Here is a 288,358-nt window from a genome sequence, read left to right on the forward strand (position 1 = left end):
ACTTCTATATTGTTGTGGAATTCTTTCATAAAACCATGTCTTCAAATGCAAAGTGAACTGGAAAAAGAAAGCAATCAAGTAGCTGGAAGAATGAGAAGACCATTTCCCCTCCGCTTTCAGGGAGCTTCCTCTGAAAGCAAAAGAAAAATGCAAGCCTTGGGCTAATTTCTTGAGTATTCTCCAGTGTCAAAATACTCTCAGCTCCTATCTAGTTAACATCAAAAGTTATTGTAAATTGATCCTCATAATTTTTAAAATTTCTGAATGATAAAGGAGAGAAATTTTGGTTGATGCAACCAATAAAATTGAAAAATAAGCATTTTTATCTGTTGGGCACATCTACACATTTCTTTGCTGACATGAACTTGAAGGTGCTATTTAAAAAAAATAGCAACACATATTACCATTCTCTAACAGATATTATAATTCTCTAATGGACTTTTATCAAGTTGTGAGTCATTACTTTCTAGTATTCTTGAAGAGAACACTAAGTCAAAGCCACAAAATAAATATCCCTCCCTACGGGCGGGGGGGGGGGAGCTGTCTTTTGAGGAGGTAGTTTTGATTAGAGCAGATAGTAATTTGAGAAGTGATGCATCTCTCAAAATCAAATGCAATTTTATTCAGATTAAAGCAACAGTGTGATCTTTGTAAGAAAAAATGACATGCTAGCTCTCAGAAAGACAAGAATGTCCTGTTTATAGTTCCAGTCTCTTAGTACTTCATGGAGCAATATGAGCAGGGCAAATTGGCCCCAGTGATAAAATGTGAAGCTATGGTTAATGATACTTTAAAGCTGTGTAATCATGGGTGAGTTCTTTAAGATTCCTATTAGTTAAAATTAAATATTAATAATGCTTAACTCTTAGTTGTTTTTTCATTTTTATTAAACAAGTTAAATGGGTTAAATGAATTTATATGTACAAAGAAATTGAAATCAGACTGTTGCTCATAGCAAATATGTAATAAGTGTTAGAGATGTATTACTATTATTATTATTTAGAAGATAAAAATTACCTTGGAAATTAGAGAACCTGAACTGTATCCCAGCTTCTTAGCTTACTTCTTCCAAAAATCATTCCACTTCCTTGAGCTTTGGGTTTATGGACAAGAAGCTGCATGATACGATTATGTAGGTTCTTTCTTGTTTTAATTCTTTGATGATATACGCACACTTGAGTTTTATGCAGCATTGGCTTTGAGCAAAAATTTTAATATAGGTAGTGTGATTTCAGAATCCTCACCATCTATTTTCTATAGTTTCCTGCCTTCAGAGTGACCATACCAAAGTCTGCCTGGTACTTTGTGCCATCAGAAGTTACGTAGGAGGAGTATCTAAACATGATCTGAAAGCATTTTGGGTGTATCACAGATTCATTTTGCTTACAAGAAAGTTTCCTTGGCAATGATAAGCAGGTAAGTGCTAATGTTAAATCCCACCTTATAAGTAACAGTCAGCTTTCAATATATTATGCTGTGGTAATAAATGACTCTCTAATATCAACAACTTACAACAACAATGATTTAATTTCTAATTCATGTTAACATGCCAGCTGATGCTATTTATAGTCAGTTTGAAATTAGTGAGAAGTGTTGCATCTCTGCTTTATATGCCTTCTCATTCTAGCACCCAGGATGAAGAAACTGCGTTTATATGAACCATTACATTCTCTAGGCAAAGATTAAGAGCAAGAGAGCTGGCAAGCACATGTAAGGGTTCCTAAAGCTTCTGATCAAGGTGACTTATTTTGTGTCCACCAACATGCCACTGATTACAACAGTTTACAAGGCCAAGTCCAAAAGCAGTAAGTAGTGATATAAAACAGAAAGATGGAGTGAATAGTTTAGAGCAATAATATAGTCTGTTACAGTTTTCAAAAGACGTTTCCTAGTCCTTGGAATTGTTAAAAAGTCAAATTCTTCCAAATGTCAACAATGCAAATATTCCTTCTCCACAAAGCCTTCTTTAATTTCTCTAGTCAGTGGTTCATTGATCAATTCATTTGTATTCCTATAGCATCTTATACATCTCTCTGATGATACATATCACAGTGTTATAATTAGAAGAAATATTATGTTGGCCCCATTCAACAAAAGTAGCTCTAGGGAAAGAAGTCCTAATTTGTAATGTTTGTCAATTCCTATGGTGTAAATACTCTATCAGGGCTGATTTAAAATGGCCAACGTGATAATCATGAAGTATGGAATTCGGAAAAGATGCACAGTAACACAACATTATATAAGATTTCTACCATATAGAAATAATAAATGTAAGTAAACTTAAATGCACAGATTATAGTAAAATGTAGCAAAATGATAGTGATAAGTTTTTAATATTAACTGTATTTTAATATAATTATTCTTTTTTATGTAATTTTTTTGTTAGTAATGACAGTGTTTAACCAATTGGAAAATCTCTGGAATTTAAGTACTTGGCTCTTATGAGCAGATACAAGATGTCTCTGACACATTACTGAAATTTTGATGTCAAGGTTTACCTTTCTGCTAAAGATTGAGTACCCTTCAGAGGTGGGCCGAGTCTTAATTATCTTTTTATTCACTACTAGCATGGTTCCCAGGATTTGGTCAAATGAACGTCAAGTAAATGAGTGGGGGGAAAAGTAAATAAACAGGCATTATAGAAAATAGTAGGAACGGATAGACACAAACTTCACTGGATTGGTATTACTTCTAACTGGGAGAATTATGGAAGCCTCAAATCCACACATAAATCCATAAGGATGAAAGGAAAAGAAAATAAAAAATCACTTTGCCAGGTGAGTAGCTTGGATATAATCACCAGAGATGTCTTTGCCCGTTAAAGATTTATTTTCCCTTTCTGATAAAATGCTGAACTCCAATAACTCTTTTAATGATAATAATAGTAGTCATTTACTGCATACTATGTGCCAGGCATTAAGTCTCCTTATTTTACTCTTGTAGCAACTGTATGAGGTAAGTTACACTATAAGCCTGTTTTATAGATGAATATACCAACATTTAGAGAAGCTACGTCACTTGCTCAGGATTCCAAAACAGAATGAGTTAGAGCCAGAATTTTATTCTGAATCCTTCTTATTCTAGAATTTTTTTTTTTTCTCCTGAGGAGCAGAGTTGAGGGAGTTTTATGTTCTCATTTTACAGTGAGTAACATTTGCTGCTTTAATGAATTTCTTAGTTACAGACATGTATATTTTATTTCTCAAGCACACAAAGGCTCCTGTTTTAACATATTCTGATACGGGGTATCTGGATGGCACAGTCAGTTGGTGTGGGACTCTTGGATTTGGGTCAGGTTGTGATCTTAGGGTTGTGATCTCAGAGTCCTGAGATTGGGCCCTATGTTGGGCTCCAGGCTCAGCACAGACTCTGCTTGGGTTTCTCTCTCCTTCCACACCACCCCCCATGTGTGTACTCTCCCTCTCTCTAAAATAAATAAATCTTTTTAAAAAGGCTCTGATACACCTCCTTTAGGCAGAACTTTCTTTAACGGTGCCAAATTTAGCAATGAGCCCAGGTTACTATATATTACTAGAGTTTACCAGTTCATCAGTTACTTTTTATTTATTATCTGCTAATATGAGCACTTTCATTCAGTAAACCAAAAAATAATCCTAATCCTTAATCATGTTGATAAGAAATAAAATCTTTGTTGCTTCCAATAAGTAGTCTTCTGAAGGCTTTTGTTTATCAATAGTTTACAATCTGGGTTTTTCAGGCTTGGTTAATAAAGCTTTCTCAAATGTTGAATTTGCTAATGTTTTTTTACAAAGATAGTAAATGAATCAGTTAATAATACTCACAATAGTTCAGGAAAATAATCTTTAGTGAAATGGCAAAAGAGTGACTTAGCTACCCACTCCTTAAGCAAGCAGACGATTGTATAATTGGATCCCAAAATAGAGCCATAGATCAGAGAGGTAAAATGTGGACACTTTTCAATAATTAGATGAAAAATTTGGCCTTACACAGAGTTTTGAAGAAATAGTTGATGAATCCGTCAAAATAGTAATTTTTCCTAAATCTTGTAAACATGACTGCCTGCTGAGTTAAGAATACAAGGCTAAAATTAGATGAAGATTATGGCCAGATCTTCCAAGTAAAGCATTTATCATACTAACAACAGAATATCTATTGTATCTTGGCTTTTACACTGCCTCACAACTGGTTTGCCTCTAATACCATGTAAAATGGTATTATACCTGTAGTGCCTAGTAAATCACCTTGCCTGAAGTAGCTATCCTATAAATATTTCTTATACTGAATGAATGAGTTGCAACTGTATGTAATTTCTGTTTTTATAAATGTCTTACATTTATATAAGATCTTATATTAAAATGAACAAAATGCTATGGCTTAAACAGAATTGTAGTATGGCATACTTCACTATTATATTTATTACTATTTTATTATTTATGACATGCTCATGAAGTTTGTTCAGAAATTAACCATGGGTTTTGTATGCTGGGTAAGATACAGTAAGCACACTTTATTCTTTGTCACTGAATGCAGCTATTAATCCTGGAGATAATGCACTGAGCAGCTACCTGAGAACTAGGAAGAGTATACATCAGAGCAATTGGAGATCAGAATTTGAAGTACAACCAAACTGGCAGTGAGTTTACCTTTTTATTTCTTCTAGTAACCCCGGGCCTAGACTCAACTCATCCTGAAATTTGGAAGTGGGCATCAGCATGGATAGCAGCAGCAGCTTGACAAAGAAACACTCAAATTTAAGGGTATCCTGTCAGCAGAAGTGTCACAGCAGGAGATCCACAATTCTGCAACTCTGAGTGAGGAAACTTTCCTGTGTCAGGATCTGGGGTCCCATATAGGTTGGACAAACCCATTTCCCTTTCTTCTGTCTGTGCTGTTCCTTGACCCTGGATGAGGGTGTGTGTAGTAATGTAAGGTGCATATAAGAGAAGGACAACTAAATCTCCAGCTTTCTGGCAGAAAGTACTGGGGATATCAATGAAAAGGGAGAAATTTGGAGAGATGACCGCTAAAGTTGTTTATAAACTCTGGCTTACTCTTGAGCTTTGTATACATGGATCTGCCTAAATGTTAAACTAAAAGCTCTGGAAACTGAAATAAGACACAGACTACCACCAATCTTAGGCAACTGGGCGTAGCAAACACAGGACACATATAAATAGCATTTCAAAGGCTTTGAAAATGGAACTGACACTAAAACCACAACCCTCAAAAGCCTAGTTAGAATTTGTGGCCTGAATCCAACTGAGTCAATTGCCTTCTAAACCAAATACCAGCATTCTCCTAAGGATTTAATCAAGACCCAGACTACCATAACATAATACTTAAAATGTTCACAATAGATCCAAAATTTGTCAGCATAGGGAGAACCAGGAAAATCTTAGCTGATATAAGAGACACCAATACCTACTTGATACAGAAGCCAGATTATCTGACAAGGACTTTAAAGCAGCTATTATGAAAAATGGTACAAAAAGTAAAGGCAAATTCTCTTGAAATGAATATAAAGATAGACATTATCAGCAAAGCAAGAGAAAATCAAAACAAGAACCAAATAGATATTTTGGAACTAACAATTAAAATATCGAAAAAAAAGAAATTCAGTGGACAGGTTCAATAGCAGAATAGAGATAACAAAAGAATGGAATATAGATGATTAGAAATTATTCATTCCAAATATAAAGGAAAAATATAATGAAAAATAAATGGGCATAATACCAGGGACTTGTGGATAATATCCAAAGTTTTCTGAAGTCTCAGAAGAAGAAGAATAAAGTCAGGAAAGAAAAATAAAATTTGAAAAAAATAATGGCTTTACCTTCTTAACTTTGGTAAAAAATATAAACATATGGTTTTAATAAGCCCATTAACCCCAAACATGATAAACATTAAGAAATTTAGGTCCAGACATATCATAATCAAATTGATGAAGACAAAATTTTTTGAAGTTGGCTAGAGAAAATGATGTACTATATATAAAAGAACAATAATTTGAATGATTGTGGACATCCCTCTAAAATAATGGTGGTCAGAACAAAATGGAATATTTAAAAATGCTAAAAAGAATTGTCAATCTAGCAATCTTACCCAGTGAAAATACCTTTCAAGAATAAAAGTGAAATGAATACATTCTAAGGTAGAGAAAACTAGAATTCATTGTCTGAAGACTTGTTCTAAAATAATTGAGAGAAAAATATACAAAAAAGAAGAGGATTTTTTTTTGGAAGTAGTCTTAAAACATTTGGAATAAAGTAAAAGAAATAGAGATATTAACTAGTTAAACGTAATAGACTGTATTTATCTTCAGTTTTTTAAGTATTTTTCAGAGTTGAAAGGAAAAATCATAACATTTTCTGAAGGTGTTTTTAATGTATGTAGATATATTATATAGACCAATGTAATATAAAGAAGGGAAGGTAAAGGGATATCTAAATTGGTAAATTTTCTACATTCCACTTGGTGTAGAAAAAGTTAATTCTAAGTAGGCCTTAAACAATTAAGAATGTGTACTATAATCTCTAGGACAATTACTAAAAAAAATCATAAAAGAAATATAGTCCAAAACCAACAACAGATATGTTAAAATGGAATATGAGAGGAGTGGGAAGAGAAAGAAGAGACCTAATAGTCCAAAGAAACAGGGAAGGTGAAGGAAACAAATAACAAGAAACAAACAAACAAAAAAATGAAATGGTAACCCGAACGCATACATAGAGCTACAATCAATGTAAATGGTTTACACACACCAATTAAAAGACAGATTATCAGAGTGGATTTAATAAAAATGAACCACGTATAATAGTTAATTTTATGTGTTAACTTGACTGGCCCATAAGGTACTCAGTTATATGATCAAACATTATTTTTTATGTGTACAGGAGGGTGTTCTTGGATGAGAATAACATCAGAAACAGTAGACTGAATAATGCAGTTTGCTCTCCCTGATGTGGGTGTGATTTTCCCATTCAGTTAAAGGCCTGGATAGAACAAAAAGGCTGACCCTCCTGAGAAGAAACTCTATGTAATCATAAGGTTACTAATCAGTTGACCTTACATTAAGGAGATTACCTAGCAGAACTAACTTAATCATATGATCCCTTTTAAGAAGTTCTAGCTATTTAGAGCCTGTTTGACTGGGATCCACTATCATATAGTGATTCTTTTTTTTTTTTTTTAAGATTTTATCTATTTATTCACGAGAGACACACACACACACACAGAGGCAGAGACACAGGCAGAGAGAGAAGCAGGCTCCATGCAGGGAGCCCGATGTGGGACTCGATCCTGGGACTCAATCCTGGGACTCCAGGATCACGCCCTGGGCCAAAGGTAGGCGCTCAACCACTGAACCACCCAGATGTCCCACATATAGTGATTCTTAAGCACAAGGAATCTGGTCTAAAGCTTCTAAAGCTATTCTTTGTGACTAGCTCATTTATATGGAATAATTTCATTACCTGGAGAATATTTTATCTAATTAATCATCTTGACCGAGTAGGTTATCATTGTATACTTGCTGAATTAATGAATGAATGAGCTATACATCTGCATAATTCCATTTCCCATGTAAAAGGTTTTTATTTTTGTTTTTAATTTAGGAGGCATTAGGGCACCATGGTGAAAAATCCTGGAACCCTCACCAAATATAACAGATGAGCTCTGTCCCATCCTTGGGTAACTGCAAGTTCTTGGTAGTTTCTAATGAGCAACTCCGACACAATTTTTCACATTCTGGCCTCTTTTTTTATGCTAGCTTTCATCTTGAATCCTGATTCTCCTTGTAACATCATTCACATGCACCTGAATATGCAGTTAAGAGTGCTCAGTGGATCCATCTGTGAATCATCATTTTGTATTCTGTGCTCACATCACTAGTCAACTGCAGATTTGAAATAACTAGGATAATGTTTAAAACACTCTTTGCAAACTCATTCAGCTTTGAATTTATGTACTTACCATTGTATTTTCTACAGGCACTTAAAATTAATCATTCACTACATGTATACACACTGGGAAATAGCAAGTCTGAGCGAGAAGGAAGCCATACACACAGTTTAGGCAATGAGGTTCAAATAGTGGCCAATCAAGGACAAAGGTTTTTTTTTTCCAGAGGTGTTGGAAGAGGCTTTAGGTTCTACCCTTCAAGGGAAGATCTTCAATAGCACTTGCTAAGAGAGGCCAAATAGCCTCTGTGTCAAGCACACATTCTCACTCTCAAGAGAGGCATCTGTTTGACAGCAGAGAATCTGGCTGCCAGGTAATGACCAGGCTGTATTCACCATACACAAAAAACAGCCTGGATAATTTCCATTCCTGCCAGGTAGAGATTTTTACAGTGGCCAGCCCCTAATGCTCCTGGCTCCAGAAAAGTTCCTGAAGTATATTCCTTATCTGGGGTCAGGTTATCCCAGAAGGAAAGCCTGAGCCAAGATTTCAAGTGCAAGTTATTTACTAAGGCAGTGCTCCCAGGAGAAACTGTTAATGGAGTTCAGAACAGGGAGGAAGAAGAACCAAAAAAGTGGGGGAACTATCAGGTGAAATTCCAGGCTCAGCCAGATTCCAGAAAAAGCTTTGGAGCTTAAATAGCAAGTCAGTTTGTCGTGTCTCTATGCAAAGGACTGGGCTTTCTATCTTTTTATCAGACAGTCCATGAGTCACCCCAGGGAGACATAAACTCCAAGGCATTTCCAGCTCACTCCCCACGAGAGCAAAGTAGCTCCAGTAACCTCAGTGCAATCCTTTGAGAGATGTTAGGACAAAACATACAGAAGGTGGAGCACACACCATGGTTAAAGGGGATTGAGGGATCTGGCCAGGGTACCAAGTGAACCATTTTATATATATATATATCTTACTTCTGTCGGTCTCGGGGTAAGTGCTCATCTATGTCCTACCTCTGCCTCCCACCTCTATGACTCTCTTTCTAGCTGTTTCTCAGAGAATCACCCTATTCCTTATGTGGACTTTTAGGCAGGTAAGTGGGAAAGACTTCATACATTAAGACATGAACCAGTGCTGCAAGTTATCATAATTAATATAAATAAAAACAGGTACAAAAGAACTTTGGCTCCAAGAACAAGTTCTTCACACAAACATGTTCATCAATGAGCTGTTCTGGGTGTTTTCTTTTTCTTTTCTTTTTTTATTGGAGTTCAGTTTGCCAACATATAGCATAACAAGTTCTGGGTGTTTTCTAAAGACCCTGAAACAGTGTTTTGGAAGGCAGTGTGGAATGGCACATAAAAGAGCATAGGCTTCGGAATCATGAAGACAGAGTAGGCACCTATGACCTGTGTCCCGGAGTTATTCCCTGGCAATTATGTTACACAGCAAAAGGGGTTTTGCAGATACAAACAAGATCAAAAATGAGGTGATCTCAAGATAGGGAGATTTTCCTGGTGCACCAAACCTATCGGGGTGATTTATCCCCGAGTCTCTAGATAAGATCCCAGTATGGCTCACATGCTGATTTCAGCCTGGTGAGACCCTCGGCAAAAAGTTACAGTTGAGCCCACCCTTAATGTCTGACCTACAGAACTGTGAAAGAATAGATGAGTCTTGTTTTAAGCAGCTAAATTTGTGGTAATTTGTAATGCAGTAGAATACTAATACATTATGGGCAGCCTGAGTGGCTCAGTGGTTTAGCGCCTCCTTCAGCCCAGGGGGTAATCCTGGAGTCCCGGGATCAAGTCCCATGTTGGGCTCCCTGCATGGAGCCTGCTTCTCCCTCTGCCTGTGTCTCTGCCCGCCGCCCCCCCCTTCTCATTCTCTGTGTCTCAATAAATAAATAAATAAATAAATAAATAAATAAATAAATAAATCTTTAAAAAATACTAATACATTGTTTAAATTCTAACATTATTACTGCCAAAGTGCTGTAGTTGTGTATTAGTTTCCCCAAGGCTGCTGTAACAAAGTACCACATGTGGTAACTTAAAAGCCACAGAAATTTGATTTCTCATAGGTTCAGAGTCCTTAAGTCTGAAATTAGAATCATAGGGCCAAAATCAAGATGTCACTGTGCTCGCTCTGGGAGCTCTCAGAGAATCCATCCCTTAATTCTTACATCTTCTGGTATTTCCTGGCTTCTAGCTGTATCACTTCAATCTCTGCTACTGTTTTTGTGATGTCTCCTTTTCCTTCTCCCCATTCCCCACCGTGTGTGTGTGTGTGTGTGTGTGTGTGTGTGTGTGTGTGAAAAATCTCCTTCCACTTTCCTAAGAATACATATCACTGTACTTAGGAACTTTCTGTATAATCCAGAATAATGTCCCCATTTCAAGATCCAAAACTTAATCCTATCACATCTGGAAAGATTCTTCTCTATTGCATTATAAGGTAACATTCAGAGATTCCAGAGATTATATCATGGTATCTTTTGAGGGGCCATTTTTCAGTCTGCCACACACTATGAATAGTCATTCAAAATCTCTGTGGGTTTTGGTTTCTCCATTGAAAAAAATGGGATGACATAGGACTATTTCAAGCAGTCAAGTGTCTAAAACATCTACTGTAACACCTAGGATGGAGCTGACACTCAATAAGGAACAATTTTTACTGGTAACAGGAAACTATGATAAGTGGGGACACAGGTATTTGAAGATTCAAGATGACAAAAAATAGAATCCTCTAACAAAGATACAGGCTCATCTCTCTTTAATCCGTTTTATGCTAGAAATTGTCCATTTATCAGCTGTGTGTCTGTTTTAGAAAATTGTCAAATGACTGCTGTCTTACTACCATTATAATTCAATTGGATTTCACTTTAACTCTGCAAATGTTCACTCATTCTGCTATGTGCAAGGAACTCTGCTGTTCACCAGGACATGCATATCTAAGCAGGACACAATCTGTGATTTAGTCAGCCTTACAATCCAGCAGGGAAATAAGAGTTTTCCATAAATACTTGCTTCACAGAGCACAATCTATATCCCAAATAAGTTAAATATTAACTTGGTTATTCTCCTTTTATGAGATTCGCATCCAAACTGGAAAACAAATACCATGAACAAGAAAAAAAAAGTACATTAGATAGAACTGTTAGATTCAGTCAATGAAATGGCAACACAATATAGTAGTCATAAATTGTTGTATGCGAATTTTCTATAACGTTACAAGTACACACTGTTCTAAGAAATATTTGAAAATAATTACAACCACAGGTTTCATTAACCAGCTGTCTAAGTCAAGCCTGCATGCCTCTGCATCTCACAGTAGGGTTGCCTTGGGCTAACTGGAACTCACAGAGAAACAACTGGCTCCTGGACCCTCACTGAGTCCTGGGGAATGTTTTGTGAAAATTCAGGCATCCACAATAACATGAATGACTCTGAAATAATTTTTTTGCTTTCAATATTTTTGTCATAAAACTATACTTGTGGTATTGCTGTCTATGTTGGCAGTAGTGTTTTAAGTCAACAGAATTTCCTATAAAACAAAACGAAAAGACAGTGACTCACTAATCTGTTTAAAGCAGACAAAACATTAGATAAAGCAACAGAAATTGTTCCAACGTTTTATGTTTTCCCTTCTCTCTCTCTGTTTCGTTCTTTTTATCTTTTCCTTCTTCTTCCTTTTTTCCCCCTTTGGTTTTTGTCCACTTAGATTTACTTCTGCAATTAAATTGGCCTCAAAAGGTTTGTGATACATAAGGTTACTGTCACTCTCGAAATATTCTAATGCGGTCTTTCCCCTCCCATCATCATCTGGTGTTCCCTAGACACAAACAGAATATAGAATATAGGGACTGGGAAGAAAGTGCAATAAAATTAAAATTTATGCAGAGATTTTGTTGTTGTAGAAATCTTTATCTTTTTACAAGGGAGGCCAACTGCCAGCAAAAGCAACTGGCAAAATAGCACACAAGCTGGTAAGGTGTTGTATATCAATAGCTGAACTATGATTCTTTAAATCTGGGGGCTGGAAATACCTTATCTTCCCCATGCTAGGTTAACACCTCATGAAACAGACTTGAATAACGGTACATTCGATGTTCAAAAGGATTCTTTGTACATTTGTGGAATGATGCAACTTCCAAGTAGAGTATTTTTGAAACTGTATTGTTAAGCAAATTATTAGACTGTTACAGTAGACTTTCAGTGCTCCATATATTCCTGCTGATTTGTAGCTTCTACCGAACAAGCAATCCAGAGGATATAGAAAGGCAAATTTTAGAAAGAATAGCTTCTAACTTTTAACATGGACAGAGTAAATTATGCTTTCCTTCTTGAACAATAAAAGAGAAAGCCAGAAGCACTTTTCTATTGTTTATTTTTTGTTGCTATTCCCTGTCTAGACACAAATTCAGGATACCAGATGAGCATCTAAGACCTGACAAAGAAGCAGCAATTTGGTGGCCTTAAGCATGTCTGTGTATAGAGTCATTATAAAAGCTCCCCACACATTTTGCTCACTACCACAACTACTTTATGGTTTAATGACGATCAAGGAAGGGCTCTTCCTGGGCTAGGAACAAACACAGAACCATGAAAGAACTGTTCTTCATGAAAGAGACACCTCACACTCACAGATTTCAGGCTCCTTTCCTTTGCCCTATCTTTTGTCCCTAGTCCCACCTGTAAAGATGCCAAGTAAGGCCAGGATTTAGAGAGTGTGATTAGAGATGTCAAAATTCATTTTCCAAAAACACTTTTCTTCATCAATAGTTGTTTTTAGGGATCCCTGGGTGGCGCAGCGGTTTGGCGCCTGCCTTTGGCCCAGGGCGCGATCCTGGAGACCCGGGATCGAATCCCACATCAGGCTCCCGGTGCATGGAGCCTGCTTCTCCCTCTGCCTGTGTCTCTGCCTCTCTCTCTCTCTCTCTGTGACTATCATAAATAAATAAAAAATAAAAAAAATAGTTTAAAAAAATAGTTGTTTTTATTTTCCCAAAGGGGTAAGAAGTCATTCACTTTGTTTTTCATATTTTTGAATAGAATCACTTGATGTAACAGTTAAGCAGTGCCTGTCTGCTAGTCAATATCATAATAAATAGGATTCCATTTTAAATAAACTATAATTTTGCCACCCTCTCAGGGGTGAGCAACAATAAAAGTGTGGGTGTCATACATTTGAAAAATGCAAAGGATCAGCTTTCACTGACTCAATCAGAAATCAAAATTTGCTTCCATAGCCTAGTGCCTATGAACTTCACTGACCTACATCTAGATGGGGCAAAGTTCTACAACTTTCAGGTGGAAGGAGATCACCCAAACACGTTTCAGAAAATACTGTTTGCCTTCTAATCTAAGAAGTAAACAGAGCTCTGGGTTTTGACAGATTCACCTCTGCAATGTGTTAGGAAAGAAGAATAGAAAAAGGGATGGGACTGATCCCCATCTCACTGCCTAATTTTGCCAAAGGGGAAACAGGCTGGGTGCTATACGTATGTGGCACATTACTTCTCTTTGTCCTTTCTAAAACAATGGTGTCTAAAAGCATGTTCTGTAGTCATAAAATTTCCCAGGTCAGTTTACAAAGAAAAAGGGATCTTCCAACCATAGCTTTGGATGTGGGTACTTGCTGCAGCAATGAATCTGAGAAGGTGACAGGTTACATAATGGGTTTGCAGTTATGATTGCACCTGGCCCTGGAAGGTCGCCATGCCACAAAAAGAGAGTATCAGCTCACTTGCACTGGTGAACAACGGGGGCTAGTGCTGCCTTTGCACACTTGATAAGCTGCCCTTGTCATTAGGGACACGGATTCAGCTGTTCCAGCTGTATATGCTTTTGTTTGTTCTTACTTGCTCACCATATATAATGATTTCCTCAGATACGCAAGAATACTTGGAGTTTGCTTTTATTTAGAAACTGTTTTTCTTTTGTATATGAACGATTTGTTGAGTGTTCAATTATAGCTGAATTTGAAATGGGTGGGATCCAATTCTAATTGATTTCAGTGAAAATCAATGGAGTTTTCTAATCAAGCAAATAGAGCTATATGAAGTTTAGTGCTGAATGACTAGTTAAACCTCTACCATTTTTACTCATGCCTAAATCAATAAGTAGTATTTCATTTTTAATGAATCTTTTTGCATCTTGAATTGAGGCATTTATAGCAGTTTGCTGACACTTGAATGATGTGTATTGTTTTGTAATCCTGTACATCCAGGCCACATAGAAGCACTTAAAATGCAAAAATTATGAACAGAAGTACCCTGGAAGATTTTTAAATCTAAGGAACATTTTTTAGGGGAGGTCAACAAAACTAGGAGCTATTTGACATTAGGTGTTCAGACTGCCAGCTTATGGTAAACAAAGGAAGTTTAGCATTGTTTTTTTTTTTTTTTTTACTTAAATTCATAATGTCATGATTACAGAGCATCACGGCAAAGAGGGTTAGGCTTCAGAAGATAACCAGACAAACCAGTTCTTAAGAGGGTGGCTGATTGGCTGCTTTGCTAAAGATAAATTTTTCCTCTTCCAAATATTCTGAAAAAAAAAAAAGTAGACTAATAGCGAGAAGTGTAGTGATTTGCACATTATCCAAGCCATTGAGTTATTCCTGCCTGTCCTCATTCTGGTTCTTGATTTGCAGGCCAGCTATGCTCTGCAGCTGGAGCAAATTATATCAGAGAAGTGCTGATGTGACCACAAGTTGACAAAAGGACATGATTTCTAGTAGCAAAAAAGCAACTAGATTTTATGAAATTGTATCTAATAATGTTGTTTAACTCATGGATCCTGCATCTGACGCCTGCTTTTTATCCAGTCCTTTCAGCGGCCCTTTGTTAACAGTCACTCAGAAGAGGAAATAAAATGTAGCCATTGAAATAAAAATTGCTCTACTCTTTTTAATAGCTCAGCTGCAGGCTCTATTGTTTTATTTAATGGATTGTGTAACTGAAGTCTCTCCTCCTGATGATTCCCATTTGGCTTCTGAGTCCCCAAACTCTGTCAGAATCTTGGGGGTTCCAGAAAGGAGGGGAGTCTGGTGCTTTGCTTTTTCAGAATACAAGTGGATAGTAGTAGCACTAAGATTCTTTAAAATGTAATTCCCACTACGGACTCTACAGTACTATATGCAAGAAACAGAGCTTTTTCAACAAAAGTAAGCAATATTATTAGACTGTCCCTAGATTCCACAATTCCAGTTCACGACAGAGAAGTTTGCTTGGCTTAAATATACAGAGACAGGTAGGGTTGGAGGCAGCGGCAAAGGGATGAAAAGGAAATAGAAGGACTGGAATAAACAATAAACAAACTGTCATCATTCTTGTCAAAATCACTGTTGTCCTCTAATTGATAGATGTGTTCTCTGCCCTAGGTTCCCTGCAGCAGGTCCCTCTATCCTCCTGCCTGGCTAGCCATGCATGGCCAATGTACCAAAGCACACCTACAAGTCATGTGACTCACTGTGATTCTAAGGAGTGTCACGTATATATCATATTTTAAATTTTAAAATGTTTTTTGGTTTGTTGAAGCAGTTACAATGTGTCTGGATTCTGCTGAAAGGATAACAGGTGATTTTAAAAATATGTAGTTTGCTTCTACTTTTTAAGCATAAATTGCATTATGGATATATTCAAAAGATCAAAGTTAACAAAAAGTGCCTCCTACATAAAAAAGGTGGTATAAAATACCAAGAGAAAGGATCGACCCCTCTGTTCCATACTACTTATAAACATCTTAAACATGAATGAATTGCAGACTATTTACCTAAAATAAACTGTTATGCTATGGTTCTTGGAGAATCCTGCAAAAAGCTTTTATCATTTATTTTTTCCTGCTTTGATATGTTCCTACAAAGCAGGTTCATTGTTTTAGGAAGTGGAGGAGAAAGATTTGTTAAATCATGAAGTGCTAAGAATCCTTTCAGCTGAGGAAGATACACAATGTACAAAGCAGTTAAAACAAATCATACAGTATAACCTGTTAAGGATGTAATTGAGATACATGTAATCATTAACCTTGGAACAGACTGGGAATCCGTTAATGAATCAAATCAATACCCTCTCCACTGATCCATAATAATTTGAAAGAAATGAAAAATTTAACAGTTACTGTATGTGAGGTTATCGTGGGCTGCAATTAGCTAGCCTCCAGGAGATTATGTTACCTAGTTACCAGAAGGTAGGTATAATTTCCGTAGATGTTCTGGAAAGATTGTCATAAAGACAGGTGTCAGACGTGGAAATGGGTCAGGAAAAGATATTTGGTATGGCCGAAACCTGGGTCATTTTTCTGTTATTTCATTCCGTACATCCTTCTTATAATATTTCCCACTTCCAGTTAATATGGATGTATTGCTGTGAAAAGACATTACAATTGAATTTTGTCAGTAAAAAAAAAAAGTGATTATCTCTTTTTATATCTTACTACCCATCTAGATTTCACATGAGATGGCAAAGAGGTCAAGGCAAAAATTCTACAGTTGGTAACAGAATAACACATGAGTTTTCTGCTGCAGGCAAGATCCTTGTGTATGAAAATATTTCGTGTTTGTACAACTCCCTCATCTTAACATTCCCAGCATGGCCATTATTGCCAGTGTAATTTTATAGAAGGATACTAGGAAGAAATGAATGTCTTTTCTCTTCCGAATCCCCACATTCTTACGCCCCCATTTTGCAAGTAGTATGTGGCACCCTACAAAATAGTGTGGGGAGAACAAAATGATCCCAGGGCCCATGGCTTTTACATACATTGCTTTTATGCAAATCTTAGAAGAAACAATCTGAGTATGTGAACTTCCATAGGCAAATCTCAATTTGGGGGAGATATAAAAAGAGATATTGCCATTCTCTAGGGAATCAGTAAATAAAACGGAGAACAGAATTTTAAAAAATGCATGTAAAATATATGCGTATGGAAATGTTAAGAGCCTTATTTTATAATGCCAAGGAGGGCACAAGATAAAAACTGTTGTCATTTGTTTCCAGGGAAAGCAGTCGGTGAGACCCAGGCACAGTAGGATAGTTAGTTAGCTACCACATGTAAAGCTGAGAGCAGATGGTGCCGTTGATATAGAGCGCAGGAATGTGCGTGTTTATGCGGGTGCGTTTCTGTGCGTGTGCGTGTGGAAACCAGCAAGGAGTTTGACACTGATGTACTCCATCAAGTCCAGTTATAAAGAACAAGTAGATAGAACAACATTCTGTGCATCTGGCAGCCTAACTAGCTCTGTCAATCTGTGGATACTGCTGACATTGTACTATAAGCTTCGATTCCATCTGTGTTGTTTATTTTGAGCTGGATTTACTGCACACTATGTGAATTGATGATGGCTAGAAGGTCCAAAAGATTCTGAGTCTGTTTAAAGTTCCAAGGTGTCAAATTACACAGGCTTGTGTCACGAACATTATGAAAGGGTAAGTGGAGAGGCAAACTGATTTCAGTATTTGTTAGACGTCCAAGAAAAATTGCCGAAAATATAGATGAAGAAGGTTTATGAAAACATCTAAAGAGTACATATGAACTCCTGCAATCAAATGTTTCTTTTTCAAGTTGTATTGTGTCATTTTAAAAAATTCAAAATATGTACAAACAAATAGACAAGTCAAATCAGCTCTCCACTCTGAGGTTGTGACATGCATATTATTCAAAACTTCCTGATCAGAACCATATAAAATTGCCAGAATAAAGGAACGGACTTGATGGTTTAGGGCTGCACCTGCCTTCTTTCTGAATCATTAGAACTGAGGAACAAGTATATTTCTATACATTTACTGTGAAGTGATTCTGTGACATTCTTTTCTTGCTTCAGTTTCTTTCTGTATAATAAGATATTTATAAATCTTTCTACTACGCAGTTATGAAACAGGCTTTGCTGTCTTCACCAAGAAATCATTAAAGAGTTGAGAATACAATTTTTAATGAAAATTATATACATTTATATGAGGAAAAACAGCACTGTTTGATGTATGTCATCTATATCAAGGCTTTTGTTTATTTTCATTTTCGGTATAATGTGCAGCTGAATGCTATGTCTGTATAATGCCAGAACATTCCTATGAACATGAAGAAAAAATATTTAATGATTCAGGTGTTACATAAGCATCTGCATATCTTATGTCATTCAATTCTTATAGCTGTTCTTGTCTGCTTGTATGGTGAGTAGCCCAGATTAGAATATTCCTGAACCACAAATGATACAGACTAGACTATATGCAAGTTGGCTTGTAGTCATTGAATGAAAAAGCATTCTGCTTATGGTATACAAATCTCAATTCATGCTTTCAATCCCCATTCAGTTAGTGGTTGGGTATGGTTTAATTGTGTCATTGAATACAGATATATGTAACTCTGTCCTTAAAGGGAAAAAATTTAATCATCCTTCCTCAGAGCTACGACATCAAACAGAATTTACGAAAGTGGTTCATTTGGTAATGTTCAATATTCATTGTATAAGTATTCATATTCATAATATATGCTAGGTAATGTAAAATACACAGCTTATATACTATATGATCCCTAACTTCAAGAAACTGATTATCCAGTTGAGGAGTTAAGACATTCTTATAAAAGTGTCAAATAGCAATACATATATTTAAATATCAGCTAAAAACGCAAGGTGGCACAAAGTAGACTAAAATTAAGTTGAAAAACTTCACTACACTCTTCTATCTCCTAGGTAGCAGACTGGAGGCTTCCTCTCCATTAGGTCTCTCACCTAACTTCTCCACCCTGTGAGATATCCTCGTACTTTCTAGAGAAGGCAGGGGCTGGGAAAGTGGATGAATTATCTGGGTCACATAGCCCCTGAGTGACTGAACAAGGCTTTACTTTAGTTCACCTCCATAAACATGTATTGAACATGTGTTTTGTACCAGGCATAGTATTTGGCACTGGAATAAATAAAATTAAAAACCAGTTTGAGGCAGCGTGCAGGCTTATACGGAATAAGATATAAAAAGTTTAACGTGAGCAGAATGTAGTAAGTGCTGAAATAGATGTTCGCATATGGGATGAGGAGAACAGAGGAGGAAAGGTGACAGGCTTCCTAGACAGGCACAGGCACGAGCAAAGGTACACTGGTCTGAACAACAGGGAGAGTGGAAGATGCAGCTTTTGCAGCACGCCCTGGTAACTCGTTTAGGCCACTGAGGGAATCATGCCGAACTTAATACATTCATAACAGCAAGTAATCCCCGGAGTTGAGTAATAAGGAGAGGCTGGAATGACGCTGGCCTTGACTTTTGAAATTTGGGTAGTTTCTGAATAGAGATAAGAAATAACTGGATATTGCAAGTGAAGGCAAAAGAGACCAACAAATACTTATAAAGATATGTGAAACCAATACAGCAGACGAAGAGATGCACAGGCGATAGAGTAGAATGTTCATTTTCCAATTTTGGCCATCAGTTGCCATGTACCAGCTCGAAATTTGTTATCCCTAGAACAAGTCCATCTCTAAAAATGTCAATTTCTCTGGCAACAGTTTCTTAGCTTCTATTTTTCATTCAGTCATACCTATTATCCAAATTGATCAAGATCTTGAATCCCTTCATTCTGAAAATTGTTTATCTCCATTAGCCCTGATCTAAGTCCCAAATGATTTAGACTTCGTGGTCTACCACTTCAATGTCTTTTGTCACCTCAAAGTCCTTCCCAAATTTTCCTTCCGTATCATAATCTTTGTGGAAAAACTTCAAGTAGATCAATTGTTCTTTGTTCCCTAGCTCTCCTTGCCATTATTCAAGAGATGATTATTATCTCTATTCTTCTTTATGCTGGCTACCTTTCTACCTTCAGCTTATTCTCTTCACAAAGAAAACAGAACCCATAGTCCGAGTAGTACAAGCAAATGAAACATCAGCACCAGCTGTGTCTAACTCTTTCACCCCAGGTATAGAGGTGTTCCTCTTCGTGCAGGAGGTCAATCCTTTCACTGGGGCTCTGGAGTCTCCCTCCCATAGCCTTGCTCATCCATCTTGGGTTTTCAAGCATCACAGGACCTCAAAAATCCTTTCTTCCCTTTTTCAGATTCTTATATTTTTAACTGGATCTTTCTCAAATAATATTGTTTCAATATTCTTGAGGCTCTCCAATTTTAAAAATAAACCAACACCCTCATCCTCAAGTCACTATTTAAATACTGTCCTGTCTCTCCCTTTTATAGACAAACTTTTTGAAAAAGTGGCCTAGAGTCACTGTTTTATCCTTCCCTCACTTTCTAAGCATTCCTTAATCCATTGCAATCTGCACCATTGTACTTGTAAAACGTGGTATTTCTAATTCCTCCTCTTCAAACCAATTGTTTTGGTTCAATAATACAATGCTCTGCCATTTTCTTTAGACTCTTTTCTCACTGCTATTTCCTAAATATTAGTGTCTTCAGGGTTTTCTCTTCAGGCATTGGCTCTTACCATTATATGCCTCCTACCTGAGGAATATCGTTTATAGCTTTAATTGCTTGTAGCTTCATTTACCACCTTCATGTGGAAGAATCTAATCCAAGGAATAAACCCTCAACTACTGTCTTTTTGATGAGCTTCAGTCAATTCTATATATTTAACTACTCAACTTCTCTGCTTGAATGTTCCACAACTATCTGAAAGATTGCACGTGCAAAACTGAGTGTATCATCTCCTTTCTTCTTCCCCCTTCCAGACAGGCTTCCTGAATATTTCTCAAATCCATGAACTTTTTTTTTCCCTAAAAACATTTTTCTCATTTGACTAAGATAAACTAAGCGACCGAGTCATTTAAGACATTTATTATTGAGTATGAAAGTTATAATTCAGAGAGATAAAGGAAACAAAATTAAATGCAGCCAACAATACACTTCTTTAAATTGCAACAGTTGAATGAACCACAGCTAAAATACTAAATTTCAAAAGCCTAAATGATATAAAAATATTTTAAGCAAGTTAAGGACACAAGGCCTTTCCTTTTTATGTTCGTATTCTTAGCTTTAAGCACTGTAAACCACAAAAGAGTTGCTGGTCAATTAATACTTATTTAATAAATTGGTAGGTTTGAAAAGTAAGAAGCAGTACAGGATTGTCACCAAAGCATTCACATACTGTTATGAGTCTCCTATGACTTATTCTATGTACTATATGGCTGATGAACTAAGGATGTCAAGACTTTTCCTAGTTATGTCTTATGGAATTACAGACTTCTTTAAAACATGACAGTAATAAAGGAGTATTAGGCATTAAAATGACTAGCCAAATTAACTTTGTATAAAAACAAAACTCTATTTTACAGCCTTAGTTTGCAAACCTGACCACTATCATAGGGATTTTTTTTTTTTACTAGTTCAATCCTACCTATCACCATAAATGGAAAACTAACATTTTGTACATTTGCTAATGAAGAAAGTGGACTCTCCTTTAGCCAAAACGAACTTTATCTTCTTATTCCTCAATAAAGTCATTTCCTTCCTAAGCAGTGAGTATGGACTAAAATGTTCACAGAAATTGGTTAAGTCCAGCTTACCTTTAAGTAATTAATTCTCTGGACTTAGAGCAAACAGAAATTGAATTTTACTGTGGTGTCATCCTTTTATTGTGAAATATGCAAATGTTAAAGATAGTATAGGAAACCTAAGTGCATAATTTAATGAATTATAAAAAAATGAAACATCTCTGTAACCACCATCAGGATTCAGAATAGAAGTTTCCCAACAGCTTACCCTATTGCATTCTGTCTGGATGTTTATGGTAATATTTTCCTTGCTTTTCTTTGTAGTTTTACTACCTAAAAATGTATCACTAAATAATATAATTTAGACTTGCTTCTTGTAAAGTGTATATAAATGGAATCCGAAGTATATATTTACTTGGTGTGCTTTCTGACTACCTTCACCCAGTGTTAGGCTTTTAAGATTTCTTTGTTTAGGTATATCTATCTTTCATTTATTTGAATTGCTATTAATAATCCATTGTATGAATATAAGTTAATTTATATTTCCATTCTGTCCAATGCATATTTTGATTGCTTACAGTTTTTGGCTATTATGAATAAAGATGCTATGGCATTTGTGTGTATATATACTAATATATCTAATCATGCCTTTTTTATGGTATATAATTAGAAGTGAATTGCTGGCTATGAAAAAATATATATCCTTAACTTCGCTAAAAAGAAAAATAATGAAAGTAGAAAGATTTTTATCAATTGGTTGTACCAGGTTAGTGGGCTTTATTTAAGAACAGAGTTTTTCAAATTCTAAAGGTAAATTCCATGTCACACTCCATATTTCACATGGAAAGAAATGCATAGTATGACAAAAATTTCAAAATAAAAGGAAAATTAAGTACTAATGCCTAAAAGGCACTTACATATGTTTGTACATTTTCTATGATGAAAATATATGTTTTTTCATAAAAGTGCTAAGAATGTATTAACCACGTTTTTCTGAATTGTTAGTCAATCCATAGTGTAACAGAAATAGAATATAGGTTATAATGCTTAGATTTTCATTTTATTGAATTCACATTTCTCTCATAATATTCAAATGCTAGAAATCATCCAACGTGCAATTAAACAATCATTGTATGGACTCTTAATATGTAGCTCCTACTTTTATATTTATAAAATCTGGGGACTCCTGGGTAGCTCAGCAGTTGAGCATCTGCCTTTGGCTCAGGGTGTGATCCCAGCGTCCTGGGATTGAGTCCCACATCAGGCTCCTTATGAGGAGCCTGCTTCTACCTCTGCCTGTGTGTCTCTGACTCTCTCTCTGTATCTCATGAATAAATAAAATCTTAAAAGAAAATCTCAAGCAGGGGAGGAAGCTTCACACCAAAAACAGCAAATAAAAATAGTACTCTCTTTGACCTGGGAACTACTCTTTGACTAGCTCTCCTGAAAAAAACAAAAAGAAGAAAGAAAAAATTCCCCATACTTTGATTTATCATGAAATCCCTTTCCTTAAATTACATCAGAGGTTTTGAAACCAGTATATGATTTTTTTGAAAGTTTGTGTCATGGTCCTAAAGATGCCACTGAGAAGAAGGTAGATTTGGTCTCTGTTGTCATATAGTTTAGAGTCTAAAGGAAATGCAGAAGAGGAAAGAAACAGATATTATGAAAGAAGTAAAAAGGCACACTAAAAAGGGCACTTGATCGAGGAAGACCTGAAGGATTAAAAAGGCATGATGGAGAGGGAAGGATAAGCTGTCTTCTAGGAAGGGCCACAAAGGCCCAGAAATGAGAAAGGAACTATAGAAGGATCAGAAATTCACATAAGCATTTTTGAAGTCAAGCGGACATAGGATGAAATCTCAATTCCTTCAATTAGTAAGCTGTGTGACTTTGGTTAAGTCACTTACAATTTCTATTCTTATAAAATGAGGGTAATGATACTTATATATGATCTTTGTAGGGGTCAGCTAAGGTAACATTTATAAATAAAAAAAATCACAAAGGCAGATAGCAATTTTTGTAGCAGAATCAGATATTTTGGAGTTAGGTGGCCATTCATGTGAGGCAGGAATATGAAGAAATGAGCAGGTTGAATCATCAAGACTGTTTGGGACATATTAAATAATCCAGTCCTTAATGTTAAGAACAAAAAGGAGTGACACCAACAGATCTGTGTTTCAGAAATGATACTCAGGCTGTAGAAGTGGTTGGAAGGGAAAGAAAGTCAGAAAATCAAGTGAGGACCTGAATGAGGTTAGTGGCAGTGTAGATAGTGGGATTTGGGTGCATTTAAAAGACACTGAAAATGAGGGACAGATCCATTTCTGGTAGTGTGACAGATGAGGACTAAAACTCTTCCTCTATATGCCTTAATAATTGTATGTGTGTTTCTGTAGGTATGCAGTATATCTATATATCTATATGTTTTCTTTAATTAATAAATAAGCTTTCAAGTCAGAAAGGAAAATGCAAATGCTCTAAGAAATGAAGCATGGACATAGTTCCAGTGAAGTTAGTAAGCAGTTAAGGTTAACTGCTACCATAGGTGTGTCTACTGATCTTAGGTAACCTAGTGGTTATATTTTAATGGTCAGCACATATGAGGAACAAAAGACAAAAGCCTCCCTCTGCATCTACCCTTCACTAACCTTCACATGGATACTGGATTCATAAAGAGCTACTTCAAGAAAAAGAATAATCTAAAAAATAATACTGTGTAATATTGACAACATACGAGTAGCTTTAAGGCAAAAATCCCATTGCTAGAAATGAAAAAGGTAGTAATATAATAATAAATGCTTCAATTCATCAGAAAGATATAATAATTTTAAACTTCTAAACACTTAATGATACAGCTTCAAAATAGATGAAGTGAAAACCTGACATCAAAATGAGATATTTCAACACAGGTTATAACAACTATTAAATCAAGATGAAATAATCAGTAAGGATATGAAAGATTTTTAGTGACACTATTAAACTAGGTTTTGTTTAACAATTAACACATATGTGTAAAGTACATGTAAAGAGCTGTGTGCCCATCTTCTGTGGTAAATTCACTCATTTCAAGCACACATTGAACATGTTGTTTCACAAGTCTTAAAAAATTCAGTCAATACACATTGATCAAAATGGCTTAATACTAAAGCACGTAATGTCTAAATTGCTAACATTTAATAAAGTTAAAAATCAACAAAACCAAAAATACATTAAAAATTTAAATCATATACTGCATAAACAACTCATGGGGCAAAGCAAATTTCATAACAGAAATAAGAAAATATTTAGACCTGATCAGTAATAAGGAATATTTCAAATCCTGTGGGATGCAATAAAAAAAATTCTCAAAAGGAAATCTATACCCTTTAATATTGATCTCAGAATTTTAAAAGCTGTATTCAACTTCAGAAGTTAGCAAAAGCAAAAAAGCCTGAAAAGTACATCAAGTAAGAGTAAGGATATAATAAGGTTATGTCAGAAATTACTGAGATATAAAATGAAGTGAAGGTATTAATAAAGGCAAAAGTTGAACTATAAGGAAAAAAAATGGTAAGATAGAGGTAAACTATTACTGCTTCCAAGTAACTTTATCCTAGATGTTGTGAAGCTCTTCGTAAAAACAAGAAAAGGAATTAGGAAGAAACAAAACTGTCATAAATAACAGATGACATGATTATCTATATGCAAAACTCAAAAGACTAATTATTAAAATAAAAGAGTGTAGCAACTTATTATATATAATATGTATACCATGTTTAAGAATATGTTGATTCAATATTGTGAACTATCAATTCTCTGGTTACATATTTATACTTTCAACACAAATTTTTAGAAAAAAATATTTTATTTATTCATGAGAGACAGAGAGAGAGAGAGAGGCAGAGAGACAGGCCTCTAGAAAGAGAAGCAGGCTCCATGCAGGGAGCCTGATGTGGGACTCGATCCCAGGACTCTGGGATCACACCCTGAACCGAAGGCAGACATCCAACCACTGAGCTACCCAGGCATCCCCTTTCAACACAAATTTAAAGAAAACTTCAACAGGATTTTTTTCACAGGCTATGGCAACTAAAAACAAAACAAAACAAAACAAAAAATGCATGCCGGTAAGAGAAAAACACAGGACATTCTTGAAGCAAAGCAAGGTAGCTTTGCTCTATTGGATATCCAGACTTAACGATGAAGCCACCGATTTAACTGTGTGATTTTGGCACAAGGATAGAAAACATACCAACAAAAGACAGCCAAGAAGTAAAGCCACCAGTGTATAAAGACATGATCCAAAATGGGGAAACCAATACACAGTGCAACCAATGGCAACTGAATAATTGATTTCTAATTGTTAAAAAAAAAGGAAAAACTTGTCTATCACACCATACACAAAAATCAATTCTAGATGGGTTAAAATCTTAAATGTTGTAAAAATATTTTAAATTTTTACAGGAAATTGAAGGATATCTCTATGACTTTGTCAGTGTAAATGGATTTCTTAAATGAGATACAAATCACTTAATATAAACAAAATTAGGATTACCTGATTTACATTAAAAATAAGAACTATTGATTAAAAGAACTCTTCTGTTGATTACAAATAAGAAAAAGCTACCAATGGGGAGAATAAAATATGCATGCTCATAACTGGAAAATAATATTAATCTCTATATATGAAGGACTTCACTATATTATTCACTAAGAAATGGGAAACAACCTAACAAAAAATGGACAAAAATACATACACATAGATTTCACAGAAAACAAATGGCCAACAATTAAAGGGTTAAATTTAAACTTTAAATTTAAATTTCAGAAAAATTCACATCACACCCACCATACTGACAAAAATAAATATCTTGAAAAATCAAATGTTGGTCAGGATATGGAGCAACAAGAACTCTTAAACACTGCAAGACGGAATTTAAATTTTTAATCTATATACTGGAAAATAACTTAGTGTTAACTTGTAAAGTTGGAAATATGCATGTACTGCAATCCATAAATTAAGGCTTTTTTCATATCATGTGAATTGAGGATATGTACAATTTCATAGTAGCATTTTAATAATAAAAGAAAAATTAAAACACAAATGACCACCATTAAGTAAATGTATAATTTGTTATATATTTATAAAATGTTATACCATTATATGACACAGATTTCAAGTTAACTGCTTCTACATGCAACAAGATGGATAAATCTCAAGACAGTGTTGAGTGAAAAAAGCAAATTTTTAAAGAAAGCTTACAATAGAATACCATTTTTATAGAGTTCCAAACCAGGCAATGCTAACTGCGTCGTTGGGCGATATGTATAAAGAAGAACAAGATAATGATTAACACAAAATTTTTAGAATAGTAATTAACTCTAGCGGAGGAAGAACTAGGATGCTCTATGGAGAAACAAAGCGAAATTCAACAAAAAGTAATAGTGACTTTATTTTTTAACTTGAGTGATGAGGTTATGGGTTTAATTTTATGATTATGTTTTATATAACTCTGCTACAAATATACACATTCATCATTAAATTTTTAAATGAAGCTGAAGTTGAATTGCCAGTATTTGTTAATTTGTAAATGTTAAGGCAGAGGAAAGAGCAAAGGAGTCCTAAGCTGGTGAATTGAGCTACCGGGTGGATGGTGTTGCTTTTAATGATGAGGAGGATCAGGCAACGGGGGTATAAGCAAGTGAGAGGGAAGAATGATGACGAAATAAGCTGTGAACTGTTTAATTCGGTTACCTGCAATACATCTTAGTAAAATGTTAGGTCAATTACGATGTAGGACTGAATATGGAAAGAGAAGTTTGGGCTTTACATAGATAGTTTTGGGAATCACTGGCATAATAGATTGGCTCTGAGGCCACTGAAATGAATGAAATTACCTGCGGGTGAGTGTGGAGGTTGAGTAGTAGAGGAGAATAGAAAGGGGCTGGTATATACCTTTAGATATGCACAAGTTAGAAATCCCAGGGAGCTCTCAGGAAGTAAAGTATTAATTAATATAAGTCCTTGAACTGAAATTTACCTACAATAAATTATGCAAGTCCTTCTTTAAGTCTCAGAATACACAGGCAAATGATGCAGAGAAATGTACAACATGGAGTCTTTGCAACTCCTGGCTTTAGGCTGGCTGCAAGAAAACCTCAAGTAAAGCTTTTCCACCTTGATGTCGCCTGCTGGCAAATGATCATCTCTCAATAAGTCTTTTTTTTTTTTTTAATACCAGAGCCTAGGGAATTCTGAAGTGTTCTACTCTCACTTTCCTGTCTGCCTTAAGGAGGTAAACAGTGCCAGTGTGAGCCACCTATGAAGAGGCCCAGGTGGCAAGGAAGTGCAGATAGCCTGCAGGACCTACAGGCCTTGGTTATATAGCCATTACAAAGTGAATTCTGTCCAAACTTGAATGAGCACGGAAGTAGATTCCTCTCCAGATGACCTTCCAGATGAGAACCCAGGTGGACTGAAGCCATACGAGAGCCAGAGAAGAAAACCAAACTAAGCCATGCCCAAAATCCTGTCCCACAGAAACTGTGATGATAGCGTGTTAGTAGTAATTTGTTATGAATCAATAGAAAACAAATACTATGCATATGCATAGTATATATTCATCAAGATCTATATGCATAGTGGGGAGGAAAGTAGAAAAAAAAATCGCAGGCTTATTTCTGTAGGAAGATTTTTTTTCCTGAAAGTTTAATGGTTAGGAGCAACCAGCTTTCTCCTCAAAGAATGTACATACTAAAGTAGGCAGTCCCCATCTGGGTAAGGTGAATGAGTCAGAAACATCGAATTCTGAATGCACAAAGGAAGAATCTAAGAACTTCCCTTGCAGATTATATCACTCATTCTCTGAGCTTTCCATTTGATCATTTTGAGTTTCTGCCCCTAACTTACGTGTATCTCTTTTAAGAGAAGCATTCATAGTTTGCAAGAGGCAATAGCCAATGGCAGTGCTCTCCTGGTTGAAACCCAACTTCCAGTGAATAACATTTCTCCCTAGTTTAAAATACTATAAACCTTACATGGGGATGGTTACGTAAACAGAATTAGCTGAGTTTTTCTGCATCCTTGATATCATTTACTGGTTGCTTTTACAAATTGACAACCAAATAATAAAATCCTGGAAGGTTTGGGGAAAAGACAAAGAAGTGATAATATTTGGAATTCTTTAATGTTAAATTGTATTTCATATTACGAAGCTATTCATATTAGGCACAAAAGAAATAAATCTGGACCTCACAAATTCTTAGTAAAAAGAAATTCTCAATGAAATATTGGGCATCTTAAGTGCCTTTCTTTTTCATGTGTTTTTCATTGATGCTACAAAGAATTCATTGAAGGTCAGCCATTCTTTTTGAGGTCTCCATAGTAACTGTGATCTTAACCACATCTTTGATTTAGAACATCAAAATGTCAAAATTGATATCAAACTCATGAACACCAGATCAGGGCATTGGTACCATATTTGATGCAACATCAAAAGTACTCACTTGTTTGTTCTTATGTGTTCATGTTGTTTCTAGCTCTCTTTTCCTATTCTCTTTTCCTATTCTCTATCCTAGAGAACATAACTTGGAAGTCTTAAAATACTGACAATAGAAAAGTTATCTGTAGGCTGAAGTATACCTGAACACCTGGAGAAGGTGTTCATATACTCAAGAGGAAGCCTCCAAAGCTGATTTATCCAAGGCAGGAGTAGCTCACTGGATGAACTATTAGATGAGAATCATAAAAATTAGGAGTGTGTGATCTGATTCTAGAAAGACATTTTAATTCAAGAGGGTAAGCTAGATGAATATTACAAAGAAAAGAGTATGTCGATATTCATTGGAAAAACAGAAGAACCACCAGAGAAATAAATGCAGAAGGATTATATTAGCAAATGAAGTTGGGAACTGCCTTAAGAGTATAACAGGTGGGGGATCCCTGGGTGGTGCAGCGGTTTGGCGCCTGCCTTTGGCCCAGGGCGTGATCCTGGAGACCTGGGATCGAATCCCACGTCGGGCTCCCGGTGCATGGAGCCTGCTTCTCCCTCTGCCTGCGTCTCTGCCTCTCTCTCTCTCTCTCTCTCTCTCTCTCTCTCTCTCTGTGTGTGTGTGTGTGACTATCATAAATAAATAAAAATTTTAAAAAAGTATAACAGGTGGGAGAAACACCAGACCTTGAAGGGAGCAGGATTCCTTTGAACTACTTATCGATGGTGACCTCAAAGACTGGTAAATTGGGGAGACAGACTCAGCTTTAACACAGCTGCTCTCTGGCATTATGAATGGCATGAAAATGGATCTAGGAATTGGTAAAATAGTAAACAGATAAACCAACAGTTAAAAAATAGAAGTCTGCAAGCTGTGAAGCCTATCCATCAATTATGTAAGAAAGCTTTCTTCATGCAAGAAATGAACACAAGGCAAGAGTCCTCAGCTCATATTAATCTCAACAACTCTATCTTTAACTCAAGTTCATTTTGATTTAAACCCAGTCTAGTGTGAGTCTCTAGTCTGTGGTGTAAATCAGTTTTGGGATTTAGCTCAGTTCTCTCTATAGCTTCTCCTCCCTAGCTGCACAAGGGGACCCCTCTGGGAAGTTGAGAAAAAAGGTAAGATGAGGTTCTTAGTGATCCATCCAAGCACTGAAAACACTCTCTTTCTAGTGGTCTATTATTTACAATTATACCATTTGCCCTAAGGAAAGAAAAAGAGTACGCTGTCTTTTCAATAACTGAGCTACACTAAGTAACTGTCGTTTAAAAAAAAAAAGTGCTACTTCAGGGCTCAGAAAAATTATTATTCTGAGACTAGTGCATGTCACACCTTAGAATACATAATGATCACCTGAGAAGCTTGTTAGAACAAAGATCTGGCCCCTATGCTCAGAGAGTCTTTCACAGAGATCTTCAATGATGGTTTTCCCCTATCCAGCCCACACCAAACTCTTATGGTGAGGCTTGGTTAGAGAAATTTAGGTCTGTAGGAAATTCTGTATGTTCACTTTTTCAAACACATCAGTAGATGCTAAAAAGGCAGTATTGTCATGAATCAGTACATTGGCCTTATTAACATTTCTATTTAAATTAAAAACTTGCATATGATTGCTTTATCATCTTACTAAAATGTGCTAAATATTATTTAAAAAAATTTTAATATTGCTTAGCTTCATGTTTCTAGTAGGAGAACCTAAGCTGGTTTCCTCCAAAATTTCCCCACATTTGTGAGGGAAAAGAGATGCTGATATTTTACTGGGCATCTACCACATGCCAGGCATCCTACTAGTCCTTTAAATGGTTTTACTTAATTCCCACAATAGCCCTTATGAAAGAGGACTATACTCATCCTCATCTTATAAATGATATGAGATACAGAGAGATTGAGTCACTACATAAAATTGCATGGCTCAAAAGCAAATAAACTGAGATTTGAATACGATTTCTTACTATTTTATCACATAATTTGTCTCATTTTCTGAAATGTTTTACATTGCAAATTAAAAGGCCATTGCAATTATACTTCCAACATATTTTCTAGCTTAAAAGGTAGGAAATCTTCCAATTTATATTAAATAATTATTTCATCTGTTCCCAAACTCAGAACCTGAAGAAGACAATATTGCCTTTCTTGTTCGTTTCCTTTATTGTTCACTAACAATCTAGACAAATTAAAGTACACATGAACATGTCTCTGGTTCCCCATAAAAGCAAGTCAACAGTTCATTTATTCCATACTTCATAATTATTATCACCACACTCCTTAATCTACTTAAAATGTCCCCTAGGAGTAAGGAATGAGAGAACTTTAAAGTTATTTCATATGTTAAAGCCAAACTTATATTATTTAGGAAAAAAATGCTTTCAAAGGCATCATAAAAACTTGGACTCTTTAGACATAATACAATTATGAAAGAAACCTGTATGTTTCCCTTTTTCTTTAAAAGATCAGTAATTTTCAGCCCCATTACAAATTAACAAGGCCTTCTAAGAAGAATGAGGCTATTTTTTATACTGTCAGCTCCTTCTAGTATCTTAATTTATTCATGTATTTAACAAAACTTTACTGTACTTTTACTGTGTGCTCAGCATAAAGAATACACTGGTGAACAAAACTGATAAGTTGTTATCTCCACTTGCATGAAATCTGAAGGCCTTTCACAAAATCTGTGATCATCACTCAATTCCTCTAAGTTTCTATGTATATTGTAGTGATAAAAAAGCTAACACAATCTTATGAAAGTTTTTAATATAAACAGAAATGTTAATAAGGTCAATTCACTGATCCATAACAGTATTGCCTTTTTAGCATCATAAATTTATGTTAATTGTGTGATTCAATCACAAAACTAAGATTTTGATGGTATTTCCCTCTCCCCTTGAGGCAGACCTTCAAGTTCCACATAATAGTAAAATAATATTAAATCTAGTAACATTAGCAGGAAGAATGAGCTGTTAGATGTTTTATACAGTACAATTTCTACCTTTAACTTACTAATTAAAATATCTTTAGAAACTGAGGTAAAAATGATTACATTGCTTATTTTTAGCTGTCTTTAAATATATAGATTTTTTTTTATAAGAAAGAATTTTTAAGGTATGCCTGGGTGGCTCAGTGGTTGAGCGTCTGCCTTCAGCTCAGGGCATGATCCCAGGGTCCTGGGATCGACTCCTACATCAGGCTCCCCACAGGGAATCAGCTTCTCCCTCTGCCCATGTCTTTGCCTCTCTCTGTGGGATTATCATGAATAAATAAATAAAATCTTCAAAAAAAAAAAGAAAAATTTTAATCATCTACTTCAAAGTTTGTCTCATTTTCTGAAATGCTTTAAATTGCAAATTAAAGCATTAAACTATCTTCCTATCCAAACTCTATTGTCTCTTTCAAATACTACCCTCTTAATACACTTCCATCTTTCATTCCTACCAAAAAATTACCATTCTGGTGATCATTAATCAGAGATTCAATGCTCTTCGATAAAGATCTTACAAAAATACATTTGACAAAGGCATCAAGAATATATAATGAGGAAAGAATAATCTCTTCAACAAATGGTGTTGCAAAAACTGGACAGCTACATGTAAAACAGTGAAAATGGATCACTATCTCACACCATATACAAAAATGAACTCAAAATGGACTAAAAATGTGAACGTAAAATCAGAAACCATAAAACTCTTGGAAGAAAACATACACAGTAAGCTCCTTAACGTTTGTCTTGGCAATGATTTTTTTGGACTTAAGAACAAAAACAAAGGTAACGAAAGGAAAAATAAACAACTGGGACTATATCAAGCTAAAAAAAACCTTCTGCACAGCAAAGGACCATCAACAAAATGAAAAGGTGACCTACTGAATGGGAGACAATATCTGCAAATCATATATTGATAAGGGATTAATATCCAAAATAAAGAATTCATACAACTCAATAGAAAAAAACTCCCAAGCAATCCAATTAAAAACTGGACAAATGATCTGAAGAGACATTTCTAAAGGATATACAAATGGCCAACAGGTACATGAAAAGGCATTTAAACATGACTCATTATCAGGGAGATGTAAATCAAAACCACAGTGAGATATCACCTCTTTGTTGCCTATTTCCTGTGAAATAGGGATGCATTTTACACTATCTGTGTTTTCATAGAAGAGAGCAATTTTTGCTCCACTTCCCAAGAAAGGAAAAACATGAAAGGATTACTTTCAATTTTTCTCCTTCCTTCCTTTTTCTCCCTTCACTGAAACTAGAGTGACTTACCTGAGGGATGAGTTTAAGAGAAAAGCTGAATATACTTGAATGTATTTTTTGTACTTTTTCAGAGCCACACTCTGATACATGCATCCTTTTCTGCTCTCTAAACTGTGGTTAAACTCTTAAAAGTAACCTATATCTCTCTGGGGGGATCTGTTCTTATCCACTCGAATCTGGTTAATTAATCTAGCTAACTCATTTGGTCACAGATAAAAAAAGTCATTCTGATAAACCTCATCAATAATAAAATTAATATTTTGCATTCCATTTGTCAGTTCTCAAGTAGTAACAAACACAGAAGGAAGGGACAAATACGAGTGTCATTTATGGAACCCTTATTCTAAAATTCTTATATTACTTACATATTCATTTGTTGGCATTAGGAAAGTCTATTTCTTTATGGAATAATTCTGAATAGTTTTTAGTTAACTTCAAGCATAAAATTCATTAAATGGCCCACCTTACGAAAAGGATGATAGATCTATCCTATAAAATGTGAATTTTGTGTAAATGTTGAGGATATATAAGAACCATAGATACAAATATAGAGGACAAGAAATGAAAGTTCTTTTCAATATGCTTATTCAATAATAAGTTATCCAGTGTATTAAGAATTGTCATATTAAGCTTATGTAAAATTAATGTTTTTCAAACCCATATTATTATAAGAGAAATGCTACCAAGTTTTAAGTTGATTATTTAAAAGCATAATTCATTTATTTTGGTTTTTGGTTACAGTTTTTTTGGTTTAAGTGTTTAACTATGATCATCGTACTCAAAATTTTTTCTCCTTCCAGCAGTTAAAAAATTGTGTGTGCCTGTGTGTGGGTAATGTACATGTATGTGTACATACACACACACACATGAATAGAATGTACAGCTGAATTTTTAAGAGTTATATGCTGTCAAGAAGGTCTTTCCTTGGAAAAGCATGCTTTCTAACCTTTATACTATTGAATAGAAATTCTTCGGGTGGTTTTAACTTTATACCCTACTAGAAGCAGAACTATAAGCAAAGGGATCAGACCCATGTTTCCTTCCTCATCATCCAAAAACTAGTGTTCCTCTTAGTCACTAAGAACCAAATTTTAGTATTTCCTCATATGCATTTATTCACAAGAATGTTATGGATACCCACCTACACAGCGTAAATACACAGTATTTCTTGTTGCACACCCTCACTTACATGTACACATGCACACACAGTACAAACAGGGATATACTGCTCCTTTTTCCCTGGTAAGTAAGCATTTAAATGCCCAAAAAACTGGGAGGAAACAAATCCGTTAAATGCCAATTGTTTGCATACAATAATTTCTTTCTCAAGTGACATTTTATGCTAAGATAGATCTTAGTTTACTGTTCCTTGTTTCATCCATACCTTAAAATTTCAAACATGTTAAAATTAAAATAGGTTGTCTCGGCTATTTCTCTATTTTCTCTCTGGGTGACTCATAACTTCACCAACTATGTATACTCTGAGCTCCTAGAGAGAGAATATGTATACTCAATTCAGTAATATAATATTCAATTATATCTGTATTTTCAATCTCTATTTACCTCCCTCCCCCCCATCAACTATTTATTGCACTATTTATCTTGCTGCCTGTTTGGATATCTCCAACATGTCTAAAATTGCGTATCCAAAGTTAGTATGCCTAAAAGTGGATTTGGATTCTTTTTCTCACACCTTATGTTCCCTATTTCAGAAAGGGCATTTCCACTTAAACCAGAGATCTTGCTTTCATTGTGGTTACCTTCCTCTCCCTACTTCATTTGCCTCATATCTGATTAGTCATCAAACTTTAAACTCTCTAAATATATTCTGTCTGTTAATAGACTATCAGTTCTCACTAGATTTTAACAACAGTTTCTTGATTTATTTCCAATCTGTTCTTTCCGTAATCTCTACCAATCCACCCTCCAACTTGGTGTCTAAATTATCTAACATGCAAGTATGATCTTGTTGACCCTCAAAGAGTTATAGGAATCATCCCATTTCTAACATCGCTCTGACATGGAAAGATTAGATAGTTTAGTAATTTAAAGGCCTGAACACTCTTAGCTTCCCATCTAGTGTTCTTTAAATTATACTGCAACGTGATGTTCTAAGACAAAAGAAGAGTAGACTGATCAGTAAGAAAGGCATTCCTATAATGCATGTTTTGGTTTAAGGATGAAAACTAGTTGCTGCTTTTTCTGTTTGGTGGAAGGAAATAGTTGAGGCCCTCCTGAGTCAGCAGTTGTGCAATATTGCCCTATTTCAGGCCCTGATTTCTACAACTTGATATAATGCTATAGTTTGCAAATCTTCACTTCACCAATAAACTGCCAATTTATTTAATTTCACGTAGCCTACTCATTTCAACATAATTCCTGGAGCAAGGTGGCCTAGGATCTCTGGCACCTAACGTCTTCCGTCTTCATATCAGACCTCACCATGTAGGAGACAAATGTGCTGAGGGATTGTCCTCCAACAACCGCTCTTCCAACACGGAGCTGTTATCAGCAACAGAACCAAGCAGAGGAAGCAAGTTTACAAGATCACACCAACATCCCAGTCCCCAGTCAAGCCTTTGTGGTTTTAAAGCTACAAATTCTGCCAACAGCAAAGATTACATATCCTGTTTTTCTGTTTTATTCTGGCCTTCTAGTTTATTCCCCACCTCCAATATCTGCAGTTCCTGACTCCCAGTGATCACCGGAGGTGAAAGTCAAACATTCTCAGCTTTACCCAGGAATGTGTGGATTCCGATCAAAGTCACACCTGATTCGATTCCTTAGACACACTTTAACCTCAACTGCTCCTTTACTCTCATCTTTTCCCAATCTTGTAGATTAGTTTTTTGACACCATCAAATGCTTTTCCATTGTTCTGCTTTTCATAGAATCTTGGCTTTACCTTTGATTTGATCATTTTCTTAATGACCTCTCACTAAACAATTCCTAGGGAGTTGCACACCTCTCTTATCACTGACAATTCTGTACTACTGTTCTAAATCATCCCTGAGCTCTTATGCTATCAATAACTTGCTAGGTTCCCAGACACATATTTACTAGACCATTTTAATACAGAAATATTTTAAAGTCCATATGTGTTCCATTTTTCTAAAATAAATTGATTTTTATAGTATTACCAGAATTTTCTTTAACAAAAATTAATGTATGTATGCAACAAGTAATCTGCATCTCTTTTTTTAAAAATCCATCCTAATGCCTTACTTCATCTCTGTCATTTCATTATGATAATCGTGTTTAACTTCTAACCCTGCAGTTCACTCTGACCCTAACATTTACCCTCTCTTTGGAATAAGACCCAGATTCAGGTAGTGGTCATTTATAAGTGGGCTCATTCATATACGAGGAATGAGGTAGAGGCAAGTACTGAATTTCAGGGAAAGAGTGTAGATCAAAGATGAGGTAACCATCAGGACTAGTCTGAGGCTTACACATATAATGGAGAGCAAATATGGAGCTAACATCAGAAGGGAGCTGAGTCTCCAGTGATGAAAGAAATCTGAAAAAAAAAAAAAACTTAAAAAAATGATAAACTACAAACGTTTGTTTGTTTGTTAGATCATGAAATGTCCCAAATGTTAAAATGGTCTTCTCAATCTTTTCTACTTTAGATAATTATTTGTACCATGGTACAAATAGAAATAGCATTTCTATCTCCCTAGTCTTAAATGGAGTCTTTCTGTCTTCTCCAACTTGATTTTCAAGCTCCTGATCATTCCTGGAGACTGTTGTGAATCTAAAATTAGCAATGTTTATGATATATGTGTGTATCCTGATCCATTTCATCAGAGCCTGTAGCTCATAAAACCTTTGATTTGACTTTGTGTGAAACCTCCTTTTATATTGCCAATATCTCAGTATTTCTAATGTTTCAGTGGTTTTCAATATCCTCAAGTCTCAAAGCCATGCTCTACCTTCCCTTTGTTCTATAGACAATCAGAACCCCTTCTTTATTGAGATCAGAGTTAGCTTCTGATCAGAAGCTATTGAAGTAAATTTGAAGTCTTTACTCTCTCTGTCAGAATTTCTTTTTAACTTATCTAGATTTTCTTCTCTGTTGCCTCAGGCAAGAAATATTCTTACCCTTTCCAATATGACACCTTTACTTGCACACTTATCCCCAATTTTAGAACCTTGCTCAATTGAGCAAGTTCTTCATCTTCAGTCACATTTCCACTGACTTTTTAAAAAAAATTATTTATTTGAGAGAGAGAGCACGTGCACACACAGAGGGAAAAGGTAAAGCAGACTCCCAGCTGAGCAGGGAGCCCAATATGGGGCTGGATCTCAGGACCTTGGAGTCATGACTTTAGCACAAGGCAGACATTTAACTAACTGAGCCACCCAAGTGCCCCCAATGACTTCTTTTTGATTCATCAACATAAAAGTAAATAAGTAAATGTATTGAAAAGCATGAGTATGTGTGCATATGAATGACAATCTTTCTTGTCCCCTGATGACCACTTCTTTGTGGGTTAGAGATATTCTATGAATACCACAAAAGTATATCAACCTATTCCCAGCTAGTTGATGGCCTTACACTGGAAATTCCAGCTCTAGTATTGCGGATGTAGAATGTGGCGATCAGTTATCATGCACAGAGTAGTTTACTGGTTCCAATCTTTATTCCTTGGCCATGTTTCTGTGTTAGACACTGAGGTCTAATACTAAACTGTAGGCAGTGAAGGCTGACTTAGTAGGGAAGTTGTCTCCACCCTTGAGGGTGGGGTTATGGATTTCTCTGAAGCCTAGGCAATGGTCAGGATAAGCCAGGGTCAGTTTATGGGCTGAGGTTTTATCACAGGCTTTTGCAATTTTCTTTTCATTTTTTTTAAGTTTTATTTATCTATTCATGAGAGACACAGAGAGAAGGCAGAGACATAGGCAGAGGGAGAAGTAGGCCCTCCACAGGGAGCCCGATGTGGGACTTGATCCCAGAACTCTGGGATCACACCCTGAGCTGAAGGCAGACACTGAGCTGCTGAGCCACCTAGACGTCCCTACAGTTTGCGATTTTCAAATGAACTGTGGTTGAGGTTGGTGAGTTTTTTTAAAACTGATCTATGATTCAAGTAAATGCAATTATATTAAGTACATTAATTGAGATTTTTCTCTATAATGTGTCAAAGACATCATAATTATCAATAGTTTTCCTTAACTAAAAACATACAAATAGACTATATAAAAAAGGTTCTAAAAACAATCAAGAAAACCAAGAATTTGAGGAATGTCTCATATCTATGCAGAATCCATTTTACAATTCAAATCTTACCAAGAATAGGCCATTGTGTTTTACATGCATTTAATTTAAGCACTCATAAAATGCTGAAATTGTCTATGATACTGGTTTATATTCTAACACTGGAAATAAAACAACATTATTTTTCTTTCTTTTGCAAAGAGCAAAGGGTTTCAGAATCAAGTTTGTCTTCAAGCATCAGCAAAGGCTTGCTGACAAGATATTTTGGAACAACTTGCTATTAGGAAGGAAGTATGAGTAGGAGGATGAGAAATAGCTCATGCCCATATGACACATACAAGTTGTGAATGTGTTAGAAGTCCATGATGTAGAACATAAAAGGATGTAACAATTTATCTCAGTGACATAAAGGACCTTATTCCATTCTTTCGTTTTTTAAAGGCTCTATACTGAATTAGATTTTCTTTCTCTCTTCTGTTCTCATTTACCTGATGGTTATAAACATTACAATTTATAACATCATGAGAAAATACAGAACCTGTCAAAATATCTTGAACAAGCTCCATGGGCTTTCATGTTGAAGCCATTTGACCTTGTTACTCTAGGTTCATGACAAAAACATTGCTGCCTAAGAAATATCAATAAATTTATCCTCTTTTTTTTAATCTAATAACTTACGCTTTTAGAGTTACTTTAAAACTGTCACAAGGCTTTATACATAAATTCTGCATCTCGTAGAAATTGGTAGCAAAAAAACTTCGCAAAAACAAAAAAACCTAAAAACATTACTGTCAAATTATTATCCTAGGCTATGAGATAATCAAATGATTCCTTTCTAACATTATAATACACAGAAATTGGAAACCCAACCAATAATTTGTTCAACAATTACTGAGCTTCTATAAATTTTGAAATTCTGACAGGTGCTTGAGGAATCCACAGATGAATGGGCCAAAAGTCTTTCTAATTCCATTTTTATCACAGCTGTATCCTCTATTTTACCCTTATCTATATCCTCTAGCAAACAGACTTTCCCCTCTAAACAATATTCTGAATGTCCTTATGGAACAAAGTTTTGTCATTCTTGTATCACAGTCATATATTTACTTATACAAATCATCTGAGCAGCTTGTAAGACACTTGAGTTCCTTGAGGGCGGGAACAATACCGTATCTACCTTTTATCTTCTAAAATACATGGTTTAGTACCTTAACCTTTATAATGAAATCTCTTACACACAACTCACAAGGCAGCTTAGAGGGAATGCCAGATGAATGGTATAAATAGTTGAGAATTACAGGGAAAGAGAGGAAGGGAAGGCAACTTCCAGCTTCAGGCCACATAGAAGTGTTTATGGAGAGGCAGCAATTGAATTACAGACCGATGATACTCTTTGATTAGTAGATGTATACACTTCTAAGTATTTTTTTAAGATTATTTATTCATGAGAGACACAGAGGGAGACAGAGGTGGAGACATACACAGAGGCAGAAGCAGGCTCCATGCAGGGAGCCTGACGCGGGACTTGATCCCACGACTGCAGGATCACACCCTGGACCAAAGGCAGGCCCTAAACCGCTGAGCCACCCAGGCATCCCTCTTCTAAGTGTTTATATTTAAATGACTAAATTGGCCAATGGGACAAAGGGACATTCACAATCTTTGTTTTACTTATTTATATGAATTATAAGATTAGTACATATTTGTTTCAATTATGTATTACATAATCACATGTTTATTATATCCCCAAACTTAGCAGAATAGAACAACAACTATTTTATTCCATTCATGATTTGGTGGGTCACGAATTCAGGTAGGACATAGCAAAGGGGCTTATCTTTTCTACAAGATGTCTGTGTCTCAACTGGGGTGGCTCAAACCTCTGGAACCGGCTAGGATGGCTCAGCCTGGGGCCTCTGTTCTCCCTGTCTGTGCGATTTCTTGGTTCTTCTCCACAATGTTCTTGCAGGTGCTGGCTGGGAAGCCTGGCATTGCTTGGGGGCTCACCATCCACTTTCTTTCCACTCAGCCTTTCCTTGCTATGGTCTTAGGGAATGTATGGTAGCAAGAAAACTTCAATGGGTAACCCCACTCAAAAGAGGGGCAAGAGGGGAAAGTAGTAGTCATTGGTGCATAACAGTTCTGAAATTCAGCCAGGACAACAATGTCAGTTTCCTAATTAGAACCCAGTCCTGCTTTCTTTGAGCTGGTTCCTACGATTTTAAACTCCACTCTCCGGATTATTGGCTCCAAACTCTTAAGCATCCTTCCTTTTCCATAGGAAGTGGTCCGTGATTGCAGCTGTTGAACTTTCTCACTCTGCTTTCTGTCTGTAGTAAGTTTGGGACTCTATGACATTTTTCTTTTGAACTGACCCTCTATCATTTAATATAGGTGTCAGTGTTTCCACAAATATAATTGTCCTAAAAAAACATTGTGGTTTTCTCAGGAATATTATTGATGTTTATTAGACAAAAGTACATCACAAATGTCTCTGAAATAGGTGGCTCTCTGTCTTGGGCTGAAAGTCAGGTGCATGGTCTAACACCCTTAAAAGCCATAAGAACCCCCTAGGAAAAAGGGTCTAACAGGTGACCTTACAGCTTTGTTGTCCTTGTTGTCATCGTTGTCTATTGGAGAGGGTCTGTGAGGAATATCATTAAATCAATTGCCAGTCTCAATAAAGGGTTCAAGCTGCTTTCCTGACTCCATCTTTAAAGTGACATGGTATTTTATTAGTAGGTTGCCAGGTGGATCATTACCCTGAGGCCATTTCTTACTTTGTGAACCTTATTCTAGATGGTCAACATTCCTTTACCTAACTCTACAGTCCCTTTAATGCTGCTAAAAAGTAAACACTTCCTCCATAAGTTTATCTCTTTTCTCATATTTTGTCATATGTAGTTAGCAGAAGTCGGGTAGCACTTTTACCTCCTTAACCAGATCAATGAGTTCTTTAGGTAACTGTTCTGTTTTCTACGTTACCCCAGGTAAGGCTAATATTTCTGCCAACACATAACGTAAGCTCCCTTTTCCCCATATTCCAGTAATAATTTCTATGTCATCCTTTAAGTCTTCGCTGATCCCTAAGTGTCCTTGAAGCCTCTTGCCACCACCAGTCTCAAAGTGAATGTCTCATGTTTTAGTTTTTTTATGAAAATCAACCCAGTTCTGATTCCAATAACTGTATCAGTTAGAATTCAATCAGAGATGCAGAAGCACTATGTGTATGTATTGGGGAAAAAGAAGTGTATTATAGAAATTAGGACTTCCACAATTCCACAATCATGAGAGAAGCTAGAAATGTAAAAAGTAAAAAAAAAAAAAAAAAAAGGAGTCACAATTTCAGAGAAAATGAACTAGCCATCCGTATCAGAGTTGGTTCTTACATGGAAATGTAGAAGCTATGCATATCCAGCTGCAGAGTTGGGATCACAAAAGGAGGCAAATGTAAAAATCCATGCAAGGTTACTGGTTCTTCTCTGTGAGCTCACAGTAAAACGTCTGGTGGTGAGATTCGGGCTATTGTTCGCCACAAGATTTGTCAGTCAGGAAGGAGAACTAGACACAGAGATAGGAAGGGAAAGGAAAAATGGGAACGTACCTGCAGCTGTCTGTCTCTCATTGCCTGTGGTTAACAATGACCACGAGGGTATAGTGACTGTGCTTCGCTTCCATCTTCTAGAACACATATCACTTTTGGCCAATTAGAATGTAGAACATCCAGGGAAGGAGCTTCTAGAAAACAGTTCCCCCACTTAATCAAGTTAATAACCAAATGGCACATAACTATAGTCACTGAAGAAAAAAGGTGAAAATTACAAAAACATATAAAGAAGTAGAATAAAAGTTATCCATATAATCAGGACTGAGAGGTAAATGCTATTAACAACATATCTTTACTCTGAAACACTTCATTTTATTATAGAGAATTTAACATTGGCAACATAGTGATTATGAGATACAACATAGTGATTAAGGGCCAGGTTTTGGTTTGCTTAGCTAGGTTCGAATACCAGGTTTCTCACTAATAAGTGTATGACCTTTGAACAAAACAATGAACATCTCTTTCTTATGTTTTTGTTTTGTTTTGTTTTGCTTTTGTTGCTTTTTTTTTTTTTTATAAATTAATTTTTATTGGTGTTCAATTTACCAACATACAGAATAACACCCAGTGCTCATCCCGTCAAGTGTCCCCCTCCGTGCCCGTCACCCATTCACCCCCACCCCCCACCCTCCTCCCCTTCCACCACCCCTAGTTCATTTCCCAGAGTTAGGAGTCTTTATGTTCTGTGTCCCTTTCTGATATCTCCCACACATTTCTTCTCCCTTCCCTTATATTCCCCTTCACTATTATTCATATTCCCCAAATAAGTGAGAACATACACTGTTTGTCCTTCTCCGATTGACTTACTTCACTCAGCATAATACCCTCCAGTTCCATCCACGTTGAAGCAAATGGTGGGTATTTGTTGTTTCTAATGGCTGAGTAATATTCCATTGTATACATAAACCACATCTTCTTTATCCATTCATCTTTCGATGGGCACCGAGGCTCCTTCCACAGTTTGGCTATTGTGGACATGGCTGCTAGAAACATCGGGGTGCAGGTGCCCCGGCGTTTCATTGCATCTGAATCTTCGGGGTAAATCCCTAACAGTGCAATTGCTGGGTCGTAGGGCAGATCTATTTTTAATTCTTTGAGGAACCTCCACACAGTTTTCCAGAGTGGCTGCACCAGTTCACATTCCCACCAACAGTGTAAGAGGGTTCCCTTTTCTCCGCATCCTCTCCAACATTTGTTGTTTCCTGCCTTGTTAATTTTCCCCATTCTCACTGGTGTGAGGTGGTATCTCATTGTGGTTTTGATTTGTATTTCCCTGATGGCAAGTGATGCAGAGGCATTCCTATACACTAACAATGAGACTGAAGAAAGAGAAATTAAGGAGTCAATCCCATTTACAATTGCACCCAAAAGCATAAGATACCTAGGAATAAACCTAACCAAAGAGGTAAAGGATCTATACCCTAAAAACTATAGAACACTTCTGAAAGAAATTGAGGAAGACACAAAGAGATGGAAAAATATTCCATGCTCATGGATTGGCAGAATTAATATTGTGAAAATGTCAATGCTACCCAGGGCAATTTACACGTTCAATGCAATCCCTATCAAAATACCATGGACTTTTTTCAGAGACTTAGAACAAATTATTTTAAGATTTGTGTGGAATCAGAAAAGACCCCGAATAGCCAGGGGAATTTTAAAAAAGAAAACCATAGCTGGGGGCATCACAATGCCAGATTTCAGGTTGTACTACAAAGCTGTGGTCATCAAGACAGTGTGGTACTGGCACAAAAACAGACACATAGACCAATGGAACAGAATAGAGAATCCAGAAATGGACCCTGAACTTTATGGTCAACTAATATTCGACAAAGGAGGAAAGACGATCCACTGGAAGAAAGACAGTCTCTTCAATAAATGGTGCTGGGAAAATTGGTCATCCACATGCAGAAGAATGAAACTAGACCACTCTCTTGCACCATACACAAAGATAAACTCAAAATGGATGAAAGATTTAAATGTGAGACAAGACTCCATCAAAATCCTAGAGGAGAACACAGGCAACACCCTTTTTGAACTTGGCCACAGTAACTTCTTGCAAGATACATCCACGAAAACAAAAGAAACAAAAGCAAAAATGAACTATTGGGACTTCATCAAGATAAGAAGCTTTTGCACAGCAAAGGATACAGTCAACAAAACTCAAAGACAACCTACAGAATGGGAGAAGATATTTGCAAATAACATATCAGATAAAGGGCTAGTTTCCAAAATCTATAAAGAACTTATTAAACTCAACACCAAAGAAACAAACAATCCAATCATGAAATGGGCAAAAGACATGAAGAGAAATCTCACAGAGGAAGACATAGACATGGCCAACATGCACATGAGAAAATGTTGCTTTTTTTTTTATACAAAAGGAGGATAAAAAAGAAGAACGTATCTGTGGTATAGCCTTGCAACAATGTCCACATCCTAATCCCTAGAATTTGTGACTATGTTAGGTTTCACGGAAAAGGAGCATTAAGATTGAAGATGGAATTATGTTTGCTAGGCAGCTAGCAGACTGTGAGAATGGGCGTAATTATATCCTGAATTATCCAGGTGGATCCAATATAATCACAAGTATTTTTACAAATAGAAGAGGCAGGAGAGAGACAGGAGTTGTCGCTGTGTGAGCAGGACACAGCCTAACCTTTCTGGCTCTGGAGATGTAGAGAGACTGCCACAAGGTAAGGCTAGAAAGAATCCAGAAAAGGGAAGGAAACAAATGAACTCTAAAGCCTTCAGAAGGACATAGCTCTACCAATACCCTGAGTTTAGTCCAGTGAGACCCATTTTGGACTTCTGACCTCCAGAACTCTAAGAAACTTGTGTTGTTTTAAATCACTACAAGTTATGCTAATTTGCTATAGCAAGAATAGGAAATAAATACGCTACATCCTGGGAGTGTTACGAGGATCAAAGGAGACGATACAAGTAATCATGATTAAAATAGGTCCTCGCACATGGTAACTGCTCAATACATGTGATTATTTGCTATCAAAAATTATAATTTTTCCATTGATCATATATTTATCGTATCTATATCTATATAAAATATCCCCCCAAGCTGTAATCAATTTCTTGTTATTAGAAAAACGCTTCAATGGAAAAACTAAACGGATACTTTGTCTTGATGCATATTATGGACTCAGTGGCTAATATATTATCAGACACATAGTAGGGGCTTTGCAAATATTCATTAAGTAGGTAAGTGAAAAAATGATCAACATATTTGTGCCTATATATATTTTCACATTTGTCTTTTGTCTTTAGGCTAGATTCCCAGAAATGGTATTACTGGATCAAAATGAGCTGAACATTTTCATGCTCTTTATACCTACTGCCAAATGGATTTTCACAAAGGTTACACCAATTTACACTCCCACAGCATTGTATGAATGTGACTTTGTCATCCTACCCATGCTAACATCAAGTATCCTACATTTTAAAATCTGATAACTTTTTGCCTATTTTTATTCCCTCACTTGCAGTTTTGCTTATTTATAATGGTGAAAAAACTCATTAATGATTTTACTATTTGCCTTTTTAATAATTTCTTTTGTGAATTCTGTGATCATTTTCATATTACAAATTATTTTAAAGATAAGTAATATAAGAAAGGTATAGAAAATTAGCTCTCATGAACTTTCCAGCAAAGTTTGACAAATGTTAACAATATTACAATATTAGCTTCAATTATTGATTTATTTATTTTTGAAACAGATTATGATAGCTATATTTGAAATATCTTCTACTCTCCCTTTTCTGTTTCTCTCTCCCTAGGGAGTATTTCTACACATTTTTGTTTATGTTTTTGTACTTTTATGTGTTCACACACTACACACATGCACACACAATTAGTATGAATTATCTATTTCCTTTTCCAGCATGCTAGTATTTTTCATATTCACAAATGAGTACTTTGTGTCATAGGATTCAACTCTCTGTCATATTTGCTATACACATTCTCCTAGTCATTTTAATTTTGTTTTTAATTGATTTTCAACACATTACACTTATTTGATAGTATAGAATTGTATAGAATTAGTATTAGAGTTACATGGTTTTCATTCACATATTTAGTTTAATGACAAAGCCTTAAGGTGGTAATTTTTAACCCTTTCTGATTCATGATTTCTGATCTTAAAATAAATTGCCATAGATGGAAGCCGATAGCTATTAAAATCTGTATTACCTGATTATCTTAACATGGAATTTGTAAAATTTAAGATCTCTTTAGGTCTTATATCTTGATTAATTCTCTTTTTACAATATTAGCTTATAGTGGAGGCTGAAATGATAGCAGTGTCAGTAATTCATCAAAAGAAAAACAAATTCCAGATATGTTCCAATATCCATCAAATTTTTAGTAATATCAAGAGAACACACTTTTTCTGAGCTATTAAAAAGAAAGAAGTAAAACAAAACTTTCAATGGTAGACTTCCCCAATATTAATGGATAGGACAGAAATCATTCAACATTGTTTAAGGCTGTGAGATCTTCATGAAACATAAAAATAAATTTAACCAAACAGATGTAAGGTATAATAAAATGACTCCTAGTATATACAGACAAGCGATTATAAAAAAGAATTATATTTAGGAATTGTGACTTAAGAATACAAATATCAGACAAAATTTTGTCAGTACTTCCTCTAAACCAGTAACATCTAATCAATGGGTAAAAATCTAGAAATCACCTTTCCTTGAATTTTCCTTAGATGCAAACTACAATAAAAGGGAGGCAAACATGAGCCACTATGTTGTTGTAGACATTTGTGTAAAAGGACATGATTTCCTCGGGCCCCCAAGAAACATGTAAAAATATGACCCTTGGACTAAAAGAAAAGTGTAAGTTATAATTTTAAAATCTTTCATCAGAAAGTGTGTTCAAGGTGAAATAGTTATGTTTATAGATGTTCAGAAATCAGAAGGCACAATCCAAAGATATATTTCCAGATTTGAAGAGAGCAATTATCTAACATAAAAGTATTTTAAATTTCTGAACATATGCACACAAGACAATAAAAAACTGCTGCATCTAATGTTATCTCTTTGACCAGAGATACAATGAAAGCAAAATAAAAATTAGAGGATGAACAGCTAGAAATTGGGCTTAGCTGATACTACCACACAGAAATATTTCATTCAAAAATGTGAACTTTAAATAGATTTCAATAAACAACCAGGCACAATTAAGTCTATATTTGTAAGTAAATGATAAATAGAAGAAATTAAAATGTGCCTTTAGTGAACTCTCTGTTAAGAAAGTGCAACCACTTAACCTATTCACTCTGGTTTTAAATCAGTGCCCTTCAGCTTTCTCTTAGCCAGCTCTGCTGGAAACTGGCAAAGAGCACAAATGGAGACTAAACTTAGATTCTATTGCTTTCCTCTAAAAACGACTCATCAATTTAAAATACTTGGGCAGATGAAACTGACAAATGGCTTGCTACACTGCATACACCTAAGAGCTATGAAAATGGTATTAATTCGCTTTTTATTCCTCTATTCATGTAATAAGAAAGGTTACAAATTTCCTAAGAGATAGGGCACTATTTTGGGAAATAGTTTCAGGAATGAAAACATTAGAAGGTAGGCTATTTATAACTTTATATAATCTGATGTAAATATGCACTGGCAATGGGATAGTCATTCAAGCCAGACTTGAATTTGAAAACTTCCTACTGTTATTCAAAAAGTTTTCCACTGTTTCATTACTTTCATTTTTTTCTTTCAGGATTAAAGTATATGGCAGGCTATCTTTAGTAACCTGACCTAATGGTTTCTTTTATCCACTCCTTCCCAAAAGCCCACCCCAATAGAAAGAACCTTTCCCAAGTGTCCTGGGAAGAAATCTCCTTGGGAAATTCTTCAGAAGGCTATTTAGAGAACACATGGTGACTGAAATAGTTTCTGAGGAGAAGCACTGGCTTTTCTTGAGGGAGGGACTGTCTGGGCCTCCTCTGCCAGATTCTTCTGTGGATAGTTCTTTGCTCTCTCTGGTCTTTAGCTTGGTGGAACTTTATGTATTCCATTAGATTTACATAATTTATTTTTTTACAGGAAGAGATTTCAAATTCAATACTCATTTATAGTAAGAAATTTGAAAAAAAAGAAGCAAAAGGCATAAACTGAAGAGAAGGGATGGGGAGATGTGATGGGAATTCAAAAAGTTTAGGAAGCGCAGAAAATACAGAGTTTAGGGTGCCGCCGACTGGACACTCAGATGGAGGCTCCTAAAGGTCTCTATGACACTTCTGACAGCTGCTGAAATGTAGAAAGGTGAACACGTATTTTAATAAATATATGCCTTGGGTGAGATCTGGCCTGTCTGGCAGAAATTGTAAAATATGGGAGTTGGAATTTTTAATAACACTTGTAACCTACATCTTACATATTTTTAAAGAGTTTTTGTCTCTAACTCATTAGTAAATACATTCCCCTAAGAACAATAGAGTTCTAAAGATACTGACTTCATTTCCAAAAATGAGATAGTTTCATTTCATTCTTTTTTCCAGGCCACATCCCTAACTGTGGACAGTCATTTGTGCTGCAACAGCCATGATCTTTTCAAATTAAGCTTACATTTTTATTTTTTTTAAATTTTTTAAGCTTACATTTTTAAAAGAACCTTGAAATTGGATTTATCCTAAAGCTTTCCAGATAATCCAGTTGTCCAGATCTTGCAATTAATCATGAAAATAACATGCAGAAAATGAATAAAGCAAGTAGATGAACGTGGAAACATCAGCTACCCATCCTACACTAGCCTTGATTTCAGAACTAATGATGCGAAATACCTTGCTGATGAAGACTGATAATATCCAATTCAGGTATTTCCATTAGAAAGACAAAGATTCTCCAAATCAGATATTATCTACATGAAGAAGGAGACGCTCAAACGACAAGCTCAGCTCCTGACTAATTGCCACAATAAGACAATGTCTGCTTTTGCTGCTAGAGAGCTAAATTGGCACACTGTACGTACTTGTTGGAATTAAAAGATGGCTGGGGGGGAATACAAGAATATTCTTTTAAAAAAAGTTAGGAGGTAATCTCGTTATAAGTTTTCCAAACTTCCCTACTGAATGTTTGTTCCAAACTTTATTTAAATAGCATGTTACAGCGATACCTCATTTACATGGTATGTCAAAGTGTTATAATTTCCACATTTCTAGATTCCCAGGTCCAAGACAGCATTGCATAATGAAGGGAAAGGTTACAAGATTTCTAGGAATGAATTTCAGTGTAAATAATAATCAGTTATTTTATCAACCTTCCATGGACAACGAGGTATCTATGATGTGTTGGTTATTACATAATCTTTTTACCCTCTGTGGATTTAGGTACTTTTAGTAAACATGGAAAGGAGATTCATAATACTGTGGAGTATTTCTTTTTTAATTCTGTTACTTTTTTTTTTTTTGCATTTGCGTTTTATCACAAAATTCATCTAAGCATAGAAATGGTTGTTTCTCATTGGGGAGTTTATCTGCCAAAATGTTATTGCTATAGGAAATGTATGTCACATTGGATTATCACTTGGCACTATCAAGCCAGAACAGTGTGAGCTTTAAACTTGGTTTAAAGAAATCTAATTAGTATCAACTGAAAAAGAAGATCCCTAAAGATATTTCTTTCTTACTTTCCCTAATATAAAAGGTGATTTGTGATAAAATTGTTAATCTGTAATCATTTTTACTACTCAAAACTAAAAGTGACGCTTTCAAAAGAACATATTATTCTTAGTAATAGGCAAATATTCTTAAAACAAACGTAAAAATATAGAGGGAGATAATGAATGAATAGAAAATATTATTCCTAGTGAATAACAATCATGAGGGCACTGGTGAATGAAAATATTATAGGACTCTAAGGCATTTGAAACTGTTCAGTACAGTTCTCCACACAAATTTAATGACGTTTTATTTAGTCAACCAATAATTTGTTGAGTAACTAGTATGTGCCAGATACTGTATTAACAAAGGAAATGCAAAGATTTACACACATATGTACTTACATGTAGACATACATACATATCTGCACATATATACACACATTTATACAAGGATACGTATGTGTTTGTGCACACACACATATTTGCATGTACACACAAGTAAAAGGATGAGATTAAAAAACACACAAAGAGCATGCTCTCCAGAATCTGACATACTTGAATGTTCTTGAACAATGCTGAGTCTCAATTTTTTCGTCTATGAATGGGATTGACAATACGGCCCACAGAGGATTTTAAGTATTAAAAAAAACAAGAGTGCAAAGAATTTAGCTCAGTGTCTGCACATGAAAGCAAAAGAGAGCATAGTTGTTATTATTATTTTGTTTTTTGGGAGACTTCTTGGAGGAGGAGGTGTATAAGCAAGCATTGAGAGATGGGAATATGAAGAAGTTCTATTTAAACAAATGTAATGCGAGTATATTGTAAGTAGAGAAGGAAAAAGTCTTTCAAGAACAGGTATGAACTTCTACCACCACCAAGTAGTATATGAAATTTACTATTCCATGTGAAATACAAGAGAATTCTAAGACCAAAAAGAGGGTATTTTTTAAAAAGAAGAAATTACTGTTTACAATGAAATAAATATGTCAGCTTAGATCTACCTAAAATACACTAGAGAAATTAAAACATAATTAGTGAGGAAGACATATTATTTATTCAGGAAAGTTTAGTGAAGATGAGGAAAAAACAGGAATTTAAAGCATCATTCATAATTTGAAATTTAAAAATCTATTTCTGTGATTAAAATAGGAAAATATTTTTGTTTCAAGTGGATTCTAGAATAAACCAATTACACATACTCCCCTGTTCCCACTCCTCCCTCTCTCTTTTTAAACTAAAATTTCACATTTCTGCTTATGTATGTTTCTTCTATTAAATTGGCTTTTCCAATACACAAATCTTACCCTTTGGAGTGACTGCTTTCAGGTAAGGGAGAGGTGAATTTATATTTAAATTATGAGTCTTTGTGGTGTAGAATTTCACCTATATATTATCTTAAGGACATGAGTTTAGGCAGGGTCACTCTGAAAAATTTCTGTGAAAGCATTTCACAGAGTCAGCTTTGAAGCATTATAAATGCTCTGGCATGACATCTGGGGGTGGTATTTTGAGAACAGCAGACTTCTGTAAAACACACACACATACACATTTGTAACTCTCTATTCTATCATAGACAAAATTAGGTAGGAGCTATTTTATACATATATAATAGCCAAAAATAGGAATTGATAGAAAAAATAGATGATAGAAATAGATTAGGGATAGAGGTGGAAATGAAAATCCATTTTGCACAAGCTGCTCATTCATGAGCTCTGGCTACTTAGGGTCGGTCTCCTGAGTCTCCTGAGTGTATAACTTAATATCACTTCCTCTCTCTTACAGATCATTTGCCTTCTACTTATTGAGTCAAAGTGAGCTAATGACTTTATTGAATTTTATTATAAGCAGTTTTACGAGAGTAGACTTATACTGGCTTTCATCCTTGAATTATGCCCCTGCCCCTGCAACATAACTCTCCATGCTGAATTCCTGACCTTTTTAATAGTACCCTCTCAAATGCCAGCCCTGCCAGGAAGTCCTTCCTGATGCTTCAGACATTTTAGGTCCCTGTAAATTCCCACAGCATTTTGTTTGTACTTCTTGAATGATAGATGTTTCATGTCTCTCTCTCTCTCTCTCTCTCTCTCTCTCTCTCTCTCTCTTTCTTTGGTTGGGAGGAAGGTATTCCTTCCCTTTCTAGAAACACTTTGTGAGAAAAACTGGCATATAATAGGACCTTGATAAACATTTGTGGAGTTGTACTGAATTGAACTAAATTTGTAGACAACTTGTAAGCTGATTGGTTTAACAGTACCTTTCTAAAAGCCCATTTAACCGCTCTATTGATAGTAGTTACGCACTATCTTCCTAATTCTAGTTATATGTATACAGATATAAATAAGCTCATCACTTCATGTATTAGAGTCACTAATTTTTCATTAGTTTTTCTGAGTATAGGCCTGCCATTCATCAACAACGTTATGATAAAACTTTCATACTAATGAGCATCTAGCGCTATTCATTGCACTCTATGCAACTGTCATATTTTAAATGGTGTAATGATAGGAAGGCACAAATCTTTCAAGCACTTTTTATCACCCTATTTACCCATATTCTTCTTTGTTTTGAGGTAGCAACACTAAATAATATATATATATATATATATATATATATATATATATATATATATATCACTATATAGCAATGTAAATGTTACCATCATGACTGTCACCCAACAAGTGTATAATACTTTAAAACATAATAGCAACATAGCAAAGAGTTAAAACAATTTCATTGATTTTTATTTCTAGCTCTTAATGCATCACTGGTCTTCTTCCTTTCATGAGTCAATTTCCTTTACTACTCTTGCTCATTCAGGAAAATTTTTTCTATCATAGTTCTGCTACCATCACTAATAATTAAAATGTATGTGAATATCCTAATGCTTAGCTACAGTGATATTTCCAGAGACAATGTCAATGGAATTACCATTTGTGGGAAACTGCCTTATACTTTTGCTTTCCAAAAGTCATTTTTGGTACTCTCCTTTGATTAAGAGTCCATGCTTCACTCAAACAGAAGTCTATCCTGAAATTCTGGTCCATTACATAATTTTCAGAAGCTGGAAGAAAGGCATTTGCATCATTTCTGTTCCCAGATCTGTTCAATATATACTTCCAGTCTGTCATGCCTGAAATTAATTTTTTACAATCTGGATCTTTACTATATGCTAAAAATTCAGTACAAAAAAGGACCTCCTTCTGCAGAGAATATGTAAGCCAGAACATCATGTTCCATCTTTATAATGAAACACATAGTTCCTATCAAAAGGCAAATTTTTTTGTTTCAAAATGTTTGAAGAGAATAATGCTTCAAAAGATTTCAAATAGTTACTTTTATGAAAGTGAAAAGATTCCTATGTCAAATATATTTTACCCAGATTATACAATTTTTGTATAAACTAAACAACTTTTTATTTACTTAAAGCTACAACTCCCTCTGTATTTCATGCTTGTGGGGTTGGAAAACAAAAGCAAATAATCCTAAAAATAGTTTCTCTCAAAATGCTCACGTTTAAGTGAATAGCTATCAAAATGCAAACTAATTGTTACTATCTATCAAGTTTTAAACAAATAATATACCACTTTGTCTAGTTAAGAAGCTTATCACCTTCACACCTTAATATTTTGTTTTCCTCAAAGTATGAAATTACTTGTCTTGATTCCTTTTCAAACTAGTGAAGCCTCCCCAAAATAAATGTCAAATATCAGAAAACAAACATGATAACATTCAAAACCAAACAAATATAAACATTCTTATGATCTTTGAAAAATTAGTTACCTCTGAAAGTGTGTTCATTTTTCTGTTAAATGGGAATATAAACATGGGAGGATATGATGAAATAATATACATGAGGGCCAAAACACAGGACTTAGATTAGGTTCTTCTCTTCCTCTTTCTCCTCCCTCTCTGCCTCCCCATTACCTCTCCTCCTCCACCTGCTTCTCTTCCTTTCATTTCCCTTTTTCCTATTCCTAATTTTTCCTTAATTTCAAAAATAGAAATTTTTGAGTCATCCGAACTACATAGTATTTGACCTGGGTCCAGGATTCAAAATGAGACCTATACCACAACATAACCTTTCTTCATCCTAACTTTTTAATTTTCTCTAGAGTTTCTATTAATTCTGCATAGTGAATTTGCTATAGGCTATAAGAATAAAACTTGCTAGTGTTTCTTCTTCTTCTTCTTCTTCTTCTTTTTTTTTTTTACAAATACTATATTTCTAAATATTTTTGCTTAGTTCTTTGGGGTGCTATATTGTTTGGTACATGGATATTTGTTAATGTGTGGCCTTTATAATTTTTTTCAAACTAAAAAATAATAAACCTCTTTATAGTGTTTTTTTTTGCATTAACCTTTGATAATACTAACACACTCATATTACAGAGTTATACAAAACTTATTAATAAATACTTGTCATTATTCTAGCTATGTGGATTATTTTTCTCTGGTCCATTTCTTACACCTAGCTAACATTTTTTTATATTCAATCTTTTTATTTTATTATTTGTACTTTATTTTTTTTGTACTTTATTTCTATTCATCTTTATATAAGGTTTGTTTCTTGTCATCTTCTGCATATTTTTATTAGTTAGGTTTAACTGATACTTCTTTTTCTACCACAGCCTTTGATGTTTAAATTATCTTGTTTGGTTTTGAGTATCATAAGGCATTACACAAATCCTTGTGCACACTATCTGTATTGGTCTAAACTTTTATGGAACATAAAGAGTATTTCATTTTGTACAACATCGTTCCCTGCTCTTTTATTTTTTTTACTGATTTTAACTGTATATTTGATAGCGATTTTTTTCTTTTTGTTTTCTTATTACTGTCGCAATCCCTACCATTTGTTAAAAGTAAGTTTTTTTTTTTGATTGATTAACCAGCCCAAATCCACTCCCCTGTTATTACTAGGCATTGCAAACTGATCACGAAGGGGCACTACTTAAGTTAACTTGGCTACATGTGGCTGAAAACTCAATTCACAGTGGCTTAAATAAACCAAAAGTTTATTCTTGTCACATCACCATATTCTGAAGGGGAGAAATCCAGAGCTCCTATGCCAGCTTTTCCATGACATTAATGATTTGATCTCCTTTAGGCTTTCTACTCAGCTGAGTTTAGAATGATCTTTTGCCATTGTGCTTATCATTCCAAGCTTGTGAAATGGCTAGACACCACCAGCATTTATCTGAGTTTTGGGGAAGAAGAATATTAAAACCAAAGATAAAAGATATGTGTCTTCTTTGTCTTTCCCTTTAAAAATGGTTATTTTTATCCATGAGAGGCTAAGGAATATTGTATTTTATCTGGACATGTTGTTATCCCACGCAAAAATCAGGATTCTATTATAAAAAATGAAGCATTAAAAAATAGATCCTGCATAGGAAGGTAGCAAAGTCTGCCAAAGGGACTAACCTCCATGTCAGTATCACAGGATTCTACTGCCCCCCCTCCCCAACACTCAGTCACTGCTGATTTGTTGCGCAGTGGACTCCTAACTTTGGATAAAACAGACTCTCCTATGTGTCAACTGGGAATTGTGATTCAAAGAGAATAGTTAATCTGTGTTGGATGCTGGAGCTCAGAACCAAGGCTGGGGCGTTCAATATCTACCAAACTAAATTAGGGACAGTCCAGATAGAGAGAGAAAAGAGAAAAAAACCAAAATTCTTCTCTAGAAAATTTCAGAGCTTTAACAACACGTTAACTTCAGTACACAAAGAGCAGTTCCTCTGTCCATTTCTTCAACATATTACCCTTTTTGTTCCAAGTAGTTTGACAGTGTTTGTTTCCCAGTTCAGATATGCAGAAGACTATGGTATTCTCTCTTGGCATTTTTATTTAATTTTGTTTTGTCTTAGTACTTCCGTTTAGCAGCAATTTAAACTCTGTGGAAGCAGGTATCCTTATGTCTGTTCAACGTTGCATTTCCTCAGCTTAGTATGCCATGTTATCAGTAAATATTTAATGAATAAAAGCTTTATTATAAACTAAGCATCCCCTAATTCTTTTTACTATTCCTTTGATTTTTTGATTGGCTTCACTACTAATTACTGGTTATTTTCTACAGCAGTATTCTCTTTTAAAAGTACCTTTGTTGAAAGATATCTGGACAATGCTCTTAAAGGCCCTGCAGAAACAGCTAATCTGGTTGTGGTCAATTATCAGAAAGCATACCTTAAGTGAGAAAGTCTTTCTCTTGCCTTCACGCAGGTTAGTATTTGAGGACACCAATGATTAGTATCTGCATTTTCTCTGCCATATTCATAAACCAACTGGGAAATAATACAAGGAGGAAGACAGAATGACAACTAAAATAACATCTCAATAGCAACTATTCAAAGAAGAATTGGGTTGTATCTGTATTCTAGTACACCTCCTAGTGCTGAACCTCTGACTTGGGTATACCCACTCACCCAGAGGTTCTAGAATAAGACAAAAAGCATGCATTACATTATGTGACCCTTATGAAATAAGGTTCAAAAGAATTAATATGAAGGAACCCAGTTGGGAGAACTCTACCAACAAAAGGTTAATTTTGGCATTATGCATTCAGCATATGGCGGGGTTTGTAATCCGCCTATTCATGATCACTACTCTCAGAGTTCCAAGTGAGCCATCATTACATCCATCCATATGTTTGTAGAGAAGAATATGACCGGGTACCATCCTTATTGGGAGGTTTTTCACAAAGTTCTTCATTTCCTAAACAGTCTATGCAGAGCATCTGAATTCCCATTTCCCTTTGGTCCCATGTTTTCTGCACTGCAGAAGGGAACTGAGTGACTTTACAGCTGCAAAGACCACAGTCTTTTTCTAAGTAGGCATTTTCAGATCTCTGACACTGAGACTATTTCCACTGCCTCTTAGGGAATTGTCTAGCCATAATAAATACACTCGTGAAGGAACTTCTCTTTCTCATATGTAATTAACCGATTAAGGCCCAAAGTGTAATCATGTAGAGGCAGGTAATTCTTGAGCCTTATGCAAAAGACTACATTAATTTTAAAGAACTCTCCTCACTTTTTCTTTCCTAATAGTAGATCTGAGTTAGCTGATCTAGAACTGTCTGTCTGGGGATTTTGCTCACAATTTAAATGAGAATTTCATTAGTCCATAAAACATATTTGTTAGTCAATTTAAAAGCAGTGATACTGTCTTTAGGCCATTGCTATAAAGACTCAAGGAGCTCACTCTCTGTGACACTCCTCCCCTCTTCCACAATTAAATCTTTGCCTCAGTTTCTCCTGCTTTTGTGTGATCTGGGAAATGGAAAGAGGCCAGGAGTGTTAGGCTGATAGAACCCATACCTATAGAAGAGAAAGAAGCTTCTCTTTCCCCCCAACTCCTTAATTCCAGCCATAAATTAAGAACAATTTAGTTTTGTATGACATTTATGTATTACTGTCTTGCATTAAGCATTTCAAGGTTAGCCTTCCCTTATATTCTGGCATTTACTTGATACCAACTTCATATTCAGTTTAGATTTATTTTTTTTAAATATTTTCTTTATGAGAAAGAGAGAGAGAGGCAGAGACACAGGCAGAGGGAGAAGCAGGCTCCATGCAGGGAGCCCGACATGGGACTTGATCCCGGGTCTCCAGGATCAGGTCCTGGGCCAAAGGCGGCGCTAAACCACATAGCTGCTCAGGGATCCCTTCAGTTTAGATTTAGATTTGATTAGGCCTCTTGAGTCTTTTCTAATTAAGTCTCTACTCTACTTTCTCCTTTCTCCCCAATGTATCTGTTGAAGACATTGGATTACTTCTTTCACAGAATTTTCCACAATCAGATATTTCTTACTGTCTACTTATAAGTTCCTACATACCCTGCACATTGGAATTAGATCATTAGACTCAATGAGATTCAAGTTTGAGTTTTTGGCAAAAATCCTCCATAATGTATAAAATTTTCAGGTATCCCAATTTGTGATATTAATTGGCACTAGTAATCATCACCCAGATATAATTTTTTTTAAGATTTTATTTATTTACTCATGAGAGAGACAGAGAAAGAGAGAGAGAGAGAAAGAGAGTGGCAGAGACACAGGCAGAGGGAGAAGCAGGCTCCACGCAGGGAGCCCAACATGGGACTTGATCCTGGGTCTCCAGGATTACACCCTGGGCTGAAGGCGGCGGCTAAACCACTGAGCCACCCAGGCTGCCCCACCCAGATATAATTTCATTAGTCATTTAAAAAGTGGCGATATTCTTCCACTGTCTTCTATGTCTGTCATTTTATCTCCTTGTTATTTCAGAAAATTATTGATATCTTCCACATTTCACATGTTTCTTAATTCTATTTCCTGTTTTTGAAATGATGGCAGAACCATTTAATTTTCACTAATTATTTTCAACAGTAACTTGAACGGTTCAATAGTTCAGGTTTTGTTTCCTAGCTACTCTGTTCTTTTATTCCTTGCAAAACAACAACAAACAAACAAAAAAAACCAACAAAACAAAACAAAACAAAAAAACAAAAAAGCAACTTGATTAAGCCAGTTATTATTATTGTTCCTTACCTTACCTTTTGAATATCTGGCTAAACTTTAGAGACCATGTGTAAGAGCAAATGGATTTGTGGTAAAATGTCAAGTACTCAATTTATGGCTCTAATTTTACTGGGTGAAGTCCTACTGGTGTCATTGCTAAAAGAAAAAAAAAATACAAGATTCAGCTATAAACTCAAGAAATGACTTAGTTGGGGGAACAAAGGAAAGATTCTCTTTTATTTCTTTGATGCTAAAACTTCTGTTCTTGTGTGTGGGCTTTATATTCATTGCAGAATCATTGGCATGATGTATCACATGGATTTGGGATACAACATCAAGGGATTGATCCTACTGAGCCCAGCTCCAGAAATCCAAGCTGTAACTGTAGTTCTTGCAGTTCATACCTCCCTTTTTCTCAACACATGACTCCTGGCAGCACACCATTCCAAAAAGGCTGCCTAGGAATCTGAATGACAGAAGACACTGTTTTTTGGGTTCTATCCCATTAGGTGAGAGAATCTAGAAATTCTTGTAAGATTTGGAATTTTGATTTCTATCACTGTTTTAAATAACAGTTAAGGATTATTTTTCTCTTTTAAACTATTTCATGGATATATTATACAAGAAAAAGGAGATTTTGTTATATTTGCATCTTGTAAGAACATTGTATTTATTTATAAAAAGCTATTTATTTTTTAACATGCATCTATTGTAATTATTTTACCTTTACATAAAACACAGATTATCTAATACTAGATTATTACTTTTGTACTCCCCATTTTAGTTTGGTAAAACTGTCCCCCTTCTAGTCAGTCATAACAGAAAATTCTTTTATCCTGCACTAACACAGACTGCTGCCACATTAGTGGTCAAGAAACCCCCAAGAACACCAGGGGTTTCATAAAGTCAAGACAACTCTTTCTGTGTTAAATGTTAACCTCTTTTCTTCAGGGCATGCATCAGAATTATCAAAAAAGAGTTAATTGGAAACAGTGCCTAGAATACAATTCTGAATATCATCCTCATTTGGCATAAAATAGAGTTCTCTTATTTCCTACCTAGTTTCATTTTGATTTTGAAAAAAGGAAAGAAAATTTCAACTAATAAAGTGATCAAAAGGCCACCTTCAGAATAAGATTATTTAACACTAGTATATTTACAATGCAATGCGTAAGTGTAATGTATAAGTAGGTTTCTCTCCTCTCTCTTTCCTTTCCTCTCTCCCTCCCTTCCATACATACTTCCTTCCTCTTTCCTTCCTTTCCATTCCTTCCTTTCTTTCTATCTTCCTTCCTTTCTTAAAGTTTGAACTCCACATTTTGTGTTCATTCCTCACTTAGGGGCAAAATGGGTTAGAATACGGAAAAGTGTGAAAATTGTATTCAGAGTTGATCTGTATAATTAATGAGTCATCATCTCCCTTAAGCAGAGAATCAGGATATTAGATTTTGCTGACTATGATTATTGGTTTGGAATCTCTTCTTTCTGGCTCACTATTTTCTCATCTTTAAGGTCTTAATCTTTACCAGTATTCATATCACAAATATTGAACTCAAAGGACTTGACCCTGGCCTAAAAGACTTCAACCCCAGTTTCTCTAGACCTGTGGACCTCTAAAGAGAAATGAGAACATTCTTTTGTAAATGCTACTAACCTCTGTTGCCTGCATTACTGTAACTTGTTTAACTATTCAGTAAAAAATGTTGGCGATAACAGTTTTATTTAGTCAAACTGCCACACTGAAATTTAAAGGGATGAACTTATTTTTCCACAGTGCTAATAATAAGTAAGCCAAATTAAATTCCTTTATCTGTTGTTTCCAATTTTTGCAGCAGTAGTATCTCAAGAGAACTGCATCCAATCATATAATGTATGTTATTTAGTGACCTTCATCACTTTTCAGCCACCTTTTCTTTCCCTTTTTTGTATTTTCTCTTCCTAAAAGGTTAGAGTTTAGTCTTTCCTCTCTCTGCTCACTCCACATACACATACACAGTTAACTCCTAACATCATCTCACCTACAGAGTATCTCCTGAAACACTTTTCATTTGTTACATTGTCAAATGTGCAATATATTTAATTTTTAAAAAATATTTTATTTATTTATTCATGAGAGACAGAGAGAGAAGAGAGAGAGAGAGAGAGAGAGAGAGAGAGAAAAGAGAGGCAGAGACATAGGCAGATGGAGAAACAGGCTCCTCGTGGGGATGTGGGACTGGATCCTCGGATCCCAAGGATCAAGCCCTGAGCTGAAGGCAAACACTCAACCACTGAGCCACCCAGGCGTGCCTACAATATATTTAATTAAAGCAAAAATGCTACCATCACATTGAATTCATTTTGTTTGGTGAGATTACATTAAAATATCCTAAGTTCGTGTTTGTGTATCTTCCCAAGTATTGTCTTACTCCATGCCTTGAGAAAATTCAGCTTGCCTACACTACAGATTTTGGAAAAGCTTCCTATTTTTCTGCCACAATTTTATTTCTATACCACTTTTTGTACCACTTTGCTACTACAGTTATCCATCTAACTGCTAGAAATAATTTTGTCATCCCCTCCCATGAAATCTTTACTTAACTGCCATTTGCACAGAGATCTCCTTAGTTTTATGTAAACTGCCTGTGGAATCTACCCCAAACTTGGATTTGGAAGATGTTCTTATCCACAGTCTACACGACCCTCCTACACTCTTATTAAGAGGCAAACACAGGTCCAGGTAGAATTCTGGTTTTACATCTGGCAGGAAGAGAGGTTTGATATATTTCAATGTCAATTGTGGGGTTACTCTTTCAGAATAGCCTACAAAGACAGACTCAAACAACAAATCCCAAAACAAAGCACTTCAGCCTGGAAACCTCACATCTCAAAATATCTCAGAGGGGTGGTCCAATGGAGGTATAAAATCTTTAGTGGTTTAAAAGCCAAAGTAAGCCCGGGCAATGGAGTCTAACATGGGTGAGAGTCAGGAGATATGACCATCTTAAACTTTTGAGCAGCCACCTTCATTAATTTATATTTACCCAGAGAGATATTAAGTTGATGGAGGGTCCTGGATTAGAAAATGAATACTGAGAGTAAAATGATCTCTCGCATTATATTAGTCAACCTGTGGTGCTTTAACAGGTAACTCTGAAATCTTCGTCACCTAAAACAGATATTATTTTTTTGGCCTGCAGGTTTGCAGGTTAGCTCAGCTTTACTCCACACATCTTATTCTAGAACCCAGGCTGCAGGCAGCCATTATCTGGGATATACTGGTCTTCTGGCAGAGGGAGCAAGAATCCAACCAAACCATGCAAGCACAATTAAAACTTCAGCTGAGGGCATCTGGGTGGCTCAGTGGCTGAGCTCAGGTCATGATCCTGAGGTCCTGGGGTCGAGTCCTGCATTGGGTTCCCCACAGGGAGCCTGCTTCTCCTTTGTGTCTCTGCCTCTCTCTGTGTATCTCTCATGAATAAGTAAATAAAATCTTAAAAAAAAAAAAAGCTTCAGCTGAGAGGGTCTATGTCATATTCATTGGCAAAAAACAAGTCACATGGCTAATCCTGACAATGAGGTAGGAAAGGCAGGGTAACAGTGGGGTTGAATTATACTTGTTGAGGGGAAAGAATGGATAACTGAGAACAATAATAAAATATATCACAGATCTCAGATATACCATACCTTATGATTCATTCCTATTTCTCATATAGGATTCATCATTTCAGGAAAATATTATTAATATTATTAATGCTCAGCCTTGTCTTAGAGTACTTCGAATATTTGGTATCATATGGACTCAGATTACATATGACATCAGGTAATCAGCAATAATAGACAACTTTTAAGCACTATGTAGTTATTTTTTAAAAATTATTTTGTGTGCATATCTCTACTTAGATTACTGGATCACAATCTAAATTTTCCAGGCAATTATATACCGTATAAAAGGCCTTATAGTGCATCCTGGCAAGCATGCTTCTTCATTTCCTGAAATTAAAGTGCCTTCAAATATGATTTTTCAACACTTTTTCTCTTGTGCATGGTTGCCAGTGAGTAAACTGGGTAGACTTAACATATACTATCAATATACTAGATTTTCCTAATATTTTAGGAAGATTCCCTATACTTCCAGGCTAAGTGAATGTCATACTTTATACAAATTTATATGCAATGATCCACAAAAACATTCTTTACAGGTATTTACTTATCATAATATTATGAACACAGATTTGAGACAATGCTATTATACCATATGCAAAATCTCAAAATAATTACATTACTTTGAGATTCAGGGTGGATAACCAATTCAGAATAGCAAGAAACTCTAAAAACTCTGAAGGATTTAATAAGTTTTCATGAGTTTTTACTGAATATTTGATTTTTACTTTCAAGTTTAGTTATTCACATATGAGTTTAGCTGTTCGTATATAAGAAATTAAACAGAAATTAGACTTTCTGAACTTCTGATAGCATAGTTAGGTATTAGACATACCTCAGAGTGGGTTGGAGTAAGGCTCAACAGGGAGCTCACTGGAGCAAAAAATATAGGTGTATATATATAAATAGATAAAAAGATAGATTATGGTTAAATAAGAGACTTCCACTGAATCATGAAAACTTAATCCTTTTCTTTACTCTAATTTGCAATTTTGTTCCCATGAGATTTTCTCATTTTTTAGTCCCTTATCTTTGTTATGTTGATCCTGCTAGAAGTCATGACATGTATATGAAATATGAGTAAAAATGCTATTATTACATTTCCTTCCTATATCAGGATGGTGAAATTGGAATTGTTTACTTTTCTATTTATCAAGAAGAATCTCAGGATGGAGGATTTTTTAATCAATTTATGTAATTATCTAGTTTGTGGATTATTCCCCTGGTGCTTAATTTGCTAATTTCCTACAGACTGAATGAAATCTATCTGTTGTGTTGTTAATTGGACAGCAATACAAAAAGAAGTAAATATTTTCTCTATCCATTTTGCTACAGGATAATTGCACTAATAAAATTTCACAACAAATCATTGGTTGGAATTCTTGAATGAAATAATGGCCAAGTAGAAAGAGAACATTTTACTTTGCTTGGGTTTTCCTGGATAACTCTATGTTGTGTCCTATAGAAAATTTTGCTACATGTTTTTCGTTATTTGATTTCAGGATGCATATTAATTTTTTTTAGGATCCGTAAGAATTTTAATATCTGCAAACCACCAAATCTTGCGCTCATTTTAAACATTTATTTATGGTATTTTGGAAAGAGAGAGGAGTCCAGATTTGTGATTGAGCATTAAAAAACTATGTAAGTAAATATTAAATATTTAGTAACCAGAAAGATAATCAGTTAAATATGGGTTATGTGACAGATACAGAAAAAGCTACTAAAAGACACATCACTTATAATATCTTCTTACTACCCCCTTGCATGTTCTTCTGGGTGGGAATTGCTCAGTTAAGAGGTCCCTTCCTGGGTGGCAGGTAGAGAGTACAATAGGAAGATGAGGGGGTAAATTCAGGCTTCAGCTACCTACAAAGGAGAAGGTAATATCTGGAAGACAGAAAAAATGAAATGCAAGAAGAAATTAGGAAGTTTGACAAGAGTGAAGAGAAAAGTGAATACAGAAATCCACCATGGGATGGGACACATCAAAGGGATGTAAACACCAACCTGAGTGATCTCTCAATGATCAAACTTGGAACAATTTGAGCAACAAAATAAATAGTATAATTTTACTGGCTGTGCGGGTTGCCATAACAATTTACCACAAACCGGGTGGTTTAAAACAACAGAATTTTATTTTCTTCCAGCTCTAAAGTCTAGAAATCTGAAAACCAGGTGTTAGCAGAGAATGTTCTCTGAAGGCTCTAGGGAAGGATTTTTCCTCTCCTCTTTCTTGCTTCCAGTGGTTGCCAGAAATCCTTGGCATTGTGGTTTATAAGGCCACATAATCCCAGTCTCTACCTCTGCCATGATGTTCACTCCTGTGAGTATGCTAAATTTCCTTCTTAAAAGGACAGGACTGATACTGGATTTATGATCTACCCCAATTCACTATGACCTCATATTAACTGGGTTAAATATGCAAAGACCCTATTGCCAAATAAAGTTACATTCACAAAATTGGATGGACATGAACCTTTAGAGGTATTATTCAAGCCAATACGATGATATAAAATTGTAGCTCAAGGTATAAAACAGATGTATATGAACACATACTGGCATAAACAAATAATGAAATGAATAAGTGGGGAGAAGAGTCAATCATTACTTGCAAAACAATTCTGAATACACATGTAGATACTCCTCTTTAAGAGGTAGAGCATATTTCCACAACCTCCTCCACCACCATCACACCACACACACACACACACACACACACACACACACCTTGAATATGTGATGTATTTAGTAACTCATCCAAAGAATATAATATGGAAACAGAAATCATAGTAGTTTACAGAGGAGAAATCTGGCAAACATGGCCTTACCCAAATGATCAAGATAACATCACCCTGATATGTCATATGATAACATGCACACCCTAATATGATATAAGGAAGGAAATTCACCTTCTCTAAAACCCATAATCCCCAGACTAAACATGAGAAAAATATCAGAGAAGACCACATCAAAGGACATTCTACAAAATACCTGATCAGTAATCCTCTAAACTCTTAAAAACATTAAAAACAAAGAAAGATGGAAAAAATGCCAAAGATTGAAGAAAACTAAAGGATGATTGAATGCAAGATGGCATTCTGAAATCAATCATGAGACAGGAAAAATAATATTAATATAAAAACTAGTGAAATCTAAATTAAGTCTTGAGTTTAGTTAAAAGTGATGTACTAGTGTTGAGTTTTTAGTTTTCACAGATGTACCATGGCTATGTAAGATGTTAACTTTAGGGAAACTGCATGAGGAAAAGAGGGGGAACTCTACATTCTCATTGAAATCTAAAATTATTCCAAAATGTAAAGGTTTATTAGAAAAGGCACCTGGTATTTTTTAAAAAGAAGAAAATTTGAACAATTGTTTGATGCATGAGACCCTGGGGAAAGCACTGCAGAAGGAGTTAGTTTAAAGCAGATTAACAGTGTTTGTACAGTGTGCTGTGCCTTCACTGCTTCCTTAAAAGATGACAGACATTACTTTATTTTAAAAATCATTTTCCTCAGATCTCAGTTTTTCTGATGTGATTCTATACTGATATTGACCTTGAGGTGGGAAGCAAAAACTTGTTTTGATTACATATAAGATGTGAAAATAACCCACAACTTTCATTGTACAGTTATAAGCATCAAAGAAATGGAAGCTATCTTATAGAATAGTTTAAAACAAACTTAATATATCAAAAATTCTTAACACAACAGAATTTACCTCTGCCCCTTCTGTGATTAACAATATTATGGCATTTTATCTTAAAATGTTAAATAAAATTTCTATTTTTTCAGTTATCTGATGAGATCGGGTGCAGCGCGTTCAGGGTGGTATCGCCGTAGACTTTTTTCAGTTATCTGATATCTTTGAGTACTCTTTCATTTTTCCAATTCTTAGGCTCCCTAAATAGTTGGGCAGTGTGAACTCTCTAAGATCAAATTATAGAGAAGTCCAGTCAGCATTAATAGCCAACCTCTCATAAAAAAGTCTGAAGAAGAGCTAGATATTTTCTATGCAAAATGTGCCTTAGTTCTTGAATTAAATCCCATTTGAAAATATGAAAACTGAAACCTTCCTTTTAATCCATTTCACCTCGCCTTGTTAAAATTCACCTACTACCAAATATTAAACCTCTCTACATCATAAACACAATCGTATATGTGTTAGAGACACCCATTTTACCTAAAGTAGTTACTCAACTATTAAAATGATTTTCTAGAATGCACTGTAATTGTAACTTAGGAAGAAAGTTTGGCTTTTAGGAATGTAAGAATTGTGAGAAATGTTGTTGTTAGTACTATAAAGAGAAAAGTTGAGTATCAGTATATCATGGCTTAAGTTTCAAAGTTGTACTTTAATCATAACTTTAATGCAAAGGCATTATGAGGTGTAAGCTTAATTTAAAATGGATATTCGTATAGATAGCTAGAAAACATTTAAATAGTTGTATTTATGTAACACTTCTCCCTCCCTTTTCCTTCTTTCTTTCTTTCTTTCTTTCTTTCTTTCTTTCTTTCTTTCTTTCTTCTTGCATTCATTCAAGGGACAAAGAACATGCATGCAAGTGGCTGGGGGGTGGGGATGGGGAGCAGATGGAGAGGGAGAGAATCTAAGCAGGCTCCACACCAAGAGTAGAACCCGATACCCAACATGGGGCTGGATCTCATCACCCTGAGAACCAAAACTGAGATGAACACTTAACCAATGGAGCCACCCAGGCGCCTATATGCACTGCTTTTATACTATTTTGAGACAAAAATATTTCTCTTCAAGATAAAAGATAGAGACTATAATGATATGTATAATTTGCGAGATATTTTGGACAGATCAGCAATAGAAATAATAATGACTTTTAGGTTATTTTAGCCTTGAGTAGTTTAAATTATCATCACTGTTTTGTCATCCACCATTTAGAATTTTAGTCTACAAGGTTAAGACCCATAATAGAAACATCTAACCAAGTTTATACTTGCCTTTTCTCCTGACTGGTGATGGAACAAAAGATAATCATGGGGGACTGGTGTAAAAGGATGAGACACACATCTAGACCTCTGTGAAGGCTAAGACAACCACTGGTAGGTCCTGGACAAAAGGATTTGATTTGGGAGACTGACAGAAGCACATGGCGATGAAAATACAACAATGAGGGAAAATATGAAGGGGTACTGAAGATAAAAAAAAAAGAAAAAGTAGAGAGCAAACCGAACTAAGGATCATTCAAAAGGAATCACTGTCTTGAGCAATCAGTTTAAAATAGCATCAGTACAGTTTTATTTAACCTTTAGTTAAAAGTCATTTCCTACCACAGAACCATTTTTTGTTGGTCCCATGGGTTATCTTCTCAGACAGATTTAATGGAATTTCTGTGTGAAATGTATGTACAACCCATGACTAATTTCTAACACTAGATTTCAGTGGGGATTAATGTTTGGTGCCCATCAATAATATTAGTAGCCATTTTGAGAAGAAATACCCCATGTATTTGATCCTTTCTGTTTCTTTTTTACCATTATGTATCTCTTAAAATAACCAGTTCCTAGGGGTATATTATGATAGTTTTCAAATCTTCACTGAATCATTTGTCAGTGATCTTCTAGTTGTTAGGAGAGTTCAAAAAGGTATATAATTTAGTTAATCTCCATTAATTACTATAATTTCAATTGACTTTAAGAAAATGTGATAATTGAAAATTATACTGTGATGGAAAGAATCATCAAGAAGATTGGCCGAGGATTGGCATAATAAATAAGGTTTTGTTTAAATAACTGAAAATGGCCTAAATATCATTTATTACATTTTAGCAAGAAAATGGTATATTCACTAATCATCAGTTTGATTCATCTCCATATCATTGATTATTGGTATTTTATAATTAACAAATTAAAATTCCTCAAAATGATATCTGTCTGAACTGAGAAACAGAATCTTTATAAAGACAATTTTATTAACTTTGATATGGTCAGATAGTTTTGTTTTATAAATTGATTCTTGAAGGATCTTATAAAATAAAAATGAATAAAAATGTAAATTAATAGAAATATTTTTGAAATTCCTTTTTTTCCTTTTTTACTGAGGTATAACTGATATACGTCATTGTATAAATTTAAATGTATACAGCATAATTATTTGACTTACATATATTATGAGATGATTACCATAGTAAGTTAGCATCCATCATTCTGATGCAGGTATTAAAAAAAAGAAAAAATGATTTTTTCCTTGTGATGATAATTTACTCTCTTAACAATTTTCAAATATATCACAGAGCAGTGCTAACTACGGTCATCACATTCTAAATTACATTCCTAGTATTCATTTATCTTAAAACTAAAAGTTTGTACCTTTTGACCACCATCATCCAATTCCCCCTTATGCTCCCAGGTTCTGGTAACTACAATTCTGATTGTTTTTCTGAGGCTGTTTGTTTTAATTCCACATACTACATGACATCACACAGTATTTGTCTCTAACTTATCTCGTTTAGCATAATTTCCTTAAGGTCCATCCATGTTATTGCAAATGGTTGAATAATATTTCACTGTAAACGTATACCACAACCTCGTTAGCCATTTACCCACCGATGGACACATAGGTTCTAAAATCCTTAAAGGTGTTTAAAACTGTGAGTTTGATTTAATTATTAACTTACTTATTCAAGTCATTTTTCCAGACAAATTAAAGGTAAACTTAATCTTCTAGTTCAAAATGGTCAACTGAACTCCAGTCTGTATTTTCTTTCTCTCAAATTTTCTGAATAGAAATGATAAATTAAAGTGAATGATACCATGACCATGACACTCTGGGAAACAAGAAATGTGTATCATCAGTGAATCAAAATTTTATAAAAATTCTGGGATGATAGAGAACAAATGAAAGATGACTGGTGGAGAAATGAAAGATAAAATTCAACAAAAGTCATGAGGGATCTCTAAGGTGAATCAACAAACACAGAGGACAGGGATAGACCAGGCAGCAATTCTAGGTCATTGTTTAGTAATCTGCTTTCCAAACAGCTGGGGAAGTTGAACTCTTCTACTTCTACAGGTGTAAACAGAGCTATAGTTTGGCAGCAAAGGCTTTTGCTTAGCAATGAAAGCCCAAGAGCTGTTCTGAAAATCAAGTGGACACAGGCAAGTGTTCCTAAGAAAGGTAGCTTGTGAAGATGCTGCTGTCTGAGAGGGAAGTTGAGCAGACCTCAATACACCTCTGGGCTGCCATGGACACCCAGAAAAAAAGAGATTTTAAGTAACAAAATGCACTCCATTTGGGGAGTGGAATATACTAGGCCTGGAGGAGGTTCCTGTTCTGTAACCTGCTTTTTTCCCAGGGGTATATCAAAGAGACTGACCCGTTTAAACATTCCCCTGACTTTCCCTACTTATGCAGAACCTTCGTTCAGCTTGATTCTCAATGAGGGGAGTGGTGTCATGGGAAACAGTCCTGAACTAGAGTATGTGCCACCTACCTTTGCTATTCAGTACAGCCCATCATTTGTAAGTGTGACTACACATCCAAAAATCTTGAGAAAGTTGAGGAAAACCAACCATATAAAAGATGAACATGAACCAACAAAAGCAAACTGATCCATTTGGCCTTCAGACTACGGGAAGCGGAAGAAGACTTTTCAGCAGGGAAAAGATCTGATTTGAATTTTAGGGTGATTATATTCACTGCAATATGGAAAGCTAATTTCAGGGGAGCTAAACTATAAGAAGCCACTTTGGAAACTGTTTTAGTGATTCAGGGGAGAAATAATGGTGACTGGAGAGGATGTGGTAAAGAAACTCAGGAATATAACAGAGGTTTAAGAAACAGAAATGGTGTTCATCAGAAGTAGGGGCAAGGGAGAGTCAGGAGTCAAGATGACACCCACATTTCTGAGTCACCCTTTCACCTTCATCATTTTCATTTTAGAGGTAAGTGGATATACTTCTCCAACTCCCTGGGGCCAAGTTACTTAGCAAGGGACAAAATGGAGCCCACCTGGTCCAATCTGCATTCTGTGGAAATTCTGAACAATGAACTGATTCAAAGGCAGCCGAAGTCTGCTAAATTCCCAAGTATCTGGTTTTGGCACTCAAGTCACCTTAATGTTCAATAAATCAGCACATGTTACATGTCTGGATATTTTACAGAGTTACCAGAGGGCTTCACAGATAAAAAAGATAAGAATAATTTTAAAGTATAATAACATAAATCCAGGAAAAAAGCTGATTTTGTGATAGAATATTGAGAGGATTTGAGATTAATTATATATGTGTATGTATTTACATATATCAATATGTATAATAAACATGTATTATAAAGATATATTTGAAATCTGTTCCTAATTGGTTTTGTGTTCTATATTTGGTATGTACTATGATGTTTCAGAGTTTAGAAAGAATAAGATCCATTGTGAAATACTTTGGAGTAGGAGTATCGATAGTTGAAATTCACATTTTCCTCAAACGGAGCTATCAATTATACATGTAATATGACACATGCCATAATCCTAAATCTATGCAATAGCAATCTATAAAACGTGTCATACAGCATTTGGTTTTGCACCTAGACCATCTTTTTGAGTAAAGTAGAACCGTCGGGCTGAATATACTTCATTTTGACTTGTATTTTCTAATGCTTCATGTACTGCGGGTATAAATGGACCTCAGCGACAATAATATAGAAAGCTTTACTCTTTCTTGTCTCCATTTCAATCTGTTAAACACAGGACCCAATCCCCTGAAATATTTCCTCAATTACATCTTAAAGTTACCAAAGGCTGTTTCTTGAATTCCAAAATAAACCCATGCACTCTAATAAATGCTTTGTATGATATAAAATTAAAACCCTATTTTTAATTTTAGTTCAGTTTTAGTTTAATTTTAGTTTAGTTTAATTTTAGTTTATCACATATGTTCAAATATCTTCGAATCCGTACCTAGAATAAAACTTGGTACCCCACGAATAAAAGAAAAAGGCACAGACCATAAAAGGGAGATAGATCTACATTGTCTCAAGTGTTAAAGGATCCTTAGAAGTATATTGAGATTCCTAGCATTCTAAAAGGCAGAAAATAAGCATTTGTACGTAGGTATCCCAACAATTACTTTATAAAATCTGAAAGCACAGTTAATTTCAGTTTCAAGAAAGTAGTGACATTTTAATTTCCCTAAATATTGAACTTCATTTCTACAATAAATTAGTTCTAATAGAGAGGAAGAGAAAATATTTTAAGGTAGCACTTTGTTCTATCTTATAGTATTTAATTAAAATAGATTAAATTTGCATAATGCACTTAACTTTATCTAAGCATGATTGTATCTAATAGTTTATTGGGTCTCCACCATCTTTTGAGGCACAGCTAGAACCACAACTTCATTTGATTCATCAGAGAACTGAGACCCAAAGAGATGAAGTGATTTTCCTAAGAACACAGAATTAGTCATTGCTAGGACCATGGCTGGAAAACCGGGTTCATGATTTATAAACTAGTATTTCACTCAGAAATTAGCAAAAATGAATACTGAGTTACAAATAATAAAAATGAAAGGTCACACAAATGGTGTGATTTGAGAAACTTAATTATTTTTTCAACTGCCTTCCACAGAGTCTGAACACCTCACAGTTCCAGTTAAGTCACTATCCCCAGAAAGTCCCTAGTTGAATGCAAATACCCAGGGTTTCTGATTTACCTCAAATCAATGTACACAATACCTTCTTTCCTGCCACACTTTTCCCACACACTAGTCCCTTGCAGCTGCTGAAATGGGAACCACAATGTAGACCAACGGGACTTTTTACAGATTCTATGGTGCACGAAGTTGAAAATGAAAACGGTGCCTAAATCATATAGACAAAAAGATCCAGAGGTAAAAGTCTAGACTGGTATGATATGCCCATGTGTTGGCTGCAAAATAAATCCTTACATATAATCTGAACATTTTTCACTGTAGTTTTTCTGTTGTATTATGATGATTCTATGAAGAGATGATTTATTTCAGTAACAACTATTCTAACCGCTCGACCTTTGGGAGTTTATGGGATTAAAAGTCATTTGCACTTTCATGAAAGAGTGGGAATTAGTAATCTCAGATAGTTTTCTACCAACACAGCTGAAATCACCTATTCTAGGACACTGACATTTCAGATCAGGAGAAGGAGCAGCCAGGAGGGGAGCAGGGGTACTCAATGTTAAATATAAGCTCAAGATTTTGTTTTCTACGAATTTAGAAATACAGCAACCATTTGTAACATTATTTCTATACATAATTCTCTGAACAAAATCCCTTGATAGAACAGAACAGATGTTTGCTTGCTTGTTATATAGGATGTGTAATATATTGGTATCATTACATTATAGTTCACGGAACTCAGAGCTCTACTTCAGAATACTGTTAACAATCAATGGGTGAGAATAAAGAAAACATACAGATAGGGCACTTCCTAAAAATCCTACATTCTTAAGGGGTACTAAACGGTGGGCTCCTCGGGGCTTTGGAGTGGGAATACAATCTAGAAAAATGTACTAGAATATACACTAAAATAATAAAAAGAGATCCAGAAGGCAATAGAACAAAAATTTACTCCTTCTCACCACTTATATAGGGCCAGCTTTGACAAAGAATAATTTTCATGACAAAACAGATGTAAGAGATTTCAGTCACTATTCCTAGCCTCCATTTTCAATTTTAATTTTATAAAGAAATTCAGGACACATGCTCAAATGAAAGTGCCTTCTTTATTTCAAGGCAACATGTGAACAAAGTGCGAAACTTCACAAACATCATCACCCTATAAAAGAGCAGAACACAACTTTGCCTGTTTCATTTTGAGATTCTGTGTGTATGTTGAGACTAGAACAAACCTCAATTTGTTCGACCATCACATGAAAAGAAAACATTAAAAGGACTCCCTTGCATTTTTAAATGAAATCTTATGTCCCACATGTAGCCAATTCTTGATTATCTGTAGCGAAGTTAAACTGACTGCGTCCTGTCACCCCATCACATTTGTACTAAGTGATGCATTTAACTCTAACCTATGACCCAAACACTTTTAAGATTTTCTTTGAGAAACTTATTTTAGAGATAACTACATGAATTATACCTCTGTTGTTATAGTCGTTTATGTATATATGCACACACACTTACAGTAGTTTACTGCATTTAAGCAAGCTCGGTGGAAAACATTTTTAACTTTTGAGGGTCATGGCTGCAATATATCTGATTATCCTGTGAAAAGTAGACTCTTACTCTATTATTGTAAGAGTCTTATTTTTAATCCTAAGTAAAATTTCAACTGGATATATACCATTTGGCTACTTCCAAAGGTGACCATCTAATATACTTTGTTGGGAGATAAATAGTATGTATAAAATCTAGAAATCCTGAGGATGGTATTTCTCATAATATTCAATGTGCCGTAAGTGCATTTTCATACTAGAATTTCTCATAGCCTCTCAACTGCTTGGGTTGAGGGCCTACGTGTCCAAAATTACAACTGACACTAGAAACACAATGTCAGAGATTCTCTTTCCACTCTGCGCTCCTGTTTTGCTTAAAAATCATTGTATTACATTTCTGCTAATAAAAGCCTTTCTAAGGATTCTGTATCACCCTTTTCGCAAGGCACATTAACATCCTTCAATGAAAGTTGCTATTATCAGAGCAATGTGCTCTTACTATTTATTTATTACAACAGCCCTCATGACTGCTTACCAGGCAAGCACTAGAAATATCTAACTCATTACCACTACATAAAATAGCATGGGGTATTTACAGAATGAAAGAGATCAGAGCATGACAAATTCTAAAGTTGCTCGTGTCCCTGTTTCTAAAGAAAAGGAATGTTTTTTGACAAGCACTGGTAACTTCAACTATCGAAGAGCATATATTAGACTTTTAGTGAAAGTACAACCTAGACAAAATCTTCGTGGAAATATCTACTTGCTATCCACCGCCCCCCGCCCTTTTTTTTTCAGTATGGACTGAATACCCATGGACGTTCTCAGGCCAGCCGATGAAAGAAAACTGACCCAGATGGAGGCCGAAACCGAAAATGCCTATTGACTTATTCAGCTGGAAGTTGATCCTGGTTGCTATTTAAATCTACTGCTTTAAGTGTCAGCAGACATGCTGCATTCCTTACAGTGGTTCAGAGGGCAGACATTTGGGTCAAAATATTCTTACCCATTCTGTACCTAATGTAGGCTTTACAATGTTTACAAACAGCTGTTACAATAACCCAAAGATCCAAAGAAAAATGTGACATATTCAAGGGTCTGACAGTTAAAACCAAGCATTTGTTCAGATAGCACCTTGTGGTTGGGAGCTAATAAGACCATGATGATAATGGTATTTGTCACATTCAGAGCAGCTGTATTCATGAAAGTGGAAGTGACTACCCTCAACACACCCAGCACCTACTCTGAACCCGGGTCTGTATTTTGGCTGCCTTGGCAACAGCACAGCAATAGCAACTGGAGCCATAGTGGCGATGTCAATCCAGAGGCACTTTTGGATAAAACAGGAGTCCTGACTTCCGATATAGAAAGATAGCAGGTAAAACAAACTGAGAAGATGGTATCTATAGCACAGATATATAGAGGTTACTGAGACTTCATACAGTGAGACTTTAGAATTTTTATTGTAATAATTAAGTTTTTTAAAGTCCGACAATTTTCTACTGGCTGTCCTCCCATGGAAAAACTTTGTAGGAAAAAGGATCTTGGCAAGTAGGGGACTATTTTTTTTTTTGTCTGAAACAAAACTATAAAGGACAAGCTATTCATTAATTTTGACCATGTTACTCAACGCGGGTTTCCACGTATTCGTTATGATGAGAATTATTATCAACCACAATGAAAATACGCAAAATTGACCACTCAGCCTTCCCACTGGTTAGTCTAACGGTGATTGGCCACTAGCAGCTCTTCTTTTGGTCATATGGTAAAACGGCATTTCCCTGTCCTTGTGACATGAAACAAATTGCTTTGGTTAATGAAATGTGAGAAGAAGAGGTGACGTGTCACCTCAAGATGGTATCTTTAAAAGAAAAGTTCAATTTGCTCCTCACTTCTACTACCAAGGCAACCAGTAACTTTCCAGATGATAGAAACATCATCTGCCTGGAGTGAGAAGTAGAAGAGTTCCCAGGTGTTCTGGAATGACCAAGAAGTTCATGTATGTTGTGCTAATCTACTGCAGTTTTGGGGCTGCTATCTCAGGATAACCCTGCCTATCCTGATCATGCTCACAGCTCGACTTGCAGAAACTTAAAGAATACCATTCCTTGTTGAAATACATTGGACATACAGTACTGTGTACATTTGGGTTTCAATTAAAAATAAATACACAAATACACATTTTAAAAAATTTAAAAAGAACGCCATTCTTTATCTTTTTACAGAATCAGAGGCTATAATGAAGATAATGCTTCAACTCTTTTCACTAGACTGTTTCTATTCTGGCTAGGGATAAAGCGCAGGATTATGAATTTATAGTCAAAGTATACTCTTCAGACAGAAACTCAAATGCACACTAGGACCAATCCAGATGAATATTTTCACTGCCTGAACTAACCAGAAATAATTTAACTTGTTGTCTTGTAAATCTAACCAAAATTTTATGAAATAATACTAATTTTCAGCCAGAATCTATCATTTTCCTTTTTGTTAGCCTTTTCCTTTCATATACTTCACACTCTATATTTTTCCCCTATAGCCTCTTTCTCTCTCCTTTACTTCTGTGGTATTCTCCTCTCTGACAATAAGAGAAAGTGATTATTACTAGTTTATATAACAGATTCTGGCAAAGTATTTGTGCTTCTGTTTTTACATTAATTTAAACTGTTTATGCTGTAGGTGGAAAGCAAAGTTAGATGCAGGCATTATGCTAGGTATTATCAGTTCCATTAGGTATTTCTAGACTCCAAAAAAAATATTTAAGCCCTTTATAATATAGGTAAAATAAAACACAAGTAACTCTTATGCAGTCCTACTGTATTTCTCTGTTTATTTGTGAGATTACTCTAGAACAACACTTGAGTGGTATTTCTGTGAGCACAGTTAAATGCTTAAAATCAAGGAGCAGGTGTGTGAGTGTGTGTACATACATGCTCATATATTTAAATAAAAAACAATGTAATCAGTTAAAGATGGACATTTATAAATTTTTAAATTATGACAAGTGACACCATTATATTTGCTCATACTCTTTCTCCAGAATTACTATAATAAAACTCCACACTTATGGACTTTCTTGGCAGAAGGCCATGAGGACTTCCAAAAAAAATCTAAATAGTGACAAAATGTTTATTTATATTACTCATCAGAAGTAAATTCTTTTTCCTAGGCCATAGATATTTGTTTTAAGTTTTGAAGCATTAATTAATTAAAAGTTAATAAAGCATTATGGTATGGTATAATTTTTTAAAGATTTTTTTTTCTTTGAGGAATATTGATTTCTTTTCTGTAAAATTGTTGTTTTGCACAAGGTTTACTAGTTGTTAGTTCCATCTACAGTATATGTACCAAAAGGGGGTCTGTATGTTTATAAAATTTATTTGACACTAACACAACTCTAAGTATTTTTTGAATGGCTCATGTTCTGTATTTGTATATTCTGAAATGTGGGTTGGGACTGTATATACATGAATTAAAGAAAATTTGTTAGGAAAGTAATAATTTTGATAAATTTTTAGTGTACTCATAACTCATGATAATTATGGCTCCCAATAGGGGACTTTTTGAAAGAAAACTCCCCTACCAGAATCACCCACATACATCTTTTAAATATGAAAATCCACTTTGCATTGATCACAGTCTTCATTACGAAGACTGTTGACTTCAATATGAAAAATATCCCAAAGAATATCTCATTGTTCCAGAAAATTTCTGAGCAATCACTTTTTGGTGATCAAGCTGATCATGTGCCATTAGACAGTACAGGATGAGGAAGGCAGGGGTGAGGGACTTTACATTTTCTAAGTACCCACTATGGGCCCAAACCTCTTTTGGGCACTTTACATATATTATCATGTTTAGTATTCATAATCAGTCCATGATGAAGCAATTATTATCTCCTGATTACAGAGGAGGAGGCTGAGGCTCAGGGAGGTATGTAATTTGACAGGGGCCACATACCTGGTAAGAAATGGAGTACGAATTTATTATTTAGGTCTTTTGATTTTAATGTCTGTATTATTCCATTATGTTACATTGCTTCCCAGAGAGTGCAATTGCTGCTTCTCTAATTTAGGGCTTATTTTCAAATGCAGTGTCTATAAGCACTTGGCTTATTATTTTCCTATGAAATTAATTTAAAATATAAAGAAGATGTATGGGTTCAAGTTTTTTTATCATTGTTATTCATCAAGAATTCGACACAACCACCACAACAGCAGCAAAAGAATTTGACACAGCAAACTGGAAAAAATTACTCAAGAAAACTTATCATTAACAGGACCAAAAAGTTTTCAAGACATGTCTTACAGCTGTCACTTAAGTCATATTTAGGAAGGGTTGGACTGACCCCGTTTCTACTTCCTGGTCTCTCTTTCCAACCTCTTTTTTCCTTTTCCTTTTTTCTCCCCCCGCCCTTTTTTTGTGGGGGCGGATGGTTTAGTGTATTAGAGATGAAGCAGTTCCTTGATCTCTACCCATTTATCCTAGATTTGGAAAACTCTGAGTTAGAACTGTAATATACTCTCACTGCCAGTTGAAATAAAAATGTAAATATACGGGCATTTTATCTGTTATCCATACAGAGTTCTGCTGCTTTGATCCTGCTGCCTTCCCAGATCAGATCCTGGACATATCTCTAATTCTAGTTTTATGTTATTCAGAGGGTGCTGTGCTTTTTATTTTCAAACATATAAAATCTTTTGGTATCTTTCCACTCATGTTTATAATTCCGACTTTGATTTTGGCATTCGTGTTTTCTAAATTTTAAAATAAGACCTTTTTGCAATACTTTGTTCCTCATTAAAATTTGTGGCAAAATTCTAATTAACCGATTGAACAACAAAAGAACCCACTGAACATCCCCTAGACTTTTTTTTGAAGGGGGAAAACATTCTATAAAAAACCACTGACTGCTGTAAGACACACACTGATGAACACCTATAGTTCTTAATGAAATTCATCATCACCTAAATTCAGTTCCTTCTTGTCCCACTTCACTGCCTCTATCCCCTCCACACACAAACAAAAGTACTCATAAGACCAGTTTTAATAGCATATATGCCCTAATATATATTTTTCAAAGAGGGTTTGTAAAACTGGAAAACTTGGTTTGTATTTCAAACAGATGAGATAATAGTTCTTCTGATGTCTGAGTTCCATTCTGTGGCATCAAACCAGATGACTCGCTCTGTTCCTGCCATCCTAATTTGAGGACCATTTAAAAAATATTCCTTTCTTTCTTTCTAGTAATCATAAAAAAAAACAATTTGCTGAATTTTTTTATTGTAGGCTTTTAGAAGAAACATTTTTTTTTGCAAATTAACTAGTAATAACTGAAATTAAGCCAGAAACACTCTAAGGGATGATTTATGATGGACTATAGATGACAGCAATGTTGACCAAAGTTTTTTTCTTTTACTATAAAATATATGACAGGTAGCGTTCAGCCATTTTGTGATCTAAGTTCTAGAAGATATCACATTGGGCTATATTTTGTATAGGTATAAGCATATATGTTATAGGTGTAAGAATGAAAAAAACCCTTGCTTATACATTATTAAGTTTCAGGATGGGGGAAGAGCCTAACAATTTTTACATAAGCAATGTTTAGGCCATAGAGAAGATAGAAATATCTTATTTTCTATTCAGTTAACAGGTTTTAGCAGTTTTCTGAATACTTATGAGTAGCTCAGAAATTCATATAAGTTCATGTAATTCACACAGCATCTGTTGTGAAAAAATAAAGTGATAATTTACATCCAATTAAAATATTTTTCATTAGATAAAATGCTTTAATAAACTAACAAACATATAAGAAAATAGTATTCATTGGAAATAAAACAAGTTAATTTTCTATATAGTATGAAAAATATCCAAGACTGGTCAACTAAAAAAAGAACTAGGAGTCCAAATCTTTTATGTAAAAATTTAATCCACTGAATACTTTTTTAAAAACTGTGAGTCCTTAATGCCTTACACTTTATGTAAGTTATCTGAAAATGCTATCTGGGTGCATCCTTATTAAGCTACTAAAATATATATATCTACCAACCCTTTTGTATCTACTATAAAAGTGGAAATTTCAGGAGTGCTTCTTAAACATAATCACCTTTCTTCTTCTAAATGTTTGCCAATTATACTACCAGAGAATATATGCAGCCATGTCTTAAAAGGAAGTTAAAGGTAGTTTTTTTTATTAATTTCTTTTTCCTGATATAAGGGTCCTTTACCTTTAAAAATAAGCTTATATCCAATTTGGCAGGCAATTATGCAAATGTATTCTGTTAGGGCAGATTCCAATGGTAAAACATAAAATAAACTTAAGAAAAATGGGGGAGTCAAGCAAAGAGAAAGTTGGTGGGTCTTGCTATTTTTTTTTTTACTTTAAATATTTTTAGGCCTCTTTACCACTGCTGTTGGGTCATTTCTCTTAGCTATACTAAAGAGCCTTTGTCAGTCTGGAGGAGGCAGCCATGTGTCCATGAATGCTTATTTAGTACGCTGAGGACAGATGGCCTAGAATTGCTGAAGAAGACCTTAAGATATATTTAAAAGAGGAAAGGGAAAGAAACAATAAGGGAGGAAATAAATTAGAGAAGAGGCAAATGTGTAGCCAGGAAAAGTACCCGCGCGCGTACACACACACACACACACACACACACACACACACACAGGCACACGCACACAAATGAAGGCAAACTATAAAGTGGTAAGTAGGACCTGATTTTTTATAGATTTGCTTTTTCTGTAGAAACTTTCATTTTCATTATTGTTGATCTGTTGTCTTCTTAGGAGAAACCTGACAATCATAGTCACTGCTGGTTTGGGCTTAGCCTGTTTTAGTTGATATACACTGCACTTTTGCTTCTTATAGCATCCAAATTTGAAATATAAATTTTGATTCAGAAAAGCTCAAGGGATTTACTTAAATCAAACTGAATTAAATTGAAATCCCTGACACCCTAAGAGTCAATGCTTTAACGCAATTTGTTTGAGTCTACTGTAATTAATTTATCTTGCTTAGCATTTTATTTCATTTTTTTTCGTTATTTTAAGAAAACAGACACACTAGTGCCCAATTCAAACCTCATGTAGGGTTGTTTGAAGTGTACTGGGAGCGGGAAAGGAAGTGAGGATGGAGGATGGATAGGCATGGAGGCATCTGTGGATAACATTGTTGGTTTTTTTTTTTTCCTTCCCAAATAAATTGTGTGAGATGTAGTGAGATGATTAAAAACTGACATTAGTAGATTTTTACTATGTATTTTTTCTTTCCAAGTTATCAAATTAACATTTTCCCATTTTCTTCAGATTTATTCTATTTCAACCATGCTCTGACTATGCCAGGTAACAGAGGGCTGTTGCTTCAATTGCCAGGTTTTCTAATGCTCATAAAACAAATATTAGATTCCAAATTTCTTATTGCCTTCTGAGTTGTCATGGTTATCAAATGACACCTTCTCTAAATTCTCTCTCATTTTAACTCTTTTTCATGCTTTGTATAAACAGGCTGCTTGAAAATCAAGAAAAAAAAAAACCATCAAGTTTGGGTGCTATAAGCAGCAAGAAACACAGAAGGAAAGAAATATTTTGTTAACCACAAATTGAAAGTGGAAAGATTTTATCCAGAAGCATTAAATGGCATTAAACATAAGAAGTCTAAAAAATACCTGCTTTATATAATGGTTCTCTGAACAAGCTCTTGGTAACTTGCAGCCTGCTAAGTGAGTGACTCTTGCATTGTGGTTAGAGCTTTTCTGCAACAACCTCCCCCACCCTACCTCCCCCACCCCACCCCCCAGACCCACACCCACCAACCACCACCACCAATGAAATGGGCAGCAAGGACGTTGGATCATTCTAAAGTAAATACAAGGGATATTTTTTTGGATACAAGCACCTTTAAAAATAGAAAGGCAAGAAGATTCATAAACAGAGCCTTTGAAAATGTACAATACTTTTGTCTTACAAAAACATCTGTTGCTCAGATGAGTATTTGGAACACTGAGTGCTTCGGATTATCCTCAGAAGGTGTGTTAGGAGGTGGCTCTCTGTGGACTTGGCCCCAGGGGAGGTCAACCCGACTCTCTCGGCCTGTTGGCTCAGCAATTTCCCAGTGGTCAGCCCGTCTTGCCATAATCATATGCTGGCGCCCCAAGCCTGTTTCTTAACTGTACTCTGTACCTTCTAATGAAAGCATCCCAAAATATCTCCAACCGCCCAAACTCTGGGGCAGCCATGACCTCAGACTGGACGGCTGGACACACTGCATTTGCTCAGACAGAATGATAAAAATCTCCCCGCCCTTATGACTGAAATCCTCACTTTCTCTGCTAGTTCTTGTCACTTCATAAGTTAAGATTACTTGCATGAATTCCAGTATCTGTGACATGTAGTTGATTAGGAAGCTCTAACCCAAGGCATAACACCACACAATCTGATGTAACTTGGAACTTTTACATAAAGAAAAGAAAAGATGGGGGGGGGAAGTAATTGTAAAATAACTTTTTGTGCTTAAAGTAATAAACACAACAGCAACAAAAAATAAAATGTGCAAGTCAAAAGAGATAATTCATTTGCAAGTTATTTGAAAACTGTAGTATATCTCCTACACAAATGGGAAATGATTTCATGGTGGAGCTACACTACTGTGGCTGTGGATGAACATGTACTATCTTGGACTTTACTACAATCCTTTGGGTAAGTTTTCATCTCTGAGGATAATAAAATAAAATAAGGAGATGCCAGTTTTCATGAAAAGTTCAAATGGAAGAGCAAGCAAATAAACAAAAAGGTCTATTTAAATTCAACAGGTGTCCTTTGGGCACCTTCATCTTGTCAAGCCTTTGTGCTATCAAGTAAGCTAACTCCATGTCTTTTTCAATGTGGCTTGAACAGGGGAAAAAAAATTTAACAACCTGTTAAAGAAATAAGCAAAAGATAAAGCGTAGATTTAAAAAACCCAGAGAGATCTCTATTGTTATTTTGCCATGTTTTATATGCATTTTGAAAGCTTTGAAGCCTCTTCAAAATTATGCTCATAGATATCCAGCACAATTCACACAACTTGATTCTTAAAAGTGCCTTTTGTACTTTGATAATATCAGTTAGAGCATATGTTTGAACTAGCCTCCAAGTATTAATGCTTTTATTTTCTTATTTCAGGGAAAAAATTTACTTGTAAAAAATGAGTAATACAAAACATACAGACATGGTTTTGTTAAAAATACAAAGCATTATCATTTATATGATAGTGACTTTCTCCCACAAGTATGCTTTGTAAACGTGATTGAATGAAAAGAAAAAAAATCTTTTATTATCTCAGCTCTCAAAAGCTTTACTGTTTAAGCTACACTTGCTCCTAAGTATAGCAGAATTAAAATACGTCAGGATGTTGTAGAGCAAGCAACTAACAAGGCACTAATAAGGATCCTTGCATGCATTTAAGTACAGGTTGGCAAAAATAATTCCTCTATTATTTATTTAAAAATATAATGCTGAAGACCCAAATTCTGATGTAGTGTTTCTATTACTAGCCCATTTCCTTGTAAGAGTCACATATTTCAAATCTATGCACCTCACTTTGCTGTGAGTCAATAGTGTTTTCTAAATGTATGCAAACATATTTATATATAGTATTCAAATATACATGTATAAATGCAGATTATATATATTTATCTCATTGTATATGTCTTTATATATATGATAATAATTATAGTGTACTTGTTATAACTAGGGGGGAAAAAGCATAAATTCACTGTAACCTAGGAACTCTGTGGGTCTTCGGCTACTTTTATTTTTCTTTCCCCACTGGGGTGGGACAGATCTGCTGTAATCACAAGCAGTGTTGAAAACAAGTGAAAGTCAATTTTACCTTGCTAATTTTTCATACGTTTTTTTCTTTAAGTGCAGAGATTTTTTTTTCCCTTTTTCTTTTCAGAATCACTTAAATTTTTTTTTGCAATCTATTTTTTCCCCTAGAAAGTAACCCCTTGTGTCCTACCTTAAGCTCCTCACTGAATGATCTCTTTTTCTTCTAATTATATTTCTTCACCTTGGGAGGGACTCACACTGCTTCAGGATAAGCAACCCAGAAGAGCCTAAGGTCAGGTGTGCCCTAGAATCTAACTCTAGAAATTACAATCACGGAATAAGAGCAAGAGAGGGAAAGAAGAAGCAGAATAGGGAATTTGTAATGATATTGAGGCTCATTCTGAGGAATAATTAACCGAACAGCATCCTATGTTACATCACTTGCCTGAAATCTCAGAGGACAGACTAAAGAATTTAGGAAGCTGATCTGAATCGGTTTCCTACAGCCATGAGGTTAACAAATTAGTTGCATCAACGATCAAGCCTCCAAGTTTTATTTCCCAAGTATTTACCGCTCCGGGGTCCAAAAATATAGAATTTTATTCACAAATCAGCAGAACACAAAGAGTAACCATGGCATCTTACACATGAAGGATACTTTAATTTAAAACATCTAAAGAAGAGGAAAGAGACTTAATTTGATAGGAGGCTCTCATTCCTCTGAAAAACAAGGTTCAATGAAGGAATTAATATAGGGGGGTCAGCAAGACAGATGATTTCTAAGATAATTCTTGAAGTAAAATGGAGAGGTGTGGGGCCATTTGTGAAATGACTCTTCAGGTAGAGGAATTGTAGGTAGAAAAGGGAAGAACATTAGGAGAGCTTTTCAACCAGATTTTCAGCTGGGCTTTTGTTTAACACATATGCAAATGTGTGCACTGCTTCATTTGAATATTTATTTACTGCATTTGTGAGGAAATTGGGGGATTATAGCCTCTTCCCAGCTGTGTTTTAGTTAATGACTGGTCAGCCTATTAGCCTGCTCCACTAAACGGATTCTCTGCACAAGCAACACCTTTTTTTACCCTGCCTAGAAATTCTTCACATAAACAACAGTGGAGAAAACAGCAAACCAAATCCAGGGAGCTTTCACCAAAAATGAAAATATTCCTTCAGAATTCATTAGAAATAAGAAAGTGATTTGACAATGGTGACTTTTGCATTTTTATAATAAACAAAGCAAACATTTGCTATCAAATGTCATAGGGGAAAGGGGAGTTAGCTAATCAGAATTTCTCTTTACTGAGAATGAATTCAGGTTACTGTTCTAAATGGTCTTTCTTTTCTTTCCCTGGTACTTACTCACTTATTGCCCCCTATAAGCATAAACTCTCTCTCTCTCTCTCTCTCTCTCTCTCTCTCTCACACACACACACACACACACACACACAAACACACACACACCAGTGAAAATGTCATGAATTACTTGGACAATTATTAATATTTGACAAATTCATTGGCATGCAAATTTCACAATTTCTCCTTATCTCCTCACCGCCAAAAAAACACAGAAGGAGAAAGAGTAAATAACATTTCTCTAGCAACCAAACTCAGTGTACTGTCATTGCTCAGACCAACTTATTTAGAGGCATCACTACTGGTTAAGAGATTAAAGACATATCAAGACAAGTTCATTTCTGAGGATGAATGGTGAGCACATCTTTAGGGCAAAAAGCTCTACTATAACATATGTAGCAGTCTATAATTTATTGATTGTTATTAAGAAAAGCGGCATCTGTTTTCTGATAAGTTTAAATGTCTCAATGGGGAAAAATTACCTTATTTCCAAAATGTCTGTATTCTTTAATATCCTGTAAGATTTTATTTACTATAGATCCAACTGTCCAGGTGAGCACATGCACTAATTGTAACACAGAAGTAATCCAGGGAAGAGCCAAATTCTTACCATCAAAATTCTGAATTTTTCTGTCTGGATCTAAGAAAAGCCTGAACTTTGATTTTATTAGCAAGAATAAATTTCTAAAATACTTATGTATCAGAAGTATTAATACTTAAGAGAATTTTGGCAATAACTTGTTCGTGATTGTTTACTAGAAGTGCTACTGCAAAATGAGACAACAATGGAGAACCTAGAGCCACGTGGACACGAGGAACTCTTCCTGGAGCAAGATGATCATTTTCTCACGGTTGGAAAAACTGAGTATCATACACTAGAATGACAATTCAAACATTTACAGAACAAAAGCAAACAATAAAGGAAGACATGCTGTCAGACCTCAAGGTATACAGAGAAATAAGAATTTTTGTGTCGATGAAAGAATATTACAAGAATAAATATTCTACCTCAGAAAACACCTTTATCTACTTCATTGCTAAGATCCTATCAGGGCTGCCCATTATCCTCAAAACCATTCATAAGAGCAGAAAGAAGTTTCAGGTACACATTTCATGCCGCCCCCCAACATCAGAAGTGAATGGTGCGCACTTCTCAATGGCATCGTTTCCCTCCCTTCATACATGAGTTTCTAACCATCTCATAAGCTTGTCAGGCACATTTCTTGTTCATTCCTTCTGTGGGGCAGAGGCAGACAGATTGCTGGATCAGATAGTGCAATACGCTGTATACTGCATTTGAAATGTGCCTTTTTTTAAAGCAGCAGATTTATTGATTTTCTTAAGTAGAAAATATGCACCCGGACATTAGACAAACACAGACTAAACACAGACTGAGGAAAAGCTGATAATTTGATTAAACTGACTGAGCTTTTGTTGTCTGTGTTTGGGGAATTTCCAATAATGCACAAGTGCCAAGCGCCCCTCTTCTTCTGAATGTAACAAATGTAATCCCTAAGCACAATGAATGTTACAATTATACTGTATTTGGGGAATTGCTTTTCTTTAGAAAAATATTTCGATGAGCCCATATACTGCTTAGGTTGAAAGGAAGGTGGGGTGAAAATCTTGCCTTGCCCAGGATCCAGGACTTTACTCAGAAGGGGGTAAGTATTAGCTAGGCAAAAAGCATTCGTTTTAAGGAAATATTTTCTTTCTATCTACCTATCTATCAAGATTACTGAGATATATAATTGATTAGATGTAATCTGCTTAATTTGGGGGTCAAATTGAGTTCAATATTTAAGGTTTATAATGTTTCACAGTGTCATTTCACATGTCTTAGAGAACAGTTTAGTTGTCTCGAGATGTCAAAAGGCTCTGGTTATTTAATTTACTCTTGTGGATGCCTGCAATGAAATTAGTGGCAGAAGGGGTGTGTGTGTGTGTGTGTGTGTGTGTGTGTGTGTGAACAAGGATGAGGGAATAATAGCTGAAAGTATGTGAGGATTACTGAGTTTAATGAATTGTTGAATGAGACTTTGTGAACTTCAGCTTTATACACCTCTGAACTGTCCCTGTATCTTTTTTTTCCCCGTCATTTAGACTATAATATTGAGAACTAAATCTAATTCCCTAATATTCTGCAAGGACCATGCCACAAAATAACCATTTCAAGCCACTTATCCATAAAGACTTTCACCTTTATTATTTTATATGCCTACACTTACTAGGTTTTTGATCATTCATAGTGTTCCTCACCCGTTAACTATTCCTTTGCCATGCTCTTCTGTTCCTTCTTATCCACTGGTTCAATCCTCAGGATTTTATGTGTTGTCACAATGATATTTAACCTCCTGCTAGTGTTCGTCCAGTCCAGCTCATATTGGGTATCTTTCCTAGAACTCTCCATTTCAGCTAATCGGGCTAGTAATACATTTGATGACAACTTTTCACAAGTTTTTTGTGATTATACTTCAATTCTGGGCTCTTTTCCTTGCCCTATGCTATAGATGTGTGTGTGTTGTGTGTGTGTGTGTCTGTGTTTTATGTATTGTGTGTGTGTGTGTATATTTTCCTACGCATAGGCTTAGACCCTAAATAGCTAATCATTATGGTAACCAGATATAATCATAACCTAGAAGGTTACCACTTAACAAATGCTTATCAATCATGGGACAGCTCAACTATTAGCAAGATCATCTCAGTTTTGTTTTTACTTACTAGAATGAATTTCAAATACAGATTCTACTGTTCTTTTAAAATTTCCTTTGAGTCAAGGATATTTATGTACAAATTAAGGTAACACTGAAGTTTAAAATTACTTTGCCTTCCTTGTATTAATACAGGAATTTATTTAATGATTCATCTCAGCTGGCCTGAGGATGTTGAAACAGAGCCACATAAGAGATAGATTTAAAGATAATTTAAATCTATCTTTTCTCTGACTTGCCTCTCTGCCTTTTCAAGTGTATGACAAAGATAATTTGCACTAACTCTTTCTCATCCTGCGTCAACTCATTAGGGAAAATAACATACAAAAAAAGTTGCCAATTTTTAGAGAGCATTTTATAATTGTGTGAAGCTTATCTCAATAACTTTCAATGGCAATTCAAACATATTCCATCTCATTCCATCATTTATAATTTTAGCACTCAGAAACTCTGTGTGTACATGTGTGTTCATATATATTTTTATTAATTACATGGAAATATAGAAATAAATTATATAATCTATAAAATATTTATATCTATACATATATAAATTCTCTTTGGGGTTCTAAGAACTAAATCATATGTAACCAAATAATTATGGCCCATTTTAATTTGACATACATTTTCCTGCTCTTTTTGAAAGGATCTGGGGGCAAACAAGGTATATTCACTAACCATTACAAATACAACATTCAGTTGCTTAATATTAACGTGGTAATTTTCTTCAGAGAAGTCAGCCTATGAGGTCCAATGATCAGAAGTCAGGAAACCTCATTCGTCTTGGGATGCTACCTTGGGCAACTTACTTACTTTTCTCAATCTCTGTTTCCTCATCTGCAAAATCACAAAGTTAGAATAAATGTCCCTTACAACTTAATACGTGAAAGCCATATATTTAAGTTCTGTGGATCTGTATTTTATCTTTGTGAAAACTTTTTTTGGCAGTGATGAGAATCTTTGAAATCAACTTATCAGTGCTTCACTACATTCTTGGATGTCTGGGTACCTAATCGAAGTTCTATGACCCACACTCCATAAAACCCTAATTCAAATCAAGAAATGTGCTGTTGGTGGTGTAGGTGAGCTCCAGCAGCACACAGGAAGCTTTACCGGAAGGTATCAACTGAAAGGAAACAGACATGGAAATATCCTGTCACCCACACTGAAAACTTTTGCAGCCAACCGAGGCCTTTTATGGGATCTCCCAAGCATAGCCACCCACAGCTGCCATCGCATCAGCCAGCTTCTCTTCTCTCTTTTAAATAATTACTAAGTATAGACTTTTATGATGTGTGTTTTGCCAAGGATGTATCTCCCATATACCTGCAAATGACTAGCTTTTCTGACAAGGTTTTAATGCATTTTTTAACCCAGGGCTTTCTATAGTACTTAAAATTTCTTGGACTTCAGTAGAATTGAGGGAAAAAGACTCGCGATCTCTCTTAAGGAAATTGGTTTTGAGCATAACAATGTTATTTCCCATCTTTAAACAGGAAAAAAAATCCCCATTCTACCTTATATATAGCTTATTAAATTTTTTTTTAGGTAGCAGAAAGGTATATTTTACTAAAATAATCTTACTCTTGCCAAAAATAATTATTAAACATAGGCTCTTTAATTTGTATTGTTTTCATTGAATGAACTATACATTTTAGTTATATTATGATATTCATTCATTGGCTTATAATTTCATTACAGGTTTAACTATGACCAAATTTTATCTATATTCTATTATTTTACAGTTGTTTTTCTATTCAAAAACTTATTCCTAATGGAGATAGAATTTTATTCCTAATGGAGATATGTACATTCATGCAAAAAAAATTACCCAGTTTACATGCAAAACATGGAGGTTTTTAAAAAACAGAAGGATGCAGCTGCCCATATCACGACATCCCACCATCAAAACATATTCAAAAAACTAAAGTCTCCTTCCTCTAACCATTAACAGTATTATAATAATTTTAAATAGTCATGTCAGAAATAACACCTAGTGATAAGAAGTGAGAATTTTTCTTGGTAATAATGTAACTTTTTATTTTATATTTACTCAAAAGATATTTATCAAGACTTAACCTGCATTATTTGATCAGATATTTATGGAGCCACATGGTTTTATTTTGTGGGGAGGATAGAGACATAGATAAAATCTGATTCTGGACACAGAGATCTTTCTGATATATCAGATGCAATCAGGAGGGGGTATAAATATAACCTAAGATCCAATGCGGTAAGGCATTTACGTTTACAAATTATGAATGTTGTGGGAGGTAAAAATGGGGAAGATTTCAACTGAGGTGGACATCTGGGTTGCCCTCTGAACAGGTCAACAAGTGGGAAGAATGGGGAACCCTCCTGGCCACGCAAAGGCAGCAGTGCACCAAGGTGTTTGTCACTGTGTTCATGCAACCGTGCTCAATTCTGATTTCCTTGCAACGGCACAGGGTAACTGAAGGCGATTTCTAAGTGGTGCTTATGAAAATGAGGTACAGCCAACTGGCAGGAGGCCTTGAAAGCTAAGGTCACACCTCAGAGTCTATTTGATGAGCCACGAGGACTCATTCATGAGGATAAAGATAAAAAAGAAAAGGAGTGTCTTACAGGGATGAACTTGGTGAGAGAGCATGGTCAGAAACAGAGGCATCATTTCAGAGGGAATACAAAATGTGGGCAACGTAAAGGAAGAGTCTGAACAAAACGATGAAAACAGAAATGACATGGAAGTATTGGGTACAGGAGAAATTCCAAAAGAATCAGAAATGTTGATGACTAATAGACACCTGTGAGTTAGGGAGAATACAGGGACACTGAAGAGGTCTGAGTTTGGATTGCTGGCAGAGAGATAAAGCTACTAACATAAAATATGGGGAGGGTCACAAAAGAAGACAACTAAGGTGAAATCAACTCTATACGCACACTATCTAGGAGATATCCAAGTGGCCACTTGAAAAGTAAGTCAACGACATCAGTGTGATTATAACACAAGGTAGTAGGGGAAGCTTGAGTTTTTTTTTTTTTTTAAACACTGATCCTCTCCCTGATGATGGCCCGAATCTTAAAGTCTGCAGCTGTAAAGTTAGAATAAAGAAAGAGAGGTGGATATCATGTACACAAAGGTGAAAATAACACTTTTTCAAGTGGATGGTATCACTAAAGCAGAGGGAACAGGGAGAAAAGCGAAGTGGCCTTAGGGGAAATGCCTAGATTTAGGTTTGAAGAAGCCGCAGGAAAAATCAGAAGAGGCATGGTAAGAAGCACTGGAGGGGAATTTGGGGAGAAAATGTCAGGAAAGCGGAGTTTCCTGAAAAGCAGAAAGGAGGAGTGGTCAAGAAATCTGAAATATTGCTGGCAGATTAATGCACAAACTTCTGAGGAAAAGCAACCAGAGAAGAGGTGTTATCATGAGAAAATTCAATCAAAACAAGATTATCAGTTACTAAAGGGAGACTTAGAAACTTTACTGACTAGGGGTGAGTAAGGTAAGATGACCACTAGGTGGGGAGGAGATGGGTGGACAGGATAGATTGGCTAAAGAAAGATTTTTATAAAATAGAAACCAAAACAGTAGAGAGAAAAGACTGGAATTTGTGTCAAACTGGTAATTGTGCATAACATTTAATTGGAGCAGTGTGGAGGGACTTCTTAGGACATGAAAGAAATGTTGATTAAACTAATGTATAAAGCTAATCAAATATCTGCAGTTGTAATGTCATAATGTCTTATAGTGTGGAATCTTGGTGATCAATGTTTATTGGTTCTGTTGAAAGCCTTTCCAACAAGCTAATGAAATCAGGTCTCGAATTCTGAAACAAGTCTGCTATGGAATTGGGTACCAACCCTCGATCCCACCATTCATATTTGCAATCCTAAGTGTAATGTACTGGCATTTGAAGATGGAGCCTATGGGAGTTAATTATATAGTTCAGTTTAAATTAGGTCTTAAGGGTCATAAGGGTATGACCCTTATCATGCCTATGCCTTCATAGTGAGATTAGTATCCTTTTAAGAAGAGACAGCAGAGAGCCTGAATGAGCCTGAATCTCTCTTCCCTACCATCTGAAGGCACAGTGAGAAGATGACTATTTGCAAGTCAGGAAGAGAGCTCTCACCAGAAACTGATTGTGCTCGCACCCTGATCTCAGATTTCTAGCCTCAAGAAATGTGGGAAAATAAATTTGTTATTTAAGCCACTCAGTCTATGGTATTTTGTTATGGCAGCCTGAGTTACTTATGACACACTGATTTTTACCCCTAGTTTAGGGTATTTATAGTATAATATTTAATTACAGTCTACTATCTAACTTAAGAATATGAAACTTTATAAAACAAAATAGAATCCTACTCTTTATGAAGTATGGACAGAAATCTAATAATGAAAAAGCAGGAAAAAAAAGAAAGAAGGAAAAAAGGAAGGAGCAAAGAAACAGAGTCATTTGGAAAATTTTTAAACATCTTGCAAATGTCCTCAAATAAATAGCTAAGAATAGTAACAATGGAAGTTGATCTTTTCCTGTGTCCCTAGCGCCTTCCCAAGCCATCTCATTTAATCCTCACAAAACCCTTTAAGGTAGGTAACACAGTATCGCTACCCACTTTTCATAAGGGAAAAAAGGTTCAGGGACCTAAAATAAAACTTGCCTGATATTACCCCATACACCACTAAAAGGGCTAGGATCAGGCTTCTACAGTATTCATATGCTTTGAAGATTTACTTCAATAAAAAAATCATTTTTCCTCATTTTCTTACTTTCATATAAAGCTATACTTACCAAAAATATTCCCTGCTAGCGTTTGTTTACTATTTTTCTGTCTCAAAATGGAGACAGCGAGCAGCAGGGGTAGAGACTAATATATACATGAAATGTCTAGGACAAGGCTTAGATTTTGGATTTTCAAGGTTATGTTCATTGCAGCATTATTCACAATAATCAATATACGGAAACAACCTAAAAGTCCTTGAACAGATGAATGGATATCTATCTATCTATCTATCTATCATCTATCATCTATCTATCTATCTAATATCTAAGAAAAAAATACTGTCAGTTGCCACAACAGCTGGAGCTGGAGGACATTATGCAAGACACAGAAAGACAAATACTGTATGACATCACTTATATGTGGAAATCAAAAGTTGTCAAACTCATAAACAGAGAGAGTAGGATGATGGTTGCCAGGAGTTGGGGAGAAGAGAAATGGGGAGATGTTGGTCAAAGGATACAAAGCTTCAGTCGTGAGAGATAAAAAAGTTCTAGAAATCTAATATGCTGCATGGTAATGGTAGTTAACAATACTATAGATACACCTGAAATTTGCTAAGAAGATAGATCTTAAATCTCACGATACTACAATCACACAGAGGTGATGGATATATTGATTAGTGTGGGGTAATCATTTCATGATGTATACATATGTGAAAATATCAAGTTGTACACCTTATATATAATTTTTATATGTCAGGAACTCAATAAAGCTGTTAAAAATTGTTTTCTGAAATGTCCATCATTTAAACTCTTATTTTTTTATCCTACACAAAACCTCAGCAAAGATCTAGTTTCTTGATCATCCTAAGTGAAAATGAAGAACTTCTAACCTTCAGAATGTCTCTTCTTTCTTAATTGCAAGTTTTTAAAAAGCCATCTATCCAAAATTAGTTGTAATTTTCAAACCTGGATTTTTAAAAAAAGAAAAGGGAAATACAACAATCTTTTAAATGTGAGTCTACAGTTTAGGTGCACTGTCATTTCACAGGGCGAGTAACAAGCTTCTACTCTAGCCTAGGCAGTTTTACACTTAGCTGTTTCTACTAATGAGAGTTCATTCAACCCCTCTTGTCTCTTGGCGAGAGCAGTAACTGAGCTAGGTGGCCTGTGCCTTATTTAGATCAGCACATCGTGTGGCTATAGGGGAGTGGCACATTTATTGGGGCCTAGGGTTGTGGAGGCAAGTAAATTTTTACTTGGTGGCCTTTGGGGGAATCTGTGGTTTTATACTTTTTCCAAGAGTTGAAAAGCAATAGGGAGTGACTTGATCCTCCTAGAGACATTGCCCAGTGGTCTGTTAGCAGGAGAGTTTAGTTTGTCTAGGGCAGAACTGGCCAACTCTGCCAGTGGCCAGCAGGCATTTATGTGGTGGATCAAGATCATCCCTATGACTGTCACTGAGGAAGCAGCATTTAACTTCTTAAAATATCTTGTACAAAACTAAAAGGAAATTGCACCAAGTGTGGCATCTGGGAGCGAGGTACACAGCTGCTAAAGACAGGAAATTTAAATTAAAGCTACTTTCCCCCACCCCCACCCACCCCTGATTAGATTCCTTCTTATATTTTTCCAAGTCCCATTGTAATATAAGACGAAAGCAGAGTATTAGGGAGATTTTGGAATTTCTCTATAATCCAACGTACCTAAATTTTCCATTGGTGGTTGGTCTGATGATGATGTAAGAAGAAGGAATAGGTTGGTGGTTTGAAGAAAAAAGAAGAGGAGGCAAAACAACTTCCAATAGCTTACAATTTACTGTTGGCCAAACAGTAAACATAACTTCTAGACTTGCCAGCCTCCTTACACTGGCCATTTTTATCTCCCTTTCTCCGTGAACTGCTCAAAGCCATACCCCAGAGGACTCTGACACAAAACCATTGGAGGGTGTGGTCTCTGCTTGTACTGGGCAATGAATAGGGAAGCTATTTATTTCTAGGGCATCTCTGTTCAGTGACTCATGTTTGGACTGGAAAATTGGCCACAGCTTTCTAGCAGCTCTTTCCTGCCAGCTCTCCTGGCATTCTACCCAGTGCTTCCACTGCCCCTCCCCCTTTCTCCTTGCCCAGTCTGCTTTTATATTCCTAAAGCCCCCACTTAATAATAGTCATTGTTCCACGTTAACCTTGAGGATCTGGGAGGAAGGACAGTGAAGGGCGTAGCTGTATGCTATAATGAGCATTTGGCGCTATAGCAGGTGGGAAAGGCTTTGGGGATCTGGGCAGATTAGGAGGAGAGGGGGCTCTAGCAGATGTTGAAGCAAGATGATGTATTGCTGCTCACTCTGGGATTCAGACAATACCAGTGCAAAAGTGGAACAGGGAAAAGGGGGAAAAATTGATCCCTTTTGATACAAACTGGGCTAGAAACCAGACACACTTGAAAGTGAGCTCTTAAGGAAGACAAATTTGTTTCTAGGCAATGGGTATTTCATTTGTCCATTTCTGTTTTTTTTTCTTTTTCTTAATGGCAGATCAATTGCCAAATTGTTCTTTTAATTTGAACGTTAACTATATGCAAGATTTGACTTATTTCCCCTCCCCTTACCCTGACCTCCTTGTAGTGAAAGCAAAATAGAAATTGTTTCATCAAGAATTTCATTTTAGCCTGCCTTCAGAACTGAGAACCCATAAAAAGCAAAGGTGAATGACATTTAATTAATGATTGGTTTTACCATTTGAAGAAATATATATTTAACATTATTCATTTGCTTTGTACTAGGCAATTAAATAATTTTAAAAGTTGATATAAACAAATGTTCTAGTCATTTTACAAAGAAGAATAAAATTTTATTAGTTTTATGCTAAGTACTGCCAGTTCTAATTTCTAATATTTATTTCCATGTATTTTGTGATTTATGGTTTACATAACTATGCACACATATTTGCACATACACATATACCCACACACATATGTATACACATATATACACATACATGTATATAAGCATATAATATATTCTAAATGTGGATGAACAGATGGTACCCAAGGGCTAATCAAATGTAACAACAATAATAAAAACATAACGGTCCTCAAAGGTTGATAGCACTGTAGAAGACAGTATTCCCAAATGTATTTAATGGAGTATTATATACAGAGAGTTGAACTGTTAAAAATTATTTCTAGAAGTTTTAGACTCTTTCCTTTTCCCCAGTACTTGATACTAAAAAAATTTGGGTAAAAGGGGACCAAAGCCTATCTATATTTAAATTTAGTCAAAGATGACCATTAGAAGCTAGAAGTAATAACCTCTAGTCCGTGTCTGCTTAGGCTGCATTGTTTATGACTTGATTGGTTTAGGAACCATCTATATGACTGGAAAACAATCATATAGTAAGCAAAGGAAAATTTTGAGAAGACATTATCAGAACGCTGTGTTAGTCAAGGTTCTCCAGAGAAATAGAGCCAGTAGATCATTCATTTATTTATCATAGGAATTGGCTCATTGATTTTAGAAACCAAGAATTCCCTTGATCTGCCTGATGAAATTTAAAGAACCAGGACAGCCAGTGGGATAACTCAGTCTGAGTCAGAAGGCCTGAGAACCAGGCAATCCAAAAGCATCTGAAAATGAATAGCCAGAAAGTGAGTAGTCCAAAGGACCAATGAAGAAGAGGCAAGGCTCCTCCAACTCAGCCTTAGAAGTCATGTGGTATACCTCCTGCCACATTTTATTGGTTTCAAGAGTCACTAAGACCCACCCAGGCTCAAGGAAGGTAGGGAAAAAGACTCCACAACCCGTGATAAGGTCACACTTCAGGGGAAGTGTGTGGGATAGGAGACTACAGTTGCGACCATCATTTTCTTAAAAGTTTTCCTTACAAAATATTATAGTCAGTTCTTGCCTTTTTTAAGCCAAGCTTTACTCTTCACAATTTTTGAAAATATGTGCATATAAATATAATAAAAATATTATTAAAAATCTGTAAATATCTACAGATTTCTAAAGCACTGCCAGTTGGTTGTGATTATTAAAGCATATTTTCTTGAAATCTGATAAATCAGTCTGAATCCATTTTCTACTCTTTGGATGTGAATATTGGGGAACTTTATAAAATCCCCAGAGCCTCAATTTTTTTTTCTCAACTGCAAAATGAAAATATGAAATTAATTCCATCTACAAAATGAAAATAATATGAAAATTATGAAAACAATATATGCTTGACACAATTACTAGGATTAAGTGATATATTACAATGAAACCAAACAACTTTCAGGATATCAAAAACTGTTTGTTGTCTCTATGGGTGTAGGCATTGTTCACTGTCTGTGACTATAGAAATAGGAACCCAGACATTTCTAAATTAATATCAACAAGAGTATCAGATGGTACAATGTGTGACAAATATTCTAAGGTAATAAAAAGCTTTATTTTTTACTTAATAATATTAAAATTTTGTTGTTAATTTTTTCTGACATTTACTGAGGCCTCCAACACTAAGTAAAATGAATCTCCAGAACATGTGGCTCCTTGTATACTGACTACATTATTATCACCTCCAGAGCTATTAAATTCAGCACTCAATGACTTACGGGCTTTTAAGCCAGTCCCCAGTGCTACACTGATGATAAAGATGGAGTCTTCCTTAAGAAACAACAACAACAACGAATCTTACAATGTGTAAGGAGAACATCTTGTGCTAATTTCGCTATGTAAGAAATATTAGGAGAGATTAAAACGATGGAGCCAATGGACATAGGAAAATTCATTCATTCATTCATTCATTCATTCATTCAACAAATATTCAACTGAGTGACCACTGTAATGTAGATTCTGTGGTAGACAGTTAAGATATAAAGATGATCAAGGCACAATCCCTGTCTAAGAGGAACTCTCCTTCCCTAAGGGAAACTGATCCATTAAAAGACAATTCTGAAAGAAAATCTGGAGGTAGCAATACGTACATGTGTGTTTGGGTGGTGAAGGACCCCTAAAGAAGGTGAGGCAGAAATTTTGTCTCAAGAGTAATTATGAATTGACTTGATGAAATTAAATTGGAGAGAGGAGTGGGAGGAAAAAAATTAACCAAATTTGCCTTGAATCTTTTTTTTTTATAAAGTTCTTTTTTTAAAATTTTTATTTATTTATGATAGTCACAGAGAGAGAGAAAGAGGCAGAGACACAGGCAGAGGGAGAAGCAGGCTCCATGCACCGGGAGCCCGACGTGGGATTCGATCCCGGGTCTCCAGGATCGCGCCCTGGGCCAAAGGCAGGCGCTAAACCGCTGCGCCACCCAGGGATCCCTGCCTTGAATCTTTATTCTGAATTTACACTACTTGTATAAATAAACATGAGAAAGTATGTGGATGTTTTGCCCAAGTCATTCTAGGAGGAGGAGTTTATGCCCAAATACTGGGTATGCTATTGGAAGATAAACTTCTGCTATGAGGCCCTTCAAGAAATTGCCTCATCTGGACAAAGCAGCCTCATCCAAGGCTACACCTGTCTGGGAGGCCAACATCCCATGATGTTTGGGTATAAAGACAGCCATTTTGGAGTCAAGATAGGGCAACAATGAAAGGTCAATTTAGCTCCAGAGCTCCCCGTGGAGTCAACCAACGTTGACGTGGTCCCTGTGACACAGCTGAAGTTTTCCCTCTGCTCCCTTTCTTTTTCTTTCACAGATATTGATCCTAAGGACCCTTCTTAATAAACATCCTGCACCTGTGTTTCAGAATCCATTTTCTGAAAAACTCAACCTGTGACAGTATGATAAGCAGAAAGCATTTTAAAGAATTGTGAATTTATCTTTGTCCATTTGATCCCTATAATATGAGCATTTCCCTCACTTTATGTTTTTAACAGACTGCTCAAATATTAGTCACATCAGTCTGCGTTGTAAAAATAATTACTCAAATTTGGTTGAAAAATATTACTTAGAAAGCACGGCATAAAGCTGGGTTTTACTCATGAATCTCTCATCCATTTATCATTTGATCATATTTTTGGATAACTGCTTGCCAAAGCTAAAAATTTTAATCAGAGCCATTTTTGAGTAGGAAAAGCAGAAAGGATGCCTTTGAAAGCAATAATTCCTTTTTTGTTTCTTTTTACTTTTATACAAATTTAAAAATAGTCAACTGGATTTTTAAATTTTAAGCTGATAAATAAAAATGCATTTGATCCTCGCCAAGTTGACTCATATTTTATAGATGAAATTAGATTAATTAAGATACTACAAATTCCATGAAGTTATTTATTTTACTCTTCTGTTGAATAGCAAATATTAGCTTTGGTTACACAATGATCATGAGAAATAATTATCTTGAGGGGTTTCACAATATTATTATGATAATTTGTTATATTGCATTTACATAATATTTTAAAATATTTTGTAGTCTTACAGCCCAATCTTGCCATGCATAGTCACAAACAGGGTTTGTTTCTTGATGCATATATGTAATGATTCTACTCATACACTGTGGTAAAAATATAATGTAAAAAACACAGTTCATTAGCTTTGCTAGCTTTGCTTCAGCTGACATTGATGTGGCTCTCGTTTTTCCTTTCTTTACCCTGCTCCTTTCTATAAAACCACAGGACCATATGAAAGATAACAATAACAACAACACCAATATTATAGCTAGTATTTGTTGAACTTACACTATATGCATGCCGTTGTTCTAATTCCTCTAATATTTCAATTCATTTAGTTCTCATATCAAAACTTTATAGGTAGGTGCTATTATTTTCCTTATTTTAAAGAGAACAGATAACTCTTACCTCAAATGAAAGAATATTTGTACATTATGATCACTTTCACTTTGGGAGTTAAATATGATCTTTACTTGCTAATCAGATGGGATGCATAGTCGGTGCGTTCACTAGCAGCAGTGGGAAAGAACCAGAGTGTTAATGTAAGGGTATCAAACTCTTCTGAATACGATGTAGTAAGGAATTCAGAAACCAAGAGAAAAATGGAGAGACTAGTGGGGTTTTCTTAGACCTATTTAATATGAAGAAAAGCTACAGTTGTGCATGTTTGGGAGAGTGTGTCGGAGGGGAGGTTGCTGAGAAGTGGAGAGAAAACTTACTAAGTTGTGTAATGTCTGTCCATGTGTGCTGGAAAATATGATATTTTCTAATTTCCATACTTTCCAGTTTTCTATAATGAGTATATCTTACTTATATATTTGAAATACTAATATGAAGGAATTTTAAATGATAAAATTCTATTTTCATAAATACTTGACTATGTCCTATCCCCTTACTTTCAAAGAGAAACTAATTTCTTTCACCATATGATTGTAGGGCTCCCTGTGTCCTACACACACAGTGATCAGGACTAAATGAAGGCTACAGAATCATCGTTATCAAATTCTGAATGTGTCAGGGGAAGTCAGGTCACTTATGCTTCTATATACTTTCACAGTCATTAATGTTTTAATTGGGAAATTAATGTGATTAATATTACTCATTTATATATTAGGGCCTCGTTATAATCCCATCTTCTCATTCTCTGTTATTACTTTCTGAAAGAAAACCCACTATGTGCCAGGCACACAGGGACTAGATTGGTGAGCAAGAGTAAAATAGTCTCAACCTGTCTGAGGGACAGACATGGGTGGAGGACCCAACTTTGTTTCAGAGTATCATTCAGATCTTTCATTTCACTTGGCTTTTTATTATTACTTTTTGTTTGAGGATGGTAAAATTTCATGATATATTAAATTTCATGTCATAACTGATTTTATGGGAAAATCTTGGTTAATATCAAATAAAAATTAATCAACTGAGTTAAGCATTGCTTAGCATGCTCCAGCTGATTTCACAAGCAAAGGCAAGTGTAGAAAGAAGGTTTTGAGATACAGGTGGACTTGGTGATTCTTCTCATTTTGTGGAATATATGAACTGCTAATTATTTACATATCGACAACTAGTAAAACCTCTTGCTCTGCCCAGTGTGTATACTTCTGAACTTGACAACAAAAACTTTACAGTAACTCGAAACTTTGGGCTTTTTGTTTTTTTTTTTGAAAAAAATGCTTCTAGGCTGTTACCATTTTTAAATGCTAAACTTTTAATGAATTTCATCTACGTATACCAGTGAGCATAAAAATCTACTCTGAAATATTTACTGTCATTTTGAATTTATTCAGAAATCACTATGAACATGTGTACATTTCTTATACCTACAGGGCTGTTATTGGTGAGACGATCTCTTACGTGTCAGTACCTTGAGGATAGGGACTTATTCAGGCTTGCCTCTAGCAAGTGCTAAGTGCCTGGGAACATATAATAAATATTTGATGACAGCAAGACATTAGAATAAGAGGAAAAACCAGATTCTTAACCAAAGAAATTATACTTATGTTCTCATTTATATACTAAGTCTAATAAATATTTTAGTTAGGAATTTGTATTATTAATACAAATACTTGTTTTCTGTAAGACTATCACATACACACTACTGAAAACTCAGAAATTACAAAAATTTGCAAAACATATATGTGTATATATATATGTATGTACATATATATATATAGAGAGAGAGAATAAAATTTTCATTCTTCCGTATAGAAATAACTACCATTTGACATTTACCTTTTAAATAGTATAGTATAGTTTCACACAGCTAAGGTTATTTAATACATTCACTTTTGAGTCTCATTTTTAACTAAATAGTATACCCATTGGAATGTTCAATGACATCATACATGTCTTTAAGGCATCTGAAAAAATACATATGATCATTTATATCTCTAATTATTTAGGTTATCTAAAATTTGGGGCTTTTATTGATAGTAGCAATTTGCAATCATTCATTGAGAGTTAGCTCTGTCAGTTACCGTGTCCTTTTTATAACAAATCCATGATGTTAGGTATATTATTTTCAATTTCAGATGAAAGATTTCATTTAAAAGAGGTTAAACACTTGTCTTAAACTAAATGCTAGTTCATGGTGGAGGCAGGATTTAAAGACAGGCTTTATCTGACTTGCAAGCTCGCCTGTTAACCACATTCCTGTCTTGGCCCAATATTAGATGTGCCATGCTGTGTTAAACATCTTTGTGGTTTATGCTTTGTGCACTTTTTGGATGATAGCCGTAAGTGTATTCTCAGAAACAGAGAGTCAAAGGCGTGAATGCTTTTTGAAGCTCTTAATATGTTTGTCCAAATTATTTTCCATATGGTGTTATTCAAATTTACATTGCTATCTGAATTCAGGGGATCTTAGTGTTATTAGTCTTGCCTTATTTAATACTTATTTATAGATAGGCCAAAATGTATTTTATGGATTTAATATTCATATTTTTTATTTTAGAAATAATTATTTTCTTAATTTACTAACTAGCTGTTGGTATTGATTCTTTGTGAATACTTTTATTTTGCTTAGTTTATCACTTAGGTGTTAATGATCACTAAACTTGTGAGATATTTAGGATTCCCCATTACTGACATGTTTTTAAATGAACTTTGACATATCCATTCCTTAGTGTCACAGTTCAAGGCATTTTATATTTGTTCCTCATAATCATCTCTTGAGATGGGTATTATTATTATCCCTATTTTTATAGGGAGAAAGTCTGAGCACACACCGAGAGTCAATACTTTCTCCAGTTCATACAACTAGTAAGTAAGTTCAAAGTCTGGCAGGCTGGCTGGAACAGTCATGCTTTTATTCTATGTATGTCTTACAAATATTCCCTAAACTTCACATTTTCCATTTTATTTGGTTTATTATTTAATATGTTAAAAATGAGGTTTCATATAACCAAATCCATTTATATATACCTTCTTCTTAGGTATAGTAATTTTTTCCAAATACATCCCAAGGACATCAAACAATTGTACAATGGTATTTGGTCAGGTATACTTGTACTGATATTGTTTGGAATAGCCAAACAACCTGAAGCAGATTAAATGTCCAACAACTAAGAAATGAAAAAATACATTAGGATAAATTTGTACACAGATCTTGTAGTGTCATCAAAAATGATGAGGAATCTATATTTGCTGATAGACAATGTGGTCATGTCATTTTGGTAAATATAAAGGTAAATCTTGAAAATACAAACTCACTGTTTTAAAAATATGTGAATTATGTTTTTACTTAAATTTATTAAGATATTAGGAAAAAATTCTCTTGGCTGCTTATCTCTTTTTTTTTTAATCCTAAAATGAGATGAATTACTGGTGGGAAAAAAGCTTTTTCAAAAAAGAAATTAAGGTCCTAACTCTGACTTTAACCAATGCACATGGTTCACTGATTAAAATCAAGAAACATCCTTATTTCCAGGAAAAACAGACTTTCTTTATCAAGAGTCCAAAGAAATATGTATGAACTTGGGCATTGACAGTCTTTCTAAAATATATATAATATTAAGCAAACAAATTTCTTGGTACCACTTTATAGATCTCCTTATGCAATACAGGTTTTAAATACAAGCAATCCATTAGGAGTAAGAATGGCCAGCCACAATCCCTTACACATCGACATCTCTAAGAATCTTCTTAATATACCATTATTAACTGGATGCTTATGCTAGGGTTCATAATAGGCACATAGTAAATGTACATTGACTATTGAACAAAGAGCCAGCCTTGCACACTGCCCAGAGTTCCAATTTAATCCCTTTGAAGGTTAAATTCAGAAGCTTAAAATGATTATAAAACACATATTTATGTGCATCAAAATGCAAACTTTGAGGGTAGAGATTTTTATGGCTTGGTCACTGCTGCATCCTTAGCTCCTAGATCAGGGCCTGGCACAGAATAGATGCTTGATAAATATTGTTTTTAAAAGTAAATTAATTATGTAATGTGTAAAATAACTCATTTTTATAAAATAACCCATTTGTCCCCATAACTGACAAGTATGGTCAGTTTTATTGTCACCATGTCACATTACAAACTAAAATTCAGCATTTAGGTAACTCAACCAAGGTTTCACAGTTGGTAAATGCTGGATCTGGCCACATGGTCTGACTTTAAAGTTCACATAGGCATGCTCTACAACTTCTCTGAACATACCACCTTGGGAGCTCTCTGAAGAAATGGAAACTATGGAACATGCTATCCTACTCTATGGCTACTCAAATATCCTTTTGTTCGTCTATTGAGCAAATACTTACTGATCCCCTAGCACACACCTGCTTAGACACTGGGATTGCAATGGTTTAAAAAAACAAGTCAGGTGAGGTTTCCTGTCACATAGTTCTTACATTCTCCCATGGAAGGAAAAAACAACACGCCAACTAGGGAATAAATAAGATAATTTTAGAGACTCGTATGTGCTCTGAGGAGACTTTAAATAGGTCGATGAAGGATAGTGGTTCTTAGCAGTGGGGCCCCTTCACATGAAGATTTAGGGAAGACTGTTACAGGCACAGGATCAAATAGCAAGTTCAAAAGCCCTGAATAAGAAGTAAGTAAGGTCAGCACATTTGAGGATATAAGATGGCCAGTGTGCCTGGAATCCAGGAATTGGTGGGGAAAATGAGAGCTAGGTGGGAAGTACTTCTCACTCATTTTTCTTTCTTCGGAATTCTTTAAAAAATATTTTATTAATTTATTTGGTAGAGAGAGAGAGAACAAGCAGGGGGAGCAGCAGAGGAAGAGGGAGAAGCAGGCTCCTCCTAAGCAGGAAGCCCCATGTGGGACTCGATCCCAGGATCCTGGGATCCTGACCTGAGCTGAATGCAGATGCTAAACCAACCGAGCCACACTTGCACCTCTCTTTCTTTGGAACTCTTAAAGTTACTATAGAATATGTACTCAATTCAAGCACATCAAACTAAGTAATTAATATAATGTCCCATTAAACAATTACAAATTATTAACTCTTCTATCCAAAAATAAGTTATTTTAACTTTCAACAATACTTTTTTAAAAGTGAACAGAGAAAATAGTATAAACTAGCATTATAAATGTGGTGAAAGATGAATTTAAAATAAATTACTAGGGATGTTAGACTGGCTACAGAAAAGGTTGCTTAATACTGGCATTGGCTTTCAAGAGAAATCATGGAATCTCCCCTCTGAAAATGGTTTAAAATAGGATTAGATATATTCACTCAGTGCAGTCTTGCCTGAAAGCCTCTGCTGACCTCTCAAGGTCTTACCAGTCCTGTGATTCTGTGATAAAATTAGACTCTTTCATTGGGCAAAAACAACCCAGGGTTCACCATGCCAGCTGCAACCTGGAATAATTGGAAGGGACTGATTTTGGAGTAGTATACCTCCTACAGCTGAGACAAGATGCAATTAACAGATCCCCAAACCTCTCTTATTTCATGCTGTACTGAGTACTCTGCTGGTTCTCAGCCAATAATGGCTGGTATCAGTGATACAAGCAAAGTCAAGTGGTCTGATCCATGATTCAACAGTAGATGTCTTTATTAGCTGCTGACCTTGCTTTGAACAGCGTGGCTTCAAGAATTGTGTACCTATTAGCTGATTCTTTGATCCTTGAAAATAGGAACCAGATGAATCCAATAATGCATTTTTATTTGGCCTCTTTTCTGCCATTCTCAAGATGAAATAACTCAAGTTCTGATGCCACGAGCCTTAACCTCATTAAATGACTCAGCTCCACTGTTCAGATACTTAATCATCAGCACTTACCCACTGTATTTTCTCATTTAATAATCCCTACTTTGAATATGACTTCAAGCAAGTTTTTTTTTTTTCCTGTGACATTTTCATTTAGAAGCAACTGAGCATAGTGAGTAGAGCACAAATCTATAGCGAGGTCAACCTGGGTTTAATGCCGACTCTTTCCCACCTAAGATGTGTGAACCTGAAGGAGTTGCCAAACTACTTTGAGTCTTAATTTCTTCACATGCATATTGGGGAGAATATGAATCCTATTTCACAGACTTGGCAGTGGGATTCAATGCGATAATGTAAAGTAACTTTCTTCCCTCATCTTCTGCATTGTTCTCTATTTTCTCTCTGAAGTTCACTTAACATAAAAACTATCAAATACAGGGATCCCTGGGTGGCGCAGCGGTTTGGCGCCTGCCTTTGGCCCGGGGCGCGATCCTGGAGACCCGGGATCGAATCCCACATCGGGCTCCCGGTGCATGGAGCCTGCTTCTCCCTCTGCCTGTGTCTCTGCCTCTCTCTCTCTCACTGTGTGCCTATCATAAATAAATAAATAAATAAATAAATAAATAAATAAATAAATAAATAAAAGCTTTAAAAAAAAAAAACTATCAAATACATAATTTCCTATATATATGTTGACTTGCTATTCTTTCACTTGCCATCTTTATCTTCTGTGCATGTGCGTGCACATACACACGCACACACACACACACACACAGACAGACACACAGAGGTAAGCTCCATGAGGACAGAGACCTTTTTCAGTTTGTTCACAGTGCCTATAAAAAGGATGCACAAAAATGTCTCTGGGAAAATATTCATGGAGTAAATGGAAGCATGAAACAACTTGTACAGTGGTATCTGCTGTGTGATCAGCACTCTATAAAATATTAGGTGACTTTTTTTTCTTGGAAATAATGGGATGTTTACTATACTCATTGTTTCAATATCTGAAGCAACCTTGGGCCAAGGACAGAGTGAAGGAAGCCTGGACGACACACAAGAGCTCACTTCTGGCTTTGACAACAGTAACATAACTTGGGGCAAACCTATTACTTTGGATTCCTCACATGCAAATTACTTCCAAATATGAGATTCTCTGAGATCTATGTTCTCATTAATATTGTCACTGACTACTGGTATAAATACAGATCATATTCCTTAGTAAAAGTGATATAAAAGACCAAAGGAAATATGCAGGAAGGCTGTTAGATGCCTCCAGAACCAGCTTTCGAATTTCCTGGCATCTCCAATTAACCTCATTGTAAATTAAGGATACGAGGAAACAGATGAAGGAATGGATGAGTATGTGAGCCCTTCTCAGTGAACATCTACATTGCTACCCTATTTACCCAGTCTCATCCCAGAAAATCCCTCAAGCTTGGATCAGCCTAAAAAACCTGAGCAGCTTGGTGTGAGTTTCTGGATCATATCTGTCTGCCTTGCATGCCAAGACATCTATATGTCTGTGTTCCAGAAAAAGTGTTTCTTTAGTTTCCTTCATAGAATTTCCTTGCTTTTTTAAAAAAATTATTTATTCATGAGAGACAGAGAGAGAGAGAGAGAGGCAGAGACATAGGCAGAGGGACAAGCAGGCTTCCTACAGTCTAATGTGGGACTCGATCCCAGTACCCTGGGATCATGACCTGAGCCGAAGGCAGATGCTCAACCACTGAGCCACCCAGGTGCCCTTTTCCTTTGCTTTTAAAAATACTTTTCATATTTATCCATCACATTCATCCTATACATTGAGGTCTCACAGGGTGGGTAAGGCAAGGCTGGGAAGCAGAGCAGTTCAAGATACGAGGCTCAAATCCTGGAAGGAGGAATAGCTAACCTGGAGATTCAGCCTCTAACACAGCTCCTTTCAATATAAAATTTAAAATATTTATGCAAATTCAAGATTAAAGTACACATGCTGCTTTGTGTTTCAATATCTAATGAGCCTAACAGGATGGGACTGATGATCATGGGAAAAGAAGAAAAAGGGACAAGAGGGCAGAATAAAGACAAGAAAAATGAGGGAAAGAAAACAAATGCAAACTCAAAAAAGAAAAGAAATGCTTTCAACAGGTGGACTAATAACTAGAAAAAGTGCTTTAAGGGCAAAGTTTTTAATTAAAATTTTTTTTCAGAATTTAGAAATTAGATGGTGACTTGATTGGAGAGATGTTTTGAAAAGGGGAAAAATGAATAGTAGAAATGTCTAAAGATGCTGATTGAGAGGAACAACAAAGCCAGATGGCATAAATGGCATCTTTAGGGATTTTGTGGCAGAAGAAGCTATGCTCAAAAGTGCCCCCGGTATCCTGAAAATGCTGCAGTCACACTCCGAGCATGCTCGGGGGCCTCGCCAGCCAAGCTGACCCACTTACTGACCTCACCCTAAACCCTCTCACTTGCTCTCTATCACTCAGGCCTCTGCTTTTTCGGCTGTCTTCAGGACTTCATCAAGCGGATTTTGCTGCCCTTGTGGATATCTTAATCAGTAAAAGTTGTCTTCTTTGTGAAATTGTTATGGCATAAACTCACTGATTTTAAGCAGCTATTAAAAAGAATAGGAACATTTATATCTAATGAACTTAGATCAGGTCAAAAATGAAGCTGCAGAATAATTTATATAATATGACTCAATTTTGATTACTAACAATATGTGTATCATTTATTTGTGTAATTCCAGAGAAATGTGGGAAAATACACACAACTGCTAGGTTTGGTTTCCTGAGAGGTAGGGAGGGAGAAAGAATGGCAAAGAGGGATACAGGAAATTATTAACTTTTTTTTATACTTCTACGTTGTTATAATAACCATGCATTACTTTATTGTAAAATAATAATGTAAAAAAGTATTCAAAGACTTCCTTAAAGTTACTGTGGAGAACTGTTAATTTATATGGACTAGTCTTTCATGTGAATTATTTGGAAGCTCATTCGTTGCTGGTCAAGTAATTCTCTCATTTGATATTTAATCTATGCATGGTTTCAACACTGTGACAGACACTGCTAATTGTCTATCCAATAACCACGTGCCTTCTTCCTCGCTAGAACCTTAGAACAGCAGCAGAGTCAACATGGCCAGCTTAAAAATAAAATAGAACAAAAGATAAAAATAAAATAGAACAGAATGAAACAAAACAAAACAAAACCCAAACAAAATAGAAGCTTTTATCTCCACACAACTAAGAGTGGTCATGAGAATAAAATCTAGCCAAAATGACATAAGAAGAAGTTGAGTAGGGCTTGCAGAACTTCTTGAAAGCGTAACAGGCAGTCTGTGCACACCCTTCTGTCTTTCCCATCATGCCTCTGCCAGCTACCTGGAATAACAACATGAAGACAGAAGCTCTAGCAGCCACCGTGGGGTGATAGTGAGGATGAAAGCCACATAGTGAGGGCAATAGAGCAGAAAAAGAAAGAAAGGAAGGTTTTCTGGTGATTCCATGGTTCCAATGATCACACCTGACTGCCTACTTCTCAACTTCTTTTATTTGAGGGGATGAATTTTGTCATGTGTTCAACCACTACTATTTTTGGATTTTCTGTTGTATGCAGACAAATTTAGTACTAATTCATATAGACATACATAAATGAACTAAATGCATGTGGAAAATAAAATTTCTTATGGGAAAAACAGAATTAGGAAATTAGATTCCATATTTTTGCTTTTGTATTAACAGCCATATTCTTTTCATGGTCAGATCTAGAGCAGCTCCTTGCTACATCATGATAATTCTGGTTGTGTCTATTTTGCTTCCATAAAACACTACCAATTCTGGAGAGCCCAGGTGGCTCAGCAGTTTAGCGCCACTTTCAGCCCAGGGCCCGATCCTGGAGACCCAGGATTAAGTCCCATGTCAGGCTCCCTGCACGGAGCCTGCTTCTCCCTCTGCCTGTGTCTCTGCCTCTCTCTCTTGTCTGTGTCTCTCATGAATAAATAAATAAAATCTTAAAAAAAAAACAACACTACCAATTCTGATGAATAATTGAGTACTTGGAGCTGTCATGAAAGTTTTTGGTCTCTGAGTTTCTCCCGCAAACAAAAGGAAGTTCTGATGAATTGATTAAGTAAAAATAAAAGTGCACTGAAGTACGGGTGCTACAATCACTTAAACCTATTTTAAGAGGTCAAAGTGTTAATCTGTGAGATTTCAGACAACAAAACATCACTGTATATAAGAGATCTGAGCTGAAATGGAGCACGAGACTTGTTCAATGACATGAGAACAGACCTGGAAGTAAAACTGTCTAATGGGTTCTAATTCTGGCTCTGCCATCTAATTATCATTTGTGCCTAAGTGATATCATTTAGCTTATCCACGCCTCATTAGTGAAATGGGATAACTGACCCATAGGGAAAGGAAATATTTCATGGTGGAGTGAAGCATGGGTTGAGACAACTTTGTAAAAGTCTTCCCTTTATGTAAGAAGGTATATTCTGAATGCCTATGTGTCTAGCCATCCAGATATACTTTTGCTCAAAGCATGATTTGATCCCCGGAAAATGGTGCTTTGAACATTTGACGACAGGCAAAGAGCAGAGAAGGCTATGGTGTATAAGATGTTTTGTGAGCAAGCAGCACATCGTCTTCCTCACTCATCCCAGAAGTCAATTGTCATGATAGTGAGGAGTAACTGTAGTACTAGCTCCTTTCATTACCTAGAAAATGGTTCATGCATGCTACGTAATGTTAGAAATTGTTTTGGATCTCCTGTGCAATCCTTTTTTTTTTAAATTGTTTAAGCAGACAATGGGAATTATTATCTCATCTTACAGATGAGATTGTTGAAACCCAAAGATATAAGTTGACCAAAGTGGCTCAGGAATTGAATGGCAGAGCCGGTATACAAACTTAGAGTCTTCTTTAATTTAGACTCTAAATCTAATAGTCTAAACATGACATTTGCTGGTTTGCATGGGAGAAAGGAAAGCAGGTTATAACTAATGTGCAAGATTGAGAGGCATATTTAAAGATGTGTGAATTATTCTCTCATTTCCTTTCCCTCCAAGCTGTGTACAGTTTTAACTAATGAAACATTCTCTAGTACACACACACACGGGTGCATGTGCATATACACTCCTTGTCTGTAATTTAAAAAGAGAAAGAAAAGCCAAGTCCTGGGTTCCATGAGAAGAAGATACATAAGAGCAAGAGCGTTTATATTGTTGTCAATAATTTAATAGTGACTAGGCTCTTAGCCATTAAGGAGAGAATTTCCTAAGCAGAATCTAAGATAACAACAGGTCAGAAACTCTAGCAGACAACAGGCATACCTATCTCCATCCTATTACCTCAGGGCTTAGAACAATGCCAGTTAAATCAAATGAAGTAAAAAAAAATATGCGTGTGTGTGTGTGTACATATATACACATATAAATATATAAAGGGATGCTTGAACTTGTCTTTCTACTGGTAGGTGAAGGGTCCTTTTGAATGTTTAGTCGTTCTGAAAATCTGATATCCTTATAAGCAACTAAGTCCAGGTTCGTGGATATATAAGACTAGACATTTAAGAACAATGACACTATAAGATTCTAAGCCCCATGAGGGCAGAAAAAGATGACTTTTCTTTGTTTTTACTATTGTATTCTCAGGAATATCATAGTGCATGGCACAGTTTAATGTTTGCAAGTTCATAAGTCAATGATGCACTAGGTTCCTTTTTGCGTAAATAATGGCTTTGCTATAGTAACTACATATCTAATGTCTTTAAAGAGTTAATGCAGCTTTTACAAGAAGCTAACTGTACACTTGGTAGCAATTTTGGCACTACCAAAGTTCAATATCCAGTGGAATAATTTATTTATGTAAAATTAAGGAAATCTTCAAAGAAAAACAAAATGTATGGCTTAGACCATCAATTACCACGATTTAAGTTTAGACCAAAAGGAAAAAGAACATTCCTCTGTTCAGCTCTCGTTCAAACACAGGTAAGAGTGAAGACATTAATTTGGATCACAATTGCCCTCACTACACATAACAAGAATTTGTTTCTGTTATCATGACCACATGATGAGCTCCAACACTCCTGAGTTTACGGAATTTCCCTGAAGCAGATGGGAAGCCATTTACTTTGGGAAGGGTATAACCCTTTCTAAGATTTAGATCTGACAGGAGAACTGTGTCAGCACAAATAAGAGAAAGCTGGTGGCCCTGGAGCAAGGTCCTTCTGCCAAGAGGACCAAGAAGGAATTTCTCTGGGAATCGTACAGGAAGAAATCCTTCAAGGGATAAGTAGTAACTTAGACTTCAGCCGTCAGGCCTTTTCAGCTTCTGCTATGGAGAAAGATTAAAAATCTAAAAGAATCCAAAGAAATCTGAAAACTGAATGAAAAATGACCTAGAGTACAATGCTTATTTTGTCTACATATGTCATTTCTCCACTGAATACAGTCAGGGGCCTTCTCTGGCCAGAGACTCAGACTACAACAGAAAATAAAATATTAAGCCACATATGTGAGGAATAAAAACAAACTAACAACAATACAAATGAGCCAGATAAGAAAAATAAATTGTCCAAATCACTCTATTGCTTCCTGGCAGACCTACAATTAATACTCAATTCTTAACTCCCAACCAATTCAATGTGGTAATTTTTTTTACGACATTGTCGTTCTATAAATAACTGTACTATATCTGCCCAAGAAGCTTAGAAGCCTACTCTATAAAAACAAAACTTTAATTAAGAATTTTTGAATTCACCATCATAAATCATGGAAATTCACATTAAACACACATAAGAATATACATTACACATCTATGCAAATAGCTAAAATTAAAAACACAATACCTAGTATTGGGAAGGAGTTGCAGCAACTAGAATTCTTATACAGTGGTGGGAATGTAAGTTGCTTCAACCATTTTGTAAGAGTATTTGTCAGTATCTACTAAAGCCATATATATAGCACTCTATAATCCCAGAAATTCCAACTCGACACATAAACCTAAGATAAATTAAAACATGTTTGCACAAATATTTGAACATGAATGCTTATGCCACTTTAAAGGTCAAAAACTCAAAACAGCCCAAATGCCCATTAATAATACGCTGAATCAATATATTTTGTTACATTCATACAAAAGAATACTACACAGCCATGAAACAAACTAAATTGCTGCTTCATACAACTAGATAACTATCACAGAAATAATGATGAACGAATGAAGCCAGACACAAGAGGCAACTACTCTATGATTTCATTTATGTGATGTTCAAGAACAGGCAAAACTAATCAGTGATGACAGAACTCAAATTAAGTCTTACTTCTTGGCAGGGGTAGGGGTGAGATGTGGATCAATGCTGATATTGGCTGTCAATGGACACAGGTTACCTCCAAGGGTAATATAAATGTTTTGTTTTGATTGATTGATTGATTGATTGATTGATTTATTTGGTTCAAGAGTGCTTTAATGGGGAGCGCTCCCAGGTGAGGTTCCAGGACTTGGAGAGGTGGCCCAAGTCAGGGAAGTCACTATAAATGTTTTATACCTTAATCTTGGTAGTGTCTAAGTATATGTAGATATGTATGCATGTGTCTATCCATCTATCTATATGGTGTATGTGTCCAATTAACCATTCTCATATATATATATATATATAATATATACACCATTACTATCAATTGAGCTGTACACTTTAGGCTTACACACTTTTCCCCCTCATTGTATACATTTACTCCTCGATTAAAGGTCTGTGTCTAAAATACTTACCTTGAAAACAATTAAAAAATATTAATTATATACTCTTATTGAACATACAGGTATAGTAATCTTTCCAATAAAAATATAGTGTTGGAACAATGAGAGCTACTTAATGACATTAAATGGATAACTAGTTATCCTACAGAAGTAAAATATGCTCATAGTACTATAACTGTGAGCTGTAATAATCCATCAAAGGTATGTAAAGCCATTACTTTAAAATATTTTGTATTCTTTCACCTTTGCTCATGTTCAGAAAATGTAAATCTTAAGATAACTAATACTAGTTGAGATGACTAAGAAGAGCTGATTAAGGAAAGGATCATGACTCAAAGACCTAAGAGGAAAGATATCACAGGCAGGTGATGTACTGTTAGTGCATTTCTGTCTCGAGTCACAACTTAAGCCATCTCTGAGAAAGTTCCAAGAATAAAAGAATAAAAGAATAAAACATATGACACAGAGCAACTCTATGGCTTTTAGGGGTTATGATGGGAGACTTTGCCATGAATGCTGCCAATCCCTCTTTCCATGTTTCGTAATTTTCTTAGGCACTCTACATGGAGAAGAACATGTCCACAGGCTTAGGGTCACTTCTTACAGTTGACGAATAAAGCTTAAGGTTTCAATTTTGTCAAAAAGCCAAACATCAATTTTTTTAATCCCAATTTTGTCAAAGACTTGCTCTACCTATCAGAATAAGGTTATATCAAAATAGGAAAATAATAATGGGGGCACTTAGGTGGCTCAGTCGGTTAGGCATCCAACTCTTGATTTGGGCTCCAGTCATATCTCAGAGTCCTGAGATCGAGGCCTGTGTTGGGCTCCCCACTCAACTGGGAGTCTGCTTCAGATTCTCTTTCTCCCTCTCCATCTGCCCTCTCACTCTCCCTCTAAAATAAATGAATAAATCTTTAAAAAAATAGGAAAATAATAAGCGAGAAAGTTTTGGCAGTTGTCAAGGCCAAAAACCATACGTAAACAAAGATACAAAATGTAGACAAAGATACAAATACCGGAAGGGGCACCTGCAACTGAATGTTTATAGCAGCAATGTCCACAATAGCCAAACTATGAGAAAGCCCAGATATCTATAGACAGATGAATGGACAAAGAATAAGAAAGGTATATATATCTCCCATATATTGGGATGCCACATTTATCTGCTGCTCTGATATCACTGGTATTCCGACAATCCTTTCTGAGGGTCTAAAGGGCAGGTGGTATATTTACCAAATGTTTCTTTAACCACTGCAAGCCTAAGTCCCCATTCTGAAATTATTCCTACCATCTTGGATCTCAACCCTGAAAATGTGTGTGTGTATTTATACACACACACACACACACACACACACACACACACACACACACACACTGGAATACTACTCAGCTATCAAAAAAATGAAATCTTGCCACTTGCAATGACATGGATAGAACTAGCAGGTGTTATACTAAGCAGAATAAGTCAATCTGAGAAAGACTATCATGTGATCTTATTTATATGTGGAATTTAAGGAAAAAATGGAGGATCATAGGTAAAGGAGGAAAAAAAATAAAACAAGACGAAATCAGAGAGACAAACCATAGAGACTCTTAATCATAGGAAATAAACTGAGGGTTGTTGGGAGGACTGCGGTGGGATGGGGTAGCTGGGCGATGGATACTAGGAGGGCATGTGATATAGCAAGCACTGGGTATTATAAAAGACTGATGAATCACTGACCTCTACCTCTGAAACTAATAATACATTATATGTTAATTGAATATAAATTAAAAAATAAAAGTTAAAAAAAAACTATGCATAGACTTTGTTCTATTTCATGTTCTGCCCTTAGGAGCCATAAAAGTAGTTAGTCCTCTTTTCTTCCTCCAGTGAATTCAACTTACTTAATGTTCAACTGGATGTCTGATCTTACAAAGCTTAAATTTTGCTCTTTTATAGCACTTTGACAGCTCCATGGTCAAATAATCTCAGTAAATCATGTTGACTGACTGACAAACTATTTCTTCTTCATATCAAAATACCTCAAAAGACTTCCTCTTAAAAGAGCTCTGACATTCCACAGTTCATCATATAACTTGTGTTACTAACCATAAAAATATTTTATTCAAAGGAGATTTTGCAGACGATGTTGCTACTCCAGGGTCTTAGGTTCTTGGGCAACCTGTTTCATGATTAGCCAGTGTTGGGCAGTAATTTTTGCTATGTGGCCATCAGGTTTTTTTCTTCATTAAAGTCCACAATAACCGTTAAACTCAGAGCCCTCATCTTTGACTGCTATGCAGCAAGTCACTCTAAGTACCTTTCTTGCAACTGGCTTAAATAACTTAGAGTTATATATGTTCAACAAAATTTTCCAACTTACTTCCTGCGACTAAATAATTTTGAGCTACTTTAACAAAGTTTGCAGAAAATACTCAGATCAGAATTCCACCAGCATATATTTATACATTTAGACAAGTTGAATATTAAGAAGGACTTCAAAGTCATCTAATTTCATTCTCTCCACTTAAGCCACTTAAGGCCTAGAGAAATTAAATGACTTATTTGAAGCCATAAGCTTCATTGACAAAGACGATTACACAACAATAAAAACTAAAAGCCAACATCTATTGGATGCACACCGTGTGTCAAGTGCTACGTTAAATGCTGTATGTGAATTATCTCATTGAGTCCTCACAGCAAATCTATAAGGTAGGTTCTATTACATCCTCTGATAACCCGTTTGAACGTTCTTTCCACTGACTCGCAAGACCTCGTTAAAGTTTAAGGAATGATGATATGCTTAGTGTTGATGTTAATCTTTTCACAGAAGTGAAATGAAAGAATGATAAGAATCATGTGTTTGTTTTTGCCATTTTTAAGGTCAGTTATGCAATATCCACATTATAATTTAGACACAGTTATTTTCTTATCTTTATCCCGATATTATTTTGCTATCATCCTCTGACCATTGTGATTTGTTTTTCTATTTTATTCATAAGTCTGTAACTGAACCTTGGCTGTAAAAGCCAGTGGCTTTCATTAAGTAATTCTGAGATAATCATTGGTTGCATTTTTATTTTATGAAATCTGATTGGTATATGTTAATCCAGAGGTCTTTGCAGAATATGCAAAATAACCTGTTTCATGAGCTTGTGATATAAATGAGGTCACTTCTATTTCTAGTATTCAAATTAATCTCTAGAGCCTTTACATGCCATGCCCATTAGCAGAAACTCAAGTATCCCTCTTGGGACACCTCCAACTCCCTGCATATTTCAGGAACTCTGGAGACTTTCTCATTCAAAGGGAACAGTTCTGCTTCACACTGCAGGAAAAGAACTAGAAAATCTGATCAGTTCAATGGAAGAAAGTTCCCCTGTTTCTGGGGCAGTCATTTTGTTCTTGGTCACAGTTGTCGTTGTAGAACACAGGTAAACCCATATATTGGGATGCTAAATTTATCTGCTGCTCTGATATCACTGATATTCTGGCAATAGTTTCTCAGGGTCTAATGTTTCTTTAACCACTGCAAGCCTAAGTCTCCATTCTGAAATTATTCTGCCATCTTGGATCTCAGCCCTGAAAGTAAGATTCCACTGCGTGAGCATCCTAGGGACAAGGGATGCTTGGGATCCTAAAATGTTGGAGTACAAAAGTTGGTAGACACCATTATCAAACTGCCTGAGGTCACCGCTGGCTCAACCACTTAATAGCTATATGATCTTGGTCAAGTCATTTACTCTCTCAGATTTCCTTGGGGCAAGATGTGTACCAAAAAGTTGTTTTGAGCAGAATTATATGAGGCACACAGAAAAATCCTTGCTATAGTAATGTTACTATTTTATTGTTATTAATAATAAATAGGATTACCTGAAAGCACAGCATTGCGAGGGGCTACTAGCTTGAGACAAACTCCCCACTGCCTTGTGCACCAACCCATGACCATCTAGGTCTTGGCACTGAACTCAGTCACCATTCCAGTCATCCCATGTAGTATAAATGCACTGAGGTACCCCTGGGGAATCTCTTCCTGTGGACCTCTGTTGTCAACTTCAATTCATGACAGACAATGTACTAGCATTGAGTCTTAAACGGGAAGTGGTGTAGGTCTTGATTCTTGGTTCCCAAAAGTTTCACTTCTTTTTTTTTTTTTTTTAAGGATTTTATTTGTTCATGAGAGACACACAGAGAGAGGCAGAGACACAGGCAGAGAGAAAAGCAGGCTCCATACAGGGAGCCCAATGTGGGACTGGATCCTGGGTCTCAAGGATCACGCTCTGAACTGAAGGCGGCGCTAAACCACTGAGCCACTGGGGCTGCCTGGTTGACTTACTTCTATAACAAATTTTTCGGCTTCCTTCCCAGTGACCAGCACTACTGATTAACTGGGTATCAGAGGGATAATTCTTACCCCAAAAGAATATCCTGCTATACCCTTTTACCAGGGCACTAATATATACTTGCCTTATATTTACAATTGCAGAGTCAACCTTAGAGGAAACATTCTAAAGCCAAAGAGGCACTCCCCTAAGGCAATTTTCTCTTTACACCAAGATAAAGACATGGCTGGTCACTTTTAGAAAACAGTTACTTGCTTTCTTTTTTTTTTTTTTAAATACTAATATTCTATCTAAAGCATGTGCCTTGGTCCCCATCTATTTCATACCTGATTATATAGATTTGCTTTTTGTTCTTGTTTTTTAACATTTATTTATTTATTTCAGAGAGCAAGCACCACAGGAGCTTATGTACACGAGTGGGGGAAGGGCAGAAGGCAAGGGAGAAAGAGAATCCTCCAGCAGGCTCCTCTCTAAGCACTAAGCCTGAGGCAGGACTCGATCTCACAACCTGAGCCAAAATCAGGAGCTGACCACTTAATTGACTGAGCCACCCAGGTGCCCAGATTAGCTCTGTGACATGAAAACCCATGGGTGTGCCTCAAGGTGAGACTAAGAGAATTTTAAAGACAACAGAAATATAATCCCTAACAATACATGCATAACACGATACGTTTCTTGAAATCATATATATCTTCACTATGTTTATTTTTTAAGATTTTATTTATCACAAGAGAGACAGGGACATAGAGGAGGGAGAAGCAGGCTCCTTGCTGGGAGCCTGATACAGGACTCGATCCCAGGACCCCAGGATCACACTGCTGAGCCACCTAGGCCTCCCACACTATGCTATTGTTAATTCATAGAAGGAGTGATTAAAGCTCTCCACTCTGGAAAACTGTCTTTAGGAGATAGGTCCCCAAAAGCTGTTTATGATGTTGCACTGCTGGTAACCTAATTGTACTCTGTGCAAACATAAAATTCCCTCAACATCATACCTTCTGCTATCCCTGCATATGGTAATAATGTACCTAACACTGGGTATGTGTATCCAGTAAATATTTAATTAATTCTATTTATTACATGTTTTTAATCCATCTTTATACTACATGATTCTATATCCACCATTTGCTTCAACGTGGATGGAACTGGAGGGTATTATGCTGAGTGAAGTAAGTCAATCGGAGAAAGACAAACAGTGTATGTTCTCATTCATTTGGGGAATATGAATAATAGTGTAAGGGAATATAAGGGAAGGGAGAAGAAATGTGTGGGAAATATCAGAAAGGGACACAGAACATAAAGACTCCTAACTCTGGGAAATGAACTAGGGGTGGTGGAAGGGGAGGAGGACGGGGGGTGGGGGTGAATGGATGACTGGCACTGAGGGGGACACTTGACGGGATGAGCACTGGGTGTTATTCTGTATGTTGGTAAATTGAACACCAATAAAAATTAATTTATTAAAAAAATAAAAAATAAAAAAATAAAAAAAATATATACTACATGATTCTTGGCAGGTGAGCACTCTTTGTGTTGTCTCTTTTACATATTACATAAAAGGGGCGAAGGTAATGAAAAACTTGATATAAGCATTGTATACTTCAGAATGCTCATACTGAAAACTAGAAATTAATGATTGTACTTCATACCAGTCTCATAAAAATCATAAATTATAGTATAAAAGAGAATTTATAAAAATACCTTTATGTTTTGAAGGACAAGAAAAGAATGTTTCACACTTAAAAAAATAGTCAAATTAACAAAGAACATTAGAATTTAAATAAAGGGTAACTGAGATGAGATCTTCTGCCCTAAGGATCTAGGATTCTCTCATCCAGTTATTTGAGAAGTGATTGTTGTTGGTTTATAAAGTATATTGTGGTCAGGACATTACTTTTAAAAGAAAAACCACATGATACTTAAGTGTGAAAAGTAGATGTGCATTACTTACAGTCTTTGCTTATGACACAACAGAGCATCAACATTACTTTAACTGTCTTTGTAGCAATGCTGCTATGATGCCATCAAGAGAACCAAACTTTGGTAGTCCAAGTTCATGGATACCCTATTATAATGCCATTATGGTAGGAAAATGATTTCAGTGCAAGTTAATGGAAACCACATTATACTGGTAAGCGATTTTATTGTAAGTCTACGAAGACCACATTATAATGGTCAAACAATTTCCCTGTAAGTCTATGAAGGCTGCATTAATAATGCCATTAGAAGAGCAAAACAATTTCAAATAAACTCTATGGGGACTCATTTCACTGTCATGATGGTGGCAAAATGATTTCAGGGTATGTTTATGGAGAACCCCTTACAATGCCATTATGACAGCATTACAATAGTAAAAAGAAATTATAGGGAGCCCATTATAATGCCATTATAATTCCATTACATTGGTTAAAAGATTTCAGAGTAGTTCTACAGCAACACTACTACAATGGTAACAATTAGGTCATAGAAAGTATCACAGGGGATGACACTTGGAAGGTAAAACCCTTCTGTGTTTGGAAAGATCAGATTAATGTCCAGGAAAAAATTAGGCCTATTCAAGCCTTAACCTTACTGAGGTTGTGTAATTTTATGATATGAAAATTCCACCTCTAGATTATGCAGTCTGTCATCAGGGATGGCAGTATTGTGATTTAAATTCAATGCCTCCTCTAAGATGTAAGTTATTTTTATTGCCCCTAATAAGTTACCACCTAGAATATGGTACCCCTGGGGAATCTATCCTACCTGTGGACCTCTCTTGTCTATCTGTCATAATCCATTAAAGAAGATTGAACTTTGAGCCTCAAGAGAGCAGCATCGGAGGTCTTGATCTTTTTATTCCCAAAAGATTCCTTGACCTCACACAAAATTGCTCAACTCCTTTCTGATCAATTCTGCCTTTTAAGTGGATATTCAGAAACCAATTCATAGTTGGCTAATGTTCAAGATTATGCTACCACATCAGTCAAATTTAGTTTCATGAAAATCAATCTATTGTATGACTATGGGTTGTATATCCCCATCTTCATCTAGCTGATCGATAAGCATGGGCTTTGACAAGAACATACAGTATGTAAGGAAGACTGTACATGGCTTAATATGGCAGGCTGAATAATGGCCCGCCAAAGATACTCACATCCTAATCCCTAGAATTTGTGATTATGGTCTCTTACATGCAAGAAGGGTCTTTGCACACATGGTTAAATTAAGGATGTTGAAACTAGACAGATTATCCTGAACTATCACAGTGGGCCCATATTTTTTCGAAAGTCCTTATAAGAGGGAGGCAGAAGCACAGATTGGTGAGATGAGACCATGACCCAAAAAATGCTGGAAGTCCTTAAAAATTGCAACAGTCTAAGAATAGATTTTTTTTTTTCCTGGAGACTCCAGAAAGAGACATCCCTACCAGCACCTTGATTTTAGCACCAAAAGACTCATTTTGGACTCCTTAGTCTCCAGAACTGTAAAAGAGCAAATTTCTGTACTTTAAACCACTAAGTTTCTGGCAATTTTTAAAAGCAACAATAGGAAGCCAATATACTCAGTAAAGTGGATTTTTCATCTGCTATGAAACAAACACATTTAAAAACTTCATTCTAATGACAAGACCAAAAATATCACATTATGTTAAATTTTCTCAACAGATAAAATATAATTATTTATTTTTAGTTACTCCACTTATTAGCTTGCATGTCTTTGGGTGTTGGATGCTTTGCATGTGATCTTAGCCAAAAGGCCAAGAAAGACAGATGGTGGATGTTTTAGAGATGACTATTTTTTTTTCCACTCTTATTGTACTTTTCCTCTTGAGTCAAGTCCTTTCAATAATGTCCTTCAAATAAGATGTGTGGAGAAAAGGAGAAGTACCAGAAACCTCAAAAACATGAAGAATGATACTGGCATCAAGAAACATGAAACTTAGATGAGTATTTTAAACTCATGGTATCTCTAAAAACCATCTCACTATACAGATATTTATTTATTCTTTCCTGTCAAGGGAGAGAATATATGCATATGGAGATATTTCAGGACTTCTGAAACATAAAAAAAAAAACTAAAAGGGCAGAAGATCAGTTACCCCAGCCTGGAATGAGGATAGAACAAGTTTGTCAGAGCGCTCAAAACAAATCATGCTCAACAAGAGTCACTGTGCTCATTCACATTTCCCAGCCTCCTTTGCATCTGGGCTGGGGACACAGAAGTGGGTTCTTGGCAGATGAAAATGTGAGTTAAAGTGATAGATCACTTCTCATTCAGAGCATTTAAAAGCCAGTATCCTCCTTCCTACTCTCTTCTGTTGCTACAATCAACTTAGAAGTCATATGATGCTAAGGGGATGGGACAAAATGGAAAAAACATGGATCCTTGTTACCTTGTTACCAAATGGAAAATAATTTTCTGCTGAACTGGATACTTCTTTGTGTTAGGATACAAAGACTCTGGACTTTGTTGTGGCAACTAGCACTAATACCTTAACTGATAACATATGGGGGGCAAAAAGGATATCTGAAAATTCTGTCCCACAGTTACTCTTACATTGGGAATTAAGTCCATTTTTCCAGGGGTCAGAGTATCCTACCCCCAAATCAAAGCAATATAGCTCTTAACTACCATACCAACATAAGAGAAAAGGTCATAGGAGATGGAACTGAGATAGGATTCCCAAAAAATATATATTGTATAAAGAATCAATATCCTAGGGATGTCTTGGGTGGCTCAGTGGTTGAGCATCTGCCTTCAGCTTAGGGTGTGATTCCGGGGTCCTGGGATCAAGTCCCGCATTGGGCTCTCTATGGAGATCCTGCTTCTCCCTCTGCCTGTGTCTCTGCTTCTCTCTTTGTATTTCTTATGACAAAACAAATAAAATCTTTAAAAAAATGTATCCTAGAACAGCATTATTGTGAGAAGGATGTTACCAAGGAATTTATTTTAAAACTATTAATTAATTTTCTTATATTTGGAGCACAGAGAAGTTGAATGAATCTAGTTTAATATAACTGTGTGAGCTGACTTACACCAAAACAACTAGTTTCCCAATGAAAGGTTCATTTTAAGACACATTAGTGAATTTCAAGCCCCAAGAAGACAACTCGTACTTTACCAATATTCAAGAGTATGTGGGCATGAACATTATGGCACTAAGCTCTGCCCAATAAAACCTGGTCATAGGTCCGAGTTAGCTGATGGCCTTCAGCTGCAGCACCTCTAGATCCCCTGTGTTGTTGGTGCTGGTCTATGCTTCCCCCAACCTTTGACTAAATGCATGGGGTCAGTCATGCCCAGGGGTAGACTCTAGGTCACAGCACTTGCGAGGAGACTTCTTGGGTTGGCTGAAAATTTCTCAGAACTGCAATGAATCTGAAGTGTTCCCCATCCAGTTCTTCTTTCTTCCCATCCTCCTTGCACAAATGTCAGATGCGCATTGTGCCAGGGCACAGGTCTCCTCTTTTACTACTCTACCCCCTCAATCTTCACAGACTTATCCAGCTTGTCATCCAATGTTTCTTTAAAGACCTGGAGTGACGTAAATGACATGGGGAGTTAGGTTAGAGGGCTGGCTCCCTCCCACCCAGAGGGCAATGAGGAAATCCAGCCAGGGTGGAATCAGGAACATGGTTAACTCCTGGCACAGGTGACTGCTACTTTGTCAATATAATTTTTTAATCCAAAATTTATCTTTCTTTTCCTTTCTTTTCCTTTCCCTCCCTCCTTCCTCCTTTCTTTCTTTCTTTCTTTCTTTCTTTCTTTCTTTCTTTCTTTCTTTCTTTCTTTTCTTCTTTCTTTTCTTTTCTTTTCTTTTCTTTTCTTTTCTTTTCTTTTCTTTTCTTTTCTTTCTCCTATTCATGGATTTTAGCTGGCTGTTGGGCAATCCATCCAGACTTGCTGTGGACCAGTGAAGACCAAAATTACAACACTGAGGTACATCAACAATTTATGCCAATCCTACTTCTTTCATATTCATTTTAGCCCAAAGAATCAGAGAAAACAGGCTTTCTCACAGCCCTGTCCCAAAGTTGTCCTAGTAAATCATTTCATTAAAGTAAATCATTGCATGCACAGATAGCCAGTATACACAGATCTTTCTTTAAATTTCAAGGTTTATATCTTTGAGATACTCATCTTAGGAGACATTTAAAAGAATTCATTTCATGATTCTCTCACATAGAAGCAAAACAGAGCAAGATAGTATATGGATCAATAAAGACGTCCTGGGTGTCCTTACCTATAACAACTTGTAAGTAGGTGAAGCATAGTACCTTTTCTCATAGAAGCATCTACTCCTGGCCCCCCATTATGTTTAAGGGCAATGTCTAGTTTGCAGCTCCTTTTGCAGAGCATGTTGCTGTGGTGGCAGTTAGGGAAAAAGGAGAGGGAAACCAAAGGTACAGAACATTTGCCTTCAGACAGAATTTATTACTGGATTTAAAATTGTGTGAAAAGCCCCCACATGCAAGAGCTCAGAAGATATAAGGCTTTTGGATATCTGTGTGTAGAGTATGCACTCGATTAAGTGTCTATTGTTCGTCAACAAAATTAACAAAGGCAACATTATCCAATGCCAAGAGTGTGCTAAAAATGTTCCTTTAAACAAACCCATAAAGGAACTGCTAGAGAAAAATGAAATGCCAAAATAAATGCAATTAAAAAAAAGGTAGACAAAAACTCCTAAAAGATGGATTGGAAGATCATACCAAACCTGTCATGGAAATCAATCTACATGAAATCAAAGTGTGAAAATGTTTAATATCATTGATTTGGGACTATTAAAGGTAGCATAGCAATTGCTTAGGATTGTTGAGGCTTCTAACAAACTCGAACCAACAAAAATTATAGGTAATCCACAGACTCATCCCTAGAATTTTGTCAAGACCAAAGGCATGTTTCCTATAAGGATTTACTAATGGTGCACTTGATAATACATATGGTTAGAAGAATAAAAATATGTTAGCATAAAGCAAAATAGAAAAGCAAAGCAAAACACCCTCTGCAAATAGAATAAGTCAAATTTGAGGTTGTCACTATAAATATTCAAGACAATTTCCTCCTTGGTTCTATTTCATATTTAAAAAATAAGGCATCACACAACATTTATGCACCCCCACACCCCAAATTTCTAAAGTAATATTTTGGGTATTTTTGGTTCGGTAAGTCTAAAACTGTTTTACTCCCTTCCCTTTTAGTATTAGCAACTATGTGCAATTTCAGAGATACTTCATCCTTATGTTTCTGATTCATTTGCAATTAAAATGATTCAAAAAGTAACTTTTGACGTTTTTAGAATTTTTCCCCATGAAGAAAGGAAGGTCATGCTTTGCCAAGAAGGTATGAACTTGAATATTCAAAGGTTTAAGTTAGGTTTAAAATTTCAACCACAAGAACATTCACTGAACTCTCAACTCAGAGAAGTAAATTCTCAAATTCTCTGTTTCTTAGCTGCTAAATTCCCAGGGTCATGACAGGCATCTTAACCAATAAATTCAAGCCTCTCTAAAGGTGAGAGATGGCTGAATTTTGTGGAAGACTAGGAAGCTATGTTCTAGAGATGTCCATCTCTAATCTTGGGGCTATGAGAAGAGACAGGATTAGACTTGAAGAACAGACCTAAGCACAAAAATATAGCCTCTCAAAACTCACTCATACCACCTGTACATCTGAATTTTGACAGATATTAAGATCCAGGTTCATATGCATTCCAAAGCCAGTGGTGCATTCTGGAAAGCCAACTTGCCCTCAACAGACTAAGATTCTACAGCAAGTTATCAAAAGCTTGGTTCAGGCATGTTTTGTACAATACTCAAGCTCGGTTCCATTGAAGCCAACACTAGATTCATCTTATACTATGTGAATAAAAGTGAAGATCAAGTTGATCTCCAGAGAGTTTCTGACTCTATTTTTCATGAGAAAAACCAGTAGGAGTGCCTTTCTGAGAAAGGGTCAGATGGACTTCTACCTTTAAGTTCAGAGCTGAGCTACAGCAGGAGAGTCTTCAGGCATCTACACCTTGCCCTTGTACATGACATTTCCTTGATTTTTCCAGGGTAGCAGAAGGCACATAAAAGGCCTGTTGCCCTGGAAACTGCAAGGTAGCCTGCCACAGTATTTTCCTGGCCTGTGTGGAGAGATGGACAAACCCTACTTGACTGCTGTCATTATTAAAGGCAGAAGGAGAAAATAGTACAGTTAAGTGCTTCACAAAATGCCCTACTGTTTATACCTACTTCTGCCCTCCTAGTTGCTTTTAAGGGCCAGGTTTGGGACAAAGTCTATCTTTATTTTATGCATAGCAGCAACCATCACAGACAAACTAGAGAGGGCAAGAAGTGTGGTCAAAAGGACACTGGATTCAAAGTTGTGAGGTTTGGTTTTAGCCACAAACCAGTTTTGTGACCTTTAGCCAGTCACGTAAGTTAAGCCATTCCCAGTATTCTCATTTGAAAACAATATATATATATATCCTGGTGATCCTCTGATTTCTTCATTTCTATACCAAGGTATGGTTCTGTGTTTCTAAGTGGTGGCAGTAGGAGTTATAGAATGTCCTTTAGTAATACATAGGTTATTTTCACAGTAAGGTTCGGCTGCATTTGTGTCATGCTGAAATCAAAATTTCATCCAATTTCCAGGTGTTCTAGTTCCATGAAAGGATGAAATTGGTGTTTTGGAGTATATAAATAGATAAGCTGTTTAGGTCAGCCTGGAAATATCTTGGTTGCATCTGACATGCAGTGGCCCTAAGTGATGGGGAAACAGAGTCCAGTCGGTTCATCTCATGTCATACTTGAAAGATCATTTATGCATTTGTGCATTTATGCTTAAAAGAGCTGACTCAGGAATGCTGTGACAGCTTTTAACTTAGAATTCTCTTATTTTTCTGGATTTCTGTCTCCTTCTTAATGGTATTTTAATGCAGTTTTTGTGTTCAATTATAATAGTGTTGCTAAATACAGTAGGTCTGATTCCACAGAAGAAGAATAGTTTTTTCAAAATCAGCATTTTCCTGCTGATTTGCCAGCTGTTTCAATAAATACTCATCTCTCAACTTCAAACGAGTATATTGCACTCTTACTAAATATAAATGCCATCCACAGCTACTGTATTCTGGCTTTTGAGTTCTCCTTAGAATCAAACACAAAATCTGCTCTATGAGGGACCCCTTTCTCGACCACGTGCAGGTGATTTTGCTGACTCAGGTCCCCTAACAAGTAATCAATGATTGTTTCTCCGATCATTTCTTCCCAGTGTAGATGGTTAAATACGAGCAAGTGAATTAGCACCGCCTCTCCTAGTTCTGCTATCTCTACTATTTCTATCTTTAAACTACAAGAAATGATTAGTCAGGGCAACTTAAATCTACAACAATAATAATACTACCATGTCTATTTCATACCTGTTTTTTCAAAAAGACTTTCCATTCACCAGGTAGGATAGGATCAAATGCATATTAGGCTCCAAGTATACATTTTTACTTTTAGACATAGCACAGCAATAAGATATATAAATTCAATGTAAAGAAAAGGTATTGTTAAAAATAAACTAGAAAGAGAGTATCTAGCATCCTCAATATAAATTTTGTACTTTTACACACTAATACTGTAACAACCCTGGCTAAGGAGCAGCAGGAGCAGCAGAGTATATTTTCGGCCATACGCTGTTTTTCTAATAGTCCTCACTGAATTGTATGTGTGCATTTTTCTTATTTTTAATCAGCATTACAAGAAATACAAGCAATTAAGTCTTTCAATATCTCCTAACAATAGTAAAAAGGCAGCTATAGTAATTGCAGTAAGCATATTTGTTGCTGTTTGTATTTAGAAAAATACTAGTTGGTCTTTTATTTGACAGAAACTAAAGCTGGGGAATTGTTACAGAAACAAATGCAATTCAAAAGCAAAGTTGCTTCTCTTAAAAAAAAATGTTATGCAAGTCTTTGCTTTTGAGTAAACAGTGCTATCCAAGAGACCAAGCAGGTTAATGAGGGGACGCTTGCTGGGTTCTTGGGTAGCAGCCCCGCTGGTTGATCCCTGGACTGATAACAAGCTTCTACGGTAACTATGTCTCTGCAACCACTAGGCACACTATTTTCCAATCAAACTATTTCCCCCACACACACCTTCAGAAGATGAGAAAAAATGTGAGGCCCTAAGGTACTCAGCCTGGTGTACTACATTCTTAGACACGTGGGTGGCCAAGAGCAAAAGGCCAGAAAACACTCTTATTTGGTAACATGTTGTTTTCACAAAATGACATTAGTGGTCCACCCTGAATTCTTGATACACAGACTATCTACACATAAGCGCCAACTTGAGAGGGCAAGAAGGCTAAAGGCAAACAACCAGGTATTTACTAGATTTGGCCACTTTTGGCTGTTGGTTTTGTCAAAATAACTGGCCATTGAAATGAATTCAATCATTTTTAAAACCAGTTTGTGGATGCAGACACAGCCACAGTCTAACATAGTTGACATTCTTTTCCTTGCAGCTGGAATTAGAAATTAGACACTTTTTTAGACTCTCATCCATTCATAGCCCATTTTCTTTGCATACTTTATGGTTTGAGATTTCTGAAATAAATCTTATATGCAATGTTTGATTTAAAATGTTTTAAGTCAGTGTAATGGGAATTGTTTGCAGCATTTTCTGTGACTTATCAGAAGATCGTCATACTCACATTATATCATACACATTTGGAGGCATTCTGAAATTTTGATATGAGATTTACACATAAAACTTCTAGCTTAGTATAATTTTCACAGTTTATTTAGAAACTTTGGTAAAATCTCCAATTTGAAGAAGAGCTATCTTTCTGATTTTACAAAACAATAACTGGTTGGAAATTTTTAAACAGCTCTACTTTTTTAACCATTTAGAATGCAAGCATATCTATTTATTCCACCCACTGCAATGTAAGCTCTCTGAGGGCAGGGACTTTGTCTATGGTTTTCATAGCTGTATTCTAAATGCCAAGGGCAGTGCTTATCTAGGGCAGCATGCCCCCATCCAGTATATATTAAGACATTTCACAAAATTTTATTATGGGCACAACCCATTCAAATGCCATGGCACCCTGCCTTGTTTCTGTAGGGGAGTGGTTATGACATTCAACTCAAAAATGCCATGGCAGATTCTAGGGTCATCATACAAAAGGTAAGCTTTTGGTATTAAAGGAGCTAACCGTCCAGGAAAGAGAGATAAATAAAGAGATTATTACAATACAGGGTAAATATATTAGATGTAAAGATGGAGAGATGTGAAAACACAGAGAGACCCCTGAGCTAGAATAGGGAAGCAGCGAAAATCATCCCACATAAGTGATGTCGCTGCTAAGATTTTTAAGGATACACAAGAATTGACCAAATCAAGGAGCAACAGACCAATAGTTAGAGAAGTTATGTAGGGAACTAAATCTTGAAAAGCTACATGAACTCAATTATAGATAGATGATAGATAGATAGATAGATAGATAGATAGATAGATAGATAGATACCACAATTTGTAGGGAACAAATCACTTAAAGGTTATTTTGGGAAGATGGCATAAAATAGTTGAGGTTTAGAAAAACTGTTAACTACAATAGGGAGAATGGGTTGGAAGAATGGCTGAAAATAATTCACTTGAGGCCTACTGCAGATCAAAAATAGAGGAATGGCTTCAGAGCTGGCAAGACTTAAATGGGTTTGAGAGATATTTAAGAAGCAGGACAGAAAGAACTGAGGCACTTACCAGCTTAGGGATGGGACGCAAGAGTTGGGAGAGCTAAGGGTGATTTCTGGTACATGGTTTAGAAGACAGAATAGATGGCAGTGCCATGCAACAAGACAGAGACTATAGAAGGAGGAAAAGTGTACAGGAGCAGAATGCTTGGGAATCATATAATTAACTTAGAGCATATTGAACTCGAGATGCAATGTCACACAGAAGTGGAAGTGCCCAGAAGGGCTGAGCAGAGTAAAGCAGGTTGACAGAAGGGACTTGAAAGGCACCACATACAGATAAAGTGAGGTCATAAAAGAAGATCATGAAAAGAGAGCTGAAAATGGAACAAAGGAAAAGAAGCAATCTAAATAAGAATGAACAAAATTATATAAAAAAAATAGAACATTTAAAAAGGCAGTGAAAGAAGTGAACTTTAAGAGGGAAGAGAGCTGTTGTTAAAAGTGACATTAGGGGCACCTAGGTGGCTCAGTCAGTTAATCATCTGCCTTCAGCTCAGGTCATGATCCCAGAGTGCCAGGATCAAGCCTTGCATGGAGCTGCTTGCTCAGCAGGGAGTCTGCTTTTCCCTCTCCCTCTGACCTGTCTCACTTGTGCTCTCTCTCTCTCAAATAAATGAATAAAAAATATTTTAAAAAAAAAAGTGACATTAAAATCAGGTAAGATGAGGATAGGAAAAAAAAGGTATTGAAAATAAAAGTCTATCAGACTTGGCAATTAGGTGGTTATTGGTCAACCACACTGAAACAGAATAGTGTGGTCAGTGGCTTGGAAAACAGAAAGGTTAGGAAGTGAAGGACAGACTCCTTTTTATAGACCTGGCTAGAGCATGAAAGAAATTCAGAAGCTTATAAGGCACAGAAGATTTACAGAGCAGCTTTCCAGTTTTAGCCATGATTATTTGTTTACTTGTGTTTGTTTCAGTACTGGATAGAGTTAAGAGATTATAATTAAAAGAATAGAGACTCTAGGTAGGTGTAAGTCAATGGGATCCAGGCCACAAGGGATGTTATTAGCACCACTGGAAGAGAGGCAACATTTTCTGTGTTATATTAGGGGAGGAATGGTGTGTATGTGGGTACAGGTAAGCTGGTTGGGGGGCACCTCATGGCTTCCATTTGATCTTTGAAGTCAAGCTAATAATGGGGTAAGCTTTAGCAAACTAGTAATGTTTTGAAATAACTCCTGTACAGAATGTGAGAAAATAATTCTGGGGTGCATTTTACAATGTAGCAGTGTACATTTAATCTTGTCCAGTTTTAGGTATTTTTTCTTCATTTTATATTTAGTGGTTGTCAATATCTATAATCAATGCAAATTTTGTCCAGATGTACTATCTCTGTTACAGCTCATTTCTGGTGACCACCTGTGCAGTGCCTCTAGGTCAGAGATGGATGGAGAGGTAGTAAGGATGTGGGAAATGAGAGCAAGGGCACATTCAACTGACCCTGGCATGGACACCTGCTTTTCCATTTTTTGCTGGGTCAATCTGGTACCACCACTCTGAGCCTAAATTCTTCATCTATAGCATAGAGATGATAATATCTGATGCCTAAACCTTCACAGGATGATTAGGAGGATCAAAAGAGATCATATATTTAAAATTCCTATATAAACATGAGCTATTCTCTTACAGAGTACAGTGTGTATCAGACATCTAGATTCAGGAGATAGTTCAACTATGTCCCATACAACTAATCTTTCAGAACCTACCAGAGCCAAAGAAAACAAAAACAAACAAACAAACAAACAAAAAAAAAAACCAAACTCATCTGGATGAATAATCCTGTATTTCTGTGGAAAAAAAAATCTTAGAACTAAGGCTTATTTTTTATTAAATTTGCATCAGAACAAGTTTGGAAATGATAGCCAGTTGTCTACAAACCTTTAAATCTATTGTCTTTGATTTAATGCTAGATGCAATAGAGTTATTATACCTGATTTATCAATAATTACAGTTATGCTTAGAGCTAATCAATTAACTAGTCAGCTGTGTCCAAGCACTATGCTAAAAAATGATAGTCACAAGAACCATGAAAATGGGCATTCACCCATTACGGAGGAGAAATCTGATACTCAGATTAAATTTTCTTCTAATATTATATCTAAGTAGATTTGAGCTAAGTTCATCCCAATATTCATTCTCTTAAACATAGCACTCCACCTCCAAACAGTGCACATACACGTATCCTGGTACAACATGCTCCTGGAAGAGTATATATTTAAAAGACACAAGTGGAGTGAATGGGGCAAGGTTGGGGTGTGAAATGGATAAGGGAAATAGGAAAAAAAATACATGGTACTGGATGTCCAGCAATTACTACTACCCAGGAGGGAGATACCAAGTGTATAATCAGATGTTGGATTTAAGTTTTACAAATTAAGTAAATATAACCACAATCACATGTTGAATATTCTCAAATATATTCATTCCAATTTGTGTCTATTCTCTCAACTTCAGGACCATGAATCTAAATACTTGCTGGACATCTGTAGGCCCCACAAGAATGTCCCTCCAGACCAACAAGTCAAAAACTAGATCTCTGTATATCCTGAGCACCTACCAAACTCTTCCCCTCTTACAAAACATTTGCAGCAGCTGATTTAATATTTAATTTAGACACTGGATATTTGTTAAATATCTCTGGTTCATTCACCATTATCTAATCAGTAATAAATTCAGATAGTTGTACTCCTTAAAATCTATCTTTTTCAGCCTTAATAATACTACTTTCTTCTTTTTTTTAATAATACTACTTTCATTCAGACTCTCAAATTCTTTTACCTAGACCATCGAAGTTTCAATTTATTCAGTGAATATTTGTTGAATACCTATCATGTTTCAGACACCACTCTTGATGCTAGGGCTACAGATAAAAGTCTTTATCTTTCATGAGTTTACATTTGGTGAGAGGAAAGGGAAAATAAAAATGAGTATAATAAGTTGCATACATGTTCAGAGATGAAAAATGCTGTCCGACCCCAGCATTGTTATCTATCACCTGCCACTTCACTAGATTTAAGTTTCTAAAATAAATCTCATTAGATCAGATACCTATGGTGTCCAAGCCCAGACTTCATAGCCTGGCACTCAGGATTGCAGATGAACTGACCCCCTACTCAAATATCAAGCTTTCTCCCTTCGCACCTTTTGACATGTTCAGTTTCATTCTGAAGAAGCTATTTTCAGTTCCCAAAGTTCACCACAATGTTTCATACCTCTTGCCTGCCTTGTTTCACTCAGATTGCCACTTGCTTAGCCATTTTTTCTGGGTGAGCACATTGCAAGATTTAAAGACACGGCTCATGGCCACTACTCTTTGAAGTCTTTCTGGTACTCACATACAAGGAAGGCATGAGATACCGCTGTCTCCCATGTATCTCAACGCCATCCCACACCTACTTCTATCATTCCAATTATAATATTATACTGACTGTTTTGCTACAAAATTGCTTCCCAATATTAGTCCTCAGGCCCTGTGAATGTAGTGACCATGCATTGGGTTGCCAATATCTAACATCATCAGCTATGTAGATTAATATTTGCTAAATGAAGATGAATATATATTAAAGATTCAAAAATTATTACAACTAGGGTTCTGTGTTATAGTCGATGAAGAAATTAATATTTCTGAAAATTATTCAGATTGCCTCATAGACTATAATAGTCATAGTTTACATTCGTGATTGGTAGGCACTGTCTTGAGCACTTCATATGACTTATTCAATTTCATGCCCACAAGAACTATACAAAGTAGGTGTTACTATTACTCTTATTTACAGATGAGGAAACAGAGTTTAATCAGTCCTCTGCAATCTGACTTCAGGACCTAAGCTCTATATCCCTACATTGCATGGTCTTCCCTAACATAATTAGCCATTATATTTATTCCTGGATATTGCCCCAAATTAAAGAGAATCTCAGAACTACTTAAATAACTGATTTATGTGACTGAAGAAGAATGCCATATTGGATATTGGCTGCTCCCGGTCCTCATCTGAGCCTTATCTTAAATTTAAGGTTAAAACTGTCATGCCTTCAATTCCATTTATTAAAACCCTTATGTTTATTCATCAGTTGCATATGGCTTGTCTAGAGGGTTTTTTTTTTTCCCTCAGGGTTGGTAAGTATTTGACGTAATTTTATATAACCCCAAATTTTTAAGTTTATGTTTCTTATTATAGAAACATTATCTTGTCACAAAATTATTACTGAATAAGGATATATTCATGTGTTTAAATAGGAAAGTACTTCTCTACGTGGTTTCAAATTGGGTGGGGGATGGAGCAATTGGGGGATGGGCATTAAGGAGGGCACCTGATGCATTGACCACTGAGTGTTATATGGAACTGATGAATTACTACATTTTATTCTTGAAAATAATAATACACTATATGTTAAATTGAATTTAAAGAAAAATGTAAAAAATATATAGAAAGAACACTCTTCTTTAATAGAATTATGCATCTGCAAATAAATGCAAACTTACTATATTCACACTGCAATTGCAGAAGCTGGAAACAGGCCTAAAGACTTTTTTTTTATCAAAACATCATTATCTATCAAAAAAATTCACTCAGCTTTTATTTCTATTAACCCCTGCATGGGCACCAGTCTGGACATACAAAGAGAAAAAAATTCCCTTCACATTCTACTTTTTTCTTACCATGCAAAGCTTTGAACAAGACTGAAAAAATGTGAAGGCTGTCTCGGTCATCACTAGATTGTTTGTTTTATTCTTTTCTTGGGGTAAGTAGGTAGACTCCAAAATGGGTATTTTAAGCACCAGTAAATTGTTGGTGAACATGACACTGAAATCAAAGGAGCCTTTGGAAAGACATTGAAATCTAATCTGAAAACCAAGACTTTCATTCAAAAATAAAAATGACATGAGTGAAAGAGAAAGAGGCAGAAAACCTACAACATATGAACACAGACACAGATAAAGAGATAGGATCTGCCATATTTCTTTGAATATGGATCCTGAGACAGTCTTGGTCATAATAAATTTATTAGAACATAAAATACATAAAACACATTTTGTTCCCTTTAAAACTCATTGCTTACCATCTTCAGTTGTTCTTAATACTGAGGATTTTATGGTTAATTATTTTGAACACATTCATGCATCCTTTTCCATAAACCATAAACTCTTAAAACCCAAGACTGTATCTTACTCATCTAAGTATCCTAATTACATAATATAGTGTTTCAATTAATGCATAATTAAATTAATGAGTGTCTAAACAAATGAATAACTTTAGCAGTAGGGTCACTGGCTTTGCTATACCTGTGTGCTTAAAAATTTTTCATCCATGCATGGTACTTTTGAGTATTGCCCCGGTCATATGATTACAATGGCAGTACCTTTCACATGATGGCCCGGCTACCATGCTCACTCATCCCTTCCATGGGAACTGTTTCCTGAGCAGAATAGGGAGGTTTCTCTTAGTGGTTTTATTCAGCCTTCCTGAACCTATAATGGTCTAGTAGTAGATCTAGTACTCACCTGATTTACCTTGATTCAAACAGACCCTCTCTTCTGGGATGTTTTGTAGATGAAAACCACAAGGTCAAGAGTCAATGGAGTAAATTCTCAACAAGAATAGCATTCCAGAAAGAAAAACCTATAAACTTCTATGTTATAGTTTAGTCTCCCTTTTTCAAGTCTTAGTTATTTTTTTTAATTTCATAAAAGCTATTTTTCTGTTCTTCCACTGAGTTTTCTGTTAAACTAGCCAAAGTTTTTTTTGCATTATGAACTGCTAAAAATATGAGTGAGGAATGAGTCTCAACCCTTTCCTTTTCTCTCCCATCTTCTATAGAGAGCTGGCTGTTGTGCTTTGTAGGTTATATTTTGTTTCTGTGAGCAGCTCAAATTTTCAACTGTTTCAAATTTCAGGCCAAATTGCCAGTCCATGAATGGCGCAGGTGCATTCTTTCTAGAAATTCTAAACTATTGGGAAGGGCAAGAAGAGCAAAGATCTAAAAATAGTATCGAGGATTGTCATTCACCAAGAGAAATTCTTTGACAAGGAAGCCTCAGTTTTATTGTTATTTCTATGGTTACCATTTTCATCCCAGAGATTAAAAAAAGAGACCAGTTCTTTTGCAAATTTTTTTCACTTTTCCCTCAGGGAGAACAATCTGTTTCCTTCTGATTTTCTGTTACCCTGTTCTTTACCCTTCTCTTATACTGGTCTTTGAAGTTATAAAGTCCTATTTCACTTACATAACACTGTTTAGATATAGATAATGTGGTACAGACCTTTAACTTCAAACACCAAAACAAGCATAACAAAAAGATGCAGGTCACAGGCAAAAAATTCAGCTATCCTACTTGAATTAGAAAAAAAAAATCCTATTTTACAACATTTAAAATAAGAAAAGCACTTGCCTAACAAAATGGCCGAGAAGTCACAAATACTATTTACTAGGTTAAAAGACTCAAGAAAAAAAGTGCATAATACAAAAATATTAATTTTGCATTTTACGATGTTTACTGATGAAATAAGACACCCATAAATTCAGGGAGACTCTAAATATATTGAGATATATTAACTAGACTTTAAATTTCCTGTGAATTGCACATTTAATTTTGACAGGGTGATAATTAAAAAAGAAAGGAAGAAAAACTTGAGTGTTGATACACATTGGTAAACAGCTAGGACTATATTTTTTCCCAATTTGGTCTATTCACCCACCTTACAGTACTACAAGCCATAGACATTAAAAGAGCAACAGGTAACACATGCTTTGAAATTAAAATCATATAGCAACCTACTTTATAATTAGTGCCACAAAGACCTTCTTGCCTAATTCAAAAATCTCAAACTCCAAATGCTGTCTTCCTTTGTCACCCAAAATAGTACAAAGATTTCAGCTAAATCCTTTATTTTGTTAAAATCAAATATTGGCTTGAAAATTACGTATTCAGATCCCTTTTTAAGTTTATTTTAATTGTGAAATAGTTCAGACAAAAATAAAGACTACCAGAACCCATTTGTTAAAATATATGTTTGACTACATTCTGCCTTTTTCACATCAGAAGATATGATCAAGCCCCTCTTAGATTGCTACGATAATGTAACAAATTACTCTTCAACTATAAAAGTAGAAATGGTGATTTCCAAAGTGTTCATAGCTTTTTAAATTTTATAAAGCACCACTACTACATATAAGTAGCTAGGTTGGTAAAAATAAATATAAAATAAAATAAAATAAAATAAAATAAAATAAAATAAAATAAAATACTGTAATGTTCATTTTTGTTAATATACTAAAATGTGATATTCACCTATTCAGCCCTGACCACAACGTACTCAAAGTGCAATAGTATAAATGTTAATGTCTCATGACCCTTAGCCCTTTCTCACAAAACTTATCCCCTAGCAGGGAAGGGCTCATAATATAATACGCGGCAATATGTGGAAAATACCACAATACTTTTGCAAGCACCATGCGACTGGAGTTTGAGGAAAGGAAAAATATTTTTAAAATATTATTTTAAGTCTAAATATTTTTAGCAGCTATTAAATTCCTCAGATTTGCTTTGCTACTTAAGTCTCTCATTTTTCATTAATTTTTGGTTACTTTAAAAAGCCAAAAAGGAATCTTCAATTAGTTTAGGATCAAATGTGAAATCTTGCTCTTTGGTACCTTCACTACCCTCTGTTGGCAACTGCAAGAGCGCAAACTAACATTCTTTCAATTATTATCTTAGTTTCTGTATCTCATTAGCATTTGCTTCACTAAATACAAAGAAGAGAGTTCAACAGAGTCCAAAGTTAAATGTCATCCTATGGCGCCTTAGGGCACTGCAAGAGGAATGTCGGCTCCAGAAAAGTATTGCTCTAAAACACAGTGAGACTTGGGGCATATTTACAGTCTTCCTCCCTCCCACCCCTCCACCCAAGGCTTTTAAGACCTATTGATGGCACTCTCCTAGAACTCAAGCTGTTGCCTGGTTGTAACTACCAACCCTTGGAGGCTGGCTCTCTCAGGCCACTTGGGAACTGCTGTATTTAGGTCACTCACAGGCAGGACTTATAAAATACTGTGATTCAGCTTCCTAATGTGCCTTAAGGACATCTCAGGTGTAGTTCAGAGACCAAGATCTGATTTTTAAGTTATGTGTCTCTGAATTTACCAAAATGTTGTGTAGCCTTTCTTCATTTTAACTTCATTTTTACTTTTATTAAAAATATATATTTTTAATATTCTCCTACTTTCAATTAAATAATGATAACATTTCATAATAATCTTAGATAACAACTAGTATTAATAAGAGATGAAATATAGATAAAATACGTAATATTTCAGGAACTACTAACCATCTACAAACGTGTGTTTGCATCATTCTCTGAGTGGAAGGTAGAGTAGTATTCTAAGCCAGTACTTGCTGTAAGCTGAAGATGCTTTTAGAAATACCCCAATAGAAAGGCCAGGCAAATGACATTACTTACATTCACTGATTCACAAAAGGAACTTTATAAATATTCCCTAAACGTATGAAAAATGTCCAGACATGTTGGAATTAAAATATTTTAGATTAAAACAAAGTATTTTTGTCGGCCATTTTTTAGTACTAATTGTTGGCAAGGGTACAGTGAAAGAGGCACTCTTGCATATTCCTGATGGGTTTGTGAACTAGATCAATTCTGGAAGGCTAGTTGCCATCCTCTGTATCAAGAGCCTTGATAGTCACATGTAAAATGGGGAAAATTGCAAAAAGCATTCCATTCTGTTTTCTTCTGTTAATTCTGTAATGTTTTCTTCTATTAATTTGATTTACATGATGCATTAAAGAGAACTTTCACTGGGGTATGTGGGTGGCTCAGTTGGTCTGAATCTTGGTTTTGGCTTAGGTTCTGTTCTCAGGGTGGTGACACTGAGCCCTTTGTCCAGCTCCATGCTTGGAGTGGAGTCTGCTTAAGACTCTCCTTTTCCCATGCTCACTCGCCCGGTCTCTCAAATAAAGATATCTCAAAAAAGACTGAGAGAGAGAGAGAGAGAGAGAGAACTTTCCTAAAAACTATTTATAATACCAATCCTTTAAAAATGTATTTTACATTAAATCAATTGAAAAAGTCATCTTTGGGGAAAAATAAAGATGAAAACTTTTTGTCCTCAGATTATATTGCATTACTTTGCACATTCACTTACATGATTATAAGCAGTCTTACACTATTTGAGTATATCATCTCAACTGGACTGTCTATTCTTTAAATAAAAGAACCATTATTCCATTCTCTGTGTTTCCCCTACACAGTGCTTTACACAATATCTTATATACATTAGTGGCTTAAACTGGCTTTCTAATCTACTTTATCATTTTTTATACCATGATTCAGAATTTTACAATAGCGAGTTTTCTAAGAGCCATTAACAATAGCATCTGTGGCATCAGTGAGTACTGAAGCAAACCAGGGGTAATTTTTACCTGTTCCTAGTCCAAATAACCTACTGATCTTACATGTGGGTCATTTTAATTTAGTTTGTCTAATAATGAGTTTATCTTGACTTCAAAGTTTTTCTGTATAAAATATAATATTTTAGCATTTAAAACTAAAAATTGGATCTAAATTAAACCAGGAGTATATGACCTCTAAAATTCCCTTTATTAGCCTCTTATTAAGAATATGATTTGCCATTTGAAATGGATTAGCCTAAGATTAAAATTGTGAGAATCAATTCGTTTCAGTGACAACAAAATGTTTTTTTAAAGAATCCCTGAATTTGTACAATGAAATTTTAGTTAATATACTATTTATCTAAAAAAAGATGTGAGGAATGCAATGTTCCTCCCATTTACCTCTATCTATCTTTAGTTATACGCATACACATGTAAACATATATATTATTTGCTTGTGTTAAAAAAAAATGAAGCAGTAGACTTAAAAAAGTTGTTACCTTAAAAAGGAGAGCAACCAGAGAATGAAAGGATGGAGACAGAACTCCAAGATATATCTAATTTTTACACATTAGATTTTGAATTCATGTAAATCTTTGAACATAATTTATAAAATGAGGCCAAATTGATATAAATACAACCAATAACTAAAAATCAAAAGTGAAATGAAACAAATCAAATGACTAGTGTACTGGTGGTAGAACATGACAGGGAAAACCTGTTTTAAGTGGCTTTAAACACTGATTTTGACAAAACTTGGTAATATGTATCCTAAAGGCAAAAAAAGTATTTGGGAGGAAAAACAAACTTAAGCAGCTTTCACTAATACTGTGTTTTTAATCCACTGTATTGGTGTATGATTGACATACTAAAAGCTGTACATATTTAATGTATACAACCTGATGAGTCTGGGAATAAGTACGCATGTACCTATAAAACCATCACTGCCATCAAAGACGTAAACGTATTTGTCACCTTCCAAAGTGATGTGTCCTCCTGCCCCCTTTATTACTATTTTGTGTATGTGGTAAGAATATGTAACAGAAGATATGTCTTCATATCAAACTTAAATATATAAGACACAGTACTGTTAGCTATAGAAACTACACTGTATGGTAAATTTCTAGAACTCATTTGCCTTATATATCTGAAACATTACTCTGAAACATTACACTCTTTAACCATCACCTCTCCATTTTCCCTCCCCTCGCCCATGGCAGCCACCACTGAACTCTTTGCTTCTACAAATCTATTTTATATTCCACATTTAAGTGAGATCATACAGTGTTTGCCAATAATCACATTGTTTATGATAATGCTAGTAATATTATTCTGAGACTGTTAAATGTAAATAACGAGATAAGGCAAATAAGTAGTAATTAAATGGCGTCATTTACACCTTGGATTTTTAGTAAGAAGAAAGGAGATACAGTTAAAAATAGAAGTTATTAAAAAAAAAGAATCCTGAATTTGAATTGGAAGTACCAAGATGAACCCATGATTTTTTTTTTCTTAGCTAAAGAAGTGTAGAAACACAGCCGAGTTAGTAGTGTTGGGCATCTCTAACATTTGTATTATGCTCTCTAAAAACCATGTCCTCACTTAAAGAAGTGGCTGAGGGGGGGACACTGGACAGAGCATCAAGTGATGCCCTTAGAAATCTACTGAGTTTGAAACTTTTCCCATCTGCCTCCACCATGTAGCAGCAATCCTAAACCCACAAAGGTCAGTTACTTATGCCAATACAGAAAATCATGTCTTTACCTTTTACAAAACAGGTGACCGTCAGAGGTTCAAGTTCAGTAGAAGTTAAAGTGTGTACCATGACAAAAAAATAAAAAAAAGTCCTCTGCCACACACATGAGAAATAGAATCTTAAATTTGGCAGAACCTAAGATTACGGAGGTGAGAATCAAAAATTTCACAACTGAGTCACAGGAGATGAGGATGGAAGGGGCCAATTCTACTTCAAACTCCTTTTTCCAATTGCCATATATTATACTGTTAAAGATATAGCACCTGATAATGGCTATTAGTTCAGGACATATCCCAACTCAGAGAAGACGACAGAGCCAAAACCCAGAGCTGATAACTTAGATGAGCATTTTGCAACATTCTACTAAGCTATCTGCTTCTGGGTAAGGAATATATGTTAAGACCAGTGAATATCTTGTTCTAGGGCCTATCATAACACCTTCTTTATCCTAAAATTGGTTATTTGGGCTGAGGCAACGTTGTGTAACATGTTGATAGATGAGATATCCTTATAAGCCCTGGGGCAGTGGTCATGATGGCAGCATTTCAGGAGCGGAAGGCAAATCAGTATCAAGCGTATGGTAAGGATCAATCACTGATCATGTAGGATAGATGGTACTGATGTTTTTTTTTTTTAAGATTTATTTATTTATTTATTCATTCATTCATTGAGAGACAGAGAGAGAGAGAGAAGAGAGGCAGAGACACAAGCAGAGAGAGAGGCAGGCTCTATGCAGGGAGCCCAGTGTGGGATCTGATCTTGGGACTCCAGGATCACACCCTGGGCCAAAGGCAGGCAACTATCTGCTGAGCCACCCAGGCTTCCCTAGATGGTACTGATGTAACAAAACTGCCACAGAGTAGCTGACTAATCACTTTGAGAAATGCTGCCATACTGAGTCATCAGAATCCATTTCGGTAATGGCAAGTCAAGATCTCAGCAATGGCAGTAGTGTGGTCAAGCTTACTGAGATACCATTGGGCCTGCACAAAACCTTCTGTTATACCATTATGAACACACTCTTCAGGGGCCCATTGTATCTAGAGTAGAACGTCCCTCTAGTTTCTGAAACCCTCCTCAGTAATGGAGGCTCACATATGCATTAACATAAAATTCTATCATGCCCAATTCCATCGACTGATCCATATACTTCTTTCAACATCCTTGGATCTACTCCTCTAATTTTGTCCCTTTAATGGCCTTAGCTGAATCATTTCCCACTAGACAGCAGTCTGTGTATACCTGCATTTCAGTCCACTTATCCTTCTATAAAAAGCAAATAACTAAGTTTCTGCTCATAGCTCTAGGCATTGAAGGATTATTTTTTACCGCTATTAATCAGAATGGGCCCAAAATATAACAACTGTGCACTCTGGGCTAGTATTGTTCATCTGGGCCTAATACCAACATACTGAATAATTTACAGATTAAATCCTCTAATATATTCACTTTGCTTTAAAATAATGAGAGGGAAATGGCAGCTAGTAACAAGGCAAGGTACAGAAGAAACAAGATTGGCCATAAATTGATAATTGTTAAAGCTGAGCAACTGCTACAAAAGTGTGCCTTATACCATTTTCTCTACTCTCATATGTGGTTGTAATATTTCATAATACAACATTAAAATAAAACTCCCACTACTAAGTTCTGGCAAGTATGCAATAACATGGGGGAAAAATCATCTTAGCAGTTGGTATGATAATTCTTTGGTAGAGAAAGACTTAACTCTGTAGAGAAAATAACAATCACTTAAATAAGACACTGTGAGATATGGCCACTCTTTAGTAAAGCTACACAAAAAATAAAAGCTTGATATATTCAGATTTGGGGGGAAGTTTTATTAATAAATTCAGTTCTGAATTAACGTTAGGGAGGTGCCAAAAGACATTCAGCCAGAGCAGAACAGGATGACAGCTGGCAAATGGATTACACAATGCGGCAGGTAGTCTCTAAAGATGGACATCATCAATTCATTCCCTTTGTGTATATAATTGATACTTTGTCATCCAGAAGGAAATCTATTTCCCCTCTTCCTTGAATCTGATCTTGTCTCATGATTTGCCTTGACCAACAGAATGTGGCAGAAGTCAAACTGTACCAGTTCTAGTCTTAGACTTTAAGAGGAATGGCAGCTTCTGTTACCTCTCTGGGAAGAAATCAACAATATTATATGAAATGTGAAGGTCCTAAGACCACCATGTTGTGAGGAAGCCCAAGCTGAATATATGGGGTGTCCACATGAAGGAGAAGCCAGGAACCAGACACATGGCCTGAGTCCCAGACCAACACCTGAGCTGGTCTCTAACCATTTGAGCAATACCAACAGAGACTCGAGACTTTATGAACAGAGATAAAATGTCCCTGCTGTACCATGTCTAAATTCCTGACCCACATAGCCATGATTAAATAAAATAATTGTATTTTAAGCTAATATTTTGGGGGATAATATACTACACAAAAATAGATAACTAAATGTCTAACAATACGAAAAGTAACTTATGTTACATTCACTGAGATTTTTATAATTCTTTATGAATGATAGCTGTGAAAACAGCAAATGTTTAAAATTTTATGATAGATGACAACACTACATGTGTACTCTGATTAAAAATGAATATAAAAATAATGTAAAGAAGTATAGGAATATTATGTCAACGACCTAATATTTGTGTTTAGAGTTGATATTAACTAAATTTACTGAGTATATAATATAATAATAGAGTGCGTTTATTTTTATTTCATGACTATCACATTCCAAACACCGTGCTCACTCAATTCTTTAATGCCCAGAGATTTATACATGCTTTGGGATTGTATGGTACCAGGATAATAGAAAAAAAAGAAAGAAAGAAAAAAAAAACTAAATCTAGAGAATCAGCAGAAAAATGATTTCCATTTTCCTTCTGAATTATGTCTGGAATGTGTAAAATCTTCTATAATAAAATGCCTGGCCTAAGGCAGACTCTACATAAATATCAGTTGACAAGAAGAAAGAAAGAAAAAAAATGACAAATTTTAGATTTTGATCTCAAGGAGGAGGCACCCTAACAGAAAAAAAGCACCTCAAGAAAGATACTGTAAGCCCTAAAACAGTAGTAGCTAATGAAAAAATAAGCTAATATAGAATATTTCACCTTTATTACCAGTATTTGTTTTAAAATTAGGTGGTTGAACAGTAGAGCACATTTTCCAAGGAAATGACTGAACACTGGTACTATGCCAGAATGAGGTTTGGCTCTAGAAAGGAGCTATGAGATTTGCTACTGGTTACAAAACTTGCAGAGGGCCAAAGAATCAGCAAATCAAACTAACCACAAAGACTTTAGTATATTTTCTGGCTTTATGATGAGATTAGGTTTGGAGATCTGGTGAAGTTATAAAAGTATATAACTCCAGGAACCTTTGACACTGCCAGGATCTCATAGATTTATAATTACACTGCTTGACAACTTATAAGTGAATGAGACATTTTCTTTACTGATGAACACATGTGTAGATCTTCCTCTGGAGAGTAACATAGCATGTAACATTTAATTTTTATTTGGTCAATCAAAAATTATATTTCATAACATGGCTATTTAACTAAGAACTATAGTCTTATCAAATACAAGGAATCACTACATTTATCTAATTTATACTTCTGAAAACAAGTGTCAGTAAAAATAAAATGAACTCAAAATACATCATTTAAATAAATTAAAATATACTTCACATGTAACAACTGTATTCCTGTATACAATTCACATTCATTATAAATCTCTTTTTCTTTTACTTATATAAAAGACACACGGCCTTCCCAACTTGAGATCACAAGACTTTAGAGATTCAAATGTGGGTTTCTATCTAGGTCCCTACGCCGGATCCATCACTTAAGAGCTATGTGAACTCAGGGAATTTAAATTCTTTCTCAGTTTTCTCATCTTTGATGCATGGATATTACTAACTGCCTCCTAAGTTAGGAAGATGAAAAATTGCCTTGTGGGAGTGTTTAGAATAACACATGAGACTTCCTCAGTCCTCAGTAGTAATGTAGTAAGTACTTCAATAACACCTATACTGATTTTTGGGAACAAACTTCCCCAAAATCATAGTTATTGATGAGGCAGATTGACCCATTTTCTGAAAACAGAATACTACGTATGTTGACTTTAACTGTAATTTCTTTCACCTTCTGGAGCATTCCCTCCTGCTTTAAACTTTCTAATATTACCAAAGTTCTAGACAACCAACTTGTATATCCAATCTCTGGAGGACAACTTCTAATTGTTCAAAGGATAGAAAGAAAGAAAAATTAAGCATTTAGAAATCTCTTTAAGTAAATCCAAATGGAAAATCTGGGCTACACAACGTGTTGCTAACTTGGAATATTATTTTCAAATGTATAATACTTAAAATATTCTTACATAAACCATTATGATTTTTATCAGTTATTATTACATGTCAGTGAACTGGAGAAAAAAATTTGTGTAGTGACTTTCCCAAGGTAATAGAGAACCTGGATGATCATTCCTGATTCTTTAAATCCCTGTATACTGGACTGGTTATATGCCTGGCTATTTTACACTGGCCCACATCCAAAGGCTTAGGTGAAAATTGCTTTATGTGATGTGTCTGGCCTGATTTAGCAAATATCTCAAAAATTTAGATTTTCTGCTATAATTATTGACTAAGTATTATTGTATTATTAGAAATCAAACAGTCTAATTTGTTTCCTGACACTTGCCTCTTCAAATCCCCATTTCATATGAGATTGTTTTAAAACAACAACATGAAACTGCGAAAACTGTAGAATCTCTTGAAACTATTTTCAGTAATCCTCTGATTTGGTTGTATCCATACTGTGTTATAGCTCAATTAGGAGCCATGCTTCTAGAATTCCTATAAGGCCTTTTTTTTTCCCTAACAGAAATATGACTTTTGAGGATAAATTCATTTCAACTGAGTATTAAATAACCTGGAAAGACAAGACTGCAAAACCATGTGATACAGTAGGGTGTCTCTTGTGCTGGGCAAAAGAAGAATTAAGATCATGGTTTCTTAAATCATTCTGTTTACTTTAAGGGACTGCTTAAAAGCATTACAGATTCAGTAAGGGTTCATTTATAATCACTGTGATTTAAAACATTTGCATAATTCTCCATTGATGTTCATATAAATGTACACACGAACCCTTAACACATGCCTAGCCTAAAGGACTATACAGTTTTCTGTCATAAATCACCCACACATGGTGAACTGACCATCTTGGGTTATTGTGCATCGAAAAGATTCTATCTGGTTTGTGTGGGGAAAAATGACATCCCCATTTCAGACCTTACTGAGTTCATTTCCAACAGTTAAAGGAACACCACCCCCTCACCCCCCCGGAATGTTTTTAAGAGGTCACATATTCTCAGTTATTTCTGTTTTTCCTGCTCTATTCCTTTGCTACTCTTCTTTTTGTGGAATTATGTTCTTCCACTCTAGTTCATCCCTAGAATGTAGTCTTTCAAATACTATAAATAAATACCAGGTTATGGTATGTGCAATTGGTTGTTGCTGTGCTGAGAACTTTGATATCACAATCTCATCACTGGTAAAACTTCAGTCTCTTTCCTATTTAACTGAGATCATGTCACTTTTCCTGAAAATAGAGTTCATATAACATTTGTGACAAACTTCAATAAAACCAAATGCTATCAGATTGGTATCCTATGTGCAACCACACCCAGTGAAATACTTAAGTATTAGTAAATTTTCTGTTTAAACTCCTAAAAGCAGTTTATCCATTTACCTACTCAATAATTTATTAAGTAATTCATTCAGAAAATATCCTTTGAAGACTCTGCTAAATGGTGATAAGAGGGTTACGAATAATCTCCTTCATAGAGGAGGTAGCTGCTTTGATAATTCATCTTAAAAACCTAGGTGTTTCTAATTCAATGAAGAGCCTGAGTGTATCTGGATATAAGCGAACATTTTTGTATGTCAGAATCTAAACTGTAGAGTTCAAGGACTAACTACAGCTCTGTCATTATGAGATGCATGACTTCAAGACAGTTGATAACCCCCTAAGTTCAATTCCTTCATTTGTAAAGTGCAGACTGTAGTGGGGCCCTCAACACCCACCAACAGAAGCTACTTCTCATGGCTTTCTCATGTATAGGTCTCAAGGAAAGGATAAGTTTATAGTCAATATATAAAAAATATTTCAAAATGCATTAGTTAATATCTGGCTGCTTCAGATGCAGAAAGCAGAAAGGAGTGCTGCTCCCACCCCACCAAAAGGAAGAAGACATGTAATTTACAAAATGACAAATTTGCTTGCACTCATCAGACTGGTGAGATCGCAGGATAACCAAGAAGCATGTAATCTAAAGGAAGATGGCCCCCAAGGAGACACGGGATTTAAGCACAGATTCATCAGCAATACAACAGGAGAGGAAGATGGGGTAAGTAAGAGGATTTCAGCTAAAACATTTCATTCATTGCTAAAGCATAGGCTAACATGAGAGTATAAAACGCCTGGGAGCCAGAAACATAGGGGAGTCTACAACCACTCAAAGGTTCCTATCCATGACTCTCCACAGGTCCCATGAGATGAACTAGCAACAGGGAGACCAGAAAAAGCCTCCTTCACAGTGCAAATGGGAAGAGAGGGCTTCTACTGCAGGGAAAACAAAAGGCCCTGTCAAGACCATTCTGCCCACAGAACAAGAGCCTAAAGCTGTGAGAGAGACAAGAACCTTTATCACTTCAGAGTACAGATACAGACCCCTGTGGTGGGGTGAGGAAAGGAAAAACCCCCTTAGTACTAAGGGATTGTTAGTCTCCTATCACTAAGGGAAGAGCAGAATCCCTCAGAAAAAGTTTAAGCCAGGGACAGAGAGTAACACTATATAAAGACAATAGAGAAGGTCCCTGTCTTTCACCACCAGACTGACAAGCTCAGAGTAACAAGCAGCAGTGGCACATCTCTGGGGGGGGAAGGGAAGAGCATGGAGACAGATCCTCTCTGAGGTGGAGGCACAGAGAGAAAACCTCATACTAACAGAGAAACACTCAGAAAAACCTTCTGGCAAACCAGTCCCATCCCAAGAACAAGGTCCTGCTAGAGAAACCTGAAGCCAATGGTACCCTGAATGTAATAATCAGAGCAAAAATGAAAGAGAAACCCAGCTAACCTTTTGACCGAATTGACTCATACTCTCACACAAGTAGCCAAGGAGAAGAGAGCACACAGCTATTCCTAGGCATAAATACTATTTACAAATCACACGAACTATATTCTCTGCCCATGACAAAATTTAACTAGGAATTAGTAAAAGCATATGGGAAAAAAAGCAGATGGAAAACACTCAAATATTTGGAAATTAAGCAATACACTTCTATATAACTTGTGAGCTAAAGAGGAAGTCTCAAGGGAATTTAGAAAATAGTTTAAATTGAATGGAAATAAAACACAGAATATGAAAATTCTTGCTAACTCAGTACTTTAAAGGAACATATAACATTGATTTTTTACTTTAGAAAAGACAAAGTCTGAAATCCTATGAATAAACTAGAAAAAGAAGAGTAAAAACAAAAGCAAACAGGAAGAAGAAAATAATAAAGGGCATAAAACAGTGATATGGAAGACAAAAAATAGACAATCATTATAGTGAGAAACCAGTTCATTGAAAATAATTAATAAAATGGCTAAATCTTTAGTCAGATTCAGCAAGAAAAAAGGGGAGGAGAGAGAACTACCAAAATCGGATATGAAAGAAATGAGACCTAAAGAACCCACAGATATTAAGATAATAATAAAGGAATGCTACACACAACTTTAAACCCATATATTTTGACAACAGGTGATATGGACAAATTCTTTGAAAGACAAATCACGAAGCTCACTCAAGAAAAAACAAAAACTTGGATAGTCTTATACATAGTAAAGTAATTCAATTTGTAGTTAAAAGATTCATAGATAGGTTCACTAGATGACTACCACCAAACATTCTAGAAAGAAAAAGTACCCAATTCAGCGCAAAATTTTCCATGAAACAGAGGAGAGTGCTTCCTAACATACCTTATGAGTCTGGCATTACCCTGAAATGAAAATTAAATAGTGCCATTACACTAAAACAAACCTCCAGCCTAGTATCCCATGAACACAGACACAAAAATATTTGAAAAATTCAATCTAGCAATATATAAAAATGTTAATGTATCTTAAGTCAGAGCAATTGCACCATATGAAAAGATTAAGGAATAAAAATATATGATCATCTGAACCAATGCAGAAGAATCATTTGACAAAATACAATACCTGTTCATGATAAAAACACTCAGCAAGCTAGAAATAGAAGAGGGTGTCCTCAGTCTATTAAAAGAGCACCTAACCAAAAACCTTACAGACAGCATCCTACTGAATATTAAAAGACCATTAAATATGAAAAGAAACATAAGGTCGGGCAGCTCATATTATCTGACGTTAGGGGTTGCTTTAAAAACTACAGCAATCAAATTAATATCATATCAAAGAAGAGAAACACAAATCAACTTTAAAGAAAAGAGAGTCCAGAAATAGATGCCCACATAAATGGTGAATTGATTTTTTGGCAAAGCTGCAAAGAATAGATGGTCTTTTCAACAAGTGATGCTGGAATATGGGCATCCATAACCAAAATAATTAAGTTCAAATTGTATCTTACACCCTAAACAAAATTAATAAAAATCAATCATAGATCTAAATGTGAAACCTAAAATTAGAAATCTTCAAGATAAAGCACAGGCGAAAATCCTTGTGAACTTGTTCGGCAAGTGTTTCTTTATAACACTAAGTATGAACCATAAAAAAATATGATAAAATGGACTTCCTTGAAATTTAAAACTTCCAATATAAAAAAAATAAACTTCACTCTTGAAAAGATAACATTAAAAGAATGAAAAGACAAGGCACAGATGGGAGAATATATTTGTAAAACACTTGTCTGATAAAGGACTCATGTCTAAATGTATAAAGAACTCTCAAAACTCCATTATAAGAAAACAAACAAACCAATAAAAAACAGGCAAGATATTTCAAAAGACACTTCAGTAAAGAAATAAAGCTGGCAGTAAGTATATAACCACATGCTCAACATCATTAGTCATAGGGAAGTGCAAATTAAACTCCAAGAAAGCTATATGGCAGGAAGGATCCAACATGACCCTGCAGTGACCATGCCCATGGACATCTGCCTCTCCATGAGCACTGTCTGGGGCTTGTACCTACGATGGGATATCAGGCCTGTGACTACATTACACTACATGAGGCAAAGGTGAAAGGGTTTTATAGGTATAATTAAGTTCTCTCAGTTGATTTTGAGCTCACCATAAAGGAGCTTATGTTGGGGGCCCTTATCTAGTCAGATAAGCTCTTATAAAAGGGTTTAGTGCTCAGAGACAAAGGAAATCGAAGACATGTATTCCTTTGGCCACAAAGCAGAATTAAGCTGCCCTGTTGTGAGAGAGCCCATACTGAGAGGTCTCTAGGAGTTGAATGTGCCCTTAGGCCAAGAGCCAGCAAGAAAGCAGAGATCTCAGTTATACAACAGCAAAAATTAAACTCTGCTGATAACTTGAATGAGTCTGGAAAAAGATGTGGAACCTTGGATAAACTTGCAGCCCTACTGACACTTTGACTTCAGTCTAGTAAGACTGTGCAGGGTAGCCAGAAAGAGAGTCCAGAAATAGATGCACACATAAATGGTGAATTGATTTTTTGGCAAAGCTGCAAAGGCTGTGAAGAATAGATGGTCTTTTCAACAAGTGATGCTGGAATACGGGCATCCATAACCAAAATAATTAACTTCAAATTGTACCTTACACCCTAAACAAGAATTGTTTAAACAAGATACCCCATCCCTAGCTTTCTGACCCAGAAGGACTTGGAGATAAGGAATTTGTGTTGTGTTAAGGTGCTAAATATGTAGTACTTTGTCCCGCAGCAATAGAAACTAATACAAAGTACCATCAAACATTTATGGGGAAGGTCAAACAAAAGGAACAACTGACAAGAGCCAGTGCTGTTTGCAATGATAATGAACACCTAGAACTCATACATTTCGGTTAAGAATGAAAAATTATATAGATACATCACAGAACAATGTGAGTTTCTAACAAAGCTTATACCACACACACCATATGACCCAGTGAGCCCATGCCTGCATATTTATTCAAGAGATGTAAAAAATGTATGTTCACACACACTTGTAGGTGAATTTTACAGTGGATTTATTAATAAATGCCCCAAATTGGAAACAATCCATATACCCACCAACCTTTGAAAGGTTAAACTGTGATACAACCATAAAATGGAATACTGATACCCAACAGAGAGGCATGAGCACTTGATATAAGCAGCAACATTGATGGTTATCAAATGTTCATACTAAATTACTCAAAAATCTACATACTGTATGGTGCCATTAGTTTCACATTTCAAAAAAGATAAAACCTGAGGGAAATAAAACAGATCAGTGTTTTCCAGGGATGATAGTGATGAAAGATACAGACTACAAAGGGGCATGAGTGTTTTTTGAGGGGCGAAAGAACAGTTCTATATCTTGATTGTATGTAGTGACTACATACCTTTGCCAAAGTACATAAGCTATACACAAAAAAGGGTTGATTTTACTGTATATAATTATGCTTTAATTAAAATAGTCATAAGAAAACTAAAATATAGCTGCTGGTTTAAAATCCCAGGGACCTAATGTGTAAAGTTTATCTCTTGATCAGGAAAATTCAAAATAGATGTTTGTAATCCACAAGCAGTTTTCCTGCAGTGTGATTCAGGGAACCAAGCTCCTTCCTTCTTCCTTCTGCCTGTGTATCCATCAATACATGGATCACCAGTTCTCCTGGCTAGTATGCCTCCGGCTGGCAAAAAGAAACACAAGGGGTTGGCTCCCATGAGGGGGCCAGACTTGAAAGTGGCACACATCACATTTGCTCACATCCACTGCCCCACTCAATCCAGAGTCACAGTTACAGAAGGGGTAAGTCAAATTTAGCTAAGTGGTTTATACAGGAGATACAGAAATAAATGTCTTAGGAATAGATAATCAGTCTATTATCTTATAATAAATACAAAAATATAAACTATTTCCCACAGATAATAAAGTCTGGCCTAACCATCAAACAAAAATAGAAACAGAAGAAGGCAAAACAAACAACACCCACAAGGACGGTTGTTAATTTTTGTAGAATATTAAATTCTTGTGGAATATTTCTGCTTGAATAATGTATTACTTAAAAATGAATTGATAAAAACATTCTGGCACAAAATGTTTACCTATGATGTCATCTTTCCGAACTTTTCCAATTAAACCTATTTCCTGCATTGCCCTTCAGGTATTTTTCCCATAATGCCACTTTGCCTCTCCAAATTCAAATTAGAATGGTGTGCACTAGAACAAAGACTCTGTCCCAAATCACTTTAATATGGATAACCTTTAAATGATGGTTTTAGTCTATTTGTTCAGCATTAGTATTCTAATAAGATCTTACTAAAAAATTACACTTTCCTGATAAAAGACACATAGAGATAAAATACAACAATTTTGTTCCTGGGTTCAACTGTGGGAAAAACTTGAAAATTGATGGACTCTTCAAAATAGCATTTAGTGACCTAGTTTTTAGAATCATTTGGAGAATGAAAAATAAACATAATTTAGCTCATCTTAATATCTTGGTTGCTAGATGATAGATCATATGCTAGCACACATGCAAAATGCTATTATCTGTTTTTCCATATGTAAGCTATTCTTTTAGGGTTAGTGAATAGCACTATTACAGTTCATAATCTACAAAGCAATATTATTTTTTACTCATATAATTTTAACATGGCTTTCTAAAAGCCATTTTTTAAACTTGGGTTGAATAATTCTGCACATCACCAGTGATAAATGAGAGACATTTTTTTGTACACTGTAAGAATTAAAGAAAATTATTTTTTCATTTCATGAATATCACCCAATATTGTTTTAATCAACTTCCAGAAGAAAAAAACATCTTTAAAAAGGGTATGCTGGTCCTCTTTGAAGGATGAGGAAAAGCAAAATGGCACAACTGCCTATTGCTTCATATATGTAGCAAATCACATACGGCATTACAGATTCTGGTCAACAGTGTAAAAGTGCAGATACAGTTCTTCTGTATACCTAAATTTCATTACTCAAATTGTTTTATGATCTATAAATTGATTTTAAGTTGCAATCTTATGAACTTCTTCCATCAGTCATCATCTATGGTTATTAATGCAAGGGATGTGGCATGTTTGTGTTAAATTGGCACAGCATGAAGCGTGAATTTTATGATATATTTTAAACTCCATGTTCATGAATTGTTTTCTTCTGAGTGGGTGGATCACAGCTATATAAAGACACGTTATGTTTCAAGGTCTGTCTCAATTTGAAATATATATATTTATTTACAGAGTATAAATAAGAAACAAAATGAGGAAAATTAAATTTGAAGAACTCAATATTCCAAAAGCTTTGAGCATTATTTTAAAAATTAGTTTTGAGGAGAGGCTAATCAGTGGAACAAAGATTAGAGAACACTATCAGCCTGATTCTAATGAAAAGCAATAGTGCCAAGGAAAAGCGTGACCAGGCAAAGAAGAAGAAAACCAAACAGTGTCAGGTAGAAGGTGTGGGAATGGGCCTTCTGTGTTCCCAGGGATGTCAGTGTTTCATAGGTTTTTATGCTGCATGATATGCCTGGCTTTAAAAAGATTAGTTACTAATCAATTATTAACCAAGTGACTAATTTGCTGTTTGAATGGATTAATCTAATAATTCATCAAACTTAGTCAAAAGAACCCAGAAATTTATTAATGCTGTATATTAATAATAAATTCTTACTTTTGCATGTATGAAATGCCATACAGAATAAAACTGGAAATAATATATACTACACAGGTTCAGAAAAATGTATTTGATAGACAGATATGGCAAGCTTTCAAAATTTACTATCTCCCTTTGATTTTAATCTCCTTTTCTGTGCTATGGCCATATTACATTAAATACAGGGTTAGTTCTCAATTGAAGTTCCAGGCTAATAATAGCATACTTCATTAAAAATGACAGTTGAATATTGTCTAGTTCAGTCACTTGTTCACAAATATTTATTGTGCACCTACCACTGCCAGGCATTATGACACACTGGTGAGAAAAAACAGTCCGTGGAGCCTGCAGGGAAGAGGCTTGATACTGTGATTGGGATACATGCAACAAAGCAGAGTTTTATGGTGCTATGTCAACATATATGAGGAGATCATGAAAATCCTGAGTGCAGAACACCGGAGTGAGCAGCTGTAATCTAAAAGATGAGCACACCTTCATCATCTAGAGTATCCCTAGAAGAGGAAACAGGGTGTGAAAATAGGTTCTAGCAGAAAGCAGGCATGGATAGGGAGTTGACGTGGCCAGCCAGAAAGGAAGCATGAGGCTAGAGAGGTATGCCCTGGCTGGACTTTGCAAGGCCTGGTAGGTAACGATGAGGTGGTCTTTCATTTATGCGAGCTCAAAGTATTTTATGCTTGTGAGTCAGGGGTGAGGGCAGGAGGTGGTAAGACAATGAAAAGACTTGCATTTCAGAAAGGCTTTGAGAACTATCCTACCAAGAAGGAAGATTTTATGGTCTTTTTTGGAACCTACTCTTAATTACAGTGATAGTCAAAATCTAGCTGCTTTCAAGAAATCAGAAATCTTCACCCAGCACTGCTGGCCATTTAGAAGCCAGAAGTGAATGGAGATGAAGCAAAAGGGAAGGATATGCTAATGAGAAGTTAGAAAGAGCTCTTGGAAAAAAATGAGGACAAAAGACTAGCTTTAAGTCCATGTAGTAACTGATACATCCAGTCCCTTCCAAGCTGTGTTTGTTACCTACTGCTATTTAACAAGTTATCTCAAGAGACCGTGGTGCCAAAAAAAAAAAAAAAAAAAAGGCAGATTATTTGCAATTTCTGTGGATCAAGAACCTGATTGTTAAAAAAAAAAAAAAGAAAAGAAAAATAAAGAAAAAAAAGAATCTGATTGTTGGCAGATTCAGTTGCTTCTGTGCTATTGGACAATGCCTCAGTTTCTGGCTCACGGTTGGCTGAAAGGTGCCCTCAGTTTTTTGCCGTAGGGGTCGTACTATGGAGCATCTCTCAATCTGGCAGATACCTTCACCAAAGCAAGCACACAAGATGAGCCACAGAGAGAATGTGTAAGGCGCTACTGCCATATCCTGTTCCTTATAAGCAAGCCACTAGGTCCCGTCCACACACACACATACAGGACATGACTCCCCAGAGGCGGAGATACCTGGAAGCTATTTCAGGAGTGGCCTACCATAGAGGGGAAGCCTTAAAAGGCACAGCTAACACGAACTGGGAGACAAAATGAAGTCATGACTTAGAAGTTACTTATTGGAAAAAAGGATAATAAAATGCATTCTGGTACATTCCAAGAGACAAGACTGCATAAGAGCATAGAAAGGGGGAAAAAATAGATTCAAACCCCCAGAGATAAAGATGACACAGAAGCAAGTAACAGAATCCAGGCACACCTCACTCTAATACCATTGCCTATCTACTCTTCTGCATTTCCCACCAGACTCTAAGCTCCAAGGGGGCAGGTGTCGTGTCATCACTTACTTATCCTTACAACCTCAAAACCTACTACACTATTAGAACATTTTAGGTGCTCAATAAATATTATATGAGTGACAAAGAACTTTGACCTCTTAACCTTGTTTCAGAAGGCTTTGCCTACGCAAGGGTGAGCAGTGATTTCCCCCCAGCTCAGATGTTAGATGCAAGGCCTTCTAGTTTAATAACATTTATGATTATGGCTTAGGAAAAATGGGTTAAGTTTAAAAATCTGTGCATTACCAGAGTAAGATTATATTCCTGATATTTTAAATGGCACACGGTTGTGAGATTTTGGACAACGGACAGGAGGCAGTGGGAGTAGGATAGCTACAGTTCTTAGCAGCTGTCTTCTCTTCTTCAGAAGTTTATAAGTGGAAAGTCTTGATACATAATGGAATAACCCAAAAATTCATGACAATTTGTAACAAGTATCAACTAAATTATCACAGTTTAAGAGATACAGATATTTAAAGGAGAGCAGAGTTACTAGAATTAGGATGGTCAGGAAACCTTTGTAGATGGCATGGAAATTCAAAAGATGTAGATGGAATTCTGAAAAGAGAGGAAGGGAAAGACCTGTTACATAAACAAGAAGATGTAAGAAGACTCAGGGAATTGCTCAGTGAAACCAAGTGCAGCGTGCTGACATTCTTCTCACCAGTGTAGGACTCATATGTGACTTGTTGCCAATTTACAGAACTTAAAATGAGGAGTATGGTTTAAAATTTACTTTGCTCCTTTCTTTTACCTTCAGTTAACCTACCTGACTCTCCATTTCCTCATCTGGAAAACTGAGAATCAGAGTATCCAATGTCCTGGGATTTGTTTGAGGATGAAGTGCTATCTGTTTGGCAGACATCATCAGCTGACATGATCACCTGGAAACCATTTCTAATCTTATCTTCTCCCTTATTTCTTCTATCACTCAGGCTGGACACAGAGATTTTCTATTGTCTTAGCCACCTTCCGGCCAGAGGAATCACCTTCCTAAACCTGAGATTTCAGAATGTTATCTAAGAAGGGCTTCTTCTTTCATAATTAAATGATAAAATCTTCTGAACTTCTAACATCTCTTGAAACTTTAGCTAAGGCTGCAACACACAGAGAGATGTTAGGTCATACTTTGTGGGTAGGGAAAAAAAAAACAGACTATAGAGCTATCAGCACAGCAGGATGGTGAGATGCTCCATAAAGGGAACTGAGAGAGCAGAAGCTTAGAGCTAGACAATGTAAATCCCCTAGGAATTCACTAATTCCCTGGGAACACACTGCATTTTCCACAGACACAGAGTAGGGACGAGCTAAGAGGGAGCGCTAGGAGCACAGTGATTAGAACCTATATTGGAGTTGTCAGCCCAAGTAACAGAGAATTCTCCTGACTAGTGATCAGATTGCCCAGAAATAGCTGTAATATGAAACTACTTAATGTTTGCATGAATTATGTGAAGTTTCTCATGTATTTAATATTATATAGTAATACTGTATTTTTATAAATTCTTTAATAACTCTCATCTTCTAATCCAAAAAATTAGAAGGCTGTCTTAATTAGGGTCATATAATTCTAAAAACACAGAGGATATCAGTTAAGGTTTTGCAGACTACATTTTAGAGGAGAAGATTTTAGAGAAAACCTGGGATAACCCGGTGAGTATTTCAGAAACTTAATCAGGAGATGCTGTTTTGTGGCCATTGTTCCTATTTTTACTACGGATATTCCATTGCATGCACACACATGTTGGCCTTATAAGCATTATAATCCGCAGACTACTAAAACACTCATTCCCCCCCTTTCTAATTCTTTCATTCTGCTTGGCTCTGCTCCTTTCTGGAACTCTGGTGTTTGGCCAACAGCCAATAGGTATCTCAAGAATGTGAATGGGCTATAACATGGAGCCAGTAATCTCTCTCCTTTCCATTCCCCCAAAGGAAGTGATGAAGGGCCACTCTGAGAGTAGAGTCTGGAACACTTGAGCAGAGTCCCTCAGGAAGCAAGCCTAGAAAACAAAGGTGCACACTGCTTCTTCTTTTTCTATGTGTGATAAATTGATAACAGCAGCAATGGGCTATAAGTCATTAAATCAAGTGACCTTAAATCAAAAATCTCTTTTCTATAGAGTGTGTTGACAGTAACAGTGGATAAGTGTCTATGGTGTTAGCTGATCAGTATCTTCATTACAGTAATAACATTAATTTTCTTTTGGAGGACTTTTTTCACCCTCATTTTTCAATTTCCATGTTGTGATGGCCTGACCTGCCATAGTTCAGGGTTGCACATGTGACCCAGAAATGGCCCGTGAGAGAGAGGCCTGAAAGTTGGAGCACAACTGTTGGGGAAAGAGCCTGCCAGAGAACAAAGCCAAAACAGTGTCTAGAGAGAGAAAGAGACAGATTACTTATGTTATCATGTGAGCTCCCAGATCCATATGTGCCTAAAGCCAATTAATTCCCCTGGACTTTTCAGTTAAATGTACTGACATATCAGTAATGCACAGTAAAACAATTTTTGCAAGCCAAAATAGTTGTGACTAATATAAATAATTGATAGCACACATATGCCAATCAGGTAATGCTCATTCAAATTGATTATCAACTTGGCTGGATAGACCTTAACTAACACTTTTCCTAAGTATCTGTCAAACACGTATTAAGCTTCATGTACTCATGCATCATAAGGTCATTGGTCTTCTAGTTTTCAGGGCAATGTTATAAAGTGACAAATTTCTCATTTATTTATTATAAATATTGATTAGGCATCTACTATGAGCTTGCCACTGTATTTAGCAGGAGGGTATAATAATAAACATAATAAAACCCATTTTTCTGGCTTGAGGCCAAAGAATTGTAGACATCGAGTACATAATCACACAAACAAGGGTAAAATCACAACAGTTCCGGGATTGCCACGTAATGATCTGAGGGCCTATAAAAACAATAGAGGCATTTAACCTTTCAGGAAGATTCGAGAAAACACCTTCCCAGGTAAATGACAACAGGTCTAGCCTTTTATGGGCCAGACATAAGTCCTATGAAACCCCTGGGAAGCCACCCGCCACTTGGGTTTCTAGTCCCATACCACCATCCCCATAAACAGTTGACACAACCTCCACCTCCTTCTCCCCCTCCAGAGATACTCCAGCACAGGCCCTGAGGGTGATCTCAGGAATATTTGGGCAGGAAACTATGGGCTGAGTACCTGAAGTATCATCAAGTTGGGTGAGTTATGGGCTCCAACCTGGCCTGACCCGAAGCCAGCCCAATAGATTCCATCAACCTGAGGAATGGCACAGTGAGGGGAGTCATGGTGCAGTTCTCCAGAGTATAGGGCTCAGAGCAAGAATCACGTCCAGCCAAGTCCAAAACAGAGCACAGGGCATTTACATAAGCTCTAAAATTAGAGTGTGTGAGACAGAAATGCAGAGGACGGAGGTGAATGCAGGTGAGGAGAAAATGACATGAGCTATCATTTCAGTGAGAGAACAAACACAGTCTTCCATCATCAGAAAGCCTCAAGTTACTTGCTTATGTTTTTAAATGTCTTACATACAAATATGAACAATGCAAATAATAATAATAATAATAACTGCAGAATGGTGGGCTAAAATTGCTGCATGGTGTAATTTTCACACCAAGCTATTGTCTCAAAATAACCAAATCACACAATTATACACAGAGAGATGTACAACAAATAAAATACCCTCCCCCCTCTCTAAAAAAAAAAAAAGTCCTGCTGTGTTTTTGAAAGAAATGATATATTCTGTATAGCCTGCAGCTACCTAATCACTCTGAGACTGGTTGAGCTGAGTGACAGTCACTGAATGTGTCCATAGCCTTTATAGTGACAAGAGCAATTTACCTGCACTTTCCTTGTTTAATTAAATAGCAATCAGTGAGTGGTAATTTAGACCCCCATATACGTGGGTATATAAGAAAGTATGACAGCATGATTTGCTAAACTCTTGAGTGTTAATCATATTTAAGGCACTGGCTAAATTTCTAGGTTTCAAGACACTGAGTTAGGCTGCTGTTGAACTTGAGAGAATTTATAGCTTTAAGGCATGCATAGATTTATTAAAGGGACACGTTAAACTCATAGACATACAACTGATTCAGTATGTAAAATACTTTTTTTTTTTTTTCCTAAGTACTGGGACATGATCTCTCCACAGTATTTTCTATTTTGGCTCTGAATGCTACAATAGTGGCAAGTTGGCTATGAAATGGTTTGCCGCTCTTAACCAATTTTATCGGTTACTATTATTAAGAATAAACATCTTTCTTTAAAAAAATGATTGAGAGTTCACAGTCTGCAGAACACTTTAAAAATAGCACCTTAAAATAAGTCCTTTTTTCACTATAAACTAGATAGAGCTTTAACTGGATGAGATTTTATCTGATTTTCTTTAGAAAATGTGTATATTCATCAGACATTATCATAGCATCAAGTTTAGCGAATTTTGTCATTTAAATAATTTCAGTTATAAATTCCAGTTTCCTTCTCTTATGTAAATAGCCTCAAAATTGCTTTGGAGCAGAAGCTCTCCAAATATGGTCTCAGCCTAGAGGTGATTTTTTTTTTAACAGAAAGATTTTTTTTTTTTTTTAGTTATATTAACTCTCCAATGTAAAAATCCCTGAAACTCAGTGAAAAAAGAATCTGAGAAATTCTTTCACTTTGATAAATCCGAAATGTTGGAACTTTCAAGTTTAAAATTTTCCCTGGGGCATTGTAAGAAAACTGACAGGAGATAAGTTTTAAAAGAATGTTATAACATTTAGAAGTTATAAATAAATTAAACAACATAGGTCATCGCATAAATGAGCATTAACTATTTCTATCAGGCTTGAAATTTTCATGACCTACATTTCTTTGTATCATATTATGAGGTCTATATTCATTCCCAGAGCATTTTTTTTTCGAGAGCTATGAGAGCTGTGTGGAAAAGAGGTAAAGCCAGAGCAGGTTAATGAGGCTGAGGGTGAAGGAGCATGCTCCTGCCACCTTTCCTTCACCACCCATTTCACGGAAGGGACTTCTCCTTCCAAGACTGCCAGTCAGTCACCTTGCATCACTCAAAAACGAAGCCACGTCCAATTAAAGCCAGAATGAGATGTTTCATATATGGCAAAGGAGGCCAAAGTCTTTGAGGTGTAAAATATACTTCTCCATCCTAAGTAGTGGTAACGCGGATGAGGCAGTTTTCAGCTGCCAGCTTACCAAGAACCACATTATTTTCCATCTCTTTTATATAACCTCCTCTTAAAAGGTACGTTTGCTGTGAAAAATTGTTCCATGGCATTCTCCTTTAGATTGATTCGGAATTGATTCTTCGTAAAAATCTCAATTTAAGATCCAGGTAGCATCCAAATAACTCAGATTGCCATGTGTCTTACACTTAACTAGAACATTCCAGGGAAAGTGTGTCTTTAAGCCAGAAAAGCTACAGAAATCATGACTACTTATTTTATTCTCTCTGTCCTTCCTTTGGAGGAAAAGGATTAGAACATTTGGGTACATATTTATTGAACAGATAACGAAGTAATTGTTGGCTAATTTCAAGGACAACGACTGATACATCCTACGGCAAAGAACAAAGCCAAGCCAATGTATGCAAAGTGTAAATGTTCAAAGTTGCAGAATGTCAACTTCCTCAAACTTAAGTAAGTCATCGACTAACACTCACAGTCTGTCTTCCCCTCTGTTCCTGACAACTCCCAATTTCATATCATTTGCAAATTCAATTAGCCTGCTCTTTACTCCTGTCACATAACCCATCTGACCTCCTCTGTCTTTCTGCTCCATTTCACCCTTCTATCCCCACAGACTCTCCCTGGAACAGAGGAATACATTTTTTAAGCCCTATCCATCTCTGCTTCCTATTTTCTCTGCTGTACTCAAAGGAGAATTATGAGAATTAACAGTTATGTACATTTTGGTAACTGAATAGAAAATCTCTGGAATGATTATTCATCCTACTCATTTTTACCTAATCTATGCAATAATTCAATAAGTTCATACATGATTAATAATTTTTATGCAACATCTCTATGTGCATTTATTATGTATTATTATCTATGAGTGCCCTACCATTTATAATTGCCATGTGGAGAATTTGATGTTATGTGACTGTGACATCAAATTTATATTGTGTATCTCAGTGTGCACAGCAAAGATAAATTTACCTTGGATACTAAGCTAACGGTGTGGTTATAGGCACAAATATTAGCATTAAATAAAAAAAGTACTGACGGGTCGGCATTGACCTTTTAATTAAATGGAAATGGCCAGAGTCAATCATCTATTGACAGGTATTTACATAGCAAGTAATTACAGGGTAAAGAGATTATTTCAGTTATAAAATCAGAGGGCAAGTCACACAAACTTTAGAAGAAAGAGTCGCCAAGTAATCTGTAAGAACATGTAATTGCTATGTTTTTAACCGGCATTTACCAAGCAAAACTAAATTCTTACAGTAAGTAATATTGTGAAGTGACTTATAATTGGGGGCATTAGTATGGCTTTATTTTCTTAGTGATTAGGAGTCTGAAATCTCTAATATTTACATTCTTACTAATATGTGAAAGAATTTCAGAGCATCTCAGCATGGAATTTTTTTGTACAACTACTCTGCTCTATTGTTAGGAAGCCAGGGCATTTCAAAGCCATCCAGGGGATCTCAGTTCATCCTGATTTTTGCCCCAGGGACAGTTCTTCATACCTGGAAATGACCTAGAAATAGTATTTCTTGAGATTTCTAGGTCCACTACTGACAAAGGACATGGAATTTCTGATAATTTGAAAATCTGATGTATTTTTTTAAATACCATACTTAAACATAAAGTTATCTGAATTCTAGCTCCAGAGATTAGATCAAACATCAGAGGAGATCACTCCCCCTTTTCTCTACTTCTCTTCTTTTTTCCAGATTTACCTTAATAGTTACAAATCACTAGTCAGGGGGCACCTGGTGCCTCAGTCGATGAAGCATCTGCCTTTAGCTCAGGTCATGATCCCAGGGTCCTGGGACCAAATCCTGCATCTGGCTCCCTGCTCTGCCTGGAGCCTGCTTCTCCCCCTGTCTCCACCTCCCTCTCTCTCTGTCTCTTGTGAATAAATAAAATCTTTAAAAAATAAATAAATTTTAAATCTCTTATGCTATAGAAGGTACAAATTAGGACCTATTGTGATGGATAGGACAAACATTTTTCACATAACACATCAGCTGAAAGTATTTACTCGAGTCACCCAGTTATTTATGTACTAATGGATGGCTGTTTCCAACGTCCTATTGTTAACTCACAGCATCAGTGGGCTGTGAATTCAGGCTACTGCAAGTCCACAATATAAATGGCTTATGTATCCCAAGTGAAGACAAATGCTCTGGATGAACTCCCTGCTCCGGCATAGTATTTTGTATGTATTTTTGGTGTGGATGTTGCTGAAATTTAAGTGGTGTATCAATGGCTCTGGACATCAAGTGAAGAAGTTCCACCCGACTGTATGAGTAGAATAAACCAGGAGACTGGAAAGATGAGAAGAGTAAAAGAAAAATAAAAGAAACCTTCAAACTCAAAACACACCTTTTTAACCATCACTGAATGATTGTTAAAGTGAGTATATAAATGTCATTGTTTAAGTAACTTTTACAGGCCACAGGGAGAGGGAGAAGACTACGTAACTGTATTACTAGTTTAACACAAGTAAAACAAATGCAAATAATTTTAGCTCCAGACAGAAGCGTGGGCAATGAGAATTCTGCAGAGAAAACGCACTATGATCAGATTTCCTACGTCAATTGGTACTTCCCAGGACCAAACGATAACAAGCATGAAGGGTGAGGCCTTGGGTGAGGCCAGGACTTTCGAGCACTTGGGTGCGTTGGGCAAACCCAGAGCGCTTGGTATCTGCTACCCTGTTAACCACTGTTTGCAGATACGCCTACTAGAGCAGAGAGACAGAATTCACAGTGCTGGGGACTTTTATCCTCATGCTAACCTTCAGTGTGTTTCTGTTTCTGACATTCCCAGCTTCACAGAGACCAGGGACTTTGGCTCTTCTGTATCGTTTAATTTTTTCATTATGTTTCCTCAGTGAAGCCAATTCGCAGAAAATAAAGTTTGGTATTAACCTGGCTTCATCCACTGAGGAAAAGCAGAGAGAAACTATGCATTCAGCCATAAAAATACACACACACACACACACACACAATACATTGTTAAAAGTAACAGTGCCCTCCCTTTTTTTTCCATCTTCGCTGCTTAAACACTCCTCATAAAAAAACGGTATTTCTTGGCAAGAGAACCCATTTTTCCTTTATGTCAGAGTCACTGTTAAGTTCACATTTGTGTTTGCAAGTTCTGTTTCCAACTTTCCACTCCAGTTCTATCCCCCACAGCAAGAGAAGAAAATCACAAAATTTGCATATTGTGCTTGTGAAGTAGAGTAGCTGTCTCAGGGAGAAGCACCAAGGGGTTAGGAACCAAGAATGCGTGCGCGCACACACACATGTTGGCGAAGGATCTTAATCTAACGTATTTGTCCTCTACTTTTCTATATTTCTCTGCTTTCAATTAAGACGCCTTATTAAATAGCATTCAAACATGTGAAAGCAAAGACAGAGCCTGACAGAATTTCAACAGGTTCTGTGCATTCATACTGTATGTCACCTCTTAATTAGCAACCAAAATGCAATGAACAGATTGTACAGTTTACCATCCTAGCCCAGCTCCTACACTTGCTATTTGTGCGTCTACAGCATATTTAAAGAGACCCCCATCCAGTGGGATTTTCGTACTTGCTCCATCCCTTGGAACAGAACCACCATCAACTAAATGCCACTTCATGGATGCCTTAGCCTGCAGCAGCAGCTGGCATTACCAAGCAGTTGAAAGGACATTTTAATCTCCTGTTTAATGCATTTTTCTCCACCTGGGATAAGAAGCCAAAATTGCTGTTAGCAAAAAATGCCTTAGTCATTAACTGAAAGTGCCTTTTTTAAAAGTGTTCCATTACTCCCCTACTGGGAAATTTCAGACTTTATTAGCATTTTTTGAATTTGTATTAGTAGTACCTGAGTGGTAAAATGCTAACGGATGAACACTTAGCTATTTTCCACAGGTTTCTCTTTTGGGGTCTCCTTGTACCGAGCAAAAAGGGGGGGGGAAAAGCGAGGGAGAGAGAAAGGGGCCGATAAATTGCACTCTTCATCTAGCTCTGCAAAAGTGAGGTCTAGAGTCAGAGGAATCATATTAATTTTCTATTATTCTAGCCCTGCAGAAGCACAAAAGAATGGATTTAGGGACTCTCTCTTACCTAAGGGCAACTGGGAGGATATTAAATGTTCTTTAAATGCACGTCTGTGTATTTAAATCACATGCATGCTGGGCTGGTATTACCTTGCTTTGGTGATCGCACCGCATTACGTTTAGGCTGTAAGGAAATAGAAATTCTCCCACTGAAACACACGCTGCTAGTAAAAGGGCTGCTCTGTCATTTCGGCACAAGAGACCTAAGAATCATCCAAGCAAGGATTTGAATCAAACATAATTTAGTTTGAGGTGGTCCTATTTTTATCTGTTTTAATCTGTGTCTGCTAAACAGACACCTCAATTTTAGAAATCTTCCAAAATAGCAGGTAAGCTTCATGGAGTTCTGGTTTGGTTTAGTTTCTGTAAGGACAATATTTGTCGGTTATGGGCTAAAATAAATAAATATATAAATGTAATATTGCCACTTGGGGGCCAGACTGCAGATATATTGAAATCTTCTATCAAAATAGCTGGCTGTCTAGAAAGAATTGCAGAGGAAAAAGAGAAGGTCAAAACATTTTTTAAAGTGATGGAGCAGGTATTTATTTCCTCCTTTATTATCATATTCAACCGACTGAGCAATATATTGCCATCTTATAGGACTGCCCTAGAGACCCTCTTTCTGCCTGAAGTCTTACTTCTGCCATTTTCCGGTTTGGTAACAGAATAAGCAAGCCTCTTCTGAAATGCAGAAGCTATGCTTTCCTTCAGGTATGAGTGAAAAGGCAGTACTTTTCTAGTAAATGGTGGAAGCAGCAGGGATAAAGAAAGACTACTGGATTTAACAGGGATTAAGGCTAACAAGGCACAAAGTCCCCAGGGTATGTCTTCTGGAAAAGTGTGAGACAAAAGGCTACTGGGCCTGAGTTATAGAATTTGTAGGAAATATAAGAGGAAGAGAAATGATTAAATATTTCTAAAATTGTTCTGAATTATTCAAATACTCAGAAATCTTAATTAAAGTAACACTGAAAGTCACAAAACAGTGGCCTTTTAGTGGCTTGGCATAAATATTCCATACTTTATCTTTACCAACTGTATCTTTATTACATCCCAGCCTCTAAGCCTCACCAAAAATGCAAGCAAAAATGTGGTAAGCAACTGCAAATGGCTAGTTTGGTTGGCTTATGAGTACATATAGGTATGCAAGTGGGTAGATGGATAGATGGATGGATGGAGAACAGGGTGGGGAGAGAGAGAAGGAAGAAGGTAGGTATTCAGATGCCACTCAGGAGGTGATCTTCCCAAAGCAGTCTCCTGACTGAATCATTAACAAATTGGACTGCATCTGTCATGCAATATGGCTTCACTGAGCATTATACAAAAATTTAATAGAGATTTTTAGAGCATCCAATTATGACTTTTATAATCTAATTTAAAAGCCTCTATAGTTAGAAGATCATAAACACACTGTGGCCTTTGGAATGAAAGTCCGTGGAATAGTTTTGCATAGAATCCAAATTCACCCTCAAATCCTACACCCAACTACATGGGTGTTTTCCAAGTTTTTAACTCATAAGTTGCTTCCCCAGAAGCACATAATTTTGAGGAGTCCTCTTACTATTTTTTTTAAATCTTTTATAATTTTATGTGCATATGGAATGGAATAAAAACGTTATTTTAAGGTTGTTTTAATTTGTAATACTGTGTTAGAAAAGGCTACATTATAAAATTGATATTCATATTCTGATAAATTTTATAGTATGTAAAGATAGAATTCAACATTTCCCACTTAGCAAGTCATTCATAACATTTAATTTACTTTAACTTAAATGTTTATAAAAATCTTGATTTTGAACAAATTTATAAAATGACATCACATTTAAATTGGGAGACTGGATGTTTATTACCATGTAGATTGAAACAGAACAGTTTTGAACACAATACACAGCAATTCTTAGCTCAACTAACATTTTGAATTTTCATATTTTTCATTAAAACTTTAAAAAATATGTTGTGTTCTTTTCCTTCTAAATGATCAACAGTTCAGGCTATTTACAAGCCCTTGCACGCAAATGACACATAATAGATACAGACCATCTTCATCTCAGTAGATAGAAATACAAATTGGATATATTCATCACTGTATTTTTTTAACAATGGCTTTTGAAGTAGTAGAGACATGTTGATTCTGGTCAAAATGAAAGAAACTCAGGATTATATGAAAGCAGCTGAAGGCCTCCTTCAGACAATTTTGTAGTTAAATTCTTACTCATTTTTGTTTCATTTGTTATGTTTTCTGTCTTTATCAACATTACATTATAGACAAAAATAGTATATGACTGAGAATAAAAATTTGAAATTTTACAATAGTCAACCACCATAGTTTCTAGGGATTTTTGCTTGATTGTCGAATTGAATAACTCTGTTGTGACATTACTCACCAGTCAGTTGATACATCCTAGTATCTGCTCAGACTACTTCATTTCAAAGGGAGAAAATATCTATTTATCCATTCATTCATTTAGATTTTATTTATTTATTCATGAGAGACACACAGAGAGAGGCAGAGACATGGGCAGAGGGAGAAGCAGGCTCCGTGCAGGAAGCCTGATGTGGGACTCGATCCCAGGACTTCGGGATCACTCCCTGAGCCAAAGGCAGACAGACACTCAGCCGTTGAGCCACCCAGGCATCCCAAGGGAGAAAATATTTAAATAACAGTATTACCAAGTTAAATGGAAACATATTATCATTATTAAAAATGTGACCCCATATTTGTATTATGCTAACATTCCTAAAAATTTTGAGATCCTAAACTCAGAGAGAACTTAGAATCAGCTATGAGATGAGAGCCTACCATGCTCTGTCATCCCCAGGATCACATTTCAGGCAGAACACAAGCCCAAGTGAACCACAGAATTGTCCCACAGAAGCATGCTCTAATTCATCGATTTAAAATGTCGTGGAAGGAGAGGTGGGCGGAGGTTGGGGTGACTGGGTGATGGGCACTGAGGGGGGCACGTGGCGGGATGAGCACTGAGTGTTATGCTAAATGTTGGCAAATTGAACTCCAATAAAAAAATAAAAATAGGGATCCCTGGGTGGCGCAGAGGTTTGGCGCCTGCCTTTGGTCCAGGGCGCGATCCTGGAGACCCGGGATCGAATCCCACATCGGGCTCCCGGTGCATGGAGCCTGCTTCTCCCTCTGCCTATGTCTCTGCCTCTCTCTCTTTCTCTCTCTGTGACTATCATAAATAAATAAAAATTTAAAAATTAAAAAAATAAAAATAAATAAATTAATTAATAAATAATAAATAAACTGTATCTTTGGAGTTCCACTGTGCATTAAACCAGGCAGTGTGTGTGGATTTGAGGATAGGAGATACAGAAACCAGAATCATAGTTTTCGAGCAACTCACTAGCTAATCAGGGCATCAAAACCTAAGTAAGAGCACTGCAGTTCTGTTCAGTACTATAATAATAACATAAACTATTGGATGAAAGGGATGGAGGCAAAAGATATAAAAATGATAAACTGTGCAGGGCACAATTAAGGAAATCCCCACAAAAATTACACTTGAACTATATCTTCAAGTATGAGCAGAAGTCTGTTGGGCAACATCCAATGGGAAAGGAAAATTCAGCACAGAGAATGACACATGCAAGGCAGAGCGCAACCATTGTAGAAGTGATCTGAGTAAGCTTGTCATTTAGGTTTACCTCTAAGAGAAGAGTAAGCAGTTGGAATAGCTCATGAAAGGTGTGGTCTATCAGGGAAAAATTTTGGATTTTATATATAGGTAATGGTAAGATATTGAAGGAATCTCAGCACTAGAATAAAACTACCATGGGTGTTGTAGAAAGATGCTGTCAACCAGGACTTTTTCTACCCTTGCCATCCTCCTTGCCTCTGATCCTTCTGTCACCAAGATGTGATGAGAGAAGAGGAAAACTATAGCATACTGATAACATTCAATCTTAGGTGTGCAGTTATTTGGAGGAAAAAAAGTTCAAAAAAATTTGAACATGCTGGATTTTTTTATTTCCATGGGTGTCCAGTGACAAGTCAGGGTATTGCTGCTGATATTTCTTGAGATGCTTAGCCAATATTCTTCTTCTTCTTCTTCTTCTTCTTCTTCTTCTTCTTCTTCTTCTTCTTCTTCTTCTTCTTCTTCTTTTTTGGCTTTAACGTCAATACTGTTTTATATAATTTTATTTGCTTCTCACCTAATTATAGCTCACATCTAGCCTCTAAGTCTCAAAGAGCATTTAACATTTATAATGTTAAGGAATATTCACCATTTCTAAGTTTCCTAAAAACTTACTTACTTGAGGGACGCCCGGGTGGCTCAGTGGTTAAGCGTCTGCTTCAGCTCAGGGCATGATCTCTGTCCAAGGATTGAGTCTGGCATCAGGCTCCCTGCAAGGAACCTGTTTCTTCCTCTATCTATGTCTCTGCCTCTCTCTGTGTGTCTCTCATGAATAAATAAATACAATCTTTAAAAAAACATACAACGTATTTACTTGAAATTATGGCCTAAGAAAGAAATTTCTCTTCTAAAGTACATATTCTTTACATATATATGTATTATATATATACATAATAATGGAATATATATTCTAAACTTTTAATTCATTCATGTAAACAAACATTGATAATTGCAGTCTGGACACACATGGGGACGTGGTAAACAATGACACATGAATGACTATGTTCACCTGTACTGAGCAGAATACTTTGATTGAGGAACATGGTTTCGTGGAAAAAAAAAAAAAACAGAAACTGTTGAGTCAAGGTCATAACCAAATATTTGAAATTCCAGGGTCTTCTTCCGCTATAGTGGCCATTTACTAGGTTATAGCTGTATTTCAGGAACACTTAGGTACATCACACACAGTATGTCTAAACCTCACAACTCAAGTAGCCATATCCATATTTGAGAAAGAAAAAGCTAAGGATCAGGCAAATTATACAACTTCTTCAAGAGTTCTCTCTCCTCAGCTATACCTTATAGTAATATCTGGATCTATACTATTTGCCCTTGTCTTCTTGTTTGTAAGCCCTGATTTTACTGATCTAGATTGCAATCTATGTCCTTCTGGGTCTCTAATTTTGACATGACACCCTGATTGACATTTTACATTCCATTTTGGATCACACAACCTGATTCTCATCTTCTAGATCCTGATCTCATTGTCATCTTTGCTATTAGCAAAGTCTTAATCTCTCTTTCAGCATAACAGAATAAATTGATTGCAAATTCAATATCCTCAGTCATAGAAAGTCATGATGTCTCCTGAAGGTCACTCATGTAGTGAAAAGATGTGAGTATAACACTCAACCTTATAGTAGCAACGCATTTTTAGGAAGCCCAATATAGAAATTATTTAACATTGTGTCAGTTAATATCTGATTTTAAAATTATAGAAAGATAAGGAGGGCACTTGATGGGATGAGCACTGGGTGTTATACTATATGTTGGCAAATTGAATTTAAATAAAAAATTTAAAAATAAAATAAAAATTATAGAAAGAAATGGAAATACTTTGAAAACTATAGCATGATTACCTGGAGAAGATGAAACAGAAACAGAGATGGAGTGTGGGGGGTGGGGGCAGACAGCGAGAGAGAGACACACACAGAGAGAGAGAAAGAGAAAGGGGAGAAGAAAAGAAGAGAAAGACAGTTTTTACAGCAGACTAAAGAGCAAAGGCATGGAATAAGGCAAGACATTTGAGTTCTGTTTCTTTCCTAATCAATGTGTAACTTTGGACAAGTTACCCAACCTCTCAAAGACACAATTTCTTATAGAACAGGATTAATAACATAAATTCATATGATTATGATAAGGGCTAAATGAACTAATGTGTAAAAAGTTCCTGGCCAAAGTAAGAGTCCAGTTAAAGTAAGGGCATAGGGAATATAATCAATAACACTAACAATGTTGTATGGTGACAGACAAAAGTATACTTATTGTGGAAAGCAGTTAAGTATAGAAGTGTCAAATCAATATGATATAAACCCAAAACTATTAATATAATGTTGTATGTCAATTATACTTCAGTAATAAGAAAAAGTAAGGACAAAGAGAAAGACAAAACAGGTTCTGAAGATAAAGTAAGCTATTCTTGATTTTATGCTTTAGGTTTTTCATTTGAGAGTAATACTTGTTCTCATAGACAGAAATCCCAATAAGTCTGCATCACTGTTCTTCTCAGCTCTTCATCCACTTTTTAGATCTAAACTTAAAACCTTTTAGCAACCATAGACATAAGAGACCACCAAGAAAAAAAAATTCTAATTCAAAGACAATAGCTAGAGCTGTCCAAAAGGAAGGAGCTAGTTTAATCTTTGAAAACAGTTTCCTACCAAGCCCTGCATGGTGAGTAAGAAGTCTTTGTTGGAAACAAAATAAGGTACCAGTCTGAAATGCCTGAAAGAACATTAGAGAAAGTGCAAATGATCCCCAAAATAGCTCTGTAGAATTTGGTTACTAGAATCTGATATCATAGAGAGCAAAACATTCTAGCAGCAAGGTGGGAAAGCAGATAATTGTGTAGCAGAACTTCAAGTGGCATAGATGTGCTTACTGAACATTGTATGGATGCCACACATAATGGCTAGGCTCTACTTACTGTGCCAAAACATCTGAAAAATTAATTCATTTAACTTCATAAAACCTTGTTGGTTATAAAAACCAAGAAATTATTATTCCTTTTTTACAGATAAAGAATCCGACACAACCAACTTGTCTACAGGCATATAGCTAGTTCCTGACCCAACTGAGTCTGAACCCAAACACATGCATGCCATCTAACATGTTGCCTGTAACATTATGGTTCTTCAGTGGATTTGGCCAAGTAATTGCCATACTTTTCTTAGATAAGGTTTTTAGAAAAAAGTCTCAGAAATATGTGATTTGAGCATTAAGACAATTTCTATAGTCCCCTCTTCTCTCTTTGGAAAAATAATTGTTTTCTATCCTAACACTGATACGTATTTCATCTATAGACAATCAGAAATTGTTTCCACTGTGAGTTCTCCAAATGAGATTCATCCCAACACCTTGCTGCAGCCTCTTGAAATGTTAGAGATACAAAATGTAAGATGTATTTAAAAAAAAACAAATAATGATGGCTTTCTAAATAGTAAATTCTGTGAGAAAACACCTAATAAAAGCGCTTAAGATAAAAAAAATCTTGGTAGCAAAAATAATCTGTACCAATATTGGCAGATTTCCTATTCAATTTTATCTTCTTGAATTTCTAAACTTTTGAAAAATTGTATGTTTTATAATTATTATAACTAGAGATAAATTTAAAAATGAAAAGTTGGTTTAAAACTTTACATTTTCATTTACTTATTTAGTTTTATCTTCTTAATGAATAAATAAGTGAAATTCTGGTTTAGGAGAAAATAGCTACTGTTGGATAAACTTCTATCTATTTATAAAGGTTAAAAGGAAAGTAAAATTCAAGATCGAAATCTAATATAAATTGCTAATAAAACTGTAATAGTTACATATTAGCATCAGAAATCATGACTACTGTAAATATAAAGACTTAAAAATGTTAAAGGGCAAACAATAATCTTATTTTTCTTTTACTCTCAGTACAGGAAAAGTTGTTAAATTATATATGAAGCTGTTCCTTCTTAATTTCTATATACTTTTATCACAGTAAAAGTGTTTTGATTCACCATTCTAAATACTTTCAAGGCAATAGTATGATTTGGTAGTTCTTCTCACTAGAGACTGCTTTGTTTTTGAAGAAATCCCCTTTAATGTTCTAGTCACAGAATTAAAAGGGATGGGAAATTAGCCCAGCTAAATGAAGGGTTCAAAACAATGCCCCTACACAGCACTCGCAGAACCCATTACCACTACCCAAGATGACAGAGTATTTTTGCAGGTAGAGTAGGGAAGGACAAGTCCTGGCTGTCCTGCCTGTTGACAAAGGAAATAAATCACCCTACACACTGGAGGATACCTTTCCAGACTGCACGCTGGGAACTTCATTACACAAGCTGTGCCACATATTACTATGCATATTGCTGCTGATTGGACATAGACGCATATCCACAGCCTATTTCTGTCATTGTCTTACGGGGGAAATATCCATTTTTCCTCCACAGACAGATATAGGCTTGAATAGGACATGAAGAAAATGATAATATGTGACCGAAAGATCTCAATCTTTAGCAAAATATGCTCTTGACTAATGATTTCCCTAACTTGCCTTAAGCCTATCTCTTGGTGCATAAAATGTGATATTTATGGTTCTATATTCACACGATCCTATTTGATCTGAATGTAATTCTTATCAAACATAAGTCTTGTTGCCCCTGGTCTCAGCCTCATTAAGAAGAGGGCAAAGTATTTTCCCATAGAAGAATTATTCCGCACCTTGGTTTTTTTTGAATTGGTATATCTTTTGGGTTCATTCATAAAAGACAAACTTTATTTGCTCAGGTTTGCTCATATGCCATGAATGTAGTTTAATCTGATTTGGACCAGTGTGATAATGAAAAAGACTGCAAAGGAAGACTTATAATCTTCAGGGTGGAAACAGTGTCATTTTTGCCATCAACAACATAAAATTAATGAACCAAAGGAGATAAAATTAATGAACATAACTATTAGCAAGTTTCCTGTAGTTTCAGAAAACTAATGTAAGTAATTTTAGCTGTAGATGCCTCATAATTTAGCCTCTTCTTGAGGAATTTTCTATGGGGAAATGCTTCACCCACTTCTGCTTTGGTTGATAATATGGTCCACCAAAAAACACATGCAGCGTTACTGTTGCTATGTGTGACACCTTGAGTATTATAAAAGTTCAAGGAAAACATATATTTCCTTCAGACTTAAGTCAAATCAGTTTTCTGAGTAAAATAAAACTATAGCTTCAATGCTCAAAACCCACCAAAGCATATAAGAAAACAAAAAGAAGGGCTTGATATATTAATTGTCAGTTCTTAAATATTGCTTTTGGGCAAGAGGTAAATAATTTAGATTCCACATCCCTTTACTACTAGATTAACCTAATATGCCATTTTAGGTTGTATTTATGGCCTTAAGAGAGATGGTTGTCTTTAAACAATGTTTCCACTTTGATTGACATCAATACATCACTCATCAAAGAAATGCTTCCAAAACTCTGAGATCACAAAGATTAGTTTCTGAGTGGCAGCTGTCATGTGATACATTCCCACAATCAAGAAACTCCTATCAATTTTTTGAGTTAGATATATACTTGTGATTTTTTTATTATCAGCATTACTTTCTGCTTATTGATGTTTAGAGTCTGAATTTACTAGTTTTGGTCTGCTTTTAAAATGTATCAATTTGCTTTAATCCCCATAAATAAGGGGAAAAAAGCAAATAGAATTAAATATGCCTTTCTTATTTTACCACTAATGATTACCACAATAAGGTTAGTTAACACATCTATTACCTCACATAATTATGATTTTTGCAGTGTGAATATTTAAGATCTACTCTCTTAACAATTTTCAAGTATATACTACAATAATGTAAACTATAGTCACCATGCTGAATATTAAATCCTCAGAATTTCTTTATTTAATAACTGGAAGTCTGAACTCTTCAGTTGTTGAATCTGTAGAGGCTTGGTGCAATATAGATATTTTAACAATATTAATTCTCCCAATCCATGAACATGGGATATCTTCCCATTTATTTGTCTCTTCTTGAGTTTTGTTTCATCAATATCTTATAGTTTTAAGTGTACAGATCTTTCACCTGTTTGGTTAAATTTATTCCTAAGTATTTTATTGCCTTTATGTTATTGTAAATGGAACTGTTTCCTTTATTTCTCTTTCAGATTTTTTGTTAGTATATAGAAATATACCTGCTTTTCATATGTTGGTTTTCTATCTTGCAACTTTACTAAAACAGTTTATTAGTTCTAACAGTTCCTTTGGGGGAGGTGAAATCTTAGGAGTTTTCTATATATAATATCATGTCACAATCTCTTACTTAGATCCCAAAGTTTCCACGAAGGTACTTTTGTCCACAAAATGGATAGATGTCAAATTATTGCTGATCAGGGGAATTATATGCAAGGGATGTCTTTTTCAGCCTTCTTGCCGATGTTGTTCTTTGTTATTTTTTGTTTGTGATGTAAATGAGTGTTCTTAAATCACAATTATCATTACTTACAACACACACACAAATAATTAGTCTAGAACATATGAATATGAACTCACTTTGTAATCCTAAATGTATTATCCAAAATTATATTTTAGCTGAAGATGATTTTTCAGAGTTAAGTGTATAGGAACACAGAACAGACTAGAGACAGTGAGGCAGAATGGAGAGGATATGCTGCACTGAGGCAAACAATTGGCTTCCTTGGACCAAAGAGTGATAGGGCAAGCAGTATGGACTGAGAAGGTTAATCTGACAATACATAAAGGATAACTGGTTGATTAGAGACACTAAAGGTGGAAAGACTATTGCTGTGATCCAGAAAAGAAGGATTAGAGACCTGGCTAGAGTGGTGCTGATGGGAACAAAATTATAAACAATACTAACAACAAGAAAATAATAGCCATCATGTACTGAGGCTTTCCAGAGCAGGGCACTATGCCAAACCCCATGTGTACTATAATATTCCATATTTATAACTATTTATTGAGATCTATAATATTTTCATCTTCATTTTGAAAACAAGGAACTGACCCAATATCAAATGGTAGAATTGGGGTTTATCCAAAGACCATTTAAAATACAATATATAGGAATATACAGAAATATTTCATTTAGAGCTATTATGGTGTCAAAGTGAGATGACTAGTGACTTACTAGAAATGATAGTTAAGGAAGAAATCAAGAATATCAGTCAAAATTTGAATATAGGCAGGGCACCTGGGTGGCTCAGTGGTTGAACATTTGCCTTTGGCTCAGGTCATGATCCCCAGGATCTTGGGATCAAGTCCCGCAGCAGGTTCCCTACAGGGAGAGGGAGCCTGCCTATGTCTCCCTCTGCCTGTGTCTCCCTCTGCTTGTGTCTCTGCCTCGCTCTCTGTGTCTTTCATGAATAAATAAATAAAATCTTTTAAAAAAATGAGTATAGGCAAATGAACTAACATTGAAAAAAATAGGTAAATTTAAAAAAGGGCAATATTGTTGGGACATCCATCCAGGAAGTGACATAAAAGATGCAATGGAAATGCTGTACAATTTGGAGAGAAACCAAAGTATCAGCTACAGTGAATCTGATTAGTACTCTTACTAATTTCTGAGAATATAAGTAAAGGTTGCCCTAAAGTTTTCTCTATCCTGTGCATCAAATAGCTGGAAAGGGAGAATGGAGTTTCATTATTTTTTTTCAACTATAACTTTAAGTATATTCCTTCAAAGGGAGATGTTTTTCTACTTTATCTTTTAGGAAGAAGATTCTAATTTTTTATTAGTAAGTTCAATGCTTTTTGTAAGTCTTCATACTTTACAATAGCAATTATACACTCTAGTCCCCTGCTTACCTTAATTAATGTCTAGTTTGTTAAAGAAAGAAGTGCCTTCAGCTTTACTCTAGGGTAAGGAACAAACTAGCTACAAACTACTGATGATGGATCAGCCTGGGGACTAATCATTAGGTGTAGCTCAGCAGTGTGTAAGATTAATTTCCCTTAGATTATTTAAATGAAAATCGTATTTGTTCCTCTGTCTCTCTTTAAGTTCAAGTTCTAAATTTCCCTCATAGGTGGTCAAAGTAAAGATGATAGGAAGGAGGATACAGGAAGAGGGTTCAGTTTAAGGCTACTAGGGTGCTAATAAGATCTAACATCTTTAATGTGTCAGGCAATATTCTAAGTACTTTGTATACTTACTGCCTCTAAACATCCATATTTTTGAAGCAAATATTGTCACTGTTTGTATTATATACCCAAGGAAAATCTAAAGCACTAGATTATTGTCCAACGAGGAAGTGGTAGAGCTGAGTTTCAAATCAGTCATTTTGATAGCAAGCCCCATGCTCTTCTTTTACATCTCTTAGATTCAGTTCTGTTAAATAACACCTCACCTTAAAAAATATAAGAGGCTTATTTACACAGAACAAATGGAAAAAAAAACTTTAGTTAATTAAGTACCTATAAAATTCAGGTTCAAAAAAAAAATTCAGGTTCAATGACTAAGAAACTCCTGCAGAAGGAAAAGTATTATTATGAACACCTATATACCAACAAATTGGGGACAACCTAGAAGAAATGGACAAATTCCTAGACCCATATAAACTACCAAAACTGAAACAGGAAGAAATAGCAAACTTGAACAGATCAATAACCAGCAAAGAAATCAAATTAGTAATCAAAAAACTCCTAACAATCAAAATTCCAGGGCCAGATGTCTTCACAGGGAAATTCTACCAAACATTTAAAGATTTGTTGATACCTATTTTTCTCTAACTATTCCAAAATATATGAAAGGAGGGAAAACTTCCAAGCTCATTCTCTGAGGTCAGAATTATCCCCATACCAAAACAGATAAAGACTTCACTAAAAAGGAGAACTACAGGCCAATGTGCCTAATGAACATGGATACAAAAATTCTCAACACAATAATTAGCAAATACATTTAAAAAAATCATTCACCATGATCAAGTGGGATTTATTCCTGGGCTGCAAGGGTGATTCAGTATTCACAAATCAGTCAGGGTGATACACCACATTAATAAGAGAAAGGATTTAAAAACCATGTGATCCTCTCAATGGATGCAGAAAAAGCATTTGACAAAGTACAATATCCATTCTCAACATAGTAGGTTTAGAGGGAACAACCTAACATAATAAAGGCCATTTGTGAAAAACCCACAGCTAATAACATCCTCAGTGGGGAAAAACTGAGCTTTTCCTCTAGTGCCAGGAAAAAGACAGAGATGTCCTCTCTAGTCACTATTATCTAACATAGTACTGGAAGTCCTGGCCACAGCAACCAGACAACAAAAAGAAACAAAAGGCATCCAAATTGGCAAGGAAAAAGTAAAATTTTCACTATGTACAGAAGACATGACACTACATATAGAAACCTGAAATACTCCACCAAACAACTGCTAGAACTGATCAACAAATTCAGGGAAGTCTCAGAATACAAAATCAATGTACAGAAATCCATTGCATTTCTATACACCAATACTAATAATGAAGCAGCAGAAGGGGAAGTAAAAGAATCAATACCACTTACAATTGCACCAAAATCAGTAAGATACCTAGGAATAAACTTAACTAAAGACGTGAAAAACCTTTACTCTGAAAACTAAAAGACTGATGAAAGAAACTGAAAAGGACACAAAAAAATCGAAAAAACATTCCATGCTGATGGATTAGAAGAATAAATATTATTTAAATGTCTATACTACCCATCTACAAATTGAATGCAATATACACATTGAATGCAATTCCTTTCAAAATATGATAAAAATATCATTTTTCACAGAGCTAAAACAATCCGAAATTTTGCGTGGAACCACAAAAAACTCCGAATAGCCAAAGCAACCTTGAAAGTGTAAAACAAGATAGGAGGCATCACAATTCCAGACTTCAAGTTCTATTACAAAGCTCTAATCATCAAGACAGTATGGTACTGGCACAAAAACAGACACACAGACTAATAGAACAGAATAAAAAAAAACAGAAATGTACCCACAACTATATGGTCAATTAATCTTCAACAAAGGGAGAAAGAATATCCAATGGATAAAATAGAGTCTCTTCAACAAATGGTGTTGGGAAAACTGGACAGCAACATGCAGATAAATGAAACTGGACCAATTTCTTACACCAAACACAAAAATAAATTCAAAATGGATTAAAGACCTAAATGTGAGGAGGCCTGAAACCATAAAAATCCTAGGAACAGATGCAGTAACCTCTTTGACGTCAGTATCACAAATTCTTTCTAGATATGTCTTCGGGCAAGGAAAACAAAAGCAAAAATAAGCCTATGGGCCTTTATCAAAATAAAAAGCTCTGCACAGTGAAGGAAGCAATCAACAGAATTAAAATGTAAACTATGGAATGGGGGAAGTTATCTACAAATGACATATCCGATAAAGGGTTAGTGTCCAAAATCTATCAAGAACTTACCAAACAACACCAAAACAAAACAAAACAAAACAAAAATTATCCAATTAAAAAATGGCAGAAGACATGAGTAGATATTTTTTCCAAAGACATAAAGATGGCCAACAGACACACGGAAAGATGCTCAATGTCATTAATCACCAGTGAAATACAAATCAAAACTACAATGAGAAATCACCTCACACCTGTCAGAATGGCTAAAATTAACAATACAAGAAACAACAGGTGCTGATGAGGAGAAAGGGGAAACTTCTTGCACTGTTGGTGGAAATGCAAACTGGGGCAGCCACTCTGGAAAAAGAGTATGGAGTTTCTTCAAAAAGTTAAAAATATAGCTATCCTATGGTCCAGCAATTGTACTATAAGGTATCTACGTGAATAATACAAAAATACTAGTTGAAAGGGACACATGTATTCAGATGTTTATAGCAGCATTATCTGCAAGAGCCAAATTATGGAAACAGTCCAAGCGTCTATCAATTGAGGAATGGATAAAGAAGATGTGGTGTATATAAACACAATGTGATATTACTCAGCATAAGAAAAAAAAATGAAATCTTGCTATCTGGAACAACATTGATGGAGCCAGAGAGCATCATGCTAACTAAAGTAAGTCAGTCGGAGAAAGACAAATACTGTGTGATTTCACGCATATGTGAGATTGAAACAAAACAGACAAAGGGGTAAAAAAAGAGAGAAGCAAATCAAGAAACATACTCTTAACTACAGAGAACAAAGTGATAATTACCAAAGGGGAGGTGAGGGGGCAATGGGTAAAATAGGTGACGGGAATTAAGGAGGGCATATGTCATGATGAGCCCTGGTGATTAAAATAAAAAAAATTAAAAATACAAATTAAAATATGTATATGTTTTCATTCTTGTGATGTGGAAAGTGCAGGTGGCAATTAATAGCAATGACTAAATCACTAGTTTTCATGACATTAACAACATACAACCTTGATCTACAGCTTTGATACATGAGTAATGATAATCCACTTGTATACCTCCCACACTTTTGTGCTGTGTTTAACTTGGCTGAAGGGGAGAGGCAGGAGGGATCACACATCAGGAGTCATTCAACATCTCTAGAAATCCACTACATATTCAAGGGTTCTTATCTCCCTAGTGGTAAGGATCTGCCCATTGAAACCCTAAGACAATCCCTTTCACCAATAGAAGCAGGGAGAAAAGCAGTAGTGACAAAAAAGATGTACTCCTTGCCTCTCTCATCCTTCAGGAAGTGTGCTTTGTGTATTTTTTGGTTCCAGGGAACTCTATTTCTCCTTTTTCCTATAATCTTCTCTTTCATCTGTCTCATGTCTTAACTTTGAATAGCTTAACATTAAAGAATGTGTCCTGAGATAAAAAGAAAACAAGGTTGATGCAAACAAATACACATTACCAACGGATCTCAAAGAATTATATACTTCTTAAAGTTAGACTGTGATCCCAAAGTGATTAGCTGTCACCCCCACCACCCTCAATGTAATAACAATACCAAAAATGTTTTGGTGGACTAAAAAATGGGCAACCCTCAAAAAGGGCTACTGAAGACTATTTAGCTTATGAATGGCATTTTGCCCTAACTAGGAGGACAAAATGTCACTTTGGATTAGCAGCTATAAAGAACCATTAAAAAGTCTTCTTCAAAAGTTATAAAATGCAGTGATCAATCTCTAGACTTCTTTTTGATTGTTTTGCTTGAATCTATAGCTCGTCTTTTGTTTTGATAGCATGCAGTCCAGCCTGAATATTATTTCAATTTTAGCTATGAGCTAATTTTTGGAATAGATGAAATTTCACATGGCATAATGTATATGTTTGCACTTTTATCATTTTCATTTCCTAACTGGGACAGGCATATTAAATTGCCATGTGTTATTAAGTAGATTTTTATCCTTGACTCCCTATGCTTCCTTAATGGATGAAAGCTTGGGAAGTTGGAGAAGCCTTTGACAATTGTTAATTTGACAATGAGAAGAATTGTATTAAATATATCACAATTTCACAAAGACAGCTACTGGTTCTTTTTTACAAGTTTCATAAATAGCATGGATTGGCGTATGCATGCTTTGGAATTTTCCAGATATATCATTATACTAATGATACTTCCAAGGAGAGTTTTTTGTTTTCAGAAAGGAAGAAAAAGTTCAGTATCATTCAAATTGTAATTCAATATATCAAATAGTCATTTCCAATCATTTTTTAAAGATCCTCTTAAACACTGTTAGTATTGCTATGAAATGTAGCAACTTCAAAAGAAGAGGCACCTAGGTGGCTCAGTTGGTTAAGAGTTTGCCTTCAGCTCAGGTCATGATCCCAGAGTCCCAGGACTGAGTTTTGGGAATGAACACTAAGCCCTACCTTGTCTCCCTGCTGAGTCTGCTTCTCCCTCACCCTCAGTTTCTACCCCTACTTATGCTCTGTCTCTCTCTCTCTCTCTCTCTCTGTCTCTCTCTCGTTTGATCTCTCTCAAATAAAATCTTAAAAAGATTCTCAAAAGAAAATAAAATCAATTTAACCCGACTTAATTTTATAATGAATATTTGCACAGAGAATTAAGCAATGAAATAGTTGATAATGGAAATTCCAAGAGATTGAGTACATTTTTAAAGTCTGATTTACCCATATGTTAAATATTATCTTACATCTTCCTATTGTTTGTTTTGCATTCACTATTTTAAAAATAATTCTTTAAAGTAATCTCTATGCTCAACATAGGGCTTGAACTCACAATCCTGAGGTCATGAGTTGCATGCTCTATCAACTGAGCTGGCCAGGTTCCCGGCTTAGTTATTTTTACGAAATGTTGGTATTAATGAATATATATGGAAATTAAGTCCATTTACCAACAACTGAAATAAAGGTTAAGAGTTATGCTAACAAATGCAATTAACCAGAAGCCACTGTGGTGAGTTGGATTTTGTTCCTCCAAAATTTTTATGTTGAAGACCTATCCCCCAATAACTCAGAATGTGACTGTATTTAAAGACAGGGCCTTTCAAGAGGTAATTAAGTTACAATGTGGTCCTTACAGTAAGATCTATCCTAATCTGACTCCTGTCCTTCTAAGGACAGGTGATTAGGGCACACACACAGCCAGAGGAAATGATACACAGAGAAGGTAGCTAGCCAAGAAGAGAGGCCTCAGAAGAAACCAAATTTGCTCCCACCTTGATCTTGGACTTCTAGTTTTTAGAACCATGTGAAAATAAATGTCTGTTGTTTAAATCACCCCATTCTGTGGTATTTTATTATGGCAGCCCCAGCATACAAATACAGCCATCAATTAGCACCGAGTCCTCTCAATCTGGAACCATATCCAAAATAACTATATTTCAGATTTCCAGGAAACTGTTATTTTACTTCACTGTAAACTAATCAGTTAGCTGGTTAGTCATCTGAATAATGGCTTGATGACAGATATTTTATGTAGTCTCTCACCAAACTCCAACCAAAAATGTCAGTGCACTGGAATAATTCTGAACATGCATCTTTGTCATAAAACACCATTTAATACAAAACAAATAACTGAGACTCTAAAATGACCTTTCATAAATGCTGGTGATTCATTCTCATGTATAGATATCATCCCACAGGTTAAAGCAACAATTGCTAGTACCTTTGTAACATCATTGTGAAAATATAGCAATGATAAACAATATTCAGTGGAAATAGATGCTCTTTTTTTTTTCGTTTTGTCAACAACTGTGTTCTTTGTTCCAAAATTTGTTTGCTCAGATTATTCACAAGAGAAGAGAAGTTATAGGGGGAAAAAAACGTTTTGTCACCGTTTGCAAGGCAGATGGACAAGTAGGGAGTAGGAATGCCAGCAAATCTCCCATTTGTTCCAACTAATTTGAAAAGTACTAGTTAGGGGGTTCAGGATAGTCTAAACCACCCTGTTTGCATCACCAACATTATCAGGGCCTCTTTTACATTGAAATTGCTCTTGCTTAAGCATCCTACGCAAGTGAAAGTGTTGAAAGACAACAATGAGAAATGCAACCATATCATCAATATCAGCCCTTATGACTAGTAATGATGTCTTTTTTACGGAAGCTTGTCAAAATAATCGTATGTTAGACTTTGATGGCTCTTCATTTTTAAGGGAGGTTTAATGCATATATTTCTTGCATTATTATCATTTCCCCTGACATAATTAATTTTGTGGACATTTGCTACCACAGCTTGTTACTTTAGACAGAGTTGCTGAAGTTGTTATGACTCCTCCTACAATAGAGCAGGAGGAGGCTCAACCTTTTATGTAAAACAATAATTAGAGGTTTTTATTACAAATAACAAGCACACAAACAGATGCACCAAATTTCTAACTGTGAAAAGGTAGAAAACTCCATTTTTCCAGAGAAAGAATTATGGTGCTAATATTATAAGAGCTGTTAAGTTTAATTTTGGCTTGTGCAGCAGGCTTTGCCCCACGCAATTTCTCTTTAGCCTGATAGAGATAAATCCTTATTTACAATGCTCTATCTTTGTAAAATTGTATTTTTTTAAGTATTTAGTTATTAATTTGAAAGAGAGAGAGAGAGAAAGCACAAGTGTCGGGGGAGGGGCAGAGGGAGAAGGAGAAGCAGTCTCCCCAATGAACAGGGAGTCCAATGACTCCGGGGATCATAACCTGAGCTGAAGGCAGATGCTTAACTGACTGAACCACACAGGCACCTGTGTACTAGTTTATTTTTTTTATTTTCATTTTCTTCCCCTATTGAAATAATAGCATAAAATCATACTCCTTCTACTTGCAATAAAAAAACAGCTTACATCAGTGATAAGCTAAAATTATTTGAATTGTAAACTGTATATAAAGATGGACTAGTAGATTCACCTTTTAGAGAATGATGCTCAGTGAATATTAAAGGTACCAGAGCAATTAGTCCAAACTGGTCATCTCATTACATAAAGCCACTTCTTCTATTTCAGGTATTTCAGGTATATTTCACCTTTGTATATCAATACAATATTACCTTTCCAAAAACAGCTATGAAAATAATTACTGATAGTATTACTTATTCTAAATGTGGAAGACAGACTATATCAGCTATTTATCAAATACGTATTTTAAAATACTTGCAATATCTTCTTGGAAAATATTCTACATACTGACAAGAATAAGCAGCAAATACCAATGTTGAAGGAAAGAAAAAACTGATGACTAGAATCTCTTTGAATTAAGCAAAACTTTTCAAAGTATGAATAATTAATCCACTTTATTACTCCCAGAACACCAAGGAATAACACTTCCAAGGCCCAAAGAAGAATATCTGCTTTGAATCCCACTCTTCTTTTGCTTATTCATCTGCGTTCCATCCTGCTTAAATATTAGGAAGGATTTGGGGAGTTTAGTGGCAGAGCTAACAAAAGAAAATGATTCTCAAAATGACACCTTGGAAAAAAACTGGGATAAAGTGCTTCTTGGTCTTATTGGTTATGTCTTGGTTAGTCTTTTGCCTTCCAGAGGCTGCATTAGCTCTGTGGTATATATGCATGAGTGTGCACACATGTCCAAGTTTATTAGCATACACTAAAGAAAGGATAAGTAGAGGGAGATAATTTTATACCTGGTGTGTACAGAATTGAGGCCTATAGGTTTGTAACATCTTGTATGACTGTAACATTGAAATTTTTCACACACAAGTACACTTTCACTGTATCAAATGTTGGGTACCTAAGAGTAATAAGCTTGCAGGTTTGTCTTTGATGCAAGGGAAATGCAAGCACTAAATATTCTGGTAAGAGTGAGGCAAACCATCCCCTTACTTCGTCTTCAAAGATTTCTTTAGATCCTCCTTTTATGGTTGAAGGTTTTGTTCAACATTTTACAATTAACGATTTGGCAGTACTAGTCCGGGCATACAGGGAATATTTGTTAGCCAAGACACAGACTTTGGAGACTTAAAGATTTCAGGAAATAGATCCTTCACCTACGCTCTTTTGCCTTTCCATTCTCTGGGTTGTTTTTTTCTTTTGGATGGCTTTGATGGGCGCAAGGAGCCAAAATCATACAAAGGGTAGATAAATGAAAGCATTATGGTATATAATCTGAGGAGTTCTCTGATCTGGAAAAGAATCTCAACTATTTCCAGAAGAAAATAGAGATGCAAGGCCAAGTTCTTTGGTTAAAAAAAGATTCAGAATAAAAAACTAAAAAGGAAGGTTATTATTCTATGCTGATAATAAAATATTGCTAATTCATCCTGTTGGCCAATTTAGTTTTACTGATAGACTGCTCATCAGCCAATGTGACACAGGTAGTCAGGACTAAAGGTGTTGTTGGTAGGAATAAATGAGTGGGCAAGGCAATTATTGATGAGATAGTGCTCACTGAGATTCAGTATGAAATCAGGAGTACAGGGGTACAGGACACAGACCTTTTGCTTCCTATGTACAATCTCTAACCAGTATAGCCTCTTCTTGCTTCTTTTGGATATAGTGGTATTTCTGACCTCTCTCTGTAGATCAGGAAGGTCCACATGTCCTTTTACTTTTTAGTTGTGTGAAATGAAAAGTCACAAGCATGTGTTTCACTAATGAGCACCATTCTTCCTTCTGTAGCTCATAAGAAGGGCCTGTCCCAGATGTGGTTGGGAAGATGACTGCACTTGCATTCATTCAGAAATACAGTAAAAATGGTGAACAGTCAAGCGTTTCTGGTACCAAGAAACCAGAAGAAAAAGTTGTGGCTCTTACCCAGGAAACGTCTTAATGCCAGACCTAGGAAATGGTTTGGCTAGAGGGAATGTTTATTAGTGTTACCACTAAGACAGGGAGTGTCTACTTCTGATTCCCTCTCCCACTCTCTCTCATTCCCTTAGGCTTTCCACCATGCGGGTGCCTGGAGTCTGTTTCCAATACAGGAACAAAAGCCTCCTCTTTTTTTCCCATTTCATTGGAATATTGAGGAGTACTGCACTAAAAGGCTTACTATTTCTCTCCTCCTAATCGTTTCCCTGGTAAAACTTGACCATTTTCCCTGTGGGGATGGAGAGAGGCTATTAGCCAAATGTGAGTATACAAAAAAACATTTCAGGTTGGACCTAAGGGATCTCAGACTGAATCCAGCCTTCAGGCTTCCATAGATTATTTAGGAAACCTATGACCCTTTTATTATATAACTCTACTATCAAGCAGAATTGAGCCCATTACCCAGGAAAATTCTAGGCCAATCCATTTCCCACTGAATATTGGAATAATACTCTGTGAATATTTCCATCATTGCCTTTGCAATATTGGATCTTAACTTCCTGTTATTCCTCTTCAACCTCCTTGAAACAGGAATGGAGACTTGCTTTTTATACCTTTGTGGCTATATGCACACAATCAATATTCCTTAGTTGAAAAATTGGAGGTAGAAAGTAGACATTGGTCCAGTGCATTGTTCTGCTGGTAATGGAAAATACCTCCTAACTAATGGTTTAAACCATCTTTATAAAGTTTTTATCGACCCTTTATTTCTACCTTGCTCTGAAAAGATCACTCACAAATATATTTTAATCACTGAGTTGGATCTCTGCATCTTAGTAGCCTTCATTTTCTCTTTCCACATAATTAATAGAAATAATAATTTTAAAAAACAACAATAACTAATATTTATGCAGTACTTTTTATGTTCCAGGCAGTGCTTTAAGTGTTTTATACATACAAATTTCTTTAAGTCATACAACAAACACTATGGAGTAGATTCATATAGTTCTATTTTATATAATGAAAATTAGGTCTGGGAGGGTCCCCCTATATTAACAATATTGGTATTTTTTGAACCATACAGTGGCATACAGAAGGCATTGCCTTCAGCTTAATTAAAACTTACCTTCCTGATTATAGGCTCCCTGATCTCTCTTTTCCTAGAAAACTTAAAATTGTAAATTCTTTCTCTGTCTCCTGGAGATGTAAATCTTCTACCAGCCTCTTGCTAGTTTCATAACCCAAGAGTGTTTTTTCAAGGACCTGGGATCTATTCCTCTAAAATGTAATCATCAAGAGAGACAGCACCCCAACTCCAAGTCTCTGTGAGAAGACAGGAGTTACCTTCGTAAGCAACAATTCATAAACCCAGATGGCCTAATCACATTGACCAACCTCTCCCGAACATCCTCCAGTACTTTTTCTACTAGTGCACCCCAACCTTTAAAAACTTCCCACCTTTTGTTTCAGCAGAGTTGAGTCCAACCTCTCTCCCCATTGCAACAGTCTTGATTCTTATTGCAATGTACCAAATGAAGTCTTCCTTGCCTATTTAGCTTTGTACAGTGCAATTTTTCTTTGACTCTTTGGAATTTATTTTCAGCTTCCCACAAACATTTTCCACAATCTTTCTTTTCCTCTTTGATTCTCATAACCAAGTATTTGTCTTACTGACAGCTATATCCTTTTTAGAAATTATATATTCTTACCACCTTCCTTTCTGTCCATTCCAAGAGGGCAATTCTAAGAGTCCTTCATTTATTCTCATGTCCCCCACAGTCTTTTCTGCATTTTCTTTACAAAATCACTTCAACCAATCTCCCATAATATAATTTTTCTCAATGTACTGCTCTTCAGTCTGTTTCTCTTCTTTTGTCCTTCTAGAATTTTCCTCCCACCATGACCACTTAATCTTTCCCCACCCTCCATAAATGTATTTTCCATATTCTCAGCCACATGAACCTAGTTTTTGTTCTGAAAATTATCAAAGTGAAAGAGACGAAAGGAACAAAAAAGAAACTATTTCAAAGCAGAAGTTTCCTAAAGCTTTAGATTACATAAAAATCCAAGCTCTACATTGCATTTATTTTTACCATTTTTGAGAATAATTTTTGAGGATAAAATCTTCAGAAACGTTCCTGGAGAAAGGAGATAAAGAGATATAATCTGTGTCCAACAAGTGGGAAAGAAGATGGGCAAAGGTTCATGTGGATGCCCTATTGCTCCAATAGCAGCAGCCTTTCCTACGACAACAGGGGGTAGACAGGCTGCTTACCCTTTTCCCCTGTGATGGATGCATCCTGTAAACACCTTGTATTCCTATGAGAATTCTTCGTATTCACGACATTGTTAATAATAATAATAGATTTAAGAAACCGATGAGTCCCCTGCCTCTTCCACATGAGAACAAAGCAGTCCTAATTATCTACCACTAGGAAGTCGGTGCCAGGGTGGATTTATTTCCTTTCCAAACTAGCATATAGCATCACAATTGATTTTCTTTTTCCAATTCTAATTTTCCAGACCTATTAAAATGACTCTAAACCAAACTGCTTTGAAAGAAATAATATTGGCTTTCTCCCATTATTCCTTTCTTTTCTCCCTTGTCTCCTTTCTACTAAATCAAATTAATCTGCTTTAAAAATAGAAAAGATAAGTGATTATATAATCTTCTAAGGGAGGCAGGAAGCTGTGGGACATAAGGCACAAATGAAATGCTCGCACATTGGGCATATTTAGACAATATGCATGTCAATCCAAGCCTTTTGTGGCCTAGTACTGTGGGGATGCAGCAAATGGAGGTGGGGAGTCTCTCCCCATCTGAGGCCCTTAGTGATGTAAAGTGCCTTCTGAGGGGGAAAGAAATGCTTCCACAAGCCCAGAGAAAATGTTAAGATGCACTCTGAGCTCATGTAGTTCAGAATTATGGCCTGGAGGCAGTAAGAGCCCCTGTGACTTAATCCTGACACAGGAGAGAAAAAGGGACTTTTTATCAGCCCAGCTGGCACTGTCATTGTGGCTTTAAAAATCTTATTTGAGTCTTGCTTTTTATATGGTGAAAAAAAAAACCATACACAACTCAATGAGAAATTTATATGGTGAAAAACCATACACAACTCAATGAGAAATTTATATGGTGAAAAAAAAACCATACACAACTCAATGAGAAAGCAATATAATCATTTTAGGTAAACAGTGAAGTTTTACTGTAACAGAAATGGAGGCCCCTCAGCCCCTAACTCTGTTCCTGAAAACTCAAGCTACAGTCCTGCCCATCCTGAAAAGACCAGACTTGCTCCAAAGAAAAGCCAGTTGAGGGGAAGGATGATATTTTGGGTGAACAGAGTTATTTTAAGAAGCTATCAGCATTTGCATTTCTAAATTATTAGGAGATAAAATGAAGGGAAATTTTTAAAATGCATATACATATATCCAGGTTTTAAAATCTAATTTGAGGTCACAGCTGTAATTGCAAAAGCTTAGGATTGTATGTCATGCTGGAATAATGTCGTGTTAGTGAATGTAAAGCATTCAGCATTACTTTATGCCTCATTGCATCCTAAGTGCGATGCTATTTCAATACAACACCTACCACTTTTAGGTCTTTATGCTTAAGTATGTCTTGCTGGATGAAATCAAGCTACAAATTGGATGAAATTGGGTCCTCCCAGTTGATTCTACTGCTACAAGCTCCAAAACCCAATTGTTTTCTAAGCCCAATTCCATGAATTCAGAATTCAAATTATCGTGATTTCTTGCACTGAAAAATAAATACAAAAGCTCAACTTGCTGCAGAGATGAAAAGCAGTTTCTTTGGTCACAAAAATAAAGTTAACTTTTGTTCACACAGGCTCAGAAATGGTGCAAAAAATACCAGAGAAAACATAATTCACAGAAATCAGAGTGTATCCATCCCTTAGGCAAAAAAGGTCTTTCGTTCAAACAAAATACTTCACAGAAAAACTGCCGTGTGTTCAGTTTCCTTTCATTCTTGCATGATAGATCAAGTCATTTCACTGCCACCTAAATTTGTGGTTGCAACAAATTTACCGATTTTTAAAGACAATATTAGGATCACAATATCCTTCTACTTGGCAGTTAAAGATGCATTTGAAAAGATGACCATGTCCATTAGGTCTGTCCACTCCACTGTCAGAGGATTTGTTTCACTAAATCATACGGAGCATGGTGAGACGGGATACTGATTTTTAGTGTAGCAGAGACAATCAAAATTGAGCCTAACTGGAATAGAATCTAGGTTTCAAATGACAATTATTACTGCCGATTTTGATGATTCTTAAATTGATTCTTACAAATCCTTTTCATTGTAGAAACAAAAGGTTCTTCAAAACAGTAGTATTTTGGCTTGGCAATACTTTTTGGGGTAACTCCAATAAAAAATAGCTAAAAACAGAAGTTTTTATTCTACATACATATTTTAATTATGCTAAGTGGTGGCTATATTTTTTAGAGGAAAAAATAGCTAACCAAAGAAAACTATTGTACTATCCATGGGTGGGTATTTTAACAACTTAAACAAACTTATGCTTGATCCTAGTTATCAAAAATAATCAAACTTGCCAATAGCTACCTTAAGGGAAAAAACAGACTAAAAAATGGCATTATAAGTGGATGCATTTGTTTTGGTTTTCTTCTTAAAGTTTTATTTATTTATGCATTTATTTTTAAAGATTTTATTTATTTATTTATTTATTTATTTATTTATTTATTTATTTGACAGAGAGAAAGAGTCAGAGAGCATAAGCAGGGGGAATGGCAGAGGGAGAAGGAGAAGCAGGCTCCCCACTGAGCAGTGAGTCAGATGTGGGGCTTGATCCCAGAACCCCAGGATCTTTATTTGAGCTGAAGGCAGATCCTTAAGTGACTGAACCACTCAGATGCTCCAAGATTTTATTTATTTATTTTAGAGAGAAAGAGAGCCAGCGGGGGAGCCCGGGGGGAGGAGCAGAGCAGGAGGGAGAATGGGGAAAGAATCACAAACAGACTCTATATTGGGCCCCATGCAGGGGTCCTGTGACCCTGAGATCAAGACATGAGCCAAAACCAAGAGTCAGACACTCAGCCAAATAAGACACCCAAAGGGGCCCCCATCTGTTTCTGTTTCCAATGGAAGAGAAAGTGTATTGATAATGTAGTTGGTAAAAGCATTCTAGTAAGTGACAGGACCATTATGTAGAGATTATCCTGTCTCAGATCAGGCATTAGGATTCTCTGACATAGGCCTCATCCCTCTTAGGAGAATGTAATAATTCAAACCATGCGATCTTGGGAGAACTAGGCTGACTTACACTAGACTGGAGGAAGAAGCGTCATCAACACCCGATAAAGAAAACTTATAAATAATAATACCATCCATTATGCTGAAGCACTGAAGAAGTAAAATGGTAAGGAAAGCCACAGGCACAAGTATTTCAGAGGGCTGGAAGCAGGCACTGACAGGATACAGTTCTTCCCCACCCAACCCCCAAAAGCAATTCCATTTGAAGTTTGGGATCATGAGGGTAGTTTATGATTCTTCCCTTTATGCAGTTCTGATTTCTGTTCACAGACTATGACTGCCTGTTCAGCTTCTCTCCTTCATGATCTTTAGTTAGTATTCTAGGGACTAGGTCCAGGCTAGGCTTCCCTGGCTTGTACTTAACCTGCCTCAGTCTGTGCTGCCAGGCCCTTTACCTAGAATCCTCCATACCTAAAAGGGGCAATCCATCTTGATGACTTTCTTCGCTGGCTTAATTTACTAGTCCAGACAACTAACATGCTCTGTTGACTTCCCATGTCCAACTCTCAAACCCCTCAAAAAATAACCTGGGAAAATTAGGTGTGAGAGGGAATCAGAATTCTGGGGGGCTGGGAGAGAGAAATGTATGTATTTCTGTGTAAAGTTCACATACAATCCATCCTCATTATTTATTCATGGATTCCATATCTACAAATTTTGCAACTTGTTAAAATGTATTTGTAGTCCCCAAATCAATACTTGCAGCATGTTCACAGTGATTTATGGTCATGGGTAGAGCGTGAAATACTTGAATACCCTGATAATCAGGGCTGAAGTCCAACAAGACAATGCTCTGCCTTCCTGTTTCAGCTTGCATACTGCAAACCTCTGTGGTCCTTTTAGTGTCACCACTTCCATATTTTTACGCATTTCTTCGTGATTTCACTGTTCAATACGGCCACCGGGTGCAGTGCAGAAGTGCTGGCTGTCCAGCGTTCCTAAATGCAGTCAGCCTGTGATCTTCCTTACAGATGTAAGCTTTATTCAGGCATGATGTGCTGTGCTCTTTATAATTAAATGATAATAAAAATAGCACATGCCAAACTTTGTAAAATGTGACCAAAAGAAAAATAATAACACTGATTTAAAAGTATAGCTTTAAATATGTACATCTAGAAATTAGATTGAAACTAGTATCCCGTAACTATATAAAGGAAATTTTAAAACCAATGACATAGGGATCCCTGGGTGGCGCAGCGGTTTGGCGCCTGCCTTTGGCCCAGGGCGCGATCCTGGAGACCCGGGATCGAGTCCCACGTCGGGCTCCCGGTGCATAGAGCCTGCTTCTCCCTCTGCCTATGTCTCTGCCTCTCTCTCTGTGACTATCATAAATAAATAAAAATTTTAAAAAAAGTTAAAAAAAAACAATGACATAAACATGATCTGAACAAATGTAAGGAATTTTATTTTTGGAATAGGACGATTTTACAAAAATGTCAATTCTCCTAATTAATATATAAATTCAATGCAACCCCACTCACTTTCAGTTAGGTGTTTTGATAACTATACTTGAAATTACACAGAAAATAAAGTCCATGAATCTTTCTCAAATATTAAAAAAAATAATAATGAATGGACACTTTTCCAACCAGATATGGCATAAGCACAAGAACAGACAAATGGATTAAGAGAGAGTACTCAGAGATAAATGAGTATCTGGGAACTTAATATATAATTTAACCTAAAACGGAAAGGACGGTTTGTTCTTAAATGGTATGGGAGGTAGTGGCTCATTTTGTGGAGTACAAAAAGAAAAAAAAAAAAAAACTGGCTCACTACACTGCATACAAAGTTAAACTCTAAATCAATTAAAAACTAAGCAATTTAATGCGAAAATATAGAAAAATATCACTGTGAATAAGATGGATGGAGGTACATCTTAAACATAATATTAAAAATACAAATCCTAAGCCAAATAATTATAAATGCATAAAAATAAGAGACATATAATAGACTGAGGGAAGATATTTCCAATGTTTAAAAACAGTACATATTTAATTAAAAAAAATTCCTTTAAGCCAACAAGAAAAATATAGGAAACTCCAAAGGAAAAATACAAAGGAAATGAATAGTTTATAGAAAAGGAAATTAAAAGCAAAAACACTAACAAAGAGAGGAAAATGCTTGACTTCATTACTAACTAGAAAATTAAAATTAAAACAATATCAACAAGCTACCTCTTTAAACTGGTAAAAATTAGAAACCTAGAAAACACCAAATGTTGGTGAGAATGTGAAAGTGTAGTTATTCTGAAGAGCAACCTGGCATTATTTAGTCAAATTCAGTATATTTACACCCCCTGATACCAAAATCTCTGAATTCTTATACAGGGATGAGGAAATTCATCATACTATTATTTGCTATGGCAGGGCTTTGGAGACAGTCAGCATACCCATCACTGGGAGAGCAGACAGGTTAATTTGGATAAATGCACACCCCAAAGTTCTATGTAGCAGTTAGGAGCAACAGACTAAATATCCACCTACCTACATAGATCTTTTAAAAAACAGTACTAAGGGGAAAAAAAAAAAAAGAAAGAAAAACAAAAAAAACCCCACACCATACACAATACCATACCTCCACATTAAAAATACATGCAAGACCAATGAGGACTAAGCCCAAGACCTGGAAGATATAATTCATTTGATCTTCTCCAACTGATTTACACATAATTAAGTAATTTAAAAATTAAATTAGGAACAGTGGTATTATGATAGACTTCTATCTCCTAAAGATGTCACATTTTAGTGAGCTGGATAGCTCTTGATAAAAAGAACATCCGGCCAGAGAAAATCTCTCATTATGTTTTTCACAGATCAGACTCTAATGGAAGTCCTTAGCCCAGGTCTGAGGCTCTCACTTTATGCAGAACCTTGATGAATGGACAGCACAGCTTGTTTAAAGACCTTGGTTGAGCGGACTGCAAATTAGCTAATATCAAGAACCGGGAGGTAAAGCAAAACCATTTTACCTTGAAGTACAGAGCATATATGTATCTCTCTTCACTTAATTTATGAGCTCTCATGCAGAAGAGAGACAGACATTGCAAATCGCTTGAGGGTAGGGGTGGTAAAAGTAACAGGTAATCCCTACAGACAAGGAGATTTATTTAGGGTAAGAATAAAAAGAAGATTTCTACCCGTGAGAAAAGTCCAAAATGGGCATTGTTACACAATGAGTTTCTTGCCCAGTGTTTTTCTATCAAAAGGTAGGCATCATTTTATCAGGAACAAAGGGGGCTATAATGCCTATTCTACCTTTTAAAATTTTGTAAGTCTAGAAGGCTCAAATTTGGATCAAGCAATGACTCACAGTTAAATATGCTACTGAATTTTTAAAAATTGAAAATAATTGGACAGTTCTCTTTCTCTCTGGATTGTTTGTAATGATGGTGTATTATCCTTTTTCAACAGTTCTCAACAAAGTAAAGAGACACTTGGATGGTTCCAAGTATTTGCTCATACAGGAATCTATTTTTATACCTATGATTAGAAGGTCTCCACAGCCATGATCATGTACTACAGGCATCTGTTTTTCTCCACTGGGTTGGGAAGCACAACCTAAGGGTGTGAAGTAGTCACAGGTGGAAACTCCCCATATCCTAGTATGATTGAGGTTTCCATAAAACTAACCACGAACCTTGCAGTAGGAGTTCCCTCAAGAACTCTACCATTGCTTGCATCACTGGCACTGGAACTATCTGAACTATTCCAGTGGTATATTAGCACACTGTGCCTGAAAGACAAGCTTAGCTCATTTTTTCCCTCCTTTCTAAGTCTTATTTCTATTTTCTTTTCCCTTCTCTCAAACTCAAACTGTACCTTCCAGTATCAAAGGCACTGTTGGAAGCAATTATAAGAGGACTGAAATGACTAGAATTTAAAACTTGATTTTCTAAATGAAATGAGTAACAGTGAACTCTATGTCTCAATTCTGTACACATTCTAGAGAGTATGCTCATCAATTCTTTTTCAGTATTAATGTGATTCTACAGTGAAAACAACTCAAGACTGGAGACCTTCCTTCTTCATTTACCAGTCATTCAAAAACACTGCATTACACTTAGTTCTTTTTCAATTCAGGTATAACATTCTTACTCACACAACAGCACTTCCCATTTTCCAAACTTAATGAAAGGATCAGAAACCTATCTGTTAAGGATTATGAGAAGAAGAAAATAATGATATCACTAAAACCAGATTTGTGATATTAGCTGCCTAAGCTATGTATACATTCATGAACTCTTGAGTTGTTCTAGCAGGTAACCAGCAGAAAACTTTGTTGATGGTCAGGGGTCAGCAAACAATAGATTTCAGGCCAAATCCAACCTAACGCCTATTTTACTAAGTATTATTGGAACATAACATGCCCCTTTGCTTACATATTGTCTAAGGTTGTTTGTGCACTACAAGGTTGATGACTAGTTGTGCTATGACCATATAGCCTGTAAAGCCTAACATATTTAATACTCAGCCCTTGCAGAAAAACATTGCCAACCTCTGCGCCCTCGATCCTCTGAAGTTCTGGGAAGCAGACTTTAAGATCCTGAGTTAATTCTCAAATTATAATAAGCCTGAGTAAGTATAGGTAAATTAAAGGCACCACAAAAAGCCTGATGGAGAGGAAAGATACCACAGCAGGACAGGGAACTCATCCAGAGGAAAAGTATTTTTTTTTCAGAGGAAAAGTATTAATTAGTGTTTTATTAATTCATTCATTCAACATCCATGTTTCAAGGATCTACTATGTGTTAGTCACCTTGTCAGGCCCTAGGGACACACAAATGTGAAAAAAAGATGTAATTCCTATCCTCCTAGAACCTAGCATAAAATTCCGGTGTTAAATCAACTTTGAAATACATCTAAGACTGCAAACCGTAATCACTGCTATTACTTACCACAGGGTGTTGCGAGAAATAAAAGCTAACAAGTTTTAGGTGGTCATCTGCTTTATTTTTCCCAAATTTATTTCTCCCTTCTGGTAATGGTAATCATTTTTCTTTAGGGAACTACATCTCCCCAGTCTCAAGTAGGATTTCTGGAGAGGCTTGCAAGACCAGCTTTTCTACCCGCAGGGTTGGAAACATGATACCAGCTTGGTTAAATGGAGTGGCCCATGTTCCAAGTTACAGTGATTGGTACAAAATAGTTCCATGACTCTAGCCTAACCAATGGCAAGTCATCCTCAGTATTTATTTATAGCAGAGAAGGGAAGTTATCTTTCTTCTTTCCTCTCTGGTCATAACACAGTAAAGATGTCAGCCCAAAGCTGCCAGAGGTCTTATCCTCCTTCACGTGAACTTGTAAAGACACATGGACAGACAAAATGTATATACATATATTAGAGAGACAGGGATGGAGAATAAGCTCTTAGCATTCAAGACCCTGGATTCAATCGTCCCTGGAGCCACAGATAAACCACAAATTATCAGAAAAATGGATTTTCCATGTAAGATCTCAGGATAAGCCTCCCCAGATGTTCATAAAAAGGGAATAGTTGTTCTGAGATTGATGATATTTTGAAAGCAGAAAAAGGACAAAGGGCTGCTGAAAGAATTTGCCAAATATGACTGAAAACAAGGACAGGGTGCATGAGTTTGTGTGTGAGGGGCAAGTATCGGGAGACAGGTATATCAGAAAAGGAGGAGGAGGTGAAATGTAATACAAATTCAAATAGTAGTTAAGTGGAACTGCCTTTTGACAGGACAGTGTCAGATATCACTTAGGAATGAAAGATTATAGGGGCATCTGGGTGGCTCAGTGGTAGAGCATCTGCCTTCAGCTCAGGTTGGGATCCCAGGGTCCTGGGATCAAGTCCTGCATCAGGCTCCCTGCTCTGCTGGGAATCTGCTTCTCCCCCTGTCTCTACCTCTTTCTCTCTCTCATGAATAAATAGATAAAAAAATTTTTAAAGAAGAAGTTAAATATTATATGGATACAAATGTAAACATGGCATTTATATTGCTGTACATCCTTGGATTCTGGGACCTGTCACTGTTCTCGTTTTCCTTATGCTCTTTCAATACTTTTCACATCTTCTTTGTAGATAAGTCTCTTGTATGCAGCTACTTAATGTCAGAGTTCCTCAGAATAGGTCCCAAGTCTTCTTGCTCCCATTCAATGACCTTGCCCCTACCCACAATGTTAATTATAATCAGTATACAGAGAACTCCAAAATTCACATATTTCAGAGTACTATTCCAAATTCCAGGCACATATACCCATTACCCTATCAATATTTTCTCTTGCAGATCTTGAATGAACTTCAAACTCATCAGATAAATCAAGGACTCACAAATGCCTCCTCTAAAATTTCAGTTCCCCCGAACCTAGTGAATGACACCAGCATGGTTCAAGCCAGAAATCTAGAAATCATTCATTTTTTTTTTAATTTTTATTTATTTATTTATGATAGTCACAGAGAGAGAGAGAGAGGCAGAGACACAGGCAGAGGGAGAAGCAGGCTCCATGCACCGGGAGCCCGATGTGGGATTCGATCCCGGGTCTCCAGGATCGCGCCCTGGGCCAAAGGCAGGCGCCAAACCACTGCGCCACCCAGGGATCCCTCATTCATTTTTTTTACTACTTTCTCCTTCATTCATAATATTCAATTTACTACAATACTGGTTTTTGAAGTGTAATCCCCTTGGCAGTAGCATAAACATCCCCCAGAAACTTGTCAGAAAAGTGAATTCTCAGGGTTCACGCTAGACCTTCTACATCAGAAACTGCCTTTAAGGCCCACTAATACATAAGTTATGATGAAGTTTGAGATTTTCTGATTCAACCTTTCAAACAACTCTGGAATTGGTTAACTTTTCTCAATCTCCCTGCCAGCTACCTAATCAAAATGTTACTTTCCCTAGTCAGGACTTCAGAGTAGCATAACTGATTATCATAAGTATAAATATTAACTCTACTGCACTTTATTTTTCACAGAGAAGACCATCTATACTACCTCCATTTTAATTAATGACCTGATTCATCCTCTGTCACCTGGCATATATGAAGGTCCAGTCAGAAATGCAGTCTGAAAGCTCTCCAATGTTCAGAATCCCCTCCAAACACTGGCACGTTTCTCAGGAGGATTCTCTGGGTTATAGCCAAAGGAATTTTTTTTTAAGATTTTATTTATTTATTCATGAGAGACACAGAGAGAGAGAGGCAGAGATACAGGCAGAGGGAGAAACAGTGTCCATGCAGGGAGCCCGATGCGGGACTCGATCCCGGGACTCCAGGATCATGCCTTGGGCTGAAGGCGGTGCTAAACCACTGAGCTGCCCGGGCTACCCTGCCAAAGGAATTTAGAGTCCTGCTTTAGCTACAACTGCTTCGATTAGCAGGCAGCACAATTTCTTTCATTTATTCATTCATCCATTCATTCGTTCATTCATTCAACAAACATTTAGCACCTACTACATGGCACACATAATGTTCAGTTCTTAGAGTCCAGAGGTAATACAGATATGAGATTTGCCTACACTAAGTTTCTAGTTTCACTGAAGGAGACAGTAAACTGGCACTAAGAGCTAAGAGGATAAGTGATATGTGGAAAAGTCTTCTGAGGGAAATAAACCATCTACAGCATATAGGGAAGGCATCTTTACATAGAGCAAAGAGGAAAGGCCTCAAAAAGATGGGACCAGATATGTGAACTGCAAGGAAAGAAAGACAGAAAAATAGATGCAGATGTCCTGAGACACTTTAAAACTTGATGCTAACGAACTACAAAAAGGCCAGTGAGGCTGAGAAGAAACAAATGTGGACAAAGAGATGAGATGTGCTGGAAAACATGATAGGGCCTCCTAAATCAGTATAAACAGTTTAGATTTTATTCTAAAAGCAAGAGCTACATTATAGTAACTACTCTTCAAGCGAACAGACATGAAAGTGGCAAGAGTGGTAATGGACAACTCAACTTCAAGGTCAGAACTAAGAAAACACAGTTTAGTTTTATTGGGTCAGTACATCAGTTCAGACATAATAACAATCCAGGAAGCTTTTGTGGGCTAACCTGCTGAAGTTATTGTAATTTCTAATTTTCTTTCTATAGTTAAACACATTCCAAAATCGAAAAAATAAGAAAAAAAAACCATTAGAAACATAATGGATAAGGTTGGGGACCATCTCAGCAATTCTAAGCATATTTATAATTAAGTTACTTGTTACCAATACTGCTCCTCTGAAGTTTTTGTTGTTGTTGTTGTTAAAGATTTTACTTATTTATTCCTGAGAGCCACACACAGAGAGACAGAGAGAGAGGCAGAGACACAGGCAGAAGGAGAAGCAGGCTCCTTGCAGGAGCCCAATGTGGGACTCGATCCTGGACCCTAGGATCATGCCGAGTCAAAGGCAGATGCTCAACCGCTGAGCTGCCCAGGTATCCCTGCTCCTCTAAAGTTAAAACTTAAACATTTCAAGTATTTTTCTAAGTCTGTGATCTTCTATCATTCAAAGAATCAATTACTGATGGTTTTCAATCCCACTGTCGGCTCGAACATGTCAACCACATATTGTTTTCATCTATATATTTTTAAGTTTTATTTAGCTTTTCCCTGTTCTTTTTATTTAAATGTGAATACGATCAGTAGACAGGTGTTTGGATTTGTCAAGCCTCCCTCTGGTTTTCTAGAAATAAGTAAATAAAATAGCTCTTATGTGATGGAGAAATAAATTACATAAATTAATTAATCTAGTATTTTCTTTGTACAAAATGTCCTTTCCCAGATTTTCTACCTCCTTTTAGGTCACGTTTTTTGCTGCCGGGAAGGGGAATCTAGAGGTATAAACGATCTGCACACCAGTGACTGGTGTAATTTACATGTCACTAGGCTAATCTGCAGCACGCAGTCCCATTTCTGGTTTCCCTATATGGGCTGAAGGAAATAGATAAAATGCTTAATGATCTATCCACACAGGGCAGGGCTCTGGCTTCAACTTGCTGTAAGTCACTGGCAAAGCCATGACAGAGTACCATATTTCACAAAGAAGCACGTTCAATAGGCATTTTCTAACTCACTTACAGCTATTTCAGCTGTAGCATTGTTTCCAATTCAGGAAATGTTTTCCAATGCAAGAGAAGAAAAAAGATATTTTTAACAACTCTGCAGAGAAAAACCTTGCTTTTAAACTTTGTTCTGCTCCTGATGTCAATGCAGATTGCCCAACTAATTAGGGCTCTAACTTCTCAGTTCAGAGCCCTAAGCTGTCCTGAAGACTTTGGCTTGACCTTGTTTATGATAGCTCAATCTATGAAAATATTCTAATTATTGACAAGGATAATTCTCAGCTAAATTTCTTCACTCTGACCCAAAGAGTCGGTCTCTCTTTAAAATAATATGTAGTCAGTAAACCATGGAGGTTAGGATTTGGGTCTCTGTAGGTCAGGCACAGGGTTTGATGCCTGGCTTCTGTGTAACTTTAGGCAAGCTACTTAGCCTCTCTGGGCTGCTCTGAGAGATAAAATACACCATGGCCAGTTATGGAAATTACAAATAAACTGAATATTTTATATAAGTGTAACCTATGTACATTTGACAAACCTCAATGTGGCAACCCTACTTTGGGCCTCAGTTTTCTTAAGTGTACAATTAATATAATATTGGGGGAGTTGTGAAGATTACATAAATTAATCCAGTTAAAGCATTTATTATGGTTCCCGGTACATAATAAGTCCTCGCCAATTCTTAGCTCCTGTGTTGCTGCTGTTAGCTCGTTCTTTAAGAAATAAAGGAAAGCAATATGATAATATCTAGACAGAATTCCTACATTCTGGGCAAAGAGGAATCTAAATATCAGGAGGAGACAAACTCAGCCAACAGAGGCTTTTTAGATGCAAACATGGGCCAGGGACTACATATTCTCATTTAGTCATACGATCTCATATACTCTGTTTTCAGACCCAATTACAGAGAAAAAATAACTGGGATCTGAGAAGTCCCATAACTTGCTATCAGATACATGGGTAGTAGCTAGACTTTGTTTTGTGAGACTCCAACACTCAGGCTCTTTTCTCTCTTTTGGCCATTGTCCCAGGATAAAATAAAAGTATTATTACTCAAAAATAAAATTTAAAAAATCTTCAAATTTAAATCTAAAAAATCAGACAAATTCCTCTTTAGTGATCATCATGAGAAAAGTAATCAGAAATAAGTATACTACTCTTATGAGGGAACAATGTACCGTCGCTTAATTTGTGACCTATCTCACAATGATCCCATAAAGGTGTGGCTTTTCGTATACTCTTTTCACAAATGAGGTGGTGCAATTTGGGAACCAGATGTCTCCCCTCTCAGCATGCAGATTTAAGTGTTAAAATCAGAACTAAAACCCAGGTCTACCAGGGCGGCCATCACAAAATGCCAGACTGGAGGCTTAAACAACAGAAACTTATTTTTTCAAAGTGCTTGAGACTAAAACTCCAAGATCAAGGTGACAGCTGGTTAGTTTTCTTCTGAGGCCTCTACATTTAGCTGTGTTCTCACAGCCTTTTCTCTGTGCCCTGGGGTCCCTTCCCCTTCTTACAAGGACATCAGTCATATTCGATTAAGGCCTCCCCCTTGTGACCTAATTTAACCTATACTACTTCTTTAAAGACCTCATTTCCAAATACACCCACAATGTGTATGTGAACTCAACATAAAAATTCAGTTCACTGATACTAGGCTTTCTCATTTTGGCCCTATTGGTATTATTAGCCATGCTACTATTCTGAGGGTACTTTAACAATTCTGTTATTTTTGGTGGTGGAAGAAATATGCAAAGTGTGATAAGAGATATACTGAAAAAGATCAATAACAAATCTACAAATACATGTAAGAATTTTCACAATTCAGTAACTTACGTATAGACACTTGGGATTTGGTCCACTATGATACTGTAACAGGACTGGGGACTAAGAGAAAAACAATCTGAGAGAAAAGTTTAATCACAGCTGACGCGCTAACTAAATTCAAGTGCTAATAATATCAGGAATGGAAAATCCCTTCTATACATGTACAAGGCAGAGACAACGATAGGAGTACCCTCTTATCCTAACACTTCTAAATTTGAAACTTTCTAAAGTGAAGGCAGTACTCTATGGGTCAAAACAACCTTCACATGTACCTACGAATACCAGGTTAGATTAATTGCTGCTTACGCTCAATGAGTCAATGGATGATTCACTGGACTACAGCTTACTCCGGGTATTAGGTGGATTCTGTGACAGTCTGATTTGTTTGCATTTAGCAACAGTGTGAACCAAGTAAAGGAAGCTATTATGGTAGCAGCTGGAGAAGAAATCTGTAGAAAAGACGCAAAAAAAAAAAAATCTTTCAACACTTAGCGAACGTAGGTAGAGAGCATTTAATATGGACATCACTATAAATGATTTGAGCTTCAATATTGGTTTTTAAAAACACAGTCTGCACAGTGGTATTTTTATAGTCAGTGTCAAGCACAGTCGTTTTTAGTTACAGCTTGCATAACAGTTCGAGATAAATCAAAGTGAACTGTTCTGAAGAAAGAAAAATAGCACAGATTTGCTAATACTGTAATCATTGCTCTGGCCAAAGGCTACTTTGCACTGTGTCTACATAACACTCATTCAACAAATATTTATTAAGTGTTGATTATTTGCCAAATACTATCCTAGGTGCTGGGAATCTATCAATGAATAAAACATAGTCCCGACGCACAATATGCCTATAGCATCTCCTCGGGAGGAAAGCTATGGCAATACGGATTGCTAAGTGCCCCATGACATCAGAACCACAGGCTCTGTGTTCTGGAGGAGAGAGCAGAGTCTACCCTCATCTTGGTGAGGGGATTAAGGGTAAGTTTCCCAGAGGTGGTGGTATCTAAAGCTCAGATGAAGGACCAAGAAAGAGACAAGGAGTTGGCAGAGGGGGGCCTTCTGAGACAACGGCTGAGAGTGTTGGGTATACTGAGCATGGGAAGCCATTTAGCAGGACCGGAAAAAAAAGAAGGGAAAGTAAGGAGTGTGGAGAGCTGAAGTGAAAAAAATTCTCAAGAGGATGTGTGCACCATGAAGAGGAGTGTGGATTTCACTCCATTTCACTCTGGGTGTACTACGCAGAAATGGATGTAGTGGGAAGACCAGATGGGGCTGATGCAGTAATGGAAACATGAGACTACGGAAGTCTGAACAAAAATATAAAGTCGTCCAATTTCATGTGTTTCAAAGAGGTAATACTGACAAAACCAGTGACTGGATGAGGAAGATAAAGAACTAAAGGTGTCTAGATTAGGCAATTTGTGAATCATAGTGTCATTAACTAAAGCAAGGGACAAGTGGGATTAAAAATGCTCAGTGGTGTGTGGGAAATAGTCTTTCCCTTTTTTTGTTCAAACAATCTTTACCGGATACCTGCTCTGTGCTTGGCATGGTGGTGAACACTGGATGTAGTGTAGTGGTACACAATACAAATGAATCCCTGTAGCTCACAGTCTAATAATTTCCACAACTAGGTGGAAAGATCTAGGAAGTGGCTCACTACAGAGGTTTGGTGGGTTTTGGTACATGGATAGTATCCATAAGACAGGACAGATCATCCTTAGAAAATGTTGAGCCAAAAGGAAAAGAGGGTTTAAAGTTTTTGAGGGATATCACATGTGATGGACAAATAGATGATGTGAAGCCTTGAGTCAAAACTGAGAAATAGTTAGGGAACATATGAGAAAGAACAGAACAGAATATTGGCTACACAGCAGACTCGTCATTACCTGATCTCTGTAGAGAGCCACCCAGGTTACCAGGATGCAATTATCTGATGCCCATTCTCCGTGAATTGAGCCTCATTAATAAGGCTACATTTAACACTGGGAGCAGGAACAGAGATGTGGACAAATACTGCAGTGGAGATACGGAGAAACATGAGACGAATGATTCATTCCTCTTATGGTATAAGAAAGAATGCTTTTTATTCCCCAGAAGGAAACTGAATTCTAGTCTACACATGATCTTGTAACTAAATAAAGGAATAATCATAAAAATAAATCCATCAAACTAATAATTCCTTTGAAAATTTATATATTAGATTTTTCTTTTGTTTCTACCTCAAATGTTTCTGAAAAGAAATTCTTAGCCTCTTTATAATATTGATGAGGCAAAATTTTATTAGTGCTATGTGTCAGACAGTAATGTCCCAACTTGCATTTATTTGATTCAATCATCACAACAATCTTTTGATATTACAGTTTAAGAAACTAAGGTTCAGAAAAGTGGAGTAACTTGCCTAAGGTCCCATGACAATTATATTAGTGGAAGCTGGGTTTGAACCAAGATACGCCTGACTCCAAATATGTATTACAAGTGGATTTGTTCTGTGGCAATACCTCCGTGGAGATAAAAAAGCTTCGGGGTTTGCCGTTCAATGGGGAAGATCTGTATTATGTTCAGAATCAATTTTAATCTTGTTATAAAACCAAAGAATATATTATTACATTTCATTCATTAAAATTACATAATGCCCTCATCCTGATAAACAGATAACCTCCATAAATGTGAAAACAACTTCATACAGTATTTTTCTCCTATGAATTTTTTAAAGAGCTAATTTATTCATGAGCAAAAATGAATAAAAGCACCTCCTCACAGTAAGGTTGTGTGTTAACATGAATCATTGTTTGCCTGATGGAGCTAGATAGTATCCACTGGGATTATGTTTTATTTCATAGGCAAGTGCCAATCATAGAAGAAAAGTTACATATTAAAAAAAATGGTCACTCATCACTAGGTGTCAGTTCTATTTATGAGCAAAACCAGTACTTTCTGTGCTTCCCTTAAATCATTTAGATTTCTCCCTCCAAGGCTTTATTATATTATTCTCCTCTGTATAGCATAGAGCCCTAATAATGCTTCCTCCTAGAGGTATTTGTGTCTCTCTATCCCCCAACACCCCCTCCACCGCCAAAATGTTATGAAGTCCTAATCCTACTATCTCAAAATGTGACCTTACTTGGAAATAAGGTAATTGCAGATATAAATAGGGAAGTTGAAACGAGGTCAAAATAGAGTAGTGTGGGCTCCTAATCCAGTATGACTGGTGTCCTTATAAGAAGATAGCCATGTAAGAAGGCATGTGCAATTATGCAGCTGCAAGCCAAGCAACGCCAAAGATGGCCAGCCAACTACCAGAAACTAAGAGAATGGCATGGATCAGATTCTTCCAGAGTCTTCAGAGGTAGCATTGTCAGAGTGGCATCTTTATTTCAGAACTTTATCCCCCAAAATCGTGAGATAACACATTTCCATTGTTTTAACCCACCCAATTTGTGGTACTTTGTCACAAAGCTGTTCCAGGAAATCAAAACATCCTTTTTTCCCCATTGTGTTTGCCATCACAGTCAACTTTGCAGCATGGAATACTCTTGCAACATTTACAATGAATAGATTCAGAAAAACTTACTGGTGAGAGGCTGAAGGGGAAGTGCAGGTCACGTAGTCCAATTTCCATACCTTAAGCACTTGTTTTGGAAGCCTTCTTGACAGATGATTATATGGCCTCTGCTTAAATTAATAACTCAAATGCCAGGAAAGGCACAATAAGAGATAGAGGAGATATAAACCATTCCCCATACTCATAGAATTTAATAATTTATATTGGACAAAATATTTCTAAGCAAATACTTATTAGAATATCCAAATAGAATTTGGGGATATGTATGTATGAGAAAACCCTGTTGTGAATGGTTTCAGCAAAAAGGAAAATGATTAACTCACATAACACAACATGCCATGAAAAGGGTCAATTTTGGAAGTGGCTGGACAAAGAAATCAAAACATATCACTAAAATGAATCTCTCATCTCTCCTTCATCAAGATGGGCTCTTAGAAGCATGGGCTTCATCCTCTCATGGTAGAACACACAGATGAAGGACTGTCAGGCATTCCAGAACCAAACAAATAAGAAAAAAACATCAGTACCTTGGCAAAATATATTAATTTAATGAAGAGTACATTTGCCTGATTACACACTCACTTTTTAAATAATCACAGTGATTTCAAGGAACAAAAAACACACTCCTGGAGCACCATGAAAGTGTTAATGACCAAACTGAGAAAAGGTAGAACTTGCAAGAAAAATCTGGGTGCTCCTGACATTTTAAGGGGGATACTGCTGGGAAGGCAGCCAATCAATATCCACTAGATAAAAACAAATTCAATCAAATTATGTAGGTACATACATGTAAGGAAGACAATATTTATTCCTCCTGAGCTCCTGGAGAAAGTTTCATAGGCACATTTTTCCTAGGTCTGAAATGATAGAGAAAGATGATAGAAAGAATCTATACAACTATACAAAATGACTCGAGCACTATAAGCAAATGTAAAGAAACATGAATGAGGTGATTGTTTTAAGGTTAAGTACAAGTTAGTAGGAAGCCAAGATGGAAAGAGAAGTACGCATTGGGTTAGAAAGGGCCAAGAAGGGGATCCCTGAGTGGCTCAGCGGTTTAGGGCCTGCCTCCAGCCCAGGGCATGATCCTGGGGTTCCAAGATCGAGTCCCACATCAGGCTCCCTGCATGGAGCCTGTTTCTCCCTCAGCCTGTGTCTCTGCCTTTCTCTCTCTCTCTCTCTCTCTCTCTCTCATAAATAAATAAATAAATAAATAAATAAATCAATCTAGGAAGGAAGGAAGGAAGGAAGGAAGGAAGGAAGGAAGGAAGGAAGGAAGGAAGGACCGGCCAGGAATGCTACTGGAAGCAGTGCTGCCTCTACACTGAGAGCCATTAAGGTTCAGACCAAGACTGTAGCCATACAATTGATTCTCTAAGAGAGACTTGAAGGATAAACTGACGAAGAAACCAACCGGAGGTTACAACAATCTCTTAAAGTAAAATACGAAGACCTGGATTAGGACTAAGGAGGTGCCAACGGAGCATCGACTTGGCACTCTGTAGGGCTCGTTGGCAGATGAAGGAGAATAGTAGGAAGTACCTCTAAAATCTTTTAAGTAATCAATGAGATAAGACAGTGCCTTTAACCAAAGGAGGAGCTGATTTAAGGAACAAGAAACAGTGAAGAAGAGATAATGAGTTCAGATTTGGATACATTGATTTTATGGAATATTTAAATACACTCATGTTAAAATACCAAAAAAAATGTAGGTACAGAAATATACATCTGAAATTCCTGAGAAATCAGGGGATTCAAATATTGGAGTTCTTTCACAGACCAGCATGTAACTTGTAGTGAGAGCAGTCCAAAAGGCAAACTATATGGATCTTTAATTCCTCCTTTGCCACAAACCATAAAACTCCTGCACTGGATTTATTTCACTGAAAATTTCCCCCAACTCAGGGTGTTCTACATTTTTGTCTTTTGTGTCATTCTTTGTTTTTAGACCCCAAGCTCCTTGGGGTAAGGACTTTGTCATTAATTTAGCACAGCTGAATATATTACATGGTGCCATGCGTATTTATAGAAGTTTGCTAAGTAATGATGATTCAGATTTGGTAATCAGCACTTGAGATGATCATATGGTTATGCAGATCAACACTTACTATGCAAAAATCATTTCCTATAGGGGCAGATGTGCTGGTCTCCCTCTTGGTAAATTTTTAGATCCGTAAATTTCTTGCACTCTGAAAGTCAATTTAGGATTATGCCTTTGATTGTCTTCTTGTTGCCTAAGGAACCAAGGATGCAGCATTTTTCTATGATGCTAAGCTGCTGCAGGTAAATAATGCTGATGGATTTAGCAGCAATTAATTCTAATAATTTAAATGATACAAAATGCCTTTATTGATCTAACAGCATAGTGGTTTCGCTTCTCCAAGTCAAAGACAGCATTTGAAACACTTTAAAATATTTAGTATATAGCCGTACAAATGCAGTTCCTATGGTAAGGCATATTGCGATTCCATTCGGAATTGGAAAAAAAAAAAGAATTTTTGTTACATTTTTTTTGGAAGATGACAAGTGCTTCCAGATTTCCCTCTAAAAATAAGAGGGGGGTGTGTTTCATAATCTCTGATTTCTTTTAAGATTCCAGAAACATCTGAACTGTTATTTTAAAAATATTGGTGAAGACTATGCATTAATTTACTCATACTCTATTAAGCAGTGATTCTATCAATCTAAGAGAGGTGGATACCAATCCAAATTAGTAAGAACGCAACAGTGGAATATGGTAGTAAGGTGGGGATAAGAGGAAAGGAGACACAGAGAGAGAAGTCTGGAGAATTGGAATTTTTATTCTATAATAACAAAATGCAACTGTGACAAAGCGTACTAGAAGGAAGCCTCGTGTTGTAAGGCAATTGTCATGCTTCAATCTTTCAATATGCTTGAAGTGAAATTTTGCTGTAATTTCCTACCTGACCTCTCAGTTCTTCACCATCCCTCCTTATTTATCATAATCATCAGCACCTGCTGATTGAAATTTTCGTGATAGCTACTGATTTGATAGACAAGTTTAAGTCTGATTTTTTAAAATCTAGCAATTAGGCGACATTATATCACTCATCCACCAAAACCACCTCAACAATAACACAAATATGTTCAAGTATCCAATTATATTCTGGGGTGAAAATAAAAATAAACGCCACAACAGAGAGTATTAACAGCAATGAGGACAGTTCACAGCAATAGCTGCTGCAGGCACCAAACATGATGAAGTCTGAGTTTTAACGGTCTTCTCCTCACTCCAACACAGCAAATGGCTGGTGGGGAGGAAGGCAGTAAATTGTTTTTTGCTTGTGTATGGGTTTATTTAAATTTCTCTTCTTAATGTTTATCTTTGGAATCAACTAAAGTAAAAACTGTAAAAAAAAATCCTTTATTACTTACTAGAGTGATTTTCTTCTTTCCTTTGTTGTCATTGATACTGTTTCACACAGATTCATGTGAAGGAAAAGCTTGCTATTTACATGTTTCTGGAGAACTTAGTTGAAAAATGTAGGTCTACCCATTCTTGATGGGGATAAGTGACTAAAAAGCAATGTGAAAATTCAGAATACCTGCTCCTATGTGCCAATGTGATATAGATTGTAGGGAGATATACTCAGAAAGTGAGGACTGATCCACTCAATGCCTTTCTTCTCCACTTACCCCAAATTCATCAGATGGAAGATTATAAAAAGGGGCACCTTCAAGATCAAAAGACAAAAACAGACAACCTGTGGGTGGCCCCCTAGAGTAGAGTGAACTAGCCCACAAAACACCAGGAAAGCTAGAATATGACGCCAGAACAAAGAGAAGAAATCTGGCAACTTTCTGATCCTCCCTCCTGAGAACTCCATTCTGCTTATGAGACTATTTCTACAGTAAAGGTGAAGCAGGAGTAGTACACATTGCTCTTGTGTGTGTGTGCTTTTCTAAAGACAACTATGTAGGGAGCATCCATTGTGTCTGAGCACATTTAAATATGTCAATACATGCAACATTATTTTTTTTAATTTCATAAGCATTACCTACATAAAAGCAGGAAAGTCCCAGTCTATTCCTTCTAGTGGCTAGAATGCTGGCATGGTAAGGAAGACCTCACAATACTTCAAAACTGAAAACTTTTAAACACAGTGAGAAAGCATTAATGACTTATTCAACCTCTCAGATGAACAGTCTTGCGGGATTGTTCAAAAGTCTTAGAATGATAGTTATAAATTTACACACATCAAGGTCATTTATTACCTTCCTTATTTAAAAAAGATAAAATCCATGACCCTGTAACAGGCTTACTTTAGAATACTCAAAAGCAGTATTATATGAAAACATACTTATTTTGTCAGATTCTCAGAAATACGAAGCTTCAATTGTCATTTGTACCAGTTAGCCTGCTGGGAATTAGACACTCTTGGATTTTATACATCACATTCTTAGCTTGTTGTCATAGAAAAGAGGCAAGAAGAGGTGAAACTACTCTAATTTTAAAATATCTTTGTATTTATTCTGAACCCCCTTCAAATTCCATTCATGGGTTATAATTGTTGGATAATGTGCCTTTGAATTCCTAAGCACAACATAACCAGATCTAGCTGTTTATTAGCAACTTGCCTTCTATACTATAGGTTTCATTAAATAAACATGCGTCCTTTCAGATGGAGAGAAAACTCCTCCTTTTCATCTGTGAAACTAAATAATTAATAAATTAATAAGCAGAGAATCATGTCCACTTATACAATCCCTGCTTATTCATTTATTAATTATTATTATCCCACATATATACCTTACAGGCAAGGTAAGAAATGAGACAAATTATAAGGGAGATTTCCTCTCTAAAGGGGCCAACTAACCTGCATCTCTCAGTAACTGTTGCTATTGCTCAATACAGGCTCAGGATTGCTAGGTGTCTTGACTTTCAGAGGAGTATTTTTTGACTAACTCTCAGAGTATACAAGCAAAATACGTGTCTGGGATTAACTTCTTGCTATTTCTTGTACACAGGTTAATCGGCAAACAACAGCTTGTCAAGTTCACAAACTTAGACTAAATGATCACACCCGAATGCCATGTCAGGAAAAGAGGATTCTTTCTATCTATTAAGGAACTTGTCCTCCTTGGTTCTTGATCCATTTGTTCTCATGGCATATCTTCTTCACTCCGTTTCTCTTCTTTACCTTTCCTTCGGCCTTTTTCGATTTCTCTGCCTATCACTCAATCTTTCTCCTTTAGCTTTCTGACATTGCTTTCTTTCTTACAAATACAGACCATACTGCTACTCCAGTCCATGACCTATTACACACCCTTCTCTTGCAACTTTTCATCTTTTTCCTGCATCCTCAGTATTTTCCTAATAACTATTTTTGCAAAAATATGTTCCTCTACATTGTAAGAATCTTTCCTCTACCTCTACTTTACCTTTGAACTCTGATTATCTCTCATCACCAAAGTTCTTGAAAGGAGAGTCATGTTCATTGCTTTTACCTGCACATTATTTGTTCACTTATCCTTAAATGAAACAAACAGCCTTTAAGTTTCCTCTCCCAAGAATGTGTTTCTCTGTTTTAAGTCCTTTGACTTTTGTTTTGCATATGATAGCTTAGTGTTCCCAATTTTCCTTCAATCAGTTTCCTGCCTTCAATTTTTGTGACATACCACTATCTTTCTACATATATTTAAATTTAATTTTGAAAAGTATTTGGCACAATTTTTATGATACTTAGTGTTTTCAATCACTTAACTAATACATGTTAATTAAAAATTGAAGAATGCATTAAGTCTCCTCAACAAATGGTACTGGGATAGCTGGGAATCCACATATAAAAGAGTAAATTTGGACTCCTTTATCACACCACATACAAAAATTAAGCCAAAATTGACAGTAGACTTAAAAAGTAAGAGTTAAAGCTATAAAACTTTTAGCAAAAAGCATAGATGTAAATCTCCATGATCTTGTATGAGACAGTAGTTTCTCAAATATGACACCAAAAACAAAAGAAAAATAGATAAATTGACCTTAATCAGTAAAACCCTTTTTGATGCAAAGGACACCATCAAAACAACAACAACAACAACAAAACAAAAAAAAATCCTATAGAATCTGAGAAAATGTTTTCAAGTCATCTATCTGGTAAGGGACTTATATCCAGAATATATAAAGAATGCTTATAACTCAACAATAGACAAATATCCCAAATTTAAAACTGGCAGTAAATTTGAGTAGACATTCCTCCAAAGAAGATATAAGTAAATGAAGATACTCAACATCATTAGGCATTAGGGAAATGTTAATCAAAACCACAATGATACACCACTATGCACCCACAATAAGTTTAAAATAAAGATGACAAAAACAAGTGTTGACAATAATGTAGAGAAACTGGAATCCTCATTCACTGCTGGTAGGATTATAAAACGGTACAGCCACTTTGAAAAACAGTTTGGCAGTTGTTTGAAATGTTAAGGACAGAGTTACCATGCAATCAAGCAATTCCATTCCTAGGTGTACATACCCAAGAGAATGAATGTATATGTTCACACAAAAAATGGGTCCACAAATGTTCATAGCAACATTATCCTTCAGTTAAAAGGCACAAACAATCCAACTGATTAGTGGATAAATAAAATGTAACATATCCATACAACACAATATCATTATTCATCAATAAAAAAATAAAAAAAACAGAGTACTGATATATGCCACACCATATATAAACCCTGAAAATGTTATACTAAGTTAAGCCAGTCACAAAAGACCACCTATTCCATTACTCCATTTATAGAAAATGTCCAGAATGGGTAAATTCATCACTATTCTACTGTTAATAGGATTGAGAATTAGTAATTCCTAGGTGATAAGAGGACTAGAAAATAGGAAGTCACTGCTAATGGGATTTTTTTGGATTATGAAAATGCTCTAAAATTAGATAATGGTGATGGCTGTACATCTTTGTGAATATACTAAAAAACATTAAAATGTCTATTAAAATGTCTTTTAGGTGTGAATGTGTTGTTATATGAATTGTATCTCGATAAAGCTATTAGAAAAAACATGCATTCGAACGTAAAGAAGATAATAAAAATCCCTATGAACTCAGTAACCAAAGATGATTGCTCTCAACTTAGAAAAATAGGACAGGCTTTAGAGTCACCTAGACCTGGATTCAAATCCTGTCCTTTTCATTTACTTACTCTCTTCAGTGCTCTGAGGACCCAGACGCCTTCCAGGATTTTTGACTGTTATCTTCTAGGGCAAGAGTTGATAAACTTTTTCTGTAAGGCTCCAGATAGTAAATATTTTAGCCTTTGTAAGCCATAACATCTCTGTCTGAACTCCACTCCACTGTTGTAGCACAGAGCATTCCCAGGCAATATGTAAATGAACTGGCATACTGCATTACAAAAAAACTCTTTATAAAATACATAGGAGGGCAGATTTGGTCAATGCACCATACTTAGTCAATCCCAGCTCCACAGTCTTATGTCCAGACAGCAAAACAAGAAAGAAGGTAAGGTGAAATCTGCCTCTTCAATGCTCAGCCTGTTAGTTATACATATTATTCTGCTCACATTCTCTTGGTGAGAACACATCAAAACCATAAAAGATCATAACTACCTGTAAGAGGGTCTAGAAAATGCTGATTAAGCATTCACTTTCTAGCTTCAACTCTTACTATGCAAGGGAGATGGATCTGGTGGAGAGTTACTCATCTTTAACACATTCTATGGTGCTGTTGTGATGATTAGTAATAGCATCTGTAAGGTGACTTGAACATGAAAGCATTCAACTTATACTACAGTTTTTCTCATTCTGATCATGTACATTTTTAACAAAATTCTAATCTCCTTTGGGCACAATTTCTCTGTCTTAATTGTGCTTTAATTATTATTCTCTTTCCTTAAAATGTGTTCTATTTTTATTATCCACACAGACCCTTTCTCCACTCTTTTTTTCACTCCATCCTAAAAAATCTCTTAATACCCAGTTTGTAAAGCTAGCACTAGTTTCTATATTCTATGGCCTCCCAAGTTCAAGACTTCTGAGTCTTTTTTGGCTCACCTTTACACACATATTGACTTCCCATATACATTCCCACCATTTTTCCCTATTTAACTTAGTACTCGTTTCTCTCCAATCTTGTTTCTATTTCCTACTGTCACTTGTATTCATTTCTTAAGGGCTTTTGTAACAAAGTACCACAAACTGTGTGGCTTAAACTAACAGAAATTTATGCCTCAAGGTTCTAGAGGCTAGGAGTCCAAAATCAGTGTGCTGGCAGGGCCATACTTACTCAGAATGGGAGAATCCTTCCATGACTCTTCCTAGTTTCTGGCAGTTTGCTGACAATCTGTAGGGTTCCCTGGCTTGTTGGTGTAACATTAACCTCTGCCTCTGTAGTCACATGGTGTCCTCCCTGCATGTTACTGTTCACATGATCATCTTCTTATGAGGATATCAACTATATTGGATTAGAGGCCCACAATACTCTAGTACGACCCCATTTTAATTAATTACATCTGCAGTGACCCTATTTCCCATAAAGAAAGCCACATTTTTGAGGTACTAGGAGTTAGAGCTTCAATAAAGCTTTTTGGAGGAAACACAATTCCATTTATGATACCATGGCTCGGGCTTGCATTATCTATTTGCTGGACCACTATGGTAGCCTTTTGCTTGCTTTGTTTTCTTTTTTCTTAATACTTCATTATTTTATTTCAATATTCCCTTCAAGGTCAGAAAACCTTTTCATTTTTTAAGATTTATTTATTTATTTGAGAGAATGAGCACATGTGCACATGGAGGGAAGGACAGAAGGAGACAATCTTTATGCCAACTCCCCATTGAGTGCAGACTATGGCGCAGGGCTCCATTTCATGATCCATGAGATTGTGACCTTGGCCAAAAGCAAGAGTTGGACTTTTAACCAACTTAGGCACCTAGGTGCCCCTAGAAAACCTTTTCTAACACGGCATGAATATGACGTACTAGGTTTTGAATTAGAAGTTCAGTAGCCTTTGGTAAATAACTTAATTCCCTAAATCTCAGCTATTTCCTCTATTAAACAAAAATAAATAGAACTTACTTCATAGCATTGTCATGAGGGTTAAAAGAGGTCATGCAGGAGACCATACCTACCATATATAATGCTTCAACTCTTACTATGCTATAGTACACTTATATATAAGCTTATATATAGCTTATATATACTTATAGCTTACTATAAGTATAGTCAAGGGTTTCCTCAATAAATAGTGTGCCTGAATTTATAACCTTAATTATATAATTCTGTTACTCAAAAATGTCAACATCATGGACTTGTTTTATTTCTTTAAATGTCCCATGTAGAGAAGCATTGCTTTGTCCCTAAGAGACACTTAATAATCATTTGCCTTGTGAATTTTTGAAGTCATGGTATTGAATAAGAAACTACTAGTCTTCAAAATAACATAACTCTAAGCAAGAGAAAAAAAGTGTGAGAAAATTAGGTCAAAGACAGAAATAAGAAAATAAGTATATAGGGCAAGGTTGAATTCATTAGAATTCTTCTTTATGAGTCATACCAACAATGTTTAGCTTATATAAGAAATATGTACAGTATTTCAAAGTTGGCTGTTGAAGGTAAAAAAATCTGTTTTGTATTTAAAGTAAGCAAAAAGTTCCTTTAAATAACAACATGGCATTGAGGAATCTCAGCGTTTTTTTGTTTTTACCCCAACAGCAATCTGCTTTTCATGTTTGTACACACAGTACCAACTCAACATTCTTTTCTCTGAAAAACTGCATGGAAGGCTACATAGTATTAGTCTCCTTTTACATTCTAATGTATGATAACCTGAAATCAATTTACTAAGCTTCAGAGCCAAAAGAAGACGTAGTGATCATTCAATATCTTTTTAGAAGAAAATATTACCTGGAATAATTATGTGATTGAGATCATGCTGCTAGTTAGTACCCAAATGGATATTAGAAACCAGGACACCTGTCAAGTGCTCAGTCAAACTGAAGATAATGAAGAGGAAATCTATGGATGATCCCTAGGGATGAGAATTCTGTATGGAAACCCTCCTACTCTAACACAGTGGTTGTGGCGTGCCCATCTTGTAGTCATCCTACACAAAGAACACTACTAATACTGCTTGCAAAATAAATAAGAAATCTGTGCACATATCAAGGCTGACATTATGGACTTACAAGCAGCCAATTCAGGGAAAAAAATGGGAAAAGGATGATTAAAATCTTTTCCTTCTCACTTTGTATGCAGTGTTTCTCAAACCTTACCATGTGTGTAAATCACCTGGCATTTTGTTAATAAAAACTGCGACTGAGAAGGTCCAGGAGAGGGCCTGAGAGTCTCCATTTCTAACAAGCTCCTCGGTAATGCTGATGTCTATGATCCCTGGACTTACTTGGAATGGTAAACTCAAGAAAGCAGGTAGATTATAATCTCTCTGGTGTCTGGGTAGTATTAGCTTGGTCTGGGGAACCACAATGACTATAGTAGTGCTTGCTGTCTCTTGTTCTGCTTTGGTCTTTAGCTCTATTCTACTTTAACACTACATCCGGGTTTGTTTCTTTTTTTTCTACACAACTAGAAAAAACTTTACAGGAATGGGTCATGACTAGTATTTCTTTGACTCTCCAGGGCCCACCAAAATGTTAATTACTTAGAAAAGTTTCAAACTGATTATAATTGTAAAGAAAAAGAATATTTGAAAGAAAATGTACCCTGAAAGAACAAAGTCCTTCTTAAACACTATTTTCTTGGCTGTAATGTGAATCATCTTATAAGCTAGCCATGCTATATGTGCTATGACATTAGAATCAACATCATATTGTAAAATATGTGATTTATCTTATCACATATATTAATCTACAGTATAATAGTGTTTTACTTATTTTGGAAAAAGAAATATTTAGTAAGTCCATTTATAATTTCATTTCTACCTGAAGCTGGAAATAGTAAATCATGACTAATTATATACAAAAAGTATTTTGTATATGATTAATAGTTCTTACAGAAAAAATATTAACTAAAAGTCAATCCATTTGAAGTAATTAATATTTTGGAAATTTATATTCAAAGATAAAAACACATTTTTATATAATTTACCCATTCAATTATTAATAACTTAATATTCATCGACAATATGCACTAATTTTGGAATAAACAGGAGTTCTTGTTTGGAAGGAGACAAATTTTTTTAGTGAAAATTTTTCTGGTAGGTGGAACGTCTTGATATTTTTCTGACCCAGCCTGATCATAAAACTTGAAAAAATATTCTAGTAATCCATTAAGTTTCCCAAGTCCTTTCTTCATTTTCTGCCATCTCAATATTCTCTTTTGGGTACAGAAAAATATCCTCATACTTGGAAATTTTCTTTTGCAATTGGTAACTGGTCTCACTCTTCAATATAACCAATGGTCAGTGATTTGGCTTATAATTCCAATAATTCTTCCCTGTAACTTTCAATGTATGAAACTATACCATTTTGCTTAAAAAAGCTAATATTCCCAAGTCAAGAATGTATTGATTTAATGGAATTTTTTTTTCAATTAAGTTTTTATTTCCAGTATATTCAACATAGAGTAGTGTATTGGTTTCAGGTGTACAATATAGTGATACAACAATTCTGTATTACTTAAGTGCTTATCATGATAAGTGTATTCTTTTCCAAGGAAATTTATTAACACACATTAACTGGAGCTAGAGTATGTTCAAGGCACCATATGACAGGTGCTCGATGACACGATCAAGAACTCATATTTATTTCTCAATCAACCTTTCATAACCTAAGCCTTATCCAAATGCTGGTTCCCTTGTAGTAGTGCGATGGTAGCCAGAGGTATCTGAGGTTAATTTATTGACTTTCATAAGAAGAGAATATGTGAAAGATAAAAACTTCATTCCTCTCAAAATCTATGACAGAGGTCATTTTCTACTGAATAGACAGCTTGAGTCACAGGTTTGTCCTGGTTCAATGATACTTAAGAGGGAGATGCCAGGCATTTGAAGAGTCTCATTAGAATTCCTTCTGGAAATGAGGATTTGTATATGTCCTTCACGGGCGGGGGCTGAGGATTCAGAGCTCAGTTTGGAAGGATGAAGACAATGTGCAATTATTCCACAACATACGGATTTCATAAATCTACCTTCTTTCACAAGATTCAAGTTTATGAGGAAATACATTTGTCCTGCCTTTTATTTGCACTGTCTTCTGACAATCAGTTGAAAGTGGTCAATAAAGGGGATCCCTGGGTGGCTCAGCGGTTTGGCGCCTGCCTTCGGCCCAGGGCGTGATCCTGGAGTCCCGGGATCGAATCCCACATCGGGCTCCCTGCATGGAGCCTGCTTCTCCCTCTGCCTGTGTCTCTGCCTCTCTCTCTCTCTCTCCCTCATGAATAAATAAATAAAATCTTAAAAAAAATAAAGTGGTCAATAAAAACCTAATGAATAGCAAACAGGTGACAAGAGTGGAGGGGAGGGACTAGTTTTGCAAGTGATTATTCCATTAACACATATATTTGTGTTCTAAGAATTTTTCTATCTTGTCAATCTTCTGATACAGGAAAAAAAGATCTACATATCTAATACCCCCTACATTCACATATACTGTATGTTCTTTAGTCCCAAGGGAAAAGATGCAAGCATTATTTATTGCACAACAAAGAAGAATGCAGAAATTGACAGTCTAAGGTGTCCATCTACATTTGAGTTATAGAGAAGAGGACAAAAATGACCCTAACTTTTTCATACATAAAAATGGAATGAATTAGAGGTATTCCCTAGAATAGTGGGGTATCTGAGTGTCAACAAAGGATGCAAGGTCACTGGGGAAAAAAAACTCTGCCCTTGTAGTTCTTGTCTAGCACAGGAAAAACATGTATTATGACATCGGGTCACAAAATTGTACTCAGTTTATATGGGAACTATACTCTATCTTATTTGGGTGACTTTAACAACTTTGGTTCTGATTTGATATGCAGCACTTGCGAATCCATGTAAGAATGAGTCATGTTCTAACAGATTTCTTTTGTATCTTGTGGTTAGAGAGCTGCACTAAACTGATAGACAAAGATCATGGAGAAAGATGGGCTTTTTTTCCCCACATACATTGAGAACTGAATCTGTGAAAGATGACCCTCAAAAAATGATCTATTGTTTTTCAAGAGTGACAGAAAGGCGAATCTCAGTGGTGACAGGAACATGGTAGGGACATCAGCCAGCAGCATCAGTACCTTTGTCCTTGATCATAAAGTAACAGGTAGTGAGTTAGGACTAAGGAATGCTGGCTCCTGACAACTAACTTTACATTTAACTAAAGAGAGTGTAGGACAAAGATCAAAATGTTCTATCAAAAGAAAACAATCTCCACAGACTGGTGACTAAGGCAACAAGTACTGAGGTTGTTGAGGTTATTTATCAGAATAAAAAAATTGCTGGAAATACTCCCTTAGCATGTCTAACAACATGCTCTGCCTTCCTTTTGACTGTTTTGTTGTTTACTTTCTCCCTTAGCTTTCTAAGAGCAGCAGGACCACAGAGGGTGTCTGGCCTTCAAGAAGAGAGAGAGCGGTGGGGGCTGAGGAGCATGGTACAACAATTAGTTAGTGAAAATGCTAACCTGGTCCCCTGGTCCCAGGAGTCAAGCTGAACTATGAGAAACATAGTTCTATCTTAGACTTTTGTGATGCTACAGGGCAGAATAAAAATCCTCCTTTGTTGTCTCCCACAAGATTAACTTTTCTCCCCTGAGCATTTTCAAGAGAGACTGACACAAGATAGAAAAGCCAATAGGGTGAACGTCCTTATTTCTTCCCTGAGCATCTTTTCTTAGTAAACTCAACTGGATTAACAGTCTCCCCAGCATAATTTTAAGGGAAAAAATATATGTATCTATCCACATAAAGAGAATGAAACTAAGGTACAGAAGGTTGGAGGGAAGTGAAGCACAAATTAAGAGGGAAACTAAAGACAGTTAATTCAGTCTCTTCGGGGACAATTTCCACATAACAACAGATCAAGTAAATGATTTTGCAAGCACCTCTCTAGTAAACTGATTTGGAACCTATTTTTCTCCTAATTCTTTGGCAGTAGGTGGCTTTCCTCAGCATCACCTATGTATTCTTGCTCCTCTCAGCCACTGCCCTGACATCTTCCTAAAAGAAGTTCACTCTATAATGCACCAAGTTTCATATATAATAAAAAGAGCAGTTGGGATTGTTATAAGCTTGCTGTTTGCCAGAGAGTTTTTAAAGTGTTTTACATTATTAACCCATTTAATGTTTGTAACATTTTGGAATGGTAGCTCCATTTTACAGATGAGAAAACCACGGCACAGATTATGAAACATGCTTAACAGAGGAAAAAAAGAGAGAGCGGAGACAAACCAAGAAAGAGATTCTTAACTATGGAGAACAAACTGATGGTTCCTAGACAGGAGGAGGTAGGGGGTGATGGGTGAAACAGGTGATGCGGATTAAGGATGGCACTTGTCATCATGAGCATCGGGTGTTGTATGGCAGTACTGAATAACTATACTGTATACCTGAAACTATGATTGCATTGTATGTTAACTGGAATTAAAATAAAATTTTTTTAAAAAGTAAACATGCTTAAATCATACAGTTCTAAGCAGCAGAGCTGAGATTCCATCTCAGATAGATTGGCTTTAAAGCCTATCCTAGTAGCCACCACCATTTATAACTCAAAGCCATTTATATATTATATTTCCCAGTAAAATGTTTCCTATTTTGAAGTGTTGTGCATTTTTTGTCATATTTACTCCTTCTAAAAAAAATGAATGTCATTTTTCCTATTCTTCATTTCGGTTTTTGCATGATTCTCAAAAATAAGACAACACATCTCTTAGTTTCTTCAAGGTTCTGGGAGATTGAAAGCTAGAATTATTGCATAAATAATTACTAATTTCAATTTAAGAAGTTTTTGTGCTTGCCACAAATATCAATTGCCTTATTTTTTTACATTTGAATGCATTAGAAAAAGTGCAAAACAAAAATCTAAGTTGAGGAAAGAAGAGATCTCTGGTGGTCTTATTCCAAGTGTATGTTCTTGGGAAAATCATGAGGGTTTCAATTCCACCATTTGTAAATAATGGAATAAGGGTAGCTCAAATATTCAAAGAAGCTTCCAGAACTAAAATTTGCTGAGTTTGTGCCTTATTGAGTTTGTATATTGCTGGAATTTTTCCTCATTTTTTATGTAGCAAGAACTTTCTTATTTAGGACGTTTAAAAGCAGACTGTACAACATACAGCAGAAAACTTTTCTGCCTAACCTTTATTCCAACCTCTATTTAGTTGTTTCAAAACATGCCCTCATTTCTAAGGATACTATATAATATTCGTTTATATCTTTGGAAAGTGAACCACTTCTCTGAGAAATCCTGATTTCTCGATACTCTGCTAAATATTTTTAAAAGCAAATTATTATTTGAAGGAAAATAAATAACAACTTTTTCCAGCAGGCCAAAGAAGCCACAATCACACTAGGGTTTATGATGACATAAACTTTTCCTAGACACTAAAGCAAGACATTGCTCCTAGCACTCTACCATCTGCTGCAGATATTTTAAAATTCTAAAGCACTAACAATGATGCAATTTGCTACATTTTGAGCTGCATTTTACAACTCTCTCTTTGCTGAATTACTATTGATGACATTAAAACCCTTTACAAATCAAGACAACACATTTGCTTGCTATTGGCACCAAAGAGCTGTCAGCTTCTCTCTTTCGAGGAGTCTACCTGCCACCTCCTTTGGGGTCAAGCAATGTTTAAACCCTCTTAGAGAATGAGAAGGAGACACATCATTTTCTACATTACTTATTACTCATGAGAGAAAATGCCCAGGGAGAAGACAACATGAACTTGAAGAAGGAGTAACTGGGAGAGAAAATGAGCAATTTATTATACTTTTTAAAAATCTTCTCATAGATAAGAAGGGGCATTCTTCAGATTTCTGGAAACAAAAGACTAAAAGTTATTAAAGTAAGTTATCCAACACAGGAAGGTCAGGGAGCCAAAACACTTTTTCCTGAGTGCAGATGTAAAGCTTAGAGAAAATAAGTTGCCTGAAAGAAGAAAAAAATGGGGATCCCTGGGTGGTTCAAATGGTTAAACATCTACCTTCAGCTCAGATCATCGTCTCCAGGTCCCAAGATTGACCCCACGTCCAGCACCGAGTTAGACTCCCAGCTCAGCGGGAAGTCTGCTTCTCCCTCTGCCTCTCCCCCCTGCCTGTGCTCTCCCTCTTTCTCTCAAATGAATAAATAAAGCTTTTAAAAAGAAGACAACGACGACAAAGAAGATGAAGAATGAAGAAGAGGAGGAGGCAGAAGGTGGGATGAGTTAAGATTTAAATGTTTGATAAGGATTTAAAAGGTTTCTTTTTTTCACTTGAAAGTTGAGCAAGTAGGAAAGCTTTGTAAATAGGTAGATTTTTAAAACCTCAATTTCAAATTATGTTCAGCCAGCAATAGCATGTTCTTTGGCTCTCTGCAAAAAAGTTCACTTAGAGGGGCAAGAAGAATACAAATCGCCAACGATTATGAAAGAAGTTCCGGGTCAACTCAACACCTGATGGACTGTGGTTATCAGTTTCAAACTTCAGAGATTATTACCAGCTGTTACTTTCTAAAAGTACCTACGATATTCAAACATTTGCCCTGGAAAAATCACATCTGTCAGAAAAATTAATGGGATAAATATGTCTTCATTCATTTTAAAGGATATATTTTATAAGAGATTTTCATCTAATTGAAAACAATCATTGCTGGCATTTGTGGTTATCTTCCTAGCCCTTTCTTTCCTTTTATATTAGCCTCTTTAAAAAGATCTTAAATTCAAAGTCCTCATAGTTTTATTATGTTTCATTGCTGAAATAGTTTTAACGTTGTCATCCCTGTTCTAAAACCTACATCTACAGTAGTCCTGGAGCAGTAGACATATGCTTATTTACTAGACAGAAAGTATACTTGAATTTTGGTATTAATAATTGATGGGTACTCGTCAAATTCCCTTTTCATTTTTTGTAAACAAAACATTATTTTACCTGAGATATGTTGAGAAATATTCTCTAAGTTTCAAGAGAAGAAAAAAAGGAATAGTTTATGTCCTCTAACATCCTTATTCCCAAGGTTCTGCTGCATCAAGTGAGGGAAAAGTAGGTGACTTAACAAGCAGTGCTGAGGGCTGAGTCACCAAGCTTGGAAGCTGCAAACTGTCATCTTATTTTTATTACTGAACACTTAATGAAAGAGTGGCAAGGTTACACGCAGGTGGCCAGGCAAGATGTGAATGAATCACTTGGGGAAAAGGCACATAGTCTGCCACAAGAGCAAGGTATTTGAGAAAGTCATCTATCACGTGATTCCCACACCAATCCTCACCCAGACAGTGTCCCTTCCCCTGAGTCCTGGCCTCCACATAGTAACAGTAGGAATGATAACAGCAAGAATATCCACTGTTCATTTAAACACTAGTTCCCAAGGTAGACACTTTCCATGTATTATTTCTAAACACTAAACTACTACAAAGTGAGTGTTATTGCTTTTGCTCATAAATGAGAAAGGGGAAGCTCAAACCAGCAGAGCTGTCTACGATCCTAATACTAAAAAGAGACTGAGCCATGTGCCTACCTGTGTTTGACCTCAGGACCCTCTAATATCGAAGCCCATGCCCATGTCAACACACTTTGCTGCTCCATCTGTGTTTGTCCACAAAATTGTTTCTTGGAAGAATGTACTAATAAAAGGGGATCTACAGATTTAAATTTGAGTCTTTAAAACTCGGTTATTTATTCATCTACTCAGAAAAGGAAGCAGGAAACAAATATAATAGGCAGATGAAATATAAATTTAATACGCAAGCAGACTCATTAAATCAGAAATTTCGATGTCATATTACATCCTGTAACACTTATTTTAAATGTATCACCTAATATACAGGATGGTCTTAAGGAATCAAATGAAGCCCTTTCCCCTCTCTTTTACTTCTTCACATTATAAATGCTGAATGAGGCAGAGAATAAACTTATTCTAATTTTTTGATCAGGATTTTGGTTAGAACCAAATCATACAGTGCTGAGGGTAAGAACAAAGTTCAGATGAAGGGAATGAAATAAGGAAGGCCTTTCCATATTCCATAGAACCTGAAATTCTATTTTATAAGCCCGGACCTACCCCTGACTAAATAGGAGAAGCTAGTTTCTGACTCCTGGGATTCTTCTTCCCTAGTCCTGAGGCCCAGAAGGAAATGCTTCTGGCTTCGCAGAACTTGTCATATGTAATGCATTAGTAATAATAACCATGCAATCACTGCTAGTTCAAAATGCGGTCCTAAACATTTTCATCAATACACAATTGTAATTTTAAATGATTCTACAAGTTTTACTGAGCTATGGTTTCTAGCTTATAATCAAAGGCGGCCAAATTTGGACTTCAAGAAATGTTCCAATTACTTGGAAAATTCATGAACTCCCTAGAAACATTACTATAGAGTGACAATCTGAGGGAGAACCCTACAACTTCATAGAATAAAGGGTCCGTAATTATAAACAGAAAGATCCCCCTCAAAGCAGTGCATGCAGAAATGAAGGCAGCTTTCTCTGTAAGTGCTTTCCAAGAAAGGGACATTTGAAGTTGAACAATCCTTTATCTTTCATTCTGTTTTATTTTACCCTTGTTTTTCTTTGTAATTACACTATAAACAGCTCATTGCAGAAATCTGTTAATACGCTGCAGATGGTAAGGGGATCGTATGGTGGTTTATTCTTCAGCATCTTGGTCACTTACCTCATCAAAATGGGTCCCAGTGTTACTTTTAAGAAGAGGTATTTATTTTCTAACAACTTTTCTATTGTTCACACACACACAAAAAGTTATTCCTCAGGATGACGCACCAGAAACCCAACACCTGGGCTCTCTTTTTCACTTCCCTTGCAATTGTATTTGACTGTATACAACATATTTACTTTTTAAGTGCTTAAGAATGTTTTAAAAAAAGAACACTAAAAAGCTAAATAATTTAGTATTTACAAAATAATTTGAATATCTTGAAGTCGCACATTGCTTCTCAATATATGATTTCAATATCTACTTTTTAATCTTTTGGTTTTATTTAAAATTAATGCTCTTCCCCCCAAATATCAGTAACAAGCTATCAAAGTAAGCTGAGTAACAGATTTCAGCGTTATCAGCAAGGCAGTTTTTGTATGCCTTGCCAATATCTTTGTAGGTCTCCTTGTTAATCATTTTACTTTATTATTTATTCCATATATATTTCCATGAAGAGTTCTTAACTTGATGAAAATCTGATTTCTTGATCCACAATCAAATCTTACTATGGCCAGCTGCTATGTCTTCATAACTGTGAAAATATTATATCTCTTTGCAAGTTGGCTCTAATACAAGGAAGGTTACTAAACTAACCCAATTAAATTGAGCATATCTGCAAGTTTAGATGATTATTGCTGTTGTCTGTGAGGGCTGGGATCCAAAGTGATGGATTGCTGGCTACCCTAGTGAATTCTAAAGGGGAAAAATATCCCATTCTAGATTAGCTTGAATTGGCTTACATAAAGGTTTTATGATGCAAATTGGAGATATTGGACTTAGTAACAACCTACACTATCTGTTATAGTCTCCTGTCTCATAGTCACAGGAAGCTTTCTTGAGTATGACGCTCCATCCTCATTAATAAGCTCTGTGTTGTACATCTTTGTCTGATATGAAGCTGCCATACCTTGTCACCAATTATAGACTCTGAAAAGACCCATCTCATTATAGTACTTAAATTGCTTGTTCCTGAAGGGGATGCTTGGTATGTCTCTTCTGCCTCTTGCCAACAGGAAAATCACCCTTGAAGTGAATAGATGTCAGTCAAAAGCCACAAAAGAAAAGCAAAAAGAATTAATAATAATAATAAAAAACCTGGCGAGAATATTTATCAGCTTATCGCACGGAAAAAAATATAGATCAGACAAATAAAATGCAAGGGTAAAAGAGACTCCTTTAAACATTTAATCACATGAAACGTATCTGTCCATGAATTTGGGACCAAGCAAATATTTTGAACGTGAATCACACGTGTGGACTAAAGTAGACTACTTAACATTCTGTCATTGTCACACTAAGGGAAAGATGTAATGTTAGCAAACACTTTTTCCCTGCTTCTCATTGCATCACTAGGTGATAGGAAACCGAGACTCATTCAAGTGAATTCTTATCCTTGGATGGTATCACTCTGTATTGCAAACCTGGTCCGCAGGGGGTTTTAGATAAATTGTGATTGATCAATAAATTGAGATATCAATTAATATGAATTGCTAGGTCAACTGAGGAAGAAAAATACTCTTCTACTAAAGGAAAGCGAACATATTAGTCTTGAGCATATGCAAAACACATCTGAAATGTATTCAAAGGACATTCATCCCCAGGTACAATAAAAACACTATTCCATTTATTTATTTTTTAATTTTTTTTAAACTATTCCATTTAAAAGAAAAAATCTTCACAAATTCCCCTTATTAGCAATCAACTTCATTACAATCACGTGTGGGAAAAATGTCTATACTTTTACTTTTGTCTCTTTGCCTTTGGAATGGACAAGTTTATTTACAAGTTAAGGCAGTAAAGACTATTTTAGTGATGGGGACTCTCCAAAGGCAATCTAGTTCAAGTATCTGTCCCACACTGTCCCCAGAATTGAGTCAACCAAGGGAAAATGAAAAGGCTCTCACAAAAATCCTTAGAAACTAGCATGCTGTCCCCAGCTCAGCCCCTGGAATACAAATATATCCTAGTTCTTTACAGCATGTATCCAAAGTGTTTGTAGGTCTTATGATATCACTCAAAATGTAAGTCTCGTTTGGAAAGAAAATGTTCAATATTAACACCATCAGACTTCTCTTTAATGGGAAGGTCAATAAATTATGCCCATTCATTTAAGAAGTCCCCTCCCGCTAGTTAACTATATGCTCAAATGCAATGAGAACATGTTTTTGTACAATATCCGTTTGTATGTATGTATGTGTCTATACACAAGCTTTCAGAGGAAATAGAGAACAAAATAATCACATCAAATAGAGAACATGTATCTTGAAAAAAAATACTTGGTACGGCACACCTGTACAAGACATAAGACGTATTTCTAGTTCCAGATGTGGTATTACAAGCACCATTTCTCACGGCAGTTTGCAGTCTCGTAATACATGATCTGAAGCTGCTCATGAGAGAAACCTCCACTGTTCAGTTCTGGACAAAAGACTAACGGAATTCTAGCATACTCACTGAATTCAAAAGAGCCTCTGCTAATTGGCGTTTAGGAGCATTTGGCCTTTTTCAGCAGATCTGAGAAATGAGTATATTGCTATCATTATCACTATCTTTTTACTACTCCTTTACAAAGTTTATTATAAACTGTAAAAAACCGAACATTTCTAAGTTCTTATTACTAACTCAGCTCCTCAAAGAAGAAGTGTTATGATCCATAGACATTTTGATATTTGACTATTCTTTTCCTATTCTGTTATTTAGGTATTTTTAAAGGGAACTTATTTCAGTATAAATTCACAACACATCTTGGATTGAAGTTGAAGTCACATTTCCCCAGGTATCAAATAAACATAAAAGTCTAAGTGGTAAATATGATCAAGGCAAAAAAGTTAAGCACATTTTATCTTTATTTAGTACAAAATATATAAGCTCTTTCTCTGAAAAAGTTTACCGTCTCTATCAGATTCTGATTATGGAGCAATTTCGATTCAGGGAACACATCTTTTTATCTGTGAAGTTGGTAGCAATATATTGCCAAGTGAAGAACACTGGAGTCACTGCTAGCTTATTCTCTGTGTAAATCAGGTTTGAAACTATAAGAAAAAAAGCCAGAAAGCATTTAAAAAAAAAAGCCTCTCTCTTAAAAAAAAAAAAAAGCCAAGTCAAAAATTAAAACAAGAAATAGCACTAGACACCCTCAAGACACACTCAATTTTTTTAAAGAAGGCAAGCTGAGTAATAGGAGGAACTGAGTTGACTTCACTGCACATGACTCAGGTGTCTACACACAGTCCCCAGGCGCCAAAATTTGTACTTGAGTTTATAATAGAAACAACAAGTGATACTATTTTTTCCCAGCCTATGTGGCTCCTAATCATAAACTTTGGCTTTGAATATGAACATGAGGACTCTCCTTTCCTTTGGTTCTCTTAAAACCCTGAGCTCTGTCTTCCTCCTCAGATCCCCAGTGTGTCCTTTGTTCTCTCTCAACAGAAGATATGCTATTACAGTCCCTGTTTCACTAGTCTCTCATATTCTACTACATGCTGCCTTCTGTCCCTAACACTTTCCAGAAATGTATACTTCCACTAGGGAGAATTAAACTGTCTTCAAGATTAAAAGATTCACCTACTGATGTTTGCAAATCTTAATAATGAAATGGGACATTATTAGATATCTAATACCATAAAATACTCAGAGTAATGTCATTCAGGTTGGTTTCACTTTCTGCTTACGTCTAAAAAACTGGAATTACCATTTTTCCAAAACATAGGAATAAATTTTTAGATAGTTTGGTAGAGTTCAGTAATTTTATAAAAGATAGCTCATTTTAATAACTCTCTTAGGGTTTATAGGTGCCTGGGTGGCTCAATGAATAAAGCATCTGAATCTTGATTTTGGCTCAGGTGATGATCTCAGTGTTGTGAGATCGAGCCCTGCATCAGGCTCTGTGCTGGGCGAGGAGGCTGCTTAAGATTATTTCTCTCTGGGATGCCTGGGTGGCTCAGTGATTTAGCATCTGACTTCAGCTCAGGGCATGATCCCGGAGTCCCAGGTTCGAGGCCCGCATCAGGCTCCCCCCAAGAAGCCTGCTTCTCCCTCGCACTGTGTCTCTGCCTGTCTCTCTCTGTGTGTCTCATGAATAAATAAATACTTTTTAAAAAAGAAAAAAAGATTCTTTCTCTCCTTATGCTCCTGCCCCCTCCCCCTGCTCATGTTCTCTAAACAAATAAAAACAAAAAACAACAAAGTATCATAGGTGATATTATTCAGACAGACAAGATGAATCACCCCCTATGTTCCTGCAGGAAACAAATGACACTACTGTGCACTAGCAGCCCTGGGTGACAGGATGGACAAACAGCAAGAGGGCTTGAACCTGTCATCTCCAAAATGTAGGGTCCTAAACATCTTTAATAACATAGTTTTTAGTACCTATGAGAGTAACAATTTATATTTATTTTTTTTAAAGATTTTATTTATTTATTCACAGAGACAGAGAGAGGTAGAGACATAGGCAGAGGGAGAAGCAGGCTCCATGCAGGTAACATGACATGGGACTTGATCCCAGGACTCAGGGGATCACAACCTGAGCCAAAGGCAGACGCTCAAACACTGAGCCACCCAGGTGCCCCTACAATTGATATTTTTAGAGTGCTGATTATTATGTTTTAATAGTAAAGAGAACTGCAAACATAAGCACATGGATGTCTCCCTGAAGCAGTGAACATTCATAAAGAACATTACTAAAAAGCTCTGTTTGCTCCAATCTGGCCATCTTGCTCTGTTTTAAACAGTGAGTCACATTAGGTAAATAAAAACAGAAGTTATCTTTACTCTCCTCACACAGGTAAAATCCAGTCCATACTGAAAATGTTAATAAATGTTTTTACTCTCAGGACTTTCATGAATACAATCTTCCTCTCCCACTGCAGGAGTAAAGCACCATCTATCTGATCAATCAGGTATACTAGCTCCAAGGCCAGGCTGGGCCTTTGACTCTTTGACTACAAAACTGGTAATCAGAGCTTCAATTACATGTAATGTAAACAAGTGAACACCCTATCTGAGAAACAATTTTTCTCTTACTCTTTAATATTACTAAACAATTCAAACTAGTTTGCCATTACTTTAGTTTATTAGATGCTTCTAATGACCAAAACATAAATGAAATGAACTAGTAGCTTTTAAGTCCCTGTTCAGAACCATTTTTTTTTCAGAACCATTTTTAATTGATAGTGACTCCTTGCTGAGAATTCAAAACCACCTTCCTTTTTTAAAAGAAAAAAAAAAAAAGGAATTTTCTCTCAAAGGGATGTCTACCTCTAAAAGCTTTTATAATTCTATATAGATTTCTTTTTTGTTATGGCTCATTAATATTTACTTAAAAATCAGCCAGTAAAAGCAAATTGTTTATTTCCCTCAAAAATAGACAAAGGGATTTAATTTAAAGTATAATTTAATACTTAGTAATGATCGAAAAATTTTTAAATCCTACAAAGTAGCCCAGAACTTTTCCTTTACTAGATAAGTAGATGAACTTTCAAAATTACTTTACTATTCACCTAGCATTCAACTCAACATTTGCTGGAGTACAGTAAGAATCATTTAGCCAATGTATAAAATATTATGCAAATGTTCTTAACATGAGGCAAGTTACAAGAAATCAAGTACATGGGGGTGAATACTTTACTCATATTTTTGCTTTTAAGGAAGAGATTATCCTTGGTTTCTGTCAAGAATAGCCTTAAGAACACTTCAGCTTCTTAAGGTTGATTCTTTTATTAATTCTGCCTTTCATTTCTACAGCTCCCCAGTTTTGAATCAACATAACTAAAAAGATACTCATAATTTTCTAAAGTTATGGCAGCAACCCATTTTCACAATCTTAATTATATCCAGATTCAGGTTCCAGCCTCACAGGAAATAAATAAGAATGCCTTTGGAAGAATGAAGAAAAAAGTTATCATAAAGCCCATGAGCTTTGCAGAAGAAGCATATCCAACCCTCAAATAACAATCACATAATTGGCAATTCATGTAGAGTTGAGTGTATTCATTCAAAAAACTTTTCTACCTAATTCTCTTAGAAACCTTGATTTCTTACAAAATGATAGTGAACACTTGATGAGAAACACTGGTTAGTAGGTGACCTATTGTGAAATGATACTTTATGATGGGGGAAAAAGGTGTATAATGGGCTTCAGAATCACAATCTACCCATTTTAATTACTTTAGAAGCAAACCGAACCTCAATAGCCCTTGGATCGATACCATATAGAATTACTACAAAAACTACTGGACATAATTATCAGCCCAGTTAATAGGGAAAGTATCAAATGTTACTCTTACAAGGTATTTAATAAGGCAAAAAATGGCCATAAAATTTTAGATTAGCATCTATGAAAAAAGTAAATAAAAATATTAGCTTTTTAATAAATGGATGCTTTAGGTATCAGAAATATTATTTTTGAAAATGTCAATTTCCTAAAATACTAAATATGAAGCAATTTTATTTTTTTAAAGATTTATTCATTCAAGAGAGACACAGAGAGAGGCAGGGACATAGGCAGAGAGAGAAACAGGCTTCATGCAGGGAGCCCTATATGGGACTCCATCCCGGGACTCCAGGATCACAACCTGGGCCAAAGGCAGGCATTTAGTCACTGAGCCACCCAGGTGTCCCTGAAGCAATTTTATTTTATAAACAGCTTAATGTAGGGCACCTGGGTGCCCTATATTTGTCATTTTATATATATATATATATATATATATTCATTCTTTTTGCTTATTTGCCCTATAATATATATATAAAGAATATATATATATATATTATGACATAATAATATATATATATATTCAGTGGGGGAAAAGACAGCCTCTTTAATAAATGCTGCTGAGAAAACTGGACAGCCTATTGCAGAAGACTGAAACTGGACCACTATCTTTCACCATATGCAAAAATTAAGTCAAAATAGAGTACAGACTTGAATGTAAGACCTGAAATCCCAGAATTCCTAGAAGAAAACATAGGTAACAAGTTGCTTGACATAGATCTTTGTGATGACTTTTTTAAAGATTTTATTTATCCATTCATGAAAGACACACAGAGAGAGGCAGAGACACAGGCAGAGGGAGAAGCAGGCCCCATGCAGGAGCCTGATATGGGACTCGATCCCAGGACCCTGGGATCATGCCCTGAGCACAAAGGCAGACACTCAACCGCTGAGCCACCCAGGCGTCCCATGGCTATGATTTTTTAAATCTGATATACATAATACAAAAGCAACAAAAGTAAATAAACAAATGGGACTACATATAATAACTAAAAAGTTTCTGCACAGCAAAAAAGAAACCAAACAAAGAAACCCTCAACAGAGACCACAAAACAAAAAAAACGTCAACAGAATGAAAAGGCAACCTACTAAATGGAAGACAAGATTTGTAAATTATCTATCTGATAAGTGACTAATATCCAAAATATATAAAGACTCACACAGTGCTTCTGTAGGAAACCAGGTGATTACCAAGTAAGCAGAAGATTCTAAAGCAGACATACAGCTAGCCAACAGGTACATGAAAAGATACTCCACATCATTAATCATCAGCAAAATGCAAATCAAAAACTGCAATAAGATATCACCTCACACCTGTTAGAATGGTTATTATCAAGAAGACTGGAAATAACAAGTGCTGGCAAGAATGTAGAGAAAAGGGAACTGTTGAGCCCTGTTGGTGGAAGTATAAACTGGAGCAGCAAGAATGAAAGGAAGTATGGAGGAAGCACAAAAACTTAAAAAATAAAACTACAATATAATCCAGCAGTTCCACTTCTGGGTATTAATCCAAAGAAAATGGAAACATTAGTTTGAAGAGATATATGTACCCCCTTTTTCAATGCAGCTTTTTTTACAATACCCAAGATATGGAAATAACCTAAGCATCCATCAATGAATGAAAAAAATAGTGATATGTGTGTGTGTATATATACATACACACACCCAAACACAAAATAAAATATTATTTAACCATAATAAAGAATGAAATCTTGCCATTTAGGACAATATGGATGGACCCTGTGGGCATCATGCAAAGTAAAATAATGATATAGGTAACATTATCTAATTATGTATAATTAAATGTATAATATATTAAATAATATATATATGTGTGTGTGTATATAAGCAGCTTCTAGATAAAAAAATAGATGGGTGGCTGTCAGAGGTGAGGGATGAGGACTGGGAGAAATGGGTGAATTGGGTTCTAGTTTAAGTAAGTTGAATTTAAAAAATAAATGAAAAAAATACATATATATGTATATAAGAAAAGATATATGTACATATGGTGAAGTTAAACAAAAGGTAGTCTGAATTCCTTTTTGTATTAAATGAAATCAGTATGTAAAGCAAGGTGTGGCCCTATGTAATGCTGTCTCCTATTACAGTAAGTAGTTTTTGCTTCTGTGAGAATAAAACTCCTGCCCAAGCCGTTTTTTAATGGCACTAGCTTCTGTTCACAAAGTAATCTAGGATGCTTTTTTGCTTATTTGCCCCAAACACACTCTTTCACATTTTCACTCAGTTGCCATTTTTTCCACCCTTAAATTCTACTGATCTTATAACATTTGTGTTTCTGTCATCTCTGGTCTCTCTTTGAATTGTCGAGCCCCAGGCAATAGGAAATCTTCAGTTAAAAATGGTAAATGATGGGCTGCCTGGGTGGCTCAGCGGGTTTAGCGCTGCCTTCAGCCCAGGGCCTGATGCTGGAGACCTGGGATCAAGTCCCACGTTGGGCTCCCTGCATGGAGCCTGCTTCTCCCTCTGACTGTGTGTCTCTGCCTTTCTCTCTCTATATATATGTCTCAAACGAATAAATAAAATCTTTAAAAAAAATGGTAAATGACTGAATAAACTTAGTGGATTGCTACTATGTGACTCTTAAGGGAAAACATTTTCATTCTTGTCCAATACCACTAAAATAAATTGATGCAAAGATAGAGAAAATAAATGGCTAACTCTAAACACCGGTAATATTCTGTAAAGTGCCATCTAATAGAACGTTCTGCTATGATAAAAGGGCTCTACCTGTAAAGCTCTATAATATAGTTGCTAGCCACACACAGCTATTGAACATTTGAAATGTGGCTAGTAGGACTGAGAAACTGAATTTGAATTGTTACTTGTTTTTAATTAAAGCAAATTTAAATAGTCTTATAAGGCCACTGGCTATCATTTTGGACAATGCTCTTCTATAATATTAACCATGACATGATGGGTAATTTTGTTTGATTCCAAAACCTAGTATATTCATTATAAGAAATCTAACAGAATGAGGAAGATGCTTACATATACATATAAAATACACAGATTTTTATACTCATTTCCTAGGAGATTACTGAATGTTATTTATAATGTTCCTTATAATGTAAATATATTTCTAGAAATTAAGGATTTCTAAATATCTGGTATAAGATTTTATCTTCTCCACATTTACTAACTCAGAGAGGTTTAAAAAAAATCTATCCTACATAAAGCATAATATGATAGAATATACTCATTTTTAACATTTTGTTACAGAAAATTTCACATTTTTTAAAAAAATTGTCTAATGAATCACTATATACTCCTATATATTGATACCTCCACCAATTTCTCTCAAAATCCAGATTATTTTAAAGCATATCTCCAACATCTAATTTCATAGGCCAGGCTATTAACTGTGACACTCTGCTATAGTAAGAAATGGAATTACTGAATATGTCTGAGGAAGGAAGACACACAGTAATTATTTCTTAATAATCTAATCTGTTAAGAATAATAAAAATTGGATTAAAAAAACACAAAGCCAGGGTGCCTAGGTAGTTCAGTTGGTTGGGCATCCAACTGTATTACTGCTTCTCCCTCTTGCCTGTGTCTCTGCCTCTCTCTCTCTCTGTCTCTCATGAATGAATGAATGAATAAATAAATAAATAAATAAATAAATAAATCCTTTTAAAAAAAAGGTATACATCACTGTCTCATATCAACAAATATCCACAGCCCGAAACATGAGTAAGCATCTAAGAGTTGTGGTTCTATGCTAAGTGATGAGTGAATGAATTCACCCATGGAAAAGACACATAGACACTATTGATAACCAATGTGACAAAACTTCACAAAGATGCAGAAATTCACAAAGTAAAAAAAATAATAATGAAAATAGCAAAATTTAAAAGTCTCTTTTTAGATCTCTCATTCCATTCCCCCACTTCTCTAGGTCAAAAAGGATAGCCTCCTCAGATTCAGAACATTCTCTGAGAACAGAATGTCTGCAGCTCTTTGAAGCATGGATAGTGACTTTTCTGGCACAGAATGTCTGACGGAGGTGGATTGCATCTTTTTAAATCAGTGTCTGGCAGAAAGAACTGTCAAGGTCTTTGACACCATGCAGTATTCATCATCATTCCTCAAAGTCTTCAACAAGCTTTATTTCCCAAGGTTTACTTTACAAAGTTTTTGTTTGTTTGCAGTTGATTCTTTTTTTTTTTTTAATTCTTGAGTTATTCTCAGACGGTTTTCAATTTCCAAACATCTTTCTTCTTCCTACTTTTGTAACTTCAAGAACATGTTATCAGTAAATTTAATTACTATGTCTCAAGCTATAGAATGAAAATAAATACTTTCATGTCAACAGAAGTGAGGAATTAATGTATAAAGTATGATTGCTGAGGTTCAGTTTCTAGGGTACTGTTTATATTGAGGAACAGTGCCTGGACATTATAAAGTCTTCTATTTTTGGAGATGTGCTACTCAACAATACCTTATAGCAAACTTTTACTGGTTGTTAAGAATGAGGAAACAATAAATGTGTTCAGAACATTTCATCTCTTAAATATAACTGACTGAAAGGCAACACAAAGGAAAAATAAAATAAAAATCTTAAACCACAGTTTAATCCTGAAGTAGAATAACAGCATTTTTAATGAATTAACTGGAGAAGCAACTATACTAGATTGTCAGGCATATGCCAATAATGTATTATGTTGAGTAAAGTCAAGGGAAGTACCAAATCACATAGGGCACATAGGGTTTATAATATAAAGGTGTTTATAAAATTCACATATGTAATATTAAGGTACCCAGAAAATTATATCCATACTTTAATATATCATATATAAATTATACTTATATAAGTACTATGTAAATATTTATATAAACATGAAATATAAAATATTAATTTGTATATAAATCATAATATATTTACATATGTAAAAGTTTAAAATGCACAGAAGTCAGGATGGGAGAAATTTTTGCAGATCATATATTGATAAGTAACTCATATCCAAAACACATAAAGAACATTTATAACTCAGTAATAAACAACCAAATTTTAAAATGTATAATGGATTTGATAGGAATTTCTCCAAAAAAGACATGTAAGTGGGGAGTAAACATATGAAAGGATGCTTAATATCATTAGTCATTAGAGAAATGGAAATTAAACCACATGACATAACACTTCACACTCACTAGAATGAGAAATTGGAACCTTCGTATGTTGTTGGTGGGAATAAAAAGTGGCACAGTTATTTCAGAAAACAGGTAATTCCTCAGAATAGTAAACAAAGAGTTAAGATATGATAACCAAATTTCCATTCCTAGGAATATACCCAAGAGAAATACAAAACATACATTCAACAAAAACATGTACACATATGCTCATAAAATTTTTCATAATAGCCAAAAAAGTGAAAATGACCCAAATGTCCATCAAGTGACAAATGGCTAAAAAATAGTATACAGTGTGATAATATTTGGAAATAAAAAAAGAAACAAAATACTACAACACAGATGAGCATTTGAAAGTATTATATTAAATAAATGTAGCTAATCACTGAAGACCATAACATGTATGATTTCACTTGTATAAAATATTCAGGATACACAAATCTATGGAGACAGAAAATAGATTATTGGTTGCCCAGGGCTGGTGATGTTGGGGAGGGATGGAGAGGGATCACTAATGGATCCAGATTTCTTTTTGGGGGGCCAAACATGTTTTAAATTTAGATTGTAATAACAGTTGTATATCCTCTGAAGACACTAAAAAACACTGAATTGTTCTACACTTTAGAAAGAGTCTATGGCAGGTGAATCAATACATTATAAAACTGTTAAAATATATAATATGAAATTATTTTGGACTCATACCTTGATTCAAGAAAAAAGTAGAAAGGGATGTAGGTGCTTTTGATTTACCTGTGTTCCTTTTTTTTTTTTTTATGCACGGTGTTAAGATTTCTTAAATGTAATTATCTGTATCTAGTAACATCTTTTTGTTCTATAGGTTTCAAATAGTTCAGACTAAAACTAAATATTTAAAACATTTAAATTATAGGGGTAGGTGCTTTCACATGAATATTATTCTTCATAATGCCCTAAGGTATGCCCACTTTGCTTTACAACAAAATCAAGACTTGGGAACTGAGTTAAGCAAAGTTACAAAACTAATAAGTAATAACAAGATTTGAACCCAGAGCCATCAGTTAACAGCATCTCATACCACACCATACTGCCTATCTATCTATCTATCTATCTATCTATCTATCTATCTATCTATCTAATAAAGCAATTTGAAAAAGACACATTAAGGAAAATTTGTCCACATTTCTAATAACTTTCATTTTAAAAGTATTTAATGTCACTCCGAAATAATTTGTACTCACGTCCTTTCAGACAGTTTATCTTCAACCTCCAAAATAGTTTGGCATCAAAACATCTCTGGCTATTTAGCCTGGCAGGATCTTAATTATCTCTAGCTTTCTCAGGGGTAGTTGTTAAATCTTCCACTTCTCCTATTTAATGTCTGATGGCTTGTCAACCTCTGCTTCCATCTTAATGCTGAAATGCTACAGCACACGATTCACCGTTTCCTCCGTGTCCGTGGCTCCCTAAAGCACTATACTTTCACAGCATAATGCAGACAACTGGCCTTCCCTCCAACTTGGTTAGTCTCTAACTCCCTAGTTACCAACCTCAAGTCACATTAGAATCACCTACAGAATTTTAAATATATTAGTTCCCCCAGAAAAAAAAAAAGGTGGTTTTTTGTTTGTTTTTAGTATTGTACCTTCTTAAATATTTTACATTATTTTTCAGTTTCTTTTAATCTAAGGTTTTGTCCTTCAACCCATTATTTCCTTAGAATTGATCTGTTATAGACCCAGACCACTTCACTTACTGAGTTTTCCATAGCTTAGCTCTTGCATGCTCTGGGTACAATTAAGTGTGTGTCTCTGCTCTCTGTGTTTCCTGTAAATTAGAAGCTGAATACAGAAGCTCTGTTGGACTCAAATTTGGTCTTTCTGGCAAGTTGGTGGGGAGTGTTGCGTTTTTAGACCAGGAGGCATATCATTTTTGTCTTCCTCTCTGTGATCTCAGCATCCATTGATCCTCAAGGCATAGACTTGCATAATCCTTCATTAAGGATTGCAAAATGGTGATATTTGAATTATCATTTTTTTGATTTGTTACTTGAAACATGTAAGGAAATACTTCTCCTTATCCACCATTTGGAAAAATACATGTTTGGTTGTTCTTCTCTGTTTTTAAGATCATGGTTTCTTATCATCTTTTGAAGTAACCAAGTACTCATTTTAAAAATTAAATTCATATATTTAAACATATTTTATGTGCTTCAATCTGTCATTAATTTTTATAGAGTCAGATTGTCCCATCTTTGGCCAGTAGAAGTCTCTTCATGTTAGCTCCTGCATTCCCTTGATGTGGCTAGTAATCTTTGATATCTTTCATTCTTTTCCAGTATGAAAGGTGATCCAAGTTAATCTTGCACATTTTCCACCTGAGACATGGAATCATCCATTCCTTCAAGACATCTTGTTATCTCTTAGAATATTACCAGATCGCAATCTGAGGATGAGAGAGGCTACTGATTTTTTAATTATTTCTAGGTGTTTTTAAGTAGTAAAGAGATATAGTAGAAAGAGTTTTAAGTAGATATTTTAAAGATATTTCAGTAGCAAGAGATATATAAATAATTTATTGTTTAAATATAATATTTCCTAAGTTTATATTGATCCTTTTAATTCAAATACAGAACAATGGGGATTTAACTTCCTCTCTATCACTGTAACATTTGCTTTCAGACATAAAGTATGACAGAATTAGAATATTCCAGAATTATTCATTGGCTTTAACCATATAAGTCCAAAAACCCCAAGGAAATACTACTAATGCTATCACTCCAATATGATCATGAGAAATAGCTAATTTTTTTGTGCTTGCAATCCACATTTTCCTGCATTTTCAATAAATATGTTACATTGTAATTGAATATATAGTCATTAAAAGTCAAATAAAAAAGTCAAATATATCCCTTTTAACTTTTATTTAATCTTAATTCTACAATTATGTATTTTTTGCTCACAACCTGGCCTATATATGGACATACATAGTCGTGGTTGTTTTTAAGATTTTATTTATTTATTCACTTATTTTAGGATGAGAGAGAGAGAGAGGATGCGAGTGGGGGCTGGGGCAAGGTAGAGAACTTCAAGCAGACTCCATGCTCAGTGTAGAGCCCAATGTGGGGGCTCAATCCCATGATCCATGATCATGACCTGAGCCAAATCAAGAGTTGGATGCTTAACTGACTGAGCCACCAAGGCACCTCTTCATAATCTTTTTTAGAGGAGTAATTTCATTCAGTAAAAAATAAAACAACACTTGTAAAAACACTAAGTATCAATTTAAAGGTTAAATCTGTGAACTTGACATTCCCTGGATTTTCCTGGAGATTTTCTTTCATAAATATAAGCTGTATCTCAATATATGAAAGAATGGATGCTCTTATAAAGATGGTTATACGCACCACCTAAGCCCTGTAATTTCATAATATATCTATGGAAAACCCTGTGCCATTTGCCTTTGGGCTTTTAGAAATCTTAAGAAAAGTCCCTGAAAAAAAAAATCCCCTGATATTTTAGTGTTCACTTCCATAGATCGGTCAGCAAGGTAAGCAGCAGCATCCATCCTCAACAGGTCTTTTCCTTCTTATTTAGCTCAGCAGGTGTATTTCATTTTATTCTGGGAGTGAACTAAATACCAAAAATCTTGCTGGACACAGTACATTTCAATGGTCTCATCCTGTCTCTCAGAGATTCTTTGCAGTTTGCTTAGTTTTTTACACACCCTACTCTGATCCTGCCAGCACTTTCCCAAGGACAGACTGCACTCTGTTAGTGTATACGGGCTCCACTGTTGGCTCTAAGTCTCAGCCTACTTGAATTTTAATAGAGATTCATAGGCAGTTGTTATGAAACAAACACCATAATGACACCCAGACAGGCTGCAGAATTATTTTTAGGCAGATGATGTGTGTGGCCCATGCCTCAGGCCCACCAAATGATAATAATAGTAACACTATGCAGTAAGCAAAGAGAACATTTTTCATAAAAACTGCATAAATCATAAAATGTTTCCTGCCATCCTTTCGCTTCCTGCTCTCCTTGCTCCCACTGCCCTCCTTCCTCTCCACACCATCAGGAGTTGTAGGGCTTAGTATTGACTACCTTGCAGAATCCAATAACCACCTAAAGAAAAATGAATCCATAATTTTGTTTCAGTGTTCATTAGAGAAAAATGGGGAATGGTCTTATACACATGCAATAAAAACTCTCAACTATTGTGTGGTTTTATAAATTAAAATCAGATGTTTGTCTTTTTAAAATGGGGTCAGAAATTACTTCCTCCGTATTTGACATCTTTCTTCATATATATAAGTTAATACACAGTAGTGGCATGGGACCCAAATTAATGCACTTCAGAAAAGAGCGGTCATGCTGAAAACACAAAGGGAAAGGACCACTCTTGGAAATTTAAGAAATGTTGCTATATCCTAAGGAGAATAAAGAAGTCCTTTATGAAGAATGCTATGTTCGGCTATTGATAAATTTAGATTGCTAACACTGCTTCCAAATTTTAGAAGTCAGGGAGCCCAAATTTTGGTTTCATCTAGTAGTTAAAGAAGCTAATTTTTTTTTCTTAAGCTCCCTATTTGCTCTTCCACGTACTATTGAGAACTGCAAGATTGGCTAAATATGGAAACCATTTTAAAGGAATCTTATTAAAAACCCAACTTCCTAAAATTGAACCTTAAGTGAACTCTAGCATCAGAGGAAACCAGCACAGTGAGACGAATATGTAGCGTAGTGCAAGACAGAATAGAGGAGGTTATAGTATGAAGATTCGGGGTAAGAAATATTTTAAACCTGTACATTTAATTTGCTACAGTTTTGTAAAAACAACAACAACTATACCTCAGAGGGGACAAGTGGTACAACAGACTCAGGTATATCTGGGTCAAAGTCCTGGCTCAGCCCTTCGTGGATGCCTCACCTTGGGCAATTTTTCTTTCTCTCCCCACTTCCCTAGCTATGGAAAATCACGAGCAAATAAGGAACAAGGCGGTGGGGTTTTTCCTAACTAGAAACTGAGTGAAAAAACCAAAGTAGCTAGCTATAATAAAACTATTTCAGCTGAGTCTGCTTCTTAAAAGGATTATATTGATGTTAATTTTTATTTCATACATTCAATTTTGTTTTCTTCTGTCTCTTCTCAATTTTTGATTCCTAGGTATTCCTATTTTTTGTCCTTATTTGAATTCTATGTATTTTTCAGAGGTTTCTTGTTTTATGCCTATATCTAAGTATTTCATTTCCTATCCATGCACAGTTACTCTTACTTATACTTAATAATAAAAAAAAACAGTATTGGATTTCACCTCTCTCGGTATCAAAGGCTCATCCTACCTAACTTAAAATTATCTCGCAAAAGGCATAAAAAGGTGATATCCTGAGGAACATACATTTATAAGCTTTGTCAGACCCATCAGAGGAATGGAGAAAGTAAGTATGTATGCTGCATCCTCTTCTTAATTCCAGCTGCTGACCCAGGTACCCAAAAACCTTTAGAGTTATTATGGCTTATTGTGGTGCAGACCATCTTCACTCCTATACCTTCAAAGCCTAAGTTCTCTGCTAATTGCACCACTGTGTCTTAAACCAGCTTCTCTAATATTAAACCATTATGTTAAAGCTTTCAAACAGAGGAAATAGCCTCAACATGAGTGGGATGATAAGAAAATACTGATGATCTCGAAACATCTGAAACTCATTCGGACAAAGCTTATCAACATTCACCCTATAAAAAGTACACACCAATGCTTACATCCCAACACATGTTCTGTATTCTGAGAGATCATTTGCTGATACAAGCCTTCTTTCAAAATCCAGGACAAGACAACCCTTCTGAGTTCAGTGGTGTACTCCACTTTGTTGATATTCAAGTCCAGAGGCAGAAGAACTCCCTATGCTTAGCTTTACCAAAATATATAAACTCTAAGTAGAAACAAATAAATTAAGCAATAAAAATTTGTCAACAAATTAAAAATAATTAACATCAAGACAAAATCCCTGGCTAGTAACTAGTTCCAAATAAGTCAGTGAAGATACAAATTTATTTGCCAACTACTGCCCACCGCATTCTTGTTTTGCTCCACTTCATAGGAAGTTTCACCTGTTTAATATTTTTAATAGCTCTTAGTATACTATATTTTGGTTTTTGGTGCTCTTTTAAGTCTTCCTGAGTAGACTTTGAGGCTTTTGAGAGAAGAGGTTATGTTTTCTTTTCTTATTGCTTCTGTGTCTCTGAGCACCTAGTCTAATGACTAGAAAGTAGTAAGAATAGCAGGATAAAAGTAATAACAACTACCACTTTTGGGGAACCTATAATGTGCCACATATCTTATATATTATATCAGTTGTTCCTTATTATAAATCTACAGGTATGAGAATCCCCATTTGCCATATAAAAAAAATCTCATGGAGCATCACTAGCCTCCTCATGTTCACATAGCTTATAAGGTGATATTTTAAGCCCCAGTTTATCACTAAATAATGAGTAGTGATTTTTTTATTAAATGAATATGTATAAATATATGAACACAGGGATGCATGCACATACTCTCTCATATATATCTGTATCATCTTATTCTCTTTATCCTTTATATATAATGGACATGTATAAAGAGGTTTAAGTTGGAGGCAAGGAGAAATTGGATTATCATCTTATCTTTTTTTTTAATGTACTTAGAATAATAGCTCACCATGGAATACAGGTAGTTATGACTGGTTGCCAAAGAAAGACATAATTACCTTGGCCCATATTCTATCCATAAAGGCTCCAGGTAAGGAGAAGAAATTATGAAATTTAGGCATAATTTGGGAGGGGGGATAATTTTCAGATTCAAAATCAAAGGCAAACGATTAGAATGGGTGTTCCTGGCTCCTCAAGAGAGGAGGAGAGGACATTGACTAGCACGGAAAATGCATCATCAGACAAATCTTTTCCTGTTAAAATCCAAATCACAAGGCTGAGTCTCACTGAGGCAATAATTCATTTTAGGAGATGAAATTAATTGTCTTAACCTAAAATACTATAATCACTCTTGTGAAAAGGAATGACAATATTGCCTGAGACATTTGAAAAATGCTTCCTCCTATCCTGGACACTTTCATCCAGGGAAATGCTTGTCAAATCATGGTTCCATGTCTGTTTTCTGTCCAAATAAATAAATAAATAAATAAAATAAAGCACAGCTAGCAGTTTTAGGAAGATAACACTCATATGCCTCCTGGCTATATTCTTCCTTCTTAGACATCTAAAAACAACCAAAAAACCTGCATTAGAAAAAAAAAATGAGAGTAGAGAGTAATTTCAACAAATGGTATAAGACTCATTCCCTGAATCACAAATTATAGACCCCCAAAGGGTCAGAACTAAGCCTTCTGTTTCTTCCTTCTTAGGACCAGCTCTCTCGGCAGTTTTTAGAGCTGGGTGCTAAATACATTCCATAGTAGGACATAAAAAGAATCCAAAGGCCTGCAAGCATAAACAACTTTATGAGAGCTAAAGAAGTTATCTGGGGTTGCTTACCCTAAATTTCTGTTTGAGGACTTCAGCTTTAAATAACAGTGGAGGAAAATATATTTCACCCATTCAATGCAGCAAGACATAGTCTATACGCAAAGAATGGAAAGAGTAGATTTAGCGATTTTATGCTCTGCCTTAGTCTCTCTATGTGCAGCCCACTGCTGACTGTATTTTTTAAAGAAAATGTCCTTTCAGAGTATCCTCCATTTGAGCAAAAGAAATGGTTCTATACTTCTACTTTCTTGCTTAAAGTTACTAATAAAGCTGAACAACATAATGTTCTATGGTATAAATTCAATGAAAAGCAAAGCAAAGTGAAAGAAATGAAAATTTACACCTCATATGTGAATCAAAAGGAAGAGAATAATGTCATCTACAAGAGAAACAATGAATTGAAATCGATGTCTTAAATTTTAAATACAGGACTTTTTTTAAGTACCCAGGAACATAGTAGGTTTGTAATACCTGTCATTGCTTTCTGAGATCTTTCTACAGGTACATAATTTAATCATTCCACCTGAAGTGTCAGGCACATAAAGGTATTATTAGTTAAGAGTGAATAGTAGTTTAATTTGAAATAGGAGACTTGAATTTTGCTTTTAACTATTAAAAACAGATAAAAATTAAAGTGAATACTTTTATAGTTTTAAATAACCACATTTCTTGCTATTTTAACTTTAGCCAAGGAGATCTTCCAAAATGTATGACAACATTTATTTTGAGCTTTATTATTAAGCTTTAACTTTTGTAGCAAGATAAGTGTAATACACTGCAGAGACTTTTAACCTCTGAAATTCTTATTGAAAATCAATTTTAGAAACATTGAAATCAATTTGGTAAATGCAAATTCAGTAATTACTACACATTGAGCTCCTTAGGCATATATAGAAAGATACGGTTAAGCCCCAATTCCTACTCTCAAGAATCTTATTATGGACTAATGGCTAAGATACACATATATAAACACATTATATATAATATGTTAAATGCTAAGTTAGGTGTATGCATATGGTTTAAAAAGAGTAGATGAAGAGAGTAATTCAGAGTGGCAGAAGTTTCTGAAAGTAGTGGTAGCTGAGCTGAATTCTAAAGGAAAGATAAATGTTTATTCTGTAAATAAGAAATACAAGTAATTCCTGGCAGACTAAAGAGTATATTGAAAGAGTGAAGTATGAAGCAGAATTATATAATCTTCTAATTATATAACACAAATAATTTTAGAGTATAAAGAGACAAGAGGAGTGAAGGATAATCCTGTAAAAAAATGTTAAATGTTCACTCAGTACCACAATATAGTAATAGTAACTAAGGCCTGGGGCTCTGGGGAAGCTTGAATTTGAATCCTGATTCTAATATTTACAAGATACATGACCTTGAGATATCACCTTAATTCCCTGTCGTACAGTTTTCCCATGTGTATAATAGGATTAATAATAGTACCTAATATGTAGGATAGCTGTGGGGATTACATTAGGTAAGATATGCATTTATATTTATTTAGATATAAATCTAAATAAAGATGTAGAACATTACCTGCCTGATGGTAAGAACACCACCAACAATAGCTATTGTTATACATGACACTGTAGTGACTACTGAGGATACTACCCATCAGTTGTAAATAAACTCTTCTAGTAATAAATAAAAATAACAGTATATCAATTATTTTTAAGACATTAAATAAACATCAGTAGGATACTAGGATGTTCCACATCTATTTAGAAAGTATAAGTGATAATTACCACTGTAACAGCTAGGACAAGTTTTAAAAAGAGCATACACACACACACACACACACAAACTTATATATTTAGATATATATATATGTATAAATATACTTAAGACTTATGGGGGTAATGTAGAAAAAAGAAGTCTAAAATAACTAGCTTCCTTTCTAGAGAGAAAAAGACTTTTTGAAGCCAATATTAGTATCATTTCCCTCTCTGTGAGCATTAGCCATTTCTGAGAATAAATGGGCAAGAAATGGGTCAGTCATGAGTAAAAGAACTTTGATGGAGTAGCAAGAAAGGCAGCAGAGGTTTGTTTGTTTTTTAAGATTTTATTTATTTATTCAAGAGAGACACACAGAGAGAGGCAGAGACATAGGCAGAGGGAGAAGCAGGCTCCAGAAGCCTGAGGCCGGATTCAATCCCAGGACCCAGGGATTATACCTTAAGCCAAAGGCAGATGCTCAACTGTTGAGACACCCAGATGTCCAGGCAGCAGAGTTTTTAAGATAGCATGAGCTGATGCAAAGGATTGGAATCTACTATATCCCTACACTCAGTGCTGATTCTTCTGGCCAACTGATGCTTCGCCCAAAAAATCTGGTTTAGAGTATGGCACCATTGGATGCTATGGGTTGGTTTATAAATCAGAGGGAAATATACATATTGCAGTGCTTCAATCCCAAATTTCCCCCTGAAAAGTACCTGTAATCATTCAGGATAGATCTCACTCTGAAGACTTTTGAAACTGGAGGTAAAACTGAAACTCAAGCTGCAACCCAGACACAACCCACCTGAATTCCTATTTGGATCAAAATAATCATCTCTACCTTAGCTGCCTGACAGAGAAAGGGTTGTGCCCTCTCAGAGGAAAAGAATTCTTGCACCAAAGTCTTTGGTTCCTTTAAACATGCAGTCATCCATATGTAAATATGCAAAAATGCAAACTATGCAAAAATGACAAAAAACAAAAGAGAAAAATAAACCTGTAGAAACAGATCCACAAATAAATTACACATTGGAGTTAGTAGAACACAGGCTTTAAAACTGCCATCATAAATAAGTTAAAGAAATTAGAAGAACGATAAGATAGAGAAAAATCTATCTCCATAGAAAAATGGAATCTCTAAAGATCAAGTTGATATTCTAGAAGGGAATTTTTTTTTTAAATTTTTTTAATTTTATTTATGATAGTCATCACAGAGAGAGAGAGAGAGAGGCAGAGACACAGGCAGAGGGAGAAGCAGGCTCCATGCAGGGAGCCCGACGTGGGATTCGATCCTGGGTCTCCAGGATCGCGCCCTGGGCCAAAGGCAGGCGCTAAACCGCTGCGCCACCCAGGGATCCTGGGAATTTTTTTTTAAGACCTGAAATTAAGCATTTATTGGATATGGAGCTTAATTTCCAATTGAACATATATAGAAGGAAAGTCAATGAATTTTAAAGCAGATCGATAGAAATTACCTAATTGAAACACAGAAAAAAAACCTAAAAATTCTAAGAACAGTTCATAAAGGACATGTAGGACAGAAAAAAAAGCTCCTGGATAACCAAAGACCCAAAAGAAGCAGTGAAATAATTTTTAAAATGAAAAAAAAATGTTGCAAAGATACAGGAGTAGGAGGACCCTAAGGTTGCCTTGTCCCACAAATACAACTAGATAACACTCACATCGGTATAAATAACCCTTAAAATGACCCAAAGACTGGCAAAACAAACTTCATAATTACAACATTGAAGAGGCTACATCAAAGAAGGTAGAAGGATGGAAACACAGTCTGGCAGTGACACAGACCATGGTCAACCTTGGTCAAGAGTGAGCTTGCAGTGTGGAGAAGGGTAAGAAACAGAACGTGCATAGGGAAGACAAATCCCCATAATATTTTGCTCTGAATGTGAGAGCCAAATTTTGTAAATTCTTACAACGAGCAGGACTTTAAGCCTAGAATTTAAAAAATCAGTAGGCTTGGTTCATGTAGATACAACATGGCAGTTTTAAAAAAATGCCAGGGGAATATGGGAGGGAGAATGATTTGCTCATCTCAGGGTATGGTTCAGAGAGACAAAGATGGCAGAGAGACCCCTCCAGGAACAAAGGAACTGGCAGGAACCATTTCCTTCCTCCATCTCCCACCAAAAATAATGGCTACCTGCTAACTGTGGGGGGCCCACAGTTACTACCTAAGCCCTAACTCCTCATGATTCAGTGAACCCAACCTTCCAGGTCATATTTTCCTCAGTCCTGGTGATGCAGGATGCCTTCCCCAGCAGATTGGCACAAACCTCACCAATACCACATTTCTAACCCGTGTGTTTTGAGGGCCCTCAGTGTGGCAGCAAGTTTCATTTTGCAAGCAGACCAGCACACACCTTGTTAAAACACACCTCACACCAACCTGGAACAAAGAGAGCCCAAACAGATAAAGGGAACCTCTGTATACAATTGGGCTGAAGGAAAAAGCAGCCAGGACACAATAGCAGTGCATAGGCAACACACATAGGAAACATTCCCTGAAGTGCCAGGTCCTAGGGAACAGTAAACACTACAGGGCATTACAGGACCTCTTCTTCATAAGGACATTACCTTTAAGAGCAGAAGACATAGCTGACTTTCCTAATACACAAAAACAGACACAGAGAGATACACAAAAATGAAGAGACAGAAATCCATCACAAATGAAAGAACAAAACAACAGCAAGAGACTTAAGCAAAAAAGTTAAAAGAAATACACCTCATAGAGAATTTAAAGTAATAATCTTAGAGGTACTCAATGGACTCGAGAAAAGAGTGAAGAACATCAGTGAGACCTTAATAAAGAGATGAAAAAGAACCAATCGAGATGAAGAACACAATAAATAAAATTAAAAATACTTCAGATGGAAGAAACAGTAGGCCACAGGAAGCAGAGGAATGAATTAATGATCTGGAAGACAGAGTAAAAATATTGAGAAGAGATTTAGGGAACTCAGTGACTCCATCAAATATAATAACATTAATACTGAAGGATCTCAGGAGAAGAGAGAAAAGGGAGCAGAAAATTTATTTGACACACCAATAGCTGAAAACTTGTCTAATCTGCAGAAAGAAACAGAAATCCAAATCCAGGAGGCACAGAGAACCCCAACAAAATCAACCTATGGTTGATTATACCTAATTCATAGTAAATAAAATGGCAAAAAGTAGTGATAAAGAAAAAAATTTAAAAGCAGCAAGAAAAAGAAGACAGTTATATACAAAAAAAAAAAAAACACACAAAGCTATCAGTTAATTTTTCAGGATAAACTTTGCAGGCCAGAAGGTAGGGTCATGATCTATTCAAAGTGCTGAAAGGGAAAAATATGCAGCCAAAAATACTCTAGCTAGCCAGGATATTATTCAGAATAGAAGGAGAGAAAAGAGTCTCTCAAACAAAAACTAAAGGAATTCATGACAACTAAAGAAGCCCTACAAGAAATATTAACCAGGACAAATTGAGTGGAAAGGAAAGATCCTCAGAGTATGAAAAGCAGGAATCACAAAATCAGTAAAAACAATGTATCAGAAAATCAGTCAATGGATCTACAAAATAAAGGGATATAAAATATGACATTATATACTTAAAATGTAGGGGGGGGGCGGAGGAGAAGAGTAAAAAAATAAAGATGAGTTCAAACTTGAGCAACCATCAACTTAATATAGACTGCTATATGCAAGAGACATTATACACAAACTTACTGGTAACCACAAATCAAACAACAGTAATAGATATTGCAAAGAATACAGAGAAAGGAATCCAAGTATATCACTAAAGAAAGCCAGCAAACCATGAGAGAGCAGAAGGATAAGAGAAAAGCCACAAAAATACCACAAAAGAAGGAACAAAATGGCAAAAAATACATATCTATCACTAATTACTTGGAATGTAAATGGACTCAATGCTCTGATCACTAATACAGAGTAACAGAGTAGATAAAGAAAAAAGACCCCTCTATATGTTCCCTACAAGAGACTCATTTCAGACCTATAGATACTAGTGGATTGAAAAAAAGGGGATGGTGAAACAGTTACCATGTAAATGGAGGTCAAAATAAACCCAGGGTAGCAATATTTGTTTTGAACAAAATAGACTTTAAAACAAAGACTGTAACAACAGACTCAAAGGGACACTATATAATAACACAAGGGAAAATACAACAATAATATTTAACAATTGTAAATATTTATGCACTGAACATGGGAGCACCCAAATATATAAAACAGTTAATAACAACCAGAAACTAATCAATAATAATACATTAATAGTAGTGGACTTTAATACTCTATTCACATCAATGGACAGATCATCCAAACAAAAAATCAACAAAGAAATAGTGGCTTTGAATGATACACTGGACCAGATGGATTTAACAGATACATTCAGAACATTCTATCCTAATACAGCAGAATAACCGTTCTTTTCCATGCACATGTAATATTCTCCAGAATAGATCACATATTAGGCCACAAAACAAGTCTTACCAAATTCAGAAAGACTGAAGTCATGCCATGTATCTTTTCTTACACAACACTATGAAACAAGGAATCAACTATAGGAAAAAAATCTGGAAGGACCACAAATATATGGACGTTAAATAACATGCTACTAAGTAATGAATGGGTCAACCAAGAAATCAAAGAAAATAACACTTAATAGAGAAAGATGAAAATACCTGAAATTAGTATTATATTGTAAGTTAACTACTGGAAATTAAATTTTTTTTAAAAACTACAATGAGATAGCACTTCATACCTGTCAGAATGGCTAAAGTCAACCGCACAGGAAATAGCAAGTGTTGACAAGGATGTGGGAAAAAAAGGAATCCTCAGCTACTACTGATGGGAATGCAAAATGGTCTAGCCACTGTGGAAAACAGTATGGAGGTTCCCCCCAAAATTAAAAATAGAACCCTAAAATTCAGTAATCATGCTACTGGGATTTATCCCTAAAATACAAAAAGACTAATTCAAAAGGATATGTGTACTCCAATGTTTATTGCAACATCATTTACAATACTCAAATTATGGAAGCAGCCCAAATGTCCATCTATACATGAATGGACAAAGAAGTAGTACATGGATTATTATTCATCCATATGAAAGAATGAAATCCTGCCATTTGCATAGACATGGATGAAGCTAGAGATCATATTCCCTATGTTAAAATAAGTCAAAGAAAGACAAATACCATATGATCTCACTGATATGTGTAATTTAAGAAACAAAAGATACGGAGAAAGAGAGAGAGAGACAAACCATGGAAGGTTTGCATGGTTTGTCTCTCTCTCTCTCTCTCTCTCTCTCTCTCTCTCTATCTTTTGTTTTGTTTCTTAGAAACCAACTCTTAAGTTTAGAGAACAAATTGACGGTTACCAGAGGGGAGGTGGGATGGGTGAAGTAAGTGATGGGATTAAGAGTATATGTATCATGAGCAGCATTGAGTGATGTATAAAACTATCAAATCATATGTTGTACACCTGAAACTAATATAACACTGCATGTTAACAATACTGGAATTAAAATTAAGAACTTAGTTTAAAATTTTTAAAACAGGGGCACCTGAGTGGTTCAGTGATTGAGTGTCTATCTTTGGCTGAGGTCGTGATCTCAGGGTCCTGGGATCGAGTCCCACAGCCTGCTTTTCCCTCTGCCTGTGTCTCTGTCTCTATCTCTGTATCTCTAATGAATAAATAAAATCTTTAAATTTTTTTAAACAAATAGCTACTTAAGATGCTCAATGAACTCATGTAAGACAAGCACAAATAAAACTATATTTCATCATAATCAAATTACCAAAGACCAAAATTTTTTAAAATTCTTAAAAACAGACTGAGAAAACACTTTACACAAAGGAGAAGAACAACAAAGGATGACTGAGATCTCATCAGAAAAAATGCAAGCCACATGTTAATGGAATGTCATCTTTAAAGTGATGATAGAAAAAGAAATGGATGTCAAAACAGACTTCTATACCTAGCAAAAGTCTCATTTGAAAAAAGACAAAAGGAAGACGTTTTCTAATAAAAGCTGAGAGACTATATTGTCTGTAAAACACATAAAAGGTATAATAAAGGATAATACTAAAGAAAGTTTGCAGGCTGAAAAGAAATTATCACACAAGCTACCCATTTCTGTTTCTCTTCATGGTTCCTGTGAATTCAAATTATCATGTAGGGTTACTTCCTTACTTCACTACAGATTTGTTTCCACCCATTTGTTCTATTATTGTTAAATGCATTCCTATGCACTATAGGCTCAACAATAAAGTACACATATATATTACTTAATAATGATATATATATATATACAGACATATAAATACACACATTTTATGCAATTGATTTTAAATCAATAGAGAAAAAAGAAAAATATATACAATTATACTTACATAATTGCCTACATAATTACATTAAATGGTGCTTGTTTTTTCATGTGATTTTAAATTATTCTCTGATGTCATTTGCATTCAGGCTGAAGTTGTTTTTTTTGTTTTTTGTTTTTTTTGTTTGTTTTGTTTTGTTTTGTTTTGTTTTGTTTTGTTTTAGTGTTTCCTATAGAGTGGATCTGCTAACAACAAATTTTCTAAGGTTTTGTTAGTCTGGAAATGTCTTAATTTTACCCTCATTTTTGAAAATAATTTTATGCATATATAATTCTTAGTTCAGTTTTTGTTTTCTCTTCAACACTTTGAATACGTCCCTTCATTGCCTTTTGCTTCCATTATTTCTGATGATAAATTAATTGTTAATCTTATTGGTATTCCCTTGTATGTGGAAATTTTTCTCATTGCTTCCAAGAGTTTCTCTCTGTCCTTGTTGATCAACATTTTGACTATAATGTGCCTGTGTGTTGATCTCTTTTTATTTATACTATTTGGAGTTCATGGAGCTTTCTGGATGTTTAGAATGTTTCTCAACCAACTTGTAAGTTTTAGCCATTATGTCTTCAAATATGGATTGACTAATTGCTCCTTTTTTCTTTCTCTTCTCTTTTGGCACTCTCATTATTTATGACACTCTCAATTACTAGTGTCCCACATTTCTCTGAGACCACTCATTTTCCTTCATTCCTTTTTTCCCTATCTTCATATTCCTTAATTTGTATAGATCAGTCTTTAAGTTTACTGACCCTTTCTTCTACAAGCTCAATACTGTTGAATCCCTTTAGTGATTTTATCATTTCAATTATTCTATGTTTCAACTCTGAACTTACACTTTTAAAAAAATAATTTCTATCATTTATGAAAATTCTCTATTTCAGGAGATACAGTTAACATATCTTTAATTCTTTAAACATAATTTCTTTTCTGTTTTTTTTTTAAGCCATTTATACTATTTGCTTTGTGGCAAATAGTGGTCTTTTTTAAGCCATTTATACTATTTGCTTTGTGGTCTGCTAAGTCTAATATCTGGGCCCTCTCAAAGGCAATTCCTATTACTTGCTTTATTTTTGTATAGGTTACACTATATTGCTTCTTTACGTTTCTTGGACTTAACTTTTTAATTTACTCTTTTGCATTGCTTATGCAGATCTTTTGCCATTCAAAAGTATGAATTTGATATGGCTCAGAAAAATCTCTATCAAAGAGAAACAACTATAAAATCTAAAGTCACATCTTGGGACGCCTGGGTGGCTCAGCACCTGAGCATCTGCCTTTGGCCCAGGGCATGATCCTGGGGACCCAGGATTGAGTCCCACATCAGGCTCCCTGAATAGAACCTGCTTCTCCCTCTACCTAGGTCTCTACCTCTCTCTCTCTCTCTCTGTGTGTGTGTGTGTTTCTCATGAATGAATAAATAAAATGTTTAAAATAAAAATAAAGATAAAAAATAATAATAAAGTCACGTCTTCATATACTACAAATTATTGTTGTTAGAAACTCATACAGAAAAAAATTATAAAATTCTATTATTTTAGCTTCCATGAGTTTTCTCCGTATAGCATGGATCAATAGACAAATTTTCCAACACCAGCACTTAGAACATATTCAATGTTCCTTGGGATATATCTGGAAACATTTCTCCATTCAATTACATTCCTAGCCTGTTTTTCATTCCAGATCCCCAAATATTTATTTGCATCCTCAAGTTTTATATGGCATAATAAACACCTCATTTGGTTACATTCCTTGACACTAGAGCTAAGCTCAGATGGTGACCAGGGGTTCATGATTCACCCACACACACACACATCTATTTCAGACATTTAAGTTCACTATATTGATATTTTGAGGTATTTTGTCTGTGCATCAAATGTTGCTTTTTTTCCAGGATTTCATTTTTCTAATTGATTTTATTTTAATTTTAAAAATCACAGCATATTTTCATCAAATTTTATTTAGAAAAAAAATGATTATAATTGCAAGTGATAAAAGTCATTTGATTACCATACACATGTCTCTGTATAGTATTTAACTTGGCAATATCCTAACAGACATTTTTTTGTTCATCTATGAAAAATTATTAATATGAATTATCCTTTATGTAATTCATTCAGGGGTAGTATAATGGTTTTTGTAGTCCTGCCTAGTAGCATTCTAGCATTCTAAGATTTCTATAATTTAAGTTTTTCTAAGACCAATAGTTGTCAATTTCTCAAGAAATTCAGGGAAAAAAAAGCTCTGAATGAATAACAAGAGAAACTATGTACTTAGATTAAAAAGATAGCATGAAGATCCCAAGTCTTTCCAAATTAATTTATGAATTTAATGCAATCACAAAAAATTAGTAACTTTGTTTTTTTCATATCTGACATGATTGTTGAAAGGATTTTTTAGAGGATATATATGAGAGAAGAGCTATGTGATATTTAAGAAGTAACAATGCTTATGTAAAAATTAAAGACAATAAAAAAGTAAAGCAGAAACAGATCAATAAAGATAAGGAAAAGATAAAATGTATTCAATAACTAAACATATAATAAGTATACACCAAATCCCTAGAGAAAGAACTCAGTAGCATTTGAAAAATTGTTAACCATTAGGAAAAATAGACATGAATTCCCATGTCTCACTATACATCAAAATTCTAGGTGAATTAAAGATCTAAGTTAAAAACACAAGAATAAATACAGTGATAGTTAAGTAATTTGGAATAAAGAAAATTTCATATATGACAACACCTACGTAGAAAGTATGAAGGAAAAGACTGCTGGATTTCACTGTACAAAAACAAAGTAAAAAGCCCCATCATAATTGTGATGGAATCTAAGGGCAAAAAATCAACAGAATTACTATGTACGTATTTCTCACAAAGCAAGAAAAAGTCACCAATAAGTACCTGAACAAAGTAGGAACACCAAAAATAAAAGAAGAAATACAAAGGGAAAACATTCCACAACACCAATAATTAATAGATGTGATTTACAACAATGATTTTTTTTTTCAATCTAGAAAAGATATTTAATGAGGCTCAGCATTTGGAGAAAATAAGATCTCACAATACCGAAGTGGATGCAAGTCAGGACTTTTAAAAATGAGAACTGACCATATATACCAAAATGGTAAATATTTATTACTTATTGATCTTGTAGTTGTATTTCCAAAAATCTACCATAAAGAAACAGTCATGAAAGTATGAAAGATATAGCCATAAGAATACTTTTCGTTCATAATAAAATTTAGAAGTACTTTCCACCTCAGCAACAAGTCTTACCCTGGTATCAACAGCTTGTGTGCCCTCTAGCCTTAAAAGAACTGAATGATTATATAATACCCAGTACACAGATATAATAAATGATAGGTAACCATTAAAAATAAAGCCCCAGATGATATTAATGGATAGCAATATGAAAATATTTGTGTTAAATAATAATATAATCCAACTAAAGTCTGTGTATCCAATTAACAGCGGGAAAGTATGCATGTGATTTTTTTCTCCTTTTGCCTACTGTATTTACTAACATCTTATCAACATGTAAAATGAGGGAAAAGAGTTATTGTTAAATTAATTATTAATATATGCCTTCTTTATCAAGCCTTAAATTTCTGAATAGTGTTTCTATCTGTGCTTTTGTGTCAGAGTTTGGATAACAACAGATCTAATCTCAATTAAATCTTGCAAGGATTTTGTCTTGTCCATCTTCCTGCCCACCTGAAACACAATACAATGTTTTAAACAAATTTACAGGTACCTTCTGTTGGATTTAATCCCCTTCAATTTGCTTTTACCCTTGACACATTCAACTTAATTCTCCCTTTAGTAATAGTCAAGTCCCTAGTGGTCGGGAATGAGATGGCTTCTCCATCTCGACTTCATTCTCCCTTTTGTTTAGCTAGAGATCTAGGTAATGATTACAGACTTAACAACTCCACAGCTATTCTATTGCTTCAAGGGTGACATTTTGTTCCTTAATTAGAATATAAGCTTCTGGAACACTAGAACAATGCCATGTTTTTAGATCCTTTTTTCTTCTAATGATACCTGTGTTTTACATAGGATAGACAAAGGTGGAAGATTCTCGGGGGGGGGGGGGGGGATCATGAAATGGATCAGAAAATGTCATTAATTCTTTTGGAACATTGTATCTCCACAAAAGGAATTTCACTCATTCTTTTATCTGTGTTCCCTTGATACAAGGTAAGATGTGTGTAATGTATTTTTACATCTTTATCATAATTTCTTGTAACATAACTTCCACCTCTGTCAAAAGTAAATGGTTTGAGGTCAGGGCATTTGCTTTACTCACTTCTTTATTTTCAATCCCCAGTACCTCAGAGCATACAGTGATCACTCCATAAATGAATTCATGAACTAATAATGTGTTGATGATCATTCTAGTACTAGCCCTGATGCTTACCAACTCCGTAACTTTAGGATGGTCAACTGGGTATTTGAAATTAATTTTTTTCATTCTTGTAATGTGGATAATACTATATACTTCATAAGATCACTGGGAGAATCAAATGAGAAAAGTTGGACACGTGTTATTTCCAAAAAATTATATTAAACGGTAATGACACAAAATGACTATTATTATTGCTGAACCCAACCAGACTTTTCATGTATAAAAGATCCCATTTTATACATGAAATAAGTCTTACCCTGGTGTTAACAGCTTGGTGTGCTCTTTAACCTTTTTTAAACTTCCTTCCCAGCTATGCTATCAACAACAGTGGTACACTTTCACATCTTCGTAAAGAGATCATACTCTCATTCCCAAGAGTTACATATGCAGAAACTTGGCAGTTTTTCCTGAATATTGTCCTGTTCATGTTTGTGACTTCACAATTAAAAGATGTGCCTAGGTTAGAGTCTAACACATATGAGGTGCTTAACACATTATTTGAATTTAAAAAATTTAAGAAAGAATTAAGAATAGGAACTGTTAAAGTGCTCTTCATAACCTCTCTCAAAGTATGGAATAAATATCGGCATAGTTTGCAGCATCAGGGACGCAATGAAAATAATTTTTTTTTGAAAATAATTTCTATGAGTTGTACTATGAGAGCTGACCTAAGCAGTTTTCTAGGTTCTATTTTCCTAGTCTTTGTCCCGGAACTGAACTTCTGGCAGGTAGGAAGTATGCTCTAGTTATTCACTTTTATCCTGTGGAAGGAAGACCATGGGATTTCAAAATTAATTTTGACAGATATGACAAATGGGGGTTGCCATTTCACACCTAGAGCGTGAATATTTCAATGGCAAAGAGTCAGCAACTGTTAATTAAAAATGGGTATTGTTAATTGGGCCCAGTGTTGTGGTTTTGTCAGCAGCTTCAGACCCTTTCAGACCTATTTCAGTGGATCCTTATGGTCTGATAAGATAAATGTCTTTTCTTTCTGGGGTGGATGATAGCAATTATGACCCCGATTTTTTTTTCCTTCAGTGTTTTAGTTGTATAGGTGTGTTTAATTTTATAAAGTGGAGAAACTGACAGGGACTGAAATTTGTCTCAACACTCCTCCCTTTATCTCAATCCAAAATATTCCTTATACACAACAATATAATTGATATTTATTCATTTCATACTCTGGTAAAACAGAGAGATGGGCAATAATTTGGATGATTCTTTCCACACCAAAAATGAAAAATTTGCCTAAAATATAAGAATATTTGAGAAGAAATAAGAAAGATTCATTTTAAGTTAATCCTACTTATTTCTTACCATCAAAATGTGTCATTGACACAATGCAGTATTTTCATGCACAAACAGTATTTCTATAGACAAAGAAAAAATGATAGAATTGTGTATTAGAACAAAACATTCACTGGGCCAATATTAACCCAATAATTCCATTTACATCAACTTAGCAAAGCTAAACGAAAAGTCTGAAGCTTGCATTTGGAAATTAGACTTGATTTTTAAATTATTCCCAGTATGTTAACTTTAGGATTATGTAATAACATCTCCATGTCTCTAATACATACATGCAAGCTAATCAGTGTGTATGTGGAGGATTTTTGAAGGGGAGAGGGCAACACAAAGATCTGGTTACTGTACACAACTTTTCCCTTTCAGTTCTTCCATTTCTCCAGTATTTTCTGATTCATTTATAGTGGGAACCAGTGGCCAAAACACTACAGAAAGAAATACCCCAGAGCCATTATGTGTGCACACATTTGAGGACAAAACATTCTTCCTAAATATTAAGTATCTGTGAAGCCAAGTAAATGTTATTAATAAAATAGGAGGCAATCAAGTTCAACAGTGCAAATGCTAGATGCCTTGCCTAGCCCCCAAACTAGGTAAATTCCTCTTAATTCTCTCATAGATCCTTTTAGTATCTTTATCAAAATTTTTCACGATTTTTCATTGTAAACACAGCCTCATACTATGCTGAAAGCTCTGTGAAATAAAATAACATATTGCCTTCATTTACTCATGGCTGTGTATAACTAGTAGCTAGTATGGTATCTGTACAGCGTTGGTATTCAGTAACATCTTGTCGAAAGAATGTACGAATGAAAGAAGAATGAAAGAATAAAACAACGATGGGAACTCTGGGATACTGTTTTAGTCTGAAAAACTTAAAAGCTATAGGTTAGTTTTATCACTAGCATTATTTTCTCATAATCATTACCTGAATCACTGGAACAATTACACAAATATGATGAAAACTATGAATTAATTATACTGCTATCTTGAAGGATTACACCTACATTTCAATCCAAGTAGAACTAGGTATCCTTAAAATGCTTAAAATTTTTATTAACATATTTTGTCCAAAGCAAAATGAAACAAAGCACTAACACAATGAGTAAATAAAGAAGAGTCTTATGATAAATAAAAGCTATTTCTCTGCCAATTTGCGATAATAGCGCCCATATTTAAAACATGATCTTTCTCTCACACACACAAACACAACAAACACACTCACAAAAATCAGTTGTTCCTTTTCATTTTACTCTGTGGTTCCACAGTTACAAATAAGAAGCAATATAAACAAGCCCTTCCAAATAGGGCTTAGGCATCCTGGAGTTATCAAAGTAATATTTCTAATATATCATCCAAAAATACTACTAGTCCTAGAGGTGTGTATGTTGTTAAATACCTACTCAAATTCTGGCTTCCTGCAGCTCTTAACAATGACACCATTTAATGCTGATATAAAGGGAACTTTTTTTAATCTTAATATTTGCTAGAAAACCACTAATTAATTTTTAATTCACTACTGACAGCTATCAAATAGTAATAACTGTAAATTTACATCAAGCTGGTTTGAGTTCAATCTTTTCATCTCCAAGGGAAAGATTTCATGTCCTATTACCAATGTCCTGAGCCAAAAGAGACTCCAAAATAGACTTATTCATAACTGAGCCCTAATAACCAGAAGTATGGTGATAAATGTTGAACTGAAAAGGTAGGATTTCATAAAGCTTTTGTCTATAATCCTCAAAGTAGGGTTGGTTCTGTTGCAGAGTTAATTAGCATACATGTGGAAGCAGTTTATGGATGCAGTTTAATCCCAAACAAATGTGAAAATAAGCTCACATTGTTTTGTAGAATGATTTACATTCATTATCATCTACTTAAAAAAAAACATGCTCTAAAAAAATCATTATTCCTTCCAGAAAATTGGAATAAAGCATTTCCATATTTGTACTTTTGAAAATTATGTATTTCCAGAGAAGGTCATATTTCCTCAAATCAAAATAAAGTAAAAGCTTTGTCTAAAACTATGCTTTCCAAACTTCATACAGAGACAGATTACTGAATGACACAGATTCATAAAGTGAGTCAACAGATTTAATTGACTGTACATCATTACAAAATCAAACTATATTTAATCATTCATATGAAAGACATTTTGAAACTTCATTAAATGAGATCTCTATAAAAAGCTTGTGACAGAAATACTAATACTACAGCAAATAACAAGGCTTATATTGTAAAACAGCTTGTAAAACTGTCCCCTATCTCTGATTATGGTTTTCAGTGGACATGATCTGACCAGAGATATAGTTTGTACCTTATAGTTTTAATGATGAATCATATTGTGAATAAGTTTGACTATTCATCAGAATCTAGAATCAAAGTAAATATACTACAGACTGAGTGGCTTCCTTGAGATTCTCTGAAATAATCTAACTGGGATGCTCAGAAGAAAAACGGAGTCTCCATTTCATGGTCTTCTTGACCATTATACCAAGAACCAAGCCAAAACTCAAGTGATCCATAGATAAGGTGGATGAGGAAATATCTACCTATGGATATCTTATTTGTAAAGCACTTGATCAATTTACATACGCTTCAAATATAAACCTTTATTCAATTAATAATTATTTAGAGTACTTACCAAGTGCCACACATAGGACCAAAGCCTTTGATACAATGGTGAACAAGAAAGTATGACTATTCTTTGGAAGGGGAGAGCCTCATGGGGGAAATAGTTATATAATATGAAAAGTATTAATGGGGGCATAAGCATTATAGCAAGGAAAATTACAGAGTGGCTATAACATATAGGAGAGCCACGGCTCAGGGGTAGAAGTACAGGAATGCATTAGGGGTGACTACAGGTTACTGAGAATGAATAGAAGGCAATGCAAGAAGAGGAAGGGAAACACTGAGAAGAGACACTGTCTGGCAACAGCTGGAATCCTGAGTTTGAACATGGGAGATTAGTGATACATGATGCTGGAGCAAAAAGTAAGAGTCAGTCCTGGAGCATACTATGTACTTTGAACTTTATCCTTTGTCTTAACTCCTGCCCACTGATGTCACTCTTCTGTGGCATTTGTTAAATGTTCACTGTTCAACATTGCACTTAGCACATATCTCATGTTAAAATTATCACCCTCTCAGTTGGAATTTTGGCTATGATGGACCTCTTTTAGAGCCCATCTAAAGGTGCTGGTTACAGTAGTTTCAAAATGAGGCACTCACCCTTTCTTAAATTCAATAATCTGTTTCCACAATTTACACCCATAGAAACCATTGCAGTATGTTGCTAGTTTAATTTTTATTTATTTATGATAGTCACACACACACAGAGAGAGAGAGAGAGAGAGAGAGAGGCAGAGACACAGGCAGAGGGAGAAGCAGGCTCCATGCACCGGGAGCCCGACGTGGGACTCGATCCCGGGTCTCCAGGATCGCGCCCCCGGCCAAAGGCAGGCGCCAAACCGCTGCGCCACCCAGGGATCCCAGTATGTTGCTAGTTTAAAGGCATACTGCTTGCCCAAACTTTGTCATGTTTCAATATTAAATTTTACCAAATCACTGATACTTGATTAATTCCATTTAAATTTTACTTTCTCTGTCAGACAACTAAAATATGATTACCTTTGGTTGGGAAATATATAGAGTGGGCTAAGAACAGGAGCATGGATTTAAACAAGTTTGATTACTGTGAAGTGCAAACTGCAGAATTTGATTTTAAAAACTCAATCTCCTCAATTCAGGATTATTTATTGCAATCAAGTTTGGGTGTTTAGTACGTCCCACTTCCATGCGATGCTTCTCAGATTAACCCTTTTGACCCTATCATGAGAGCATCGGGAGTATCATACAGCACTCTGCTTACAGAAGTGGGATAATGCAAGAAAACAATTACATGCTAGTGATATTTTTTATAGAGAATATACATCAAACTGTTATTATAAGCGGTCAGTTTGAGAGTTTTTAAGAATACATTGATCCTTTGATTCTCTTTTGAGTAAGGTCAGAATGAAAGAGGAAAGTCTGCTTTTATCTAAACTTCATGGGCATTCTTAGAGTTACAGGAAAACAGCTGAGTTTTGTGAAGACAGATTCCTACCAACAGATTTGTGTGTAATAATCTTTCTTTGCTTCCTCTTTTAGGCAATAGAATGAGAACCTTCTGAGAAGGCTCCCAACAGCTGTCCTGGATTTTTAATCTCTGTATTCCTTTCAGAGGTCGAATGCAGCATTTCCAAATTCACATGGACACCAGAGACACCATTATATGAGTGGTGCCAACTAATAAATCAAGGTTTTCTTTTGAAACCACTAGCACTGCAATCCCCTATTATTTGGCCAACCATGCTGGCAGACCCAAATATTATAAATGACACATACCTTTTTGGTAATTTCTTTTCTTTCTGATGTTCCATAAATTCTCTTTATTAAAGGGGATTTCCTCCGAGAACTTAGAAGTATAGCACTAAGAATTAACTTTTTCTCCACTTAAAGAACACTTTAAATCAGTAACAAATCTGTGGCAGTTTTCTCATTTCTTACCTTCCTAAGTAGGAAGGTAACACCTGTTTCAAATTCAACAATAATTTGGATAATGAATTTTCATTTAATTTAGACTAGAGCATTAGCTGATTTCCCTTTTACCCTCTGAATGTGAAAATCCCTTGGAACTTCCAAAGTGAGTTATTTTTATTGGTAAAAATTGGTGAGGGAGGTGTTTTTGCCACAAAGCTATATAAAGTAACTTCTATTTCTTTTCCTCAGTTTTTTACCACTATGACTCAATAGAAAATACATCTGAGATCAAGACTCCTGAAACACATAAACTCAGAGAAATAAATAGTTTTTATGTGTATATTTTTTCTCATTGACCTCCATATGCTAGTGATGTTTTTGTTTTTTAAAGACAAATTTAATCACATCATTCCACTGCTAAAAATCTTTTAGTAGATAATCTCCATTGCTTTCAGAGGGAAAAAACAATCCTCTTCCTGATTATGTGGGGGAAAAACAGTTCTTAATGCACTCAAATAATTAATAAATAGAAATATTACTAATATAACCTATTATGCAAAGGCACTACTCAATTTTAAATGAATTGAGAAAATGATGGTCTTACATTACATACTCAAAAAAAATGGCTAATTGATCTTTGGTCACAGTAGCAAGTAACATATAAAACCAATTTTGAGCCCATCCTTATCAGGCACTTATATTACTATCAGTAACCATACTTCGGAAAGCCAGGTGATCAGTGACTTAGGTCTCAATCAGCAACAGCCTCCTTCTAGTGACCATGGTTCTTAGGGGTCAGAACCACACTGCATTAGTCATTCTTTCATGGCTTTCTGAAAGCTTCCCAATCCCAGAACTCTATATTTAGTCAACACCTGACATTGTGTTGAGACAGACTATGTTTTATAAGAACAATTCTTCTTTGTTTATTACACAGCAGTACGTTCAGCCCTTTGTTTCAGATATTGAATGGTGGCCTCCTCCTTTCAACAAGACTAATTTATTTAATCCTTACAACAGTGCTAGAGGTAGGGCCATTACTGTGCCTATTTTAGAGGTAAAGAAATGAAGTTTAAGAGTCATTCATTCGGTAACTCACCCAATGTCCTTCAACAAATAAATAGTACAGGAGAATCTGAACGTAAATCATCTGGTTCCTGAGTCCATGCTCTTAACCACTATTGCATATAGATGCTGTCAGTTTTTTTAAGTGCTAACCCTTCGTTTTTACTTCTCAAAATGCCCCAACATTCACCATTCACACTGGTCTTAACAAATTACATATCTACAGTTTCCTGAATGCTACATGTCTGCCATTCCCTCTGATCACTTTGTATATACATCACTACCTTAGTGGGGAAAAAAAAAAAAAAAACTATCCTTCCCACCTCCATAATGCCTAGGATGATACTTACGTCAACATTTACATTTACTTTGTTAATGTAACTATAAAACAAGTTTTATATATGTGACATTAAGATACAAAAAGATAAATAATGTGTTCCAAAGTTACAAAGCCAAGTATTAAGAAAAGCAGCACTAAAACATGTTAATACTGACTTACAGTCCTGCTGTGTATCATAGGAAGTATTTTCTGACATTTTAATCACTTGGTTCTTTCAAAACTCTCTCTGCTTTCTCTATATTCTGTTTATTTTTTGCCCTCAAAATGGGACATACTAAAGGCCTGACCAAAATAAACCAAGAAGAAGGTTTCCTATTTGGAGCTTACACATCATAAAAACCCCAACTTCCGTTTGTCCATTTCCTCCTGAAAAGCATCTCTAGATTACTGATTCATAGTCATACTGTAGATATGACAATGGTACCTGAGTCTAATTTAGCAGGCCAGAGATGCTATCTGCAACCCATCTGGTACACTGGAAAAGTTGGTGTTCAGTAAATCAAAAGGTATTATTGTTAACTATGCCTCACATTTGGTAGTATTTTTTCCTGCAATAATTATTTCATTAATGGTCCCCATTCAATGCACACCTATGGATTTCTAGCAATATATTATTTTGAGGTAAATATGACACTTGTAGGCTAGTATTTTCACCTTCTTTATCAAAGCCTTAGAATTCCAAATCCATAAAGTAGGAACAACAACATGCTTCCCTCCTGGGATCATTTTGAAGATTAAATATGATAATTCATATAATGTGCTTAGCATAATCACTGACACCTAGACAGCTCCAAGAAATTGTGGCTTTAGTGTCCTATTTTAATCATGCCTATTTATCTCTTGCTAAATACATTTTAAATCATAGAAACAAGTTGTTAAAGGCTTGCTGTCTGATCAGCTGTTCTTCATGGTAGTGGAGGACAACCCCCCTGTCCCCAAAAGATGGGGCTGCTTTTTACAAGCTGTAAAAATTTCATTAAATAAGAGTATTTGTTGGGTTCTTAACTGTATGTGAAATCACATCAAAATGAGTTACACCAAAAGTGGGAAGAATCTGTGCCACTATTAATGCCACTAATAATCCTTCATAAACCATCCCACTGCAATTTTTTACAAACTAAATTAATCTTTGCCAAATTAATCTTTCTAAACCATACCTTTAGCATTGATTTCTCTGCTCATGAGCTTGCAAAGATTCTCCATTTCCTACCAAATGCAGCCCAAATTTACCAGCTGATCATTTTTCCCTTGACCCATTTTCCTAATGTTTTGCCCATCACTTCCATGAAGGGTTCAATATTCTCATGAAGTACCTGTTTCTCTGGTGGATGTGCCAGGATTTCCATCTGCTTGTCTTTCTCCACATGCTATGGACATCTTTCAAACCCTATTGAAATCATCTCTCCATTTCTGCACAGTTCTGGAAAGCCTTCCCAGCAACTGGATATAATCTTCCTTGCCCGATGCACTACTCTCTTAGCTCCCCTGAAGTACTTCCTACATCCTGCCTTATAGTACAATCCACTAAAATGAGTAATTTCTTTTACTGGACTACAGAAATTAGTTCAGTTTGAAGTCCATGTCTTTTCAGCATCCTGTCACACCCAAAGCTGGTAGAGGACCTTGAACATTGTAGGTGTTCGATCCATTTTTTGTGTTCTATCAATTTACATTTGCATATCATAAATTAGGGGCCTAAGGACACCCTCAAAATTTAATGTTACAATCATTTGAAAATGAACTTTTCACCTTATACTTGTCAGAACGGCTAGAGTCAAAAAGACAAGAGATAACAAATGTTGGGGAGGATGTCAAGAAAAAGGAATTATTACATGCTGTTGGGAGAAATGTAAATTGGTAGAGCCACTGTAGAAAACAGTATGGAGATCCTAAAAAAAAATTAAAAATAGAAATACTATATGACACAATAATTCCATTACTGGGTATTTACCCAAAGAAAATGAAAACACTAATTCTAAAAGATATATGCACCCCTATGTTTATTGCATCATTATTTATAATAGCCAAGAAACGAAAGTGGTGAGAGTGCCCAACAATAGATGAATGGATAAAGAAAATGTGCTGTGTATGCGTGTGCACACACACAAACACACACTGAAATATTACACAGCCATAAAAAAGATGAGATCTTGCCATTTGTGACAACATGGATAGAACTAGAGGGTATAATGCTAAGTAAAATAAATCAGAGGAAAGCAAATATCATGTGATTACACTTATGTGTAGAATCTAAAGAATAAAGCAAATGAAAAAACAAGCAAGCAGAATCAGACCCATAAATGCAGAGAAGAAATTACTGGTTGCCAGAAGGAAGGTCGGTACGGGATAAGCAAAATGGGTGAAGGGGAGTGTGAGATACAGGATTCCAATTATGGAATGAGTAAATTATGAGAATAAAAAGTATAGTACAGGGAATATAGACAATGGCATTGTAATAGCTTTGCATGCTGACAGAGGGTAACTGCACTTGAGGTGAGCACAGCGTAAGGTACAGACTTGCCAAATTACTATGCTGTGCACCTGAAACTACTGCAACGTTGTGTATCAACACATTGTACACTCAAAATTTTAAAAATTCTAAAAATAAAAGACTTTCAGTGGTTTTAAGATTTTATTTATTTATTTGACAGAGAGAGAGAAAAAGAGAGAGAACAAGTATGGGGAGCAGCCTGTACAGGTAGACAGCCCGCTGAGCAGGGAGTTCGATGTGAGTCTAAATCCCAGAACCCCAAGATCATGATCTGAGCTGAAGACAGACACACGACCTACTCAGCCACCCAGGTGCCCCTCAATGGTACTTTAAAATGCAAACGTCAGCACTGGATGCAAATAAGCACCCAAAAGCATAAATCTTATGCTAAAATTTAATTAGGACTTGATTCACATCTGATACATTTTTTAAAAATATGTGTAAAGTTACACCCAAACTTTAACACAACCAGACTTTGTCATAGGTACTTTAAAACAGGGTAAGAAAGACGTGGTTTAAATTCAAAAGTTCGAATTTTGAGTAATCAGAGTCTAGATCCATGAGTACCTACAATGTATTTAAAATACTATTTTGTTCAAAGTTCTCAGAAAGGTTTATTAAATTAATTAAAAGTCTTTGAAAATACTGTGAGTGTATGGTTAGAAATATCCTTATAATATATTCAGATTACCTTCTATTGTAAATTTTGGTTTCCCCATTTGCTTTTTCCAGTCTTTTTTAAATTCTATGATGAACAGTATTATTTACACTATAAATGCTTGCACTAAGAAAAAAAGTGTAAATAAACAACTTAGTATTACACAAGGAACTAGAGGAAGAAGAAACTTAGCTGCAATTTGGTAAAGGAATGAAGTATCAAAAATAAATAAGATAAAGGCCAGAATAAACAGTAACATAACATTATGCAATATTATGTAAGTAACATGAAAGTAATGACTAGTTTCCAAAAAACTAAACAAAACTGGTAATGCTTTACCACATTAACTATGGGGGGTGGGTAGAGAAGACACAAGAATCAAAATGAGAAATGGAAGATACAATCCAATGGATAACCACAGAATTTTAAGTATGCTTATTTCAACATTTGAGCACCATCTGAGCTGTTCTGTAGACAGCAATCACTCAACCTGCAAACTATCACTGAAATTTACTCTCAAAACACTCATTCATTAATATTATTAGTATTTCCATGATCATCAATTTTGCCACCCCACAATGCGTCACACTTGGACTAATCTTCATGGAATCCTAAGAAAGATCTCAGAAAGCATAATGGAACAATATAAAATAAGAATCTCAAGATAAAAGTCAATTATCTTCTCCAAACGAAGTTTAAAGTAAGCACATGAGAACAAATTTGTCCTGGCTCACCCCCAGATATTGCTCAACCCTCTCACGTCCTCCTTTTCAGAGCCACTTCTAACACTAGTTAACAGCTTGCTGAATACTCTATCATTACCCATCACCTCTGTTTCATTTCTCCCTTCCTTATTTTCCATAAAATACCACCCACACAAGGTGTTTTATGTACATGTGGCAGATTTTACTGAATGCTGTAGAGAAACAGGCTTTATAATGTAACTGTCCGAGAAATTAACTCATACTCAACTTGGGTTAGTAAAAGAATAAAAAACGTGGGCCACATTGTATTTTTTTTATTATTTTTTATTTATGACAGTCACAGAGAAAGAGAGAGAGAGAGAGAGAGAGAGAGAGAGAGACAGAGAGACAGAGACACAGACAGAGGGAGAAGCAGGCTCCATGCACCGGGAGCCCGACGTGGGATTTGATCCAGGGTCTCCCAGATGGCGCCCTGGGCCAAAGGCAGGCGCCAAACCACTGCACCACCCAGGGATCCCTCACATTGTATTTTTGAAGTATTCTCTTCCCCTCCTTCCTCCGTTCCCCTTTCCCAGGCCCTCATATACTTATTCATGGTTACACGGCTACCTATCTGTTTTCTTTTCTCTAGCCATTATATCCCCTTAAAGTTTGACTTATCACCCCCAGCCCACACCATCGTTCTAAGCATTTATCAAAGAATTATTCCAAACCAAGAGGAACCAAACCAAGATAAACTAGAGTGTTATCTCTCCCTCCGAGGAATCTTGGTGCCAACTGTCAAGACTGTGTGAAAGCCGCTACAGGTGTAATCTCTGAACTCTCCTCAACCACACTCCTGAGCACGTGTTATCTGGAGATGGTGTTCTGGAATCTGTAAATTGAAACGTAACCAAGCATGACCTCTGGGTGTCAAGCAGGGTGATATTGTCATCCAGCGATGGTTTACTCCTGCCTGCTTCTTCTCTCCAAAAGAGGGAAATCAGTCCCTTTCACTGAGCTCTCATCTTGGCAGTTTGTCTTCCACTTACTCTTACTTTCTGGTAGAGATCTATTTTCTATCAATGGCTATGTAACCTTATTCTTACCTTTGAAACAAACAAATCCCCACTTTGAAACTCTTCCAGGGTAGGAGAGAATCATTTGATTGGGATGAGACAAACAACTTACTTTAAGAAAACAAAAAGCTGTTTTCTTCACTTGCTTTCTCTATCAAGAATGGGAAATTATGATTAAAAAAAAAAACAGCAAGAGCTTGTTCTTATTGCATTTCATGCTATTTCTGAGTTTGTGAGCTCTCAGCAGCCTTCCATGGTGTCAACCCATTATATACCTTAAAAAAAAAAAACTGCCTCCATTAAACTTTAAGCTGTCAAGGATTACAACGAAAAGATGCAATTTTTTTCACTGCAGGAAAGGTCTGATTTAGTAACAAGCTATAAGCTAATAGAGCAGCAGAATCCGCATATAATGTTTCATTGAAAGGGGAAAAAAACATGCTGCTTTTTTGTGTGCTTCAACCTTGTTTTTTTCTTTCTTTTTTTTTTTTTTAATGTATAGTCCACTTAGCTTTCAAATACAATAGAGACTAGCAAGTGTGTTCCTTTTACATCTGTGGCCACAAATTTTAGTGTGCAAGCACACAGAGACGTGCGGTTGGTTTATGCACCTTTTATAATGGAAGGGCACCACTGAGGAAAAAAAAATGTTAGTCCACATTGCTGTCTAGCCTACATGTTTAATATTGATTTAATTAGTCATTTAATTCCAAACACTCTTATTATCTACTTGTTTGAAAAGGCTATTTACTTTCACCACAATGCATACATTAAAACAAGTGACTGAATAGAAAGCCAGGCTTGTGGCCTGGTGCTTTCTCAGTGCAGAAATGCTACCTTCCTCCCCCACTTTAGCTACAGCATCACAATGTCAAACATTCTGCACACATTCCCTAAGGAATCTGCAAGGCTAATTAGGGTGAGCTTCACCATAAAGAATACAGTTGTTAAAACAGCTTCTGTACACACTAGAGTAATGAGCATTCTTTACACACGCTGTGATTTGTTACTGCAATTTGCAGTCATATATCTCTTAGGAAATAACTCATGTGTTGTTATTTATTGCATGTATGATTATTAATGATATATTAACAACTGTTGAAAGCAACTTATTTCACCTCAATAACTCATGTACTTAGCTCAATGTTTAAAGAGCCAGGAAGGCATCAATTTTCCCAGAAAACTGTGCCTTTTGTGCTTGTTTTTTGTTTTCCTCGAGGATAGTAAAGAAAATGTCCAAAATCTGATAAATTTAAAAAAATGTTATTTAACTTTCCTTATGAAAGATTTTTTCCTGGTTATGGGAGAGTATATTTTTAAGGCTAGACTGTTTACAATGTTTTGAATCTTTGAATAATCTGGATCACTCCTGTAATCAAATGTCTGACATCCAAAATAAAATCAAAATATCACGTGCCCATTGTCAGTGACTTGAATTGGGACAATATCATGCATCATTTCCACAGCTTTTTTTTTTATTCAGGTTATTAGAAAAAATATGCTACTCATTCAAATACAATCGAAACAGAGAGATACCTAAATACTTCAAAATGCTGTGTTGGTAGTTTATCTTGCATAAAATATACAAGGGTGGTTAAGCTACTGACTTAAATATTATGTGCGAGACATTGCACCATTCAACATCGATGAAAACTGAACTCCTTACTACTTCACCTTCAGCACTGACAGATTTTTACCAATTAACTACTACCCAAATGTCTTCCGATAATTGGGACATAGAAGCAAGAGAGCTTTTGTTTCAGAAATTAGAAATCTAGCATCAGACCTAAACTTTCGTGACTCACTGAGCCACTGTGTGGAATGATTTCAGGGTCTCAAGACCTTCCTTGGCTTACCTGAAATCATGGATGCTGTGTGCTTGCATCCCTGCAGGCATCTCTTCCAAAGATATAAATTGCATTACAAGTGTGGCACATTTCCAGACAGACAAAAGATTCTGCCTTTTGAAATATTCAGAGATCTGAAGGAAGCATTGCACTATACTCGGGTTCATTACCAACCACTCAGATAATGTCACAGATCTACATGATATTAGAGGCAAATAAACAATTAAATCAGTTTTGATGATCAGACAGGACGACTGTTGACACAAAGTGATGCCATGTGATGAGACAGCACCTTAGGTTGCTAATTACTTAAGTTTATAAAATCATTTCTGACAAGCATTCATTTCATGAGGCTTTTCGTGCTCCTGTAAAACAGAGTTTTGCCAAGAACACTGTCAGAGCCACTGAAAAAGCTGAAATTAAATACTACCTTCTTTGAACTATTATCCATTGCACAGTTTTGTGTGCTTTTCCATGTGTGTTTTCAAATGGGTTGCATTACAAAGTCAGTTGAAGGCATTCAGTTCTCAAAGGAAGACTATGATGCTAGAGGTCTGAGGCAGAAAACAGTATAACAATAAACAAGCAAAGAAACAAACAAGTCAACAAGCAATGGGGGTGGGTCTCCACAAAAGTCTTTCTAGCAAGACTGAAGGGACAGGACTCGAAGGAAATCAACACATCTGCATATCTAAGGAGAATGATAACAACATCAGATGAAACAAGTGAATATCAGGATTGAAAAGGCTGCAGGAGTTTGCAAGCAGATGTCAAAAAGCATACAAGAAAATGTCAAGAAAAGTATAACAAGCAGCTAAAACTGGTTGCAGAGATTAGGGTGCTAAATATATGCATGATGAGAACACTACTCTATGGCTTACAGACCCAAGAGCTGCTTCACAAGCAAGAAGGGGAAAAAGGAGCTTCATAAATAATTTTTTGCAAATAAAATTGGGGTCAGAATGTAAACAAATGTAGAAAGAAAATAAAGCTCTGCTTGGAACTTGCTTCCAGATTCCCTGTGACAGGACACTTTACCAGATGATGAGAGAATGACCTTTTATTAAGTAGAAATTGTAAAATGTGCTAAGTCTAGAAGGGAAATAGAGAGAGATGTCCAGAGGTAATTATTATAATCTCTAACTTTCAGAAGCCTGCTTTATGAAATATTACAAATAGGAATTTGAATTGCCGAGTTACAGATGTCTTCATTGCAAAGCCTTAAAGTAGAATTAAGTTTCCAAAACCTAACCTAAGGGATTCTTGTTTAAGGTAGTTTGGGGCATAACTCTATCCTAATTACAAAACGATTCATAAATTTGCTCTAATAAGACATGCATGATTTAAAGATGACAAGTGACCTGGGCTACTAGACAAAATCAATAAGGTTTATAAGCAAAATGCTGTGGGGACACCCACGATTAGCTTAATTTTTAGCTTTAAAAATTACTTACTGGGAACCCAATGACAGGACAAAATCCTTTCCTCTTTAGAGCATGACTAAAAGAGTTCATCATTCCCCAAGAATAAGCCCTACTATACCAAGCTTTATGCCTAAGCTCAGTTAGACTAGTGAGACATGACTTACAGAAGTAAAAAACACAACTTTACGAGGTGATGGCACGACCAGCTCTACATGTTAGTTTCTCTTTCAAGGACACACTACATCTGAAGAGACCAAAAACCCTGACAAAATAAGTCTTAAACACTTTGCAGCTTGGCTTCTACTGTGTACATTTCTCCAACAGATAGTCTTGGGCACCAAAACTGGAATGAAATAAATTCTCAATACATACACACATAAATTTTTAATACACATACACAATATAAAAAGTAACTTGGATCCATACCATGAAAATGAAAATAAAAATAAAATTTTCATCCTGTTCCCACTCGTGACCTAGAGTCTATTCTGGCTCAACCAAACCTGCTTCTTGTGGCTAAAGAGGAAGAGAGAAGATCTACATACTAGGATTTGTCTCAAGATGCATCTCTTTCTGAACAACAATGTATTATGGTCGCAAACATCATTGATCATCACCATCTGCTATCTTATTACCTACTCTTCTGCCTTCTGTTTCGATCACTGTACATTATCCCACAAGTAGGGTTGCTCCTACTTCTCAGCTTTAATAACTCCATAGTAATAATTCTTTTCTTAAAGGTTTTATTTATTTATTTGAGAGAGAGGGAGAGAGTGGGAGCACAAGCATGGGGGAGGAGCAGAAGGAGAGGGAGAAGCAGACTCGTCACTGAGCAAGGAGCCCAACGCCACGCTTGATCCTAGAGCCCTGAGATCCTGACTGAGCCGAAGGCAGACACTTAATGGACTGAGCCCCCCAGGCGCACCCACACTAATAATTCTTAAACATCCAGCCCGCAGCCCTGTACTTACTTCCTACTCTGAGGCCTCTCTCTTTCTAACTTGGATATTCTGCTAACAGTATAACCCAACAAACCAATTCACGATGCTTCCTATTGCCCCAAAAGGCACACTATTTAAAAATTAAGCAAATTATATGGTATATTAGAAAGTGATAACTGATATAGAAAAAAAAATAAGCAGGGAAAGGGAAAAGGTATTATCAAGGATGAGGGTAACAAACACTATAGAGGAATCTGTTTAATCCTTCCTTGTTTTTGCTTATCTACTGCTTCCCTTCCACTTAAATGCCTCTCTTCTTCAAATGAACTTCTGAAATATTCACCCCTTTTCAGCACCTTTATCATAAAATCGACCCTTTAGAAATAGGGATCCCTGAGTGGCGCAGTGGTTTAGCGCCTGCCTTTGGCCCAGGGCGCGATCCTGGAGATCCGAGATCGAATCCCACGTCGGGCTCCCGGTGCATGGAGCCTGCTTCTCCCTCTGCCTGTGTCTCTGTCTCTTTCTCTCTCTCTGTGTATCATAAATAAATAAAAATTAAAAAAAAAGAAATATTTTCATGTCATTCTTCTCAAAATTCTCAATGCCTCTAGTCTTGCAGAGCACTAAGTCCAACTTTTTTTTTATGTCTTAAAAATTTTTCTCTAAAGATGTTCTCCAATCCATCCATAACATCACTCTGAGGACAGAATTGACCGAGCACCTATTAGGTATCAGAGGCTGTGTTATGTACTGGAGAACTGTAAGGTCAGGATACACTCTACTTCAAGGAGTTTAAAATCTGTCAAAGACAGACACACAGACAAAATAAAATAAAACAAAAAAATAAAATAAAATAAATAAAATAAAATAAAATAATAAAATAAAATAAAATAAAATAATAAATAAAAATCTGGCAAAGACAATAGCAGACAATAAATGCCCCAAACCAACCACCCTTGATCTTTAATTCTCAACTTTATTCATAGTTGTTTTCTGCTCTGAAATGCCATTCCATGCTTAAGCCTCTTCTAATCTTATCCATCCTTCACTGCTAATTTGCAAATATATCCTTCTTGCAAGGACACATCACCTATTAGGTTATACTGAAACTCCTACAGAATTGGTCGTAGGTAAGATTTTTGGCACTAAACCAGTATTAAAATCTGCCTACTAAAAACCTACTTTTCCTCCTTCTACAGTAAGAGATACAAATTTTATTCCAACAGGACAAATGTACACCTAAAGGATTGTGTTTCCTAACCCACCATGTAGATGGCAGCAATCTATACGAAGGTAAGAATAAAGATGGCAGTGAGGCTTTCAAGGAAATTCTTTAAAGAAGAAGCTTGAGTCAGCTGGACATTTTGTCTCCCTGCTTCCTCATTCTCCCTGCCTAGAATCCTGACATGAAGGCTGGAAATCTATTAGTCATTGTGGATCATGGATTGACTTTGAGATTGGCAACCAAGTCTAACCACTGAGGAGAAAGAGTGAAGATCCTCAATATGATCATCGTGAGGCTGCCACAGCAACTCTTGACAAGTATCAAAAGAAAAGTAAAACACTCATTAGTCTAACCCTCTGTGGTTTTGTTCAGGTGGGAAAAAGCAAATTTCATTTCCCTTTACCCAAATGAAATTCCTGACAGATCTAGCACTATTTAGCCTTGAATTCAATCATTAACAAAACATTTGTTGTGCACTAGGCATTTATTATATATGTATTATATAAATGTACCAGACATTTTGCAACATATTGATGACACAAAGACAAATGAGAAGTGATCTTTGCTTTCCAACAGCTCTCAAACACAGTGGGAAAAATAAAAAAATAAACAAGTAAACATAATTAGCTCAATGCAACAGATTAAAGCCCTGTGGTAGAGGCAACTCTCAGGGGCTTTGAGAGCATACAGGAGGAACATCTGAGGAAGTGACACCTGACTCAAGTCCTAAATGTATCAAGAATTATGGAGAATAGAAGTGAAAGAGGAGACAGAGATATGGAGCCAAAGAGGTGTGCACACGGCAGATTATAAGATGCTTTCTATACCATGCTCAGGAAACTCAGGGTCATATCTGCAGGTCATTGGAAGAAATCGAAGGCTTTCAAAAGGAAAGATACAATCAGAAATATTTTGGGGCTCATCTAGAAACTATTTAGAGAGAATTTTGAAAATAAGTTCAACTGAAATGTCGTATAGGGTTTTTTTTTTGTTTGTTTGTTTTACAGTATTTTCAAAGGGATTCATTATGAGGGGTGAGGAAGAAGTAGGGAGAGTCAGGTATGATTCAGGGTTCCAGTTTCTGAGACAATGAGAATGTCACCAAGTAAGAAAGAAAAGACAAGAGGAGGAGCAGGTTGATTAAATGCTGTAAGGAAACTATAAATTTAACATGGGCATGATGATCTTGAAGTGACGGATAACCAAGGGGATATTTATCTGGGGTGGTTATATATATATACGACTGAGTTCAGATTAGAGATTTAGGCTGGATTTCAGAATCATCAACTTCTGTGTAGATAAAGTCTTGGGTATAGGTGAAATCACCCAGAGGGGAAAGAGTTACATGACTAGACTTCTGGGGAGCATCACCATTTAACAGACTAGCTAAGAACAAAAGGGCCATGGAAGAGATAGAATTGTCCAGAGAGATAAAGTTAAAAATCAAGAGAATGAGGAACAAATGCTAGGAAAGGAAAGTTTCAAAATGTAGGGAGAGGAAAAAAAAAAAACGTGGGGAGAGGTCAAATGTTATAGATCAGTCAAATGTTGCAGCATTCAAAGTCTTAGAACATTATACAATACATTAATATTTGGCTACAAACGCAGATAGCCTTTTCACCTACTTTAAAGTAGGTGAAACAACAAATGAGAAATCAAAGTACGACAGAGCAATTATTCTGTATACCTTATCTTCTGTCCTCAGTTAAACTGTAAGTTTCTAGAAAGCACTTTTTACGTTTCTTTTCTATCCTATTTATGTCCCATTTTATATAAGTATATATATTTTTATGTGTATATGCATATATACTTATATATTGTGCATAGATATGCATCTATTGTGTATATATATTTATGTATAAATGCATGAGCATATGTGTAATTGTATGTTTAGCCTATATACGTAATAGTGACTACAAAAGTACCAATGACGAAGGTCGACTTAATGAATATCCAGCTGAAGTTCCTGGGCCTCCAAGTCCACTTTGGTACCATTAAGACTTTATTTATTCCCTTCTTCCTGTATCTCCTAAGGCAGGTCGAACCTGTTTTTGCCAGTCGTATATGTATATGAAGTATGTAGCCTGATGTTTCTCTTTATTCCCATTTATTTTCCTCTTCCCTATCTAGATTTTCTTTCCTCCACTGCTCAGATCATGAGCAGCCTGCCTTCAACAGCTGGCATTTATAGAGCTATAAGTTTCCATAACTTCTCCAGGAGCTCTGCATGCACAAGCATGCCAAATCAAGCCCTTAAGCTATACTGCAAATAATTTCTACAGTAAATTTCACTTGTAATGACCTAAAGTTGAGTTTGCATCCTGTAGGAAAAGCTCTATCTTCCCACAGAACTCACAAGCTCTCTCTTCACAATGTTAAACTCAAATTTTACTAGTATAATTAGTATACATATGGAATTTATGGCACAAAAAGTGTAACTGATTAAAACAAACTGAATCACTTTAAAGCAGCGCTAAAGCACAAACATACTTTTGTTTTGAAAACCTCTTATTCTTCTTACTGTGTCTTTGGGTTTAGAGCTCCCTCTAACCACAATATGGCATGTTTGGGGCTTCTATTATCTGTTTTGGCATTTCACACATGGAACACCTGCATGAGATAGGTTCCTTGACTCTACAAACAGCTTGCAGGATAAGAATTTATTATTGAATGAGTCTTATTCACGCTGTTTAAATGAAAGGAGGAGCTTCACTAATGGTTTCTTCAGTTTAGTAACTGGAATATTTTATAGTTTCATCTAACTTTTATTTTCCCCCATCTGCTTAAGTGGCTTTATTCCTCTCAAGTTGAAAATTTCAAGTCTCTTTACTAATAGTATGTTAAAATGTATTGGAGTACTTTTTTTTTTCCCTCTCTGCCACCTTCTTTTTCTAGCAGTCGGCTTTTGTTCTTCTCGGAGTCCTTTTATAAACCTTTCCTTCTCCCTTCTCTTTTCCACTGATATTCTCTAGTCTCAAACAGTTTCAGCAACTCAATGAAGTCACAAGGAGGAAGAAGAGTTGGAAGAATGAGGATTAGAGTAGAAGGTGGAGAAGCAAGCACTTTGTAAGCAGATGGAGTCTTTTCTGTGGCCTCAGTCACTGTACTCTCATAAACTGTTGAGCCAGTGCCACCCCAGCTTTTCACTCTCTGAATCCCTCCCTGCCAGTCTGCCAAAGGGCCCCCAAGAATTCATGCTCTTTCCTTGACATTACACAGTCTTCATTCTCGTGAATCACAAACTCTATGGTATCTTATTTTCTTACAGCAGTAGGAAACTACAAGTATCAGTCCAGGCTGTGTTCCCTCATATGTGTCCAAGGAATGGTGGGGTAGGAAGGCATTCTATCTTCACCTTCCTATAGTAGCTCTAATTCCCCTCACCCAGTGAAAAGGAGTTGTCATTCTATGTCCATGGAGGCAAGCTGGTTAAACTTGACGCCTTGAATTTTCCTTCCTAGCTTTCAATGCACAATGAGGGGTTGCATGTGTTGGGGGGGTCAGGGGGTAGATGGGAAAGAAGAAAGATGGGAGGGTAGAAAACTTAAATTGTAATGTATGCCGATACCCCTGGTGTAAATATTCCCACTACGGTAAACTTCAGTCTAGAAGCACTTGAGGAATTGGCTCCCACATTCTTTGTAATTTAACAATTGGCTTTCATTAACTGTTATCAGCTAGTTCCTGCATACCACTGCAAAGAGATCTCGTATGGAAAACTTCGAGGAAGCATATACCCCTTTCCCTCTCTACCCTACTAATAATACACATTACCAAAAGATCTACCCTTCTATCTTTCTCAGGGCCAGCTTTATGGCAAACTTGCAAAATCGGTGGGGCTTACCTTTGAAGCTTTCTGCTTTGCCTCCGTTTCCCTGGCTTTTCATCATTTTGCTGTAACCAATGCCAAGCTGGTATCATGTGATTTAGCAATCTTACAACATGCTTTCACCGCTATTAAAATCACTTGACTTGCTTTGCATACTGTCACAGATCTAATAACTTAAGCGAGCCAATAAACTCACAAATGAGTTAATGGGCACTAAGTGTTAATGGAGATAACAGCTTGATTCTATATTCTTTTTGGGTTATCTGCAATATTAAGAGTGATGGTCTCGAAAGAATGTCTTAGCTCTCAATAGTAGCTCCGTGGCACTATCAGGCACCAAGAAAACCAAAATGCTTTTAGTTCTATCAGTTTTCAGATGCTACCCGGACATTTGGTCCAAGTTTCTCTGAAACAGGCACAGAAAACTTTCACAACGAGCAGTTTGTTTGGCTGAGCATCTGATTTCTCGGAGGCATGTGATTCATGATTCCTCTAAAATCTTGACCAGAACCAAGTCTCGTCTCCCTCAAGCTTCCCATTCCTCTCAAGCTTCCCATTCCTCTCCATGACTGTGCTTCCTCAAAATACATGAACTCCTGAGCTTCCTCCCACACAAGAGTCCTTATTTTACTCCTTGGAGATTGTGCTAAAAATTTAACTCCTTCAGAAAGATTTTTCCAGTGCTTATTCCACTCTATCTCACCTTCATTCTGATGTCATTAGGCCCATATATCCTTTCTGTCTTTCTAGCTGAATGATCTGGAGCAAATGACTTCAACATTGTGTGCCTTACCTGCCTCATCTTTTAAATGAGAATGACAGCAATACATGTTCAGGGTTACTATGGGGACTATGGGAATTAGTGTGTGAAGTGCATGAAATAGAGTAACCACACATATAGTGACCCTGCAAGAAACGTGAGCTTTTAGTAGTGGTAATGGTAAGATTCAGTGATATTTTATCACTCCTCAAACACTGAGTTCTTTACCATCAAAGGGAAAAATATTAGGAACCTTTCTGGATCTTGAGCCCCCTTTTCACGCCTGGCATTTAATAGAGGCTCAGTGCAAATTTATTGACTAACACAGGGTACCTGGTAATTTTTGTCTAGTCATGTTACAAGCATGTTTGGCCTTCCAAATTGAATTGCAACATTTTCTAAGAAAGTGATACGCCCTTTATTTTTTTAGTTTCTTTAAAGAACTTAATGCAATAAAGAGAAGTGCTCAGAAATAACATTAATGAACAAATCATATATGAAATGGTGTGAACCCTGCATAACCTAATTTTATTGTGTTGTCTCGGAATATTTTTTTCTTGTTTCACAATATTGGTCACGGCATTATGGACAGGAGCTGCCAGGGCAGAAACTAGACTTGGTTTCTGTATTTAAAAGTACTGGAAAGGTTTTCAGCACACAGTGAACAGTAATGACAACAATAATAAAGATAAGAACTGCAGTAAACTAGTTAAATAAGAATCACTCACAAAGGCTGGCCATTCCATTATAGCTGGGGAAATGAAGCATGACCACTGTCTAGAGATGAAAGTCACTTTTCTTTTAAACCAAAGATACATCAGTGGCCACAAACATAGATAACTCACATAAATTAAGTAGAAAATACAAAACTGAAAGTTTTCCATATCGAGCTAATGTTTTAAATGAATGCTGCTAACCATCTAGCCCATCTAAATGAGTTGTAATTAAGGCAATCCTTAACAGTGTTAAAGCTCAATTAGAGGCTTGACTCTATGAGATGAGATAATAATCTTTATCTGGAATTCAAAAGACTTCAAATTCCTATCCATGTTATCTATATTCCTGCAGGTAACTGGTACTATCAAAATAGAAAGGGAGAAAGGGTTACTGAAAACACAGGGGACAAAGGTAAGGCAAGTGAGTCGAATGATCACTTAAGAACCTTGAAAAATAGATCTCAATATCCTTTCCATGGTTTAAAAAACAAAAACAAAACCCAAAAACAAAACCAACCAACCAACCAACCAACAAACAAACAACAACAAAAAAAAAAACAGGAGAAGTGGGGGCCACTCGGTATCAATGTTGTATCACTCCTTCTATCAATATATTTATTCATTCTGCAACCTTTTACTACATTAATACTGTCCTGAATACTGAGATAGATGCTCACCAGCCATCAACAACTTGAGATGCTTATGTTCAGGCATTATTTAATACTCATGAATGGATCAAGATTAATGGATCAAGATCCTATGCTGGATCTAGCTTTTCTGTGGATGAAACTGTTAAGATTAACAAAAGCTACTGAGACACTACTATAGGCCACCCACAGTTCTAAAGTCTCCCCAACACTAAAATAAGTAGCTGTTAATATAATCTCCTTCTTGTACATGAGGAAACAGAGACCCAGAAAAGCTAAGTAAATTCTACCACGTCACTAGTAGGTGCCTAGTGGTAGTAAGTGAAGAGCTGGTGTCTGAACCCAAGCAGCCCTCGCTATTAAGTTCACCATGTCTCAATAATGGTGTTAGTGAAATCTGATTGTGTATTAAAACCAAGTGCTCTAGACACATTATGTCACTGATATTCACAAGTCTGAGAGGTAGATATAGTTGAGCAACTGAAAGAGGAAAGACCCATTCTTCAACAGCATGTAGATAGTAAGTGCTTCGTGAAGCTAAGATTTAACCCAGGAAGGTTAATGGTTCAAAAGCCTGTCTTTAACCACCACAGCACACTGCCTCCTGATGACATCATTTCCATTCTTACATGAACAAGGTACATTAGTGTACAAATTCTCTGCATCTTGCATCACTGAGAGCCATGCAGATATTTTGGTCAACACAAAAGAGGAAAAAAAAAGCTGTTTTGACTCCCTCTGTAAAATTTTTTCAATAAGACAGGTTGCAAAAGAGCTTATAATAGAACGTCCAGAATAAAGCAATATGTGCCTTAGTTCACCAAGTCTCTTTCCTCCTTCCTCATACTTCATGGCTCAAAAGCTGAACAGAGTGCTGACCCCATTCCACAGGTAATGACAATCAGAAGGACACCAGCATTATAGGAGGCACCAGAATATTACAATATAATGCAGTCGAGAGCCTTGGACAAATCTTTCTCCATCATGGCTTAAGGAAAGCAAACTGGCTTTTGTTTAAGAGTTCAAGGAAAAGATGTATGTGGTCAAGGAGGACAGCAAAGGATGCCAGAAAAAATCTGGCAATACTAATAGTCAAACAATACTAAAAATATAAATGCAAGGTGAATGTAAACCACTTTGTAAATAAAGATGCATTAAAAGAAACAAAAAGTAGTAAAGAAAATATGGAAAACTCAACTGGGGACAGGAAAGACCAGCCTGAATACACAGAATACAGTTAAATGGGGAGAAAAATGTTTAGATATAAGAGGTAAGGAAGATGAATTTTATATATGCAAATGTAGATTTGTGCATATACATATATTTTCGTATTCCTGAAGAAAAGAACATGAAGTATCTTAAAAAAAAACATTTATTTATTCATGAGACAGAGAGAGAGAGAGAGGCAGAGACACTGGTAGAGAGAGAAGCAGGCTTCCTGCAGGGAGCCCAACGTGGGACTCGATCCCGGGACCCCAGGATCACACCCTGGGCCGAAGGCAGGCGCTCAACCGCTGAGCCACCCAGAGATTCCCCGAACATGAAGTTTCTTAATTAGGTCACTGAAACCCCAAAATAATAAAGGTCAAAACTTGTACATTAAAATTATAAATTCTATCATAAGGAAAAAAAAAACGAAATGTGTCAACCAATGCTGGAGCATATCCCAGAGCAGTTTACTGGACTTTTAAGTATAAAGAACTAATCCTAGACAAATGAAATCAAACAAATAACCATTTGGAGGTAAAAGAGACAGGTGAGACAAAATAATCATTTAGAGTAAAAAAGACACTATAATGCTGAAGTAAAGAAAAGGGGGCCTTCATTTCTTATTCCCCAAACTGTTTTTTAATAATTACGTCAACAGATAAACATTTCATCGAGCCCAGGCTAATAAGATAGCCATAAGCACACTTAAGAACTACTTAATCCAACTTGACAGAGATGAATCAAAGTAAAGACCAGGACTGGAAACTTGAAATGGAAAAAACAGTAAGCACTGATATCACTCACTTAAAAGAACTAGTGATAAAGCAATGTGGGTATTATTATTACTAATCAATTATGGAATGTTATAACCAACAAAACTGGGAGAGGGGGTGAGGGAAGGGAAGTTTGATGAAGTGAATGTACAGTCATTTGTCAGGTGAGAACTCAACAGATGATGGCTAATTCTGTGAAATAAACTTTCCAGATAAAAGTCAAAAATAACAACAAAATAAACTAAAACTAACATATATTGGGAGGCAGAGTAACATGAGTGTTAGTGAGCTGATTTCTTAATATTGTGATGTAGAGAGTCAACAGATTTTCTAAAGCTAATTGATTAAGAAACAATTTTTAATATAGTTAAACTTCCAAGAGGAACTCAACATTCAATAAACATTCCGAGTAATTACAAGAAAAAAAGTACAGAAAAAGGTGGCACAGTAAAATACAGACTATTCCACAAGAGACTGAAAACAAGGAAACATAAAATACAAGTAAGATTATAGCACCAAGATCAATCATATTTCTCACATGAATGAAGGTAAATAGAATAAAGTAAGCTATTAGGAATAAAAGATTATTTAATTTGATCCACAAAGTCCAGTCTCATAGTGAAATAAAGCAAACTTTTAAAATAAAGTGGCTTTAGGGGCACCTAGGTGGCTCAGTCAGTTAAGCAGCTGCCTTCAGCTCAGGTCATGATCTCAGAGGGCTGGGTTGGAGCCCAGGCTTTGGCATCGGGCTTCCCGCTCAGTCAGGAGACTGCTTCTCCCTCTTCCTCTCCCTCTGCTCTCTCTCTCTCTCTCTCTCTCTCTCTCTCTCTCTATCAAATAAATAAAATCTTTAAAAAAATAGTAATAAAATAAAGTGGCTTTAACGGCATACAAGACATAGATAGGCAAAGATATATCGGAGAAAATGCTAATAAACAAGAAAGCAAAATTTGTGATACTAGAATCAGAGGTGAAATCACAGAAGAGAAAAAATATTAAAGGAGTCAAAATAAGCACTTTAATGAAATAGAACACATACAACCGCACTAGAATCTTTTTAATTACATCTTTGAACTCATTTGGTCAAATAGACCAAATAAATATATACAGATACATCTACTAAAATATATCAATCTTCTTATATAAATAGCATACAGATTAAGTTATAAAGAAAACCTAAAGAAAGCAAAATTTTTGACAAGCAATTAATTTAGAGAAATCCCTTGCTTACAGTGCACTACAATTACAGTAACACAAAAGAAAAACCTAACATATCAGCTGTTTAAAGATTTCGAAGTTCTGTCTTCAGGAGCTCACGAGTTAAAAAAGGAAAGTGTAGACTACCCAGAATATAACAATAACGGGTAATTATATATCAGAACCTATGAAAATTGACTAAAATTATGATCAGAAGAAAAAAAATTATAGGCTTTAATAATTACCTTTCTAAACAACCAAGAATGAAATAAGTTAATTAAACATTCTACTGAGGGAATTAGAAAAGTAACAGTAACATGGAACTAAGAAAACCAAAAGGAAGGAATTGCTAGTGACAAAACCAAATTAATTAATTGGAAAATAGAAAAAGAGTAAAACAGTAAATTCACTGATTGATTGATATGGGTCACATAAATAGTTATATATAAATGGATACATATGCACATATGCATATATACTAATATACAGAAACATATATATACTTGGTATAGGAATAAAACTGAAATATAACATTAGGGAAAAAGCACATATAATAAAGTAAAACTCAAAGTGTTAGTAACTGTATATATTATATATACTTACTATGTATTATACACATACATATAACCATATACATATATTAAATAAAGGTATGTGTGCCTGTGTGTTTCTAGTTATGTTTGTATATATATATATATATATATATATATATATATATATATATAAGCTGATCTTAGAAAAATAAGCTGAGGAATATAATAGTACATATAATAAATAAAATAGGCTAAAAGTGAATTTGTTAGAGGATACTAATGCAGAGAAAATGAAACTAATTATGAGAAAATACTTAACTCATGCACTGAAGATAAATTTGAAAGTATGAATAAAATGAATGCTCTATTGTAACAACAGAAGTGACAAAATTGATCTAAAAGGACAAGAGAAGTCAAACGAAAGTAAGTTTTCAAATTTCTGTGAAGGGAAAAAATTAAGAAAAGCATTTATTTATCCCCAGTAAGCCAAACTCTTCTTAAACCACGGAGTTTCAGTGAATTATAACCAGTCCCTAAGAAATAGATAATTGCAAAGCTATTTGAAATTCTAGAAAGCATATAAACCTATAACTTCCAAACTCATCTTTTATGAAATCAACATAAAACTAATGTTTTAAATCTAGAAAATGATCTTTCCAGATTTAAAAAAGAGTGGGGGGAACTACAGCCCCGTACTGCTTTTCTATACAAAACAAAGCAGAAGGAGGAAATCCTTAGAATATTGAAAGAATAGAACACAATTAAGATTTATTCAAGGAATATAAATATATGCATCTTTATATAAAATCTATCAATATATTTTAAAATATTAGAAAAGAAAAGCATATGATTATTTTGTAGACAGCACAAATCATTTGGTAAAAACTGATAGCTAACCTTGATTTTTATCTTTTTTAAATTTTTATCTTAATAAAATGTTAACTGTTATCTTATAAAACTTTATAATCTGTATATATGTCTAAAAGCAAAATCCATGATGATAGCGAAATATTAAAGCATTTTCATTCAATTCAGTAACAATAAAACAGGATGTTTATTATAATTACTATCACTTAAATATCTAATGTTATTCTAGAAGCACCAGATGATGTGCTTTAAAATATTTCTTTAAAACTTAGGTTTTTAAATAGATACATAAATACTGGAAAGGATAAAACAACATTTTTTTCAGATGATATACAACTGGAAAATTTAATTAAAATGAAAAGCAATAGAAATATTTATTGAGGGTACCAAATGCAAATAAATCCATTGTTTTTGGGAAACACACCCAGCTATAAAATAGGAATTAAGAATTTCATCTTTAAAATAAAGAGAATAAATATCTAAGTGTGAAGTTAATCACAAACCTGAGCGATGTCTCTGAAAAAATATTTTTAATTTTACTGAAGGATATATATTCCTAAAAAGGTTTCAAAAGTAAAAAAGACAAAACTAATTCTTGCACAGAAAGACTCACTATTGTAAAAATATAAGTTCAAACTAAATTAATCTACAGATTTCACATGATCCAAATAAAATACCAACAGCCTTATTTTTGGAACTTGAGCTAACTGAGTCTAAATTTCTTATGTAAAAATAAACATGGAAAATTGGCAGTAAGTTTCTGAGAAAATAAAAAGTAGTAGAAGAAGATACCTTGGTAAGATAGCGAGGTATATTTTCCTACTACTGTAATTGGCGCTAATGTCTGAATCGCAGACTGATCAACTGGATGGTAGAAAAAGTCAAGAAATAAACAGAAATACACATGAGAATTTACTGTCTGATAAAGATGGCATTTCAAATAGGTGGAAAAAATAGCTTTCTCGATAAAGGATAAATTTTAAAACCTGCCAGCCATAAATTTAAAAAGCTAGGTATTGACTTAAGATTAGACCCCCATAAATTCCAGATGTATCGACGACTTACATGTAAAAATAAAATTTTTAAAGTACTAACAAAATTTACATTTATAAAAAAAATAGTTTTGATATGGAAATACCCTTTCCAAATAATAGGAACCATCCAGAAGCAGCACTTAAAAATATTAATCAATTTGACTACATAAAAATCTAAATATTCTATGTCCCAAACCACACAATATAAGGAATTTTTAAATATTTTATAAGGCTTATTAGTTTACTTGTAATAAACATATATGCTTTTTTTTTTTTACAAAGCATAACTGGAAAACAGGCACACAGAAAATTCTGTCATACATAGCTACTTATAAACTGAACTTAGCTTTGACTCAGTAATGCAACTTTCAGGTATTTACCCAGCATTCATGTATGCATCTTTATTTTATTTTCATTTTTATTTTTAGAGAGAGAGAGAGCGCACATGAGTGAGTGGGCAGGGTGGAGGGGCAGGGGAGAAAGAGAATCTTAAGCAGACTCCATGCCCAACTCAGAGCCAGATGGTGTGTTTCATCTCAGGACCCCGTGATCATGACCTGAGCCAAAATCAAAAGCTAAACATTTAACCGACTGAGTCACCCAGGCGTCCCTTTACATGCATCTTTAAATAATAAAATAAGAATAAGGATGTTTGCCGTGGCATGCTTAGAACAAAATTCTGCAAAATCTTTAAATGTTAAGCGGTAATAAATGGGTTAAGTCAATTTCAGGTCACCCGTGAATGAAATACTCTGCAGCTGTGAAAAGCAAAGGCAAGTTCTAGCACTGATAATGAAAATACCACCCAACTATAATACAAAAAAAAAAAAAGCAAGAAATATTTTATGTCTGCATGCATAAAAGTCTTTTGGAAATATATGTAGGACTTGAACCTGAAAACTGAGACTGGACAGCAAAGATGAGAGAAAGACTTGCTTTTCATGCTACAACTTCTCTACTGTTTGGAATTTTTTGCACATACACATACTACTTTTTAAAATAAAAAATAAGGAAAAATAAAATGAACAATTTAGAGGTTAAAGTAAGTGTTACTTAGACTCTTTATAAACTTCATATTTTCATGATTTGACAATGACCAAAAAAATCTTGCAAAAGTATTAAAGGTTTATGAGATTTTTCTGTCATTTCTCACCTTAATGTTTATCCCCTCCAAGAAAAAATAATCATGAGGGTCAAGGAAGGCAAAGAAATGTCGAATGATCAAGGTAATTTTTAAATCCTAGTAATAATGTAACTGCAAAAAGATTCATACATGTAAATGAATCTATAACTTAATAGCATGTGTGTAATTTAGAGGAAAGAAGACGGGAAATGAATCCAGATCATCTGGGTTTCAAGCTGGCTCCACCTCTTACTTGGGCAAGTTATTCAATCCTTAAAAGCCTCACCTGAATGACAAAATAGATACAGGTAACAACCTTATAGCATAGTTGTGAGGATAAAATTATGACATATTAATATTGAATAGAGATTCCAGGAGTTCCAATGTGATCGGATGGCTATACAAAGGAGATTATCTCTGTGGTATTGTCTGCAAAAGCATCTTCAGGCCAGAAAATGGTTAGAGGTCCCAAAAGATCCAAAGTAAATTCCAAAAAGCTATAAAAACAAGGGAATGGAAACCACATGCAACTTAATAGAGTCTCAATTCACTAAGCAACTCCTGACCAATGTGAAAAGCTCACAGAGGCATGTGGGTTATGTTCAGCTGGATGCATTTTAAATACTTTTTAATCTGTTGTTGTGCTTAATGACCTGATTGAGAATTTTTAGGGTCTACTAAAGGAGCATTTTATTTGTTCCTTAACACTATCTCTTTTCCTCCAATTTTCTTCTCTCTCTGTTTTCTGCTTCTTCTTCCATTACATAAATAGATAGACCCACGCCATATGTGTAATTTGCTTCAATTTCACTCTTTATCCTCTTACAGAAATCTGTTTTAAATGGACTATACCAACAGATCTAGAGGTGCTAACTAGATCAAACAGTTAATTCTGAAAAATTTGAAGGCTTTCCGTAACATTTGTTTATGTTGGCTTTTTCATTTAGTTTCTAGGAAAATTTTATCACTGTGACAGTTAATTCAAATCCCAGCAAGACCTGGTAAGCAAATAACTTGCCAAGTTTTAACTAGAAGTACTCCTTAGCCTTTACCAAAAGAAGGACCAATTTGAGGTGTATTTCTATAATGGATGAGCCTTCTGTCTGAGTATTCCATTACCTCATTCATTTTAAAGTCAATTTAGAACTCCTGAACAGTGCCAAATTTACAGCCCTGAGTCCAGACTCCCTTTTTTAGTCTAGAGAGAAGGCATTGCATAAGTTGTCATGCTGCAAGCCTTCTGAGCTAGCCCCACTCCATCACATCCTTATTCCTGAGGGGACACAAGGGTTTCAGACTCTTAGTCTATCCAATAATGTAAGTACCATTAAAGATCAGCAAATCTAGCTGCAACCTCAACTCCCCATCTTATGGGACATTATCATATCACTAACACAATGGGCTGGCAAAGGCAACCAAAGTCTAAAATACCCAAGACTCAAGCCACTGAAGGTCTCTGCATTCACTCTATGATTACAAACCAGTAAGCAGGAAGTTCATAAAATATTTAATTTTCCCAGATGTTTCTAAGAGCAATTCCCTGAGAAACCTGGACCCCTAAATGTACAGAACCTAGATTCAAGGAATGACAGATTACACCATCTTCTCTAAGAAGCAACGATGTCATGGTCGCTTAGGGAGTTAAGCCTATTTGTGTGCACACCCCATCTATAATTAGAATTTTCTGAGGGATAGGCTAAAGCATTGCCGGGGTAGGATTACCTTTGCTATTTCACAGTATCACTGCTATTGTTGGGTTGCTTACATCATTCTGTCAAATGTCCTGATGCATGAGGGAACAGAGAGCTTTGGTCCTACCAGACAGCTTCCTTTTTGTCACACATGCCTTGATCTTTGCCATCTATGTCTTTTCCCAGTAGTTTCTTCTGCCTGAAAATTAAAGTCTCCTCTAGGTGGCCAATGTGAACTCTGCAGGGACATTAGGTGGGTGATACCTGGGGCATTGTGCTTTAGCAAGTAGGGTGAAAGCTCTGCCCAACTGGAAGTTCTAAATTCGGGAAAGACACATCTATTTTCAAGTGTAGGATCAAGCAATAGAAAACAACATTGGGGAGGCTGGGATTTGAGAGGGGGGTGGAATCCAAAAGTCTAAGATGAAAAATTTTCAAAAAGGTGAAGAAGGTGTCCACAAAAATGTGCCCAAGGTTCATTCTTAACACAGGAGGACAGCACAGTTCAAAGAGGCATCAGTCTGCTGGCAAGTTGACTCAGGACAGCCGAATATATCACCTCTTCTTTTTCCACCTACCGACACCATTTTCAGTCTCCATGGCCTAATTCAAATATCATCCATCTGAAGCCTCCTGAAACTCTTTCCTGACTCTCAACAAAATGAATCATTCCTTCCTCTGAGCTCTCTCAAGACTTGCTCAAATTGCCTAGTGGGGGAGCTTCTCATTTTAATATAGTTAGTTATAGATTCATCTTCTTGAGTTGAGGCTAGGTATGGTATTTTATTCCTCTTTATATCCCTAAAACCTAACAAATTCATAAGGTGGATGCATAATTTAGATTAGATGAATTGAATTCAAATATGACTTGCATCCTCCATGAGATCAGATTATACATGTAATAGCTCACAGAAGCTTTAAGGAACCAGAGTTTATTTTCTACTTAATTCTATGGCCATCATAAAAGACACCTTAGCATACTCCTGCATAAGACAAGAAATTTGTGAACAAACTGGACACAAGGAAACAAAACTAAACAAAAATATTACTGGAATCATCATGGGTATATGGATCAGGTGAGGTGAGTTTCAGAGAGAAGATAAATTTACTTTCTGTAGCTGACTCAAGAAAGAACTGGTAGGATGATGGGGAAGAAATAATTCGATTGAGCCACCTACTGTGGAAGAATATTAAATATCTATGATAATTGTGATACCAATAACTATCGCAAAGGCAAAGAATGCTATTTATATTACTGTAGTGAGTGGCATCCATGAAACACTTGGATAATTTTAGCTCAAGGTTTTAATCTTTTTGATTCTGAGAGCTTTCACACTCGCAGTGCCCTAGCATGTTGGGGATTGGAGCACTTCTTCATAAGAAGCTGAATCTTCATTCTTTAGTCATTAGGAAAAATGGGTCATAGATCATGTCATGTTGTCTGTAACCTAGTTATAATTCTGGCAGGAGGGAAGTTTCAAAATCATGATTTCATACAGGAACCTTTAAAAACTCATTAGCTTCTGATAATTATACTAATATCTAAAGCACTAAAATCATGGAGCTAATTTCTGCAAAAGATCAGCAGTGAACGTGTTCCGGGGAAGTTTTCTCTTTCAACTTTCTGGGAACAAAAGAGAAGGCAGTTCAGGGCTCTAACGTGACACCCTATTTCAGATGCAGAAGAGATAAAATTTCACAGAAGCATCACATCGTGAGTTAGCGGATTCTAAAACGAAAAGCAAGAATATTAGAGCAACATCTCAAAATGTGACTCTGGGCACTGGAGAAGCCTCTCCACTTGTGATTGATTTGCATTTCTGCCTATGTCTGAATTCATATACCATAAGCACAGATGGAGGTGTGATAGATTTTTTTTTTGAGCACATCTATTTATTCAGATACCGGATTCAGTCTCTGAGTAGAGATGGTAAAGGCTGCTGTGAGCAGATGGCACATAGGCACTATGACTTCAGAAACAACATTCTTTAAAGATAAGTGGCACAGTAATAATAATAATACTTAGCACATACATTGCACCTTTGGTCTGCCAACATTAACTAATTAATCTCCAGTAGACCCCTGTGAGATTAAGTAACTGCTTATAATCATCTCTATTATGCAGGCAAGTCACCTAAGAATGTGTCTGCACATACTGTGGAGGAATTGGCCCAAGTTAAAGACCGGGTGGATCCAATTTGCATGGCTCTTTAAGATTTCTGCTCTAGTAGCAGAGACTAGTATTTCTAAACACCCTGCTGTTTGAGGCATCAAGTAGATTTGAAGCAGGCTATCAACTGCAAGATACATTTCATTCAGGTTTCTGCTGCAGGGATCTCATATGGGCCTAAGAGAAGTTGAATCCTTTTTCTGAAGCCTGAGAGGCCATGGCTGGTAACTGGTGTGGAATTACAAAGTATCTGCCTATTTCTCTTATTTAAAACAAGCAACTTGACTACAGATTATATGCAAGTCCTCCCATAAAGCCATTCCTGACCTCCACAGTTAAAACTGATCTTTTTACTCAGAATCCACAAGATTTCATCTTCTGAACATCTCCTGGTATTGATTGACATATGGCACCTATTTTTTTTTTAATATTCTACCTATTTGTACTGTTATCTTTTTAGACCATGCATATCTGTGAGTTAAGAGTATTCTAAGAATTAAATGAGCTCAAATGCAGTGAACTGAGAACCATGTCTGGCACATAATGGACTCTCTCCATAAATATTAGTATAATCATTTTATCATTAAGATATATTGATTTTTCCCTACTAGA

Source organism: Nyctereutes procyonoides, unplaced genomic scaffold, assembly GCF_905146905.1.
Source record: "Nyctereutes procyonoides isolate TBG_1078 unplaced genomic scaffold, NYPRO_anot_genome, whole genome shotgun sequence".
Classification (NCBI taxonomy): Eukaryota; Metazoa; Chordata; class Mammalia; order Carnivora; family Canidae; genus Nyctereutes; species Nyctereutes procyonoides.